General features: G+C 44.4%; 4 protein-coding genes across 13 annotated transcripts in view; 2 read left to right on the forward strand and 2 right to left on the reverse strand.

Annotated features, from left to right (window-relative positions):
• Nucleotides 1-7,697: 7,697 nt before the first annotated feature.
• Lcp1 (lymphocyte cytosolic protein 1) lies at nt 7,698-100,801 on the reverse strand. 3 transcript variants are annotated; one of them, XM_028878161.2, is made up of 18 exons: nt 100,724-100,801; nt 65,782-65,847; nt 64,148-64,230; nt 44,158-44,243; nt 42,899-43,062; nt 42,253-42,382; nt 40,076-40,208; nt 38,171-38,252; nt 36,313-36,478; nt 34,158-34,300; nt 31,437-31,532; nt 29,017-29,212; nt 27,029-27,107; nt 26,398-26,512; nt 25,114-25,247; nt 15,469-15,592; nt 12,789-12,913; nt 7,698-9,318 (listed from the first exon to the last, which is right to left on the reverse strand). In XM_028878161.2, exons 4-18 carry the CDS (start codon nt 44,219-44,221, stop codon nt 9,186-9,188), a joined length of 1,884 nt encoding a protein of 627 aa, XP_028733994.1. In that variant the 5' UTR covers nt 44,222-44,243; nt 64,148-64,230; nt 65,782-65,847; nt 100,724-100,801; the 3' UTR covers nt 7,698-9,185. The 3 variants fall into 3 exon arrangements, with proteins under 3 accessions (XP_028733994.1, XP_037064280.1, XP_037064281.1); XM_037208385.1 differs by having other exon boundaries at nt 100,739-100,799; XM_037208386.1 differs by lacking the exons at nt 64,148-64,230; nt 65,782-65,847; nt 100,724-100,801 and adding an exon at nt 62,248-62,266.
• Nucleotides 100,802-100,938: 137 nt separating this feature from the next.
• Lrrc63 (leucine rich repeat containing 63) lies at nt 100,939-137,653 on the forward strand. 3 transcript variants are annotated; one of them, XM_037208387.1, is made up of 10 exons: nt 100,939-101,356; nt 102,189-102,416; nt 105,457-106,140; nt 106,626-106,676; nt 107,931-108,091; nt 110,091-110,189; nt 118,607-118,743; nt 125,873-125,956; nt 134,941-135,180; nt 136,953-137,653. In XM_037208387.1, exons 2-10 carry the CDS (start codon nt 102,299-102,301, stop codon nt 137,191-137,193), a joined length of 1,815 nt encoding a protein of 604 aa, XP_037064282.1. In that variant the 5' UTR covers nt 100,939-101,356; nt 102,189-102,298; the 3' UTR covers nt 137,194-137,653. The 3 variants fall into 3 exon arrangements, with proteins under 3 accessions (XP_037064282.1, XP_037064283.1, XP_037064284.1); XM_037208388.1 differs by having other exon boundaries at nt 100,939-101,120; XM_037208389.1 differs by lacking the exon at nt 100,939-101,356 and adding an exon at nt 101,378-101,667.
• Nucleotides 137,654-173,794: 36,141 nt separating this feature from the next.
• Nucleotides 173,795-199,679, reverse strand: Rubcnl (rubicon like autophagy enhancer). 2 transcript variants are annotated; one of them, XM_028878137.2, is made up of 12 exons: nt 199,508-199,679; nt 196,249-196,331; nt 195,192-195,402; nt 189,709-189,769; nt 186,901-187,033; nt 185,355-185,500; nt 183,845-183,909; nt 179,190-179,428; nt 178,309-178,370; nt 176,839-176,992; nt 176,306-176,396; nt 173,795-174,393 (listed from the first exon to the last, which is right to left on the reverse strand). In XM_028878137.2, exons 1-12 carry the CDS (start codon nt 199,659-199,661, stop codon nt 174,281-174,283), a joined length of 1,512 nt encoding a protein of 503 aa, XP_028733970.2. In that variant the 5' UTR covers nt 199,662-199,679; the 3' UTR covers nt 173,795-174,280. The 2 variants fall into 2 exon arrangements, with proteins under 2 accessions (XP_028733970.2, XP_028733960.1); XM_028878127.2 differs by having other exon boundaries at nt 179,190-179,356; nt 199,508-199,662.
• Nucleotides 199,680-281,252: 81,573 nt separating this feature from the next.
• The window catches only part of Lrch1 (leucine rich repeats and calponin homology domain containing 1), a 200,575-nt gene continuing 193,469 nt past the window's right edge, over nt 281,253-288,358 (forward strand). The window contains exon 1 of one of the 5 annotated variants that reach the window (XM_028878101.2): nt 281,253-281,749. In XM_028878101.2, coding sequence (XP_028733934.1) covers nt 281,482-281,749 — 268 coding nt within the window. In that variant the 5' untranslated portion in view covers nt 281,253-281,481. The remainder of the gene's footprint in view (nt 281,750-288,358) is intronic. The other 4 variants (XM_037208390.1, XM_028878107.2, XM_028878110.2 and 1 more) reach the window with 4 other exon arrangements.

Consider the following 288,358-nt stretch of genomic DNA (forward strand, 5'->3'; position numbering starts at 1 on the left):
TGCTGTCAGCGATCTGGCAGAGGTTAAAACAATGAAGTTGCAACCCTAGGAAGTCATTGTAAACCGCACATCTGGGGAGAAGAAGAGTAAGGATGGAGGTTTGGGGGCAGTTTGTTTATCAAGTTACCTGGCTGTCACTGGGCATTATAGACAAATCATCCTAGAGACGCTTGAAGAAAATCATCTGAGGTTGAGAGGTGAGCTGCAGAGAGACAGAGGGAAGATTTGTGGGATTAGGCATAGACTGGGTTAGATCCATTAATGAGGCAGCCACCAGGAGAAGGTAGTGCCCAGCCGCCGGGAGAAGGTAGTGAGTGCCCAGCCGCCGGGAGAAAATAGTGCCCAGCCACTGGGAGAAAATAGTGCCTAGCCACCAGGAGAAGGTAGTGCCCAGCCACTGGGAGAAGGTAGTAAGTGCCCAGCCACCTCAAGAAAGTAGTGCCCAGCCACCGGGAGAAGGTAGTGCCCAGCCACCAGGAGAAGGAAGTGCCAAAAGACACTCTAAGTGAACCCAAGAGGACCAGAAGACACAGCTTTGGACCTGTGCGGAAAAGAGGATGCTGTAAGAGAGGGAGCATGGGGAAGGAGAACACTGAAAGGCCAAACTGGGTTGTGGAGGAGGCAGCAATGGAGGGAAAGGCACTCTGGCTGTCTCAAACAAGTTCTAACGGTGGGAGGGCCCTGGAAGGATGCTTTCATCTTTCAAGCCCAGCATCTGTGGGAAAGGGTGACTTAATCCTGTCTGATTTCATTTCCTATCAGCTGTACATCTTTATGAAGACCTCTGCTCCTCTTAGTGTTTCTCAAGCTTTGATGTGAAAGTGAAGCGTCTCCGTCCATTCTCCACGGTTGCACTTGAACACCACAGCCTTGGCCATTCATAAAGAATATACTTTTATTTCCTATAATTATGGACCCTGGGAAGTCCAAGGGCAAGGGGCTACCTCTGCTGAGGGTCTTCTCCATAGAGTCCCAAGGTAACACAAGACACCTTGATGAGACTGAGCAAGCATGACCAAGAGAGTTTGTTTTTTTGTTGTTGTTGTTTTTAATAGTAAAGCTATTCCCATGATACCCCAGTAATCTATGAGTTGATTGATCTATATATGTGGGTAGACCCCCTTAGTTTACAAATCACCTCCTGTCTTAGAGGTTTTCTTGTTTGGTTTTTTTGTTTGTTTGTTTTTGTTTTTGTTTTTTCGAGACAGGGTTCCTCTGTGTAGCTTTGCGCCTTTCCTGAAACTCACTTGGTAGCCCAGGCTGGCCTTGAACTCACAGAGATCTGCCTGCCTCTGCCTCCCGAGTGCTGGGATTAAAGGCGTGCGCCACCACCGCCCGGCCTGTCTTAGAGTTTTATTGGTGTAAGAGACACCATGACTGACAGACTCTGCCAGATCTGACTGGACCAAGAGGTGAATGACTGTTCTCTCAGCTGGTCAGCCCAGTCTCTAGGCCCTAGGCCCTGAGGCACAACTCGTGCCCTAACCCCCCCCCCCCCATTGCAGATCCAGTTGCAGGCCAGCAGGCAAGAATCCTGTGGGCAGGCCTTCCCAGCACCACCCCCATCAGACCCTGCAATCTAAAAGCCCCACTCCATCCCTCAAACCCACCCACCCCCAGACCTCAATGGCTCCCTGAGACACAGACTCTGCCACCTCCAATTAGACCAAGGGTGCTGACTGGACCAGGAGCAGCTCCCTGAGACACAGACACCACTTGCACCAATTGGAGGAAGAGATGGGTAGACACCAGTGTAAGAATACATTCAATAACATAAAGAGCAATATGGCACCACCAGAACCTAGTGGTTCTACAAAAGCAAGACCTGAACATCCCGATGTAGAAGAAGCAGAAGGAAACAACCTTAAAAATAACTTTATGGAGATGATAGAGGCCTTTAGAGAGGAAATGAAAAATTCTCTAAAAGAAATTGAGAAAAAGACAAACAAAAAATTGGAAGAAATCAATAAATCCCTTAAAGAAAGCCAAGAAAAAGCAATCAAACAGGTAAAAGAAACAGTTCAAAACTTGAAAATTGAAATAGAGGCAATAAAGAAGATACAAACCAAGGGAATGCTGGAAATGAAAATGAGTAAATGAACAGGAACTACAGATGCGAGCATAGCCAACAGAATGCAAGAGACGGAAGAGAAAATCTCTGGCATTGAAGATGCAATAGAGGAAATAGATTCACAAGTCAAAGAAAACATTAAAGCCAACAAAGTCATAATACGAAATGTCCAGGAAATCTGGGACACCATGAAAAGACCAAACCTAAGAATAACAGGGATAGAAGAATACCATTTCAAAGGCACAGGAAATATATTCAACAAAATCATAGAAGAAAACTTTCCCAACCTAAAGGAGGAGATGCCTATGAAGATACAAAAAGCTTACAGAACACCAAATAGACTGGACGCCCCCCCCCCAAAAAAAAAGTCCCCTTACCACATAATAAGAGACACCATGACCAAGGCAACTCTTATAAAGGAAAACATTTAATTGGGGATTGCTTACAGTTCAGAGGTCATGGCAGGAAGCATGGTGGTATACTGGCAGGCATGGTGCTGGAGAAGGAGCTGAGAATTCTACATCTGGATCAGCAGGCATCAGGAAGTGAATGTCACACTAGACCTAGCTTGAGCATTTGAGACCTCAAAGCCCACCCACTAGTGACCTAGTTCCTCTGACAAAAACACACCTACTCCAACAAGACTACACCTTCTAAGAGTGCCACTCCCTATGAACCCATGGTGGCCATTTTTATTCAAACCACCACACTTCCCAAAGATCTCACCTCCAGATGGCTTTGACATATGACCTTGGGGATTACATTTGCAGCATGTAAATCTTTTAGAGAAACATTCAAACCAAAGCATGAATCAAGTGAGGATCTTTGAAAATGCAGATTCTGATTCAGTGTGCCTGTGGATGGCTGAGACCCAAATTTCTAGACAGGTTCCAAGTGAACCTTGTCCAGGTACCATAACTGGAACAGAAAGACTGGATAGTTAGGACTTATAACAAACAGTGAGCCTTTGTTGTAGCTGTCTACGGAGTCATCCAGTTTTATGTCAGATTCCATAGAGCCTTAGAATGAGATATTTGCCCACATTGTAATTTTCTAGAGATTTCTGTTCCAAAATAATGTGTGGTAGCTCTCTATTAACCAAGCTACTTATTTAGATGGAATTCTTCAGCTTTCAAATGTCAGATAATATAAAAATTACCATCATCTTGCCTTCTTGTCTCTGAGTTGTTGACAGTGAGTATGCATTAGCAAAATTGCCTAGGATGTGTGCCTGTCGTGACTTGTTTTTTAGTTCACTAAATCCTCTTATCCCTTTTATTAAAAATGGATTTTCTCACATAATATATCCTGACTATGATTCCCCCTCCCTTTATTCCTTTCAGTTCCTCCCCATCCCCCTCCCACCTGGAGCCACCCCTTTCTGTCTCTCATTAGAAAGCACATAGGCCTCTAAGGGATAATAACAAAATAAAATATAACATCATAAGATAAAACAAAGACTGATACACCAGAATAAGACAAAACAATCAGAAAGAAAAGAGCCCAAGAAAAGACACAAGAAACAAATATAGACATGAGAGAATTCCATAAAAACACTAAACTGGAAACCATACTATATATCCAAAGGACCTGTGCAGGCCCCATGCACGTTGCCTGAGTCTCTGTGAACTCATTCGTACATTGATCATGTTGATTTAGAGGACCTTGCTTCCTTGGTGTCCTCCATCCCCTCTGGCTCTTACACGCTTTCAGCCCGCTCTTCTGGAGGGTTCCCTGATCCCCAAAGGGAGGCATTTGATGGAGACTTCCCACTTCCACTCTCTGCATGTTGTCTGTCTAGGGGCTTCTGTATTTGTTCCCATCTACTGCAGGAAGAAGGCTCTCTGATGACGGCACAAGGCACTGATCTACGAGTGTAGCAGAAGGTCATTAGGGGCCATTTTACTATGGCTCTGTTCTTTTAGTAGAATCGTAGTACTTGGTTTTACGATAGGTCCCTGGGCTATCCAGCGTCAGGTTCTTTAGTCACTCAAGCATCGTCAGATATGGGTTCCATCTCCTGGAGTAGAGCAGGCCTTCAGTCAGGTCATATATTGGTCGGTGACAAGCTTCATGTCACCACTGCACTAGCACATCTTGTAGGCAGGACACCATTGTAGATCCAAGGGTGTGTAGCTGGGTTGGTGTTTACACTTCTTCTTTGGCAGCATACAGAGTACCTTTCTGCACCAAAGATGCTAGCACATAGGGGTGAAGGCTCTGTGTAGGCATCAGTTCGACCTCTTCGTGTTCAATGAATTGTGTGGATGTTGCCTTCAGCAATAGGACCTCGTCATCAGTTTGTGGAAAGCAACCTCTAGTCCTGGCAACAGGCTGTGTTGTTTGGGGTTCCCATTGCCATAAGTTTTTAAATATATGTAGACATAAGGGTCAGCAAGATGGCTCTGGGGTAAGGATGTTTGCTGCCAAGCTTGACAACCTGAATTCAATCGCCACAGTCCACATAGTGGAAGGAAAGAATCAGACACCACAAGTTGCCCTCTGATCTCCACAAGCACGGCACAGAATGCACACACACCCACCCACACACCCCAAATAAATCAATGAAAAAAATCTAAACATGTATTTACGTAGACTTAAAGCATAAGAAAACACAAGCTCTGTCTTTCAGAAATAGGGAGAAAGGATGTTGAGTAAGGGAGCCATTGTTACCAGAAAGGGTAGGGCAGCGATTTCCATTACCAGAATTTTAACAGGAAACTCTCAAGATTTCACAAGAGGACCAGTCAGCATTGCCCATTCTGATCATCCAGCTGTCTTTCTGGATTTGGGGACTGCAGAGCCTCACTGGGTAAAACAGTGTCAGGTTTACAAGAGAACACTGCTGGCCTTTACTCTAAGGCTGTGTGCCTTCTACTGATGTGGATGAAGGATAAAGCTTGAGGCAGCAGACACAGTGACTGGAGGGAGGTGGCCCCAAGGACTGTCCCAGGGACACTGAAGGCACAGGGGTATGTGTATCATTCACTAAGCATTGGTGTGGCATAGGCTGGTCTAGGTGACCGAAGAGTTCACACAGTCTATGAAAGAGGCTGATGGTGAGCCCTGGGACAGCCTTGATGAGCGTGTGTGTGTGTGTGTGTGTGTGTGTGTGTGTGTGTGTGTGTGTGTGTGTGTGATATGCATGTCTAAGTGGATACAGTCGATAGGTTGGCTGGGACTTTGCAAGTCACCTAATCCAACCTTTGCGTCATGTCGACTCCAGAGTCCTAATTTCCAGGCAGACAGCAGTCCACTCTATGCTGAGCCCTTTCCAGGTAGGTCCATTTCGTAACTTTCCTTGTAATCACGTCTGCCTGGTCAGTGTTTCCCACAGTCAGTAAACATCACTTGTAACTAGTATAAATCACATTTGAAACAATTTCCTTGCTCTTATTAAAAACTGGGGAATGTGCATGGCTTTGTAGGGAGCACCAACACATGTAAGTCACAGATCCTGCCTGCTTCTCATTCATCAGACCTGAGTTCCCACATAAAGGTTTGTGGATTCTTCATTCAGAATCGAGTTTTGAGTTCCCACAGTACTTCATTCATAGCTTTGCTACACCTTTACTGAAGTCTGCTCTTTATTGTAGCCTTGTGTACATGCATGTGTGTGCATTATCTCTTTACTGTGTTAATATCTTTCTTTAGATGTAAAATGGAGAAGTTTGGATTGGCTCAACTATTGCTGCCTGGAGGGCCAGCCTCCAGCAGCCCAGGGTATGCAAAAAAAAAAAATCCAAAATGCAGCAAGGGCTAATCTTTTCTGTCTGGGGGAAATAGGAAAGAAAACACATGCATTCTGATGGTAACATTCTCTTTTACTTCATCTTGGAAAAATCTTCTCTGAAAATCTCTCGTCTCCACACAGCTACATATCTCTCTACACTGCTACATCTCTCCACTCCCTTTTACACAGCCACACATCTCTACACAGCTACCCATCTCTATACAGCTACATCTCTCTACTACACAGCTACACACACACACACACACACACCAACAGAAAAGCTCTAGACAAATACATGAGTTATATTTTGAGGGTCAGAGCCATTCTGATAACATATGAGAAATCACACGGTTTCTCTCAGGCTTAAAATATTATGCTGACCAGCAGCTGGAAGTGAGTCTATGCTCAAGAAGTGGGTATACTATTATTCACTTTGGTCTTATTTGCTAGGGTAAAAAGACTGAGACAATGTAAACATCCATAAGCTACAAATCAAATCCAGCTTCAACACTGACATAATGCGGGGTACCTATTGAAAAGATTGAGCTGGATCTCTATGTAAAGATATGGCTCCACCTCCAAGATAGTGTTAAGTGGAAAAGAGAGAGGGAAAGAATAAATCATTTTGGGATGTATGTTTGACACGTGCCCAGATATTCCTGAGATGAAAGTAAGTAGTAAGAGTAGTTGATAACTGGGCAGAAAATTGAGGGCTTGAGACAGGAGCAGTGGATGGTGGACGCAATGGCTCTTTGAGGATCACAAACTCTAAGGGCAGAACTTGACAATTCCTGTATTGTAAATATCTCCCTGTGCCAATTTCAAGCCTACACTGTTTTCATAATAGGTGGACAAAATTCAGTTGTCTCCAGTGAACTGATACAAGACAGCTTCAGAGTACAACTCTAGCGTAGGGAGGGGAGGGAGTGGCCGCTGTCTACTACAGATCTTTGGGTGAGTTTAGGTAGGGAAGAGAGTGGCTGCTGTCTACTGCACATTCTTGGGTGCACTTAAATTCCTCATGCCACACTTGGTTTGCCCAAGTGAAATGTAACCATCAAAAGCTAAATGTAGAATTCTTGCATCCCCTAGGCTACTGTACCTTGTCTCTCTCTCTCTTGTGATATTTCTCCTTTAGTGGTAGAGCTTGCCTGCTATCCTGTCCTTGTTTGTGTGCTTAGGTAGAAGACCTAGAGCTGCAGTCTGGTCCCAACCAATAGGATCAGTAGTTTTTTTGTGTATGTAGAACACAGATACTGTGCTCACACAGGAGCTGAAAACACATGCAGTCTAGGAAAGAGCCACTTTTACATAAGCCAATGATAAGGCTAGGTATACACAGATGCAAAAGATCAGTTTCCTAGCCACAGTGGCTAGCAGTGTGGCTTTTATTTGTGGCTCAAGGTAGAGCCATACCACTTTGATGGCAAATTTCTGTTGTCTCAGCAGTCCAGCCTAGAAGGAGCTGGCTTCTGCACTCTTCACATTCCCCCATAAGCACACACTCCCTGCCAAAGTGAGATCCAGTCCAGAGGGGGAGGAGGCCCCAGATGTTACTGACTCAAACCACCTTTTCTCAGTTCACCTTAGAAGTCATTTCACCAATCACCAGGCCTGATCTTCTTCATTGGGTTTAAAGGGTTTTGAATAATTCTTGTTTCAGCTTCCTTCATGTAACTAATGGCAATGTATACCTCAGTTTTCAGCTGGAACTTTCTCCTCCTTATATCACTTAGCACACACCCAGAGTTTTGTGTCTGTGTTTGGCAGTAAGTTGAGTGCAATGACTATCTCTTGTATGGATACCTTACTCAGCTCTTAAACATTTCTCACAGACATCAAGCCCTCTGGGCTTGTGAGGGACAAGCAACCTTTAACATATCCAGAAACAGCCAGAATTGGGAACATTTTATTTGGAACGATTGTTAACATGATTTATCTTCATTTTTCCATTAAGGCAATAACACCCTTCCTTCATGGAGGCAGATGGGGAAACATCATCTGAGGTGACATGAAGTTCAGACTAAGGTCACAGCCAAACACTTGCGTTCAGATGCAGCAGGGATATGGGGTGGGAGCTGGAAAGAGTCGTTTATTGGCTTCCTGAGTCCACTGCCAAGGATTGAAGCCACAGCCCTGCATTTTCATTGCTTTGGAAGATGATGAAGTCCCGTTACATCCTGCCATCCCTAAGAAGATACCTTGGGAGTAAGTCTGTCACTAATGCAGAGGGAGTTTAGCCTTGGTTCACAATGCTCTGTGGCTTTTTAGCTTTTGGTAAGTTTTCTTGGAAATTGCTTATCTAGTGGATCTATCCAAGTCCATACTGTCCTTTGTTTGTTTTGGAATCCAGGCAGTTCCTAGGAAGCATTCTACTCTTGACATCCAGCTACGTGTGTGTATGTGCCTGCGCAAGCATGTGGGTGAGGCAGGGACGTGTATTATTGGCACATATTGACCCCCTTGGGAACTTTAGGGTGGCAAAAAGCTTTTGTAGTCCCAACTAAGTGAGAATTGGTAATATGGCCTGGCGGCAACCAAATAGGCTGACGTCTAAAAGCAAATGAAGCTGAGCAGGACTGCTTCCAATTGTCACCAGACATTTTGCCAACACCACAATAAGCAGATATCTAACAAGGAGGGATAAATGCGTGGAGATGCAGCACCCAAAAGGGTGGATGCTTCATGACCCCTCCATACCTGCCCTTAGTAGTTTTCACCTTTATCACACTTGCCTTGAACCCCCAGGTTTGTGGGCTCCCAGGGACTCTTGGGATGCCGGAGCTTGACTGGCTGGTCAGGTGCTCCAGTGGTTTAGAGACCAAGATGGCAAGAAAGGGGACCACAGAGCAGGTGTGGTTCTGGGGGGACTCGAGCAAGCTCACGGGCTGAGAGAAGGGGATGCAAGGGGAGGCTGTGACCAAAAAGGGGCTTTAATTAAGGCAGGTTTGATGATCCCCTCCAGGTCCTCACTCTGAACAGGGGGAAAAGCAGCTAGATAAAACTGGCTTGAAAGATCAAGTAGGAGTTAGGAACATTGTAGTTTCATCCTTGACTACCAGTGAAAGCAGGGAGGGCAGGGAGGCCGTCTGCAAACAGCTTCTTTTTAACTTTTTTTTTTTTCTGGTAGAATTTCAAAGAATAAAAAAATCTGTAGGAGAGTGGATCTTCTGAAGAAAAAAAAATAAAAGAGAGAAGCACCTATTGCTAAGGACAGTAGAAGCTACTTGGCCGAACACATATGCACTTTCTGGAATCTCGTATAATGTCTCTAAGGTTCGGGACTGTGGAGTGGCCTGAATGGTCCTCTGTATCCCGGGAGCACCCTGTGCTGACCCTCAGGGCCCGCTCCGTCACCCTTCCAGCTTGCTCTTCTGGGCCTTACACCCTCTTCATCCCATTCCCCATGAGGCAGGCAAACACTGTCATGACCATTTTGGGGTTCACTTCCACCAGGTCTTCCGGAAGGGCATACACTCTGGCTCCGATTTTTCGGGCCATAGAGATGGCATACCTGTAAGAGAGAACAGATGCAGCTCCTGAGCAGTTGTGGGTGAGGAGGACCCTGTGGGAGCATGGGCACAGGATCCGCATTCAGGGCAGAGGCCGGTAGCCCCATCTGCCCCCAGGGGCAGACAAAGCTTGGTTCAGTTGGCTCCCACAAAAGCCTCAGCCCCGCTCTCCAGTGACTGTGAAACTTGTGTTCTGCCCTTGAAGGCTTTCCCAACTTTTACCTTTTTAACGTACGTATGCATATGTCTATGTGTTCATGTGTCTAGAGGTCAGAGGTCAACACCGAGTGTCTTTATTTTTTTGAGACAGGGTCTTTCACTGAACCTCAGTGAGCTCACTGATGTGGCTGGGCTGGCGGGTCAGCAAGTCCCAGGGAGTCACCCGCCTCCACCCTAGCACCGGAACTGTAGGTGTGCGGGACCACACATGGATTTTAGCATGGGTGCTGGGCATGCCCGCGCAGATCCTGTGCTTGGGTGGCAGGCACGTTTCCAACTGAGCTGTTCCTCCAGGCCCCCTCCCGCCACTTTTAAGACCCATGCGAAGAATATTCTCTGGGGGTACAGAGCGCGGCAGAAAACGCCCAAGAACGAAGCAAGAATTGCGAGGGGCGAGCACTCCGCGGACTGTATTTCAACCGCAGAAACGTAAGAAGAAAACTACATATATAATATCTTGTCGTGCATAATACCCGGGTGTGCAATTTCTTGTTCTGTGTACAGATGTTTTTATTTATAGCGCGTGGCTATTAGAAGAGTCAGAGTTCTGTGCTCTGCTTTTCAAATGAAGTCATCACAGCCGCACTAGAGCTCCGGAGGTCTGATAGATTACGTAACCTCTGCCAGCTGCGCTCTCTTCTCCAGTGAGCCCACACTCTTAGCTGGCAGTTCTTTGTTCCCCCCCCTTGCTGTACCCCCTACTGTAGCTCCTCAGAGTCTCCCCACCCACCCAGCCCCCCCCATCTCCCTCCTGCTCTCCAAAAGAACGTCTTCTTATTTGAGTGACCAAATTAACTTAAGAGCACTGCCCACTCCTCCTCCCTGTCCACCTGTCAATAACTTCCTCCACGTTAATTATTAACCAAGTAAAATTAATGTTTCCAACGTAAAACACACAGGGAACCGTTGCATGAAAATCTGTGAGTGTAAAAAAAATCAACAAAAATCCCCAACCCAAACCAAAACCACAGGCACAATCTTGTCTCAAAAACATAACCGTTCTTAGCCTTTTGTGGACTTTTTTTTCTTTCACGGCGTGTGTGTGTGTGTGTGTGTGTGTGTGTGTGTGTGTGTGTGTGTGTGTGTGTAAACCAGAGGACAACTTTAGCTGTTGTTTGGCAGACTCAACCCATGTTATTTTAGATTATTTTATTATTTATTTTCGTTTTCTGTATAGTGTCTCTCACCGTCCCGGAACTCACCATGTTGACTAGAGTGACCAGCCAATGAGCTCCATGGATCTGTCTGTCTTTGCCTACCTGGCCGGGAAGTTAGAGCCCAGGCCACCATGTCCATATCTGCCTGTAAGGCAGACACACTCCCCAACTCTTTAAACTCTTCTCTATAAGAAGAGGTTAGTTGGTTTTCAATGCCAGCAGTCAACCCAGGACTTCCTGCATATTCTGGCATGTTCTACTGCTGACTCTGTCCCCAGCCCTGAGCAATTTTTAAAGAGCTTTGGGTCTTGTGTTTGAAGGGCAATGCACAGGAACCTGGTCTCTGAAGTTAGACTCTGGCTTTCATCTGTGCAGCTTGAAAATTGTGTGACCTCAGCAAGTCCCTTAAACTGAGCCACAGTGCCTAGGCCTGGTTTCAAGCCCTTGTGGGGTTTTTGTTGTTGTATTTTTGTTTTGATTCTGTTTTCATGGTGTTCTTCTGTCTAGAATTTCCTCCATCTGTTTCCTGCCAGCTTACCTGTCCTTGCCAAGGAGCTCAGCTTAGATGTCATTTGCTTTAATGAGCTAGAGCTCCTTCCTGCCCATTTCCTGACCTTGCACTTCCCATTATATACCCCGTCACAATCTATGTAACCACAGCTTAGCTCTAACTTCTCTCCAGTAGACTGTACGGAGCACCATCGTACGGGAAGTGCAGGTCCCCATTTCTAAGCTGACCACAGAGAAAAGGGCACTGCTGGGATTCTAAAGCAGGAGTATTGTGAATTCTAGATTTGTAAGGGACTCGTTTATGTCCCTTTTCCAAGAAAGATATGGGGAAGTCCTGACTCCCATAATCTCCGGCTGTGACTTTATTTGGAAATACAGTTGCTGTAGATGTCACAAGATAAGGTTATGCTGCAATGAGTCTAATGTGGCCTGTGTCCCCATAAGGGAGAAGACACACACGGGAAGGTAGCCACATGAAGTCACACACACACACACACACACACACACACACACACACACACACACACTGAGTGGACACAGAGATTAGGACGATGCTTTACAAGCCAATGAATTCAAGGGTTTGCTGGCTATTGCAGAAGCCAGGAGAGAGCATGGGGAGATCCAGAGCTCTTGGGATCAGTCAGCTCTGATGTCAGCTTGATTTCTAGTTTCTGTGATTATGAAGGAATGCATTTCTGTTGTTTTAAACCATCCAGTTAGGGTGGTACTTTATCATGGCATCCCTGGAGAGTTAACACAAACTCATCTAAGAAAGGTACCTCTGTAGAGCAATAGTTGGTACACTTTCTGTAAGAGGCTATCCAGTGCCATTTTGTCAGCCTTTTATCTAAGATCAAGTGATGCCCAGACAGTAACTACCTCAAGGTCTGCAGACTCTGCTGCAACTTCTGAACTCTGCTGTTGGAGCAGAGACGCTCCTATGGAAATGAATGGACTTGTGATTCAATAAATCCTTCTTTAAAGATGCATACAATGGGCCAGATTCGGAGACTGCAGCACTCTGGCTCCTATCATAGAAGGTTCATTTGGCAGGACAGTGATTCTGCTGGGCACATTCCTGACACTGAACTCAATCCTGCCTACTTTCCACACCAAACTTTAGGGTTTTGTTGTTGTTGTTGTTCTTGGTTTTTGAAGACAGGGTTTCTCTGTGTAGTTTGGTGTCTGCCCTGGATCTCGCTCTATAGACCAGGCTGGCCTCAAACTCAGAGAAATCTGCCTGGCTCTGCCTCCTGAATGTTGGGATTAAAGGCGTGCACCACTGCTGCCCAGCCAAACTTTAGTTTTAAAATCTACAGATCAGGATTAAGAAACCAGATTTCTAACTGTAGCCTTGCTTATTACTTATGAGAATCATCTAGGTTTTGTTTTGCTCCGTTCTAACACAGGCAATCTTAAATTGCTACCATACCACACCTAAATTGATGATGAGACCTCAATAAATCATGAGAGGAAAAATCCGGAAGAGCAGAGACAAAGTATTTTCAGAAAGCATCAGCATCAGCTTCCACGGCCACCATTGGTAGCTGTGTCCCCATCTCCCATCCCCAAGTTTATGTACATACTTTGCATTGTTGAGTTTCTCTTCGTCATCCAGGTTTTCTGTCTTTAGAAGGTCATAGTTTATGGAACCTGGTTGAATGGCGTCAATGAGATCCAGAACTGGGAGGCTGGTACTAATCTTTGGATCCTAAGTGGAAAGAAAGGGAGGGCTTGTCAACATGTCCTAGAGTTCCTTCTGTCTGCTTCAAGGGAAGTGGGTAGGCCTTTTTTCTTTAATATAGAATAGACATAGAAAGAAGAGACTAAAGATGTTGGGCGGGAAAACCCTGCTTTATATAAGGGGCATCCTAGAGTGAGTGGCAGAGGGCAGGTGAGGATACAGGTAGACTTGGTGACAGCAGATGTTCTTTCTCTGAGGACCACGGAAAGCTCAAGGTTTCCATGGAGACAGCAACAGTGTGATTAACCACAGGGACAGTAATTAACACACTTTGCCCAGCCTTGTCTTGTCACCGCAAGGCTCAGGCATAGGCATCTATTCTTTTGTCTTCCTTTTTTTTTTTAAAGCTGAAACTTTGGAAGCTCATTTTGTAATTGACACAGCAGTGTATGTATTCATCATGCTCTGAAGTAGACAGACATTGTGGGGTGGCTACACCTAGCTAATACATGTATAGTCTTACAGAGTGGTCATTTTTGTGTTGGGTGTTTAATATCCGTGTTTAATCTCATTAATTTGTTCAGTGATGGTATCTGAACTGAGAACCTCACCCATGTTAGTACCACTGACCTAGGCCTTCAGTTTCCACAGCTACCCTTCATTACAGAGAGGGAAATTCTGGGGTTAAGTGAGCTGCTAGGAACTGGTAGAGCTCGGGTCTGAATCTAAACTTCTGACTTAGCATCCTGGACATTTGTAAACGTTTGGATGTTCGCCTCTAGTGCCGAGAATGCTCCTCAGATGTGGATGCACAGAGCTCTGCCCGTGTGCTGAGTCCTTGAGTCATGTCCTGGGCGGGAGGAGGGTGCCCGTGTTACCGTCCAAGCATGCAGAGTCTGAGCAGAGCATGCTTGGGAGGTGTGAGTCAGAATAAATTCTAAGGCTCGTAAGAGATAGATACCAGTTCTCTTGCCCAATTTTCCTGTACAGGTAAAGCAATCATTTGTCATAAGAGAATGAGTCTATTTTAATATTTCCTCTTGGTTGACAAAAGAACCACTGCAGCTGAAAACAAAGATGGAGTCACATTTGCATTTTTTGCACTACCGTCCATTAGCGTGCATTAGCATCCATCGCTACCTCCGCAGGATGTTTTGGTGACAAAGCACCAATCAAGCAAAACGGAGAGATGCAAGCCCCACCTCCTTCCCTGCATTCTGCCCTGGGTGTGGAGTTGACCGCAGGTGAGGGATGGTAGGCATCGTGTAGACGACAAGGGAATGGGTTTATTTCCAAAGTGTTTAATCAAGAATGAGCTGTATTCGCTGTTTTAGCGTCTCATTGAAAAGGGACGGGCTAATCTGACATTGCCTTTCGTATCACCACGTGGCCCTCTTTAATCAGTGCTATAACGACTTAGGGAGAAGAAAGACAGAGGAAATTAGACCAGAATGGCTTGTGGGATAAGAGAACCATCAAGCACTCCAAAGAGTGAGTGTCAGCGTGGCTTATCAATCCTTGTCCCCACAAGGACACCCAGGACATCACTATGGCATTAATTAGTGCCTGGGGAAGCAGCTGCTGTCCCAGGAGAAGCACCTGTGACTGGCCAGTTCGTCACTGTGGTTAAGTCACCCATGGCTGTGCTGCCCCGGGGAAAGGCTTTCCCCTCACTTAGAGAACAGCCCCTGCTGTGACCCCAAAACTTTCCCAGGCGTTAGTTTCCTTACCTGTAAAATATGGAAAGCGGCGAGGATAAACTCAGAGACAGGAGCCCCTGGGACTAGAATGCAGCAGTGGCTGAGATGCCTTTGACTTTCCCCCACTGCCCTTCCGAATCTCTCTCAGGGAAGATCTACTTATTTCAGTCACTAGCCTCCATGTCTATCTGTGCTGGGCAACCCAGGCAGAGTGGGAGGCTGGAAGGGGGTTGGAGCTCCTCCAGGATGAGCTCACAGCAGATGGAGCTCTTGCCCTACCTGACTCTGCCTTTGCCCTGCTGGGCCAGAAGAGACTCTGATTTCCCTTCTCCTTCCTGCAGGGTGTGAGGGCGTCCCTCCCCACAAATCCTGGCCTTTAAATTAGAACACCAAAGTGACGATGTATGGACATAATTGCAAAATGGATCAAGTCACTGGGTCCTGGAGAAAGACTCTCGCTAACAGACCGCCAAGTTAATAAATCTCATAATATAGAATGATGTTATTAATAAAAATAGGATTGGAACGAAGTACATATTTTCCCCCAAAATAGCACACAAGATACCTTTTGACATTTTGCACCTCGCCATTACAATGTAAAAAACTCTGAACTGGGGAAGTGTGCACATTTTAAAAAATGTATTACTGTGTTTTATACCACTTCCAAAGAACAGAGCTTAAAATGAGGTGCATAAAAAACAGGTTTTTTAAAGTCAACCACCAAAGGAAAAGTGATGAGAAATTTGCCAGTGAAATGGCCATGAACATTAAAACAAAAATGGGTCGTTTAAGAGAAACCAAAGGGATCATCGAGTCTCTAGCACGGAAGGTCACTTCGCAGGTAATGGGGACACGTGGGAGGACAGAAGCTGAAAACTTTACCTTGAAGCTGGAGATGGATGAGCTTTTCTGTGCCCCCTTCAACGTGTCATTCACCCAGTTGACAATAATGTCATCATTGACCTTCTGTCCACCGCCAATACCTTCCAGGATATTCAGTGTGTACCTGGATGAAATCAAGAGTGACTTTTGCAGAAAAGTAGCTAAGACATTCTTCTCTTTCTAGGCACATCCTGGAAGGGAGTCTGAACACTACTATACCAGAGGGGGAAGAGAGTTTTTAATAACACCAGTCCCTGTTGCTCATCCCGTGTTCACTGCCGCTGTATTCACAACAGCAAGGGAATATGGAAACAGCCCAGAAGTCCTTCAGCTGATGAATGGCTAATGAAAATGTGCTGCATTTATACAATGGAATGCTATTTGGCTGTTAAGAAAAACGAATCATGAAATTCCAAGGTAAATGGAAACAATCATTCTGAGTGAGGTAACCCAGGAACAAGAAAGACAAATATCTATTTTCTCTCATTTATGGATACCAGCCTTGAATCTTCAGATAATGTGTGTTCCATTTGGAATACACACAGAGGTCAGGGAATTAGTAATGGGTTGCCAGGGGTGGTTTCACATGAAGGGAGATAGGACACAGTGCTATAAAGGGTTAAGGAGGGAATGATGGTATAGGAAAGGTTTAATGGGAAGGACGATGAGAGATCAGAATAGAGGGAATATGGGGAAGAATAATTAAAGATAAAGACCTTTGGGAAAAAAAAGTCCCATGGAAACCTATGACTGCAGAAGCTTCGTAAAACACACTCACATGCATGAAGAGTTTAAATGGAGTTACCTAGACTAACAACACATAAGCATACAGTTTTTATAGTGAACTACAGGGCAAATGCTTCCTTGTACCTGCTGCCGTTGCTCTGGGAAAGAAGAGTAAGCAGGAGAGCAGGGATGTGTGAGAAGGAGAACGGAGCACAGGGCTCCTCTAACCTGCAATGCCGTTCTTAAAGGGACCACACACATGAGGGAGTAAGGCCAGTGAGACCGCTCAGCAGGTAAAAGTGATTGCCACACAGGCCAGAGAATGAGAGTTAGGTCTCCAGAATTCACGTAGAGGAGGAAGGAGAGAACAGACCCACGGAGTTGTCCTCTGTCCTCTACACTGGAGCTGTAGCACGCACACACACACCAACACCCACAAACACACTGCTCACACCCACACTGCCTCCCCAAATGTAATAAATAACATTTTTGAAGTTAAAAGTTAACATCTTTAAATTTGAAGTGTTGGGGAAGTTCCAGCAGCGACCAGACTAAAGGGGAAATATTGGTAAGCCGTTGGGACTACAGTAACAAAGACGACCTCAGCCGGAGGGTCAGAATCCTTCCGTCCACGGTGGTTTCAGCATTGGTGTTTTTACGGGGAGAACATTTGTTATAAGATGCAGCAGGTCCTTAAAATTCTCTTGGCAAGGAATAAGTAACCTGCTTCCTGCTGGACTGGAGGAAAACCAAGCAGGTGAGCCACAGGAAGGCTTGGGTCATGGTTCAAGCGAGCAGGAGTGGGTCGTGTTACCCGTGAAAGACATCTTCTCAAGTTGAAACTCAGGGAGCTGGTGATTGACTCTCACCCAGAGGGCCTGCCTGAATGAGGGCACCATCCACTCAGGTGCCTTGGACTCTGCTCATGGAATCCATCCTCCATCTTGCTCTGGTTACCCAGTCTACACAAAGCACGACACTCACACGGATGTCCACAGGGATTTCAAGTTTAAACCCTGGAATTCGAGGGATGCCTGGATTGCTCTGGGCTAAAACAGCTCCCATGGTTGAAAAAGGAAGAACTGAACTTTGGAGTGTTTATCACTTAAAATCTTTTTAGATGGAAATGAATTTAGATTTATTTATTTTATGTGTATGAATGTTTGACTGTATGCATGTATGTATGTATGTATGTATGTATGTGCACTACATGCATACCTGGTGCCTGTGGAGATCAGAAAAGGGAGTTGCGGGCCCTAGAACTGGAGTTACGGATGGTCATGAACCATGTGGGTACAGAAAACCAAATCTGGGTCCTCTGCAAGAAGAACAAGTACTCTTTAAGTACTGAGTCATCTCTCCAGCCCCTATTTTATTTAATTGGATTCAGTTACGTGTGTGTGTGTGTGTGTGTGTGTGTGTGTGTGTGTGTGTGTGTGTAAACATGCTCAGTTGCATGCACATAAAGACCAAAGGCGGACACGAAATATCTGCCTCAGTCATCTACTGAACTGGGAATTTACCTACCTAACTAGTCTGACTAGTTATTGAGATCCAAGGATCCCCCTGTCTCAACCCCAACAGTTCTACAGACACTTGTATCTCTGCTCAGCTTTTATACAGACGATAGGGATCCAAACTCAGGTCCTCATGACTTCATGGAGAGTGCTTTACCCAATGAGCCAACACACTCCAGCCATTCTGAAGCTTTTCTTTGTTTAAAAAAAATATATATCACATTCATTGAACTGGCAGTTAGATCCCCCCTCACAGTGGTGCCTTCCATTCCTCTCCCAGATCAGCTCTCCACCCCAACCTATACCCACACTCACCCCACTCTCACCCCCACCCCACAACCCCTGACACACACAGACACACACACACACACACACACACACACACACACACACACACACACACACACACACACTTCAACTAAACAGGATCATTGGGACCTCTCCAACTCACACTTTGCATCCTCTTGCCTAAGGAGTCATCTATGCTTGCTGGCTCAGGTGTCCTTTGCCTCCCACATATTTCCAATCCTTTGAACACCTCCCAGCTCAAGCATCCCTTCTCCAAGCCATGCTGTACATTAATTATTACACCCAATAGAAGCCTTTTTCTCAGAGTTTTTGATGGAGACAACACCCACCATGTCCCATGGAGACAGGTCCATGTCTGTTCATCATGATTGTGTGGCCTTGCTGGAGGAAGTGTGTCATTGGGGGTGGGTTTTGGGGTTTCAAAAGCCCAAGCCAGGCCCGGTGTCACCCTCTTCCTGCTGCCTGCCAATCTAGCTGTAGAATTCTTGCTCCTCTCCGGCACCATGTCTGCCTAGACACCACCATGCTTCACACCATGATGACAATGAACTAAATCTCTGAACTGTAAGCCAGTCCCAGTTAAATGTTTTCCTTTATAAGAGTTGCCGTGGTCGTCATGTCTCTTCACAGCAATAGAAACCCTAACTAAGACAATGATTTTTTTTTTTTTTTCAAAAAATAAGCAGGGTCCCTAGTGCACACTGGGCCTCCAGTAAATGAAAGTATAGACTGGTGGGTAAAATATGTGAAAGGAAAGCAAGGAGATGAATGAGATATTTAGTTGGACTAAAAAACAGGACCAAAGTGCTAGGAAATAATGAGCACCCAGGATTTAAGTCTAAGGTGGATTTAAAAATTACTCCTAGTAAAAATTACTCCTTGAAAACAATCCTGCCTTTTGTAGGCTCATAAAGATTGTGTGTTACAGTGAAATAGGCCTCTTATTTTCTGGCACTTAGTATATGCATTGATTTGTTTACATTAAGACAATGTTTACGAATTTCTGTCCAGTGAACATTTCAGTAAGGAATGGTGGGTCAGTAATTACCTCATTAAGTCTTTTCTATAAATAAGCTGAGGGAACAAGCTAAACACAACCTTCCCAGCTGCTCCCTTCATTCCAGATGTGCATTTCCCCTCGCCAAAAGTCCAGCTCTGCAGAAGCTGAGTGTTCCTCCATTCTCTTGACCTTGGGAACTACAGAGGAGAAGCCAACCCCTACACAAAGGTCTGTCTGTTAAAACAAAAACCCACCAGTGAACAGAGACCCTCCTCACAGGGCTGTGGGGCATTTTTGAGGTGTCCTCTGGCATGGTTTTAAGAACAGCCCTTCATGGCGGCATAGAGTTCTGATGAGTACAAAACAGTCTCACTGCACCTCTGGTGAGGTGCGGGGGCTGAATGGACTCAGACACAGATTCCTAAGTGTAGAGAGAAAGGCAATGGGAAGAAAGCCTAGACCTGGGCTGTAATCTCAAATAGACAGCGCAATGAACAATTGCTCCTCCAGAGACAAGCTTCAAAATGTGAAGCAAGGGGCCAGAGAGACAGCCCCGTGGATAAGACCACAGACAGCTTTTGCAGAGGATCTGGGTTTGGTTCCTAGCAGCCACATGAGGAGGCTTACAATCTGTGCACTTTCGGGTACATGGGATCCAACGCCCTCTACTGGCCTCCCCGAGGTACCTGCTGCACTCAGGTCTACATAACTCTACACAAACACACAGATACACACACACACACACACACACACACACACACACACACACACACACACGCACACACACACACACACACATTTTTCTTTAATAAAACCAGTGAATAGTCTGTGCCTACCTAGATTTTTTTTCCCCCTCAGAGATCATTAACCCTTAATAACACCCAAGTTTGGGGTGACTGTGCTTCTAGCTGGAACCTTGCTGACAAGAGTTCAATGTGGCTGGTGCTTGCAAAACACACTGGGCTAAAAAAAAAAAAAAAAAAAAAAAAAAAAAAAAAAAAAAAAAAAACGTGTCCAAATGAAATAGCAGTGTGAGCCCCAGGTCCAGCCAGGTCCTCACTCAACCAAAGAGGATAGATGTGGCGTGGATATGAGAGACCAGGGAAGACATGATATCTCTTCTTAATCTCCTGCCTTCCCATGCTCAGCTCTCATTTATTTAGCATTTGATACAAGGGACAAAGCTTGGCGTTTTGGTTGTTGAGGACCTAGTCCAACGTCACCATCCACAGCCTGTGTGGCGGTAGGGAATGGTCTCTCTCGCCTGCCTGACGGCCTGTTCTCTTGCCTCACTCTATCATTGCCACCTGCTGGCAGCTTACTTGATTTTAGCTTTTGTCTCCTAATTTACACATTATTTGCCAGCTGTCCAATGTTAGAATGATTTCCATGCTCCCGAAGGGGGAAAGAGAGGCTTAAGCATACAACCCTCATTTGTTCTTGGAGGGAAAATGACATGCCATTTATTGTCCTGATAAATGGCCAAATTAGCATATCCGTGCAATCCAAGTGAAATAAATTCTACCTAGAAGTGGATGCAAATCGAATAGATCTGTTACTAGGTGGGCAGGCTGAGGGGAAAGGGAAGGAAAACAAAGCAAAACAAATTCCTGCTGGTCCTATTTACAGAACCGCCCGCCGTCTTCCCTCCTTCATCAGTAATGCATTGCTCTGTCCACTTCTTGCATGCAGAAATCTTGTGTAACAAACATTGGTGAGAGCTGATCATCTGGGTGAAGTCAGCTGCAGCAGCAGAAAGGCCTTACCTCATATGTATACCAGCCCCACAGAAAGGCCACATGTGAGCGAAACTTCCGAAGCAGATGAGCACAGAGAGTAATTTAGCAACCTGGAGCACGGCTTGGTCTGGGCTATGAACATAGCCCTCTCCTAAGAATGCACTTGGCAGTCTGAGACCCCTACCTGTGCGTACTACACACACACACACACTCCTCCCCAAACAATGAGGCCAGCAATCTGTTAGTGATCCAGGACCCCACCTGTACTGAGCTGAATGCACATCCCTCTCTGAACAATGGATAAATTTCCCCTTCCTTTGATGGTTAAGCATAGATAAATCCTTTCACTCATACTCATTATGTAGACAATGTGGCCTCGATTGGATCTGGGTATTGGATGCGTGCAATAAGGAAAACTGTGTCCTTAAGTGAACTTCTAGAGAGGATCTCCTATTTGTCTTCTTCTGCCTATGCATGGCTGGGTATGCATATGATTAAAATAAGACGCATATCCGAAGGGGCATAGTATGTGCAGTAAAAAACAAACACAAACCTTATATAAATTAAATCTGTCAATCAAAATAGAGAACTACTCAAACTATGTCCCTAGTAATCAAACTCTTCCTCCTGTGCCTCCAAAAGGAAGCCCCAAAAAATAGTAATCAGGCCCTTTGAGCTCTCTCTGTCTGTCTCTGTCTGTCTGTCTGTCTGTCTGTCTCTCTCTCTCTCTCTCTCTCTCTGTCTCTCTCTCTCTCAGCCTGCTGTCACTCCTGGCAGCATAGCTCTTTCTGATCTGGAGTATTGTCCATTTTTTTAATAAGCTTCCTTGCTACATTAGCAATCTGTGTGAGCCTTTCTGTCAATTCTGTGAGTAAGAAGCCAAGAGCTTGGAAACATCCCGACCAGTCCTGACTACGAATAACACTTTCAGAACAAACATCACAATACAGAGTGGATTTTTGATAGTATAAAATTTGTAACAGAATGGGGTTTGCTTAAGTTTTCTTATCATAGTCTAGCATATCAATATTATCCTATATTGTAACTCTTGAGAAACTGCAGTTATAACAATGAAAAGGACTTGCTTTAAAGCCATCAGTGTCCTGCCCCCCACCAAATATATGAATGACAATGAGGCTCATTGAGAAATAGTTCATGGAACTATATTTTGGTGAGACTGGCACTTGGGAACTTTCAGTCAAGTGTGTCCAACCCATGGCCCGTGGGCCCCATGTGACTGACGATAGCCACGAATTTGGCCCGAGACAAAAATCCACAAACCCACTTAAACCATTAGAGATGTTTTTGAGGTTTTGTTGGTAACACAACTGCATGGTGATTCTTGAGCATAAACTTTAAGGATGGCAGTGTTGTGTCATGATGCCAAGGGTTAGACACATCTATTGTGATTTCAATGTCAAATGTCCCCCATGGGCTCATGCCAAGTTTGAATACTTGGTCCCAGCTGGCAGTGCTGTTTGGGGAGGTTGTAGAACTTTTGGGAGGTGGAGGAAGTGACTGGGGACAGGCCTTGGGGCTTTACAGACTGGCTGCCGTTCCTGTTCAACTCTGCTTCCTGGATTTGGACACATTATGACCAACCAGCTTGCTGGCACTACCATCATATCTCCCCCACCTGTCTTCTCCATGAGGGGCTGTATCCCTCTGGAACTCCAAACCAAAATAAACCCCATTCCGCTCGAGTTGCTTAGGTCAGGCTGTTTTCATCACAGCAATGAATAAGGAACTAAGAGAACGCCTGCATGTGACATACAGTAAAGCAGAGTTCAAATTTCTTCAGCGCCGGAGCTCCCCACACATTATGAGATCACCCATTACAACACCTGCCTTCCGTCAGTTAGAAAACCCCGAATTTGGGAATGGGGAAAGGCAATTCGAGTCAGGGACTGAAGTACACCATGATCACTGCTGATTATTCCTCAGCAAGTGGGAACATTGGCACAATTTCATCAAGAACCAATCATGAAAACCAGGTCTCTGCAGATGCGAGACTAAAGCTGGAGGCGAGGGACACATCATGACCCTGTTAGACAGAATATCATCTGACACGTGATTTCTAGGGCTTCCCTGAAGGTACAAAATAAATTATGTCACACTGATACAGGATCTCCATTAGGGACATAAGATTCGGCCTGGTAAGAGCTATCAGTAGAGAGGGGAAGAATGCAATATTTTAAGAGAAACAAGCTTATTTTTATTTAATCAATTTCCTATTTGTATTATTGTTTCCTAACTAACATCACTAGGTAGCTATTCATTAATGAAGTTTACATCTGGCTCCCAGACATATCTGAAGTTCTCCACTAAAGAGCTTTCGCAGAGATAAACTTTAAAGTTCTTTATTAGTGGGACATGATGAGGTAGAAGGGACCAGTCGTAAGTACCTAGCACACAATGCTGTTCAGACTCGGACAAAATGAAGGACAGGATAGTGGCTTCTGAAAGGAAAACAAGGGAGGGAGGAAGCCCTAAGACTACCTGTCACAGAGAGGTCTCCAAGCTACACACTGAGAGAAAATCCAAACATCCCCATACACTGAGGTAAGGGGGTTAGAACTCAAGGAAACTAAGGAGCCCAGAATTTTCAGTGCAGAGTTCTAGACCTGAGAGTATTTGCAAGGAGAGGAAAGTATGGTTGAGAAAGAAAGCCCTAGAGGTGCTTAGAGGGTGTCTTCAAATTCCAGCTGAATTTTGCCCAGGGCATGCATGTGAGGCTGGAGAAAGAACAGCTTGAACAGCCCTTGAAGCTCACATGGGGCATGAAATGATCTGGTCCCCACCAGCTGAAGAGGAAAGAAATCCTAATGCACGGGTCATCAGCTAAGATGCTCATTTAGTGCCTTGTTGCTAAGCAGCAAACGGGCTCTGGAGGAGGAAGCGTAAAGCCTGCTTCAAGAGGTTGAAACTGGGTTTAACCTCACTCCACCCCAGAACAAAAGTGACAGATTAGTGAGGGATGGAGAAATACCCGGTAGTGAGCAAGGTAAACCTTATAGTGTTTGGAACGTGATTAGAAAAATAAGCAACATGCAAAGAAATAAAATATGGCTTGTATTGAGGATAAAAGTGAATTAGTATAAGCAGAGCAGACGAGAAGCCATTACAACTGCATCCACATGCTCACGAAGGCAAGCAGAAGATGAGAGGCTGGAAATAGAAAAAAAGATTCAACACTTCTGGATGTAGACACTATAATATAAAGTATAAAAATATACTTAAATATATACATATATATACTAAATAGAGTTAATGAAACATGACAGTACACACAGAGAGAAAAAGACAGATTAACGTAAAGATATATTGGCCTATAGCTTCCAAAATGAAACAACAAATAAAGGAAATAAGTAAACAGAGACTCTTCGATGATTACACATGCACTCAGGGTTTCTAAACAGGGGTGGGAGTGAATTCACAACAAATAATTAAGGAAATTAAAAACTAAAAGTTGGATGTGAAGTTTAAAGCAATACCATCCAATAATTCAAGGACCCTCAAATATAAGTAACAACTTTGCACAACGTCGTACATAATCAAATTATTTCAAACTGGTGATAAAGAGAAAATTTAAAAGAGCCCTGTGCAAAAACTAGCCTATTCCATACCAGGGAGCAAAGGTGAGGCTCATGACAGGTTTTCTGCTGCTAATAACACAGGCAAGAAGACAGCGAGCATCATTTTCAAGTGCTGAAAGAAAAGTACGCTAACGTAGAAGTGTACACTCAGAGAAAGCATGTTTTACGAATAACAAGGAAGCTAAGGCAGCTTCTGGCATATAGAAACTGAAACACTTCATTATCAACATCCCTGTATGATTAGAAAGATTCCAGATATAAGAAAAAGATCTAAGGTGGAGATCTAAACCTATAGGAATGTAATTCACTGTCCCTGACACAAATTAGTTGAAGGTAAAAGGACGGGAAAAAGTATGTCTGCCACAGGAAAGGGTGGTGACTCTACTAATGTCAGGAAGAACATACTGAGAACAAAGACCATGACCAGGCACACGGAAGGTCGCTCTGTAATAAGATGAAAGTATGAGTCATTCAGATGAAACAATAATCTAAAATACTAATGAACCTAACAGTAGGTTTTCATAAGAACTCAACAAACACCAAAAGAAAGAAAGAAAGAAAGAAAGAAAGAAAGAAAGAAAGAAAGAAAGAAAGAAAGAAAGAAAGAAAGAAAGAAAGAAAAAAGTAGCAGAAAAGCAAAAGGCCCTTCCTTAGTTACTGCATTGAACTTAAGTTATGGTTTTACTGAATTACATCACTTTCCTATTGTGTTTCTAGATAAATGACCCATTCACTAAAATCTCACGCATCCCCCATACCTTCTCATGAGCTGCCACATCAGTGCCAATGTGAGAGTGCTGTTTCCTTCATTGAGATCCTGTCCTGCGATGCCAACAAGGGAAAATTTAGCTTGATTCTTCCCCAGATCCACTGCATAGTTACAGTTCTCAAGCTGTTAGTGAGGCAGAGAGAAAACAACTTATGGCGTGCATCATCTTGGTTATGATAACTATCAGAGAAACGATTAAAAAAATAAAGACACAAAGTAAAACAAGTAACATCAGACCTGCCCAAGCTCAAATACCAACTTGGTTCTGCACTACTATGATCTACACTAACTACAGAGATTTTCATCCATAAATATAACTCCTCAACTCCACCAAAAGTATGTGGTGTGCCAGTAGAAAACTAATTTATTATCATGAGCATTTTCATGAGTATTCACACCACATAGTGAGCCATCCTCAGTTATCTGTCTGTGATATTGCTAAAATGGTTGGATTTTTGGGGACAGATGGACAGGGAAAATTCATATTCTCCATCTTACATACACATAGCGGATAGACATGGAGGGCAGACATTCCAGTGGCTACTCGTAGATTGTTAAGGATCACGGAAGGCAAGTGAGATGGGTCAGTGGGGAAAAGAACTTGCCACTAAGTCTGATAACCCAAGTTCAATCCTTGGAACCCACATAGTAGAACGAGAGAACTGATTCCTGCAAGCTTCCTCTCATCTCTGCATGCGTGCTGTAGCATGCACGTGCATGCGTGCGCGCACGCACACACACACACACACACACACAACAAATAAATAAATAAATAAATAAATAAATAAATAAATAAATAAATAAATAAATAAATAAATGTAAAAAGAACCACAGAGATGAGGAGTGGTGAGAAGTGACGGTGTCAACCCTGTTGTTACAGAACAATGTTCCCATCATGTTGACAGTGGATAAACTGTACCAGCCAAGCTGTGAGTAGAAAGCTCCAATTCTTTAGAAAATTAGAATGAAGATCTTGCTGGGGGTAGGGGGGAATGAGAGACCCTGTGGCTTTGCTTTCTCTAATTACCTTAATTGGGAAATTTTCATGATAATGTGTAGAGACATTCAACATGAATTATAAATAATTAGTCAACTGCATTTGACAGGTTCATTGTAATGGAAGCAGTCATGGGGTCTCTGATTGCTGCACTATTATTTAATCCCTGCCAAACACTCAACAATGCTTGGCTACCTGGTAGAGTATTCACAAAGAGCTTTTGCAGGCTAATGGCACTGCCTGTCTCGTGGCCCATCAGAAAAAATCATTGTTTACCTTTTTCATATTGCCGCCCAGCTTGGGGTATGGAGATTTGTTTACTCTGTTCCAGTCAACAGGGACTTTGATCTTTTCATAGAGCTGGAAGATGACCAGGGCATCCGATAAGTCACTGAACGAGACAAACACAAAGAATTCTCAGAGAACGTGAGGCGCCTGGTTCCCGCAACAATCCCCCAAACCCTGGAAGCTTGGTAGGAGGAACTCCATCTTTAAAGAAGTAGAAATTGTGATTTAGGGAGATAGGTTTACTCTCCGGTGACTGTGCCCCTTCCATGGACATGAACTGCCTTTAGGCAGGAAAAGAAACACGGCTTTAGCGACAGCAGAGGCGACATTCAACTGAAAACTTCACACTCTGCTTTGCCTGCTCCCGAGGAAATGGCGGGCCTATGACACGCAGCGAGCTTGTCACTTTGCTGAGGTATAATTTTTGTATTAAACACAGTGATAATGGATGTGTGGGGATGAGTTTCTCAGCGGAGCAGGTCACTGTGGCACTCCTGTGTCCCATCAAGGTACCCATTTGGGAAGAAAATAAACACTATAGTGGTGCGGTATGCTGGATCCCATGCTCTTTCCGGGTCTCTGTGCTACATATCGAGGATGAGTCCCAAACTCTTCCTACCTGTACAAATGATTGACTCGAGGGTTAATTCCCAAGGAGTTCATCCAGTTCCTGAACGTCCGCTCTTCCCTCGTCTCACCTAGGTTAGTGAAGACTGGTTAATACATGCCCTAGAACAAGTCTGGCTTATGATCCAAGTTTATCTACAGTGGATGAAATACAAACGAAAGGTACAGAATAAAACAGACACTATTCGGAGGGCAGACATTCAAATTTTTCCCATATAATGTCTACAAGCATTTCTACAGCATTAACAAGATTTGGCATCAGCAAGCAGAGGCAGATACGTTTGCCGTTCTAGGAAAGAACAACATAGCCCAGATTTGGAAGTGTGGAGTTGAAGCTTCACTTTCTGGGGTCAGTAAAAGCTGAATAGGAATGGGGAGATAGTAGAGCATTTTGGAAGACTGTAAGAGGTTAGAGTAGTTAAGTGTGTAAACATGAGCAGAGGGAGCCATAGGCAAGCTCTCAGCTCAGAACACTGGAAAGCGATGCGGCAGGGGTCTGTGCAGCGTAGCTACAGAGCGCTACATGGTCTAGAGGCTGCAGCCAGGCCTGGGAGTCTCTGCCGGCAGAGCTGCAGATTTATACTGACATATCCTACAGTGCCAGTCATTGTGGGTTCTTCTGTCTGATTGCGATCATAAATTCTTGAGCAAGGCAGAGATACCATGAAAGCTATGCCAGATGTGCCTGGCAGCGGTGTGCAGAATTACGGGAGGGTGATATGCATTTAGATTAAACACGCAGAGGGGAATCATGTTTGGTATTGGTGTGGGGGGCACATTTAACTGTTTGATGAATGGAGAGCAGGGCCCCTGAGATCTATTAAGATAATTGGTGTATGAGACAATATGAGTCCAGAAGAACAGAAAGGGAAAATAAACAATCTAGAGGACATTTCAAACGAAGAATTATTGGTAGTTACTTACACGACAGATTAAGAGCGAAAGGCAGGAAGAGGTCTTAGTAAAGCTCAAGACCATTAGTTTTGGTGACCAAAATGAAAACAAAACAAAATGGGGTGATGGATTGAAATGAAAATTACTAAAGGGGGGGCAGGAGAGGGGAGGCGATGGGGATGAGGAGAAGCATTTGAGTCTGTCTCGTATGCATGTGCTTTATCGGGAAAGACCCAAACTGAGGCGCCGAAGCGGCAGCTAGGGATGGCTGACTAGTTAGCTTGATGCACAGATTTGAGACCAGGCGACAAAAACTCCAAACCACGGCTTATCCAAAGCAGCAGGGTGGATATGGACCCCATGTCAATAACTAGAGTAAAGTGCCATTGAAAAGGACTTAGACAAAAATAACCTGGACTTCCCCGAGTAAATAACATTCATTTCATATTAATTTTTTACTTTATTTTTATAGCAATATAGAGATTAGCTCATGTTTTTAAAAAAATCAATAAATATCTCTGGAATCATTAGCTGGTGGAAGCTGAGCTGACTAAAGTTACATGCCATGTGTCCAACATAAGGGCTTTAATCTGTAAAATATGACTGTCAGGATTCTGCTTCCAAGTACTTTCCTGTGTCCTAATGACCTCTTAGAGAACAGAACAGAAGTGAAAACTTGAGCAGCTGTATCCTAGTATAAATTAAATGTCACTTCAGATGGCAAATGGTGGCCATTGCTTGCCGCTAGGAATTAACACAGTCCATTAAGTACATACATTAGGATTTTGGAGCTTACAATTTATCTCATTCAATAATTAAATATATTGTCTTTCCTAAAACAGTTAATTCTGATAATGGATGATGCCTGTATATAATGGGTGTGATATAATTGTATTTGATTATTGTAGCTTGGCTATAATTGGCTTGATTAATTCATTCCACTCATTGTATATTCGAGAGTTGATGGCCTGCTTGCGTATGTGACGGGTTTGCATTTGCTGCAGGGTTGAGTTTGAATTGCCATTGAAGCAGAGTTGTGAACATTTTTTTTTCTTGAATACCTTAAGCAGCTAACATTATGGTTACCTTCAAGAGCCCCCCAGTCAATGTCCTGGTTTTCTGGTTTGTGCAAGGCAGGGTATTTGTTAAAGAGATTGGCGATGAAAGCCAGGTTCAACTTGGGGTTCCCTCGGACAACATCTGTGGCCGTGACAAACTGGCGGCAACCCAGCCTCTCTGCCTGCTGTAGCATGCATTCAGCCCTCTGGATGTCATCCTTCTCCTGCAACGAAAAGGAGGTCGAGAGGCTACATCAAGGATCCATACACAGTCAGGCATGTGTGATGTGAAGAAGAAGAAGAAGAAGAAGAAGAAGAAGAAGAAGAAGAAGAAGAAGAAGAAGAAGAAGAAGAAGAAGAAGAAGAGGAAGAAGAAGAAGAAGGCTCTCATTAATGTGCCAAGTACCTAACACAGGTAGCTAGCTAACTACAGCTCGCCATTACAGAGACCACATGCATGCAAGTCACAAAGTCACAGAGACCAAGATCCTTTCATCATTTAACAAGTTCAGATGAACAGTTGGTTGCCATTTTAAAAGGAACGTCAGGAAAATCTGACATCATTTGCATTGACTTATATGATTTTCAGTCGTTAAGCATCCTTTTGTTATAGTTTTTTTTTTGCACAGACTATACGAGAATTTGCTCTATTAAAAATTTATTAAGTAATAATTTATATTCCTATTTCTAATTCATAGAAGACATTTACCATCATAAATTAAGAACATCTGATTCATACAATTACTTTTCCCATACTGGGTTGGTTAAAAAAAAAAAAAAAAGTAAGGGGCAGCCTCCATACCATCATCAGTAAATGCACCATAATAACTTGACTTTGGCAAGTTTCCAATTGAGGACTGCAGCACATGCTCAGGTAAGTGAGGACAATTCCCAGTCACTTGTCATCAGACTCTTAAAACAAGACTAAAGTGTGTCAGATGACGATCCACTCTTTGTAAAGTCTATGGCATCACCGACTTTTCCAAAGCAAAGCCTCACATTAGAATTATTCCTTAGGCCACTGCTTCAGTAGGCAACATGTTCATTTCATGACCATCACTTCTTGCTGGCTTTCACGTCCTCTCTCCTTCAGAGATGAGTTCACTTCAACATTAACTCATTGCCTTTAGTCCCAATGGCAGATGAGTCATGTTAACAGACAAGGCAATGTGTGAGGATGGAGTCAGAAGTGGTGGGAAAACTGAAGGGTGGTGAGCTGCAAGTCAGTAGTGGAGAGCTTGCATGTCTATGTGTGTGGAGCCCAGGGGTCTCTCCCGAGCACTGTGAAACACAAGCAAATGAAAACAGAACAACAAAAACCATCACCATCCCCAGCAACAAAATCCCCTGAAGAATTTTCTTTTGATTGGGTCATCACCCAAGGCATATGTCCCAGTCAGCTTTCTGTTAGCTTGACCCAAGCTTAAGTCACCTGAGAAGAGGAATCTCAACTGAGAAAATGCCTCCACCAGATTAGCCTATAGGCAAATCTGTAGAGCATTTTCTAGATTTGATTGATGTGGCACTTGCCCAGCTCGCTAGGTAAAGTGCCACCCCTGGGTAGGTGGTTCTTTAGCCTTATAATATGGGAGCCCACAGAGGTTTCCTAGTGAGACCTGGGCTTGCTTTACCCAGCAGGGCTGCATAAGGGGATGCATTGACTACATGTGTGCATGGTTACCAGTGTTTGGAAGGGTCTGCACTTGGCTGTGCTGCGGGGGGGGGGGGGGGGGGGGTCTTTTGCTCCACCCCTTGGCATTGCTTTAAAAAGCCTTTAGAAGAGATAGAAGGGGCTGGTGGATTAGGATCCAGGCCCTCCCGAGGCTATCCTGTGTTTCTATCTGTCTCTCTCTCCTCTATACTTCCATCTAAATCTTTCATTCCTCACTCCTCAAGAGTACCCTGGGGGAAAAGATGGGGGTGTGTCCCCACAACATAAGAAAACAGGCTGAGCAAGCCAGCAAGCAGCATTCCTCCATGCCTTCTGCTGCAGTTCTTCCCTCTATGACGACTGTGACTGGGAAGTGTCAGCCAAGTAACCCCTTTCCTCCCCAAGTCGCTTTTTGTCACGGTGTTTTATCATAGCAATAGAAATCTAACTAAGACAGCATTCATTGTCATAGCCCACAAATTAATGGTTATTATGTATCAATTGAGAATAAAAAAACCACTAAATCAAAAGAACTGGTATTTTAATATTTAGACCCAGGTTGGTGTTATTGTGCCTTTGAAATGATGGGCATATAAAGAAGTGCTCTGTGTGGTACATGACACTTCATTATCCTGGTGTTTTATGTCCAGATTCAGTTGCCATAATTATTATCAAAAATTACTGACAGTGTTCAATAGCTTAACAGGTGCTTAAGCAGAGCAGGGGGTAAAGTGGCACAAAGGGACAGTCAACACCAAGAGTAGGGTGTTCTTTGAAGACAGTGGGCGTGGCCTTACCCTCAGTCCTGACATGTCAATCACAACAGCGGGGATTCCTTCTTCATCTCCCTTTGGAGCCACCTGCTCAAGCAGGTGGTAATAAGCTTTCGAGTCCTGAGAAAAAGTTAAGAGATTGCAATTTCAAAACAGAGGGGCTAGTTACACATTCAACATGACAGTCATCTCCTACAAACAAACAATGTATTTCCTATTCCTGTCATTCAGGAATACAGCAATTAGCTAAGCTAGAAACATTCACTCACTAGAAAGTTCACTTTGTTGAGTTGCATATTGTAGTTGTTTTCTCTTTAAAGGAGTTTAACAATTAAAAAAAATACAGGACCAACAACACGGCAACACAAAGGTTTCATTGTGCTCAGGGGGAGAGAAACAACTTATTTACACGAATTAAATTGTACACAGGAAAATATGTATATACCTTTATACTGCTGTAGAAGTCAGTCAGCTAAGGTTTAATTAAAAAAAAAGTGACAGAGAAAAAGGAAGCAGAAGTTTAAAGCAGAGTTTAAAACACATTCAAATGGACAATCAGCAAAAGGAAAAAGTTCAGAGATAGACAACTGAGACATTAGCAAGTAGTCTTGTGCTGGTGCTGTTTCAAATTACAATTTACTTATGTGTGAGGAAGGGGCACATGGATGTGGAGGCCAGAGGAGAACTCTTAGTCTGTTCCCTCCTTCTACCCTGTGGGTCCCAGGGATTGGACTCAGGTCCTCAGGCTTAACAGAAAATGTTTAACTGTTGAGCTATCTTGATGGCTTTTTTATTTTGTTTTTTGAAGCGGAGTTTCCTCATGCATTCTGGGCTGGCTGGCCTTGAACTTATGGTTCTCCTCCTGCAGCCTCCCAAGTGTTGGGATTACAGGCAATAAGTAGTCTTCTGGTAAAAGGAGAAATAGCACCAGGGTACGTGCCATTTCCTATTTCTCTGGAAACTAGAAAATACAGCTAACCTAGGTTATAATGAATTGGACTGGGCCTGAATTCTTAAGTTTTCTTGAGTTCTTTAATATGCTTACTGACAAATAGAATTCTCATGGTCATGATCTTCAAAGCACAAATTTATTCTCAGTCAACGAAAGCATACAGAATTTCACTTCAACTGTTAAGATAGTTCAAAGGTCTTTTAATTTAGTTTAAATACTGAAAACTCAGGAGTTGCTGCTCTGTTTTTATCTTGGGTACACACCCCAGACACACGAATTAGAGCAGGTCCCGTTATACATACACAGGCACAAGCACTGTGTAAATGCCCTATCGACCTTCCCAAAGTCCAAAATGGTTAATTAAGAACATAGCCTTTCAGTGAGAGTGAATCAGGCCCATTTACGGCTGAGATCATAATTTTGAGTACACAGTCTGTCTACAGTGGTAGGGAAGAACTGCTGAACACAAAGGGAAGAGTGGTCTGGCCCTTCTAAGCCCCATTTTGGTTGGTGCTGCTAGAAGAATGTTGATAACCACTGAAAATGTGCCTAGCCGAGCTCCTTGGGAGTGGGGGAGGGGCTGCCGCCCTACATGCTTTATTCTGATTGGCCCTGTGCCTGACAAATGCCAGTTCTGAACACACCAGGTCAGTCCACACGGTACAGCAGCCAGAAGCTGTTGTTACTGGGTTATAAGCCTGGTGGACTCTTGGCAGGTCATGTGACCTTTCCTCTGGCTCTTTCTCTCTAGAGAAAGTTTCCTTCATTTTTGAGAGCATGGGCACTGAAATCTTCCCTAACAATGGTATCCCTGTATGTTACCCTGTTGCTCTGGGGACTGTCTCCAATCCTTCTTAGCTGCTCCTTACGTGCTTTTCGCCATGGTCCATCTGTCGCCAGTTACAGCCTTTTCCTCTCACCTTAATACAGAATTTTTCACTAATTTGAAGACTACATGTCTGCCTTCCTGGCCATTCTTTTATGGATCTCTTATTTCTTTGTTTCCTTATTTGGGGAACTCTTACCTTAGGGTTTGTGTAAGGATTCAGTGAGTCAATCATAAAGGCACCTAGCAATGCCTGGCATTCAGCAAACACTGTGCTTACTTACTGTTATTAGTAATCAGAAAGACATCTTCACTAACATTGTGAAAGGAAACCTTCTAAGACAGCACCATTTATAAAGCAAAAGACATTAAAGTCTTACACACCCTTTCTTTTCTTACGATTTATTTATTTGCATATGTGTAGCCGTGTGTGTGTGTGTGTGTGTGTGTGTGTGTGTGTGTGTGTGTGTGTAGATCTGCATGAGTGAATGCTCATGTATGTGCAGGTGCACTTGCCTGTTCATGCATAGAGATCAAAAGAGGGGCATTGGCTCTCTTGTAGCTGGAATTACAAAGGTTTATGGGATGTCAGAATTGTCATATGAGTGCTGGGATCTAAACTCTGGTCCTCATGATTGACAGCCATCTCTCCAGCCCCTACACATACTCTCTTCACCTTGAAAGTAGTCTTGCCCTTGCACCACCATGTACTCTGGATGATCTACTTCCTGCTACTGAAATTCAAAGCGAGACTCATCTCCTTTTGAAGCTTCACGAGGGCTCTGGGCAGATGTGTGTGTGGCCCAGAACTAGAGCTGCAGATTGGCCCTAGGGGGATGGTGAGAGGCTCCAAACAGAACCACACTAAGCCTAGGCTGCTCCGATGCAAGGCCCAACATCTGTCCTTTCTCCGCGGACTCCACAAATGCCCTCCATTGCAGCAGGCGTGTTCAACGGCGCTCCCTACCTTGATGTCGGTGCTGAAGTTGGTGATTTTGGTGCACCCTGAGTTTTCCAGGTGGTAGTTAGCCCACCTCAGCAGTAGTTCTTCAGGAGACAACTTCATCAAATCCTCTAGGCTCTCTCCTTCTCTCAGAAGAGCAATCAGAGCTGGAGAGGCACAAAAAGAATTAATAATAAAATGACCCAAATAAATACAAGGATATCGGGGGCATTTGTTATGCCTGACATGGAGCCATGTTGGAAGAGCAAAGAGCAGCATTATCCCTTTGGAAGTAATGTCTTATAGCCCCTCCCCATGAAATAAATAACTCACTTATACTTCCTAAAAGAGATGCATTATTGTGAGCTTATTATCCCCATTTTTCAGTTAGAAAAGACAAGAACCAAGGAATCTCAAGCCTTTGCCCAAGAACATTAGTTAGAGCATAAAGTTAACCATGGCGATTGCTAGAAGTATTCTGTTGGGTCTTTTGGACCACACTTCATATCACAGTGACACTTTCTGCTTTGAAGAGATCAATTTTGCAATCATGACAATGTTCTCTTTTCTATTCCCATTGCTGTTTTATAGTCCAGATGCTTACCTGTATAATTATAGCAATTCAACAATGCAACCAACTTTCCTCTACATTTCCCCAGATGGATAAACATTTTTTGCTTGGCTGGGTTTAAATTTAGTTGATTCGATTTTTGCAAATCAATATTCTTTCTCTTGGGTTTTAAGATTCCTATTTGCTATTTTTGGTTTTGTTTTTTAAATGTAATGCTTAGTATTTGGGTTTTAAGGTGATATCTCAACATTTTCACTGTTTGTTATAATTTGAACACATAGACTTAAAACATATGTATAGTTGGAGCTGAAGAGATGGATCAGCAGTTAAGAACCTGGCTGCTCTTCCACAGGATCCAGGTTCAATTCCCAGCACCCACATGATGACTCACAACCATCTGTAACTTCAGCCCCAGGAGACCCAACACCCTCTTCTGGTCTCCGGAGACACCAGGCATGCATGTAGTATATATACATACAAAACACTGACATGCATAAAATAAATAAACTTTTAAAAATTAAATATGTATAACTGAAGATTATAATTTAGCTACAGATTTCAGAGTGGTGGGAACAGTATCTGAAATTTTTGAAAGGTAATGTGATTTGTGTGGCATTTGTCAAGGTACATGCCTGTCAATTCAACTGGGCTATCATTGCTTATATACATTGTTCAAAATTTCTCCCTTTCTTTTCTTTTTTCCCAGCACTGGGGCCAGGGGTGTGGCGGAGGTTGAACCTATGCCCTTGTGCAAATAATCAGGGTCTCATTTAGTTGCCCAAGTTGGTCTTGAATTCACTCTAAAATCTAGACAGGAGTTGAGCTTGTAATCTTCCTGCCACAGCCTCCCAAGTAGCTGGGACTGTAGGTCAGTGCCATCAGGCCTGGCTTTAGTTCAGAATTTCAAAACTCTACAAGTGATTTTCTGATATTTTCTAAATTTATTGTATATATTTAAGGTATATAATATGGCGTTTTCATGTACTGATCATTAGACACAGTGATATGATTACTCTAATCAAGCAAATTAATGCCCCATCAATTTACACAGTTACTTTGTTCCCTTTTCTTTGGGTGGTAACAATATCTAAAATCCACTTTTGGCAAATTACCAGCACATGCTACAGTATGATTGACTTAGCATTCTTGTTTACATTCGGTCTCTAGACTCATCCACCCTGTATAAATGCAACCTACAGCTTCCTTGACAGTCAATAAGAAATAGACCAATTTCTCCCAATCTGGTGCATTTGCTAAGTATTTGAATGTGATTACTCTTAAAAAATATGTATTAAAACTCATTCTGTCTACTGTGGAGCTCCTGTAGACCATTTGGGCTATGAAGCAGCCACTAAGGTTGAGGCTCCAGTCAGGCTGAGCTACATATTCTACACTAAGCACTACTGCTAGTCTGTGGTCTCCACAAGCCTTTGCACTGTCATTTGAAATGCCTGGTTTGCACGGACAGCATCTGTTCCTTTAATTCCATGGACTCAATATAAGTGAGTGGTTTTCTCAGCTGGAGAATGCCTGATGTCTTCCCTCAGTCACCAACACAGACAATGGTAGAAAGCCCTGCCATTGATAGTGCTTCAGACTTTCTCTTACCTTCATTTCTGCTGAGCTCAATGTCGGCAAACAACCCAATCTTGATGACTTGCCACAAAAGGCCCAGGACCAAATAAGGCTTCCCCTCCTTCAGGTCCTCAGCCCCTATGTTAACCACGTGGCACCCAATGGCTGAGGCAGAGTTCAGAGCCAAGTTCAAGTTTTCCTAAAGGAGAAAAAGTATGCAAGCTTGATTCCTTCACTTTGCCAATGCCAAATGATTATTGATTAGCAACAGCAGTGGTGTTGTCCTTCTGGAATGTTCACAGACCCCAGGCAAGGTCTTCACTAGTTTTAACACTGAGAAAAAGCAGTCAAATAATAATGAGGAAAGACCTAATAACCTACACACTGAGCTTGTGCAGTGGCCTACTCAATCAAACCCGTACCCAGTGTGGAAGACCCATTTTGGCATGAGATTAATGAGCCTTATGTTTGTCTGTTTTGCGTTCTGAAGGAGTCCATTTATTCAGAGCCTCCATTAGCTGGAGGAAGTCATTGGCCTGTCACTGCCTATGGCTAAGAAGACAATTGTTGATGTAAATTAGGGTCATAAAAAAGAACAACAGAACAGCCTTTTGACTTGCAAATTTATCATCATGGAAAGAAAATTATATAAATCAAATTCCTGGAAAAGACTTTGGATGAGTTTTTAACAGAACAAGTTACTGAGTATCCATGACAACTAGAAAACTTGTATCTGTACACATGTATGCAGGTTCCAGGTTGCTACACTAACCATGCATGCATCTAGTGTAGCTCAAATGGTTGGGGTGTTGATCTCTTACGGCCCATTTTGGGACCCATGATGAAAGGTGGTCAATGTCAGAGTAGAGAAGCTTTTTTGTATGTAGATACATTAAGAACCAGCTCTACCAGAAAGTCCTTCCCAACCATTCCAAACAGTGAGTAAAAAATACTGCTTCTATTACAGTCAAGATTATGAAGAAATCTAATGTTAAGTGCATTCTCGTATGTTCACTTCTTGTTCCCAACTTGGTTAGACTTCCATTTCAAAAGCACACAGGGTTGCTTAAGTCCAAACAGGAGATAACTGATTATTCATGATGTTAGACATTAAACATGGTTCCTGAGCTAGGGTTGCTTAAGTCCAAACAGGAAATAACTGATTATTCATGATATAAGGCATTAGACATGGTTCCTGAGCTAGAGAATTACAATGATGTTAAAATATTGGAACATTAAGAGAGAAACATAGCATATTTCCTGCTGGTGACTATTCGGCTAATCAGCAAATCAACAAGGGGAGGGGTAGAAGCAGGTTGAATTTATTCCACTCTTGTTTGTGTCAGCAGCGCCATGGAGGCCTCCAGAGCATTTTCTGTTTTTCATCCTTTCCCTGCTTAGAAAGTTTTGTCTTTTCAGCTAAAGCTGTACATTCAGCATCAATTCAAAGGTGACTTGGTAAGGAAAGATTGAGCTACAATTACAGCCAATGTGAAGTTTATTCTTTTTTTTTTTTTTTTTTTTTTTCTGAGACAGAGTCCTGGAACTCGCTCCATAGACCAGGCTGGCCTTGAACTCACAGAGATCTGCCTGCCTCTGCCTCCTGAGTGCTGGGATTAAAGGCATGAGCCACCACTGCCTAGCTCCAAGTTTATTCTTAAGTGGCCTAAACAAACCCAGCTACCAACACACCCCAGCCTCCTTTCTTGACTGCTCCACCAATAAACACAAGCCACTAATGTGTCCTTCTAGCCAGGGGTTGTGCGAACCATCGGCCAAGGCCTCTGTGTGGGGAAGGAAGGCTGCGTGCTTGTGGAAAGCTGACCCAGCAGTGATGGCGCCCATTCACACCCAGCCGGCCCCAGGCTTGCTTAGCAGTGGAGAGACAAACCTGAATGGTGAAGGGTGTGAGCTTCTTCTTGTTGATTGTCCTCTCATCGATCGTGTCTGGCACTGACAGGTTGATCATTTTACTGGAAGAGAAACAATAAAATTAAGGAAAGCAGCCCTCTGAGTAACAGAGTCCGGTGGGATTGGACTTAAATTCTAGCAGGACCTTCAACACTTATTTACCCACAATGAGAATGAGTTGTGCCACTGTGGTTAGATCTGGACTCGGTGGGAACCGGCAACGTTCATGAAGCTATCACGAGGCAGCGAGTTAACAAGTGAAGGCCTCCTCATTCATTCAGCTAAGCTGTTAACGTGCCCTGGTTCCCATAGAGCAATGGTTCTCAGCCTTCCTAATGCTGCGACTCTTTGATACAGTTCCTCATGTAGTGCTGACCCCAACCATACAATTATTTTCATTGTAACTTTATGACTATAATTTTGCTACTGTTATGAATCATAATGTAACTATCTGATATGCAACCCCACAGGGGTCATGACCCACAGGTTGAGAACTGATGCCTTAGACCATCACTGAATTCTGGATGGGTTGCTAAAGCAAATCCCCCATGACTTTCTTAGCCTTGTAAATTGTCTCGACTATGCAAGAGACTGTTAATATATTTCTGGGTTTATATTATATCTACATTCCCATTTGGTGTCTGATCAATACCTTTAACTAAACATAGAATGGCTTGTCCTATCATTCTGTAGTCATTTGGTCAATGTGCAATAAATTTTCCTCACTTAAGTATCTAATACCTTGATCAGACATCTAAAGCAAGTGATTGTTGTTTATGAAAAACTGATTTAGTCCAAGTTATTGTTTGTTTAATCTTCAATAGGGCAAAAAAAAATGAATGATTTTTAGCAACCTCTATTTTGTATAAAGAAAGGAAATGAAAATCCAACCTCCAAAAGGAAGCCAGACTTCATGGTGCAGGCCCGTAATCTCAGCTACTCAGGAGGCTGAGGCCAGAGGATCCCAAGTCCAAGGCCTGTCTGGGCTAGGGAACAGGTTCGAGGCCAGCCTAGCCACCTTCCTGAGACTCTGTCTTGAAGTTGTCAAAAAGAGCAAAAGGAAGTGTGGCTCAGTGGGTCCCTGCCCAGCACGTGGGAAGCCCTGAGTTCGACCCCTTAGGGAAATACATCCAGAAGGAACAGAACCAGAAAAGTATAAACACTTTTACTTATTTACGTGCATGTGTGTGAGCCTGCATATGTCACTGCGCATTTGTGGAAGTCAGAGGACACCTTGCAGGAGTCAGTTCTCTCCTGGGGACTGAACTCGGGTCATCAGGCTTGGTGGAAGGTGCCTTGACCCACTGACCAATCTCACAGTCCCCCAACAAAGTAAAGAAAAAAAACTGGAAAATGTGAGTGACTGTTTCCTTTTAGTGAGAAATCTTTTTTTAATCAACAATCTTTCGTAGTCACTTTTCAACATATATTTTCATAACTCTGTCATGTGTGTGCACATGTTTAAGTGTCTTTATGTGCACATTCACGTATATTTAAAACAAACTTCCACTGCTCTGTCTCCCTTCTCCAGTCTATCCAGGGTAGGCCATGCTCAGATGAAGCAGAATGACACAGTCCCCCCAAAAGTAACTGCTCTGGCCTGGAATCGCTGGGTCTTGGTTTATGTTCAAGCTCATCTTTATACTTTGTGTCTCTTCTCTCCATGGAAACAATAGCAGCTTTACAGATTGCACTACAATTAGCTTCTGATGTTAGTTAGCTCTCCTACCCCGTCAAGTAGAGTCCATAAAAGTACCCCCCCACACACATAAGCATCAAAAGAATGACCTACAGTAAACACACTCAGCTACTGATACTTCAAAAAAAAAGGGCAGGGGGTGGGGAGTGGGAGGTCTATGGAAATCAAGAAGGAACCTTCATTTACCAAAGAACTATGCCATCCCCCACAGCATTGAAGAGGTCATCGGTGTTCGGGTTCATGGGGATAACATGTCGGCAGTCGGGGTCATTCTCCAGGGCTTTGTTTATCCAGTTGACGAAGGCATACTTTTCTTCCTCTACAAATAAAGAATTGAAGTGACTTACATGCAATATGAAAACCAGATAAAGACATTACCCATATGGACCTCACATTCTCATGCCCAAGGCTACCCAGGCTACCATCTCATCACCTTAGATTTACTAGTTTTAAAAACCAGGGATCCCTTAAGCGAGCACTGAATCTAGTAATAAAGATACAATTAAAGATTTAGAACAGAATAAAAAATGCACATTATATTTGGATAATTATAAATAATAAAATATTTTGTGTGGACGTAACTTAAATATAAATGTGGTTTGATATTTACAGGATAAAACTCAAGATCCTGCCTGGGTAGCCCACTAATTTAAATGTCGTATGTTACTGCAGTATCATTGGGCTTGTTTACAGTTATAATAAAATGACTAGGAAATGAAATCCCCTGTGATAGAATTCTTCCTTCCTACAAGCAAAGCTCATCTTAAAAGTCTTAGTAAAACCTGATGCTCTGCCTTCTTCCCTAGTCCCACGTTTCACAACTGTTTGCCAATGAAAACACAAGTGTCTCTCAGAGGAATTTTGAATTGCTGGAACTTGGTAAAGACTGCATAGTGAATTGTTATCCTGAAGATTCGTGATGCAGTTTACACGGTAAAGGCTTGAAAAGTCCCTAGATTTGAGAATACAGGGCTAGCTAAGACTGAGCTAAGGCAGACCCCCTGGTGCGAGAGCGGCATGAACGTGAGGGGAGTCACCAACCACTTTTGAAAACTTGGATCTAAGACCCACTTCATGAGAGGGAACCCACACCTGGCACTGTTCAAGGGGCCAGGAACCCGCGGCTGGTTAGGCCCCAGGCTCTGGGAGAGAACACATTCTTATTCTGCTAAATGGACATGGTATGAAACTGAGTCTTAGGACATATTGCTACACCCACAGATTAGAGCATCTCTCATTCCTAAGAGAAGCTGCCAGTGGATGACAACGCAGAGACTCCTAACCAGTCAGCTTGCAGAGAATCGGAGACTGTGGAATGCTCCGCCCTCAACAGGACATACAGATCACCCCCTACCCTCAAGGCGCAGGATCCTCTCAGAAGAGGGCTGGAAAGATCGAAAGAGCCCGAGGTGGTTGCTAACATCGAGGAAACAGTGTGTACCAGACAGAACAGGGCAGCTGCACACATGAACACATGGTGATTATGACGGCAGGCACAAGACCTGAGCAAGTGGCAGCCAGACAAAATCCCAGCATAGAGGGGGGAATGCGGCCATGAAATCCCACTGCTGTCCGAGGGGAGGGAGAGTCCATTTTCTATAGTGATGTGACAACCACAAACCAGGGCAGGGTCCACGCCCAGGACTAACCAGGCAACATAGATGGGACTCAATGGACAAAAGGAAGAAATCTCAAACTAGAGTGGGAAAGGATGGGAGAAGTGGGGGGAAAGGTGTGTATGTTCAAAATACATCACATAAAATTCCCAGAGAAATAATAAAATATATTTTTAATTTAAAAAAAGTTCAACTTTGTCTCCTCAACTGCAAACAATGCTTATCTATAAACTTATCTTTAATATTGAACCATCTTTTGGAAAACTAAAGTTTGGGAAATGTTGAGTAACTGCACCATTTGGGATATCAGAAGCTTCATTAAGGCTGCTTTGTGTCAGCCTTTGGAAAAAATAGAAAGCTTCTCTTTCCAATCAATAGTTCTTGACCACTCAGCAGGCGTTAAGAATAATCATTATACGTAAGACCATGACTCAAAGGGCTCATTTTGTCCATGAGATGTTTAAAGGAATTTTGGCAGCTTTCAAAGCATACTTGAAATGTAAATGAGATCACTCAGTACAGGAAGTTCCCCGGGGCTCGGGACTCCTGTGTCCTGTGCCTGGCTCTGGCCCACTCCCACGTGGGAAGTTTCTATCCACCCAGGTGTGGTGCTTCTTGGCTTTTATCTCTCTGGTTTGCATACCAAAATTGACTCTGGAACCCCAGAAACCCTGGGTCCTCTCTCCTCATTTTATCCTCCTCCAATCTCAACTCTGCCTCTGCTCCTCACCCATCAGCACAGCTTACCTGAATAGGAATGCTGGGTGCCAACGCTGGATTGCTCCGAGGTGCCACCAATGGCACAGATCCCTTCCTTTTTGTTGATAGCTTTCCGGAAGGTCTTGGCAACCTCGGTGCTTTTCAGACCATGGAAAACCTGCAAAAATGTAATATTTTTGGTTCATTTGGTTTTATTTGTTTATTTGTTTGCTGTTTGTTTTTGAGATAGGGTTTCTCTTTGTAACAGCCCTGGCTGTCCTGGAACTTACTCTGTAGATCAGGCTGGCCTCGAACCCGCAGAGATCCACCTGCCTCTGCCTCTCAAGTGCTGGGATTTAAAGGCATGCACCACCACTGCCCAGCTAATTTTTTTTTTTTTTTTGGACAGGGTCTTGGCATGCAGTTTAGGCTGGCCTGGTACTCACTATGTGGCCCTGGTTACCCTTGAAATCAAAGCAAATTCTCCTGTCTTAGGTTCCAAGTGCAGGGATTACAGAAGTGGGCTACCACACCCTGCTAGATTAAGGCATTTTTAAAAATGCAAGCTATAGTCAACAAAAGCACAAGGGTAAGACTATAACGAACCAGGAAGGAAAGGGTTGTCACTCTGGATATTTGTTGACACTGAGTTCAAGTTTCGAATGTATCACCTTGGATTCAGTATCATGCTCACCTTGATAAACTCATCAAAGCTGATCTTTCCATCTTGGTCCAGATCACCCGTGGCCATCAGGTTTTCGGTGATTTCTCTCACTCGGTACCCAGGCAGAGGCAGGCAGGCAGCCTTGAACAAGTCATTCAGCTCATTACAGCTGATGTATCCATTGCCATCAGTATCTGTAACACAAAGATACAGTGAGACTTTGGGGTAACTCAGGCACAGCCTTTAGAAAGGCAAGAGAATACCAAATGACAGGTGGGGCTGGAGGGAGAGGACCAGTCCTGGGTTTCAGCCTGACCCAGATAGAGGCAAAAATTTGCCAGGAGCCCAATTGGATTGCTATCAGATCTAGACAATCACATCGTTTCCAACAACCACGGTAAAAGACTCATAACTCCAAAGCAGAGGTTTTAGTAACATGATATTTAGAAACTCACACATGAATACACACATAAAAAGGTGTGTGTGCAAGTTCATGTGTGTGTGTGTGTGTGTGTGTGTGTGTGTGTGAGTGCACACATACACGTGGAGGTCAGAGGGCAGCATTGGGTGTTGTTCCTCAGGAGCCATCTTGTATTTCAAGACAGAGTTCTGCGGAAGCTGGAGCTCACCAGCTGGCTAGAGTAGATGGCCAGCGAGGCCCAGGGATTCACCTGTCTCTGCCTTCCCAGGGCTAGGAATACACGCCACTGCCACCATGCCAAGCATTGTGTGTGGGAGCTGGGGATCGAACTTGGGTCCTCGTGTGTGAGTGGCCGACACTTCCCTGGCTGAACCATCTCTCTAGCCCCTTCTGCAATCGTTAGGAGTTCTTACAGAAACTAAGGAGTAAACCACAAACTGACGATAAGGAGTAAAAGAATATTAAATAAAGGACCCCAAATGAGAGCGGGCAAAATGTAAACAATGAAGGGAAGGGAACATCCGCAGGAAAGGCCAGAGGCCAGGTCCCCCACTCTAACTAGGAAGGAAGTGTTTTCTCAAGCACATCTTTCAGAAATCAGCTCTCCTGGGTCGTCAGCCTTCCTAATGCCGCGACCCTTTAATACAGTTCCTCATGCTGTGGTGACGTCCCCCAGCCATAAAATCACTTCCGTTGCTACTTCATAACTGTAATTTTGCTATTATTACGCTATAATCGTAATATTAATATCTGTGTTTTCCGGCAGCCTTGGGTGGACCGCTGTGAGAGGGTTGGGGACCCTCTGCTTTAACCAGTTCATGGAGCAGCTCGGCCGAGACTGGTACCAGGGGGTTCCAGGTCCACTCACCAACTTTGGCAAAGGCCTCTCTGAGCTCCATCATTTCTTCATCGGACACCGATCCTCTGGCCATTTTCACTGCTCAAGTGACAGACCTAGGAGAGAGAGGACCTAGGAGTGAGCACCGTGCATCTCAGTTCTTACGACGTCTTCAGAACAGATCCTGTTCATTTGAGGGAGACACGCTCTTCCTCACCCTCCGTGACCTGTAGCCATCCTTCAAAATGTCCCAGCCTCCCGTGTGGGGTCCTCAAAGACAACTGTCTACAATTTCTTCCCTCCCTGCATGGAGACAGCTTCTCACATGATGAGGAAGTGCTTATTTTTGGCCCTTGCATCGGGGCTGACTTCAGGATTTCTGTGGCCAGCAGAGGATGGTGGAAGGGATGCCCAGGACTGGGGATTTCCACCTCTTTTACTTTGAAATGTTCATTCTTGGGCTACTCATCCTTCCTCCTGTTCTCATAAGGAAGCCAGTGAAGGAGAGCTACATACCAGCCCCTCATGAACTCCTAGCTACAGGGTTCACCCAGCAGCTGGCCAGCTGTGGACCTTCTGGCCCATTTGAACTCTGAGCCAACACTACAAAGAACAGAGAAAGAGCCAGGCAGTGGTGGCTCACGCCTTTAATCCCAGCACTCAGGAGGCAGAGTCAGGCGGATCTCTGTGAGTTTGAAGCCAGCCTGGACTACCAAGTGAGTTTCAGGAAAGGCACAAAGCTACACAGAGAAACCCTGTCTCGAAAAAAACTAAGAAAAAAAAAAAAAGAAAAGAAAAGAGGAAGAAGTGGTAAGGTTACTATATTTTGGAGTAATTTATCACACAGAGATAAACAATTAAAACATTTAACTTTTACGTATCTTTGTAAACATCATCATGATCTATCGGCCAAGCCAATCGAGATGCTTCACAAATTCAAAGAGTTCTATGCGTAACTTCGATCATACGTAGTCAAGGATTAAGGAAGGAGGTGACCTTCTAAGAATTCATATATGAAAATCTGAAGCACATTTTACGTGTTTTCTCAGAAAAGCTTGCTGAGCAACTGGCTATCCCTGCGTATCATTGCTGCCCTCTAGTGGGCAGAAAGAGAACGAAACAAAAAACATGTCTTTCCTGAGCCCCTTGGTAACCCACACATGTCAATGTACATCAACGGGAGCCCATGGAAGCCAGCTGGGTTTCCTGTTGGGGAGGTTGTAAATGGTGCGAGAAGTCGGCGGATGAGATGTTTCTAACTACAGTTTCATTTTGACCATTGTAACAAAATCACCTATCTTAAAGTGTCTTAAATTTGTGGGAAGGATATTTTAAACCGACTTTTTTTTTTTTTTTTCCACATCATTCTGTGGCGCTGTATTTGTTCTCGATGATAACTCACACACAAAAAAGCAAACGTTTTAACACCAAAGCCTACAGGTCAAACTACACCACACTCAGCTTTGAAAGATCTGCAGCCATTATCTACCAATATGAGTGGAACTTCCCAGCCACGCAATGACATGCAGTGACATGTAATGACATGCAGTGACATGTAATGACATGCAGTGACATGCGGTGACGTGCAGTGGCATGCAGTGACAGTGGCTTCAAGCTTTTGTTACCCTAGGCAATCTTTTGTTAACAAAATTCTTATATGTAAAAGAAAATAAACACGCACCCAAGACCACAAAAGTAAACAAATAAAACTAACAAGTTTTATTTGAGAGTGTTGTCTGAGAAGATCAGAGTGTCCCCTACCCCCAGTGTTCTTATCTCTTTGTCACCTTATGCATCTAGGGGACTATACCAGTGACCTGAGGCCACCTTCCCTCCATCCCCTCTCCATCTCCATCCCTCTTCTTACAATCACTTTTTCCAAAACTCATTTGAACCAAGTATCTCCAAGTTCAGGGAGAGTAAACCGAGATGCAATGCAGCAAGAGGACGCAGTGAGGAACTTCAGCGGTTAACGGATGCCTAAAACCTGCCTCCTTTGCTACAAGTGACTGAAAATCAAACCAGTTCTCTACAAGCTAACGCTAAAACAGCTGCGGGCTTGTAGCAAAATCCTTACCAGGCATTAAGAAGAGGGCATTTGTGGGGTGCAGTAACTACCATACGGCGTGCATTAGCATGAGGGTTTCCATTTTGTAGAGTGCACAAGCGAAGCTCAGCAACATTCCAGCTCTCAGTTCCTCCTGCTTTCTACCTAGGCTCCGCACCTTCACACTCCTGGTAGACACTCATTCTCTCCACTTGCTCATTGCTCAGCGATCAATCGCTCATTAAGTATCTCAACTAGCTAGCTCGCAGGAGATTTGAACTTCAACCTTGTGGGCCTGTCTGGGAATTGTAGAAGAGGAAGCTGGCACTTCTCTGTGTTACGCAACCGAGGCTGCTGTTACAGGACAGTTGCTGTGACTTTGCTAAATGACTGTGACTGAGGTGGCTTGGCTCTCCTTTTTACCAACACACACACACACACACACACACACACACACACACACACACACACACATTCATAGCAGGGTCTCCCCATCATACTGGAGCAATTCCTGGATGTCACAGCTGGTCTGGCTCTATGCAGCTGGCAGGCCACACTTGTTAGACACCTTATACTTGGTTCATGGGTGTTCATCGTGTTCATGGGATGAGATAGGTTCTTACGTTCGGCACATATTTTACAACGCCTACTAGGAGCCAGGTCCTGCTCTTTATTGCAAGTGAAGCGTGACCCAGTTAGTTACCGAAAAGCATGGCACAGGTACTAAGCACGTGGCAAGTAAACAGATCGTGGAATCCAAACCTGGCCCTATGTTTGTGCAGAAGAGTGTCAATTTATCGAACACTGTAAGAGACTCCTGAGACGTTTAAGTAAAAATAGGAATGAGATTGCATTGTGCTAAAACAGAACCAAGGGAAATGGAGAGCTAGCTTAACAGTTAAGAGTATGCGTTACTTGGCCGGGCGTTGGTGGCGCACACCTTTAATCCCAGCACTCGGGAGGCAGAGCCAGGCAGATCTCTGTGAGTTCGAAGCCAGCCTGGGCTACCAAGTGAGCTCCAGGAAAGGCGCAAAGCTACACAGAGAAACCCTGTCTCGAAAAACCAAAAAAAAAAAAAAAAAAAAGAGTATGCGTTACTCTCGCAGAGGTCCTGGATTCAGTCTCCAGCACCCACATCAGGTAGTTCACCAACACCTATAACTCCAACTCCAGGACACCCAATGTCCTCTGGCCTCACCTGTACAAATGTGGTGCACAGCAACTCATGCAGGAACACACATATGCATAAATAAAAATATAAATAATTTTTAAAGAACAGAGTCATAGAAGCAACAGAAGAATCATAGCATTGGGTTAAAAAAGAAAATCTAAAAAAACCTCTAAAAATCATGGTATAGCAGAGTAAAAATATTTTAGCATAAATAACGCATGTCTCCCCAGATTGCATGGCTCATCCAAACTAAGACCTTAAAAGGAAATACTGGTTATCTTAAAACACATCATGTTGGTCACAAACAAACACCTACTATAACACCTAATAACGTTCTCATGGGAGGCTTATAAGTGAGAGGATAAACTTGGAGATGCAAACAGTGAGAACAACTTCATGTTAAAAATGCTCATCTCAGTGGCCCCATGGCTTCAAAAAAAGAAAAGTGGGTTTATGCAGGGTACAAAGTGGATTGAGAGGGAGGTTAGTGTTGACAGCCGAAGTCGCCGTGACCACTGCAGACTGTTGTAGGGCCCAGACTTGAATAGCTTGCCTTGTCTCTTTTCCCTTCACACTGAACAGTAGGACCTAGGAGCACAACCCCATTATTAGAGACAGGGGAGCATCAGAGGGTGATTACAGTGTCCTGATGTATACCTGAGAAAACTGACATATAACCACGGGAAATGCTTTCTCAGTGCAGATGCTCAAAGGCCATGCCTGCCTGGTGTTCCCAATGCAGAGAAGAGGAGGGAGGGGGAAGCTACCTCTAAAAGGATAAGCGAAGTCCTTGACTGATAGGAGCCCTTCAACTAAGTGAGCTGAGTGGAGTGTACAAAAGACAGTGCTTCCCCACAGTGGGCAGGGCGTGATTAATGTAAGAACCTGCAGACCAGCCACATCTAAGAAGGTCATCGCTGCGGTAGCCTCTAAGTTTAGATGTTTTACATAGCTGGTGTGTTTGCCTGAGGGGACTGTGCCCATTTTTATTCATGCACGTTTGAAGGGGTGGGACATCTTATCACCTAGTAGGCAGGTCCCTAGGGGAGTTGTCACTTTGCAAACTAGCACCATAGAGGCAGCAGTAATGGGTCATGCTATGGCATCTGTAGCCCAAAAGGGCGACTGAAGAAATAATGCATGTGCCTTCCAGGCCATGAATGAGTACTTTTCAACTCAGCTTTATAGACCCTGCACTGAGTACGGCCCAAAAGATTAATTTCTTTTTGGTGCTAGGGTTTATATATGTTAATCATGCGCTCTACCACTGAGCTGTATCCCCAACCCCTCCCCCCCCACCTCCACCACCACCGCCCTCCCTTTCGGTAAAACATTAAACTGCATTTTATTTAGTGTGGTGGCGGAGGTGTATATATGTGGGTGTAGGTGTGCCAACATCGAACATGCAGGGGTCAGAGGACATCCTGAAGGGGTCATTGCTGTCTTTCTGCCATGTGGGACCCAGGGGTCTAACCCAGGTAGGGAGACTGAGCCTAAAGCACCTTTACCTGCTGAGGCATCTCAGCGGCCCACATGTCCCTTTCTAATGACTGCATCATCTAATGGTGTCCTGCCAGGAACCATTTTAATCAGCAGTCAGTTCAGGAACTTCATTTATGAATCACTACCCAGATCAGATCTAAGAAGACAAATCTCAAATCATTTATCTGGGTCACGTCCGGCTGCTAGTCTTCCTGTGAGCGTTTCAGCTCTTTAGATCAATCGCTGCAGAATCCCAAGACATTTGGCTAAAGAGATCACTGGTTTTTTCATTTTCTTTCTTTCTTTTTTTTTTAATGTTTAAGACTATCCTTTAGCTCAAGTAACTCCCAAGCCGCAAAAGCGGCAGGGTCTGCTCCTTCTTTAAAGATGGCCTGGTTTGTGTCTCTGCTTGCAGATACACTGTGTTCCCCAGGTGGGTCATGGCCAGTGATTCTGAGAATGAGTTGTTACCAAAGGATTTGACTCAAGTTTCCTGACGTCTGAATGTAGAAGCCATTTGTGGGGGTTTACCACAGAACACAGTGTTGAGGGATTTACGGAAGAAAACAGTTCCTCTAAGTGAGCATACACTTGGGAGCAGAAATCTCTGTTTCAGAACTGATCCTGAAAACAGCAGGAAGAGAGGCGAGTGGCCTGTCCTGATACTCACAGGCTACTCTGGGTTCATCGGTGTTGAGGTTAGGGACAGTGGCGACCAGTTATCAACCTGCAAGAGTCCGAGGGCATCTGTCCCCCAGTATCACATGACCAAGGAACTCTTCTGACCGTGTCCCACTTTTCCTGCAACTTGACTCTGAAGTTACAGGAAAACTGTAGACATCTGATGCTTAGTTCCAGCTGCATCTCAGCAACCTCAGGACATCCACAGGGAAAACTACAAAACACCCAGACACCTCCGTGAACTGTGAATAATCAGAAACACGCCGTCGGAGCCACACGGACAGCACCAGATTCGGTGTCAGCTTAAGATGACTAAGGAATGAAGCAAAATGTCACAAGATTCTGTGGCAAAAGAAAACACTCTGTAGTTTCAAACTGGAAAAAAAAGTTTGTTTTTGCTTGGTCCTGCTCTTTCTGTTTGACAGGGACACTTTCAGGACAGCTAACAAAGAAGATACAGCAACTATGTCCTTGGATACCAATTCTGTATGCCTACCTTTCATCTAAAGGATGCCTCTGCAAATACAGTTTTTAAATGACTGTTTTTTTTTTTTCTTTTTTTAAACAACTCAATTATAAGTGTTGGAGAAATGTCTCCATGGTTAAGAGCACTGGCTGGTCTTGCAGAGCACCTGGCTTTGATTTCCAGCACCCACGACTGTCTGTGACTCCAGTTCTGGGGGCTACAACTCCCTCTTCTGACTTCCACAGGCACCATGCACACAATTTGTGTACAGACATCCATGCAGGCAAAATACCCAACCACAGTTTCCCCACAAAAAAAGAATTCAATTACAAATGGCCCCAAATATAAATGGGCACTTAGAGGGACTTTTAACAAATCCTTCTATCAAGTTAAGCCTCAAATTTGACTTTTTTTTTTTTTTAATTGTTTTTTCTTTCTGCAAATGCACCAGTTGCCTGCAGGCTACTCCAGGGCACAGAATCCTTTCCCTGCGGCCTATAACCTAAAGGCCTCAGGGAAGAACACAAAGGAGGCCTGTGTAAACACTACTGGGAATCAGATCACAGCACTCTCACCAGCTCCCCCTGCTGGGCTCTGAAAGCCTCCCTAGGCTGGCCATAGGGCCTTCTGATGCCATCTGGACAGAACCAGGCACACAGATCCCAGCCCTAACTCAAGAGACCACATTGCCTCACCCAGCCTTCCCAGCACATCACCAAAACCTCTGCTCTCTACCAAGGTCCCCAAACCAAGCTTTGGAGGCAAGGGGGATACGCCAGGCTGGAGTTTGAGGACACCTTAGTGTCTCCACCTCTCCTTACCTAGACAGGCATCAGAGTCTAGGGAAGGCACTAGCCTCTTGGAAACCCACCCTACTTTTCATCTTGCAGTCCAGCACAAGGACTTTTCAGGACCACGATTCTCCCTACTGAAAGCTGAGGACATGCCAAATACATTTGTTGAAAGAATTGATATCTATCAATACACTGCTATCAATACACTGAATACCAAACACCATTCACCCCACCGAGATGCTCCTGTACAAAGCTTTGCTCTGGTTGCTGGCAGATGCAGGAAGAAGTACAGGAAGGGAGGACCCAAAGATTAGGGTTTGATGAAGCCTACAGTTAAATGTCAAGTTTTGAATGTAACACATAGATGATGGTAAATGTAATGCAACATGGTTAACACAATGAGGCTTTTCTGGAGCTCATGAGCAAATGAGTGAAAAGGTTAAACATGTATCACTGAGAATGAGAAAAAGAAAGACTAGCTAGGAGCAATAAACACAGAGGCCTATCTAAAACTAAAATAGCATGCTAGGACATGGACCGATAAGCCCAGCACTCAGGACACTGAGGCAAGAAGATCTCCATGAGTTTGAAGCCAGCCTTTGTTACAGGGTGAGTTCCAGGCCAGCCTGGACCACCCTTTCTCAAAATACAGAAATCCATATATAAACAAATAAAAATATCAAATACCCAAACCAGCCCGTACAATTCACTAAATGAGTAAGTTCATCCAAGTAGCGGCCAGGAAGTGAGGGAACGTTCTGTCCAGGCTCTCATGAGTAGACCTGCCTTCTTCCTGTGTAACATCAACCTCCAGCTTGTTCTCTGGGCCTCGGTTTCTTCATCCATAAATTGAGAAAGGAAGTCCCTTCTACGTGAAAAGTTTCAAGATCCCACTCAGTGACTGACCCGGGGGACATGCAGATTAGAGGCAAGTTTGCAGAGAAAAATGAAGCTGGTGTGGAGGCAACCGGTGTGGGTGCCATGCCCTCCGGAGCAGGCTGTGCCCCAGAGGTGTCTCTTCAGATGTGAGTGAGTGGGGGAGGGGACCTGGATCTCAGGGGCCAGTCACTCACTGTCCCTGCTCTTACCTCATCAGCACACAGAATCGTCCCAGCTGTATCTCCTCATGGACCGAAGGCAGAGGCCCCTGCTCAGCTGCCCAGAGAGAGCAGGAGAGCAGGAGAGCTGTCAAAGCGGCCTGTGGGACCTATTTTCCCGGATGGCATCACACACACAGTTAAAGACAAGCTGATCCAGTTCCTTCCTAGCTTCTAGGCAAGACAGTGCACAGACTGTCCCAGAAAGAGAGCCATCTAGTATTTTCTTTAAAAAGACCCAAATAAGGAAACTCTATCACCTCTCTGGTGTCTCATATCCGTGCCTTGTAACCTAAATCTTTTCTGATACGATTACAGTTGCTCCTTTCTTGGGCTAATCTCAGAGGGAACTACAGGAGCTGTTCAATTCATAAATCTCCCACCCTGGAGATGTCTTATTGTTTTTAGATGCTGGTTTAGGAGTTTATTTTCCAACCTTTAAATTAATTGGCTTTGCGATTTTTCTTCTGAGTTTGTACCAACATCCTTAACCAGTGAACGTGAGAATACCAAAGTTGTAGGACAGCCGTTATAAAGAGCAGGGAGATTGCTGATGGGGTTAAAAATGGAACTATCATGTGGTCTAGATACCCCACTACTGGGTATTTACCAAAAGGACAAAAAGACCCATTAGGTTAAGAGATATGCATCCCCCATGTTACAGCAGCACTGTTCTTGATGGCCAAGAAATGCCAGGCATGGTAGCATACACTAAGTTTAGTACCTGGGAGGCTGAGGCAGGAGGATGGTAAGTCGAAGGCCAGCCTGGGCAACATAGTGAGGTGTTGTCTCAAAGGAAAAAATAGCCAAGAAATGGAAACAATTTAAATGTCCATTAACTGATGACTGGATAAAGACAATGCTGTACAAATGTGATAAGTAGTATAAGCACAATGAAATTTGGTCTCTTTTTAAAAAAATAGGAAGAAAGAAATCTGTCAGTGCAAGAACATAGATGACCCTGAAGACAGGCAGAGAAAGACAAGTACTTCCTCATCTCACTAATATGTAGAGTATTTTTAAAAGGTTGAGAGTAAAGCAGTGGCCACCAGAGGCTGAAGTGGCTGGTTGGTGGTGGGTCCAACAAGTACACCGTCACAATTGCAGGAACGAATAAGCCCAGGAGAGCTGGTGCGTAGCATGGTGACTATAGTTGATGACAGCATGCCTCGTTCTTGAAAATGCTAAGAAGTGGACAGAAAGGGTTGGCTGCATTAAAAAGTAACTATGAGGTAACACACTCATTTAACAATTTCTATATAGATTTCAAAACCTATGTTGCACATGAGAAATACATACTATTTCATGTGTCAACTAAAAATCAATTTGGAGGAAAGCATTTAGAAAACAAACAAACAAAAAAGCATCCAGAAAACAATATATATATACAAAATATTTTTTTAAAGCCCATCTATTTAGAGTCATGGAAACTAAGTGATGGGCACATGGGGAGTCTTTATAATATCTCTGCAATGTTTCTTTCACTCTAAAAGTAGCCAACAGTTTATGTAAAGAAAAATCACAGAGTCAGAATGTAGTGGAGTGTTTACTTGAATGTAATTTGCATTTCATCAACTGGGCTATAAAACTCTGGTTTTATATTCTCTGGCAATTCTAAATGTGTCCCACTAAGCAAACTCATCAATCAGTTATCCCTTCAGCTGACATCCACCAAATATCTGCCTCACCCAGGGCCTGGGTTAGATGCTGAGAATACAAAAATAGGACGTAGCTTGTTTAGTAAGGAAGACACACACCACCCAATATAGATAGCGTCCAGGAGGACTCCTTAGAGTCACAGGAAGACTTTGTTTCACCCCTGGAGAGAAATAAAGACAGTCTGAGAGGAAGACACCTAGTGCTACGATTCAAATGTATCCTCCAACGTCATGTGTTAAAACCGAACCGGAATGTAGCGGTGTTGGAGGGAGGGCTAATGGCAGTGTTCGGCACAGAGTCCTCGTTGGCCATTTACTGTCAATATGGCGGGGGCTCCTTTCTGGTAGAGGAGAGCTGACCCGCACTCACCCTTCCTCGCCTGTGCTTTCTCGCCTTCTGCCTGCTACCATGGGATGACCAAGAGGAACTAACTAGATGTAGCCCTTCAGCCTTGGACTCCCCAGCCTCTAAAACAAAGAAATAAATCTCTCTGCTTTTAGACACTGTCCAGCCTCAGACGTGTGGCCACAGTGGTGTGAAATGAACTAAGACATTTCGACTCCACCGATGAGTGGGAGAGTTCTCCAGGGCCAGTCAGCCTTTCCCCTCTCTTCTGCGTTCTTTAGCCCAGAGCCTCTAGAGAGGCCTAGTCACTTAGAGTCAGAGAAAACTGCAGCTAAACGACGTGGAAGGACCTGGACGATAACACAGCAGCTCATGTTTGCCGGATGCTTTATCTGCATGATGATGCTCAGGTCTCGCCACTGAGCATTACTGAAGTTAAGTGACGAGCTTCAGGTCATGTAGCTGTGAACTGGGGAAAGCTCCTCGCTTTTTCCAAGGGCCCTGGCTACTGGATTCCTGTTTCTGTTCTCTGCTCTTCCTCAGGGTGACCCAAAAGGAAACTCCAAAAGGTCAAAGTCCTAGTGTCGTGTTAGATTGAACTCATACAAACTCAGGGATAGACCTCTCTAAATGTCTCTTCTCTCAAGTTCCTCTACATCTTAAAGGAAGTGTTAGGATGAGTGAGCAAGGCCATCACCAGGGTCGGTCCCTCCTGCCTGTGTCCCCATGGCTCCCGTGGAGAAAGCGTCCTGTGTTTGGGAGACCTGCAAACTTTGGTTATCCTCACTATTGTTTTATGAAGCAGAATCTTGTCTTGGGTACTAAAAATACAAGCTGCCATCAGGGAGGACACACAGTCAAGTGAAGGAGAGTCACCACCGTGTACATGAAAGGCTACACTGTCCTGAGTAGTTTAAAGATGATGTCATCGCGGTGCTATGAGACCCCAGAGAAGGAAGCCCGGGATTCTGCCTGGGAATGGGGGAAGAGGGGAGGTAGAGGAAGGGGATGGGAGGAGACAAGATGGTAAGAGGGAAATGAGAGCAGGGAGACAGGAGGGGCAGGGATGGGAAAGAGAGATGGGGTAAGGAAAGAAAGGGAAGGCGATATGGAACTAAGTCTTAGGGACTCACACTACGTATGGGGTGTTTCCTGTAAATAAGATGGAAAGAACTCTGCAAAACAAAAGGCAAGCAAAAACAAAACAAAACAAACAAACAAACAAAAACTAACATAGACTGCTGCTGTTGGCTCAGCATGGCTGAAGTCAGGGACAGTGGATGCTGAACCCCGCCAAAAGGAGGCGTGGGAGTGTGAGGCTCTTCTGTCTAGGAGGGAAATGTCAGTGGCCCAGGCTATACGGCAATGCTCACTAACTCCACCCGCTCAGTGCAGGTAACAGAACGCTTCCACCTAGACTGATTTCCTTGGTTTATGTGTGTGCTTGCTTCCTCCTCAGAATATGGTCTCTGAGAAAACCCTGCAGGGAGAAGAAGGAACCAGAAGTGGGAAAATGGGGCCCTCGAGAGCAGAGACGTGAGTCAGTTGCTAGTCCGAAAGAGAGAAGTAGACTGGCCCAAACCTTAGTTTGGTCCCACCAAGTTGTGGGGAAAACCATTGATGAAAATTTGGCAACCTAAAGATTTGCCGGGGGGGGGGCGGGGGGGGAGTCCCCAAGTCTTGAGATACACAGTAAATGAAACAAGAGGGGAGTGGGAGGAAAGGGTAGACGTTAAAAGAAAACGCAAAGATCAGAACTTTTACAAACTCATCTTAGGGAGCAGAGTTCCTTTCTAGTCTACGTGCAAAAAGTATTACAGTTAACACCCGGAAGTCACACTTGATTGTGTATACGCTGTGTGCGCTGTGTGGGTGTAAATCTAGGTTTCACACCATGGTCTGTCTCTAAAAGAGCTGTACGTGCCTTGTTTTAGCTCTACGCCAGTTCCCAGCTCACAGTCTTAGGAGTCCCATGGATGGTGCAGACCCGGCCGGTGGTACCAGAAGCTGCCAGCACTGATATTAACTAACCTTATTTTAAGGGTGTCTGAGCTCTGACTTGCCTGAGATACTGACAGTGGAAAGTACCTTCTACCAGTTGAGGAAGTGTGGCCAGACCTGGAAAATACACAGTAATGTTAAGAAAAGCCCAACCACATCCACCATGACCCATGAGAAGTGAGAGCGCTTTGAGCACCTGAGCTAAAGGCCCCTGACGGTCCTCCCCTTGGGGACACCGAGTGTTAGGACAAGTTCTGTTGGCCTGCACTCCAGGTCCCCCTGCTTGGTCATGCCCCAACTCTCCAGGTGCTTTCTATATTCTAGTTTGAGCTGAAAACCAGGGACGGAATTTGTAGATTAGCAATGGCAACAGAAACTTCAATTTATTCTTAATAAAGTGAGCTCATTCTCAATGAGCTCAATGGAGCTGTTCCTGTAGACTTTCTGATGACAAGGTCCATTACACACACACACACACACACACACACACACACACACACACAAACACACACAGAGGGAGTGAGGGAGAAGTCACAGGTGGTTGGCAAATATTTACTAATACCAGTTTATGATGGGACATTACTTTCATCAAAATTTTAAGTGCCACAAGAGGGAAATTTCAGTGGCTACACAATGTAGTCTAATACTTTCAAAACTGTTAGACTTCATGTCATAAACCCTCCAGCACATCTTTGCTTGCTAAACCAGAAGACCTAACACACAGCTGGGATATCTAACTGATAGAAAATGTGGCATGAGGAACAATCATTCAATCTCAATTCCAGACAGGAACACTGAAGACATTATTATTGTTATTATTATTATTATTATTATTATTATTATTATTGGTCATGGTAGAGGACACAGAGTTTCAATATGTAGACTAGGGTGGACTCTTGATTCTCCAACCTTAGGCTCTGAGTGCTGGGATGATAGGCATGCACCACTATGCCTGACTACAATGTGGTTTATTTAAGATTGATTTATTTTTATCTAATGTATATGAGTATTTATGTCTGCATGTATGTGTATACACTGTGCGATGCTTGGTACTGGAGGAGGCCAGAGGAGGTCATCAGATTTCCTGGAACTGGAGTTACAAAGTGTCTTGTGGGTGCTGGGAACTGAATCTAGATCCTTTGCAAGAGCAGCAGATACTCTTAACTTGTGATCCATCTTTCCAATCCTCAACAATGTAGTTTAAATAAACATAGTTTGCACTTTTAAGAAATTATGCACTTAAAATAGAAGAGGCAACTGTGAATCTTGACTCTATCAGCTACTGTTATGACCTGTGGATAAATCACTTATGAAACACCCCCTAAGCCTTACAAAATAAAGAGACAATAATACCAACTATACATAGCTATTTGGGGAAATAAAATAGCAACTGTATTTCAAATGCTTAGAAATTTGAAATGCCTATCAAATGTAGCAGTGATCAACGTAGCTATACCCACAGATGCAATACAGAAAAATGGCGGCGCACAATGGATCCACGGACATCTCAGAAAACAGACAGAAGCTGCTTCTATCTACAGATAAGAAACTGGCCTCAGAGAGTCAAGAGATTGCTCAGTGTCCGATGTGGTCAAAGCCAGAATATGAATCCAAATCTGTGTCCACGTGCTCTCTTTCTACACATTGTACACACTGTACCTGTCTTTTCCATGAACAGAGACTACAAGCTCTGCCTGGGAAATCTGTAAAATGTTTACAAGTTTCTAAAACACAGACATCTGTACAGACTTGGAGGGAGAATCAAGGCCCTGAAAGCACCGTCAAAAGCCCTTGATCATCAACAGAGAGCCGCAGTGTCCCAACTGTCATTCTCGGTGGTCAGAGGAAAGAAACTGAACTGGTGACGTTTTGATGAAAACTCTCTACACGAAAGACAGTGAGGCAGGAGGACATCCAAAAAGTTTCCATGGTGCTCACCACCCTCCATCATCCCAAAGAGGAAATTAAAAAAAAAAAAAAATGTTTACAAGCCATTGGAAATGGCAGGCTCAATTCAGTTGGAGGATGAAGAAGGGTACTCATCAATGAAAGACTACAGACATTTTCTCCCTTATGTTCTCTTGGTACCTGTTACCTCAATTTCTCCATAAGGAATTTATATCACTCTTGTGCTCCCTGGGGCAAAGGTAACTGTTAGGATTTGAGTCTGAAATGTTTCCCACAGGCTCCGTGTGTTTCAGCAATTCGTTTCCAGATAGTGATGCTGTTTCGGGAGGCTGTGCAAACTTTGGGTCTCTGGTCTGGCTAGATGAAGTGAGTCTACTAGGGTAGAGCTTGAAGGTGGTATTTACCTTTGGCTCTGATCCTACCAGATCTAAATGTGTATAAATCTACCTGCACATTCCCAGCTCCACTGGTACAATGGTTCCAGTCTCCAAAACTTTGTCGCACAGATGGATGGTGACCCCTGAAGGATGAGTCAAAACAGACCTCTCCACCCTTAAGTTGCCCTTCTCAGTCACTTAGTCACAGCTATGATAGAATAGAAATACAGATGACACATCCCTTATCCAAAACACCCAAGACCAGGAGTGTTGCAGACTCCAGAGTTTTGCAGACCTAGGGATATTTTCACAGCGCCCATCCAAATACCTGAAATCTGAAATATTCCAGAATCTAAAACTTCCTGACAATTATCTCAGCAGCCAAAGAGTTTTGACTTTTAGAGCATTTGGATTTCAGATGTTTCCTTCAGGCAGCTCAGCTACTGTGAGCCCAGGCGGCCAAGGAGCTAAAGGATCCAACTTTAGAGAGTTCGCTTACAGTGAACAGGACAGTGACTCACGCTACTGGGAATTCTGCCTGAGCAATGGTACCTAGGCCTCGGCAAATACTTTCAGGTGGCTCCTTACCTTACTGATTCGGAGACATACTCTGGATAGATTCTAATGGTGACTGCTAGGATAAGGAAGCAAAATGCAGATTATTAAATACCAGGTAGTTATTTCATTAGGCCACTTTCCTCTGAGAAGTGTAAGCAGAGAAAAAAACTGAAAACAAGTCATCTGGGTGACTGCAATTCACGTGCATAACTAACCTGACTGCAATTCATGTACAATAACTAGCCTGGTGACTGCAATTCCTGTACAATAACTAACCTGGTAACTGCAATTCCTGTGCATAACTAACCTGGTGACTGCAATTCACGTGCATAACTAACCTGGTAACTGAAAGTGATGCCTCAGTTTCCTCACTGTGGAGGCCCCAACCTCTGATTCCATACATGTTCATTGAGAGAGAGTGGGGGAGAAGGTGGGTCCCTGTAACTTGTGCTCAACTAAACTAAGAATCAACGCTGCAACCACAGAGCCATGGCTTTGCTGGTTCCTCAATTTAACAGCTTTTCCTGTCTGGGGGCTGGGGCACTGGCCATATCTGAGACACCGCCTTTGTAGCGCTCATAAGTGAGACTGGTCACAGACCTGGCTCTGAGGCTGCAGACCACGGATTTTAACTCGCCAAGTGGGTCACTTTCAACTTCTGCTCTTCCACGCACAGTTACAACGATCTTTCATGTGTAACCAGCCTTTAGAACACCTACATTTGGCAATTACTGTGTAATTCTAGATCTATGCACTCAGGTATACAAATAATTAATTTATTTGTGACTGTCCGTCAGCACACTAGAAAAACATGAATGCCACTTGACTGAAGTTATTCTTAACTTCGAAGACTAAGAACTTTCCCGGGATTTTAAAGGAAGAGATCACGTTGTATGGCGTGTGCATGGTAAACACCTATTACAGTCACGTGCACGGAGTGAGGGCAACAGCAGAGTCTCTAAAAAAGCAGCCGCCGCGCCACAGCTGCACTTCTTCGGGGGAACTTTTACAACCATCTGAGCTCAACTTTAGCGCTTCGGCACATGCTCGCACTATAGTTTGTTGTTTGTTCCTGCGACTGTCTCTGGAACCCAACAGTTGATACAGCACTCCTCCAATTCAAGAGAATTCAACAAAATACATGCTCGAACAAACCTGTTGTCAAATATGGAGATGATGCCAGTAGTCCGCTCACAGGACTGCAGTGATGACCGATGCTGTCTTACAATCAAAGCCCTTAGAGAAAGGCCCAGTTCTAAGCGAGGAGGGTCCATTAGCTGTTATTAATTAGGGTGGTAATTGAGATCCCTCCTCGCTGCCCCTCCCTCTGGTGCTTGCAATCTCTTACAAGATGGAGCTGTTATGCAACTGATGGGAAGACAGATGCAATGATGGAAATTGACAAACCAAAATAGGAAGTCAGCGGTGAAGACAGGAAGTTGAGTCAGAAGGAAGCAGAGGAAAACAGGGAGACACCACCTGGGAATACCACGCTTCAGCAGCTGGAGCAAGATTCCCCTAGGAGACGGATATCTAGTCAGGAGGCAACTTCTTACCACCTCACCAGTTTTGACGTCAGAAGTGCCTTGTCATCCTAGCAAATCAGGGACACTTGAAGCTCACCTAGTCAGCTGACAGACTAGTTAGCGATTTTGATGGGCTCCAACTTCCGCTTTTATGTTTTCGTTGTTCAGTACACTAACTGAATAATGTCACTTCGCTGAATATCTGTGAACTGGGAAGCAACCAACCCTGGCCCTGCCCACCAAAAGAATCCTGGGGAGAAACTTATTCATCTAAACCATTCTGCTGTAAGACCTGTCATCAGTTATAAAATTTGATGACTTTATAATCCGACCTTAAAAGGTTTAGCTAAACCAGGAAATTTCTTCATTTTGTCTTCTATGGCCTTATTTTGAGATTTGATTGCTGTCTCTTCTGTGTGTGCAGAGGGGGCCTGTACTCTTCACGTAAAAAAGAAAAGGTAACTTGAGAATTTTCTAAGAACAGTACAGAGTGATTGAGTTAAGTTCCCGGTGTGTGTCCTTGTGTTCACTGACATAAAAGAAGGCCTATCTAGGGAATATATTGTGTAGGGACAGCGGGTGGCCCTTCTGTGACCGTATTTAAAATAAAGCGATGGACTGTTGTCATTTCTGTTGGAAGGCTAAGTAAAGTCACCGCGTAATTTCTCACGCTTCTTGAAGTCAATGTCCATTTGGTACTGTGAGGCTAAAATGAAGAATGGAGCTTTGGAAAGATGCAGACCAGGGTTGTGATGCAATAATGCCTGCTCCATCTTCCTTCACAGCAGTCTCCACAAGATCTCACCAACCACTAAACGGGAAAGTGAAATTAGGTATTTTCATGTTATGTAACAAATTCATTAAAAAAAAAAATCTGTGTGACAAATTATTCATTTCAATCAATATCATCATCAGCTCTACTGCCAGGAGAGGTACAAAAGGAACTGGGGTCTGTGACTGGGGCAGGACAGAAAAGAAAAAAGAAAAACAAGATACAATCAATGCTATCCTGACCCTGAGGCAAAGCATTAGGCAATCTGCAGGCCCAGCCCGTGGAGGAAGCAGCCGACAGGGAAGCCTGGGAAGACCTGTTTCTTTCAAGTGACCCTTGAAAAAAAGCCGGAAGACTTACAGAGATGAGCATTAAAGAAATAGAGCGAAAAAGAGTGAAACAGCATGAACTTCCTGGTGGCTTGCGGTCTGGTGCACCCAGAAGGTGGGTAGGCAAGACGAGGAGGAGGGGAGGGCTCATGTAGGAGGAAGTGGCATGAAATAAGGCTGAGGAAGTGGGCTGAGGCAAATTTGTGAGGGTACAAAAATTTTTAGTAAAACTGTTAATGAATCATTCCCGCCGTTACATGAAATCTGTCTGCCAAGGGGTGTCCCACATATTTTTTCTTTTTCTATTTTGAATTCCCCCCCCCGACTCTCCCCCCTCTTGCCCCCCCCCCCACACAAAAAACAAAAAAAAAAACAAAAAAAAAAAAACTGTGTTAGGCTCTCTGATCTGCTTCAATGATGAAAGCTTCTCCTTGGGCCAGCATGCTTCATGGAAGGTAGGCCCCCCCCATCACCACAGTCAGCCTAGCTCCTGAAACCCAGGCCACCTCCTGCCCCACCCTGACTCTTATGACCTTGGGCCAGCAACTTCTACACCTAAGCCCACTCCTGATAGCTCAAGGCACTTGAGAGGATTCCAAGAAATCATGTGGCTACAGTGAGCACTTAAAAGGAACCAGGTTTGCAGCACTCAGCTCCCCAGATCTACACATTCCATTAAACTCAACCAAGCTCAGATGAGATACCTTCTAAAAAATCGGGGTTGTACAGAATACATACTGACATCTTCCTCGTTATCATCCCCTAGTCCATACAATACAACACCTTACAGAGGTACTTTGGCAGTTCTAAAGTATACCGGACTGAGCGCCTGCAGCTTTGAGAGGCTGCAGAGGTCCTCTTTCTGTTCTGAATTTCAACGCACACACAGGAATGAAACGTTACTCACTGGCCACCCTTCTCCAAGAGGTTCCAAGGTAGAGAAGCAGCAATCAGGTTAAAACACTGGAACTCTTTCCAACGTTACTGACTGTTGCAAGGTATGACATACAAAGGATGTGAAATTGGAAGCAGCTCTACCAGACAGAGATGGCTACCGAAGGCTCCAGAAGCAGCTACTGCAAACCGCCCCAACGGTATCTCTGTCAGGGCTGAGGCCCGGAAGAGCCCTCCTCCAGGCTTCTGGCTAGAGTGAGAAACTGTGCATTGGGGGCCTGGCAGGTGGATGCTTCAGCAATACACACTTAGTTGGCATTAACTCTGCCTTGTTCATTTTTGCCCTTTCCCGAATGTAAGGGAAAATGTTGACATTCCTTCATATCTTCATTTATTTAATTCTCATTACTATCTCTGATTAAAATATTTGAAGTATATTTTTTTCCAGTATTTTCAGGGCCTTAAGCCTTCCTTCAGAGTCCATGGTTTGTTTGTTTGTTTGTTTGTTTGTTTTTTCCTACCTTAAATCTAGCCAGGTAAGTACTGCAAGTGAAGACTCACAGTCAGCTCAACTTCCAGAAATTCACATTTACAGAAAAATGGTGAATTCCATTTAAATTTGCCTACACGGACGTTCTTTTTAAGTTCATCTAGTAGAAACCAATTGTGAGAAATTCTTTGTACATTTGACATCAAGGTGTGGGTTGACAAGCCATCACACGTGTTTTGCTAATGAAAAGTTTTGTCTCTGCTCTCGTTTTGAAGTTGCCCTGCTGGAGCGGTTTTCCACAGTAAGAAAGCCTGGCCTTCAGCATGCGTGCTGGACAGCTTATATGTGCCACGTGTCCTTGACTAGTAGTCAGAATCAAATCAACGCTGATAGACAGATGCCTCAACACTTCAAGGCTCTGCGCTCCGCCAGTTTAAGAGAATTTCCTTTGCAGACAGGAGGCCTCTTTCTCCAGGATTTACCAGAGCATTCAGAAGCATGGCCTTCAGCCTTCTCTACAATCCAGACCTCTCTACAAAAGTGACACAAGCCACCAACACAAACTGCTTTTATTTTTAGAGACTGGATGAAGGGGAGGAGACCTCTAATTTTATGTAGTTAGAAAATACAGGCATTAAAAACCCCATCTCAGAAACCACTCACAGAACCATCCCCACATTTGAGAAATGTAGGACCTAAGATGTTAACATATCCACTGAGTGACTATAAGGAAGTTTTTTTTTTTTTTTTTTTTTTTTTTTTTAGAAAAACAACCACAGCCGGGCGTTGGTGGCGCACGCCTTTAATCCCAGCACTCGGGAGGCAGAGCCAGGCGGATCTCTGTGAGTTCGAGGCCAGCCTGGGCTACCAAGTGAGCTCCAGGAAAGGCGCAAAGCTACACAGAGAAACCCTGTCTCGAAAAACCAAAAAAAAAAAAAAAAAAAAAAAAAAAAAAAAAAAAAAAAAGAAAAACAACCACAGGAACTAAAAAAATCAAACCACCCCCATTAGTATAATGAGCAGCAAAGTCTAAATGATCAATATGCACTTTCCCGAAAACATTTTAAAGTTGACCAAATCAGAGTAAATAGCCTTCCTGAAATAGAGCAATAAGTGGGTATCAAAACATGGTTTGGCTTTAAAGATGGGGAAAAATCACTCAGTATTTTGGGGGTGAGGGGGTAGGAGTGGGGACTGATAACCACAGAGAACTTGGCAAGAATCAAGCCAGAGAACACCCTCCCCACCCCGGCCACCCTAGGTGGCTGCAGGTCCCAGGTCCTTAGAGGGAGACAAGGCACAGAGAGAGGCTCAGAGGACAGGTGCTCAGTCCCTGCAAGGCAAAATCCACAGTCCCCAGCATCAGAGCCCCAGCTGTGTCCCAGACACGCCCAACCAGCAAAGGAACAAGAAGCAACTTTACCTTGTGGAGAAACTGTCCTTGGTGGCACTGCTGTGGGATCAGAAACACTAGTCCTTCAGCTCTGCAGAGCAGCCTTGTTAAGCCTGGGTGTGTGGTCACGAGGCAGGAAGTAACCACAGTGACAAATCACCAGCCAGGAAAGAAATAGATTTTGTCTTTATAAGGACATTTTACTCAACATTTTTTTTCCCCCGTGTCTCCTCCCCCAAATCACCTGACCACAGGTCACAGTGAAATCCAGAAGCCACCTTCCACTTCCTCTTCTCTAGGAGCATTTTGCTGGTTCCCTGGGTCTCTCAGCAGGCCCTGGGCTACTTAAACCCTTCTGATCACAGATAGGGAGCGAAGGTCAGCTCGCTGGCTGAACTCTTCTGTCTGACTCGAGTTGCTAAAAGCAAAACCCAGGAGCCTACCTACTTCCAGCAGGGGTAAACCAATTATTCATTTCTAATGAAAGATCGGAGGGAAAAGGTGGTATGTACCTGAGACAAACTGAAAGGGATTCCCATGGGAGAGCCTGCCCATCCAACCTCCCTCACTCCCCCACCCTATTTAGAACCAACCCATCCCACTCTCTTAATGATGATCTTATTGGTACAAAGAAAACAAAATGATCTCTTTAAGTACAGGGCCCCTGTAAGAGGAAAGGTTACTTACTATCTTATTTACTCATTCTTTTATTTATAGAACACTCATGTGCTAAGGATCTCTTTAACCCAATTAGAGAGTTCAATTATTTAGACATTTCCTGTAAAGGACACAAGTGCATCACACAGGCAGCTATCGCTAACAGGCTAGCCTCATTCCTTCATACAGACCAGATCTGAGTTGTGCTGACTGAATATTGAGTACAATCATCTATGCATTTCCTGGAGTCAGTGTGTTTCCATCAGTAACAGAGATAGATGCTGTCATTTAGCCTTGGGGACATCAGCCGCAGCTAGGCTCCCGGGTCAGATGGTGAAGATGCCCTGCTCATTCTACAGGTATCTCTGTTTTCCAGGAGCCATGACTGCTGTCAAGGCTCAGCACGATTCCACGCACTGGGCTGCTCTCTAGACTTCCTTGGCTTTTCTGAATTCCTTAAAAAGCTCTTGGCTTTAACTTCCAATGCTGAGATAAAGTCTTGCAGCTTATCTCTGGCATCAGCCTGATGAGGGACCTACTCAGAAACCCTGCAGGGCTCCTATTGGGCAAGAGGGTCTGCTAAAGAATGGGAAGACATAGGGAAGGCTCAATTTTCTCTAGATGTGATCCTTAAGAACATTCTAGAAATGGCTCTAGTACGAACTGACGACTCTCTTTTGATGGCCCAGGCAAGAGCGAGGTGGTGAGTAGGACCCCAGTTAATAAGTGGCAGAGAGAGTTCCAGGGCACCCGACTTCATCTAAAGAAACACTCAGACACTGTCCATACAGGACTGACCACATGGACACAGCAGTAAAATGCTGGTGGCCTCCACTCCTGGGAACAGTCCTCACTCAGGGTCCTGCAGCAGGGCTCCCCAGATGGTCTTATTAAGGGGAGTGTGTGCAGACAGTGCCTGTGCCTGTCTGTGACTACATACTTGTGGTTCCAGAAGGGAGTAAAGGCCGCATGCCTCATGAAAAGGAACCAATCCACATGTTGCTTACCTGGGTGACAGAAAGCAGGAACATTCTGTATGTGCTTTTGCCTGATCGCAGGAGACGGGAGGAAATCTATAAACGAAAAAGAGGAAAAACACACTCATGCCTCGGTTCCTCTAGTGTGTGAGTGTCTGCCAGAACTGGTGACTGAGACAGATGAAAACACAACCATTGCTCTCTCCCAGGGAGAACAAAGCCTGGTGCAGAGAAACATGTAAGTCAATGCTCAAGGGAGGGCAGGGGGAAAAGCAGCGTGATGTGAAGCAGGCACAGATTTGAGGAGAGCTGACCGGAAAACGTGCGGAGTTTCAGCTAGACTCTGGTTCTGCTTGCAGTGACTTGGATCCCGACTGTGCCTACACCAAGGGAGATGAAAGCCGCCGAGCAGGACATTGCTTATCGCCACCTGGCTGACACAGCCCCTTCTCCCTCAGCATCAGCTCAGCTCTGATCCTCCTCAGCCACCTGTCACTGCCCCCAGCCACATCCTGGATTTCACCATTCAAGTGCCTCCCTTGTAATCTCCCCACCTGCATTGCTCCTGATGAAAATCTACCCAGGGGAAGCAGTTGAGGAGGCCGTCTCAGAACAGACTTTCCCAGGCAAGCCTTTTTTTCCCCCTGCCAGTATTTCAAAGTGCTTATGATGGTTACACAGGAGGGTAACTTTGAGTTTCATTGCTTTTAGTTTCTCTGCAGACAGTATTCCCTTCAGCTCTGTGCCCAGATATATCCCCACTCCCATCTGCTGTGAGTCTCTGCTGCCCCCTCTTCCAATGAGTCCACCTCTGCTTTGCCTTGCCTTGATGATGCCTCCTGCTCTCCCTGAATTCACCTGACACCCAGGCCTGCTCTAGGGTCATGACCTCAATCTCCAAGGCCAGATCACCGGCACAGGAGAGTGGCCCAGTAAGAGTTCTGGATCAGGTAACTGGGGTCAAAGGTCCACTTGACTGATGAACTGGTTGGATGACTTTAGACAGATGACTTAATTTCTTCGGCCTCCAGATCTTCATCTAGGAGATGGGATGAGACCCGTGTCTGTTTTGTGCATCTGTCGATAGGATTAAGGGAACAGCGACCTGGGAAAACTGCCTGTCGCAAAGAAAGTGGGGTGAGGGTGCTGACTGCTTTTTAAATATTTATACCAGGCTGTGGACTAGACCTTTCCCATATATTATTTGATTTATTCCTTACCCACAACACATGAATTAGATATTACTTTCTTCAGCTCAATAGTATCTTTATTGGCATATGAGTCACATGGCATAACATTTACTCTTCAAATGTTAAGTAGTTTTATCATAAGACCAGACCTGTATACACATTATGTTATACAATTCAAGAATATTTTTATCACCCCCAAAAGAAACCCAGTACCAATGATCAGTTATTTTCCACTTACCCGAAGCTCCTACATCCTCAGCCTTCTACAATGACTATTTCCGTCTTTATGGATTTGCCTGTTCTCAACATATCACAAATGAAACCATGGCTTCTTGTAGCCTTCTGATTGGGTTAAGCCAGAGTTTTGTTAGGTGGGCCTTGAACTCTCAATCCTCTTGTCTCAGCCTCCTGAGCGCAGCTGAGATTACAGGTGTGTTCCTTGATGACCAAACAATTTCATGTCTTTGTGTGTGTAGTTGCTTGGTTTCCTCATTTAGCATGTCTTTAAGGTGCATCCATGTTGTACCATGCATCGCTACCCTCATTCCTTTTTATTTTTAATTACATTCTATTTTATTTACTTTGGAGGTTGCCCCTCCCATGACACATAAGTGGGGGTCAGAAGGCAACTTTGAGGGGCCAGTTCTCCTCCTTCACCATCTGGGCACCGGGAATGAAAATCAAGTCTTCAGGATTGGCACCAAATGCCTCTCCCTCTTGAGCTCTCTCACTGGCCCTTCGTTCTTCTTCATAAAAGAACGATGTCCCAGGTTTGAGGCTATAGCACATGCTATGGCCCATGGGTCAGTTGGTGGCCATTCGGATGGGTCTGCTGCTTTGGCACTATGAATGGCAGGCACTGCTATGAGTATTTGAATATGTATTCTGTATGGCTATGCTTTTTAACAAATGAATGTGTGCACATCATTTTAGAAGTTGCATATTACCCCAAGGCTGGTTACAAAGCATCACTTTTTTTTTTTGCATCCTTTTTAAAATTTTATTTTTATTATTAAGAGATTTTCTATTCATTTTACATACCAACCACAGATTCCCCTCTCCTCTCTCTTCCCGCCCCCCCCCCCAGCCTTCACCCCTCAACCCACCCCCCATTCCCACCTCCTCCAAGGCAAGGTCTCCCATGGGCAGTCAGCAGAGCCTGGAACATTCAGATGAGGCGGGTCCAAGCCCCTCCTCCCTGCACCCAGGCTGTAAAGCAACACTCTTGACAATTATCCTTCTGATTTCTCTTCCCTAGAGAGAACCGTTCTCAACAGACACAGCCTTTTCCTCCACTGTTAGCTCCAAACTTTCAGGTGCTGTACTTACACCATATCTTGATTACTTAGATTCATGTACATAGACATGAATATATACACTTATCTCTACTTCCTATTTGGAAGTGAATTTGAGTCTCACATACCGTTATCTAGAACAAGTTACAACAATATTTTCATTAAATCAATATTCAGCTTTTATAATGACTATCAAAATAGTCATAACTGGACTGGGGAGACGGTCCAGTGGGTAAAGTGCTGCCACACAGTGTAGTGACCTGAGTTCAAGTCCCCACACCCCTGTATATCCAGGCAGGGTCCTCTATGTCTCTCCTCCCAGCACTCCCACAGGGAGACCAAAGGTGGCGGCGACAGGAGTATTCCGGGAATCTTGAGGGCCTGCCTTGTGAAATGAGGAATAACGAAAAGCCTGCGTCAAACAAGATGGAAAGCAACGAGTGACATCTGAGGTTGTCCTCTGACCACCTACATGCACCCAGAGGCACACACGTGCCCACGCTCACACACACACAAAAGCACACATAGCTTTATACACACACACACACACACACACACACACACACACACACACACACACACAAAGATACACACACATAAAACAAACAACAGACAAACAAGCAAACCATAAAACAAAACACGTTCCTGGGCAATGGCATGCACTATGCTTCTGTATCTTCTTAATTTGTTAGGTTTCCCACATACTTATGAACACCACATAGAATTCTCTAACAGAGCTAAAGTAAGACAAAACAAAGCAAAGCCCAACAAAAACAAAGCTTGCATCCATCCCTCTCCTGTGATCTTGGAGAGGACCCTCTGAAGTCCCCATCCTCCGTATGGTCTGTGCCCCTCGGTATGAGAAGGTCATCCATCTTAGCCTCGTCCAGGAAGCTCTTTCTTCTGCTCTCAGCTGGAAATCACACATCTTCCAGTCTCTGAGTCCACTTCCTTGTTTAAAAGGGGCGTATCCTCTACCAGATTCCTCAGAACACATGGGGCAAAAAATTTTTTGAGACATTCAACAACTGAAAACACATAGGACCTACTTGCATTCTCAGAAATTCACCCTGGAAAACACTTTTTCCCCCCTCAGAACTGTGAAGGACTCTTCAGTGTGTTCCAGATTATAGCATTGCTGTTGAGAAAGCTGATGTCTTTCTAATAGTCCCTCCTATATCATTTCTGATTTTCTTTTTCTGAAATATCAGGATTTCTCCTTTACACCCAGTGTCCTGAAGTGTTTGTATGAAAGTTCTCGGTGTAGGTCTGTGTGCACCCACTGTGTGAGGTTATCATGATAGTTAGTGTGGGTCTGTGTGCACCCACTGTGTGAGATTATCATGATAGTTAGTGTGGGTCTGTGTGCACCCACTGTGTGAGGTTATCATGATAGTTAGTGTGGGTCTGTGTGCACCCACTGTGTGAGATTCTTCCAATCCCCTTCCACCTGGAAAGCCAAGTCTTTGCACTCTGAGACATTCTTCCTCTCACTGTACTCTCTTCCTCTCTTCCCTCCCCTGGCCATCTTTCCAGGGTCCCTTCCCTGGCGTTGCACTAATTGCATGCTGTGCATCTTGGGTTGGTTTTCTCACACCCCACTTCCCCCTATTATTCTCTGCCTCTTGGTCCTCAGGTCTTACTGTCAGAGTCTTCCCCCACCCCCAGTTCCTACTAAGAGTGCTATTCCTGCTGGTGTTGCTTACTTTTCTGTCCCGGTCCATTCTGTGAGGTTACCACACAATTCTACAGACTGTATCATTTAGAAGAACAGAAACGCATTTGCTCCCAGTTTAGAGAACTGGAGTCCAGTCGAAGGTGTGGTTTGGCAGGGTCTTCTTACTACGCCCTCACATGGAGGAAGGTGAAGGGTAAAAGCAAAAGGAGCTGAACTCCCCTTTTATAATGGCACTAGCCCCACCTGGACCAGGCTTCCTCTTTGGGGTCACCAACCAGCTCCCAGATGATGACACAGAGACTTATTAGTTTTGAATGTCTGGCCTAGCTTAGGCACGCTTCTGGGTAGCTCTTTTAATTTAAATTAACCTGTTTCTCTTCATCTACCTTTTGCCCCGGGGCTCATTACCTTTCCTACTTCTGTATATATTATTTTACTGCTTTTCCTGACTGCTGGCTGGTGTCTGCCTGGCTCCTGGCCCTGGGCATGTCTCTCATTCTCTCCTCCTTCTCTCAGTCTTCCCTTCTTTTCTCTGAGCCTAGAGTTCTCGACCTATTTCTTTTCTCTGCTTGCCAGGCTATCCTTTCTCCTGCCCAGCTATTGGCTCTTCAGCTCTTTATTAGACCAATCAGGTGCCTTAGGCAGGCAAGGTGAAACAAATGCAACACATCTTTACATCATTAAACAAATGTAGCATAAATAACACACCTTTATGTAGTTAAGGTAATATCCCACAGCATAAACAAATGTAACACATCTTTGCCTAGTTAAAATAATATTCCACAACACCCACCCAGAGGGGCAAAGCCCTCATGACTATAACTTCTTTAAAGCCTCACCTCCTTGCGCTGTCTCAATGGCAGGCAAACTGTCCCAGGAACCTATGAGGGGACAAATATTCAACCCATAGCAACAGCTAAGTGCTTTTTTCTCTCCCCGCCCCCAGGATTCTTGTGTTATAGCAAAGTGGAACACAGGATGGGTGGGGAACGTGTCTCTGCCCCATATGTAAACTACAAAGCTTCCTGTGTTTAGGCTCCATTTTGCTTCCCTGCCTTCAGAAGGATCCTGTAGCCCAGAGTCCTGAATTCTGCTGAGTGCCCACAGTGTGAGGGCATGATATGTATTTTCTCACATCACAGACTTGGAGTTCGGCTAAAGCACTTCCCACAGTGTGTGTGTGTGTCCCATGGCTTCTAACCTTCTGCTGGACTCTAGTGTTTTGTTGTCTTTCGCTGACAGCCTTCAACAAGATACAGAGTTCTAGGAGGCTGATGGTTGAGTTGCCTTGATTAGCTTCTGAACAGGGCACCAGGCGTTTCATAGATACCTGTTTAAAAATTAATACAGAAGACGAAGCTGGGCTTCAAGGATAGGACTGAAATCACAGGAAACATACATGATAAAGACTACTGCTGGGAGAAAGCAAGGTACATAGAGAACCTGACCGAAGCTGAGTCCTGTGACCAGTAAGAATGCAGATTGTGGTGGGGAGGGGAGTGTGTGTGTGTGTGTGTGTGTGTGTGTGTGTGTGTGTGTACACGCACGTGAACGAGACAGGTGGAGGCTGAACAGAGTTCAGCTCACGGCAGGTCTTCAATATGGGTTACAGATCTTAAATTTACCCTGAATCTTAGGGTTTTCCAGAGAGGCAGACTAGGATATATATGTCTGTGTGTGTGTGTGTGTGTGTGTGTGTGTGTGTGTGTGTGTGGTGTATTATGTGGATTATATACATTTCCAAAGAGATTTTTAAGACTTGACTTGTGTGATTACAAGTGCTGACATATATCAAGACCTTTAGGAAAGTCCCTGATACAGATCTAGTGTGAACTCTAGTAGGCTTGGGATCCAGGAAAAACCAGGCTTTCAGTTTTGGTGCAAAGGGAAAAAGAAGTCAGTGTCCCAGTTCAAGGCAACCAGCCAGGGGCAGGATCTCCTCCACAGACAGTATGTCACGTGAGCACTTCACATCGTCTTGTGGGGGCAGTGGGGAGAGCCTGCCTTTCCCTGCGTCAGGAACTTTGGTGACTTAGATGAAGGCCATCAATATTAGGGAGGGCCACCTGCTGTACGGTCAAAACTTCCAATCAAAATTCACCCCAAGGCACTGTCACCAAACCCTAGGATAGTGTTGGGCTGAGTACCTTGGCATGCGACAGGCTGGCCACCTTAACCATAATATTAATTATCACCCTCTCCAAGCACTGGAGAGCTCTTTTAAGATGTGTATTCGTTTCCCAAGGCTGTGACAACAATGACCACACACTAAATGATCTAAAGTGACAGAAACGTATTATCTCTAAGTTCTAGAAGTTAGAAGTTTAGAATGAAAGGTGCTGGCACGTTGGCTCCTTCTGAAAGTTGTCTGTCATCTTGCTCCACGTCTGTCTTAGTTCCTGATGGCTTCCAGACATCCTTTGTCATCCTTGCTTATAACGACATCACTCGGATTTTTTTTTTTTTTTGCCTGAACTTACATTTCTGTGCCCACATTTCCCCTTTTTAAAGGAAGACAGCAATATTGGATTACGTTCCATCCTAATGATCTCATCTTGATCATCCCCAAACACCCCATTTCCAAATAAGGTTGCACTGGTAGGCAGTTGGGTACAGGACCTCAACATCTTCATGGGGATACAATTCACTAAGGAGGCATCAATGAGAAGTGACAAAGTCATGTCTGTGTTCTAGAAAAACCACAAGGGCTGGAGCAGGGGAGAATAAAGATGAAACCACCTGGAGCGGGGAGGTGGCCGTGAGCGGGGCTCTGGTGATGCTAGAAGCCATGGGAGAGAGAGGTATGTAGCCCTTAGGGAGAGAAAATGACTGAACATCTATAATGGAAGGAGGAGACTGGATGAAATAAAAGAAGGGGTCTGGGTGACCCCGTTTGTGGATGGGGAGCTGGGTGGTGGGCAGCTGCACCACTCAATGAGGCCAGGAACACAGGGGCAGCAGTGGAGGTGACTGTAAGCTTGGTAAAAGGCTACCTTTTTACTGTCATCAGTTTCCACAGTCTTCACTGGCCCCCTTCATTCTGAAACCAGACTCCCCTCAGTGGAGCGTGACAGCCTCGCCTTTCTCCGAGGTTCCACACTTCTAACTACGTAGAGTCGCCTCCCATGCTCTTCTCTATGAACAAGTACTGATGTGGAAATTAAGAATGTGTGGTTGGATGTTGAAGCCTCCAAACATCCCAAGTGTCTAACAGTGAATTCATCACTTCTCTGTGCGGCCCACGGCACTCTTCTAGTCCTCCATTTCCCCCCATTGCCCACATGTGGTTAACATAGCTTTACATTTCCCATACAGTCTTTCCCGGCTCAATACCACATTAGGATGAGCTTCTTGATTTTTCTACCTCCCATTTCTCCTACGCTCAATCCCGCTTACATATCACTACCATGTTACCCTCCAGAAAGCTACACCCCGCTCCCATTACTCTTGCTCACTAAGTACCTGAAATTGCTCATCACCACCAGGATAATTTCTGAATTCTGCCTCCATTCACTTCCCTAATCTCATACAAACAACATGATCCCTCTGATCTGTCATTAATCTTCTGATAAACCTAACATATTTTTCATTTGCCAATTGAGACTCCACTCCCCCCCCCCGCCCGCCCCCACTACTTCCTTTCCAATTGTGTCCTAGAACATTAAGTTCTTACGTGCCTTCAAACCCTTCATTCTGACCCTGACTGAAATGCCCTCATTCATCACCAACTTTGTCTTTCCTTTCCTCTCAGGTCCCAGAGCACTTGTCTACGAGCCATTGTTGATGTCTCTAGCACTCTGCCTTTCTTTGTCAACTAATCTTTATGATTGCATGCCTATGTGTGTTTAAACGCCTTTATCTGTGGGGAGTGGATAGAGTCCTGGGTGAATGTGTATTGTTGGCATAAACGTGGCCCTGTCAACGACCCCAATGCTTCAGACTCATGGGAATGACAAGAGCTATCCCAGGTCAGGCTATGGGAATGACAAGGCCTTCCCCTGGTCCAAGTATGGATGTTGATGAATGACTGACCTTTGCCTAAAGCCAGTGTGTGCACAAAGAGCAACCACATCTTCCTCCTCCTAAATATTGCCTCTGCAGACTGCCTAGAATCCCAGAGGTCTTTACACAGAGACAAGGGAACACGGAGCAAGCTGGCTAGCCAGACTAGCCGAACTAGTGAGAGACCCTGCCTTGGTATGCACAATAGAGAGCGATTGAGGAAGATACTCGATGTCAGCCCCTGGTCTCCACAGGCACCCCAGACATGCGCATACACACCCCCACACAAACACAACACATTTTAAAAAGGAAACAGAAGCTGGGCATGGTGGCACACCCCTTTGATCCCAGCACCTGGGAGGCAGAGGCAGGTGGATTTCTGTGAGTTCAAGGCCAGCTTGGTCTATAGAACCAGGTTCCGGGACAGCCAGAGCTACATACAGAGAGATTCTGTCTTAACATAAAATGAAATAATAACTTAAAAAATAAAGGGAGAACAGACGAGTAGGATGGTATGTGGCTGTGCCTGAGACATGTGTAGGTGCTGACCAGAAGATGAGGGGACAGAGAGTGAACATCATGTCAGACAGAAGGCCAGCAGCTCTTGGAGCACAGGAACTGCACCCTCCCCCCCCCCAGCACCTAATGCACATTTCATATAGACAAATTCAACCCCTCTTTTGATTAGCTGAGAAGGCAAATTGATTCTATAAACAACATGACATTCACAAGCTAAACCAAAGAGCTAACATAATTAGATGTTTTAAATATCAATCTAAAATTCTCTCTTGAAGTGTGATAGGCCTTTCAGAGAATTTATATAGGCAGTTAGCACATAAAGGTTAACTTTACATCCTTCTGATGCCCGTTTTACCATCCTTAACTGATAAGGGAGGGTAATAAAAGCTAATTATAGTTGTTATTGTCAGGTAGATCTGGAAGGGAAAGGGCTAGTGGCAGCTGCAAATTGGATTTTCATAAAATGTCAAATCCATAAAAGTGTTATCTCTACAGTATTCCTAAGTATTCAAAAATGAAATTCAGCACACGATGCAGATTACAGCTATTTCAAAAGCTGACAGTTCACATACCTGTGACTTATAAGAAGTCCCAAGACACTCACTGACATTTGCTGACCCATTGTCACTGATAGAGGCATGGGAATAGATGCAGCTGAACTGAATGAATGCTACCCTCCTGCAGGTCCCACCCTGAGAATGCAAGACCTCCTCCTCTTTTGTAAGTAGATCTAATACTGGTGAGGTGTTTGAGACTCTCCCAACCACGGACCAAGCATTTAAAGGTTCAAAAATAAACCTACTGAAAATCAAAGTGTGACTCAAATATTTTAGTGGAAGAGTAAACATGTGAAGTCATGCTCCTTTTTTTTTTTTTTTTTAGCAATATAAACCTAGAAAGTAAGTAAATAGAAATTAAATAAACTGGTAAAAGTATTTAGAAACATAGGCCAAGATCTGGAGTCAGAAGATCATAAGAGACCAACACTGATTCTAGAGTACACTAGACCTGGGCAAGGCAGTGTTCTTTTGTAATTAAACTTATAAGCATTTTGGAGAGAGAGAAAAAAAAAACCCACCTCTAATTACAGAGTTACTTGTTAGAATAAAAATCGGTTAACACATTTTATACACCGTCCTCATTTCTGTTCAATTTTGGCTACGTACGGGTTTTGTAGACTGTGATTTACATTAAAACTTCACTGTTTGGTGCCATCACCAAGCTCGTCCAGTCTTTTCTTCTTATGACATAAGGAAGGGGTGGGGCAGGGGGGCAGCTGAGTCAGGCCAGTGCTCGCCCTGCAATCCCAAGGACCTGAGTTTGACCCCCAAGCCCCATAAAAACAAAAGGCATACTGGTATGTGCTTGCAATCCAGCACTGGGCAGGGAGGCAGGTGGACGCCTCAGTCCAACCCAGAGGATCCACATTTCCTGAATTCCTTAGATGATGAGCCTCAGTCTCACCTCAGCCTGGCCAGTCAGACTACTGAGTGAGCTTCCTGCAAGGGAGCGAGCGCGGCTCCAAAAAAGGGGGCAGATGATAACCTGAGGGATGACACCTGAGGCTGTCCTCGGCCTCCACAGGCATGTTAGCGTGTGTGTGCACGTGCACATACACCACGCACTCTCGAATCTGAGTGTTAGATGCCCACAATGGATATCTTAACAGATAACATTTAATAGTCTCCATATCTTCTCTTTCAAGGTAAGGAAACTGAGTCTCAGATGGGAAAAAAAACAACAACTTATCTTTGTCTTCCCTGGTTCCCTGCAGCTGTACTTTGGGAACATCTCTGGTCATGTCCTCCATTCTTTAAATAGAGAGGTGAATCAGCCATGACTCCCCCAACATACTAGGTCAAAGGATATCAGTGCAGCTTCAAGCTGGTTCATATGACACCATTTCCTTATTTCAGTCAGCCTCCTGCTTATTCAGTAAGCAAGTGGTTACTGTGTATAATGAAGTACTTTAAACACATACAAAGCAGGCAGGTCAGAAGGACCAGGCCATGGGGTACTGGGGAGATGGCTTGCTGGTGAAGAGCTCTTGAGGCTCTTGCAGAGAACCTGTGTTTGGCCCCCAACACTGTGGCTCACAACTGCCTGTCATTCAGATCCAGGGGATCCTATACCCTATTCTGACCTCCATGGACACCAAGCACACATAATGTACATACATCCCTGGAGGCAAAACTTCCATACACATGAAAACCATATTTCAAGAAATCTGAAATAAAATCTGAAAAGGGGAAGAAGCACGGGGAATTTAAGTAGAAGAGGAAACGAAACTGGCCACTTTAAATTTGCCTAATGGCAAACCAGGAGATGAAGCAGAAATAGCCAGAAACAAAAGGGTTGGGAAATTATGACTAAGGAAAGATGTATGGTATCAACAGCAGGGCCCGGCTGGGCTTGTAGCAATGGGCACAGGAACAAGAGGCAGACAGAGGGACGCATGAAGACTGTCTACTGCAGATAAAGGAGGAGGGTGAGGCTGACTGAGACTCATCATCTAAGGAATTCAGGAAATGTTAATCCTCTGGGTTGGACTGAGGCATTGAAGCAAGATAAAGATGAAATCTACTAGACCACAAGAGGTTAAAGGTAAACCAAGGACAGGTTAGGAAATCCGGCCCATGGGCCATGCCAAGTGTCTGACCAGATCATAGAGCCAGGTCAGAGCTGAACATACATGTCTGAGGCTCATCTACAGACAAGGGATTAAAACTCTGAGATGGTATGAACGCTCTAGGAGTAGGTACTTAGGAGCAAACGAGCAGAAGCTTACAGATCAGCCTCTAAAACCAAGATGAACCAGGAGAGAGCTGAGGCACCCACGTGGTCAAGGCAGAGATGCACTGAGACATGGGGATGCACCATAGTTACAAAGGATGGTGTTTTATTCTTGCTTCTCTGTGCTCAGTGAAGATAAGAATCAAGAAAGATGTAGACTTTGTTCATTTCGAGAAGCACTATGTTCAGGGGAAGAAAACTGTGGCTAAAAATGAAGTCTCATAAGTCAAACTGAGATGTAAAACTGGGGAGAGGGATCCATTTTCTTCAGTGGTAAAGTTACTGGTAAGTTGTCTGTGCTCCAGGGGATAAAGGGAATAAGTCCAGACCCAAGTTCATTCAAGTAGCCCTAACTAGGCTCAATGGCTCTTTTATTCTCTCTCTCTCTCTCTCTCTCTCTCTTACATACACACACACACACACACACACACACACACACGGATTTTATATACGTATATCAGTTCTGTTCCTCTAGAGAGGCCTGACTAATACAGTTACCAACGGCAATCTCCAGATTGAATGCAATCTCCATCAAAACTCCAAAGAAGACATTCTTTTCAGAACTGGAAGAATAGTACTGAAACTTACACGGAGGCACAAAAGACCCTTAGTAGCCAAATCAACCCTAAGCAGAAAGAACAAGACTGGCGCTGTCACAAGACTTGATTTCAAATCATACCACAGGGCACAGAGACAACAGAAACAGCAGAGGAGCGGCAAAACAAAACACAGCACACAGAAGGGAATGAAGGAAACAAACACCCACAGCTACATCCATCTCACTGTTGACGAAGCTGCCAGCAACGCACACTGGAGAACAGACAGCCTCTTTAATAAATGGTGCCGGGAAAACCGGGTCTCCACTTTCAAAAGAACGAAACGAGGTCCCCTTCTCCCACTGTGTACAAACAAAACGTCGGTTTGAAATGAATCGGAGGCTATAATGTAAGACCTGAAACCCCTGCACAGCCAAAGGAAAGCACTTCAAGACATGGGCACAGGTGAGAACTTTCTGAAGAGGACTCCATTGGCTCAGGCAGTAATTGTAACAGTTGGCAAACGGGATTGCATAAGGCTAAAAACAAACAAACAAACAAACAAACAAAAACCAAAAAAACAAAACAAAACAAAAAAAACACCACTTCAGCAGAGCAAAGGAAACCACCAGCAAAGTGAATAGACAGCATACAGAACAAATGAAAAGTCTCTGTCAACTCTACCTTTGACAGGGGATTAATATTTATAAAGGACTCCAAGAATTAAATGCCAGAAAAACAAACCATCCAGCCAATAAATGGGCAGATGAACTGAAGAGATGGTTCTCAAAAGAAGTCCAAATGACCAATAAAGATGTGAAAACAGGTTCAGCTTTCTCAGCCATGGCAGAAATGCCAATGAAAGCTACACTGAGATTTCAGTGGCTACCATCAAGAAAACAGATCACAGCAATCCTGGTGAGGACATAATAAAAGAGAAGCCTGTATTCACTATTGCCAGGAATATAAACAATGCAACCACTATGGAAATATCATGGAGGGTTCTCAAAAACAACCAATCACAGTCCTAACATATGAGTGAGCTATGCCACTTCTGAGTATATACTCAGAGGAATATATGTCTCCATGCGACAAAGATATTTGCACTCCCGTGCTTAGTACAGCACTATTCACAGCAGCCAAGATATGAATGAGCTAAAAGGTCCAGTGGATGACTAGGTAAAGAAATACATGATGGAATTTGACTCAATGGTAAACTGCATCATTTTTAGGAAAATGGATAAAAATAGATATTAGCATATTAAGTAGCATATTAAGTATACAATAAGCTAGATTAAGAAGACAAATAGCAATGCTTTCTCTTCTATGTGGAATATATATATATATATACACATGCACACACACACATATATATATACACATGCACACACATATATAGATATTATATATATAGTGATGGCTATTCTTGGTTGTCAACTTGATTATATCTAATCTGGATCTTTGAAGAAGGAAAACAAGCCTTTCATTCAGATCTTTAGTCCAGATATAATCTGACCACGCCTTCTACTAGAAGCCTATCCACACACACACACACACACACACACACACACAAGAATGTGGAAGAGAGACACTTTTGCTCTTTGACTGTTCTCTCCTCCCCAGAAAGTCCATTCCTTCACTAGCCTACTTCTTCAAGATTCCAGTGTATTCTGAAGACCAGCTGAGACAGCCAGCCTTGTGGACCAAACAACTACTGGAGATATACATATACATATATACACACATACACATACACACACGTTGTTTGAAAAAAATGGCTCCCAAAGGGAGTGGAACTATTGGGAGGTGTGGCCTTGTTGGAGAAAGTGTGTCACTGTGGGGGTGGGCTTTGAGGTCTCATGTATGCTCAAGCTTTGCTCAGTATGATCCTCAGTCTACTTCCTGTTGTCTTTGGATCCAGATGTAGCCAGCACCATGTCTGCCTGCAAGCCACCATGCTCCCTGTGATGATGATAATGGACTGAACCTCTGAAACTGTAAGCCAGCAACCTCATTAAATGCTTTCTTTTATTAGAGTTGCTGTGGTCATGGTGTCTATTCACAGCAACAGAAACCCTAACTAAGACTATGTAGATAAAGCTATAGATATATAGATATATAAAGAGATTCATTTTATAAGTTTTATTACTCTAGAGAACTCTAATACATACATATATATATATATATAATACATTATATATGATGTGAAAGTAAACAGGAAAATATATAGGAGAAGGAAGGGTTGTAAAGGGAGTTAAGAGAAGGGGAGAACAAGGAAGAGAAGAACAAGGAAGAGAAAGGCAAATAGAATATGTTCTCTCTCACACATGGACACTAGTTATATATATACAGATGCATTATTTGTTAGGAAATCAGGAGACCTATTTTGGGGAGGAAAAGGACCATCAGGAAGAAGGATGGGGAAAATACCAGATGATAGGGTGCATATGAGCAAAGTACAATCATATACATGCAGGAAAATGTCATAGAGAAACCCATTACTTTGCATGCCTAACTAAAAACTTAATCTTGAAAAGGAAACAAAAGAAGGAGAAAACACTTAAGAAGGGTGATAATGACATTAGTAGTACTTCTGAGAAGAGTGGGTGCAGTTGCAATGACAGGGAGAGGCCAGTACCAGTTCAGGGAAAATGTAGAAGTGGGCTGCCCTATGTGAGAAGCATCGCCATCATCATCTAGGAACTAGGGGAGACCTTCCACACAGCAAAGACTGGGCGCTGACTGTTAGTTCAGCACGGTGGGGCTTTGTGTAATCAAGATGTCACGTTGAACTGTTGCTGGAAGTGTACAAGGTGTAGACAAGTCCATTGATTCCAAGTCTGTTTCTCTCACATTTGTCTTGAGGTTCTGTTGCAGAGCCACACACCCACTCATTTGCTCACCAGATATTTAGTGAACACTCAGCATGTTCAGACACTATCAGAGGCATTGGAGATACAATGGGGTATGGATGAGAGATCAGTTCCTGAGTGTAAGGATTCCCACATTCTAGCTTGGAGAGAGACATAGCACTTTAGGTAACTGAGTGTACATTAGTGACAAGCCCTATGGAGAAATTAATTAAGCAGAGAGGAGAAACAGAAGTGTTTATATGCATGCTATGTGCATATGAAGTGTCGGGCATGGGTGGAACAGAGTGGTGTGAAACTATAGTTCTAAACAGGATTACCAGGAAAGGCCTTTCTGAGAAAGCAACATTTGAGCAGAAACTTGAGGGAGGAAGGGCTGACAGGAAGGAGCTGCAGAGCAGGTTGCTGATACCTGGGGTATGTGAATTCCAGGCAAACAGAAGGACAATAAATGCCCTGAAAAACAGTGTGCTGTACATCTTCTGAGGTATGTGGTATGACAGCCATGAAGGGTGGAGTTGATAGGGTGAGGTCGGAAAGGTCCAATCGCCGATGTCCACTCCACACAGATCTCAGAGAGAGGAAGGAATCAGCCTCAATGAGCTGTTAACTTTTCACGCAAAGAAAACACAGAGCTGACTAGCCACTGGCTGTATGGTATCGGAGGGTAGCTATTACAAGTTCATTTTTTTTCTTTTGAAATTATTGAAAGGGTTTAAAAGTAGTTAAAAGGATTCCTATACATGCTTCACTTGGCTTCCCCAAACATTAATCTCTTAGATTGCCAGAATCAGAAAATTCTAGAAAGGGTGTCAGATAGATTGCATATGACTCATACCCCTCTTTAGTGGACATATTCTGGGTACCCACTTTAGTCACTAAGGATCCATGGACAGATGGCCTCAAAAACAGACTTCTGGAGTCGGACCTGTTCATAAGCAAAATAGAGGCTCTAGATTTTCATTCATCCAACAAGTACTTACTAGACCACTATCTGGTCCCAGACCTAAGCATCTGGTGTGTGATACATGACACAGAATATCTAATGAAGATATCCCAGAGAGTCTGAGAAGTCCAGTTTTCACCAGTCAAAGGAGAAATGATGAAACATTCTGAACTTCCTCATATAAGATGTACCTAGTTAAGTTTTTCCAGTGGGATTTTAACATGCTCTTCAGCTGCATACTTCCAAGGAAATGAAAGAGAACAGAGGCTTGGGCATGACAAGTCAAGACAGCCTCAGTCTAAATTGGTAAATTGCAATGTGTTCAGCCAAGGCAAGCTGGTCTAGGAAACGGATGCTCTGGAGTGACAATGACCTGTGGTCAAACCCCATCCCGAAATTATTTATCATTCTAGTGACTTAGAGAAAAGTCTACCCAACCTCCTTTGTTTTCGGTATTTTTGAGGCTGCTCTCAATTTCTCTCCTCCTGCTGGGATTATAGGCATCATCTGCCATGGGGCTGGATGGGCTTTTTAATGCTTCTAAGACCCAGTTTCCTCATGAACAAAAGAGGAAATATGAGCAGAGCTTACGTCACAGCGCAGCTGCAAGAGGTAAATGCGGAACCGTGGGAGGGTCCTGGGAGCAATGACTTCCCTACAGCATGCAGTCCAAAAGCGCTAGTGATCGTCCTGACTACTTTTTATTACAATACCTTCTTCAGCGTTGTGCTTGAAAGACCTTGGATGGGAGGTTCAAGAAGACACTGAGGTGGACCGTTAAGGGTAAGGAGTTTATTTGAAGAATTATTAACATCACAGACACACAGACAGAGACAGACAGAATGGTGGGTGCTCTAAAGAGAGGAAGGAGATCAGGGCCCAATTGGCAGAAGTAAGAGGGTCTCCTCTCATACCTTTTCTGAGCATGGTGTGGTTTCACAGTCTGCACAGAGCCTGCACCTAGACTCTGATTCCTGGGCAGGAGGCAGAGAGTAAGGAACAGGAAACTTACTTCCTTGGGTGAAATCCCCTGACACCTGGTAGTCCCTTAGCTAGAGAGTCACACTGTCTCAGTAGGTGGCCTGTGGGTAGGTCTGAGAAGGGAGGGGCTGCTGCAGGTCGTGTGGCCTGAGCAGCTGGATCCTAACATTGTTCTCACAGTCCTGTGCTTCATCTTCCATAAGCCTCAGGCTGGGACAATCAGCGACGCTGGAATTTCTCTAATGGATAAATATGTGAGGGCACCTCAGATCTCCAGAACTGTCCTCACCTCCTCACCAATTTCTGCTCCACAAGCAAGTATAAAATCTGACATGATCTGGCTGCTAACGCAGAGAGATAAGAACTGTAAATGCAATTTCAACTTTAAACTGAAATTCAAGACATACACAAAAACCAAAGTAGGCATTTTAACGGCAGTAGGATCGGGTCAGATTTTGCCCAGAACCTGATGCTGACCTAAGACCGTGGGGTCTGCGCTGTCACCCGGGCTACCTGCCACTCGCTCTGTGCCAGTTCAACCCTTCCCTTGCTGTCTCTGAGCTCAGCATTTTGGTGATGTCACTGTGCCTTCACTTAGCATTAAGTTGGTATTCCCCGAGAGCTAGTGCCTTTCTCATCAGCTCTTAAAAAGTACGTCCATCAGATTGTACAAACCCACAGAACTAATTATCATCCTTGATACATTGCGTGTCTCATCTTGACCGGAAGCTCCTTACTAGTCAGAGCCTTAGCTATTTGGTTTTGTAGCCCCCGATACACACATGAATAAGAAAATGATCTTTAGAGTCAGATGGTCTGAATTTTATTTTTGATGTTGTGAGTTATCATTAATAAATTAATTATAGCCACAGGAAGATTTGTGAATTATCAAAAAAAAAAAAATACGTCAATCACAGGGCCGCCTCAGTTCGGAATATTGTTCATGGCCAAACCCTGCCTGCTAGAGCCCGGCATGCCTCCTGCACTTAACAGGCCCATTCATCAGGGAGACCAGAGTACCTATGAGAATGAGAATCCTGAACAGAAGCCTCAGCGATGGCTGATCCAGCAGAACTTCAGTGATGTGGAGAGGTTGGAATGTTGCAGGTCCAGAGCCTAGTTAGAAGTCATCTTGAGCTAGGTTCAGCCCCCTCGATAGCCATTCCTTGTTCATCTATGAATCAGACTTACCCTCCTGTGACCAACAGATGAAAAGCTTTTGTAATGCATTAACCAAGTCCTATTATTATTATTTTATTATTATTATTACTACTATCTTACCAAAAGGGTAAAACATGTGCTCTAAGGGAGCATCTGAGGCCGACAGCTGAGATTTCTCTGGTTGGCTGGAATACACCTCTGATGTTTCCACCACTGTATTTGTAAAATATCTTGATTTATGACTTTGTTCTATTACTATAAAAACTTCACGAACTGACTTTCACATTGGAAGAGCTGTGTTCCTGGGCCATAATTACTCATATTTGGCTCCAAAATAAACTATCCCTGTGCCCTTTGAGGTGAGAGTTGTATTTTTCATCAACAGCTATAGCGTCCAATGTGAGGCTCCAAGAATAACCCATTTTCCACAGAAGGAGTTACCTGGATGGAAGCGAGGTACTGTCATAGACCCACAGAGTCCAAGCCATCTCTGGCTTCTCTTGCTTGCTACCTTTGGCTTAGGAGTTTTATGAGTGCCTGATCACAAAGTCCTGACGGTAAGTGGCCCTTACTCTCTACAACCCAAGACTGTGGAGTGGTCAAGAGCAGTTCCCCATAGTGTGCCACCACCCAACAGACAGACTCCATTCCTGGGTCAGAAACAACTTCATTGGTTCATCTGGGCGGCGGGACACACACACACACACACACACACACACACACAAGGGTTTGATCTCCCAATATCTCCAGCACCTTCGCCACTTCTGTAAACATGGAGGATCACGCTGAGACCCAGTGGGAGAAGCCAGTATCTGAATGGCTGCTGAGAAAGCCCACTGCTGAACAGCACAAGAACCTGATCCAAACCCATATCCCCAGCAGGCAAATAGAGGCTTAGAATTTTTCAGGAAAAAGAAAAACAATGAGAAACGAAGTTCCAAAAAGTAGGAAGTTTTTGGAGATAAACCCTCATCCAGTGCTCCAGATGGCTTTGTGATAATTATAGACTTCCAACTCGCAAGTATTGGGAAAATGGGGAAGTTGAACCAACGATAACGCTGCTTTATCTTTCCCTCAACAGGGAAGAACATTGGATTATTCCAAAACTGGTATTTTGTGCTCAAAAACTAAAAGCCTTAGGCAATAAAACAAAAGACAACGAATGGGCAGCCTGCTTAATGGAATGCAAAAATCATCTTTAACGAGGGGGCAGATTATAAAATTGGTAAATTACAAAAGTTAATAAGAGTTCTAAAAACCATGTGTGAGTTAAAATGAAATATTGAAAATAAACAACTTAATTTTTTAAAGTTTAGAGGTTATATCAGAACTAGAGGTAAGTTCTGAGGATAACCCCCTACTCGGGACTCTTTCTGACCTTGCCTCTAATTCTTTACCTCGTAGCAGGATAAAACTCTGTATCAAAGGGAAAGATTATGGCCTGGTTGCTCTCCCTTGGGTTCCGCACTCACACTTGGATCTCTCATATTTTCCCCTTAAGTGCCTTTATTCTTTTACATTACAATATCTTTATTATATTGGCCTAAAATTCTTTGCAACATTGAAGCCACAAATAAATCACAGTCTGACCTGACTTGAGGTCCCTAAAGCTTGAAAGAATTCCTCGGGGCTGCTAAGGATGATGGGAAGCTATGATACCATCCTCTAGGCCAGGGGTTCTCAACCTTCCTAATGCTGTGACCCTTCAATACAGTTCCATATGCTGTGGTGACCCCCAAACCATAAAAATCATTTTCCCCGCTTCCTTTCTCTATGGTATGCTGAAGATTGGGCTGACCTCTAACCCTTTCAAGGTCAAAATAGGTAAGTTTAACTCTGTATGTTCTCACTTTATGAGAGGTTCTAAAAAGGTGGCCACCTGAGCATTTGTCATGACCAAAATGTTGGGGGCAGGGCCATGTGGAGCAGGCCTGGGCTGCCCCGTCCAAGAGGCCCACAGACCAGCACTGTCAGATCTCGTGAGGGCACTACACTCCAGACTGACGCTGGGCCAGAAGCTAAGGCCTGATCAAAACACCACGCAACAACAGTAAAACAAAAGAAAGCAAAGTACCCTTCCTTTATCTTCCCCTTTTTCCTTTCCAAACACAAGCGTAAGCATGGGAAACATGATTTAGCTTCACTATAAATCAAGAGTGGAGAAAGAAAAAAAAAAAGAAAAAGAAAACCTTTGGCCTAAAATAATGTCGAGAAAAACATTTTCATAGGTAAAGGCATCTCCCTCTCAGCTACTTAGCTCTTAAAAAAAAGGAAAGACATTACCTTAATCTGTATGACAGATTTCACCTTTTGATCTTTTATGCTATTAAGGCTTTCTCACATCTCAGAGAGACAGGGAGACAAACTTTCTACTTAAAAAAAGCAAACAAACAAAAACAATAACAACAACAAAAAACCTGGATGCACCTAAATTTCACGTGATTGTGTCGTGCATATCTATAATAATAATTTCATATGTTGTTTGTGTCAAGAAAATTAACAAACTGTGGCCATATCAGTTTGTTTTTTTTTTTTACTCATTTTTACTGTGTGCTAGAGTTATTAATTAAAAAATGTTTTGGCATGCTCCATTATAATGTATATGTGCAGATTCAAAAATGTGAGTATTTTGGTGAGTTATTAAAAGGCCTGATGAAGCCAGGTGGTGGTGGTGGCGGCGGCGGCGGCGGTGGCGGCGGCAGCGCACGCCTTTAATCCCAGCACTAATCATTTATATAAAACATTCGTTAGATCATAAAGTGTTCATTCAGCTGTAAAATTTAATTAGAGATTTATTTCATTTGTATAATGGTCATGAGTAACAAAAATTGAGTGACTTCTTTTTCAAAACATTAATATAAAAATATATGAAATGTTTTTATTAAAGCCGGATTACATGTGAAATAATGGACACATATGTTTACTAAAGATCTTTGTGTCAAGGTTTCTTTTTACAGTAAGGATCACAGGAGATATAATCCCAATAAACAATAATATTCAAAATCTTTGTTTTTTAGAAATCTATCTTCTGTATTGTTACATATGTATGCACTGTCTACATGTGCTTAGTTTTTTATATCACTTACTCCTTACCAAATTGACTCAAAAGTGATCGTGTAAACTAAAATTGTTAAGCTAGCTCAGCTTTCTTTGGCTCACAGTAAAACTAAGATTTTAAGGGGAAGCATCCCAGCAAGCTAGGGTTGACCACATTTCCAAGCCACAAATTAAAGGGTCAAAATAATAGCAAAAGACAAAGAGAGGATTTAATCAACATGACCACTTAAATAAAACAAGGAGTGATGGGTAACGGTCTTAGAGCTTTTCTTTCTTTAAGACAATTTACATGAGCTTTTAAATTTTTTTTTAAAAGTTTTGTTTTTAAACAGCAAGATACACGTAATTATACAGTTCTGGCCAAGAGCTCCTTGATCTTTATCTTAGTTCTGGTTCTACAACATGTCCCCTACTGCTTGAGGATAGAAATCAATTTTAAGAGACAATTATTCCAGCACCAGGTGCAGTTTTCCCCATCAGATAACTGCTGAAGTGCCAACCTCTGTGTTCAAGGATTAAAAGGATGACGTACCTCTGCTTTTAGATATGCTTTGTGTGCATGCGCATATGTATATAAATACAAGAAAACACACATTACATGGAAGATTCTCTGCTGATTGGAGGGAAAAGACCGTGTCCGGGTCCTTCTAACCCACTCCTGGACTGCTGACCACAAGTCTCACATCGAGCACACCAGCTTCATCTGGAGCACACTCAGGTGGGTTTCAGAAATGCCGGGTGCTACCCCTCTGAGACCCCATGGATAAGCAAGTGCCACAGGTGCCCATCCTTTGTGTGTGTGTGTTTCTTAAATCCTTTTATAGATAACTAGATGTTTGAAAATTTGCTTATGGCATTAAATATTTTCCTTGGTGCATCCCTAAATGATAAAATAATGATAATCTTGGTTTTAATGAAGTTATAAATGAGAATATTATTCTCGTTTATTAATTTTTTTATTATGATTGTTTGTTACCCAGAACCCTCACCTTACTCAAAATTATTTTTCATGTTTGAAAGATTCAAGTATTTTCACTGTTTTTATAAAAAGATTTTTTTCTCATTATTTAATTTGGATTAATAAATCAAGTTTTTAAATTGACAAAAACTTATCTTAAGTCTTTCAAATGAAACTCCACTTTGGGTTATCTGCATTTTAAATCCAAATTCTTATAACTAAAACAAATAAATTTTTCCATATATACATATGTATGGAAACATACATATTTTTTATTAATGTTTAAAATGTTACAATAAAACAACTTCAGTCCTGTCAAGCATTCTATAACATGCCCATCCTTAACAAAGTATCTTTAATTCCATTTGCTTTGCTAGACATAGTGAAAAATTTAGGCTAAATGTTCTTATCCAAATTATACAGGAAGTATCAATCTCTAATAAAACAACATTTATGGTGTTTATACCTTAAATACTAATGTTTTTGATTAATATTTAAGGTGTCATACAGTAGTTTGCCAGGATTTTAAAATTAATTAAATAATAGTTGTATTTTGCTAGTAAAAAGGAAATGGATAATACTATATGTCTTAGAATTTTGATTTCTGCGGGGGGGGGGGCTGGAGAGATGGCTTAGAGGTTAAGAACACTGGCTGCTCTTCCAAAGGTTCTGAGTTCAATTCCCAGCAACCACATGGTGGCTCACAACCATCTATAATGAGATCTGGTGCCCTCTTCTGGCCTGCAGGCACACATGCAGGCAGAAATTGTATACATAATAAATAAGTAAATCTTAAAATAAATAATAAATAAGTAAATAAGTAAATCTTAAAAAAAAAAAGAAGAATTTTGATTTCTGTGATAAAACACTGATACCAAAATCAGTTTGGGGAGGAAGGAGTTTATTCCAGCTTACAACTCTCAGATCACAGGCCATCACTGAGAGAAGAAGGCAGGATCCCACGCAGGGCAGTAACCTAGAGACAAGAACTAACGCAGAAGCCATGAAGGACTGCTGCATAATGGCTTGTTCCCCATGGCTTCCTCAACCAGACTTCTTATACCACCCAGGACCACCAGCCCAGGGGTGGCACTGCCCACAGGGGTCTGGGCCCTCCCACATCAGTCATCAACCAAGAACGTATCCTAAACATTCAGAGAAAAGCTCAACATCCTTAGCCATCAAAGAAACACAAATTAAAGCTACTTTGAGATTCTGTCTTATACGTTTCAGAATGGCTAAGATCAGTAAGGCAGTGACAGCTCACGCTGGCGAGGATGTGGAGTAAGAGGAACACTCCCCCATTGCTGGTGGGTGAAAACTTGTACAGCCACTCTGGAATTCAATGTGGTGGTTCCTCAGAAAGATGGGAATTGATCTACCTCAAGATCTAGCTGTAACACTCTTGGGCATACCCCAAAGGATGCATTACCCTATCACAAGGACACTTGCTCAACTGTGTTCATTGCTGCTCCATTCATAATAGCCAGAGACTGGAAACAACCTAGATGGCCCTCAACCAAAGAATGGATAAAGAAAGTGTGGTACATTGACACAATGGAGTATTTCTCAACTGTTTAAAAAATGACACCATGAAATTTACAGGCAAATGGATGGAACTTGAAAAAAAATGATCCTGAGTGAGGTAACACAGACTCAGAAAGATAAATATGGTATATATTTTCTTATATATGGATATCAGCCATTAAATAAATGATAATCAAGCTACAATCCAAAGACCCAGAGAGGTCAGACATGGGGAAGAGGCTGTGGTGGGAGGCACATAGATCTCCCTAGGAGGGAGAAATACAATAGATTTTTATGGGTGGATTGGGGGTGGGAGAATGTGAGGATCAGGTGAGGAGGGGCAGAGGATTTAAGGTTCAAGTAGAGAATGCAGGGATAAACAACTAAGACTGAGGAGCATTTGAAAGGTGATATGGAAAGCTGGTGCAGTGGAAACTTGCTAAAATATATGAAGGTGATCTTAATGGGGTCTCCAAACAATGGAGGAGATGGAGTCGCAACTGGCCATCCTGTCACCAAACAAAGCTTCTAGTCCCAGGACTGGGTTACATCCAATCAAGTTCTTGGCCAAAGAGATCCCATGGAAATCCCCAAACAATCCAGGTGTTGCCAAGAGAACAGGTTGACAGCAAGGCCCCATTGCTGGAGACAACACCCACACAAATCATTCAACACAGAGAAGTCCAGCTGGTGCCTACCTACAACCTTTACCCCTGTGTTCTAGTGTCTTCAGTACAGGCTGAGAAAAGAGAAAGGTAAACACCAACCCAGTCACAAAGCTTTAGATTTACAATCTGTCCTGCCTGCAAAATACGCTAGGGCAATGGTGGCCAAAGCTTGTGGGAATAATTAATCAAAGTCTGATGTGACTTAAGGTCCACTCCACAAGATGTTCAGGAACCCATACCCAATACTGCTTGGGTGACCAAGAACCAGAGACTAGGTAGCCCAGAGACCTAAGATAAAACCAAATACTACTGGTCTAAAAAAGGAGGGGCAATAGAATGACCCCTAATGATAGTCTACTATACTCATAGATCAGTGCCTTATTCAGCCATCATCAGAGAAGCTTCCTCTTGCAGTAGATGGAAACAAATACAGAGACCCACAACCAGACATTATGCAGAGACACCTTGGAACACACAGCTCTGAATGCACAGGGCCAGCATGAGTCTATACCAGGTCCTTTGTATATAAATCACTGCTTTCAGTTTAGTATTTTTACAGGAATCCTGAATGGGGGAAACAAGTTGGTCTCTGATTCTGGTGCCTTCTCTTGGGTTCTTTTTGTTTTCCTTCCTTCCTTCCTTCCTTCCTTCCTTCCTTCCTCCCTCCCTCCCTCCCTCCCTCCCTCCCTCCCTCTCTCTCTCTCTCTCTCTCTCTCTCTCTCTCTCTTTCTTATTTGCCTTGTCCAACTTTAATGTGAGAGGCTTTATTTTTAACTTCTTATATTTTATTTTGTTATGTTTTGTTGTTATTTCTTAGAAGCCTGTTCTTTCTAATGAGAGGCAGAAAGGAAGTGGATCCAGATGGGAGGGGAGATAGGGAGCAACTGGGAGGAGTAGGGGGAAGGGAAACTGTAATCAGGATATATTATAGGAGAAAAGAATCTATTTTTAATAGAAGGAAAAATGTCATATAGACTTGCCCGCAGGCCAATCTGGTGGGGCATTTTCTCATCTGAGGTTCCTTCTTCCAAAGTGATTCTAGCTTGTGTCAAGTTGACATAAAACTAGCTGTCACGCTATATACCACATGTGAAAGTTATGCCAGATACAGAGGACAAAAGAAATGGAAAAAAAATCAGATCTGGATCATGATGGCTAAGAGTTTTGATACAATCTAGAAGTTTCTCTCTTAATGGCTTTGCTAGCTATTTATTCCTCTCTCCTGAAGACTTCTGTCCTGCCTGCTACTCAGCCTCATCTACATCAGATCCTAGGACTGAGCCTTTCTCGTTATGTCAGACACACCACACTATGTAAAAAGTAACACATGTGCCGGTCCCCACCTGCACACAATGTGAGACTTGTCTAACAGAGTCAACTTTGAATGAGAATTCTGGAAGAAAGCAGCTGTGTCTGCAAAGGCTGGTGGACTGATTAGACCTTGGGCACATGGAGAGGTTGGTATGTTGTAGGTCGAGAGCTTAATGGCAGGTTATCTCTGACTAAGTAGCCATTCTTTGCCCACTTCTGTGGTGGACCTAACATCCTGTGACTGACAGATAAAATCGTACCTAACATTCTGTGGGTAGTAGATAAAAACCCTTTTGGAATGATTTAACTTACCAAAATCTAGGTCCCAAACATCAAAGAGCTAAGAATATTATCAGATAACATCTGGAGCCCACAGCTGAGATTTCTCTGCTTGGCTGGAACCCACCTCTGATGTTTCCACCAATGTATTTGAAAAGTGTCTTGATTTGTGGCGTTCTTTGTTCTGTTGCTATAAAACTTCAAGACATTGTTTTCACATTGGAACATGTAATTTGGGGAAACTTAAATCCATGCTCTGGGTGGGCTGTAGTCACTCATTTTGGTTACAAAGTCAACTCTCTCTTATCCCTCTTAAGTGAGAGCTGAGTTTTTTTGCATGGACACAGATCACAGATTCCCCCTGCTTGCCAGTACACAAATGTTCAAGTTCCTTCCACAGTTTCATTTCCAGCTTCCTCTACCGAGACTCTTCCCCAGGCAAATCTGGGTACTTGGTTGATTTTCCTTTGCAATTCATATAGATTAACTCCATGCCTAAGTACTTACCCAGCTTGATAAATATTTCATATTTACTGAAGAGGATGTGTGGTCACTATTTAGTGGACACAAGTATAAACATATGCCTCTCAAATCAAATCATTAGCTGAGTTATTAGAAATTCTATTGCCCCAGTAATTCCCCATTCCTTTGACCTTTTATTTTCTGAGACACGCTTAACAGCAGGAGCAGCAGCATCAGCAACAGCAACAACAACAAAAGTCCTCTTTTAGAGATGGACTTAGCAATATTTCCTTGTAATGTTGTCAAGTTTTGCTATATTTGGAAGTCATTCTGTTAGCTGCTGATAGTCTCATATGGGCATCTCATCCCTGGGAGTCAACTTTGTCCAGTGTTATTACTGTTTGCCCAGCTTTGCGGGCAGCTTCCTTTGCAGCCATCCTATCAATGCTGAGCATCGTCTTGTCTCTGTTTTAGGATAAGGACTTCTACTTGAAGACAGTCCACTTTATGTGGGTGTTTCTTTCTCAGTTCTCTGACTGTGGCAGACCACAGAGCTCATCTCTCCTTTGTATGGGAATAGGACAACACTAGTACCACCTCCTGAGAGAGTCCACATCCAAGTCAGACATCCCTGTGGATGGCCATAACTTCACCTCCAGTTAATGTGCTATTTTCATGTGATTTAGCAACAAGATCTCCGTATGTAATACAACCACAATGAATGTGGCACTTCCTTTTGAATTGTTGAGAAAAAAGATTGATATTTACTATTTTCATTCTTTTCCTAGATTTTTTTTAGTGTGCATGCACACAAGCATGGTGTGTGTGTGTGTGTGTGTGTGTGTGTGTGTGTGTGTGTGTGTGTGCTATGCATATGTGGTTAGTTGCACGTGCTGGTGCCCATGCGTGAGTATACAGAGGCAAGAGGTTGACTTCTGCTGTCTTCTTCTATCAATCTTGATTTTAGTGTTATGAGACAGGATGTTTCACTGAACTGGGAGCTTACTGGTTTAGTTAGGTTAGTAGGCCAGCAAGTCCCCAAGATCTGCTTGTCTCTTCCCTCCAAGCACTGAAGTAGTAGATGCACACCCAAACACTTTCACAAGCTGGGTGCTCCTCACTTCCAGCACAGCCAGCCCTTTATGCCTTGAGCCATCTCTTCAGGCCCCAATGAGCATTTCCAATGCACCAGCCGCTGTAGCAATCCATTCTGGTAAAATCTCATCTAGTTTTCACAGCTTTGTGTAGAATAATTCCATTGTGTCACAGTTTTATAGATGTGAAAGATAAGGCTTACAGTGCTGAATAACTTAAAGTTATATAATTAGTAAACAGTGGTGTCAGCATTTCAAACTTCAGGACCCATAGATCTCATCTTAAACCACACAGAAATTTTGCTAAGTAGGAAAACTAGGCATTTTAGGTATCCATAATGTATAATATCTCTGAAAATGTCTACTGGATATAATACATACTACAATGTAAAAGTGGGCAAGTCACCAGGACAAGCCATTTACAACAAAACACGTTCAGTAAAGGGTGTTTAAATCTGTTATCAATCAAGTACCATGTTAACTAAAATAAGGTTCTGCTGACAGTCTGCCCTAAGCCAAGGCTCATACAAGCTTCTTGTCACACTGTAAACACAGCATTAATAAGCACTAAGAAAAGTGTGCTTATGAAACACAATGTGTTGATGCTGGGTGTAACATGGGTCTCACACTAAGATCTTTTTGGAGAACACATTCTCAGGCTTCTCACATTCTCCCTATTCAAGGCTTCAGTAAGCTTCTTATCAATGGTGAACACTGTTACTATACACTCAGGAATGTGTGCTTGGACAGTATATCATACACTGGTTTTCTTTCTTTCTTTCTTTCTTTTTTTTTTTTTTTTTTTTTTTTTTGGTTTTTTGAGACAGGGTTTCTCTGTGTAGCTTTGTGCCTTTCCTGGGACTCACTTGGTAGCCCAGGCTGGCCTCGAACTCACAGAGATCCACCTGGCTCTGCCTCCCAAGTGCTGGGATTAAAGGAGTGAGCCACCACTGCCCAGCAATACACTGGTTTTCTCATGGCATTTGTTTAATGATGCAAAGATGTGTTGCATTCTTTTATGTTGCATTTGTTTAACTCTGTAAGGCTGTGTTACTTTGCCTGCCTAAAACACCTGACTGGTCTAATAAAGAGTTGAACGGCCAATAGCTAGGCAGGAGAGATAGGTGGGGCTGACAGGCAGAGAGAATAAATAGGAGGAGAAAGAGAAGGGAGAAGCGAGAAAAGAAGGAGGAGAAGATGATGCCAGGGGCCAGCCATCCCAGCCATCCCAGCCATCCCAGCCACACAGCCAGCTATGGAGTAAGAAAGAAAGAAAGGTATATAGAATAGAGAAAGGTTAAAGCCCAGAAGTGAAAAGTAGATGGGGTAATTTAAGTTAAGAAAAGCTGGCTAGAAATAAGCCAAGCTAAGGCCAAGTATTCATAAGTAAGAATAAGTCTCTGTGTATTCATCTGGGAGCTGGATGTCGGCCCCCAGAAGAGTTAAAAAACAAACAACAACAATAACAACAACAGATATGTGCTCATAAAACAGAACATATTGCTGCTGGGTGGAGATGCTTCACACTATAAGTCCTCTCTTGGAGGGGAAGATGGCGGCTCATTTTCAGGCCTCTGCCATCCTCTCTTACTCATATCACAGCAACGAAAATTAAGATTTTGGTTAATTCCCAGCATTGGTTAAAGTAATGTAAATATCTATGTGCAGGATGTCTGACAAGAAACCCTCCCCCGTGGGGGTCGAGACCAGCAGGTTGAGAACCACTGATCAAGGTGCTTAGCCTATAAAATGAAAGCTGGTATTGAAAGCATGAGATGATTTGTACTTTATGATGCCTGAGAAAACTTCAAGATAAAACCTTGAACTGACAAAGTGGTGATCTTATCACATTATTTATATGATATTTATATACACACATGTGTATGTATACCTACACATACCTATGTATCTGCTGGAATGTTTCATACCAAACATTGGGGATTGGGAAGAAGATGAAGAAAACTTTTATTTTCTGCATGTTCAAGTTCTGGTTTCCCCAACAAGCAAAATTAATTAGCAATTAAAAATCAAGAAAGTTGGAGAAGGGGGCTGATCAAAATCTACAAAATGTAAACCTGGCTTTGCCACTAAATCATGTCAATGCCCAGTGTGAAGGCTTCCATACACCAAAATTTGATAGATATTATTTAATACATAAAATCACCCAGCATAGCCCTTGAAAATTGAATAGAGATTCAATTGTATTTGTATTCCAACATTAGGAATTCCATGATGTTGGAATACAAATGTCTTTAAAATAAAAAATTCCAACAAATTCAACCATTATTCACCTACACTGTAACTGATTAAGGATTGTTTGGGTAGAAATTACTGACAGAATCATAGGATGTGAATAGGGAAGATCTCTTAGAGGCAAGAAAACAGGGTCACAGAGGTTAAGCAACCGCAGCTGCTTGGAGCTTTCTAGACAACGCAGATGACAGACAGTTCCCACTTACTCTCCCACACCTTTTTGTGGAGGCAGAAGGGAGCACTGTGCTCAGTAATATTCCTCATGTGAACTTCAGGAGTGCAGATGTGAGAAACACACCCTCTGTTCAGACTGAACCGCAAATCCACTCCGTTCCCCCCCTTCAGGAGGCAAGATCTCGAGCCTGCACCTGGCTACTAAGTCCATGTGGCTCCCGAGAGAGAAAGAACCCCGCTTCCCTTGCTTCATCCTGTCTTCCACAAACCCCTCCTACGTCAGAGACATAAACAAGATACCTGGAATCAAAGTGCATTTGTCTCTGCGGGGCGGAGGTCACTTGAGAGAAGTCTATCGTCCGGTTCACACCGGAGACGGGGCCTCCAGTCCACTTCCTCTGGATTCCTTTCCTTTAAGTGTCCTTATTCCTTTAGCCACAGCCTCGCCGCAGCTCATTTACAAATCCCAGCCTCCACCAGAGGAAGCTCTTGAAGCTTTCAAAGCCCCATCAGGCTAATGTCTCTCTGCGTTACCCAAGACCCCTCTCCTGGAAAACTCTTTTCCCTATGGAAATAGATACAAACAAGGGAAACACACTTTCTGAGAAGCACTCTGGGCCAAATCTTGTCCTCAGGAATGGCTTTAAGATCACAACAGCTCACAGCACAAGATTAGTAAAACCGGTCCTTCCTGTCCCTAACTAAATAATTTCTATTAATGGAGCCAAGCTGGATATTAACTCCCTGGTTCTACTTCCCACTGCTGCAGGACATTCTCTTGGTCCTTTCCAAATGCCAGGGTCACCAATGGCCCTGTTACTGCTATTTTTTCTTCTTTATATATTTTAAGTCTTCACTGAACACATCAAGCGACTCCCTAGCACGCAATGCAAACACCTGTACTGAGCAAGTGTAGAGGAGGGGCTTTTCTTCTTCCCAGTAAGACCTGTGCAAAGCGATACGCCCCAGGACAAATCCCCTGGATGTGATCTCTGTAATGCGTTAAGTCCAGGTATGGAGTCGGGGCTGAGTAAGAAGAGACCATTCCGTGTTTCTGCATCTATTGAGAGCAGCAGTGCCCCACAGCTATCCCATCAGGATCTGGTTCCAAGTGGGTTGGGAAGAAATGGTGTGTGTAGAGAGAGTTCTGGAACGTACCAGAGGGAGGTACCCTTTCAGCAATGGCCAGACAAGGTTTCCATGACGCCAGTGTAAACCTGGTGGCACAGACTAAGTCTCAAGGCACAGATGATGCAGTTTGATGGGTTGTAAGCAAAGCTCCACAGCCACAGAATCTACTCTTGAGGGCAGAGCCTACTGTGGTAAACTCCAGACAGCGGAGGGAAGTGCAGGGAAGGGAAGAAGACAAGCCCAGCTCTTTCCCCCAGGCTCCTGGATACCATGCCTCTTCCTCTGCTGGGAATTACCTCACCTGGAAGGACTGGCAGGGGAAAGGAAGGAGCCTTCTTGTATCAGCAAGGAAGGTTGTCACGAGGTATGTGGAGAAGCAGTATCCTAGAACATTCATTAGTGTCAGTTCTGAGGGGAAAAAAAATTCTGACGTGAGTGCATTATAGAAGTGGAAATCCAGGAGAACTGTGACATCACTGCCAACTGAGTGGTCATGACAGAGAGAGAGAGAGAGAGAGAGAGAGAGAGAGAGAGAGAGAGAGAGAGAGAGAGAGAGAGAGAGGCTACAGCTGCAGTTGTCCAGCTGAGGCAGAAGACCTGAAGGTCCTCAACACAGAATACCACATGTCCCTGGATGTCCACTCAGTCTCTGCCCATCTCCACCATTATCACAGCCTTTGTACAACCTGTAGTTTAATACACTTACAAATAAAGCATATGTCCAATGCAGACGGCGAGAATCAAGCAGAATAATCGATTTGAGAAGCAAAGAGGACAAGCTGCTCCTGATACTACAGTGAAATCATTATAAAGCATTTCCAAATGCCACAGGTACTAGCTCAGCAGAAGTGATGAGGTTCATGCATACAGGCATACGGATGTCTCAATTCTCCCAAGTCCCCCAGTTTTGCAGGTGTAGAAACTGCAGGGACTTAGAGACCCTGCACTGAGCCTGAAAACCAACCTAACAAATGGCAGCGGGAAGATTCAAAGCCAACAGAGAAAAGCTACACTACACTGCCTTTCATTGACTGTGATGTGCAAACTAGAATCCTCAGCCAGGAGGCGTGGCAGAGAAAGATAAAACACCAAATAAAACCAGCACAGCAGGGCTTTCCATGTAGTGAAGGACAGGACTCAGAGCATGCAGGACAGTGACCTCGGTCAACATAACAAAGGAAAGACTTAACTTTTTTGGTGCAAAAACATTTCTGATATTGTATAGTTGCAGACCATTTATTAGTCTACAATGAAAAATGACCAGTGCAGCCAGGTAACACAAATTCTTCCTAAGTTGTGGGAAAGTTTGAGTAATACTACTCTATCCAAGCAACAGAACACATCACCAGAGCAAAAGAGAAAGACTGGTTCAAGTAGTTAGAGATAAGTAATGCTTTGGGAATAATCTAAAATTTCATTTATGTAGTTGAAATTACAAAGCCCCAAATAATATTTTATCAATGAAGTTAAGGCCTAGTGACTAGCAAGACAACATGTGCAGGGTGGGCATCTCATGGATCCTGAACAAATGGCTGAATTCATAAACACAGTGTTAAGGACAGACAGGCATTGTTCTTTCACACACTTGAACTGTTTCTTAACTCCACAATGTGGATCCCATGACATTTCCTTGTTGGCAATGTTTTTCTTTTGCTTTGAATCCCAGGATCTCTGACTCAAACAAAGGAAAGGAAGCAGCATCCATCTTGAGAGAGAAAAGGAAACAGGTGGCCCCAATAACGAAAAGCAGAGGGAGGCTCTGGTCTTTGAACCGACACAGGCGATAAGGACAGTGGCTGCTTCTTCCAAAAGGCTGTATCTGCATTTGAGAAAATACAAGCCCACCCTCCAGTAGAGCAGGAGGACTTCTGACGTAAATATGTCCTTAAAGCCACACAGTAGTGACTGGTAGAGATGAAACACACTCTCAGTATGCACAGCTAATATAATACCAACAGCTGTAAACTCAGGCCAAGAAAAACATCTTTTTCTCAAAAGCATTGCAGTGCCCTTAGGGCTCATTACTGAATCGATGTGTTCTCGAAAATAACTATTCTTTCTCTAAAGGAACCTTTAAAAATAACCCAAGCAAAGGAACCAAAGTATCTCCAGTTATTTCTAAGATGTTAGCTTAGATCTATACTGGCCAAACTGTTTAGCAAACTTCTGTTCTGTTTTAAAGGAAAATCAATCAATCCATCAAAGAAAGGTCTATGTGAAATAATGAAGATCGCTAGGACACATTTCCCACCATCCAACAGTGGCATCCTTTCACCAACGGCAAATCCGAGGTTCTCTGGGCATGCTCTATCCTTGGGACAATCAATAGCGTTATCTGTGGGGTGCTCGAGTCTCTGCTTCTGCGTAAGGCTCTTAGCTCATTTTAGCAGCATTAAAAAAAAATGATGCAGGGTTCCTATAGCCTTGGTGCTCTCCATGAACTTAGCTGCCTTCACACAATCCACCAACAGAGCACAAGCCGACAAGCTGAGGTTCTGCCAAGTGGCAAAGCTGAGGGGACAAGTCAGCTGGCCATCGGGTGAAGTGGAGCCTTCAAACCAAAGAGGGTGCAGCCTCATTTCCAGGAGACAAAACAGTATTTAAAACATCCCCCTCCCCCACCAAAAAAAAGTGAGTAGGAAGAGTGAGATGGCTGTACTTTCAAAATAACAAATAACAAATTAAATACAGGAAGTGCTAAAGTAATCCAAACTGAAGGAAATGTGGGCTTTCAAAAACCGCTCCTGCATATATACCATTCCCGTGGACAAACAGGCAGGATGTGGGAGAGGCGCGGACATGGGCGTAGGTGACAATCAACCCAGAGATTTAACTTTCATTACTATCTCATTTCCCTAAGTAGTTGGAGCTAGGTGGTAGTAATAGTTACAGAAGACAAAATGTTTACAACTTCGGAGGTTACATATTCAACTGTCCTAGGTTCTGTCCTGGTAGTTGCCAGAAGAAATCTGCAAGGAATGACAAAGCATTTTTTTTTTTCAAATTAACAAATGCACTTGCCTTGATTTTTGACTATGCAAAACTAAGCATACATTTGAGAAGCGGAGCATCAGTCAGCGAAACTGAATCCCAGCAGGTCTCAGCTTTTAAGAGTACAGAACCAGCTTCAGAGATTGGCCCACACATCTCTGTCCTTAAAAACAGAAACATCTCTGACGTTTACAAAATGTGCACAATGTACATTACTTGAGACAAACCTGGCCACCAGCTTTGCCTTTCTGTCTGCTTCTTGTCCTTCTTGTCAATCTGATGCAGACACAGGCAAAAGTGGACTAAATCCATGGTTTGGGGAGGGCGCCTAGTTTAGAACAAAGTAATCTACATGACAAAACCCCATGCTAACACAGGACAACGATTTGTACAGTATTACCCAGGCTCTTTTTTTGATTACAATTTTTTTCCCATTATTTCAAAATATACGCTCGCTCCTAAGGAGAAAAAGGAAGACTCGGTTAGTAAATGAATCTGGAAGTCTCTAATTTCCCAACGTGCTACTAAACTCCCCACGCCCTTACTTAAGAGGAAAAAGGTATAAGGGAGACGCCTGGAAGCAAGTGCCCCTCACTTCAATTCTCAGCTGGATTTTCCCATCTCTGAAGTAGGTTCTTTCCAGTTTGCGATCTCCAGTCTCTAGAGAAGCATGCACATACAGGCAAACACGCACAATATATCTAGCCCCGAACACGCAGATTCACTGACACCACGACAGAAACAGCATCAACACGGTAATTATAGCCAACCACTGTGACAGTGAGACCTGGGTATCCTTTAAAACACTCCTAAACCGCTGCCTAAAGCGCCCATTCCCCCACAACCCCACTCCCACCAGGAACTTTAAAGGCGCAGAAAGACAAAACAGGTTGCACCCAAGAGACAAGAAAGAAAGCAGAACGTGCGCTTTGGAGACGAGGGCTTGACTGCAAAATGAGCAACGGTGGCCAGTTGCCTAAAAATGTAGCGTTATTAGAAAATGCCAGTCCAGACTCCAGACACCCGGGTCATGTCATGGAGAAAAGTAAGTGAATAATAGTGGCCACTGTTTTTAAAGAGTAAGAAGAGTAATTACAATTGTCACCACAACCTTCCGGACAGCAGCTTGCACGTGGAGCCGCTCCTTCAGCTCCACCGCCTCAGCCTGCCGGCATCCTGCGCTGCCCGCTGCAGAAATTGGGGGCACTGGCCCCGGGCCTGCGGAGTCAGTGGGTGGAGCCAGTGGGCGGGTCGGTGGGCGTGACCTCGCGGGCACCGCCCCTCGTCCCTGGCGCGCCCAGCCCTCGTGCGCCTGCGCTTCCCACCCGCCTGTGGCAGACTCCTGGTTGGTCGGGCCAGGCTGTATTAACGCCTGGGATGCTGCTAATGGAGCAGCATCCTGCAGAAACCTCAAGACCTAACTGGAGACCTCACTAGCCGGTCACTGACAGCCAGGACTCCTCGGGGCAAAGGAGATGAATGTGGGAAAGCGGGTCTGTTTGATTGGAAGCAGGGTCCCGTAGGAGCCCGCCTCTGCAGGGCGGGGGAGGGGTTGTCTCCTCAGGAACTAGCGAAGGAAACTTGGGGCGAGCACGCGCTGCCAGCCCACAGCCCCGGAGCGAGCGCCGGCCTGCAGTTACCTTTTCGCGGGTAAACCGCTCCTCTGCACCGCTCCAGGGTTCTCCTGCCAGGCGGGCCGCGGGGCAGCTGGTGCCAGGCACTTTTTGAGGTTGCCCTGCAAACAAAGGCGCATTTGGGGGTGGGGTGGAGTGGGGGTGTGTGCATCTTGTGTCGTTATTTCAGTATTAACTGGGATTTCCCACCTTTTAAGGGACATCTCATTGTATTAAAGCCTATCTTATTTTTGGATTGCATAATTATGGACAAATTATGTCGGCTGAAAGTTAAAGCAAGTCGTTGTCATACAAGAAAACAGTTTGTGAGTGGTTAGATACTCTGGGACTTCGGAGGCTTTTACAACAGAAGGATCCTTCACATTTTCTTTTGACCTTCTAAGTCTATACTGATACTATTTGGGAGGTAGCGAATGAAATGTCTTGTTTACATTTGGGGGGGGGTCACCATTTACTGACCGAAAATTGCGTTGGCTAATTGAATTTCATATGCACACGGGAAATGTTAGCATGGTCCTGATTAATAATAGCATATGTTTTATTTATATTAATTATTAATCTAAACTTTTAAAAGAGCCTCTCCTCCCCATGTAGCCCAGACTGTTCCTTCAGCTCAGTCTTTCAAGTAAGTGTTGAGCTTACAAGTGCATTCCCCAACTTCTTGCTCATTAATCTGAAATTTTAAATAAGTTTGAGAGCTGGGAGTTTTGGCCCCAGGGGAGAGACCTTGCCTGGCATGAGGGAGACCGTAGCTTCAATATCCAGTACAGAAAGAAAGCATTGAACCTTCTGAGTACTCCTCTACCTCTCTTGAGCCGCATGCTTAAGCCTGTATTATAATATATGTAATTTTTAAAAACCATCAATGCTTCACAAATAAGTTTTGAATGATTATTCTCTTCCTCTCTTTCTCTTACTCGAACTCAGTATGGTACCAGCACAGGATGGTTTCTGTCAGGACATTTTCTAAGGGATAACCACTGCCTTTCGGCAACAGCTCATTCTCAGAAACTTCAGTTCCCACTTAACCAACAGCTATGAGAAGGGGAGATTGTTATTCCCTAAAGACACAGCAGCAGCACACCCTACTTCTTCGAAGACCGTTGCCTCCAAAGCTCCCTAAGTTGCCTTCATGTAAGAAGAAATTTCCTACAGGTATGTACAGATATGTATATTAACCTTGGTGTGTTTTTTCATAGAAATTCCTTGCTTTATATAATTCACAATAAAAACAGTTATTAATAACCATAACTTAAAATGTTTGTAGTGAGGTGACAACAACCGATGATTAATTCTATAGGTATGCTCATTGATGGGTCCTCATTGGCGGATGTGTTAAGTGTGAATTTACTTATTGCTAAAATGTATTTGAAACCTTCAAATCAGTAGCTCTTTTATGAATATTCATTGGAGTGTGTATTTAGGTAAACGAAAATACAAGTTATCTAACACACATGCACCCAGCTGGATGGAAGAGGTCTTCCTCTGCCTTTCTGTTTGAGCTCCCATAATATAAACAACTGCTCCTTTTCCAGTCTACTTAATTGCATGTTTCTTGAATTTTTGTGCCTCCGCCACCGCCTCCCATGATTTCTGTAAGTGGAGTGCTGAAGCCCAATCTAAGCACAAGAGAGTTGTGATGTGCTTAGCAGGGAGCACGTGTCAAATGAACTTCCCTGATGTGTGAGTGTTCTTGGCTGTGAGGTCCATGTTAACAAATCAAGAATACATTCTATGTGTTTAAAGATTTAATGTGTATTTAAATACCATGCCCCTAAAAGCAGAACATAGATAGAGCCACAGGATTATATGTTGAGTGGTGGATGAAAATGCCGACAGCAGAGACTTGAAGGAACCTTGGAGCTCGGTATAAGGAAATTGAGCATTTGTTAAGAGTTCACAAATAATGACGATTGGCTGTATTTCTTAAGCACAGTACTGGGGACTAGTGATAAAATAGTTAACAAAGCCAGACTCCGCTTATCTTCTTCTGTTAGTTTCTGTCAGGTATGATAGAGATAAAAATCGTGAGCAAATGTAAATTCGCCTTGTCATAAGTACCATAAGGATGAGCCAGTTTGGGCGCTGGAATGTAATTGGTGTTTTGGCTCTTTGGCTCTTTACTCTTTTGAGGGGCCTGCCACCTAGCTCCCAAATAATCACACACAGAGACTTATTCTTTATTATGAACACCCAGCCTTAGCTTGGCTTGTTTCCAGCCAGCTTTTCTTAAATTTCCCTGTCTGCCTTTTGCCTCTGGGCTTTTATCTTTCTCTATTTCTGTATACCTTTCTTTGCTTCTTACTCCATGGTTTGTTGTATAGCTGGGTGGCTGGCCCTTTCTTCTCTCATTCCTCTATCTTCTCTTTGCAGATTTCTCCTCCCAATAATTCTCTGTCTGCCAGCCCCATCTATCCTTTCTCCTGCCTTGCTATTGGCTGTTCAGCTCTTTATTAGACCAATTGGGTGTTTTAGACAGACAAAGTATCACAGCTTCACAAGAGTTAAGCAAGTCATAAAAGAATGCAACACATCCTTGTATCATTAAAACATGTTCTACAGCATAAACAAATGTAACACATGTTAAAATAATATTCCACAACAGTGGAGAGATGGTTAAGAGCACTGGCTGCTCTTCCCAGAGGATTAGGGTTCTATTCCCAGCACCCACATGGTGGCTCACAGTTCCCATGCTCCCTTCTGGTCCCTGCAGGCACGAGGCATGCACATCATGTAGGCAAAACCCTCACATACATTTTTTAAAAGTTAAAGATAAGCTGTTTTTATAATGTAACTTTATAATCCTATTACTCCTATATTTCTCTGTATTTCTCTATTAACTATTGTATTTATCGTAAGCAATATTTCTTCGTCTTTCCCTCCTGAATCTCCTCTACCATTTGACTTTATTGACTGTATTATTTTGATGCCAACATTTATATTGTGAGCTTTTTATAGTGTTAAATTTATTATATTTTTGATTGGTGCCTATTGAAGATGTGAAAAGCCACATATCCATTACCTCCAAATCCCACACAACCATTGTTGTGTCGTTTCCACACCATCCTTCCTGTGTTTCTGTAATGCCTTGTGTTCCTATATTTACAGCCTGCTCTATAAACACTGGAAAAGTAGGGATATAGTCCTTTAGAAAAGCTAAGATCATAGGCGAAGTGATACAATGAAGGACGCTGGTACATTTTTGCTGTTCTCTATCAGTAGAGGAGGTCCTTAGGTGTTAGGGGGATATCAGTTTCCCCTTCAGCAGACACTTCTAGGACTTCTCCACAAGTTTTCCCCGACACACACACGCACACCCAGTAGGTTTGAAATGGGAAATTTCATGCCCTTCTCCAGCCACCAAAAGGAGAGGGAGATTAAGGGAACAAGATGCAGTAGTGTTATCCACAGTCCCTCTCTCTGAATCAGATTATGTTTTAACATACAGAGAACAGACAGTTGAGATGCCAGAGAGAGAACTTACGTACTTTCCTACTGAAGTTCTGCCATAATGAATCTATTCCCTCCTCACTAGAATGTAATGTTAATCACCATTTATTGCATCAGTTGAGACAACAGAAAAATGACACTTGACGTTCTGTCCCATAGGAAAGTAGAGGTATATCTGATGGAGTGAGATGCCCAAGAAGTCGAGATCCGTGGGTTTCTGAGCCTAAGAGAGAAGAGTTCTTAGTAGAGAGATAAACATGCAACATCTTCTAGTCAATATCAGCTTGTCCCTATGTCTGAAAGATTGCTTTTATATTTTTACTTGGCATTAAAAAGAACTATTGATCCTTACTTTAAAAAAAAAATTCAGACGGGGAAAGCTAATGATGAAAGAACCATTTCATCAAAAATCACTTATCAATTTCTCCATCTATATTACCAGAGTTTGAGTGACAGCTGCCCCAAATCTCTCTTTATGTCTTGTACCTTTCCTCACGGCTTGTGTTCTTCCAAGAGCTGCTCTCCATCCTTTGTAAGTCCTTTGGCTGTTTTACTTCACAGTTGTTTGCCCAAAAATGTCTCCCCGTCAGCTTGACGGAAGTCTCGGTAGCTAAACAGGTCTGGGTTTTGAAGGTGAATGAGGTACGCAGTGAAAGACAGACGCTCAGCCTTCAGCAGCTTTGTTTGGACAGCTTGATACCTATGGGCTAATTTTACTCTTCCCCTCCCTGCTTCTCTTGTTTAGCTACCACCACTAGTGAAACTGAGCAGCCCCATATAAAACTCCCTCAGGATGAAAGCACTTTAGTGAAAAGCGACGAATGTGGTTCTCAGGCACAAAGACCTATCAGTATTCAAAGCCTCTGTCTCGATCATGAATTTAAGGCACTGCAAAGAGCGGTTAACATTTTACCACACCCACGCAGCTGGAAGATTCCACGTAGTGCTGTTGGTTCCATGTTCATTCCAAGTTGCCTGTCGGCATCTTCTCGAGTTTTTAGGAAAAAAATACGCAAAATGAAAAGAGCCAAAAGGAAGTCCAAGAAAAAGGACAAAAGAGAATCACTTTTCGTGGATAAATCATTTAACAACCTTTTAGTTCTTTCCAACCAGTTTACCAAGCCTGTACCCGATTCCTACTCTAGGCTTATAGCTACTAAAGTTAAGAGAACAAGTATTGATTCTCGCCCTGAACCAAAGACTCCGGACTATACTCAAGAGCTTCCTCTTCTGGGGGATGTAACCGAAACACTGCTCAGCCCTATACCCAGCGTTTCATCCACAGTACCTGAACCACAGTGGTCTGAACGGCCGCCACCCCGCACGGCAACATTAAAAAAGGTGGTACTGAAAATTACTGCTCTCCCGGCGTTCCATACTCTGCCGTCACCTGTTTTACCAAGAAGACCTCCAAGACAGATTGCAATAGGTAAATAAAACTGAAACATGGCCTGCCGCAGTGGTGCCATCAAGATGAAGGGAAGAGAAATTCAAGGAGATGGATGGCTCCCTCCCCTCTGGGTTTTCAGGGTAGAAGGAAGGAACCGCCTTTTAAATTGACATTAATTCCTCGGCTTAGAAGCAACAACAGACGTCCTAAACCGTATAAACATACTGGTGCCGACCTGGCTACTGGATCCAGATAGTATTAATGAGAGCTCATCAGGAAGTTCAGAAATCGTAAAGAGGGATCAGTGAGAAGGTGCTTGTAGTGCCTTAGGTGGGGCTAGAAGTCATCATGTGAGACTATACAGTAGTTTAGGGGGTGGCCTAGATGATTCCTGAACTCCTTCAGGAGGACAGGAAGTGCTGGTAGGTGCATCCTAGTCCATTAAGTGGTGAATAATTATAATGAAACCACCCTCAAAGATACCTAAAAGTTGTCCTTCTCCCCCCACCCCCTTTTTTATCTAGAAAATGCTGCAGAGAGTGCAAAGTTAGAAGCTACCAAACCACCTGAAAATGGTAAATGCTGGGTTTATACCATCCTTTTAGAAATTATAAGATTATTTTCTCTCGATACAAGTGTTTGTGTAGGTGTGTAATTCACACGTCTGTCCTACCTCATTTCCAGTTCCTTCGGCCACTTATTCAGCACTTGCTTCTTTGATGATGGACCAGATATTGTACGGATGTTGAGAATATGGAACCTGATGTGTTCCTAATCGAAACAGGGTTGTTAACATACAGTTATAAGAGTCAACTCTCACCGCATACCAGACCCCCTTCTGAGTGCCTAGACTTTAGTCATCTAGCAGAAACAAATGAAACCCATTTAAAGAAAGATTACCTTATTCTACTGCCAGAGGTGGTGGCAGACATCCGTCATCTCATCACTTAGTTAGGTGGAGGCAGGAAGATTCAAAGTTCAGTGCCAGCCTGGGCTACATAGTGAGCTCCATGCCAGGCTGGGCTATAAGACACTATCTAAAGTATTACCTTATTTTGGACCTCACATATATGTCCACCCACAATCTGATGGACATAGTATGTGGCAAATAATTTATCATTATCAAGCATGCAAAAGCAAAATGAATGAAAAGTAGCAGAAACAGTATTAGAGTTACCCAACAGATTTTAAATAAAGAGTTCTGGTCCTGTCCGTTATCAGGTAACCCTCTGTGGGATGATGCTCTTGTACACGGTAAAGATTTGTTACTTGAACTGGTTTGATAAAATGCTGATTGGATAGTAGTCAGGCAGGAAGTATAGGCAGGGTGAGCAGACTAGGAGAATTCTGGAAAGAGGAAGGGCAGAGTTGGGTTTGGTTCTTGGTTCAGTAACCTCTACAGTTAAACCTACCAAAAGGTACATAAAACAGCTGCCAAAGGCATTGGAAAGTAACATGTGCAGACATGACTCAGATGGCCCTAACCCCCCAACCTAAAGAAGCTTATGGGTGAGCAGGGTGGGTGAGCTGGGATAAAGCTGCAGCTCTATGTCTTAATTCACCCTCCTGCCACACCTCACTCTGGCCCTCCTCCAATGACCAGATTTCACTGCATTGCCTTGAACATGTTTCTCAAATTTTTGATTAGCTTTTACTTTGATGGATTCAGAGCAAGTACAGTCTGGGTGGATGAAGGATCTGAGGAATTGATTCCGGAAGACCTGGATAGCTAATTCTTTTGCTAACTCATTCTCGTGAGAGCACTCATATTGCTTAACCATCAAAGTCCTATTACACTGAAGTTTTATGTTTTGATTTGTTTTAATTAGCTTTCATTGGAACCATAAGAAAACTAGACACAGATGCCTATGTTTTACGAGGGGAAGGCTTTAAGACTATCGCAGCAACACGCTATGACACCATAATGGCGATGACCACCCTGGCCATAATAAATTGCCAGATATATGGAAGAAACGCACTTAGTCTTAAGGTATGCTAGATCTCTTTAATAGTAATGTCCTCTGGTGTTATCAGTTGTTTGTATCTTCAGTTTCCCAATATAGGTTAGCTTCTATTTGACTGAAGGAGTCTTCTCAGTTACAGCTGAGATTTCTCAGGAACACATGCAAGTTATACCTCTAAATTTACCTGTCCGAGTTTGTCTTCAGTTCACCAATAAAGTTGAAAAGGATGCTGAGAGCCAAAGAAATTATACTCTTTTTATTTCTTCATCCTTTAGCCTAATAAGTAGGATTGAGATTGTTCATGTTTTTAAGTTGCCAGAAGCTATAGACCTTGTGTCAAGTCTCACGTGAGGCTGGTTTGAACTGAACTCTTGTGCTGCTCAGCAAATGAATCACAGTAGCATTGATCGTCATTTATTAAGCACACACTGTGTTCCAAGCCTGTGCTCCTCCTACCACTAACATTCCGCGAAGTAGGCATTGGAATCTTCATTTCATAGATGCCAACGTGGAGGCTGCGGGAAAGTAGCTTGCACAGGATCTCACAGTGAGTAAGCAGAGTCGTGTTTGCACCCAGAGCTGTTTGCTTGTCTGAGACAGGGTCTCCTGCACTGACCGTGGAACTGAGGACGACTTCTGATCCTTATGCCTCCACCTCCTGAGTGCTGGGATTATAAGTAGGCTCCACCATGCTCCACTTACAGGGTGCTGGGAATGGAATCCAGGGCCCCATGCATGCTGAGCGAGCATTCGACCAAAACAAACTACATACCCAGTTGCCCAGAAGTCTTTGGCCTCGAAAATCTATATTTTTTTTAAAGAAGGGAAAAGGGAGAGGGGAGGAGAGGGAGAGAGAATGTTAATGAGTTGTAAAAGTGTTAGCCAGAGTGAAGTATGCATGTTTTTCATGTTAGTAAATGAGTTAATTTTTATCACCTCAACAGTCACCTTCCTACTCAGAAATTGCTCTAGTTGGCCAATGTAATGCATTATGTAGCCCTGGAAGGACATTTCATCAGCAAAGCATCCTGGTTTTGGAATGCCATGAGCTTATCAAGTTCTTTTTATTCTCAGCTGAAGAGCATGTCTTGAACAAGCATGGTGCTGTGTATGAAAAGGCAGAAGTGGTACATAATTGAGTAACTTAGCAACAATCCAGTCTAGAGCATTCACATACATACATACATCAATCGCCCACCCTCCCAAGAGCTTGGATTTCCGTCTCTGTTAGCAGTTTTTGCTTTTTCCTCCAATGAGGATTAAGTTTTGAGGATTTCAAGTCTCAGGATTTCAACAGGATGTTAATGTTTTAGGATCGTCATGTGATCTTTTGGACCTCATTGTTTGGGATTATGGCTTTTTGAATTATAATCATCACTGACAAAGGTCCTAGAGCTAATAAATAAGTTCAGCAAAATTACAGTCAATAAGATCAACATACAAAATCATAGACTGTGCTTCTATGCATAAGAAAAAGAAACTAGGGAAGTAGTTCATGGAAACAGATTACCCATAGAAAAATGAAAACATGCTCATCATCTCATAAAATAAAAATAATGCAGGCTGAGGCGATGGCTTCGTGGATAAAGCACCTGCATTCAAGCCTAGAGACCTGAGTTCGAATCCCTACCGCCCTCCTAAAGCTGAACATGTTAGCATGAGTATGGGCCGTGTGATCCTGGGAAGAAGTAAGAGAATCTTCAGAAGCTCGTGGCCAGATAGCCTTGTGTGTGGAGTGTAGAACAAATAGACCTTGTCTCAAGGTGGAAAGCAAAGATTCATACTCAAGGTTGTCCTTTGACTGCCACATGTGCCCTGTGCCTATACTCACACATGCACACACATATCCATCACACATACACACAAAGAACAGTATGATTTAAAACTAAATAGAGTTGTAATTTTCCTCTTAAGAGATCAGAAAAGTTTTGACAGTGCATCTTATAGCATTACTATTAGAAAATTAAACTGTTCCACATAGAATTTACTGTTAATAATATTTTGTTTTTTGTTACTCTCCTTTAGGGATTCTTTCTTCTGTACTGTCCAGACTTAACACCTCTGACTTTTCAATTGATATACCTTAATTTATCATTTAATGACCTCAACAAATTTCCTATGGAAGTGAGTCCATTTTTTTCCTTATCTATATTGCTATAATTTACTATTGTAAATAAAAATAGACATCTTATGATATCCTAAAGATATTATGAAACAAATTCATGTTGGACTGCATCTAAAAAGGCCTTACTTATTAGAAGTGAAGAAAGTGTAGCACATTTTTCTTTGGAAATTCAGTGACGTAAGCCCCAAATGCTTTATGTCTCAAATATGTTCTCATGGTTGTAAGTTGCATAAAAAAATAATTTATTCTTCTTTTAGTAACATTTAAAATGAACTTGTATGTGTGCTAATCAAAAAATTAAAAAGCCAAGTTAGTCTGGGTAGACTGGGGTGAACCAGTTTTGTCTGCACATGACAGGATCATCTCATGAACTCTCAGCAGCTGTAGTTGCCTGCACAAGAATGTACAAGATCAAACCAGTCAGCATTCTAGTGTGGACTGGGGAGGGGCTCAGGAGTCCCCACTCCAGTCTGAGAGTTGATGACTGCTGGGGGAGGGGCAAGTGTGCTCTTCTAAGTGTATGGCCTCTATGGACCTAGAGAGAACCAAATACCAAAAACCAAATGGTAGGTCAACCCATTCCAGTGCATGGCCTCATAACCATGACCATATGGGCAGTGCAAGTTACACTCAATTGTGTTCTTATTTCTCTCTGTCTTTAAAAAGTGAAACACACACACACACACACACACACACACACACACACACACACACACACACACGTGCATGCACAAAACCCCCACAAAATGGAAAGCCAAACATACAAGCAAAGGACCAATAAGACAAAAAATGCCCAGAGAAAAATGAGACCAAAAAGTCTACAAAAATACCATTGAGTTTGTTTTATGTTGGCCAAGTACTCCTAGAAATGAGGCATACCCCAAAGTGTGGTTAATATACCCAGTGAAATTCCCTTGAAGAAAACTATTTTTTCCTTTGCCAGCAGGTATCAGTTGCAGATAGCTTCTTGGTTAAGGGTGGAAGCCTGTGTTCACTTTCGCATCTTGGTACTGAGACCCTGTCTGGCTAGAACCTGTGCAGGTCTTCTGCGTGCAGCCAGTTTCTGTGGGTTCATATGTGCATCAGTCGTGCATATATGAACTTACATATTAGTGTCTGGAAGATGCTGTGTCCTTGGAATCATCCAGAATCTCTGGGTCTTACAATCTACCTCCTCTTCTGCATAGATCCCTGAGATCTGAGGGCTAGGGTTTCATGAAGACATCCCATTTTGGACTTAGTGCTCCAAAGTCTCTCACTCATATTACATAATTTTGGGTCTCTGTGTTAGTTCCCATCTACTGCAAGAAGAAACTTCTTTTTTGATGGCTGAGGGAGGCACTGATTTATGGCTACAGCAGAACATCATCATGAGTCATTTTATTGCTATGTTCCTTTAGCAGAATAGTAGTATTTGGTTTTCTCTAGGTCCATAGCCTGTCAGGTTCTTGGTCAGTTTATCAGTGTCAGGTATGGGTTCAATTTTAGAAGTGGACCATAAATCCAAGCGGAAAGTGGTTGTTTACTCCCATACCATTTATGCCACTATTACACCAGTATGTCTTTCAGGTAGGTCACTGTTGTAGGTCACAGTGTTTGTAGCTGGGTTGATGGTTACTTTTCTCCTCTGGTAGCATGCAGAGTACCTTCCAGCACCATGAATCCTAGTCAGTAGGAGTGAAGTTTCTAGTTAGGCATCAGCTTGACTTCTCCATGATCCATGAAACAAGTAAGTATTGTCTTCAACAGTAGTGCCATTAGGTTGTGGAAAGTAACTAATGCCCTTGGCCATAACTGTGATTTGGGGGAGGTATCTATGAGATCCCATTTGCCAGTGACTCAAAAAGATGTCACCTAATCCTGACACTGAAAGTTTTAGTTGGGGCATTAGCTCCCCCATTTATTTGATGAGTCCTCTTAGAGTCCTTCTATGTATGTATATATTTTAGGAAGCTTCTACAGTAATAAGTTTCACTGGTTTTTCAAATGATCTTTAGTGCCAGTTGTCCCTCCTCATATCCCCTCCACTACACTTCTCTTCCATCCCCTCCGTATTTAGTCCTCCTATCCTGGTTTCCTCCTTATCTCTTCATACTCTATTCTGTTTTCCTTTCCATGGCGTATCCCCTCCTCCCTGCTAGTCCCTTAATATGTACTTCACCTCTGGAGTTATTTGAATTGTAACATTCATATCAAAGACTCAAAACTAATATTTGCATATAAAAGAAAACATAGCAATAATTGTCTTTTTGTCTCTGGATGATTTTTTTCTAAGTCTGTTCATTTTACCTGCAAATTTCATATTTCTTAACAGCCAAATAATATTCCATTGTTTTCATTATTCATTCATCAGCTGATGGACATCCAGGCTTTTTCCAGTAGATGGCTATTATGAATAGAGCAGCAATGAACATGGATGAACAAATATCAGTACTAAGATGCAGAGTCTTTGGGGTGTATGTCCAAGAGTGGTATGGCTAGATCTTGAGGTATATCTATTCCCAGCTTCCTGAGAACAACCACACTGTGATTTCCATAGTGGCTGTACAAGTTTGTACTCCCACTAGCAATGGATGAGTGTTTGCTGTATTCCACGTGAGCTGTCATTTTTTTTAATCTTTGCCATTCTGACTGGTGTAAGATGAAATCTTGCATTTCCCTAGTGGGGTTCAGGTTATTGAACATTTTTGAAGTGTTTCTGAGCCTTTTGTGTTTCATGTTTTAAGTACTCTCTGTTTAGTTCTGCATCCTGTTTTTAAATTGGGTTATTTGTTTTCTTGATGTTCCCTTTTTTTAGTTCTTTATATATTGTAGATACTACTATTGTATGTATAATTGATGAAGAGCTTTTCCTATTCTTTAGATTTCCTCTTTGTCCCAGTGGTGGTATCCTTTGCCGTACAGAAGCTATTCAGCTTCATGAAGTCCCATTTATTAATGTTTGGTCTTAGTACTATTCTATCAGTGTCCAGTTCAGAAAGTCCTATACTGTGCCAATGAGTTCGAGTCTATTCCCTTCTTTCTCTTCCATCAGACTTAGGGTATCTGGTCTTATGTTGTAGTCCTTGATCCATTTGGAGTTGGATTTTGTGCAGAGTGATGGACACGGATCTGTTTGCAGCCATTCAGTTTGACCAGCTTTATTTGTTAAAGATGCTGCTTTTTCTCCAGTGTGTTCTTGTTTCTTTGTCAAAAATCAGGTGGCCATAGGTGTGTAGGCTCATGTCAGGATATTCAACTCAATTCCATTGGTCAGTGTGTCTGTTTTTATGCCATCACCATGATATTTTCATTAGTATAGCTCTGTAGTACAACTTGAAATCTGGGATGGTGATTCCTCCAATAGTTCTTTTATTATTCAGAATTGTTTTACTGTCCTGGGTTTTTTGTGTTTCTCTATGAAGTTGAGGATTTGTTTTTAATTTCTCTGAAGAATGGTGTTGGAATTTTGATGGGGAATGAATTGAATCTGTAGATTGCCTTCAGTAGGATGGCAGTCTTCATGATATTAATCTAATTAATTAATTAATCTACCAATCCGTGAGCATTGGAAGATCTTTCCATCTTCTGTAGTCTTGTTTAATTTCTTTCTTCAACATCTTAAAGTTTTTATCATACAAATCTTTTACTTGCTTGGTTAGAGTTATCCCAGGATATTTTTTGAGGCTATTTTGAAAGGTACTAATTTCCTGATTTCTTTCTCAGTTTGTCATGTGTATGTAGAAAAGCTACTGATTTTTGTGTGTTAATTTTGTATCTTGTTGCTTTACTGAAAGTGTTTATCAGTTGTAGAAGTTTCTTGGTAGAGTTCTTAGGGTCTTTTATGCATAAAACCATATCATCTGCAAATAAAGACATTTGACCTCTTACTTTCCTATTTGTATTCCTTGATGTCCTTCAATTGTCTTATTGTTCAAGCTAAGAGACTTCAAGTACTATATTGAATAAATATGGAGAGAGTGGCTAACCTTGCCTTATTTCTGATTTAGTGGAAATGCATTGTGTTTGTCTCAATTTGGGTTGATATTGGCTGTGACTTCTGGTGAAGGCAAATTTTCTTGGCTGTTAAAGTTTGTGTTTATATATCAGGGACTAGGCATCTGGAGTTGTACTTGAGGTATTTTTTGGTGTTGCCATCTGGTCTTGTCTTTGTTGGGTGAGTGTTATGTTCTTGGGTTGCTGTTCCCATCTGTGGATCCTAGGCAAGTGTGGTGGTTGTGGGTTCCCTGGTAGGGAGTGCTTTGTGGGTCAGTGTATGCCAGAAGAGAATGGAGACAGACTAAGAAGTAATGCTGAGAGGAGCTTGGGGAAGAGCTAGGGAGACCTTAGGTTTTCACCAAGAGGCAGAGTCCCCAGGGAATGAAGATGGGGGAGGAGGGATCCTGCCAGCAGGCTATTACAGGACTTAGAGAAAGACCAGAGGGATCTTATTGGAGGACAGGAAGGGTAACGAAAATTGTCTTCATGATTCCCAGTCTAGTTTGGCCATTGGGGATCCCTGGTAGAAAGAGTTTCTGGGGATTGGCATTTGACAAAAGGGATGGAGATGGGTTAGAAAGGAAGGCTGAGAGGGTCGGTGGGAAAGAGTTAAGTTGGGCCTCTGCCACGAGTCCCCAGAGAATCAAAGCAACTAATTCTTAATCAAGAAGTCAAGGAAGAATCAAAGGGGAAATTAGAGAATTTTGAAGGTGAATGACAGTGAAAACAGGGGGTCAACCTTTATTTGATGCATCTAGAACAGTGCTCAGGGGAAAACACACAGCTGTAAGTGCCTGTTTTAAGAAACAAGTATCTCACCTGGTGGTGGTGGTGCACACCTTTGATCCCAGCACTTGGAAGGCAGAATCAGGTGGATTTCTGTGAGTTCGAGGCCAGCCTGGTCTACAGAGTGAGTTCTAGGACAGCCAGGGGTGCACAGAGCAAAAAACAAACAAACAAGAAAACAAATAAAAAAAAAAAAAGAAAAGAAAGAAGTATCTCATAGCAACAAAATAACCTTCCAACTTAAGGCATTAAAAAAAGAACTAAACCTTAAAGAGAATAAGGAAGGTAATAATAAAAATTAGTATAGGAATTATAGAGCAGGAAATCAATAGATATAAAGCAAAAAATTGCAAGAGTTACTACTTTGAAAAGACCAACAAAATGACAAGGATTCTATAGAAAGACACCCCCCCCCCCAAATACAGAAGTTTCAAGCTCCCAAAATCAAGAATGAAAGGTCACTATTGATTTTACAGAAACACCAAAAAATAGTTTAGATTTTTTTTTTTTTTTTTGGTTTTTCAAGACAGGGTTTCTCTGTAGCTTTGGAGCCTGTCCTGGACTAGCTCTATAGACCAGACTGACCTTGAACTCACAGAGATCCACCTGCCTCTGCTTCCTGATTGCTGGGATTACAGATGTGCGCCACCACCACCCAGCAATAGTTTAGATTTTTAAATAACTATTTCAACCAATTTAACAACTTAGATGAAATGAATATAGTTCTATAAACACATATAAGCAGACTAAAACTGGAAAATATGAATGATTTATAACGAGATTTAACAATAATTTTAAACTTCCCACAAAGAAATGTTTCAGTCTAGATGATTTAATGGGTGAATTATATCAAATTAATGATGAAGAATTAAACCAGTCTTTCACAAACCCAACAAATAGAAGAGGAGAAAGCATTTCTCATTTCAAACCATCTCCAATTGCAGGTGATATAAGTATAATAAGACATACAATAAAATACAATTATAGTGTATAAGTATTTTCTGAAAGGTTGCAATGTATAAAGTTAATACAGAAAAAAGTCAATTGCATTTTAATATGCCATCAATATACAATCTTGATAAGAAAATTGAGAAAGCAGTTTCATTTAAAATCACGTGAATAAGAATGAAATATTTAGGAATACTTTCAACCAAAGCACCATACCTACACTGAAATTTCAGTAGGAAAAAAATTAAATAAGACGTGTATAGATGGACAAACATCCCAGGCTCACTGGTCTGAAGGTTTGATATTTTTTAAATGATAATAGTTTCAAATTAATCTACAGATTAGTTCAGTTTTACATTTTCATATAAAAAAATTGATGGGCATGAAATTTTTAAGAGATTGTAGTGAAGTCACCTGAGTGTGACAGCCGACTAAGGTGAATCCTGGAGATACTTCCTTTCTCCCTCATCTTTGCCTGATGGTCTTATATGAAAATATGAGTTAATAAAAATGTAGGACTTTTCTCAGATTGAAACACTCCATCCTGCAGGGAAGCTCTTAAACCAGAAACAAACAAAGCAAACTCAAAATAGCTTCAGGAAGTCCCTGAAACTAACTAGATTCAATACCTCACTACCCGCCTCCCCCAAGAATAAACAGCAAAGAATGCTGGGAGTTACCATCAGAGGAACAAAGCTGAAGAGAAGGCTCTGAGCTAGCCCAGCTGCCTAGAAGAAGCAGAGGCTGACTGAGCTGCCAGAAGAAGTTTGGACCAACTGAATCACTTGGAAAGGACACTCTCCAACCTGTTGAGCTGCTTACAGGTTGTACAGTGTGTGTCAGGTTCCCAGCATTGTGAGCTGTCACCTGTGCTAGGGTGGGCGTTGGTGATACAGCTGTCTCTGAGTCATTTCCACCTCTGTAAGTGACCCCCGATATAACTCACTGGACTTCCGTGGTATCCAGACTTGGGTCTGTTGTAGGCTCCCTGTCTGGGATGTGTGGGTTGTCTCTCCAGGAGAAGTCTTGTCACACAACAGTGTGTGTTCATGTGTCTGTGTCTGTGTGTGCATGTGAACGTGCATGTGGGTATCCATGGAGGCCAGGAGAGGACACTGGATCCCGTGTAGTTACAGGCAGCTGTGAGCCACCCAACTTGGATGCAAGGATCAGAACTCCAGTCCCCTTCAACAGCCATAAGTGCTCTTAACCTCTGAGCCTTCTTGACAGCACTCCAAGGATAATTCTTGAGTCAGGGACATATGAGCACAGTAGTTTTACTGTCTCAACACACCATCCTGTTAACTCCAACCTTTTGTTTTGAGGGCTTTGTTCTTTTAGTTCATGTTATTCCAATTAATTCATAAATTAAAACACCACATAGCTAATGTAAGGAAGCCTCTGAAACTCTATGCATTGCAGCGAAAGCCTGTACAGTTAGAAGGGCCATTCTGAAAGCAAGGAACTCCACTTTCGCTACCAATTGCATTTTTTGTTTGTTTTGTTTTTTGTTTTTCAAGACAGGGTTTCTCTGTGTAGTTTTGGTGCCTTTCCTGGATCTCACTCTGTAGACCAGGCTAGCCTCGAACTCACAGAGATCCGCCTGGCCCTGCCTCCCAAGTGCTGGGACTAAAGGCGTGTGCTACCAATACCCAGCCTACCAATTGCATTTTTATTGGCTTCTCCACCACACATTCACACACTCCCGAAAGAAAAACCAGGCCCTATCAGCCATCCTACCTACCAGGACCACAGGGAGTCTGAGTTGGAACTCAGGTCACTGCATCATTCAGCTCTCATCAGAGAAGATTCTTCTTGCAAAATACATGGCAATTGATGCAGAGACTCTCAACTGGTCATGTGCAGAGAGGGTAAGAGACTCAGAAGTGCTCAGCCCTAAACGAGGGATGCTTATTGCACCTCTCACCCTAAGGCTCAGAAGTCTATGTAGAAGACGGGGTCAGGAAGGTTGTAAGAGTTGGAGGTGGTGGATGGCTTCGCGGGAGAAGTGTTTTCCAGCAAGAGCAGCGCAGATGCACAGAGGACCTCACGGAAATCCCGAAAGCATGCATAAGACCTGTGCAAACCCAAGCCAAGCAAAATTCCAGCATGGAGAAGGGAGGTGGGCACAAAGTCCCACCCCTAGCTGAGGCAATTGGTATTTGATAATTGAGGGAAAGGTAATTCTCATTAATGGTGTGGCCCCAGGTAGGTCAATCACACTCCACAGAGTCTTCATACCCCAGAGTAATTGTCCAACATAAACTAGACTCAGTGGTTGGGGTCTGGGGGATGGGAGGGCATGTGCTTATGAAATTGCATGGGTAGGGAGGTGGAAGCGGGCCGGATCTGAGAGGAGTTGGAGAAGGAAGGTGAACGTGATAAAAATTCATTGTACGAAATCCTCAAAGAATTAATAAAAACCATTATTTAAAAGGAACAATGATGGCAGTTGAAATTAGAAAAACAGAGCTTTATCGCCTCCTTCATGACTCAGGTGTCCTGACTCCCCCTTACTCAGCACCCAGTGTTACCCTGCTTTGCTCTTTTTTCTAGAAGTGTTTACTGAGACACACGCCATGAGCCAACATGTTTTTCTATACTGATCTTACTGTATTGGTTTAAAGCATTTACGGAATTACACACGTGAGAGTTTGTAAACTTTTCATTCAATTAACATTTGTTTTTCTTTTCTATCCCCTAGATATTTTGTCTTAAAAATCTACAAGTACTGAAACTGAGAAATAATCCTATCAGAGAAATTCCTTCTGAAATCCAACAGCTGAAATTACTTAGGATTTTCTCCATTGCCTTTAATCTTATTAGAGAACTTCCTTTGGGGTAAGGTTGATCGTCTGAGGTGCACACAGAAGGAAATGATTTGTATTTATTTTATTCAGTTATAAATTATTTAGTAAGGTCTCAGTTTCCCTTTTGAAAGTAGCTAGAAGCCTTTTGATTAAACATTCTCATTCTGTTACAAATAGCAGATTCACTTTTTAGTATGGTATTAAAAATAATTCTCCCAGTTCCACAGGGCACTTAGTGTAGCTCTAGTAAATACACATCTGAAGACCAGCAGTTCAGGTGAGATCCCTCTGCCTACCTGTTGACAGTGCTTTGGATATGGAAAACACTGCACTCAGAATTAGGAGCTTAAGATTTTGGTTTAAAGCTGAGGATGATGACCTGGGGATCTATAGAAAGTAGTGTGACTATTATGGACCTCAGTGTTCTAGTCTGTAACCTATGGAGATTGGGCTATATGATGGCTAAGAGCCTTTCCATTCTAATAAGAATGCTGACATTTGCCAGGTGGGGGTGGCACACGCCTTTAATCCCAGCACTCGGGAGGCAGAGCCAGTCAGATCTCTGTGAGTTTGAGTCCAGCCTGGGCTACAGAGCAAGTTCCAGGACAGGCTCCAAAAGCTACACTGAGAAACCCTGTCTCAAAAAAAACAAAAAAGAAAAAAGAAAGAAAAGAAAAAATGCTGACATTTGAGTATAGAAAGCTGGACCTCTCACATATGAGCTACAGTTTAACTCCTAAGAAAAATTTTAAACTAAAACTTCAACCAAAATAAGATACTTTTTCCAATTAAGAGTTTAGCAAACTAAATGTAGTAAGTTAAGGGTGTGTGCATGTGTTCCTGTTTGTGTATGTAAACGTGAATACACATAACTAGGTATATACACATAACTGTACACATTCATGTGCATGTACAGCACCTGAATAAGAATTCATAACAGATAATCTGTAATCATAATTACATACTTTAAATAGTCCTGTCACTGAAAATGTGATAGTCCCTAAAGGAACTAAAATTTAATTGTAATTAAAGAGTCAGCTTTTTTCATTGTTATACACTGGCCAAATTACATAAACTGTTAGTTACAGTAAAATGCTCCAGGTGCTTTAAACATACTAAGATTTCCAAAACAAAGTGCTATATTTTTATTCAATATAATTGAATGTTCGTGTTTATCAAAGACAGATCAACAGCATATTGCACTCAAAAGGAAAAACGTAGAAGGACAATCTTGTTGATAGCAAAGAAAATACAGAGCAGTCTCCGACATAAACGGAAATGTTTGTTAAGTGAAACTCCTTAGGAAAGAATTGTCAGACCTCTCGCTTGCCTAGCCAAAGAGATGTGATGCATTGTGGCAGGCTGAAGAAGCATTACCTGCAACCAAGTAAAATGCAGTGACCCAAATAAGCCTAGAACATGCTTGAGTTGGCTCTGCCTCCAGATACATTCCCTGCTTTGGTTGTTATTGTCTGCAGTGGTCACACAGATGTGCAGCCGGTGGACATTACACTTTAATTCTTGTGCTTTGGCAGATGTTAATAGACACCCACTATGCACTGCTGGGGCTCCAGGCCTGTCGGGAAGACAGACAAGTGAATATATATAATATAATTAGCAACATAAAATTGTGGAGATGTCCACTGTAAGCTCTGTGGACAGGAAAGGATAACATGTAACCCATGCTGCAGGTTCAGAGTCACTCCCTGGAAGAGAGGAGACCTAACCCATTGCAGCTTTTGAGTTGGCTCCATCTCAGGGGTCAAGCAAAGGATGGTCGTTCCATGAATGGGATAGATGTTTCTTGAATGAACAGAGTTCCAAAGCATCATATATAATGTAGGTTAGGAAATACAAACTGTTTGCTAAATTTTGCAACCTACAGGGTAGAGCCAACTGTTGAGAAACGAGCCTGGAGTGATACATGGGTCCTTGTGGGGTGAGGTGAGGAATGAATACTTCACACAGTGACTGGCCATCGTGGGGCTTTCTACGGGACAGTGGTGGAGCCAAACTCTCTTTTAGGTCACACATGGGCCATTGGGAAGAATGGGTATGTGAGGGGGGGAACAGAGTTCTAGGTGACCAACTGGGGACTGTCAGAGTAGTTAGGGTAAGAGAGGAAGAAAAGCTGAGCTAGGGCAATGGCGTGAACGCCGCCACATCTCGTACTGGTAAGACACAGCAAACATAAGGAAAAGAAGCGTCTGGGTTGAAAAGTCGGAGTAGGGGCGGGGGAAAAGGCTCAGTGCCTAAGAGCACATAGTGCTCATCCAGTGCCATGTCCCATGTAGGGTGGCTCACAGCTCCAGCAGCTCCAGCTCCAGGGAACCAAAGACCTGCTTCTGGCCTCCCATGGCATCCACATGCACATGTACATACACAGAAATAAAATATCCCGAAACGTCATATCATGCACTGATAGGTAGCTAAGAGGAACTTACAGAGACCAAGGTGAAGGGAACACTCGGTCTATACAAAGGCAGCCAGATGTGTCTGGGAAGACAGTGAGTAGATCCTTTCCTAGGAGGAGGATGTCGAGGACAACAGAGAAGAACAGTCAGAAGGAAGCTGAATGGTCAGAGCAAGAGCCACTAAGGGAGTTTGTGGCCAGCGTGGGCTACATGAGACCCTGTCTCAAAAAATGAAGTAGATTGTCCTTTTCTGTTATGACTTGTTTACATTTTTACTTATGGTTTTTATATACTAATGTTACTTGGGTGACTAAGTTTTTCTAAAAACATGGTGGGGCTCCTTCACTGTATTTTCCCATTCCTAGCTAGATCTTTCAAGTTACATTAGATCCATGTGCCACCGTTGAAAAGGCATAGTACTCCCCAAGGCCAGCTCTTTACCATAGATGCTGAGCATTTTGGCAAGTCACTCATAGCCTTGATGTCATTTTCTATTGGAAAGGCCAGGCAAAGTGCCCTTGATTTCAAGAACACTACGAAAATCAAGGGAAAATATCTTGTAAATTGTCTTGTAAGTTCGTCCAGTTATTTCTAAAGCCTGTTCTTTGGATCTACATTTCTACAATGAAAGAAAACACCCAGATCTTGGAGGTCCCCCCCCACCCCTTTTATTGAAAATAGAATTTTTTTCTCATGTAATGTATCCTAATTAGGGTTTCCCATCCCTGGACTCCTCCCTTGCCCTCCTCGCCTCCCCTCCCATTTGGACACACTCCCTCTCCGTCTCTCATTATAAACAGGCTTCTAAAGGGTAATAATAAAATATAATAAGATAAAACAAAAATGAACACATTGGAATTGGACAAAACAAAGAGAAGGAAAGAGCCCAAGATAATGTACAAGAAACTGCGAGGCCCACTCATTCACTCACTCAGGAATCTCATAAAAACATTACGTTGGAAGCTGTAATTTATGCAAAAGACATGGTACAGCCCCGAGCAGCTCAGTCTCTGTGAGCGTCACTCATGTTGATTTACAAGGTCTTGTTTCACTGATATCCTCCATTTCCCATGGCTCTTACCTCCCCCCCCCCTTTTCTGCTGGGTTCCCTGAGCCCCGAGGGGAGCAACGTAATAGAGACGTCCTGTTTAGGGCTGAGTGTTCTGGGGTTTCTCATGCTCTGCATATTGTCTGGCTGTAGATCTCTGTATTTGTTCTCATCTGCAGCTGGAGGAAGCTTCTCTGATGATGGCTGAGCAAGATACTGATCTATGAGTAGAGAGGAATATCATTAGGAGTCATTTTATTGCTATGTTCTTTTAGTAGAACAGTAGTATTTGTCTTTACCCCAGGTCCCTGGGCCATCTGGTCTCAGGTTCTTGGTCACCCAAGTAGTGTTGGGTATGGGTTCCATCTCCTGGAGTGGACCTTAAGTCAAATCAGTTATTGGTTGGTGACTCCCACAAGCTTTGTGTCTCTGTTTCACTAACATATCTTGCAGGCAGACATCATTGGGGAATTGAGACCATTGATGTTGAGAGCTATTGATGAGCAGTGTCTGCTGATTGTCGACTGTGGTTAACTCTTTAGGTTGGAGTTTACCTTCTAGCCTTCTGTAGGACAGGATTTGTAGACAGATATTACTTAAATTTGGTTTTATCATGGAATGTCCTACTTTCTCCATCTATTGTGATTGACAGTTTTGTTGGATATAGTAGTCTGGGGCTAGCATCTATGGTCTCTTAGAGTCTGCAGCACATCTGTCCAAGCCCTTCTGCCTTTTAGAGTCTCCATTGAGAAGTCAGGTGTTTTTCTAATAGGTCTGCCCTTACATATTACTTGGTCTTTTTCCCTTGCAGCTTTTAATATTCTCTTTGTTCTGTATATTCAAGTGTTTTGATTATTATGTGTCAAGGGGACTTTATTTTCTGGTTCAGTGTATTTAGTATCCTTTATGCTTCATGTACTTTGATAGGCACCTCCTCATTTAGGTTAGGAAATTTTTCATCTGTGATTTTGTTGAAAATATTTTCTGAGTCTTTGATCGGCATTTCTTCTCCTTCCTCTATTCTTATTATTCTTAGATTTGGTCTTTTCATAGTGTACCAGATTTCCTGGATGTTTTTTTAGATTTAATATTTTCTTCGACAAGTATATTCATTTCTTCTATTGTGTCTTCAACACCTGAGAGTATCTCTTCCATCTTTTGTATTCTGTTGGTGATGCTTGCCTCTGAGGTTCCTGTTCGAGTTCCCTAAATTTTCATCCCCACATTTCCCTCAGTTTAGGTTTTCTTTATTGATTCTGTTTTCACGTCCAGATCTTGACCTGTTTTATTCATTTCCTTCTACCCTTTGTGTTTTCATAGATTTTTTTTAAAGATATTTATTCATTCTCCTTCTCAAAGGATATTTTAAGTACTTTTCCTTAAAATATGTTGCAACAATCGGGGCCTGCTATGGTAGGGTTGCTGAGCCTGATGGAGACAGATTGTTCTGGCTGTTACTAATTGTGTGTTTTGTTTTGTTTTTTTTGGTTTTTTGTTTTTTTGTTTTTTTGGGTTTTTTTTTTGGTTTTTTTCGAGACAGGGTTTCTCTGTGTAGCTTTGCGCCTTTTCTGGAGCTCACTTGGTAGCCCAGGCTGGCCTCGAACTCACAGAGATCCGCCTGCCTCTGCCTCCCAAGTGCTGGGATTAAAGGCGTGCGCTACCACGCCCGGCAACTAATTGTGTTTTTATACTGACATCTAGACTTTGGGGCTTGTGAAGATTGTAACTCTAGGTGCTGGTACCTGGTCTTGTCTTTCCCACCACCCTTGGTTTCTGTTGCCCTCTCTGGCTCTTAGGAGAGTGTGGTGGCTGTGTGTTGCCTGGTAGGAAATTCTGCTGGGATCCTGATGGATGTGGCCACTGGGGGTTCCAGGTAAAATCTGTTTCTAGGAATTGGGAGCTGACACTTACAAATGGGGATGGGCTGGGGAGGTCCACAGCAGGGGAAAAAAGCAGGGTACTCTACCAGGATTTGCTTAGTTCTCTGGGAATGGAGTCAGAGAGTGAGGAAAGGTCACAACAGATGGTCTTCTACAGAGCTGGGAATGAGACTGGGAGATTGGATTTGGAGGATCAGAGGGAGAGTGAAGATCTGTAGTCAGCCTACCTGCTTCCTGACCAGACTAGCTTGTGGGTTCCCAGGGAGTGCAACCTAGAGTTGGTGGCTGGGATATTGGGATAAGTGAGGGGAAGGAAGTTTGAAGGGGATGAACTGTGATCCACTGGAAGCGAAGCAGAGAGGAAATCCCTGAGGCAAAGAAGCAAAATATGATCTTGAGTTGAAAAAACAGAGCAGATAGCATCAACATTTTATTTACAGAGATGAAAAAGGAATTGGTGCTGACCACTGAATTGACAAGGGTTACCTTACATTCCCTAATCAATGTCACCAGTTTCTCAGAGAAAGAATTTAGATTAACTGGGGTTCATTCATTTCTGATTTACTCAGTGAGACATTGGATAGATAGAAGTAGAAGGTGGAATTCCTGGTCTCCAGATCCTCATAGTTGTGCAATGGGACAGGGGCCAAGCGAGGTGAACGGACACACAGAAGTGTCAGTTCCTCCAGTTGAAAAGATTTGGAAAGCGCACTGTGCAGGGACAACATCTGGGTTAAGATTTCAAACGTGAGAAGACAAAGACCAGTCAAGTTTGGGCAGATGCTGCATGGGATTTAGATACTTGTAGCAAATAAATGGTGCATCACAGGGAAGTATGGGATGGGAAGTGACAGGTAAGCTACGAAAGTAATCAAGGGCAGGATCATGAAGATCTCCATCTCCCATGCTGGAATAGTGGGAAGTTAGTAAAATCCTGTGTTCATAATGCTTTAGCTAAAAGACCATGCAAGTAATATTTCAGGTCATTTATGTACGAAGAGGCAGCTTTTGAGAACAGTACATATAGAATGGGGAGGGGGTTACCAGGGACAGTGATCAGTATCATACTTAGCTGTTCAATTCCAGTCTTTAAGAAATGATTTGTTTGCATCCCCCAGGAGACAGACTCATGGTGCTATAGTTGTTGTATGCTATAGAGCCATTCCATCCTTCAGTTCTTACTTTGGGCACTTAACTTGATGGGACAAAAAAGTCAAGGGTGTTTCACTAGGAAAGTCTTCATACAGTTGGGTTGAGCCATGTCCCTCCAAAGCCCAGGTCCACATAAAATCTCAGAATGTGACCTTATTTTAAATTATAGTATGCAAATGAATTTTTCTTTCAAATTAAATGGGATCATTCTGAATAAGGGTGGGCCCTATATAGCCTGTGTCATTGGAAGAAGACCCTGTGAAGTCAGAGACAAATGCTGCTATAAGCCAGGGAAGGTAACCCTGGGGAGCTAGGAGAGGGAAGCCTCCAGAAGGACCTCATTCCTCCCGCAGCTGGAGTTCTGCTGCTTCTGGCTAGCCAGATGTCAGGCAGGAAACTAACATGGAAACCAAGAAAAACCTTCAGATGACAAAAAACTCTTAGCTGTCTTTTGTTAAGTGAGGCTTTTCCCACTCCAATATCTCCAAGCAATCTTCATGGACAGAGGAATCATTTTTAGAGGTGTTCATGGAGTGTATACTACCCATAATGAAAAGAAGTCAAAGTAACTCTCAGCGTCTTAGGAAAATGTTTAATTTCTAGATGTTTTAATTTCCAGTGACAAGGCATAGTCATTACTACAACTAACTATTCTTTCTATTTAAGGTTATTTTGCCTGTATTATCTTGAGGAACTTGATGTTTCCTACAATGAAATTCATAATATTCCAAATGAAATCCGGAAACTCAGGTATTTGCAAAGTAGTAGATACATAGAAAATTATCTGCCCCACTAAGAATGTTTTGGTAATGATAGTGATGAAGAACTTAGTCTTTTTGTTTTAGTCACAGAATATCTAGTGTATAGTGTCTGCAAAATACATTCCCAATGATTTTTTAAAGTAAAATATGGTGATCTTTTAATAGAGTAACAAACTATTTTTGTCAACTTTTTGTTGTGGGTATATATAGCTCTTATACATTTCAATTTATACATATATATATAATATGTATTCAATATATACATGTGTTTATATAATGTATATATAGTCAAATTCTTTTACAAATAAATAAAAGTCCTGAATTCATCCATGTCCTATTTTTTGTTTTTGAGACAAGGACTGACTATGTAGCCCTTGCTGATCTGGAACTCACTGTAGACCAGGCTGGCCTCCAGCTCACAGAGATCCGCCTGTCTCTGCTTCCAAACTTCTGGGATTAAAGCCATGTGCCGCCATGCCTGGCTCTGTGCTTATTTTTATTATGACAATAATGACTAATAGGGAAAATATTTTTCAGTGCCAAAATTATTTACCTTTAAGATTGATTTATATAATTGCCTTTCCCTCTTTCAGCACACATAAACACAAACTTGACAAGTTAATTGCAGTTGTTTGGAGTTATACAAAATTTTTGTTGACAGTGTTTACTTTCTATTTTAAAACGTATTATCAGTGCTAGAGACATGGCACAGTGGTTCAGAGCATTTACTGTTCTCCCAAGTTCAGTTCCAAACACGAATACTGGGCGGCTCACAACCCCTTGAAACTCCAGCTCCAGGATCAGATGCCCTCTTCTGGCCTCCAATGGCACTGCACACATGTACACACACATACAAACATACACACATACATACATACACACACACACACACACACAAATATAAATGATAAAACTAAAATCTAAAACATACGTTCTTAATCTTTCAAATATTTTAAAAGATTTTATTTTAAATTACATATCTGTACGTATGAGATTGTGTGCATGTGAGGGTAGGTGCCTGGAGAGGCCAGAGGCACTGAATTCCCTAGAGTTGGAGTTATAAGCAGTTGTAAGCCAGCTGATGTGGGTGCTGGCATTGAAACTCAGTCCTTAGCCAGAGCTAAGGTAGGTGCTCTTAGCCACTGAACTGTTTCTTTAGCCTCTCAAATCTTACTTTACGTCCCTCATAAGAAATTATGACTCACTTCAGAATTTCCATAATAACTGTCTCCAAGTATTTCAAACTGTGTTTCCATACATAATATTTCTATTCTTTCCATTATTCACTGATTAAGGTAGATACAGAATAGAAAAGATGTACTGTTTTAAACTAAATTTTAAAAAAATCAAGCTGTATAACCAAATTCCATTATGAGTTCTCCCTGACTAAGTGGTTTCCTTAGAACACAATCATATATCTTCAGCAAAACAAGAAAATGGCTTCCTCAGGTTTTCTACTGTTTCTACCAAAATTTTTAAGTCTTATGTAGTAATCTTTATATTTTACTAGGAGAATCTGGCCTATTTGTTGTTATGATAGATAGAGTTCATTTTTCTGTGTATTTACTTGTCTTAGTCATGGTCTCTATTGCTGTGAAGAGACACCATGACCACAGCAACTCTTATAAAGGAAAATATTTATTTGGGATTGACTTACAGTTCAGAGGTTTAGTCCATTATTGTCATGGCAGGAAGCAAGGCAGATGCAGGCAGACATGGTGCTGGAGAAGGAGCTGAGAGTTCTACATCTTGACTCACAGGCAACACAAAGTGGCCATTCTTCACTGGGCATGGCTTGAATATAATGAGCCTCAAAACCTACCTCCACAGTGACACACTTCCTCCAACATGGCCACACCCACTCCAACAAAGCCACACCTCCTAATAGTGCCACTCCCTTTGGGGGCCATTTTCTTTCAAACCACCACATTCCGCTCCTGGCCCTCTAAGGCTTGTAGCCACATTATAATGTAAAAATGCATTCATTCCAACTTCAAAAGTCCCCATAGTCTATCACAGTCTCAACAATGTTTAAAAGCCCAAAGTTCAAAGTCTCTTCTGAGATTCATGAAATCTCTTAACTATAATCCCCTATAAGATCAAAATCAAAAAACAGATCACATACTTTCAACATATAATGGCACAGATATACACTACCATTCCAAAACACAGGGAAGGGAGCATAGTGAGGAAATACTAGACCAAAGCAAGACTGAAAACCAGCTGGGCAAACTCCAGACTCTGCATCTCCATGTCTGATGTCAAAATGCTCTTTATAGCTCCAACCTCCTTTCAGCTTTATTGACTGAAACACACTTCTTTCTCTTTAGGTGGTTCTACTCCATGTTAGCAGTTCTCCTAGCAGATATCCCATGATTCTGGCATCTCTAACATCTTGGGGTCCCCAAGGCAATTCAGGCTTCAACTTCACAGCTTCACACAATGGCCTCTCTAGGCATCCATTCAGAGACACCCCTGACAAATGCCTGGCCTCAGCAGCTTTCCTTACTGGCTAAAGCACATTCTATAACCCTTTTCTTCTATCCTTAAAGCCAGAACCATATGGCTGAAGCTGCCAAGTTCTGCTGCTTGCTAGGGCTGGAACATGACCCCCTTGTTTAATGTCACCTTCCCAAGTTTTCTGTTTTTCAGGGTTTCTTTCACTGCCTACGCTTGGCTGTCCTGGAACTCGCTCTGTAGACCAAGCTGGCCTCAAACTCAGAGACCTGCCCACCTCTGCCTTCTGAGTGCTGGGATTAAAGGTGTGCACCACCATACTCAGCTCCAGTGTTTTCTTTAATTCTTTTTTACTTATTGGAAACTTATCTGGGTGGGGTCTTGTCCTGAGGTCACTACTACCTTCATTCCATTTCTTAATCTGTTCATTTCCTTGAACAAAAGATTTAGCTCTATTCCACTTCCTGGTGCCCCTTTACTCAATCTGCACATTTTGTAATTTTATCTGCTTAGTTTTTCAAGTCTTCATTAGAGTTAACTCTAATAACCACACAAACAGAGTCTATACTAGGATGTTTTGAGATTTCCTCTGCCAATAGAATTAATCCAAAACTCTTCACTTTAGCCTCAGGGAGACTCTTTGGACAAGGGCAAAAAGCAGCCACATTCAGGCATAAAATATCCTGGAAATCTGGGAAACTATGAAAAGACCAAATCTATGAGTAATTGGTATAGAGAAAGAAGAAGAAACCTAAGTCAGAGGCACAGAAAATATTTTTAAACAAATCATAGAAGAAAATCCCCACCAATCTAAAAAGAAGACGACGACGACATGCCTATCAAAGTACAAGAAGCCTACAGAACACCAGATAGACAGGATCAGAAAAGAAATTCCCCATAACATGCAATAATCAAAACACTAAATGTACAGAACAGAAAACAACCCCAAAAAAGGATATCAAAAGCTTCAAGGGAAAAACTCAAGAAGTCACATATAAAGGCAGGCCCATTAGAATAACACCCAACTTTTCAGTGGAGATTCTGAAAGCCCTAAGGACCGGGGTGCATGTTCTACAAAACTTGGAGAGACCATAGATGGCAGCCCAGACTGTTAGAGCTGTCAGAGCCATCAATCACAACAACAGAAAGAGAAACATCCATGATAAAACCAAATTGAAGCAATTTCTATCCATGAATCTAGTTCCACAGAAAACTCTAGAAGGAAAACTTCCATCTGAAGAGGTTAACTACACCCAGGACACAAGGAATGAGTAATCCAAGAACAGTAAATCAGAAAAGTTGGAACTATACCCATACCACAACAACAAAATAACAAGAATCAATAAATACTGCTCATTAATAATTCTCAGCGTTAGTGCTCTCAATCCCCCAACAAAAAGACACAAACAGATTGGATTAGAAAACAGGATCCATCTTTCTGCATCCAAACAGTACACCTCACCTTGAAGAATAGACAGCAACTCAGGGTAAAAGGATAGAAAAAGATATTTCAAGCAAATGGACCAAAGAAGCAAGCAAGTGTATAGATATTTTAATACATGACAGAGTAGATATGAGACAAACTAATCAGAAGACATAAGGAAGGACACTACATAGTCATTATGAGAAAAATCCACCAAAAGGAACAAAGAAACAATAATATACAATGGGGAAAAGAGAGCATCTTCAACGAATGTTGCCTGTGAAACTGGATGGCTGCGTATAAAAGACTGAAAATAGATCTGTATTTATCTTCTTGCTCCAAACTCCATTCCAAATCAAAGACTGCAACATAGAAACACATAACCTGGATTGGATAGTTTTGTGTCAACTTGACATATGCTAGCATTACCTGAAAGAAGGGAACCACAACTGATAAAATGCCTACATAAGGTCTAGCTCTAAGGCATTTTCTCAATTACTCATTGTTGGAGGCAGGTCCAGGTCATTGTGGGTGGTACCACCCCTGGGCTGGTGGTCCTGGCTTCTATAAGAAAGCAGGTTGATGACCTGAGCTAGTTGGAGCTCACTGACTCTGGGCTGATAGCTGGGGAACCTGCATGGGACCAAACTAGGCCCTCTGAATGTGGGTGACAGTCGTGTAGCTTGGGCAGTTTGTGGGGCCCCAGGCAGTGGGACTAGGTTTTATCCCTAGTGTGTGAACTGGCTTTTTGGAGCCCATTCTCAATGGAGGGATACTTGATACAGGGGGAAGGGGCTTGGTCCTTTCTCAACTTGATATGCCAGCCTTTGTTGACTCCCTGTGGGAGGCCTTACCCTCTCTGAGAAGTGGATGTTGAGGGCAGGGGAAGTGGGAAGTGGGGAGTGAATTGAAGGAGGGGAGGGAGGAGGAACTGTACTTGGTATGTAAAATGAAAAAAAAAACTTTTAAATAAAAAAGAAAGAAAGAAAGAAAGAAAGAAAGAAAGAAAGGAAGAAAGAAAGAAAGAAAGCAAGCAAGCAAGCAGGCTGAGCAAGCGGTGGGGAGCAAGCCAGGAAGCAGCGCCCCTCCATGGCCTCTGCATCAGCTCCTGCCTCCAGATTCCTGCCCTGCTTGAGAGCTTCTTGTCTTGACTTTCTTCGATGGTGAACTGCGATGTGGAAGTGTAAGGCAAACAAACTCTTTCCTCCCCACCTTGGTTTTTGGTCCTATAGGATAGGAAAACATCTTTACCAATTATACCTCTTATAGAGGGCTAATGTCTAGAATACTTGAAATATTAAAACAAGCAAACCTGGACATCAAGAAAACAAGCCAATTACAAAATGTGGGACAGAACTGAACAGGGACTTTGCAAAAGATGAAACACAAATGATGGAGAAACTCTGAAATAACGTTCACCATCCTTAGTCATCAGGGAAGTGCAAATTAAAACTACTTTGAGATTTCATTTTGCACTAGTCAGAAAGGCCAAGATCAATCAAACAAAGGAGAGTACCTGCTGGTGGGGAACGGGAAACTGTTACTCATCGCTGGTGGCCGTGCACATCTGATACACCCACTGTGGAAATCAATGTGGGGTTTCCTCAGGAAGCCAGGAACCCATACCTAAAGCTCAAGAGCCAAACAAACAAACAAACAAACAAAAACACCCTTGAGCGTGTACCCAGAGGACTCTCCATCCTACCACTGATCCCTGCTTATCCACATCCATTGCTGTTGTATTCATAGTACCCATGAACTGGGAAAAAGCCTAAATGTCCATCAACTGATGAATGCATAATGAAAATGTGACACATTTACAACAATGGGATATTATTTGGCTGTTAAGAAAAATGAAATGATGAAATTTTCAGGTAAATGCATAGAGTTAGAAAAAAAAAAATCATCCTGAATGGGGTAGCCCAGAGCCCAAAAGACAAACATTGTATTTAAGTTGTTTTCTCATATGTGGATGTTAGCTCTTAAGCTTTCAATATGCGTGCTAAAATCTAAATAATCACAGAGGTTAGGCGCCTAGTAAGGAACTAGTTGGAAGCGGAGGATCTCCCATGAGAGGGAAAATAGAATATAATGTTCTGGAGAGGTAAATGGGAAACTAGGAGGATTAAATAGGAAGGTGGATGGATGAAAAGGGTAATGGAGGAAATACATGCAGGGACAACTAACACTAAAGGTCATTTGAAAAAACATATAGAAATTTACTACTGTAGAAGCTTCCTAAAATATAGACATATATAGAAGGAATCTAAATGGAGTCATCAAATAATGGGGGAGACAATGGCCCCTAGACATCTTTTTCACCAACTAAAATAACCAATGCCAGGAATAGGTTACATCTTGTTGAGTCATCGGCCAAAGGGTTGAAACCTCCTTAAACATCATAGGTTATTGCCATGGTTATTGGTTGCTTTCCACAACCTTATGGTAAGGGCCTATTGTTGAAGACCATGCTTATTTATTTCATGGATCATGGAGAAGTCAAGCTAGTTCCTAACTAGAAGCTTCATCCCTACTGACTAGGATTCATGGTGCTGGAAGGTTCACATGCTACCAGAGGAGAAAAGTAACCATCCACCTACTACAAACACTGTGAACCTACAACAGTGACCTGTCTGCAAGATGTACTGCCATAATGATGGTTATGGGAGTAACCAACCACTTTCCAGTTGATTTTAAGGTCTACTCCATGAAATGAAACCCACACCTGATGTTAAACTGACCAAGAGCCTGAGACTAGATAGTCCATAGGCTATGGACCTAGGTAAAACCAAATACCACTATTTTGCTAAAGGAACATAGCAATAAAATGACTCATGATGACATTCTGGATAGAGATAGATCAGTGCCTTGCTCAGCCATTAACAGAGAAACTTCTTGCAGTAGATGGGACTAACACAGAGATCCAAAACTATACAATGTGCAGAGAGTGAGAGACTTTGGAGCCACTAAGTCTTAAATGGGATGTCTTCATAAGACTCTACCCCTCAAAGTTTAGGGATCTATGCAGAAGAGGAGGTAGAAAGATTGTAAGACCCAGAGATGCTGGATGACTCCAAGGACACAGTATCTTCCAGAAATGGCAGGACTGATGCACATATGAACCCACAGAAACTGGCTGCATGCAGAAGGCCTGCACAGGTTCTAGCCAGACATGGTCCCAGCACCAAGAGGGCGATGTGGATGGTAGTATTTCATTCCTAACCAATAATTATTTGCAACTGATACATGATGGTAAAGGGGAAAAAAAAATTTTACCCATGGAATCTCACTGAATATAGTAACTACACCCTAGGGCAGGCTCCATGCCTATGATTAGTTAGCCATCAACAAATGAACTCCATGTTTGTTATTGTTGTTATTTGTGTAGTTTTTTGTTTTGTGTGTGTGTGGACTTTTGTTTTGTTTTGGCATTTTTGTCCTATTTTGGCTTTTGGCTTTGTAGGTTTTTTTTTTAATTTATGTGTGTGTGTGTGTGTGTGTGTGTGTGTGTGTGTGTGTGTTTAAAGAGAAAGAGAGATAAAGATGGGTGGGTAGGGAGGTAGAGGGATCTGGGAAGAGTTAGGGTAGGGGAAGAAACATGATCAAACCATATTGTATGAAATAATGTTAATAAAGAGTATAGGAAGTATGTAAATGTTCAGGTCATAGCAGTACTCTGCTACTGACCCCTAGGTTTGTGTAGCCTGTAGAGGGAACATGATTGTGTCCATTCTGTCTTTCAGGACAAAATAGGAGCTTGGGGTTTGCCTCACATATAGTTGACCACAAGAAGAACAGTAGTCAAGCTGTATTTGAAGAGTTCCCCAGTTTCTTTGTTTGAAACTTTGATCATATTTTACTTTTGTCAGAAAGAGTTACCATTAGAGAACCCCATGTGGGGGAAAGGGTATGTGAGACTAGATTGTCAAAGAGAGTTCAGAAGCTCCCACCTGCTCAACTACCCAGAGGCCTGTTTGCCTGTAGAGTGTTCTGACAATGAGTTGCTGTTTGTATGTCTCTGTATGTGTCTGTGTAGATGTAACAGTCTTTTTAAATAAGAAACACAGAGTCAAATGCAGAGTTAAAAGCCCAGGAGGTCAGAGCAGTAGCTGAGAGCTGAGACTTAAAACTGCCTTCCTTACCCTTCGCTGCCACTGTCATCCTTCCCCTGAGAAAGAGACCTAACTTCCTGTGTATCTGTCTTTTTATTGACTTTCTGTTCTGCCTTCTCATTGGTTGTAAACCTAACCACATGACCTCTTCGTCACTATCTGTCTATATAGACCTTCAGGTCTTCTGTGGTTCGTATTGAGATTAAAGGTGTGTGTCTCCATGCTGGCTGCATCCTTAAACACACAGAGATCTGCCTGTCATGTGATCGGATTAAAGTTGTGTGCCACCACTGCTCAGCTTCTGCTATGGCTTGCTATTAGCTCTGTCCCCCAGGCAACTTTATTTATTAACATACAAATAAAATATCATCTATCATATGTCTGCTTTCACCAATCATTAGAAAAGAGATAAATGACTGCAGGAAACACCACTGAGGCAATGAGACAAATCAGTCATGTTCATTCTTTGAGTAAAGGGAAAGGATTGTTAGAAATAATTGACACAGTGAAAAGTAAGGGAACCAAATTGCCAAGAAGTGAAAGCATAACGTAACAGTATGTGGTGAGGTTACATATTTCACTGTTTTTATTGGGCATTAATGAAAAAGATACATTGGTGTTCAGTTTGTCATTGAAAATAACATTTTTCTGTATGTCACCACACTGTCTTTGTGGTGTAACACTGTTTAGTCTTCCTGCATTTGTGGCTTTTTCTTTTTCCAGAGTAATGACAGTTTGCAAAGACCCCCTCCAATGTATGCATCAACTGTCCTGTTCACACAAATGCACTTCTTTGTATAATAATGGATTGGTTCAGTTGTTTTATAAGGAAATTCTCTTGATTCTAAGAAAACATTAAAATAGATGCTTTTTTTACCACCAGTTTTGGTGCTAGGTTTCAAAAATGCCAATGCAGAAATTTGCATGAATATTAAAAAATTGCATGATTATTCTGTAAAACACAATTTCTCTTATGTACAGATCACTTGAGAAGCTGAATGTTGATGGGAATTACATGACTTCTTTTCCACCTGGGATTTTAAAGCTTAAGTTGACCAAACTCCAGTTTGATAATACATTCACTAATAGTAATTTTTGGATAGATTATTGCTGGAATGACCCCCAATCACTAAGTCACATTTGTTCTTGGTTCATTGTCAAAAATAATCTACATAGAATTCCTGGTTTCATCCCAAAGAAAGTTCAAAAGTGTCTAAGAAGGTGAGTAATTTCAAACATGCTTTTTATCAAAGTACACTTCCAAGTATTTTACACACACACACACACACACACACACACACACACACACACACACACTTCTTCCTTTACCCATTCTTGCTTTGAAAGTATACTAAAGTACTCTAAGTCAGCCCCATTTTATAACATTCTCCAGTTATTTCTGAAGTTCAGTGATGGTGGACAGTATCTAATGCATCCATTATTTAAACCTCTTCTGTGAATTACTAGATACACAGAAGAGATTCATTTCCAAAATTGTTTAGTCACAAGGGATATGAGAAATACCAGGAGTAGATAAGGCTTTCTCTCTCTCTCTCTCTCTCTCTCTCTCTCTCTCTCTCTCTCTCTCTCTCTCTCTCTTGCATTGAGAATCAATGAACAATTAGCACTTTGCTACCTAATCCCAAGACTAGGGTCATTAGGGTCCACTCAGATGTTATATAATTAATTTGACTATGTAAGTAAAGAAATCACTATCATCCCTGCTGGGACTATGGATTGTACAAATATTTATAGTTTGTCCAAGTAAAACGGTTTCCCAGGAATGTATTAAAGACCAGTGTTGACTCAATAAAGACAAATATAGCATAGCTTTGATCTTGATTGTTCCTCAGAGAACCATGTACCAAAGTCCTTATCCCCAAAGTGCTGCTACTGGGAGATTAACAGTCCTTAAGAGGTGGGGCCTAGTGAAAGAGTCACAGGTCCTAGGAGAGCATGCCCTTTAATGGAACTGTGGGGTCCCAGTTCCTTTGGCTTTTTGGCCATAAATGCTACTGACTCCCACCATGATATGAGAATATGGCTCAGTAATAGGGTGCTTGCATAGTATTCAGAAAGGCTTGGATTTAATCAAAGCACCTCAGAAGAGGAGGCCCCCAGCTTCACTTTTTGTTTTTTGGGTTTTTTTTTCTGTTGTTGTTTTTTGTTTCTTTGAGACAGGGTTTCTTTGTGTAGCTTTGCGTCTTTCCTGGAACTCGCTTTGTAGACCAGGCTGGCCTAGAACTCACAGAGATCTGCCTGCCTCTGCCTCACGAGTGCTGGGATTAAAGGCATGTGCCACCACCACCCAGCTCACTTTTCAATTATAATGCACTGTGCACATATATTTTTGCTTTAGAAAACAGGTTCCTTGCACACATTTAATCTGTTGCTCCACTGTACTAGGATTTAAATTTTGATTTAATAGTATGTAGATGAACAGTCTTATTAAATAAGAAACACAGAGCCAATTGCCCAGAGGTCAGAGCAATAGCCAAGAGCTAAAAACCCTTTGTTACCCTCACTGCCACTGCTGTCCTTGCCCTCAGCAAGAGACCTACTTCCTGTGTGTCTGCCCTTTTATTGACTTTCTGTTCTGCCTTCTCATTGGTTGTAAACCCAACCACATGACCTTCTTGTCACTGTCTGTCTATACAGACCTCCAGGTCTTCTAAGGTTGGTATTGAGATTAAAGGCATGTGTCTCCATGCTGGCTGTATCCTTGAACACATAGAGATCTGCCTAGCTCTGCCTCCCAAGTGCTGGGATTAAAGGCGTGCACCACTACCGCCAAGCTTCTGCTATGGCTTGCAGAAGCTCTGACCCCCAGGCAACTTTATTTATTAACATACAAAGAAAATCCCACTTAAGTACAAATAAAATATCACCATAATAGTAGGCACCTTATCTAGATGTAAGCTCAATAAAAACCAAGCATTAATTTTTACCTTAGTAGAAGCTCAAAATATCCATTTGATGTTTCTTCTTTTCAGCACATCCAGGTGTGATTGGTGTCATGGTCCCAAATTTGGTGAAGGGTTTCGCATCATCCGGTCCTGTGATATGTTTGGAGCAACGCAGATTCCTATTATGTTCTATGTCTGCTGTTCTTCCTGCTATGTGGAGATCAGGGAAAGCAGTTTTATTTTAGAAGGTTTTCCTTGTAGAAGAATAGTTCTAAATATGGACTGGATAAAAGAAGGGAGAGTTAGTGATGTATCATTTTATTTGTAAAGTCCACAAACATTTATATATAAGTAACTCATCTCTTAGAGCACAGGTTCCGTGTGGAGACCTACAGGTCTTTCTCCACTGAGTTCTCTCTGTGATCCTTCTCCTCATGAAAGTCTGATTGTTAGGAATCATTGCAGAATTGTGACTCAAGGACTAGAAAAGGCCCTTGGAGTTCAGTGAGGATCTTGAGAATTTCCTGGAGAACATGTTTACAGTAAGAAAAAAAATGTCCAAAACATTTGCGAAAAGGGCTGTATCTTCCATCTTGTCTTTTCATGAACCCATATTCAGTGAACAGGCTAGCAGCTCGAAGTCATCACAGAGAACTCTGTCGCATGAGGCTGCAAAGTTATGTGTCCAGGTATCCAATGTTAGTTTGTGCATTTCTGTGAAAACCTGTCCAGTGCCAACCATCTCAATTGGGTTTCTTTTGAGAATAAAAGATTATTTCCAAATCGATTTTTTTTTTAAATTGGTTTCCCTGCCTCTTAGAAAGCTAGTACAATCCATCTACAGTGGTTACCTTGGCCTTTAGCCCACAAAGCTGACACTAACTCCATGGGCCAGTCCTGAGTTTACCATATCCGTCAATGATAGCCAAACAAGAAAGCAGAACTCACACAATGACACTGTCAAGCAGTATCCACCTGAAGTGGAACTTGAGTTCATTTTGAAAGCTGGAGAGATGGCTCAGCAACTAAGAGCACTTCTTGCTCTTGTAGAGGACCCAGGTTCAGTTCCCAGTACCCACATAACTCTGATCCCAGGGGATCTGATGCCTTCTTCTGACCTCCGAGGGCACCAGACATGCATGTGATGTACATAGATACATGCAGGCAAAATACTCAGACACATGAAATTAATTTTTTAAAAAATGTTTAAGAGTTATTTTGTTTAAAAGAGGTGTGGAGGTTTGAATAAGAATGGCCCCATAGACTCATATGTTTGGATACTTGGTCCCTTCCCCCTATTCCCCCTCCGCCATTTGGTGAACTGTTTGGGAAGGGTTAGGAGGTGTGGCTTTGTTGGAGGAGCTATGTCACTGAGGGCTGGCTTTGAAATTTCAAAAGCTATGTACCATGCCTATAAGCTCTCTACCTCCTACTCCTACCTCATCTACTGTTTGAGATGTGAGCTCTCAGGTGCTTCTGTATCATGCCTTCATTCCAACTATGGAACCATAAGCCAAATTAAACACTTTTTTTTTTTAAATAAATTGCCTTGGCCATGCTGTTTTATCACAGCAATAGAAAAGTAACTGAAGCAGCCATTGTCTTTATTAAGCTTCTGAGAACCACTCCTCCATCCTTTGGTCTCTCCATAGCCCAGCAGAGCTGGGTTTTTTTTTTGTTTTGTTTTGTTTTGTTTTTTTGTTTTTGTTTTTGTTTTGTTTTGTTTTTTTTGTCCAGGGGTTTCCCTAAGCAAAAGGTAAACACACATTTTGATATAACAGTTTCAAATGGCACATAACTATTTCATGTATGACATGGATTTTTTTGTGTGTGTGCGCTGTTCATTCAGTCTACAGTGGTGATAATTAAATTTAATAAAATGAACTAATTTACATTTTAGCTTGCAATCTTTGCTATCATATAATTAGAGATTGTCATAAAGCACAAACTATGTCAGATTTGTGTGTATCATTTTAAGAATATCTAAATTAAAGGTAAAATAACAAAGCAAAATAATTTGTAAGAGGTTTATTTTTAACTATGTGTATGTGTGTTGTGGGGGGTCTTTGTGTATTGGTGTTGATGCTCACAGAGATTAGTCACTTGGGGTCTCCTTGGAGCTGGAGTTGCAGGTAGTTGTGAGCTGTCTAGCATGGGTACTAGGAGGCAATGTGTGTCCTCTCCAAGAGCAGTTCATGCTTTGAACAGCTGAGCCGTCTTTCCAGTCCTTGCATATAATTTTTATGGTTATGGAATCCAATAAACAGATGTCAGAGTTTGCTGAGCAGTATATACTATATTCTCTAAAAAAACAAACTATTTATGATAAGAGAAATAACTTCCATATCACACATAGAATCCAGAAAGGGATATTGACAACATGGTAACAAATTAACTCAGTCAGTATATGATATGCCTGTAGTCAGAAAATAAGGTAAAAATAACATAAATCAAGTCTTACTGGTGTTTAATCTATTCTTGATCATGGTTGCCCTGAAATATGTCCTGAGGGAAGAAATACAAATTGTTTTTAAAACTAAAAATTGCCCATGCTAAGCAAGCTCTCTACACCCCCTGGCCCCGGTATGTCCCTAGCCCTTTGTTTACTTTGAACTTGAGACTAGGTCTTACTAAGTTGCCCATACTGGCCTTGAACTCACTCTATTGCCCAGGCAGCCTTGAACCTGTTACCTTCCTGCTTCAGCCTTTGGAATAGCTGGGATTACAGGCCTGTACTAAGTGACTATTGAGACTTAGTTTGAGTACCTGGGTAGAAACTGAGACAATAATGTCTTGAGGGAAACGGAAGTATTCCAGAGGCATTTTATAGAAACGGGTGCACACAGACATAGGGACAATGTGAAATGTTCTTGGAGTTGTGTCATTTTGATCAGTACAAGCTCGTTGCAAAGACCTTGTCTAGATCTGCAAGGCAATCGTAGTGTGTCAGACACAGTGACTGTATCAAATCTAAAACATACAGTTAAGCTGAAGAAGTAAATCTACCCTGTAATGCCGACACCCTCTGAATGCCAAAGAGAAATCAGGGTGTGTGTATATGCTCATACGCATTGATACAATTCATTACTGTGCTTGAAAATGGAATTATTTCCATTTTCAGATGCTTCACACCACACCAAAAACTACACTCCAATTTTGGACCTAAAGTTCTAAAACTTTAGAAATAAAAAGAAATACTTGGGACCTTTCAGAACTTAGTTCAGTAACAGTATTTGCCGATCACAGGAGGTACTATGTTCAATACCCAGTACACCAAGAAAAAAAAAATCCATGCAGGTGAAACTAACCATCCTGCATAAAGTTACAGGGCAAGCAACACACTAAGAATAGAACTGTTCTAGGCCAATAACCAAAGAATCTTGATTGAACATGACCGAAACACAGTTGAAGCAACAGAGGGAAATATATTGTTTTGTGCAAGTGTCCACAGGCAGGATGGGTCAGAAGCGCAAGCCGTGTCAGTAAGGTGTCATCTATTTTCCTCTCTGCCTGTCATCTGTCTCCTAGCAACACTTTTAAATTGGCCTTCTACCCAAATGGTCTACTTCCACTCCTGTTTCTGTGATAAAGCTCTGACCGCAGCGGGCTGGGAGGGGCGCAGCAATTAGAATGTCCACATGAGTTCCGTCTTTCAGATAGTCGTGGTTTACTCACACAAACATTCCTTATTCTACCATGCTAACATAAAGGTTAAACACATCTAACCAAGTGGGGGATAGTTTGTTGGGCAGAAATCTGCTGATGTGGGGTTCCACCGGGACATCTTCTCTGATTAGAACACTTCAGGAGCTTTGCAGGCTCAACCCTTGTCAGGAGGATGGAGCGGATGGAGGTTCAGAAGGCCCTTGAGCACCTTGACCGGCGGTTATCATTAGCAGGTGGGCATGCATGAGCTCAGTAATGGTGCCGTAGGCTCAAAGGTCTCCAAAACCAGGGCCACATACAGAGGCCAGTCTCAAAGTCCTCTTGCCAATGGGTATCAGCAAAGTTGGTAGAAGAACAACATTGCAATCCCAGGGGCCACCTCCAAAGTTTCTAGTTTTCATTGCACTATCAGGGCTCACTATTAGGGCTGGTTTATTGACTTATCAGTGCTATCTTGGGGTTAGTTCATTAGCATATCAAGGCCGGTCTTGGGTTTGCCTCTATCAGAACCACCTTGTAGCAGGCTTTTATCTTACAAGCCCTGCATTATTCCAAATTACAAAAAGCATTTTTTTTTAAAAAAAAAATTTATTTACATATTATATATATAGTGTTCTGTCTGCATGTATGCCTACACATCAGAAGAGGGCACCAGGTCTCATTACAGATGGCTGTGAGCCACCATGTGGGTGCTAGGAATTGAACTCAGGATCTCTGGAAGAGCAGCCAGTGCTCTTAACTTCAGAGCCATTTCTCCAGCCCCCCCCCAACAATTTTCAAGTAACACAAAATGATCTTATTTATGTTCCTAACACTGACCTTTTCTCTGATGACTCTAGCTTGCGTCAAGTTGACATAAAACCATCCAGTACAACATACAAATAATTATCACTTTCTGGATAGTGCTATGATTGGCTACACCTGAGTCATGGGCTCATTTTTAGAACTGAGAAAGGCTGGATAAGCCTTTTCTAAAACACAGGGACTAGATTCTCCACAAGAGAATTGTTCAGGAATTGAAAACTGGAGGAGGAAAATGATCTGGGGGAGCTGAAATCTAGACCGTGGAAGGCCTTTGAACTTTCTAATAGCCAATAAGTTGTTACCTGACAGTAAAACTAAAAGAGGAACTAACTTCATAAATAGCGACTACAATCAAAATTACATTTATTTTTATCATAATTCTAAGAATTTTCTGCTTGAAATATTTGTACACATGTGCAAACACATATTTGAAGTTTTTCACTGTAAGAATACAAGTATGAAAAGTCAAAACCATTGTTAAGTTTTCACCAATGGTGTGTTCAGTGAAATGTGTTAAATCCATACAAGGCAATAATGCTTGGCAGTCTAAAACTTGAACTTTTTCCTGATAAGGAGAGATATATATATCAAGCATTTAAAAAGATATTTACTAGGTGTTGGCAATCACCAGCTTGGGTCCCATTCCACACCTCACCCAGATGTTCAGCTGGGAACTTGGCCCCACTCCTTCCATTCCAAACCCCACCCAAAGAAAGCCTGCCAAGCAAGGAGGACCCCCAGAGCGCCTCAAGACCACCCCTACAGGATACTGAAGGTCCGGCCCGTAGACTTGCCTCATGGTTTCTCCTCTTCCCCTGAGATCACCCAGGGATGCTTGGCTCATCAAATCTGGACATTTTTGTTTGTTTGTTGTTTTCGAGACAAGGTTTCTCTGTGTAGTTTTAGAGCCTTTCCTGGAACTCACTCTGTAGCCCAGGCTGGCCTCGAACTCACAGAGATCCGCCTCCCTCTGCCTCCCGAGGGCTGGGATTAAAGGCGTGCGCCGCCGCCGCCGCCGCCGCCGCCGCCGCCGCCACCACCACCCCCGGCAAATCTGGACTATTATTAATTTGGCTTATTGCACCAGCAGAGTTACCCACTACAGGGGGATTTTTATAATACCTACCACTAGTTAATATAATCACATAACTCAAAATAAAAACAAGGCCCACAGGATTGCGATAATTAGTATCGTCATCTTGACAGATCTAGGCATGTCTGTGAAGTTTCTAGACTGGGCTGACGGAGGTAAGAAACACCCTGATGGTGGCAGGCTGTGGTCACACACTGAACAGAAAGCGAGCTGAGCCCCATCCCCCGTCACTCTCTGCCTCCTGACTGCAGATGCCACCGTCTGCCTCACACTCCTGCAGCTCTGCCCGCTCTGCCATCGTGGACTATATCCTTAAACCCTGAGCCAAGCTCCCTTCTCTAAGTTGCTGTCCTGGACGTCAACTTGACACAAGCTAGAGCCAGTCATCAGAGAGGAAGAAGTCTCAATTAAGAAAATGCTTCCGTAAGATCCAGGTGTATGGCGTTTTCTTGATTAGTGATCGGGGTGGCCGGCAGCCCACTGTAGGCAGTGCCACCCCTGGGCTGGTGGTCCTCGGTTCTGTAGAAAGCAGGCTGAGCGAGCCATGTGGAGCCAGCAAGTAAGCAGACTGCCATGGAGGGGAGGCTCCTGCCTCCAGGTTTGTTTGTGCCCTGAGTGAGTTCCTGCCCTTCATGCTTTTGATAGTAAACGATTATATAGAACTATGAGTAAAATAAACCCTTTCCACCCCAAGTTGCTTTTTGTTCATGGTGTTTTATCACAGCAATAGAAACCCTAACGAATACAGTTGCTTTTGTTAGGTATTTTGCTACAGCAATAAGAAAAGTTACTGATATAAGTATATACCATAAAAATTCTTTGTTTAATCTGGAAGCAATGTATTTATTTCCCTTGTAACCAGAGCTATCTCAAGCCACTTGTACTCTTCCAGCATAGTTTATGCATATTAAGTTACTATACAGATACATTGCTTTGTTATTATATAATATTAGCATGGTATATATTCCTTTCTGCACCTTTCCATTCAGCACTGTTACTGAGTTAGCTCCACACCAGTACATTAGCTCTTATTCCTCTTATAGTGACTTACCATTTCAATGAGTAACACATATGGTTTTTTTCACCAGACCCTAACTGTGGTGGTTTGAATGACAATGGCCCCCGAGGCTCGTACGTTTAAATACTTGGTCTGCAGTTAATGGAACTGTTTGAGAAGGTTAAGGAGGCCTTTGTTGCAGGAGGTATGTCACTTGGGGAGGAGGGGTCAGCTTTGAGGATTCAAAAGCCCAGGCCATCCTAGTTAGTGTCTCTTTCTGTCTATCCCTTGCTTATGGATCGGATGTTAGCCCTCGGCTACTGCTCCAGCGCCTGCCTGCCTGTTGCCATGCTCCTGCCATAATTGGTCATGGGCTCTTTTTATTATTAATTACATTTTTTTTCATTTATTTTATATGCCAACCAGTTTCCCTTCCCTCCTCTCCCCCATCCAACTCCCCCCCCCCCGCCTCCCATCTACCCTCCCCCATCCACTTCTCCACTTCTCTGTCTCTGTTCAGAAAGGGGCAGGCCTCCCATGGGCATCAACAAAGCTTGGCAAAACAAGTAGAGGCAGGACCAAGCTCCTCCCCTGCATCAAAGCTGGGTAAGGGAACCCAGCATGAGGAACAGGTTCCCAAAAGCCAATTCAAGCACCAGGGACAGGTCCTGACCCCACTGCTGGAAGCCGGATAAACAGAGCAAGCAACACAATTGTCACATGGTCGTGGACTCTAGTCCTCTGAAATGGTAAGTCGGCCTCCAGTAAACTCTTTCTTTATAAGTTGCTTTGGTCATGATGTCTCTTCACAGCAATAGAAAAGTAACTGAGACAGTGACTCATGAACTTCTAGCTTTCTGTAAACTCCGATGGAAAAAAGAGTTTGCACTGACCACCCTCACCTGAAGCAAAATAGATGCACGTTTAGATTTGATTGGGAGCTGGGGGAACATCTATGCTGTTTAGTCATGTTTTGAGTAAGTAGTCCTAGCATGTAATTCCTGGCTCAGAAAATATTTAAGTGACAAGAATGTTTGCCTTTTATTATTTTTCTTCAGTTGTCAGTAGTGAACATTGTTAACCAGCATCTTTTACTTATTTTCCTATGTGCCAAGTGCACATAACCATGTAGCCATCCATATATATAAAAACCTCACTTATTCCAGTAAGTCCCTGGACTTTTAGAGGATTTGAGGGTTTGGTGTTTTTGGTTATTATTATTATTATTATTATTATTATTATTATCATTTAGGAATTTCATTAGTATCATTTGTAATCTTGTTGAAAATACAGATTCTCAAACCCACACTAAATCACAACCCTTTGGGGGTTACCCCCAGGAATCCCCTAAACACTTCAGTAGATTCTACAGTTGAGAATCACTGGTTAGAGTATGTTGGTTAGATTAAAGATGCAGGCTTGGTGTAACAGACTTTATTATCTTCTAATTAGGCTCAGCCAGTTGCTGCTACCATTGAGACACTTTACCACTAAGATGGCTCTGAGGTTAAGAGCACTGGCTGCTCTTCCAGAACACCCAGATTCAATTCCCCATAACCGCTTGTCAGCCCCACAAGGGTCTGTAATTCCAGTTCCAGAAGATCGGATTGCCCTCTTCTGGACTTTACAGACACTGCACGCATGTGGTGAGCAAAGATACAAGCTAGTAAAATACCCATATACACAAAATAAAAATAAAACACTTTTTTATAACCAAAGAAAATCTTATTAAAAAAATCATCTGTAAAATTTATTTCAGGCCCAACCCTGTGATGTCCCTGAGATAATTACTCAGCCAAATATGGTGGCACTTGGGAGGCAGAGTCTCCATTTGCTGTACAGAAATATTTTTGTTTTGTTTTGAGGGGTGGTAGCTACACTTACCTGTGGGTATAAGGATAAGATTTAGAACATAGTTAGGGATTAGAGAATGGATAATAGTAGATTCTTTTCTAAGGTCCATGACATCAGTAGCCCTGGGAAGCTGGCTAGGGTTCCAGCACCCCGCATAACTGCCCTCCTCTTGAGCAGGCCTTAGGGCCGGCTAGACAGCTGGTGGTTGCCACCAAACCAGCAGGGGAGTGCCACTATTGCACTTTGATGCATATTGTGTCATGATGGTCATTGCCGCGGTTCACAGATGTTGCAGCTGCTGGTCAGGATGGTGTGATTGCTTCCCTCCCTTGGCAACTTACATAGTATTTTCTGGAACCATAGAAGCTAGACCACAGGAAAGAGGCTTTCAGGTCAGACACGTCTCAGATCATCCAAGTCCTGGGTCCTAAGTGTGCAGTGTCTTTCGTCATATGTGCCTCAACACCTGAGAGGCAACCAAGGACTACAGTGATCATCTATATTGTTGAGGGAGTCGCTTGGACTACCCCGAACAACCATTCGAAGTGAGGTTTCTCGTGCCTGGTACTGGGGTTTGTGTTAGTCTGTGGCTCCTGAGGGAGCATTGTCAGCCCAAGAGACTTCACATCCTTTAAGATACAAAGGGAGAGAGACAGAGTATAATTTTCATGCTATTCCCCTCCTAGATCTGCCCCCCATGGTATCTTTATATTTTCCTGGTTTCTGTGGATAACCCATGTTGTCTACTCACCCTGAATATTTGGAGCTGGGAACTTCAGGTGAGAGAGAGCATTCAGAGTTTGTTCCTCTGGGTCTGGCTCACCTCATTCAATATGATCTTTCCTAGGTCCATCCATTTACCTTTAAATTTCATGATTTCATTACAGTTGAATAGTATTCCCTAGTGTACAGGTACCACATTGTCATTTTCCATTCATCTGCTGAAGAACATTTAGGTTGTTTCTATTCCCTAACTATTGAGACTAGAGCAGCAATAAACATGGGGGAGCCAGTGTCTATGGAGTAGGATGTCTTCAGGCATGTGCCAAGGAGTGGACTAGCTCAGTCATGGGCAGTCACTGGCAAGCTTAAATCTTTGCCCAAATCCACACCCATCTTCCTTTGATTTCAGGAGACATTTCTGGCATTAAGATCTTCAGACATTGTGCAAAAACTTAAGACTTTGTCTCTGTGATAAAAATCTCTCCTCCGTTGTTGACCCTTTGAATACCACTGTACAAAGTGCTCCTTTTCCCAAACCCAAATATTGCTGATTCTAGTTAACGGTATAGAGTATTCAGTGTAAATTGATAGATGAAAGTCATGTGCTTGATTTTTATTACTAAGAAATTTGTTTTGTTTCCAAAATAACTAATAATTATTCTAGCATTTGAAAATCTTTCTCTTGGTATTTTTTTCTGATTTTCCTATTGGAATATTTATTGATCTTAACACGGTGTGCATACAATACACACACACACACACACACACACACACACACACACACACAGCAGCAGCAGCAGCAGCAGAGAGAGTAGCCTTCCGCCATACACAGTAAGAACTTGTCCTTAGCTGACAGCCTACTTTTTTGTTTGATCTGATGTAAAGATTGTAATTATTAGACTTTGAAATCCACCACACTGGTCTTTATGGCCTTTATTGACTAGTCTGGCAAGCCCTTCCTCATTCCTTAAATTATTGACCTTCCATTTATTTACTTTCCACTTGAACCAATGAGTCTCTCTTGGAATTTTATCTTTCTAGAAAGCTAAGAAGTTGTGCCTCCAGCCATTGTCTACTTGACCTTCACCCCAGGTTGAAATCCACCTCCATGATCCACCGAAGTCTTGTGTGACCAGCCCTTTGGTTTCATTTCCTGTTCTGATCCACTGACTTGTCCGTTTAATGCACAGTTTTCATTATTTCAACAGAAACCATATCTCAATACTTCTACATTACAAGTTAAGTTCTAACTTACGCTGTTTTGACACAAAACTTTCCAGGCCCCACCCCCTGCACTGCTGGAGACCAAACCCGGGGCCTCTCACATGCTAGTTCACAGCTCTACCCAAACCCTGCTCATGTTTTTGTTGCTGTTTTGTTTTGTTTTTCTGAATTCTGCAATCTTTCGATTTGTTTTGTCTAGTTTTCTCCTGTAAGTACACCATTTTGGTTAGAAGTACTCTTATTTTGAAAAGAATCGATACTCACACTGTACAATATAGTATCTCTTCATCCAGGAACACTGTGTGGGCTCATTTATGTGATGATGATGGCATGCATTTACTTATTAGGGGTTCACACGTGTTTGATTTGTTTTAGCTACAGTAAAAATAGTGTATCTGTAGTTTGAGGTCTGAATCTTCTCTGGACCTTGTAACTATGAATATCATTACGTATGTACTAACTTAAAAAGTATAATTTCCAAGCTCAGAGTTTTGCTGCATATAGCTCTATGGAGTATTTTTAAGGTCTTGCTCTGTAAATCTGAAAACTAATTCTGTTTGTGCTCTGTTTTTTTTTTAATTGAAAATCAATTTTTTTTTCATACAATATATTCTGATTACAACTTTCCCTCCTCCAACTCCTCCCAGATCCTCCCTACCTCCCCAATCACTCAAATCTATACTCTTTCTTTCTCTCTCTCATTAGAAAATAAACATGCATATAATAATATTATTATTAATAATAATGATGATGTTGATGATGATGATAAGAGATAAAACCAAACAATCCTGAATAGAACAAAGCAAACAGGGGGAAGGATAATAATAGTAGTAGTAGTAGTAGTAGTAATAATAATAATAATAATAATAATAATAATAATAATATGAGATAAAACCAAACAGTCCTGAATAGGACAAAACAAATGAACAGCAGGAAAAAGATACACATTCACACCATAGAAATCCCATAAAAACACAAAACTGGAATCCATAATATATAAGCAACAGGCCTATAAGGCAGATAAATAAATAAATAAATAAATAAATAAATAAATAAATAAATAAATAAATAAATAAATAACAAATCAAACCAAACAACAACAAAAAAATCCCCCCAAAATACAATTGAGTTAATTTTGTGTTGGCCATCTCTTGCTGGGTGTGGAGCCTACCTGTAAGTGTGGTTTGTATACCCAGTGAAACTCCATTAGAGAAAGATAATTTTTCCTTTGCAAGTAGTTAATCAATTTGCCATATCTTCAAGGTTAAGGATGGAGGCTTGTATCTACTTCCCCTCTCAGCACTGGGACACCATCTGGCTTGGACCTGTGCGGGTCCTGTGCATGCTGCCACAGTTTCTCTGTTCGTCCTGTTGTGTCTAGAAGGCCTTGTTCCCTTGGTGACCTCCATGCCCACTGGCTTCTACAAGGCTTCTTTCTGCCTCTGCTTCTACAGTTCTCTGAGCCATGAGGGGAGAGAATTGATGGAAACATCCCTTTCAAGACTGAGTATTCCAAAATCTCTCACTCTCTGCATACTGTCCAATTATGGGTTTCTTGTTTCTGTTCCCATCTACCGAAGGAAGAACCTTCTTTAATGATGAGTGAGCAAGACACTGGTTTTTGAGGATAGCAGAATGTTGTTATGAGTCCTTTTTTATTGCTGCAATCTTTTAGCAGGACAGCAGTATTTGGTTTTCCCCTAGGTCCATGGCTTATGTAGTCTCCGGTTCTTGGCCACCTGAGCAGTGATGGGTATGGGTTCCTTCACAGAGTAGGTCCTCCTTAAATCCAATCAGAGAGTGGTTGGTTGCTCTCACAACTTTTGTACCACGATTGCTTAGTATATCATGCAGTCAAGTCACCACTGTAGATAGAAGGTTTTACAGTTGAGTTGATATTGACTTTCCTCTTCTGGAGCATGCAGAGCACCTGCCAGAATCATGAACACTAGTCGGTAGGGGGGAAGGCTCTAGGTAGGCATGAGCTCAGCCTTCCCGTGGTCAGTGAGTTATATAGGTATTATCCTCAGCAATAATAGGACTTTACATCAGTTTGTGGAGAGCAACCAATAGCCTTGGCAACAGCGTGAGTTATTTGGGGGTTTCTATGGGGACCCTTTGTCCACAACTCCATTAGCTGTGACCCATTCCTAGCACTGGAGGTTTCAGTTGGTGTCGAGCGAGAGATGTTCGTTTGGGGCTTTGTCTCCCCTGTTATTTGCATTTCTTTCATTTATGTATGTATTTTAATAAGTTTCTATTGTAGTAGGTTTCCATATGACCCTCAAATGGTCCTTAGTCTTAGCTTTCCCTCCCTACAGTCCCTCCTTTACCTTCTCCTTCCCTCTCCCTCCCCATTCAATCTTCCATTCTACCACCCCCCCCCATCCATTCATAACTATCTATTCTATTGCCCCTCCTAGGGAGTATGCTCTGGTTTGTTTGTTTGTTTGTTTGTTTTTCCTTTCAGTACCAACAGTCTTTGTGGGAAATCAGTATTCTCAGCCAATTGTGCAAAAAGCCAGGGGTGGGATGGAGGGGCAGGGCTTTCTAAATCTTTGCTATTTACACTTGGAATCTAAGAGAACTGTGCAGCATCCTCTGCACATCACAACAGATTCAACATCCTCTAGGCAACAGGCACTCCAAACAGTCCTTGGGTATCTGTGCTTTAACACAAACTCCTCAAGGAGGCAGGGCTTTGCTTTGAGATGTTTGAACTCATGCATTCTTGGCCTTTGCACTGATAGCCTGACTATCAGGGCAATGAGTGACTATTTGAAGATATTACCAGCAAGGACAGGGAGTATTGATGGGGAGAGACCAGTGCTCCACCATGGGACCCAGAGTTATGAGGGTTCCTTCCGTATGGTACTGCCTAAGGCTTCTGCTTCCTGCCAGTTCAGGGGATGAAGTACAGAGGCCTGGAGTTCACTTGCTTAGGAAGCAAGAAAAGTGGTCCATTCTGCAGTGGTGAACACAGCCTCTGCAAGCTATCCCCACCTCTTCCACTAATGTTAATTCATCCCAAACATCTTCCAGGACTCAGGAAGGGTAACTCTTAATTCTAATAATAGAACTCATATCTCCAGCCCAGCCCAAGCCTCCTTTCTACACTGCCTTTATGCAAGCTACTGTTTGGTTAGTTGGTTGTTTGCTTGCTTGCTTGTTTGCTTGTTTAAAATAGATTTTTTAAGTCTATATTTCTCCAGTTTCTGCTACTTATGAAACACAATGACCTTCCAAGTGATCGAATGTCAGTGGTGTTTCTCTTGAGTTTTTCATTTGGTGTTTTCATTACATTTGGGGGTTGGGAGAGGATGCAGAGAGTAATAGAAAATTGATCCTTCTTTCTGATTTCTCCAAGTTGTGCTTAGTTGAGCACATCTAATATTTAAATAGGATTCCTTTGACTGCTGAAAAATGCTAATGCTCTGGATGCAATTAATCTCAGAAATCTATGCAGCCACAGAGCAAGATGCCAACTCATTCTGATTACCTCACTCTTTCCTGGCCGGTTAGGAGGCTCTGTGTCACACAATAAGTATGCTGCATGTAGATGTTGAAGGGACGGAGAGGTGGGTTAGCAGATAAGAACACCAGCTGCATTTCTAGAGGACCCAGGTTCAATTCTCAGTACCCACATATGGCAGGTCATAAGTGTCTTTAATTCCAGTCCCCTCTTCTGGCTTCTAGTTTCTGTGGGCATCAGATACACACGTGGTGCACAAAGCATGCATGCAGGCAAAACACTCATACACATTAAATAAAAATATGAAGTAAATAAAATTGCTTAAAAAGAAAGGATATGGTTGGTTGGAGACATTTGTAGAGTTTAGTGAAGGATTTACATTTCAATAAATTGTTTCTTTCTTTGCTTTTTAAATGGAGGGTATGAGATTTTTTTTTCATCCTTGTGGTTCTTAACATATCATGTAGTGCTACATTTTGCACATAGCAAATAACTCATAAATTCAACTGAATAATTCTCAAAACAATAGTGACCCCCAAAAACATCCTGCGTGAAGGATTTCACACATTCAATCATTTTGAATCGCCTCTTTGATTTAGATGAGATACATTTTCTCTGTGTATTCCCATCTTGTAAAATACATTCACAATTATGGTCACTTGTGGATTTTTGGGAGGAAAAGCCTATGGTTTAAAGAGATGTAAATTATAGCAAACAAGACTTGAAGCAGTGAGATTGTTCATTGGTGAAGAACACTCACTGCAGCTACTGGGCTCACACATTTCTACCCTTGTGACATCATATTCTGCAGCTCACTGCAGAGATATTGCCCAACCATTCTAACACCTTGTTTTCTAAGCCTGACCTGCCTCCAAACCATGTCAACCAGTTCATTTCAAACTTTTATGTGTTTATACACCAGGACTTTGCAAGTGCATTTGATATCACCTCTCTTCTGCTCACTGAACTATGATTGGCACTGGGTAGAAACTGCAACAAGGTACCAAAAATGGGATTTTCATTGTCTTTATTTTAACCCTGTGGCTTAAAATAAAATGATGTTTCCAAAATGAGGTACTAAACAACCTGGAAGAAAGGTGGTCAAAACTGGAGTGAGGATAACCAGTCTATCTGCCTGGATAACTAAGAGGCATGTTTGTTGGGACTGAGAGAGTGAATCAAAAGATAAACAATGGGATGGCAAGATGGCTCAATAGGTAATGTGTTTGCCACACAAGGGTGAAGATCTGAGTGCAGATTCCCAGAATCTACATCAAGTCAGCATGGTACACATCTATAATCCCAGCACACCCAGGTGGGAGGTGGAGACAAGAGAATCCTCAGAAGCTCACAGGACATTTAAAATGGTGTATGCAATAGTGAATAGCAAAAACAGTCTCAAGGTGAGAGGTCACCTAAGATTGTCCTCTGACCTTCATGGGCACACTGTGGAATGCACATATCTGCTCCTGCACCCAAATTCATACACATAAACACATGCACATACTACAAACATAGAAAAGGGGGGATTTTCATTAAGTTCATGAGCATCATGTGAAGACTTCCTTTGGAGAGTAGGCACAGCTAAGCTAAGAGTTCAGAAGCCACGGTGCTTTTCCCCCCCTTGCCCTATGCCAAGTGAAGAAGCCTCCGGGCACACTTGATAGTGTTTAGATGTGTTTTCTGGAGCATCAGTAACAAGGGGCACTGATGTAAGACACCCAGAGGAAGGAGAAGGAAAGATACTGGCTATTAGCCCGAGAATGTCAAGCAAAGAAAAAGGAGGCAGCAGCCTGGGCAGAAGCTGCGGGCCCTAGATGGGACAAAGATGTATATGTTTTCCTCTGTGGGTGCTAGAAACAAAACCCAGGTCCTCTGCAGACACAATAAATACTTTTAATTTCTGAGCCATCTTTCCAGTCCCAAGTCACACGGTTCTTATAACACAAAGAGGCAGAAAGGGTTTTGTTATGGGCCAAGGGGAACCATCACCTCTAACTTCTCAAGGTTTTCTGGAATAAGCTGACTAATACAATAGAAAGAAAAGAAAACAATGTCATTAATGTGCAAAAGGACAAAAGTGATAGAACGGAGGGAATCAGAGGAGTGTGACTATTTACCAGCCAAGAAGCACTTAGAGGCACATGCTCTCCTTTTCCTATAGAGAACAGAACTGGAAATGCAGATCTGCCTGTGGGTGTGTGAGCACAAGGGTGTTTCTTTTCAACATCAGTATCATAGAAAGAATTGCCTAACTGGGACTTTCCGATTTCAGTTTCTCTATTTGGCAATATACCAAGAGAGAAACCCAGTATGACCCCAGTATCAGAACCAGCTTTTGGCAAGGCTCAGAGAAACCTTAAACATGCCTATATTTAGACTCTACCTGAATTATTGGTGGGTAATGGCTCTGGGGATGGTCTCTTTGGAATGTTAATGAGCCCAACAGACAAACATCATCCATGATGGACTTCGGTCAAGGGATAGCTGCATTCCTCAGTCCTTGAGGGCCAGCCTGAGGGTATGAAAGCTGTTGTGTCCTTTGATTATCTGGTCTTGGTTCATTAAGCAATAGAAGAGAGCCTTTCTCTTTATACCTAATTTCTATGTGTGCCATAAAACACTATATTTGGGGGTCTTAGTTATCTGAGCCCCAGTTGAATCTACCAGTGTTGTAGAATAATCTTTTTGTACACTGTGAAGATGTGTCACTCTGGTTGGTTTAATAAAGAGCTGAATGGACAATAGCAGCAGGATTTCCAGGCACAGAAGATACTGGGAAGAAGGGGGAGTCTCCAGCAGACACAGAGGGAAAGACATGCAAGAGGAGAGATAAAAGCCCCGAGTCATGTGGCAGCACATAAATTATTACAATGGGTTAATTTAAGTTATAAGAGCTAGATAAAAACAAACCGAAGCTATGGGCCCAGCTTCCATAATTAGTAAGTCTCCATGTCGTTTATTTGGGAGCTGGCTGGTGGGACAGCAAGAAGTCTGACTACAAGAGATTTCATTAAAAGATGGGGAGAAAAGAGACCAACGTAAACATTCTTGGGAAAGGCATCAAAGATTATGAGAGAAAGAACCAAGTTACTCTATGCTGCCCCTCCCCCACAGTCATCCTCCCTAATTGGGCCATCCTTGTTCAGAAATCAGCCATGCCTTCTTCAATCTAGAGCTGCTGATGAACGTGGACAGTGTATGAGGCTGAGAGGGTCGAATGGCCTATTCTTCTGTTGGAGAGTGGGTTTCGAGAGGCCTGGACTATGAGGAGACTCAGGGTCAGCCTACTACTCAATATACTACCTGGATCTCAGTGTCTGACCTGCCTTAACATTTCAGAAGCAAGCCACTCACCTGTTTGCTCTTGGGAGAATGGGAACCTGCTCAATATTTGCTCTGTTTCAATAAAGAAAGCCTATGCTAAGATACTCTTCCAAAACCAGAGGTGTCTCCAGAACGAATATGTGTGCGGCGGCATTCCCCTCCAGCTGGTACATTAAGGAGACAACTAGCATTTCCCCCCCTGGAGCTCGGAGAAGATGTGGACTATATTTTTAAAGGTTTAGTGAGAAACCTAAGCTGTGTGGAATTGTAAACACAATCCTCCCGTTTTCTTTCTTTTTCTCTCGTTTCAATTTCATATACCTCGTGGATTGCATCCATTCTATCTACTAAGGAAAGATGCAAGCTTACTGGCCTCCTCAGCCCTGCATCCCTCCTGATTTTGCTGGACTCTTTTAATTTGAGAGGTGAGGTATGGGAAATGGCAGCACTGCCCAAGTCATTTATAGTAATGCAAAATTTGGCTCCACACACCGATCAATCGTCTCCATCAGACAGAGACACTTAGAAAAAGTCATTATCTAATTGGGAAGATATGCCAAGACGCCAGATTCCCAGTGACCTTAACTGAACATTTCTTATCTCAGAAATCATGGTAATAGCCCCTGAAAGAGCTTCAGACAAGGGTATTTCTTTCATAGAAATAATTGCCTAATTGGGATTTTCCAATTTCAATTTCTCTTTCTGTTTGGCAATCCACCAAGGGAGAGACCCAATATGATGCCTGGCCATTATGTGTCTGAACTAGAGAACCCTTAAGCATCCTTATATTACATCCCACCTGAATTCACTCTCGTCTTGTGACAGAGGCGACTGCTGTCATACCGTTAGGTCTCTGTATTTCTTCCCTACTTTCCATGGGGCAAATGGAGTTACAGTAATCTGTATTAGTATTTCTTTTTAAAATTTACTTATTCATTTTTTTTTGTATTAAAAAACATACATCTGTGCACCACATGCATGTCTGCTGCCTTCAGAGGCCAGAAGAGATGGTCAGATCCCCTGCGATTGGCATCACAGACAAGTGTAAGCAACCACGTGGTTGCTGTTAATCTAATCCAGGTCCTCTGGAAGAGCAGCCAATGCTCTTAAATACAGAGCCACATCTCCAGCCCCAGCTGGAGACCAAGATAAATAAGTTTAAAAGAAGTGGAGAAAGAATATTACTTGCAAAGGCAATGGGATGCTAATTAAGCCCCGTCTAGGCTTGAGTATCTACCTTTTGTTCAATCTGTCAAGACCCTGCCTCAACATCAGACCCTGAGATCCTCTGAGAAACTAAAGTTCCCCCCAGGAATTCTTTTGGGGGACTTGTAAGAAGCTGTCAGCGTTGGGTCTAGAGAGGCGAGCGCCATGGCCCTTCTGAGACACCCCTGTGCCAGGCATTCCCCGGCTGAGGCACAGGGGCCGGTGGAGTCCACTGGGAAGAGGGATTCCGATTTCCACTCTCTGAAATGTCGGTGGCTGGAGTTGAACACACCACTCAAGGAGGCCTCCGAGTACAGAAGCCTAAACTAGGATCCTTTCCATGCACCCCTGCTAGGCTCCACCTTGACTCTACATTGGCTGCCACCCTGCCTGTTAACAATTTCTTCCAATCTCATCTCCAAACCACGGCTGTTCTCTGTCTTCCTCTCTGTTCTCTGTGGGTTCCTGGCACGAGGTGTTTACAGCCTTTCCAACAGCTGTGGCTTCCTTCTGTTCTCTTCACTCACAGCAGAACTCTGATGATCCATCCGTGATGACTGATCTTGACTCTCAACTTGAGATTGGACTGAGAAAAGCCTAGGAGATGGGTAAAGCGCAGCTCCAGCTATGCCAGCGAGGGTGTTTCCAGACATGGTTAGATCATGAGTGTCCCGACAAGGAACGTATCAAACATGATGGTGCCATTGGGGGCTGGTGAACAGTGGGAGCTGAGCCAGAGCTGAAGCAAGTGGATCACAGGAGCCTGGCCGTGGGGGACGGAAGCTTGCCCTGGTACCTTTCTGCTCTTCTGTGGTGCTTGCTCGGTTACCTTGAGTTGAGCAGTTCTGCTCCACCACACCCTCCCACCTCGAGAGCTAAAACCTCGGGAAGTGTGAATCAAATGAAGACCTCCTCCGTTGTGGTGGCTGTCTGAGGTATTTGGGTCACAGCAACACAAATGCAGACTGGCACACTGTCTAAACCACAGCCTTTTCCTGACCACCCCAAGCAATCAGATGCCCTTTCATCAAGAACTAGCGATACCCCCTCTCCAAAGCCCTTTGAAAAGCGAATGGGCCCGGATCCTAGGCTCACCACTGTGCTCACTGGGGGGGGGTTGATGAGCACACACTTGACACACAGTTCTAGGTAACTGAACATTCCCTAGCATGGTCCTGAAACACACTCCAAATTTATTCCCCAAAAAGCTATGTGCCATTCTCTTACTCGAGAGGTTCTTAACTTTTTATGACAGTATCTCTAGATTAAACCTTGACCTCTAATTTAAATAATGTTCAGACATCTCAAGAGATCTATTCAAAAATTGAATGGGAAGTGAGTGGGCAGAAGACTCTAAGGCACAGCCCAAGCTCCCTGGCTAGAATGGTTTTCAGGTTCACTGCCAGACAGGGCCCTGGGCTTCTGCGCCAACGAACTGTAAAAATGTCAACTAGAAAGACCTTTGATAATTTTTGTCTTCATCAAAAATTATGCCTAACAACTGGTGGGCATAGGCCGAATGCTAGCTGTCCCTCGTCGGTTTCTCACATCACCCGATGAAATGCTTTGAGTTAACTGTTATACAGGTAATTGAAATGAGAAAAGAAAGGACAGATTCTGAGCAGTCGGATAGCAGGGCAATGAATGTGAGCACAGTTGATCCTCTTATAGAAAGCTAGTTTGCTTTCTGCAAACTTGTTGACCCCTCTAAGCCATACCCTAGAAGGTGACGCCACCCCCACCCACCCTATTCTAGTCCCCAAACTGAGAATTCTCTTTGAAAACATTGACTGACTTATTACATAGGAAATAGTGTCTCATGGTGGCCATTTTGATTTTTCTTACTTTCAATTCCATTTTCTGGTAGTTTACCTTTATAAACTTTTTAAATTTTATGGGGCATACACTCTGCTAATACATTAAATCCTCTACTTGGGGCGAGTCTAAGTATTTTGTTTTTCAAAAAGGAGAGAAAGAAAGAGAGAGAGGAAGGAAGAAAGAAAGAAAAGAAAGGAAGGTTAGAGAAAGGGAAGCCTTCTCTAACACACCAACCCTTCCCCCTCCTGTGGCTTGTTGCAGAAAAAGGAACAGTTTCCAGGCTCTGAGAAACTGGACAGAAGTTGGCTTCCCTCAACGGAGTGGATGTGCCCTTATCAAGAAGCTGACCAGCACACACAGGTGACAGGAAGCATGTGGTTTGGCATGTGTCAGAACTAGCTTGAGCCTTGCAGGCTGTACAGCGGTTCCTTGTGCCAGCCACAGTATCCTGTCCCTGCCATGAGGAGAACTGCACGCACCTCCGTGAATAAGGAGTTACCAAAGTCCAAAGCCCAAGCTTATTCCACAGAAAGTAGGTCCATGCTCAGGGGCAGAGCATTGGACTCCAGAAACATCCGCTGAGAGCCAAATGCTCCCACCGCCCTTTCACCCTGTTTCAGAGCTCTGCATAAAGCCGGATGACTGGGTGGGTGTTGCTGCAAGCCGCGCAGGAGACCACAGTCTGCCAGCCACCCTAGCCCCTCCCTGTTGCCTTCACTCAACCCTTTCCTGACAAATAGTATCTAATATCTTGTGCAGCACAAAAGAGCAATGCTTTCTGGAAAGATTGTGTCTCTAAAACTGGTGACCGGGCAAGAAAAGAAAAATCAAATGGGCAGCTATTTTAGGCTACACTCGAATGATGAGTGTTAGGATCCTCAGATGCAAACTACCATCTTTTGATCCCTCCGTAAACGAAGTAGCTAGAAGGGAGGAGCAGCAGGCGAGACAGAAGCAGCCTGCCTGCTTGGGTTAGCTTCTTTTCCAGAACCTTCTGCCGGTGCATACCACGGCAAGATGTGCTCTCCGGGGGCTGTGTCTTGAAAGGATGGTGAAGCAGCTGCTCTGTGAAGGAAGTCACACATTCAAAGGGTAGGTCTATCTTTCTGCCCCCCACTGCTCCTGCTAACCACCCCAAAGCAGTGGTTTAAAGCCGCACCGCCTCAGCTGCTCACAGTTCTGGACGTCCGAAGCTTGTAACGAGGGTCTTTGGGTTAGAGCTGACGGGAGCTTCCTCAGTGCATGGTCAGCTGACCAACAATGTGAATTCAACCAGGAACCCCGGTTCCCTCACTGCAGGTAACTCAGTGACCTCAGCACAAGCTCCAGGGACTTGGATGTCGGTGTGGGGTGAATCGGGATGGGGGCCCTGCCTGCCTACCAGAGAAGGACTCCTAGACACTTCAGCCTTCACCCTCATTCTCCACACCACCCTCCAACCCACCCTTAGCCTCACCTTCACACCCGGTCACCATTCACACCCTTCTCACCCTTCACACCCCTTCACCGTCTACACCACCCTCACTCACCCCCACTCTCCACCCCACTCCCAAGTCTCCCCTCCACCCCTGTCCTCCACATTCACATCCTCTACCCCACACTCTTCCTCCATACCACGCTTCTCTTCCAAGGAGACCTGGCTCTTTTGGCTACAACCTCACTGAACATGAAGGCTGCCCAATGGAACCCTCTGCTGAAACGCATCTTCTTTGGGGCATTTCAGGGACGGGGATGAGGATGACTGAGGTCAGCTGACCTCTGCTTCATGAAGCATCACAACCATTACTAATGGTTTGGAATTGGTTTTGTTGTTGTTTGTTTGTTTGTTGTTTGTTTGTTTGTTTTTGTTTTTGGCTTCCTCAGCACAAGGAGATATCAGTGCCCCAAACTTCTGTGTCCCCATACTTGAATATTTATTTTTAATAACTCTCTGGGAAGTTTGCTAAATGTTTCAAGTTTCTAAGGTTTTCATCTGTGAAAGACAGAATTGGGCCCACATGATACCTGCAGTTAGCGACACAATTCTAGAATGGAATGGGCTGGTGAGTGAAGCCCCCCCCCCTCCCCGGCACAGGGGTGCCACTCAGAATAGACTGTGTTTGCCACCAACAGTTCTCACTGAAGCCTGCCCTGGAGGAAGGAGAGCAGACAAATGGCCACCAAACGGCACCGGGGAGCAAGCACACTGCCCAGCCGGCGTCAGTATTTATTGTAGCAAGACTTTCGGGACAAAGGAAGCAGTGTGCAGACTTCCTCACAGACACAATCTTCTTATCACAAAGCAAACTCACCAAAGAGCTCCTGTGTCAGATTCTGAGTCGTGCTGATGATTAAAAAAAAAAGCTCCCTAGGTTAGAGGCTTTAATAGAAGAACAATTTTAGACAATGTTAGCTTTTGCAAAAAATATAATTATATATTTTTATTTGCATAATTTATATACAATTATATGCATATTACATATTTATGCAAGAAATTACACTCAGCGATTTGCAAGACTCTAATAGCTTTGGGGCTACGTGGTAGCTTGCGATCGTTCTTCCAGACTGCTCATTTCTCCCTGTACAAGGTTTATTATGTTCATACCTGTTGCCACGTGACTTACCACGCCCTCCTGCCGAAGCTGTTTTTTTCTGGTCATTAGCCTAGGGGTTGGCCCAGAACTTGCTTTTTTATCAATGGAATGAAAACAGATGGTGTCTGCTGTCTTACCAAATGCCCCCCGAGCTATCGCTGCAGGGTTCAGTCATGGCTTGCTTTGTTCCTCTTGTAGAAATACAAGTCCTGGATGGTAAGGAATCAGCTTTTCTTGTTGTAAGGCCCTGAGTCACCCATTGCTGCTGCAGCCTAGACAAACCAAAATCTAAGAACAGTGGATTAGATGAGAAACAAAAGCCCTTCTGGTCTCGTGGCAGCCTGAGGGTTAGAAAGTAATAACCTGGGGTTTGGGGTAAAAGTGGGAAAGTATAGGGTGGATTGCTTTTGTGTTGTTGTTTAAGATACACTATTACCATGTAGCTCAAGCTGGCCTGGAACTCAGTATGTAACTCAGGCTGTCCCCTAACTTGTAGCAATCCTCCTGCCTCAGCCTCCCTAGTGCTAGAACTCCAGGTATGAACCACCACTGCCAGCATTTTTTTTAAATCTCTCTCTCTCCCTCCTCCTCCCTCCCTCTCTCTCTTTCTTTATTTCAGAAAACTGAATCAAACAGTAGTAACATGTATGGAGGCTTTATATAAGGAAAAGGTGAATTTTTAGGAGACATATTTTAAACAGAGTTGAGAGTTCTGGTATGTGATAGATATTTCTGTCCCAAATGCCTTTATTTCACTTCACTCTAAAATAGGAATCTAGCTGAGCACTGAATTCTAGGCTGGTGGCTTTTCCGTTTCATCACTTTGACATGGAGGTCCTGGAACTGGCCCTCCGTCCAGCAAATGTCCCTCTGTTGGCAGCCCGTGCGTCTTACCACGGCAGCTCCTGTCTCTTTGTCTTTGATGTTACAGCGGGGCATGTCTGGCGTGAAGTTGGAGTTACTAAGCTTGGGAATTCAGTACAAATCCTCAAACTGAAGCTGTGCACTATTCTTTTCTAGAAACGTCTCAGCCATTGGCTCTCCTTGGTTTTCTGTATGTTCTAGAACTCCTGTTGTGATGTGAAGCCTCTTTGAGCTTCTGTTTTCTCCCCTTTCCACCCATTTGTCTTGGTGGACCACACTCGAGGATTTCCTCACATTTGCCTCCCTGTTTCCCAGCTGTGTCTAAGATGGCAATTATCCCACACAGTCAATTTTTAGAGTGGCCCTTTGGATTTTGTTTGATTCTTGTTGACTTTGTTTTTCACGTCATCTGTTCTCTTGTTATTATTTATAATCCTATTAAGCTAACCGCCATAAATGTGCTCATTCCGGAGCTTCGGTTGTCTTGGTTTTCACAGTCTCCTCAAGCTAATCTTCTCTGTTGACTCTTTCTTGGGGATGACTTCCTCTTTGTTCTATTCATTTCTTTTAGTTGTAATTGTTTTGGATAGACAATGCTTTTTCCCAGGATAACCCCAGGAGCCCTGGGTTCTGAAAAACTTTCCATTTGCTCTGGTGAGAACAGTAGTGTCTTCAATGGCTCTGGGTAAAAGTCTCTGCTTTATTCCTTGGCTTGAGTTTCCTAGTCTTTGTAAATAAGATACATTCAGACACCATGTACGAGGTTTGTATTTGCATGGGTGATTTTTCCCATGTGTTCATAAATATGATAATGTCTCTCCCAACTTCCTCAAGCAAGTGGACATTTTTTTTTCTTTTTTCTTTTTCTTTTTGGTTTTTTGAGACAGTGTTTCTCTGTGTAGTTTTGGTGTCTGTTCCTGCATCTCACTCTGTAGACCTGACTGGCCTCGAACTCACAGAGATCCACCTGCCACTGCCTCCCAAGTGCTGGGATTAAAGGCGTGCGCCACCACTGCCCGGCTAGAAAGTGGACATATTTTTAAAATATGTGTCAGCCCTCCACCCCAGATTTCCTATCTTAATGTAAAATTCAGATAAAGATCTGAGGTGTAAAATGCTGTTATTCCATGAGCTTCACCTCCATCCTCCAGGCACCTCCTTCACTGTTCTAAAGTTTGATTAGAGCCAAAGACTTAAACTATAATTCCTGGTCTTTAGTGCCTCAGAAATGCCATGAGGTACAAGGTACTCCAATTAAATTCAGTTTGTCACTCACCATAGGAAAAACGGGGAAGCAGGACAGGGACTAGCATCCCTGAGGTGATTTTATGTGTCAGCATGGCTAACCTGGATCAAGTTTTCCAGAATAGTTCTAGTCAGGGTTTGCCTGTAGGAGAAGTTTCCATGAACACTGTTGGAGGTCAGACCCTGGGCAGCCAGAGCTACATAGTGAGATCCTGTCTCAGAAAACAACAACAACAACAACAACATCAAAACAAGCAAGCAAGCAAAAGATCACACCGAACTTTCTCCCTCTGAAGTTTAATTGCTAGATATTTGACATCTCAGTCAGTTGCTTCAACATGGTGGTGAGGGGTGGATTTGGAGGGGGCTGCCTCCCCAGCTCTTTACTGAGGTAGGTGATCTTTGACTCTCTCCCTGCTCCTTGAGTGGACTGATTCCTCTGTGGCCCGCTGGGCCTGTTTTTATGTGGCAACCAGTGTTACCAGCGCCTCCCCTTCATTTCAGCCATGGACTAATATTAGTACCTTTGGTGGCTTTGTCTTTGTAAAGATGGAGCTGCCCTCCCCCCCCAGCCCCACCCCTATCCCCCACGCCGCTCCCACCCCCACCCCAGACACTGGTGTTAGGGTTGCTTTTCCTGTAGCTCTGTTGTTCTGAGAGCCACTTAGCTCAGGTCCATATCTGACCTCCCCAATGGACGACTCTTCTTCCAGCTGTAAAATTCCAGGGTTGCAGCAGTTTGCAAAAGATCAGCAAAAGGCCACCCGCTAAGCCTTGCAATGAACGTTTAGGAACATCCAAGACAAGGCTGTGTCACTAGTGCCCTCTGCTGGACATATCCGATGTTTACAGGAGTCAACAATGGGGAAATAAATGACAGAAACCACACTTGGAAGCTGACTAGGGTTCAATTGAGGATTGCTAGGGGTAGCTGCTGCTCTCCAGGCTTCAGACATTTGACCCTCAAAAGATCCATATGTGTAGATGGTTGCTACCACCAGCCGAAATCAGGCTACTGAGGAACCAGAGGCCTAAGGGACTTGCCCACAGTCATAGGTCTGAGGCCACTGAGTGAGCCTGAACTCAGCCATGGAGATTTGGAGCATAGAATCACTCTGCTGTTTTATTAAGGGTAATACTTTTTAAAAGATGTTTAAAGTGAAATTATCTGACCAGCATGTCCCGATAATGGTTCACCATCAAGAGACAGCTTCAGGGACTGGGAGCTGGCTCACTTGATAAAGAGGACCTGAGTTCAGGTCCCCAGACACCCACTTAGAAAGCCACATGTCTGTGACCCCAGCCCTAGGGAGGCACCAGGAGGAGGATCCCTGAAGCTTGCTCACCAGTCAGCCTAACCAAACCAGTGAGGACCAGATTCAGTGAGAGACCCTGTCACAAACTATAAAGTGAAAAGTGATACAGAATGACTCCTGAAGTCATGTCACCCTCTGGCCTCCATGCACACACATGTGCTAACACACACACACACACACACACACACACACACACACACACACACACACACACTCAGTGTAGCTCCACATGATGTCAAGATTATAAGTATGTGCCAGGGAGGGGCTCTGGGATGCAAGAAGTTTGAGACATGCTCGACTAAAAATAATTTACTAAGCCGGGCTGTGATGACTCACACCTTTAATCCCAGCACTCAGGAGGCAGAGGCAGGTGGATCTCTGTGAGTTCGAGGCCAGCCTGGGCTACAGAGTGAGATCCAGGACAGGCATCAAAACTACACAGAGAAACCCTATCTCAAAACACCAAAAAAAAAAAAAAAAAAAAAAAAAAAAAAAAAAAAAAAAAAAAAAAAAAAAGAAAGAAAGAAAGAAAGAAAGAAAGAAAAGAAGAGTATGGAAATAAGCAGGAAGCCATTGACCTGAGGCTGTCTTCATATTTTGAGTTCTACATAACAATCTGCAGCCTCAATATGCAAACATCCTAAATGTAAATTATGAATTACATATAATTAGTAGGTCAGCCAATCATAAACTGCAAGCCTCAGCCAATCACAGAAAGTCCCCAGATGAAACCATGCTTAAATCAGGCAAACATGGAGTCACATCCAACCAGGCCATTTCTCGCCTTTGAGGCCGGCTGCTCATGCTGCCCAGCGGCATGCTGAACCAGTTCAGGCTCCGAGGGCTGCCTGAGGCATGAACTGCTGGACACGTTTATTCTCCTAGAAGTTTTAATGGACCTGTATTACCCAAAGCGACTGGCCGAGGGCTTCTCCCTGCACCTGCTGTATAGCACACTAATAATTTCGAATCAGAGCATCTGCTGTGGGAGCATTGAACAGCACCCCTGTTAGATACCAGCAGCAGCCTCCTCCGTGGTTAAAAACCCTGCCTTACACCATGGAGCTCAGCTCTTCGGGAGCCAACTGACAGGCAGATGTGTGTCACAGGGGACTCACATCTGCAGACTGATCGTGCCTTCCTCCTCTAGGTGAGGAAATAGTCCCATGACACAACAGCCCTGAGTGACGCAAGCCATGCTTTCCAAATCACCTCTGGCCTTCGACCTTTGGCCCTGCCCTAGCTGCTTTTGCAACATGGAGGCTGGAGGTGGGAAGAGCTCTGCAGACAGTCAGCTCCACAAAGCCTGTCTTTAGTCAGCGACGTTCTTCACAGATAATCAGATGCATCCTTTCTTTCTCTGTCTCTCCGCCACTCCCACTGAAGACACCTTGGCACCCATTAAAGACACTGGCACACACGGGGAGCTCAGAGGACAGCCCGTGGGAGTTGAATCTCTCCTCGCATGGGGGCCTTAGAGGTCATACTGAGGTCGTTGGGATTGGCGCTCTCTCTTTGGCTGTCAGGGGAGATTGAGACTGAGGTGAGGAGGATGGGGCCATCAAGGCAGGAGAAAAAGCAACTACTGTAGAGACTCTTTCCCAATTGCTCGCACTTCGAGGACACAATGGGCAACTTTAAAGACATGCTATTTCTCTTGGTCTCTCTGTTAGTTAACTTTCTGTCACTGTTTAAAACAAACAAACAAACAAAAACACCTGGGTTAAGTCACTGTAAAAGAGAAAGGTTGCAGCCGGGCGGTGGTGGCACACGTCTTTAATCCCAGCACTCAGGAGGCACAGCCAGGCATTTAGTGAGTTCAAGGCCAGCCTGGTCTACAGAACGAGATCCAGGAAAGGCACCAAAACTACACAGAGATACCCTGTCTTGGAAAACCGGAAGAGAGAGAGAGAGAGAAGGTGGCTTTGGGTCATAGCTTGTGACTTCAGCCCACAATTCATCAGTCATTTGGGGACTTGGAGAGAAGCAATACATCATGGTGACAGAGGCATATGGTCCCAGTAGTCAGGAAGCAAAGAGGGAGGGAGAGACAGATAGAAGACAGAGAGAGAGAGAGAGAGAGAGAGAGAGAGAGAGAGAGAGAGAGAGAGAGAGAGAGAGTTGACTGCCTTCAAGGGAGAGCTCCGAATGATACAATTCCCTTTTATAAGTACCTGCTGCCTGGCAACTCTCTACCGCCTCTCAGCAGTACCACAGGCTGGCAATCAAGCCTTTAGCACATAGGCTTTGGGAGACATTTAAGATCCAAATCATGACACTCTCCCAAGGGTTTCGAATTGCTTTCAGAGCGAGCAGTTGATTACAGAAAAACCACATACAACAATATTTGTAGAATGTTAACTTTCTGCTGATACTAACTAGCCTTTAATAGCAGGCCTTCAAATTTTGGAAAGAGGAGGTTTAAAGATCATATTTGGGGTGCTTTTCCTCTGTGCCTCAGATCTTTATAACATGCAGGGACTCGTGGCTCTCTGGTAGGAAAGTGGGGGCTGAAGGTTTTTGGCCCCATTCTCCACACTGAAAAGTCATGGTCAAATATATAACCTGTACAGAACGGCCCCAAACAAAGAAGAAAAGATGGCACCGGCCACTGTCATTGGAGTGTCGGAGGGTTCCAGGAAGAGGGGCTGACGGGAATGATTTTCACAGGCTGCGTGGAAGTACCTCAGAATGGTAACCACCAGCACACCTGTCCCGTGCACGAAGGCTGCCCCGAAAGGAACTTGCCACTGGGGAAAAGATGGGTACCTGAGCCCCCCACAACCATCCCAGGCTCCCTCTCTGAGTCTGCTTGCTTCTCTCTTGTACACTTCATAGGCTCCTGGGCAGCTGTGCAAAGAAGCAGTGGCCATCAGAAGTCAGGCACTCAGCGAGTTCAAAGGCTTCATACTCCTTCTCAGCATCATACTAGAAAAAGACCCCAATATTACTGTTAGAGGACCCCCAGCCCCATTTACAGGAATGGTATTTTCTTCTGAGTCACCACAGTTTATCAATTTAGACACCGCAGGTCAATGCCTGCTGCATTAGCGTGAGGATCCAACTACAGATCCCCAGCACACACGTATGAGGTGTGCACAAAAGTGTGTACCTCTAATCCCAGCACTGGAAAGGATCCCTTGGTCTTGCTGGCCAGCCAGTCTAGTTAATTATCAAGCTCCAGGCTCTATGGCAGAGCCTGTCTCCAAAAACAAGATAGAAAGAACACAGGAAGATACCTGATGTCAACCTCTGGCCTCTACATGCACACACATGTGTGTCGAAACACAACTGCATACACAGGCATACATTACACACAGAGAGACACACAGGCGTAGACTACATGTAGAGACACACACAAATTAATTGTGTCCAGTAAGAGGAGACATGGGAGAGTGAGTGTGGTCCCATTGTGTGTACCCATGTATCCTAGTATGACCAGTGTCAGAGGTGGGGGTCAGGGACCACGGCAGAAGAAGCCGGGGATGCTGACATGCTAAGCGCCTGCCCCCATGGCCGACTTCTTCCATCTAGAGCTCGCCTCTTGCAGGTGCAGTGGCTGTCTATCAGCACCACCAGCTAGCTGGCTACCAAGTGGTCAAGCTCTGTGCCTACAGGAGCGCTTCACTTCCAAACCGTAACAGAGGTGATTTGCCCAGGGCCTTCAGAGGTCAGGCGATGCACCCTAGTGTCACAGTCCTGGAGTCCGTAACGGGCAAAGAGAACAGGAAAAGGGCTCAGATCCAGTAACTGGCGGCGGCTGTCAACCTTCCCCCCAAAGGCCTCTTTAGGTGCCTGGCAATAGTACTTGCTCAATAAACTTCATTAATTCCTTCTTCATGTTAAAATGTACTTCAGGTGAGTGGGACTGGGGACCAGAAAGTGATAAATAGGGACAGGGTGACAAAAGGGACACTTTCCTCAGTGAACGGCTGGAAGCTCTCTGAGGTCCCGGAATAGGGCAGGGAAGTTACTGGGTGGAAGACTGTTTGGTAAGGTTGGTGATTGAATGAATGCACCGTCCCCGCACCCCCCCCCCACCGTTGTTTTAGCATCTCTGGGCCCCAGCTTCCTGTTCCGGCTGAAGAGAACATTGTAGACACATCCACAGGCGTTTAGGATGTTAGTCCCTGCCCTTAGGTCTACGTCTGTGTGCCTGCTTAACATCAGTCAGCCGGACACTGCCCACGGACTGCTGCTCATTCACCAGCCTTATTGAGGTCATCGCCAGAGTGGGAGAAGGGCAGAGAATCGCTGTTTCATTGTCAAAAAAAAGAGAAAGAAAGAAAGAAAGAAAGAAAGAAAGAAAGAAAGAAAGAAAGAAAGAAAGAAAGAAAGAAAGAAAAGAAAAGAAAATTGAGGACCTGTGTTAACAAGTAATTTCTCAACTGGCTTGAAAGGGGAAATCATAGTTCCCTTTTCTTATTCCACCAGCAGCCAACAGAGTTCTTTTCTGAATGGTGCTGCGGCATGCAGACACAAACAGAAACGGGAACTCGGCATGCAGAGGAGACAGTGGTCCTGCGTCCTCAAGTGTGTGGGCAGCTCTCCTAGCTGGGGAGGGGTGCAGGATGCCCTGGCTCCTGCACTTCGTCATGCCTCCCCGTGTGCCTCCCGTCTCCTCTCATCCCTAGGTCTCTCCATCCTACCTCATCCCACGCGTTTCCTGCTGCTGTGGCCTGCAGGTCTGGCCTTGTGAACCAGCGATCAGGCTTTTCCTGGGGTCCAGAAAGCTGAGGCCTTTGCTATGGCCTTTCTCCTGCTAACCCCCTCCTCACAGGTGAGAGACAAAGGGTATGGGGCCACGTTCGCCCACGGCTCCACGCCTCTTTAGAAAGATGCTATGGGTACCTGGGAACCCAGAATTCCCTGGAATATGGTTCCAAGCCTCCCTCTAAAGCTGTTCGAGACATTCCCCCTGGTCTAGTCTCCTCAAGGCAAGCTGTGCTGCCTCCCTGAGTCCCAAGGGGGACTGTGAGATAGAGCCAGTGTGCAAGGAGAGGGAGCTAGTGTCGGCCCAGGGCAAGCTGTGCCTGGGCCATCGTTCCGGAGCAGAGCAGGGAGTTTGAGACCCGAAGCCGCTCTCCCGGGTGCCAATGAAGGTATGTTCATAAAGTAAGAGGAGAATACTTCAATTTTAGACCTACAGTCTGTGGGCCCATGTTTGTTCTTTTTATTTATTTATTTATTTAAAGAAATATATTTATGGGGGCTGGAGAGATGGCTCAGCACTTAGGAACGCTTGCTGCTCTTAAAGAGCCTGGGTTCGGTTCCCAGCACCCATATAGTGACTCACAACCATCCTTTAACTTCAATTCCAGAGGATCTGATGCACCAGACGTGCACACGGTACACACATACATGCAAGCAAGGCAGCCTGCCTCCACCTTCCCGGTGAGGAGACTGTAAGCAGTTTAGCAACTAACATCACTTTTAAAAACACTGTTGACCTTTGATTTGTCTTTTTGCTGAGTTCTAGGGGGTCCCTTCAGCTTTACACTAAAATGAAATGTCTCATTTACCCGGCCCTGGTTCTTCCTGCCTCTCCAAGGGTCCCCTCCGCTCCCTTTCTTAGCCCTACTGTATGTAGGCCTTCCTCATGTCAGCTGGTGTCCTCAGTCCGCCCGGCACGCAGCCCCTTCTCTGTCTTCCCGGAGCAAAGGCCAAGCTGTGTCCCTCAGAGGCCGTCATCTCATTGTGCCGTGTGGAGTGCAAACACGCCCATCACGTCATCGTTCTGTGTGGCATGCCAACACCTCTCTGCCACCGCATGGCCTGCGTGGGCTCCCCTTGGCAGTCCCACTAATTCCTTCCACTCCCCCCACCCCACCCCATCCCCCGCCCCCCGTGTCCTTTGGCAAAGCAGACTGCTGTTCCCACCTCAAGGCATCTGGGCTGTCGGCCCTCTCATGGGGCCTCCTCTCTTCACACCTCTCCAATATGGAGTCTGATTAGCCTCCGGGGATCACCCTCCACTTACAAGTGGGAGCCGTCGCTCCAGCAGCATTTTTGACAGCGCCTCGGTGTTAGACCTGTCTGCAGATCTCTCAGCCCTGTCCCCCCCCCCCCCCCCCCCCGTCAGCTCACCAGAAAACCCCAAGTGCTCTATGGCAGAGCCTGTACTTTGCTATCACCAGGATTGGACAGCAGCTTAATGCCAGCGCCGGCCTCTCCAGCCATTCCCTAGTCCCCCATAGACATCTGGTTCACTCCGCAGCCTCGGCCTCAGATCTGTCCTCACAGGGAATGCTCTCTCTCTCTCTCTCTCTCTCTCTCTCTCTCTCTCTCTCTCTCTCTCTCTCTCTCTCTCTCTATTTGTTGGCTATACCAGTGATGATGCCTCAGACTTGATTGGAAACAGCGTTCTCTTCTAGACTGGCTTATTTCCCAGGGTCACACAGAACAAACTCCTCGTCGGTCTCTCTAACCTGCATCCGCTCGTGGACTTCCGGGCTCAAGAATCATGAACCAACTAAACGTATTTTATGTATAAAGTATGCAGCCACTGGTACTCTCTCACAGCGACAGAAAGCAAGCTAACACATTCAGGAGGAGGTGGCCTCACGGTCCCATACCAGTCTGACCTCAGCCCTGTGTGGACCACAGAGAAGGGAAGACTTGTTTGAATGTTAGATGTGATTTCTTCCATCTGACAATTAATATGGACCCATAGATCTTCAACGTAAGGTAATATAGTTTCACCTTGCTTCAAACCACTCTTTTCCAAATTGAAGGCTAGCCCTGACAGCTGTAGGGCAAGCAGCTGGCCCCAGTGCTTAAGAGGAAAGAAAATAAGAGAAACAGTGTTCCACACCACTGCTCTGTGCTCTGGGTCTTGTCTGTGGCTAGTGTGAGTCTTTGGCCATCTTTTCCTTTCAGAGTTTATTTGCTATGACTTGACAGCTGAGTGTCGGGTGTACACCACTGGACAGGGCCTCTCCCATGCCTGGAAGTGTGGCTATTTTTCCACAGATGCCACTTGCCCATCACTGAACCCTCAGGACCACCTCAAATAGCAGATGTATCCACTCGCCAATGCTGCCGTGACAGCCACAAACTTGGTAGTTTAAAACAATAGGATGTTATTCTCTCATGGTTATGGATTCCAGAAAGTAGTAGTGAGCTGTACTGTCCACTGCGGGTCCTTCCAATGGCTTGGGGGCTTCATCCCATGTCTCTTCCAGCTTCTGGTGACCGCTCACGAACCTCGGCTTGCAGGTGCATCATTTCAACCACTGCCTTTGCCCTTTTGTGTCTACACAGCTCTGTCGACATTTCCTCCCTCTTCTAAGGATATCAGCCATTGGGTCAAAGTTCATCTTCACCCTGCTCTAACCTGACTGATTACATCTGCAAAGACCTTAGTTCCAAATACATCATCAGTGTCTAGAGTTTAGACTCCTTCATATTTGGGGGACCCAAAGCAACCCACAGTAGTAGATATTGTTCCAATCCTTCTACTGTAAATCGTAAACTGAGATTCAAGGTAACTTACCCAGAGATTAATAACATACATGGTACCTAATTATCGGCTTACGTCTAATTATTACTTACTGTGCCTTGCCTGTGATAGGACCCCTGCTGGGTGCTTCCTTCTTAAGCCTAATCCTCATGGAATCTCCATGCCTACCCAGGTCACTCAGCTAGAAGCAGCAGGTGCGGGACTCCATGTAAAGTCCTGGCCAAGTCACACAGCAGAATGTCTCAGGGAAGGCCCACCCTCCTCACTCCACATCTGTTGCCTCAAGGTGGCACCGTTCTTTGCCTGCATGTGAGAATCATGACTGTAAGTGACTAGAATTGTTACTGGAATTGTCCAAGTGCCAGAAGTCAGTACAAACTGGATGCCTCTCGGTGGGTGATGGTCTGATGGGAAACGTAAGTGTTTCTCTTCCTTCCAGCAAGTCAAGCTGAGGAAGAAGCACCCAGTGAGTAAACATCATTAAACACCCAAGCCACAGTTCATGACATCCCTGTAGGGGGTGCCAGGAGACTAGGATCACTTCTCCATTCTAATTGCTGCCTCACTGGGCGAGACCCTAAGCTAGCATGCTGAGGAGGAACCAAGAGCTTGGAATTGCTACAGATGAGTGATTGACATGATCTCATTCTTCTTCAAAGTGAGAAATGAAAGGGAACATTTCCTGGGAATGATGTTCTTCCTCAGTATCACCCATGACATCACATGGGGAGACGGCTCAGACAGTAAGGCACCACCCTGGCCAGCACAGGGGCCCAGAGTCCATCCCCACATGGAAATGCCAGGTTGGTGGTGAGCGGTTGTAATTCCAGATCTGGGAAGGTGGAGACAAGAGGGTCCCTGGAACTTGCTTCCAAGCCAATGAGAGACTCTGCTCAAAGGAGGTGGATGATGCTTGTGAGATTACACCCACGCTGTTCTCTGGCCTCCACAAGCACCTTCACATAAAGGCACATACATCTGCATGCATGTGTGCACACATACTCACACACAGACACACTAAGAAAATGTGTGGGACAGTAAGGTGTCTCAGCAAGTTAAAGCTCTTGCTGACAAGCCTGAGGACCCGAGTTCGATCTCTTGGATCCATTTGACAGAGGGAGGGAGCTGACTCTTGCAAACTATTCACTGACAAACACTTGTGCTCACATACCCATGAACACACATGAACACACACACACACACACACACACACACACACACACACACACCAAGTGTAAATAAATGTAATTTAAAATTTTAAAGCTGTGTAAATACCCATACATGCCAGTCTTACAAACACAGTGGCTCTGAGCCCAGAACCTACATGTAATGGCTGATACCCAGTAGGTCCCTCAGCTCAACACAGGGGAATAATGAAGGAACACTTTACCTCATGCCACAAATACCAACCCCATCTCTATCACCCATTGCCTGTGAGAGTCCAGGCAAGTTATATCTCTCCTCTGAGCCTCAATTTCCTTACCTGTAAAATGGGGGGTCTCAGCATTCACCTTAAAACATTGTTGAGTGAGGAAACCACACATGCCTCTCTCACCCTTGACTACAAGGAGAGAATGTAAGCTACGGACAAGTTTGGAGTTTAATCTTATGTCTCCTGTGCACCCATATTTCTACTTAAAGGGGACCTTGCTTAAATACAAGTGTGAGCAGAGCCCTCCCAGAACCATAAAAGAGAAAACAGCTGGCAGAATGTCCAGACATGGGGGGACACTCTGTGTTTCAGTCTGCTCAGTATCATCTCACTGAAAGTCAATCTCCTTTCCCTACTCCTGGCACAGATGGTGGGGGACACTGGTGGGTGGGGCTGGGGACACCTGTGGCACTTTGCTGCCCGCCTTGGCTGTTTGAGAAGCTCAGTGTGGAGCACATGAGTGCTAGGCAATATGATACCCAAGTACTATTGAGAACCAGCCTGAAGATACTCTAGGAAGGGACCTGGCACTCAGTCTCCTCAAGTAGGAGAAGGAATGCAGGAGAGAGAAGGGAAAACCAGGCTTGCCCATTCCAGGAAAGTGTGTGACTCTGAGAAGTATTAGGAAAAGAATCTCACCGGTTTCTTGACCCACGGAACTTGGTCATTAGTGTGTACGTGCAAAGTGCCCCAGGTTCATGTGTTGGAACACTTGGTCCTTACCTTGGAGGTTTGGGACCTTTGGAGACAGTGTGGCCGGCAAAGGTGTGTCACTGGGGTGAGCCTCTGGGGGTCTACCCTTGCCTTGGCTCTAGGCTAGCTCTCTGCTTCCTGCCTGCTTCATGTGATGGAGTCTGTGCCATGTGCTCCTCTGTGACATCTGCTGTCCCTCCCCTGCCCTAAAAGACTGAAACCACTAGGGACGATTGTTTTCTCCCTTCCATTGGCTCTGCGGGTATTTTTTCACAGGTGAGAAAAGTCACTCCCCTGCATCTTAGTAGATGTCACGATTTTAAGGTTGTGACTGAGAGCAGTCTGTGTGCTAAGAATGCTTTTTTTTTTTTTTTTTTTTTTTTTGCTAGGTGTAGTGGCATATACCTCTAGTCCCAGCACTCAGGACATAGAGATGGGAGGCAAGTTCAAAGGCCACCAAGGCTTCATAGGAAGACCCTGTCTCACAAAACAAAAACCAAACAAATGAAAAAGAATATTTTATCCAAATTTACTTGCTTTTAAAATTTCATTCTCGCTGGGTGTGGTGGCACACGTCTTTAATCCCAGCACTTGGGAGGCAGAGGCAGGCGGATCTCTGTGAGTTCGAGGCCAGCCTGGTCTACAGAGAGATCCAGGACAGGCTTCAAAACTACACAGAGAAACCCTGTCTCAAAAAAAAAAATTTCATCCTCTTTCAGATTTAAAAAAAAAAAAAGTCCAGGTGCATGTGACCTAGGCTGGCCTCTGATTTTTTGTTAGCATAGAAAGTCCTAATCTTTGCCTCTACTCCCTAAATGCTGGGATTACAGGTGCATGCCACCATGTTCAGCTTTCAGATTCTCTGTGTTCTGTTCTTTTTATACCCATGAAGTTTGACCATGAAGGGCTAGAATGGAGTTATTCCCTTTGGCTCCCTTGACGTAGCATGGACTTTCAAGCAGGAACAGAGCCTGCAAAGGGGCTGAATGTACGCGCGCGCCTGAAACAGTGCCACCTAGAGGCAACTTCTCCAAATGACAGCTCACCGGGACCTAGGTGGGTGGTTGAAACAGTCATCTAGAAATGAACAGGAGGGCAGAGTGGGCGTGCATTCCACACAAACCGTGGAATAAATAAAACAGGAGACTGACACAATCACGAACTAACATTCCAGAGGAGTCTTTTTCTTGAAGGAACAAAAGCTTGGCCAAACAGAATTCTCATTACACTCTGTTCCCTTAAACTGCGCCAATCCATTCCACAAGCAACTTTGAAGGAAGAGGAACCAGTGCTTCGCCTTGTCAGTTACAGTTCCTAAAAAAATACTACTGTGTTTAGCTAAAAACAGCTGTCCCGCTACAACTTAAATGTAAAAAGAATTCTTTAAAGACAGCCAGTAGCAGCAAAAAGAAAAAAAAAAAGTCAAACATTTGTAAACAAAATCTTAGCAAGAAACTTAACGCCTAGTAACAAAACTTCCATACTCCTTGAGAACATTAAATATATACAAGAGAGGGGAATTTGAGTCATCTTTTTCTTACTATAAAAATACTTAGTATCTGAAACAATGTTACTAGGAGCAGACACAATTGACACAGTTTGGTATCATCATAAAGTGCTTCGAACAAACAAAAGCTCCGGGGCCATCATGTCCCTGCAGAGGGCAACCTCTCCAAATGTTGTCTCCGGGCTGTGATCCTGGCACAGCGGGGGCATCTCGAAGACTGGAAACACTCTTTGTGAAAGCAAGCCCTGCACCCTGCAAGCAAGAGGACCAGTCGTCAGCAAATGGGCTTCCTAATTTCTCACATACGTACATATGGATGCTTATTCCCATGGGGTGGGGGTGGGGGAGAGAAGGGGGGTCCCGAACATAGGGTCTTACAGAAAACAAAACAAAACAAAAACCAACCATGTCCAAACTCTCAGAACTACCAGTTACTCAACTGCTCTTGACCATGAGGCTCAGAAGCCTGGTGGATGTGGTTGATGCCACACACCTCCAGATCAGCCCGGGCACTAGGGGCAGCTCCCCAAGTCTTAACTTGGTGGCCGATGGCTCTTGTGAGGTGACATTGATTCTCTTGAAATGTCTCTAAAGGGACAGAGCTGCCTCATTCAAAGTCAAGCTCTTTTCTTAGCAGCGGCCTGTATTGAGTGATGAGTTGCTGTGGAGTTTGAAGACCCGGTCACCTCTGTGAGTTGGAACAATGCTGAAATGCTACCTCCTCTGCTACCCAGAGTTCCATGAGATGGCCCAGGGCTTCTTGTAGCCCAGCACTATTCAATATTGCCCATGTCCAGGTCTGCTGCTTTCACAGCCCCATGGGCCTGGAAATCCCAGGTTCAGTTCTTTTTTCTGGGGACCCCGTCCTACAAGACTAGAGAACCCCAAAAAGAGACCATGTTCACATAAAAGATGAAGGCAGGGTTCCCCACCAAAATCCCTCCCATGCAACAGAATTTAGAGAGCATGGGTTACCTGAACAGCCCATCTGTAAAGAGACAAATAATTGGACCTAGTTTGTAGCTCAGGTCAAGTATTTGCCACATAAACATGAGGACCTGAGTTCAATCCCCCAGAGCCCACCTACAAAGTTGGTTGTGGTGGCACATGTCTGAAACACAGTGTTGAGAGAACAGAGACAGGAGGATTACAGGGACTATGGGCCAGCCTAGCATAATTGGGGAGTTCTAGGCTAGTAGTAGACCCTGTCTCAAAAATAAAGATGGATTGTGCCTGAAAAATGACACCCAAGGCTGGCTTCTGGCCTCCACACACATGCACATACACTGGCCCACATACATGAATGCACACACACACACACACACACACACACACACACACACACACAGTCACACAGTCACACAAAAGCCAGTAGCAAATGTTTTAGGCCTTGAGAGCCATTTGGTCTCTGTGCTGGTTTGAACAGGTATGGCTCCCATAGACTCATGAGTCTGAATGCTTGGCCCATAGGGAGTGGCCCTATTAGGAGGCATAGGCTTATCAGAATAGTAGGCTTGCTGGAGGAAGCGTGTCACTGTGGGGGTGGGCTTTGAGGTCTCCTGTACTCAAGCTATGCCTAGTATGGCACACAGACTCCTTCTCCTGCCTGTGGATCAAGATGTAGAACTCTCAGCTCCTTCTCCAGCACCATGTCTGCCTGCACGCTGCCATGCTTCCCTCCATGATGACAATGGACTAAACCTCTTAACCCGTAAGCCAGCCCCAGTGAAATGTCTTCCTTTGTAAGAGTTGCTGTGGTCATGGTGTCTCTTCACAGCAGTAGGAACCCAAACTAAGACAGTCTCGGTAACAGCAGGTCCGCTCCACCACCCTGGCTTAAACCCAGAGATAACCGGTCAGTGCTGGGTGGAATTGTAACCTAGTTAAAACCAGTGGCAACAACAGGTCAAACTGGGACCATCCTCTCCATCCAACACCCGAAGAAATAGCATTCTTTATCCCTGTCCTGAAAAATATGCCTCGCTGTGGGCCCCAAACTCTACTGCCTCCAGGCTTCCCCCAAGGACACACGGCATCACTGCACTTTACAGAGAAAACTGTGCTTAAGTGACTGAGGCGTCTTTCGGTGGAAGTTGGCATTGTGATTTAGCTACTTGGCAATGAAGCGATTACGAAGCTGACGTTACGAATGCAATTAACGTACCTGAACATCTTGTGCAAGTCGTGGTCTGAAACGGGAAGATGACGGCCGTGCTCTGGCAAAACTCACAGATGAAGCCCTTCCCCTGGCAGAGCTGCAAAAGAAGGTACCTAAGGTCACAGGTGACACCGCTTCTCATGCTGGGGAAACTGGGTGCCATGTACGCTGGGGAAACTGGGTACCATGTACGCTGGGGAAACTGGGTACCATTTACACAGAACCACAGAGGCATCATCGACTTTTCAATGTCTAGGATTTTAGCCCCTAGAAGAACAGAATCAGAATAACAACATTCCATAATGGCTGCTTCAGGGCAGAATGGGCTCTGACAGAGGATAGACATTCAAAGGAAGAAGCTACAGGGTCCCATCTTGCGTCCCAGCAGGGTGACTTTGGTTAGCTAATGCAGGGCTATGATTCAATGCTCTCCCTGGTCAGGGCTGTGAAAGCGAAAAGTGATTAAGAGTCAAGTGAGAAACATCTCCCTCCCCAGATCCTGGCACTGGGAAGGGAACCTGTCCCAGGTGATCCCTCACCTCACAGCTGGCCACATGGGCAAGAGAAGACTTCAGGATGTCCTTAAGCAAGGGTGCCAACAGTCCTTTCTTGGTCCTGAGGAGGTCTTCCATGGAGAACAGATGACATTCGTCGGTCAAATGGCTGGGAGCCTGCTCGAACTCCTTCAGGACACTGCAGGAGAGCAAACAGTTCCCTGAGTCACCTACACTTTTTTCCTACTAAACAGCTCTCTTGGGGCTGGGAGCGATCGCTCAGCCACTAAAATGCTTGCTTTGCAAGGAGAGGACCAGAGTCCAGATCTCCAGCACCTACACAGAAAACTGGGCACTGTAGTGCATGCCTGTAATCCCAGTGATGGGGAGGCAGAGGTGAGGGGATCCCCAGAGCTCACTGGCGCTTGGCAATTGGTGAGTGAGCTCCAGGCCAAGGGAAAGACTATGTCTCACAAAATAAGGGGGAGAGCTATTGACAAGACACCCACCATCAGCCTCTGGGCTCCACATGAGCGCAAACACATGCACACACATGCACATGAATACACATAGAAATCTCTATCCGTGAATTCATGTCTCAACCTTTCCTGGCCATTTCCTTTAGATAATGTGTCTGTGATGTAAATTTAACTACTGTCCTATTACCGAACACCTACTAGGTTTCTATGTTATTTCTTATTTTAAATTTATATCTTAACTAAATTTCTTCCCTTCTCTTTAAGAACATCCCTAGGGTAAGCTTTGAGAAGTAGTTTCTGGAAGCCATGATCTCACTCAGAGTGATGAGCATCCTGTATCTACAGGAGGGGGATTTAGTAGGCCATGGGAATCCTCACAGCAGCACTACTCACAAGAGACGGGAGCAGCCCCATCCCTAGGTGGGCAGATTCAAAAGTCAATATATACACAGAGCCAAATGTTATTCAGTCTTCAAAAGGAAGGGAATCCTGACACATGCTGCTTTGTGGATGGACCTGGAGAACATTTTAAGTGAAATAATCCAGTGATAAAAAGACACATGTTCTATGATCCACATACATGAGGTACCCCAGGGTGGTCAGATTCAGTGGATTGCCAGGGGCTGGGATACAAGAGGAAGGAAGGGGACAGAAGACTGGTTATGGAGATTGGATTTTGCAAGAGGCAGAGTTCTGCAGATGGACAGTGGTGGGGTGGCAACACAGTGGAAATGCCCTCAATATCCATGAACTGTGCATTTAAAATGGGTGGGATTTTACATTCCGTTACATGCATTCATCACAATCTACTGTGTTTACTATATTCACATTGTATTTATACTCTAGCCGCTGGCTGAGATATTTACCTTTATCCTTGTTTTTTTTTTTTGTTATTTTTTTAATTCACTTTAGTTTATTTCCTTCAGTGCTGGGGGTCAAGAATAAAAGGTCCTAAGAAGGTGGCATTACTGGGGGAGCGAGGACCAGGAAGCACATGTGAGGCAGGAGCATAGAGTGTTCCAGCTGGGCATCATACCTGTCAGCAAACCTGCAAGTCTTCAGCAGCTTCTTGATATGAAACAGTTGCTCCTGGATGTCCTAAGGCAAGAAGCCAACCAGAGGGAATGAGATGCGTGGCCACTGGCGATGTGCACGGCAAATCTTACAGTTATTTGAAATAATATGCTGGCAAGCAGAATCAGCTCTCAAGCAAATGGCCCCTTCAGCAAGAGCTTAAACTGAATCCTTGGATCCACAAGTCCTGAATGGACACAGGTTTTGTGGAGCCTTGGAAGAGCCCACATAAGTGAGAGACCATTCACTCCACAGTCTATCTGCCTTGTGGAGGGTCTGGAGACACTCTGAAACCAGAGTGACATGTAGAATATTATTTTAAGGTGTGTTGCTTTTGTTTACATCACATTTGTTTAACTCTGTGAAGTTGTGTTACTGTGCCTGTCTAAAACACCTGATGGTCTAATAAAGAGCTGAACAGCCAATAGTGAGGCAAGAGAAAGGATAGGTGGGGCTGGCAGGTAAAGAATATATAGAAGGAGAAATCTGGGAGAAGGGAGAGATCTAGGAGCCAGAGAAGGAGAGGACTCCAGGGGCTAGCCACCCAGCTACACAGCTACACAGCAAACCACAGAGTAGGAAACAAAGAAAGGTATACAAGAATAGAAAAGGAAAAGGTTCTCGGGATAATTTAAAGTTAAGAAAAGCTGGCTAGAAACAAGCCAAGCTAAGGCCGAGCATTCATAATTAAGAATAAGCCTCTGTGTGTGTGATTTATTTGGGAGTTGGGTGGCAGGGCCCCCCAAAAGAGCAGAAAGAAACAACAATAGTGACATGCATTTCCTACCATGGGACATCTCTCTTCCTACACTTGCTTCCTCCTCTGTGGAGACATCAGCTCACCTTCACTCTGTCCAGTTCCTTGGCTTTCGCATAGAGCTCGTGGTGTCCGCCTAGCAGGTTGAAGACAGGTTGGTGCCATATGCTGTCCAGTAGCCATTTAGAGAAATTGCTGACTTGGTACCTCCTGAAGTCCCACATCATCAGGATCCTTGCAGGGATGCAGGACTCTGCAGATGAGTGGCAGCTGTCACAGAAGTACTTCCCCGTATACTCACAATACCGGAGCCGTTTCACAAACTCTGTAGAAGGCAGGAGGGTGAGACCACGTTCGTGATGCTGGGGATCCGCCCTAGGCCAGCTCCCCATTCCCATGCAAGCTTCAGTCTCAGATCACTGTTCGCAGGGGCAGAGCCAGATTCAGCTGTCAGGCAGCCTAGCTGTGGCATCGACGTGGGGATTTCACTTATGGCCATTTGTGAGTTTGCTGTGCTAAGATAGATGCTGGAGAAGCATCTCAAACACTCTCGGACTTGGAAAATGGGTGCAGCAAACTGCAGTGCAGTGAGAGCATTCTGTGTAGGGTCTGGGAATCTGGCGGAGTGCACAGATGCCACCTGCTACTGACAGAACTCCAGCGGCAGCTCAGAGTCTCTTCGGCTAACAAATGCAGCACAGAGGGTTCAGGGATAGTCCACAGACAAAAAGCACATTCTAAAGCAGCGTGTGCACAGTGTGAGGATGTAGCCTTCAAAAGAATTTCCTTATAAATCAGGAAGGGGACAGAGAGAGATAGAGAGTAAATAGACCCCCAGAATGCTAACGATGCACATCTCTGCAGTGTGGAGAAAACTATTTGTTTCTTGCCCTTTTGAATCTGCTAAAACAAACACATGGTGCTTCTGAAATCTCTCTGATAAAATATTTTGATGCACAAAAGATGTAGGGATGAAGGTAACAATACTGCACCCTCACTACCTGGGCTAAGAAGGCAAACAATGCAGCGGAAGTCTCCCGTGCAGCCATCCCTCAGCGTTAGCGTCCGACACGAACCAAGTCTGGCATTTATCAATCCCGTTTTGACTTGTGTCTCTTTGTCAATGAGATAACACAAGGTGTAATTCCAGTTCCTATGTCTGTCAGACTCGTGGTGAGAAAGAACAACGTAATGATTGGGAAGGGGGTGACTGCACTCCCTAGCACACTGTAGATAATGGTGACCGTTTTCCAAACAATGCCTGGAAGAATAGGCAGGGATCAGTCTTCACTGGGCACTGAGCCTGTTCCCCAAGCTGGCTATGGGTTAATATATGTCATTCTATGCTTGTAATTCCATGACTTAGGAATTTATGATCCCTCTTTCATTAAGGAGAACACAGGATCGTGAAGACAAGCGTCACAGTCGGGACACCCTGGCAGTGAGCAGGCAAGCTCAGTTGAAATCCAGTGTAGCCAGCATATCCTGCTTCTCCTTGGGTTCAGGTGCTGACGGGGAAGGACAAATGTCTCTGCACTTGCTGGGTTATCCTGAGGGGAGAGGTATGCTAAATCTCCAACAAACCAAAAGAACAAAAACCACAGTACTCAGCACGCCACCTGAAGGACAGGTGTACTATACTATGCTATACAAAAACTATAGTACTCAGCATGCCACCTGAAGGACAGGTGTACTATACTATGCTATACTATACTATATAAAAATTGTAGTACTTAGCATGCCACCTGAAGGACAGGTGTAGTATACTATACTATATAAAAAGCAGAGTACTCAGCGCAGCACCTGACCTGGGAACCTGCATGCCTGATCAGACTTTCCATGATGGGAAGAGACAGGACACAAGGGGCCCATAATTTCCTCCTAATGTAACCTGCCTTTCCCTAACATCTAAGCCCCCAGCAGCTCAGTATCCATTCACTCATTCATCAAGCTTCATTGAATGCCCACTGTGCTACTATCAGTACAGCATGAATGATGTCATCGCTCTTCCTAAGACCATTCAGACAGAAAAAAAATGGAAGGTTCCTAAACCAGTGGCACTCAGCCAGGGTGACTTTTACCCTCTGGGGACATTTGCAAGCATCTGAAGCCATTTTACTTGTCCTGTTTGAGGGGCTGCAGGGGATCATATAATTCTGCCCCAAACTCTCAAATCCATGACCCCCCCCAAAGTCATTAGAACTGGAGTTCAGAAACCCCCCTCCAACAGCTGTTTTCTGTCTCCTGGAGTCAATGACAGGGAAAATAATTCTAGAATTGGGTTGTCCAACAAAACCTTCTGAAGACGTGGAAATGGATTGCTGTCCAACACATCTGCCATGACATGGGCCAAGTATGACTAAGAAACTGAGTTTAAATTATAATTAACTTTGATTTCATGATGCCACATGGGCACACAGTGCAGTTCTTGAATAAGGCTGACTAGAGAGAAATAGAGACTAGATGCACTGTGCAAAATCAAATTGGAAAGTGAGCCATACATGGTGATGCCTTGCAGGTAGTAGGGAGAGAGGACCCGGGGAGAGAATAGTGAGAATTGCTGTTGCTATTTTGTTGTGATAACTGCTTATAATCTTACTTTTAGAATATGAGTAAGGGGTTCTCTCAGTTGGGGTTTCTATTGCTGTGAGGAAATACCATGGCCAAAAAGCAAGTTGGGGCGGGGTGGGGGGGGGAGAGTTCATTTGGCTTACACTTCCACATTGCAGTCCATCATTGAAGGAAGCCAGGACAGGAATTCAAGCAGGGCTAGAACTTGGAGGCAGGAGCTGACGCAGAGGTCATGGAAGGGAGCTGCTTACTGGCTTGCTCCTCGTGGCTTGCTCAGCTTGATCTCTTATAGAAGCTAGGACCATTAGCCCAGGGGTGGCACCACCCACAATGGGTTGGGTCTTCCCCCATCAATAACTAATTAAGAAAATGCCATACAGCCAGAATTTACGGAGATATTTTCTCAGTTAAGGTTCCCTCCTTTCAGATGACTCTAGTTTGAGTGCCAAGTTGACATAAGACTAGCCAGGACAGGGATAGAGGGTAAAATGGCCCGTATGTGAGACTGGAGGGGGCTGAGGAAAAATGTAAACATAATGTGGACTTTTGGACTGAACTCTGAAACAGATAAAGGCTATGGGCAGCAACAATCTTCTAAAATCTGGTAAAGTCTGAAGTTAAGCTGACAGGATTGAGCCAACATTAACATCTCAGATGTAATGATTGCCCTGTGATTGACACTGACAGAAGCTGGGGAAGAGGGGCTGGGAGCCCTTCACACTATTTCTCAAACTTCTCTGTGAGTCTAAATGAGCTCAGAATTCCAAGTGAAAATAGTCAGAATCAGACAAAGTTTTCAGGAAAAGCACTAAATCGCTCCCATCGCTGACATCAGCCAAACGTGTGCTGTTCCTACTCTGCAGTGTTTTCCTCTCCTCTGTCTTCTTTCCGGTTGCCACAGTCCCTTTGCCTGTGCCGAGCACCCCACATCCTGAGACAATCTCTTCTTTAGGAAACCTCTCATTCCCCCTCCCCCTCCATCTCAGATGAAGTCTCTCCACTGTAAATTCCACAGCGGTCTCGCCTTCCCCATTCCCTATCTTGTCCTCCAAGCTGGGAAGCAGATTTTGTGAGGGCAGGTTCTGCAAAATTCCCTGCTGGACTGACAGCATGTCAATGAACTAAGGAAGCTACTCAAGGATTGGGGGAGTCCGTCGTGTCTATGTAGTTTCTGACTCATGCATTTGACATTGTGTATGATGTTAGGCTGTACAGATTAACTAACAGACCTGCTTCTTGCTAGACTAGCTGGGACACTAAGTCATTTAAGGAAGATCGCTGTGACTGTGGTACAGTAACATGAAGTGAGATAGAAGAAGCCGTGCCTGCGTCTGCTTTCAGTTGCAATCTCTTGAAATAAGACATCCTTGCTGGAGAGCAAGCAATACCCAGCTGAAAATCCTGCATGGGGAAGACTAGTTTGCAGGATCTTGGCCAGCTCAGAAATGAGTCACCATGTCCTCTGTCCGAGCAGTCTGGCCAGGAGCCATTTGTTGACTCTGCGGGTGTGTCTGGAGGACTGTCTATGAAAGCACAGCCCTAGGGGCCGAAGATGAAGAATGAACAAAACCAACAATGTCTCTGCCTTCATGGAACTTACTTCTGGTAATGGAGACAAATAATAATCTCTAAATAAAACAGAGTGGTCTAGGGATGGATGCCGTGCTGAGAGTAAACAGTGTGGAGGATGATCGCATGAAGCGCGCGTGCACACACACACACACACACACACACACACACACACACACACACACACCTGTCTGTGGCCAGATGGGCACATTCCACAGGGCAACCAGAGAAGACTTGGGGAAAAGAGGAGGAGGAGGGGGAGAGGAAGAAGAGGAGTGGGGAGAAGGTAAAGATGTGAAGGAGCCAAGAGTCATAGGGAAGTTTACAGGGAGAGCATTCTAGGGAGAGGAAACAACAGATTCAAATGCCTGTCGGGAATGGCTGGGTTCTCCAAGTGCCCACTGGAGAAGCAGCCAGGATGCTGGTCCTCCTAGCTCCTGGCTAGTCATGCAGCTTTGTAGGTCATGATGGCCTCCATGAGTCCTTCACAATATGCCCACACCAAAACGTCTGTCTCACACCAAAACAATACACAGTCCAGCTCTGCTGATCTTCACTCTGTCATCAGGTAACAAGCAAACAGTGCAGGACCCATACTTACTGGGCTGTATTGGAGACCCACATCCAGCACAGAAGAAATTCTGGGCCACTACCGCTATGTCCCTCCTGAGGACAGAAAATGGCAGTGGTTACACATTTCAGAGTTGGTCAGTGCAGCATTTTTCATTGATAGAAAAGCAGTTGACATCATGGTGTGTTCCTTGGTTTGGGGTCCTTAATTTTGTCTTTTTTTCATTTTGTGAAAATTTTATACTTATCTAATATGGTCTTCTAATTGAAACCCCTGGGCTTTATGAAGCTAGGACCCTAAAAATCTCAGTTGTCCCCAAATTAGAAGTCAGTATCACAAAGAACTCTCTTATTATAGAGTCCTTGGGGCTTCCCACTGCCCATGAACAGAAGCCAGAGGTACACTAAAGACAGCCAAGGGAACACAACACAGTCTGACATGCTTGGAAAAGTCACGGGTGAATAAATACAATACACACTGGAATAAGAGATGAGGCAAGACACATTTATCAAATGCTCCTGTGGAGAAGGTTCTGGGAGCAGCTGTGCCCCAATTTCAACAGTGACCTAGAATTATGGGCAAAGTGGTAAATTTAAATATTTATTGTAGTCTAAGGTCAACAAAAATTGCCAAGGTTAAAAAAAAATGTGTTAAATCTCCATCCATATGTCTTATGGAGGATTCTGGGAAATTTGAGAGAAAAGATATCCTGTGCAATGAAAGTGACCTGCCCCAGTGCCTTGAGGGCAAGTTCTGCCCCAGCAGTCGAAGCACCCTTCCTGGGATCCACTAAGTCTGAGAGCAAAGACGGTGAGCAGGGATATGGTGCATGAGAGACCTCCAGGGAGCAGCGAACATTGCTCCATAGCCCTGAAGCTTGCAAGAGAGACCAAGAGAACAGAAAAACTGCAGGTGGCTAAAATATGTTGCCTGTAACCTTTATCTGTAATCCATTCCATACTCTCAAAACAAATCACAATTAAACTACTATGTACACACCATATGTATGGCCACAAAGACACACACTACATAGGTTTAGTCCCTTTTTGTATAATTTTAGCTGTCTCGGAGCTTCTGTGATTTTACAGAATAAAGATTCTACTTATGTTCTGTACATTTCTCAACTACGGCCAATCTCCTTGAGATTAAATTCTTCTTTTAAAACTACTATGCATTCATGGTTCTTTTAATTGCACACTAGCTGGTCTAGAAAATAGAATGATCTCATTATTTTAAATCATTGTATTTGGGTTTTGTTTCAGAAATAGCCCCTTGAAAGGTCTTCTTTAGGCCTATTTAATCTACAAGGGCTATATAATGTTCATAATTGGGGAGGGAGAGTTACACTTTTAACGTATGTGAATACTTATGTATCCTCCCCCCAAAGCTCACGATAGAGTGCCAAAACTAAGCCAGACACACATTCTCCTTTGTCCCTCAGGGCACTGTTTTTTTCTTCTTCTGCTTCCATACGTATCAGGTGGGACCCATCACATGTTCCAAGTAGAACCTAAGATTTGCGGCAGCACCTCACACTTACTTGATTGGCGTGTGAACAGTAAGTATGATTTGAAATCGAGAAGGTACCCAGTCTTCAGCTCCTGGGACCTTAGACTTGAGCGTGATTTCCTGTGTTGCGTCCACACTGGAGTCAAAGTCTTCCCCAGCATTCTCTTCATTCCCAGCCTACATGACACAGGAGAGGGTTCAGGGGTGACCTCAGAAAGCACATTTCGGGAGTTTAATTGAAAAGAACTCTCAAGTATGTTTCCCATTAAAATTTACCACCAGAAATTGGAACTGGTTATAGCTGATCTAAAGGACTTGTCCTCTACTTTCCAGCTGAGCCCCTGTCCCCCTCTATTTTTTTTAATGATTGTGTGTGTGGCGCCTGTGCAGGCTAGAAGAGCATGTCACATCCCCTGGAGCTGGAGTTCCCTGCAGTTGTGAGCAGACCGGTATAGGTGCGGGGAACTCACACTGCAAGACAGCAGCGCTCTTCCCACTGAGCCTGAGCCGGCCTGTTTTAGGATTTCAGCTCATTTGTCTCCCGACTTCCCATGTGGTGAGAAGAGTTCCTCGACCTGGGATTCTTCATGACAGAAGCAGCCCCCAGGGACTAAAGCAACAGCCAATCAGAGCTTCGCCATGGTCTTGCTGCAGAACCCTAGTTTACAAAGCTGAACGGCTTACTGTAAAATCTTACATTTTCCCGTCGCCATTGAAAATCCAGACTTCTCCAATCAGCCTTCTGAAACCTCCACAGTTTGGCCATTCAAATTATCATTCAAGCCTGTTCCCAGGGCCCCCACCCCACCCCCACCTCGCACTGTCCACCCCACCTGAGTCTCTGCTCATCTGGGCTCCAGACCCCCTCCATTTGTGTTCCAGTGGCCCTTGCTAAGAACACTTCCCCACAGGGTCTGGCTGCCCCAGCACCGTCTGGCTAACACCTGGCTCAGGATCTAAGCTCTCCAGCCAGCTTTCCTAAGTAAGTTCCTCTGGTAGAATTAGACGCCTGGCTACCCTGGCCCTTCCAGAGTGGGGTTTTTCCAGCCCTTCCTTTAGCATTTACTACCACCGGGGGTTTCCATGTTCTCTGAGGACAGGATATCCGGCAAGCAGAGTCTTGTGGGTTTTCACATCTGTCAGTCAGGAGTGGCACCTGCTTCACCACTGACCTGCCCTGCCCACTGCCCTGCCCTGCCCACTGCCCTGCTAAGGTCTCGGCCCAACATGTTAAAATAAAAGTAAGAAGGAGGGAAAAATGAGAACACCACCCCAGGATACTTGGGAGGATCCCAACATGTTAGCAAGCCTGTAATCCCTGCACTAGGGAGGTTGGAGTAGAGGATTCTGTAAGTTAGAGACGCCCCTGGGCTACATAGCAAGACCTTTTCTCAAAACAATAACAACATTGTGTGAATTGTTGGGCGTATTCCCTGATGTTTAATGGGTGCTCACGTTCATTTGGAGACCTCCTAGACACTTAAGAACCATACAAGGAAACATAAATATTTGAATCGAGCAGGCCAAGTAAGAAATTAAGACTGTTTCATTCTACATCAGCTGGCTTCCATACTTACTCCTGAGCTGGCTGCTGTCAGGGAGCCTGGCATCGGGGAATTGACGTCCGACAGCACCTGCCACTTCCAGAACCCTCGAAGCAACTCTCTGGCTAACAGCCCAGCAGGACTGACGTCTGACTCACACGTTGCACTGAAACATGAGAGAAAGAAACAAAGCGCTGGACAGCTGTGCATGGGGAGTCGAGTCAGGGTCTTTGGGGTTTCGACTGTGTGTTGAGGAAACTGTATGAGACAGTCGGTTATTAGCTGGGCATCCAAAGCAATATCAGTTCACCCGTGATCAGCAGACAGAGTCTCTCATTTAGTCAGGGGACTGAGACCTGGGGTAGGGTGAAAAGAGCGCTGGATTTAAAGTCAGAAAACCGGAGTTCAAACCCTTCTTCTGATGTTTAGCAGCATCGTGAGGCTGACCCATCCTTTAATCTCAGCATTGGGGTGACAGAGGCAGGGGGATCTCTGTGAGTTTAAGGCCAGTCTAATCTACCTAGCAACTATATGTCTATCCAAGACAGCTAGAGCTACATAGTGAGACCCTGTCAACGGGGTTGGGGACACTGTGGCATCCTTTATAAGCCTCAGCTTCCATGTCTCTACAACAGGGTTACAAATAAATGCCCAGGTCTGGAGAGATGGCTCAGCAGTTAAGGGCACTTGTTGCTCTTGCAGAGAACCAGGATTTGGTTCCATCACCTACATGGTAGCTCACAACCATCCATAACTCCAGTTCTAGGGGGTCAAATCCCCTCTTCGGACCTCCATGGGCATACAGCATGCACATGGTACACATACATATATGCAGGCAAAACACTCACAAAATAAAATAAACCTAAGTTTGTTTTAAATAAATGCACAAATATATATAATATGTAAAACTTGTCTGGCCTCACTGTGAGGTAAAATGAAGATATATACGTTGCAGAATACCTATACATTGTATGAAGATGTTTTGCTGTGATTGATGTAATAAAAAGCTGAATGACCAATAGCTAGGCAGGAGAGGATAGGCGGGACTTCTGAGGCAGAGAGAGGAAGTCAGAGGGATGAATCTATGCTTGCAGGAGACACAAGGAAGACACTGAAGAGGTTGGACATACAGTACAGAGTAGAGATAACCAAGCCATGTGGCAGAACATAGATTAATAAAAGCAGGTTAATTTAAGTTCTAAGAGCTAGTTAGAAAAAAGCTTAAGCTAAGGCCAAGCTTTCATAATTAATAAGTCTCTGTGGGCTGGCCGTCCCAACAAGAAAGCTTGCTACACATATACAATAGTCTTTCTCACACTATAACACACAGTGATTTGAGGGTGCTGTGCCTCGAATATGGGCAGTGTCCTCCAAAGGTCCGGATGTTAACAGATTGGCTCCCAGGGAGATGATTGAAGCTTGGGAAGGTGGAATGTAGCAGGGGGTCTGTAGGTCCTTGGGAGCAGTAACTACAAAGGATGGTGGGACCCTTCCCTCTTCCCCGTGATCCTGCCATGGTATTCCCAAGACACACTGCCCTCACTGTCAATGACACTATCACGTCTTTGAGTTTCCAAAGGCAAGTAAACCTTTTCTCTCTGTAAGTTTGTCATCTCCGGTATCTTCTCATAGTAACCAAAGCTGCTGCTATGGAGATGACTGTCTGAACTCTAGGTGACTGTCCTGTCTAATCCTAGTTCTTCTCCTGTTGCTGTGACAAAATTGACAAAAGTAACTGAAGGGGCCCAACACCCATGCACATAAAAAAATACAAATAAGTAAGCTGCAGAAAAATTAACTTAGGGGACAAAGGATTTATTTTACTTTTTCTGATTTTAAATCTTTTTGTTTTGGGTTTTTTGTTGTTGTTGTTGGGTTTTTTTGTTTTGTTTTTTTTTTGTTTGTTTGTTTTTTGTTTGTTTGTTTGTTTGTTTTTTTTTTGAGACAGGATTTCTCTGTGTGGCCCTGGCTGTCCTGGATCTCACTTTGTAGAGTATGCTGGCCTCGAACTCACAAAGATCCACCTGCCTCCTCCTCCCGAGTGCTGGAATTGAAGATGTGCAGTACCATCGCCTGGCTAAAATTCTTGATATCATAACACTTCCCCCTTCTCTTTCCACCCCCACCACCACCACTAACTTACTAAACCCCAACAACAATCTATTAACATTTGTCCTTAGACATGTAGTCTTTGCCTCTCATCAGGGGAACTTCTCTTTGCAACAGACGGAGGCTACAGAAAACCACAACCAATCAGAATGCAGAGTTGTGGAGCCCAATCTCAATGGACACACCCACAAACTTCCCACACCCAAGGCTCCAGGAATGTTGCAGAAGAGGGGGCGGGAAAATCATTAGAGCCACAGGACTGGGGAGTTTGCTGTGAGACTCTGTCTCCTAGGAATGTCAGAAAGGACTTATTTAGCTCACTCTTCAAGGGACAGTCCACCATGGCAGAGAAGTCAAGGCACTGAGATTTTGAAGTGGCTCGTCACATCACACGAGCAATCAGAAGAGAGCAATGAATACATGCATGCTAGCTCAGCTCTTTCTCCGTTTATGTGGTCCAGGTTACCTACCGAGAGGATGCTCCCACCCATAATTAACATGGGCCTTCCAACATCAATTATCATAGTCAAGATAATCTCCATAGGCCAGCTAAGGGGCCCTACTCTCAGGTGGTTCTGGATTCTTCCAAGCTGACAATTAACTCTAAACATCACGGACCCCGCCTGTGGCTAATGTGGCCACAATATCAGGTATCAGTGGTAGAGTGTACATACATGGTGGCTCCAAAGAAACCCCAAGGGTCCATGTGTGTAAGCACAAGAAGACATGTACCTCTTTAAAGAGCTGCAGGGGCGTCTGCTGCCTTCTGTGACGTCATTATATTCCCCAAGTTCTGTGGGAAAATGAAAAGAAAGGGCAACAGGGTCATTCAGCCTGTCTCACTCAGTTAATTTTATCAGAATACAAAACATAGGTCCCTGCATTTAGGGAACCTGCAGTGGCTGATTACCTACGGACAACAGTGTGAGGCTCCAGTTAAGCACCAGGGATGGGATTTTTATATGAACTTCATCAAAACCACACAGCAGATGTAATGAACATCCGCCTTTTTGTTCAGTGCGTACCAGTGAGATGAACCATTATCAAGATGCTAGGGACTAGGAAACAGCTTCTCCTTCTCTGCATCCTGGCAGAGGTCTTCTCAAACATCCCAGACATGGCCTTGTATGTGCTGTTTGCTGGCAGGTGTGTGATGTGAGGGAGCTGGAAGCAAGGAAGTTCTAAATCTCACCTAACATAACCAATTCATCCAAGTCTCGTTTGCAGGCCTCTCTCGGCACAGGAGAGGGAGAAAGTGTCTCAGGCACTGGGCTGACCTGGAGCACAGCATAATTTGACTCCCCCCCCTCAAAAAAAAAGCAAGAAGCACTTGGTCATCAGGAAGTGAGAGTGGAGGCTGGAGAGATGGGTCAGTTGACAAAGCACAAGGACCCAAGTTCAGCTCCCAGAACTGACAGAAAAAGCTGATAGTGATAGCTTGAGCTTGTCATCCTAACACTGAGGGGAAGTGGGGAGTAGGTGGATCTTGGGAGCTCACTGGAGTCAGTGAGCTAATCAGAGAGTTCCAGGCCAAGTGAGAGAGCTGTTCTGAAAAAAAAAACCAAAACCAAAACCAAGAGGACAGTTACACACACACACACACACACACACACACACACACACACACACACACACACACACGTTTAAACACATATGCATGAATACCATAACAAGCAAACAGCTGAAGAGCAGGACATCCGCAGGGTGGTGGTGGCACACGCCTTAAATCCCAGTGCTTGGGAGGCAGAGGGAGGTGACTATCTGAGTTCAAGGCCAGCCTGGTCTACAGAGTGAGTTCCATGACACCCAGGGATATGCAGAGAAATCTTATCTTGAAAAACAAAACCAAAACAAACAAATAAAACTAAGAGTAGAACCCCACCCCACCTCCAGGCATGCACAAAGCCCTGGGCTCAATCACAGTATTGCAAGGGAAAAAATGACATCAGGTATGAGGATAACCCACCTACAGTATCAGCACTTGGGAGGTAAAGGCTGGAGAATTGCACATTCCATTTAAACCAGTCTGGTATATAATTAAGACACTTTTGAAAGAAGAAGAGGAGGACTGTGAGGAAGAGGAGGGAGGAAAGAAAAAGGAAGAGGACGAAGAGGAAGAAGAAGAGGAAAGGGGAAAGAACAGCGTAGCTCCCAACTGACAGAAGTTTGGGGGTGAGCAGGGCTAAAGCTGCAGCTTCAATGACTAAAAGCTGCAGGAAGTTAATTTAGGACCTTTCATTCACTATAATTAGGTGAAACAGGCTGATGCAATCTGTCCATTTTTAGATAGGTTTGAAAATTTCCCATTATAATACAAAGTTTAAAATAAAACTAGTGAAGGCAAAATAAAAATGATAAAAATAAAAAGCCAACTGGCCACGAAACACATAGTACAGGACATAGAATCATGCTGGGTGGAGTCGTGTCCCTCCAAAGTTCGTGTCCACCTAGAGCGTGTGAATGTGGCCTCATTTGGCAATAGGATCTTTACGGACAGAAAGCAGAGTCAAGCCACAGCCTCCCCCACCGCAGAAGGGGTTGTGATGAATTATTAGATGTGTAGACGTGTTAAGTTAGAGGTTTACTATGCCCACCTCAAAGCTGGAGATATGATGCACAGGAAACAGAGAAAAATGGAGTGCTTTTGAGCCATCCAGGAAGAGTGTTAAACCAGAGGATCTGGGGCAAGTTTGACAGGTACAGAAAGACACTTGAAAGAGAGCTCAGGACTGAAAACACAGGTCTCTCAGAGGCAGCCACCTAGAGGAAGTGACTGATGGAGACAAAATCTGCCAGAAAGTAAATATGGGGGATGGGGCTGAAGACAAGGTTTTCTTTAAGAAATGGATGCAAAGTGTGAATGCTAACATTCATGGCCAGCTTTTGCTGAGAGCTGCTGGCAGCAATGGCTTTACCAGAGGCTGTTGGAGTATACAGCAGGTGACAACTAGTGTTCAACAGATCGACACACCAGACGAATAACTCTCTGATGGGAAGCCCCACTGGCAAGGACTGTGGGGTCACTGACTGTAAATGACCAGTTGCTCCTGTCTGTAATTTATCTCATGTGCTACTACATTTCTTCCCTAAGAACTGCTATGGGTGTTTTCCCACTGCTTGTATGTTTAGCTCATGTATGTATTCCATCTATTGGGCACACATATAGCTGTGGATGGTCAGGAAGATGATTTTCTGCTTACGCTGTATAATTCTGATGACTAGAAATACTACTAGAATATTTTTCATAACTGACATAGGAAAGTAACAGTATTCTCCGTCACAAAGACAGCTAATTTTAGACTTCAGAACAAATTCAAAACAGACTAGCTGCCCCTGCAGAGAATACACAAGGACAAATTCCCAGGTGTTTGTTGCTGAATCAAGGTCAGACTTGAAGCAACTTTGGTAGAAATAACCCTCTGCAGTAATTGACTTTCTGCATGTAATCCCAGCCTCAGTTTATGTTATGAGACTCAGGGTTCAGGCAACTAACTATTATTGTTAAGTCCTGAATGTTATTAATGTCACTTTCTGTCTGGGAAAGAGCTGTGTGCACAGTCAAGTATTACTCACTGGCCAGTCAATGTGACCTCCCTAGTCTGAGAAAAACTGTGTGATTTATGATGTGTTATGAGAATGGGTCAGACCCTGAAAATGTAGCACATAATTGTCCAGAGTTTGGCTGTTTACTGCAAGCTGCAGGAAAACATAATGGAATTCAGCTACTATCACAAAAGCTACTACTTGGAAAAGTCAAGGACTTAAGCCATGGCTTAAGAAGTCTTGGTGATATTTTAGCTTTTATATATATGTAATATATATATATAATATATATTTTATATATATTTATATATATTAGCTGGTTCCTAAAATGATTTTCTTGCATGCTTCCAAGAACTCCTAACAGTGTTTTTATCTAAAATGCCTATCAAGCATCCAAGGCCATACGAAACAACACCTGTCTCCTAGGTCAGGCGAATAACTTTATTTCTTGTGCAATTTAGGGTGAGACCCTCCTTTCTTATACAACCTTACTAATATACCCCTAACTTCTTACCTAACTACTGCTAGGAATGTAGACTGAGCATACAGATCCCTTTTTGATATACTAACTAGTCATTAGCACTCAGTTGACCTCCTCTTTCACCTCTCCCATTTTGGGTTGTAAAAGAAATCCTAACAATCACTACCTGAGGAAAATTCTTACCTGCCTTTATGACCCCATAGAATTCAAGCCTGGTGACCTTGCTAGGCCAGAGATTTTCTATTGCTTGGGTTTATAACTGGATTCCTGAGAAACTCAGGGAGAGCTGAGAGGATAAGGATACAGAGAAGAGAAAAGAGAATAGAAGAATAGATAGGTAAGAACTGGAGAGGAACAAACTGAGACGGGGAAGAACTAGATTGAAGGGCGAAAAGAGAGGACTAGAGGAACGAGATGGAAGATGAGGAAGAGCCAGATGGAGAAGAACAAGATGAAGAAGAACAAGATGAGAAAGGAGGAGATGGGAGAGGAGCTGAGATGGGAAAGAACTAGATGGATGAGAACCTAGGAGGGGCAGAACTAAGATGAGAGAATTAAGATAGAACTTAGAGGACAGCAGATTAATGTAGGGAGAAATCAATCAAGAAAGGAGCTAGGCATGAGAGCAGAATAGAAACTGTGTAGAGAAAAAAACTGACACAGAATAATAAAGTGTAAGGACTAAGGAGTTTTGTGTACATAGATTCATTTCTTTTTATCAAAGATTAATTATCAGCTGGTTGTAGATTCTTTCTGGACCCTGGGAGGGGACTATTGAGGGGCTGGACCCCCATAGTCTCCGATAGCTGTTGAAAAGTGAATGAGTATGTGAGTGTGGGTGTAAGTGTGCAGAGAGAGATGGGGAGAGAGGATGAGTAGCTAGGTAGGAGAGAGATCAAGAGAGATTTTCAGAGAGGATTTTACTTCATCAAGATGAAGTAAAAGAGAAAGTTGCCATTAGAAAGTGTGTGTTTCCTTATTTACCCCTCAGATAGAAAAAGATAGCCCTCACTGCGTTTGTTTTTTGTGGTTTTTGTTTTGTTTTGGGGTGTTTTGTTTTGTTTTGCATAACCTGGTGCCGCCTGGAGGCTGGCCCTCCAGTCCCAGTTAGTGATAAACTTTGGTGCCCTTTCCTCCAGCCCAGCTGCCCTTGACTAGTGACTGGGCTGGACTCTCACCTCTGCAAGGTGCTAGCCCTCTTGCTTCCTTGGCCACAGCTCTACATTTCTCCTCTGGGGCAAGAGTATATGGTAGTTTGAATGTAATTGCCCCCATATTCTCACAGAGAGTGGCACTATTAGGAGGTGTGGCCTTGTTGAAGTAGGTGTGGCCTTATTGGAGGAAGTGTGTCACTGTGGGGGTGGGCTTTGAGGTCTCCTATGCTCAAGACACCACACAGTGTCACAGTCCATTTTCTGTTGCCCTCTGATCAAGATGTAGCCAGCACCATGTCTGCCTGCATGCTGCCATGTTCCCTGCCATGATGATAATGGACTGAACCTCTGAAACTGTAAGCCACCATCTCAATTAAATGTTTTCCTTATAAAAGTTGCTATGGTCACGGTGTCTCTTCACAGCAATAGAAACCCTAACTGAAAGAGTATCCTGCCACCACTGAGCCCCATCACCGAGTACATGGCAGGTTAATTGTTTGCTAAATGAAAGAGGACCACTAAGCAAGGGAAAAAATGTGGAAGGAAAGCTAGGAGAATGCTATGTGCTAGAAAATGAAGAGAGACAGATGATAGCAGCGACCAGGAAAAGGCAGAATGAAATCCAAGGAGGAAAAAAAAACCCAAGAAATGCATCATTGGCCAAAAGGTGGAGCATGAGCATCCATCACAAGGCAAAACAGCAGCCTTGGGGGAGATCATCCACATGTGAAAAGTGACATTATCACCAACAACATATACACTAAAGACCCTCAAAACCAAGTCACTGAAAATAACACACACACAAACACACACACACACACACACACACACACACACACACCTCAAAATTTTCTAAGTTAGTTTCAGATTTTGAATTGTCACATTCATGGCTAACCTGGAGTGCATGTGGCCAATGGGCCATGGATTGAACACGTCTTCAAAGGACTAAACAATGTCCCTCCTTCAGGACTGGACAGAGGACAGACAGCATATATGGAGATCACAACACTCAGCATTCAAGCACTTGCCCAACTTGCCTTCATAGCCACTGTCTGAAGAAGTGGAGGACCCTGGCTCCTGCTTGGTGGGGGTATACAAGGTCACTTCAGCATTGGTCTGACCATTTCCACGAGACCCGCTGGCTTCCTCTGTGCCCCAGATTTCTGGTTGCTGTTGACTCAGGAGGTTGCATTTCATATTCTCCATTGTGGAGATTATCATGTCTGCAGCATAAAAGTGGACATTTTCCTGCAAGAAAAAAAAAAAGTCAGTTCAAATAGGAGCACAATCAACTTTCCTTTGGAGTATGGATCAGGTTTCAAAAGTAGAGAAGTGCCACTTAGATGCCACGAATGCAGATAAACATAACTGTTGATTTAACATAACTATGACGTAACACATATCCAGAGACACAGATACACCAAATGGAATTCATTTTCAGGACTGGAGATTGAACTTAACACGGCATATGCTAGGTAAGCACTCTACTACTGAACCCATTCCAGCCATCAAGTTGAATGTCTTATGCTAGAATACCTTCAGTAGGTAGGGCCCAGCATCTGACATAGTTTGTTAGTCATGGACAACTGAGTACACAGTACCTGCAAAAAATTCTCCATCAAATCCTGAAAATCCTGACTGTACCTCACCAGGGTGGTTTCTGATGTGGGATGTCTTTCTGTACACTATAAAAATGTGTTGTTTCCATTGGTTAGTAAATAAAGCTGCTTTGGCCTATAGCAAGGCAAGATAGAGCCAGGCAGGAAATCCAAACAGATACAAGAGAAGATGGGTGGAATCTGGGAGAAGCCAGCCAGCTACCCAAGAAACAAGATGCCAGTAGGCCGATAATGCCATGGCCACACAACAATAAGATTAATAGAAATAGGTTAATTTAAGTTGTAAGCGCCAGTTAGTAATAAGCCTGGGCCATCAGCTAAACATTTATAATTATTACAAGCCTCTGAGTGATATTTGGAAATGGCTGCAGGATACAGCAGGACAGAGAAACTTTGGATTACAGGTTTCCATACTCATATCCAAGAAACGCAACCAAAAGACTCAGACTCTCAGCGGTTGAGAAGATCCACTCACCTTTTCCACATCAATGGGCATCATGAATGTCTCTAGTGGGAAGAAATTCCAAGAATGGTTTCTTCTGCTGCCCTGAGCAGCACCTGTCAACACAGTGAGTCATTGAAAATGGAGAGAGGGGGCCTGGGGACATGGCTCGGTCAATAAAGGGCTTGCTATGCAGGCTTGAGGACCCGTGTTCAGTCTCCTTTTGCATCAGGCACTTGTAATCTCAGGCCTGGAGAAGTGGAGGCAGGAGAATCCCTAGGCTTGGCAGCCAGCCAGTTTAGACAACTCAGTGAGCTCCAGGTTCAGTGAGACACTCTGTCTCCAAAAGAAGGGGGTGCGGAGAGTGATTGAGGCCACCTGACATTAACCTCTGGTCTCCACATACACAGGTGAACACACACACACACACACACACACACACACACACACACACACACACACACATTCGCATGAGTGCACATACAGGGGAAAAATGGGGAAAACAAGTTCAAAGATTATCTAAGCAAACAAAGCCAACTGTAGAGTACAAGTCTTCAACACCATTAAGGCGGGGTGGGGAGTACAGTTTTAGAAAGATGTGGATGACAGAAGAGGAAAAAACCTTCTGATGACAAGGCCCTACTGTCAATCGTTTCTACAGGAAACTAACGTAGTCACTGAGAGGTATCTGCTGAAAACCACCGGAAAAGAGGGAGCAGTGGAACAGAGATGGCGGGAAGACAAATGGTCATGGGAAGTACCCAGAGAGATGGGAAGGTGGCCTGAATTACAGGATCGGTTCCCCAGCTCACGGCAAGTGGCCCCAAACTTCCTGTTACACACACAAAGTCATCTGACAACAGACAGTCCTCCAGTCAAGCCAGCGTCGACGGCACTGGATCACCCGTTCTTTCATCCTCACCCACTCCTTACTGGCAAGGAGCACCTAAGAGAGTACTTCCGATCACGTAACTGCTAACTGCAGCCTTGGAAGGAAGTGAAACTTCATGACTGCCAGAGGAGCTGAGGTTTCCTGCCCTGCTGAATTTAAACAAGATTCTGCAAACGTCCTGGCAGCTGTGGGTTCTCAGATGCCAGACACATGCAGGCAGTGTTATCCTGATGCCTCATGCTGAACAAAGTAAGTTGGATACAGAAAACCGAGGACTTCCTGACTGGGGTTGGTAAACATTTTAGGGGTAGGATATGAGGGCCATTTACCATCTCTGCTATCGTAACTAAAAGGCCACTATTGATGAAAGAGACTAAATTGCTGCATTGTCCTTTTTAAACAAAAACAGGAAGCTGGCAGGCTTTGTCCCTAGGTCATAGGTGCAGACCTGAGTATACAGGAAAAAGCAACATCCAGCAGAGCGGTGCCCAGCCCGTTATGCCTTGGTCACAAATTCTCCCATGCCTTGAGTTGGGATTATTGCTTGTTACGACATAAGGAGATAGAGACTATAAGATATTTTGTAAACATGTAGGTCCCATTCAAACAACTGGGCCCAGAGGACTGTTTCTCCAGCCTCAGGAAATGCTTCCCTCAGCTGCCATTAGAGATGTGGGGGTCCTAGAAAAGCCCATGTCTTAGTGGCCAATGTCCTTTCTGCTGCTCCACACTAAAGGAGGAGAGAACCCAGTCACTTCTGAGCTTCTCTCTCTCTCTCTCTCTCTCTCTCTCTCTCTCTCTCTCTCTCTCTCTCTCTCTCTTTCTTTTTTCAAGACAGGGTTTCTCTGTGTAGCTTTGGAGCCTATACTGGAACTTGCTATATAAACCAGGCTGGCCTCGAACTCACAGAGATCCGCCACCACCACCTGGCTCGAGCTTCTGTTTCTTAATTACATAGAATGAATCTCTTCACCAAGCTCAAGAGAGTCTTGTCAGGTATGATGGCTCACACCTGTGATCTCAGCACTCAGGAAATAGAAATGAGAGGACTGCCATGAGTCTAAGACCAACCTGGGCCATAGAGGGCCTTTGTCAAAAACAAAACAGAACACCTGAAAACACTGAGTGGCTTTTAAAGGTACTGATAAGGATTGCTGGGAAACCCTGCCTTTGGGCAAAAGGGGCCGCAGTACTTGTCTTTGCTTTGGGGTTTATTTTGTCCCGTTGTTTTTCTAGGAGAAAGACAAAGATACAAAAGTAATGCTTAGTTGCAGAACTACTTCTTGTACAAGGCTATGACAGATGGGTTTAAGCCTCAAAGGTCATCACCAGTCATGGGCTGCTTATGACGTGTTGCCGTGATGGTTTGTGTGGAGAAAGACTTCCTCCAGGAGGCAATCTAACAGCAAACTCATCTCTCACTTAGCAACCTCGAAATCTGCAAGCCGCTCTTTATTCTGAGAACTAACCACCTGGGTGGACAAGAGAAAGAAAGAGGCGGCCTGTTCTAAGAGGCATTTTGCTCATATTTGCTTGTCTCAAAATTTGCCTTTGAAAGACAGGAAGAAATAAATACACACAGGCTGAGAACAGGCAAGTGACAGCTTTTAAAATTATTTTGCAGCAAACAACAACAACAGAATGCTTCCCAGGCTATTTGAAGCAGGGCTCTAAGCTGACAGCATGGATAGAACATAATGAATCCTTCAAAATCAAGTAAAGCCAACGAGCTAAGTCTCGCCTGTTACTTTGTGTGGACTAATTCACTCAGGAGTTTTCTATTTAAGAACATGTACAAGCAAGGGTAGCCCTTATTTTTGCACCAATAGGCTTTACACAGCCTTTGGGGGAGGGATTGTGGCTACTGTCTTCAAATTTGCTATTTTCTCAGTTGTCTCTGCCGGAACTATGACAGGGGAGACATGGCCATCACCTGCAGGAGCACTATGACGGAGAATTCCTTTCAAGTGTGCAAATGCCTTCTGCACCCACAGTGGGTTGAGTGTTCCTGCTGTCTTTCCTGCAGACAAGCTAATAAGCCCAAAGACTGCTTCTGGAACTGCATATCCTGCAAACAAAGGCTTGTCTGTCAGCTAGGAGTGACCCCTGCTTCCCCACTGGCTCTCCGTGCCAAGGTCTGGGCCCAGCACTCTAACTATGCTGAGCTAAAATGATGGCCTGGCCCTCCGTGGAAGGAGGAGATGATTTCTGATCCACCTGTGGGGACCATCCCAGAGCATGGGCTGTGGTAACATTCAAATGAGCTCATGCATTGACTCCTAATCAAAGTAGAAGGCCATGAACTTCATTTCTCATGGCCAAGACAATAGGCAGACTTTTGAGCCAGCCCAGACAGACACAGGATGGAGGAGAATAAAGGAAGTCACCAGATAGAGTTACCGTCATCTGCAGAAGCTGTCAAACAGGGAGACTCAAAACGGGCACTGTCCTCCTTAGGGGATGGGGAAGTGGCCACAGTCTGGGGGTTTTTGAGCAGAGATTTGTGCTGAGGATGAACCTTTCGCTCTTCTGTAACCAGGAAAGAGGCATTCATTCTGCCCTCCGAGCTCGACGAGCATTGTTTGCATGACAGGAAGCGGCGCCTATTCTAGCTGCGTTATTCTCAGACAATGGCGTTTCAGTGAGAGAGTCCCCATGGGACAGCAGCTCGCCAAAAGGCCCACGTGGTAGATAGGAGGTGTTGCCATTTCCTACCCAAGCTTTCCCCACTTGTTCTTGCACTGTTGTCCTTTCTGGATGAGTGCAAAGACGTAAGATCTTGTACTGCCGCCGTGCCCTTTGCATCCTCTCAACGGTGTGAATCTTGTTGACACCATCACCCACTATCGCTGGTGTGCTTTAGATTTCTCTCATGATAGGTAGGACTTTGTGCTCATCCGGCTATCGAGCCTAGGTGCTTAAGGTTTGCAACCGGACGCGCGTGATCACGAAATTGTGCGCAGGGTAGGGCTATGTCAGACCGGTTCATTGTTCCTCAAAAGCTACAGCTGGTCCTACATGGGACCCACAGGATATCCCTTAGACATAGCTCTGTTGTGACCCAGGCGGACACCTAGCTTCTTTCCTACTGGTGGTACTGTTGAGATTACGGTGCTCTAATACCATTGATCGTTTCTCGAGTGGCTCCTGATGCCCAGCAATCTATGCTTTCATCAAGGAACAAATGCGTCCTTAATAATATCATACACTCAAAATTGCTCTAAGTCCTGGGGGCACTGGTCTCAAGAAATGATTTAAATCTGCATCTATGTAAACTCAAAATCTATTCTCAGCAATAATAATGAGAGTCCCAGTCTTTTATTATCTAGGTGTTTATTATTTATGATCAATAAGCCTCTAAAAAAAAATAGTATCATGTCCTTTTATAGCTCACATTAACATCTCCTTGGCATTTTAAGCCCAAAATTAAAGGATCTATATAACAGACATAACAATAACTAATATCAGAGAGTAACAAAAAAACTTAGCGTATATAAGCGCTGTGAGAGAGTTTGATGTGGGTTAGTGAGAGAAATATCATTTTTTATCAAGTGTTGAACTATATGAAGAGGAAGATACACAACCAGACTTTTATATAATGCTAATATTTAGCAATAGACAAAGGTAGTTACGATAATAATTACCACATAATCAAATTAGATGTGCCATATATTATAGGATAAAGAAACTTTTATATCACTTTATTGGAGTCATTCTAGCTCTCTGCTACAGCCAATGAAGGAAGCATCTCACACGACAAGAGACCAACCACTACGACCATGTGCCAAATGCAGCCAAATGCGTCAACATTGCACAATATTTCGTGACATCTGCTAGAGGCGGAATTCAGTATTAGTTTCTTAAATTTTTTTTAAATGATGCGTGATTTTACCCCTAGCCAATCTCCATCGGTTTAAAAATGGTTCTGCGTTTTCTGCTAATGAATGGATTTTCATGGCCTTCAATGACCATGGTTGATCGGTCGCTCACGCAACTGGAGAGATCGTCTCCGCGAGAGTGCTACACCAAACATGTGTGCTTATTCGCTTGTCCACGCCTTTATAGTATGAGACAAGATAGAGGAGAAAACTACCATCACAGGTTCAGCCTAGCACACAGACGTACTAAGGTCCAAATGTGGCTATAGTGTGGCAAGTTCATGCTCCAAATGAGAAGAAGTAGCCGAGCAAGGTTGCACTTGTGTGATTACGCTTATGCTCTTCTTAAGTAGCACCAAATACCGAGAGAGAAAAGCTCAGCTTAAGGAATGTATACATCGGTGCAGGTCTTACAGATTTTCAGTCAGTGCCCTCTAGGTCACAGAAAAGGCTCAATGTTTAACTGCTATGAAAAGTAGGACCACCAGATAACATATCACGATGCGGTGCTGAGGCGTAGCTAATGCTAAGTGTCTCGTATTTTATTAATTTATGGTAGAAAAATTTCTAGAAGAGGAATCAAGTGTGATTAGCGGAGTGCCTGATACTAAGACATAGCTCGACTATCACCGGACAGTCGTGAGGGAGTTCAATGAAGCTCGTTGCTCTGTGCCTTGTCTTCGGAGACCACCCGCTCTACCCTACCTATCCATCCGAGCTACCACGACTCGATCAGCCCTATCTTGTACAAATTTTATTATTTGAATGTTATAGAAATCATGACCCATGTCTAGGCGAGGCAGTGCTAAACCCATTGTCAGTTCATCAGATCTACAACTCTGTCATTGCAGCTACGTCTCTGAATTTACACTAGCATTCCACACTTGACACCACTGACGCAGGAGTGATCTTCTAGTCTTCTGTCCAATTCATCCATTTTATCCTGAGTGCCGACTGCCCTTTTAGAGAGCAGCCAAGTACTATCTATCAACTCGTGTATGCCCTCGATCGTGGCCATTGAAGCCTCGTTAGCTGTGAGTCAACTGTGAATCCCGGAAGGTCCTCCATGACACGTATGACCTTCTCCAGTGTACTGAAAGTGTCTATGAGGCACACCATGCCACAGTCGCTGCTCCTGAGACCTCTCACTACTCTCCTACAGTGCACCTTTAGGATAATTAGCTCAACATATTCACCTATTCACGTCCATTATGCCAGGGGCAAAAACCTGGCTCTTATCATTGCTACCTAGCGTACGGAGCCACCAGTACTTCGCGCAGTGACCCTGCGAAGTCCTACAACAGTGATAATTAAGCCCGACCTCCAATGACAGGTATCGTCTATACAAGACAGCCCTCGCCTTGTATCCCGAACATCCTCTCACCTACTGACAATACCTCTGTATGCGCATAAGTCCAGCGACATCGTACACCATCTCTCCAGTCTATCCATTTCTCGAGCTCTAAGTAGTATGAGGCAAGCCTATATGTGTGCTCGAACCTGAGACTTAATTATAGCGTGAGCTACCATTGTAGCGCAATACGACTAGACTAAGCGTGAACATAATTTATGAATTGACGAACTACACTGTCAACCAGGTCACGTGGAAGGCATGACGGCCTGCCTAGCTTCCGTTGCTAAAGCCCTACTGCTGTATATGATCTCATCCCCCTAGTGCGTCCTTGCTAGAGACGGACACCCCCACTCTATGATATGTCCTTCTGTCATCAAGACGTTGCCTCAGGGCTGTCCCCTCATAGTGCCACCACACCTATACGTGTCTAAAAGGAGGCCTGGGCTCTGCACTTCCTGCTTGTCCTCTCTCCCTCAGCTTCCTCACCAGACAAGCTCCATAAGCCGAGACACATTGCAGCATTAGCCGAAACCTCTCTTTCAATAGATAAAGACCTGAGAGGGAAGAGTCGCATCCTGTTGATGTTCTCTCCCACACCTCGAGCAAGCCAACCCCTCAGTATGTGACATTCCCAACTCGCCAGGTGGAGGGTCACCCATGTCACTGTAGACCTGACCTTAGCTTATACAGCAAGGCATTCCTCTCCTTTACTAGATCCATACCGTCTTCTCCGAAACATTACGCCACATCATCTCTGAATCTCGTAGTCGATGTGTCTGCTACGCACTAGGCCGCTCGTTGGGGCCATAGTTGACCTGCATGCCATCATCTTAAATATCGCGTTTGATCTCTCGCGTTGACAGTCTAGATCGCCAGCAGTGTTATCATGTCTCGACTTCAGCCGCGGCCAATCGATGAAACCATCAGTATTGCCGATCCTTGGGATCTGCCCCTATATACACACATAAGGGAACATGGGTGCTAGCTCACTCGTTACAAATGCTGTTAAGACTCATCTCTCCAAATGTAGGGTGAATCGTCAAAGCTATTCTGCCGTCACTTTCTCTCATGCTCCACTAGTCTATGCCTTCGTGTATTTGATGGACAATGTTGTACTTCCTCAAGGAAACAGTTCTTATACACACTATCAGTGAAAGGACAGTTTGTTTCCCTGACGTCATGGTACACCTCTATACTCTTCTGTGTCAGACATTCTGTTCACAGTTTTAGATACACAGCAGAAACAACGACTTCCTCGATTCTTTTCCAGCTCCTCCAGTGAATCTTCCTCTATGACCTCGCGCATTACGGTATGTAAGGCGTAATTAAATAAACCTCGAGTGCGATAAGGGCTTCTCTCGGTTTGTTCTCATTCGGTCACTATGGCAGAATCAACCACTCCAGCTCGTTGTCCTATCGATGAATGACATCAGTATATAGCCTCAATATAGGAACGTGAGTCTTAATGTGCCCATTATATGAGTATAATTAACCAAATTGGTTACATACTTGCACGATTGCAACAGATTAAACGTCTCTCTCCTATGTGGAAATCATGATGGTGGTCACTATATGGGACTATCCATTTTATCTTTTAATAAACGAAGAGAGTAACTGATTCAAACCTCATATATCTACCATAAAATCGACGCTTACCATTAATACAGAATATTGTATAACATCATATTCCTATTCAACTAATCATAATCGTGAGAGCAATCTATAGTAACAAGTCAGTATGCAACACAATTCCAAACTAGCCACCAAAAGACAACACTACACTACATGCAACAGTTACTTTCACCACATTAACAAGCTAACTTTTAGAATTTCCCTTTGACTCCGTGAAATAACTAAGCCCTGATGAGTCTCAAGGTCACGCTATTTTAGGAATAATGCATTTGTGATGAGAAGAAGATTTATCGATCATTTGTTGTGACAACTGATTGATAGTAAAAAGATCACTATAATGGATCGTGGCCGTACTGACCCTAGCGAGTGCAACTCAGGCCAACACAGCATAAGTCTCCACATATAGACTGACTGCTTCGTATGTCGGTAATAGTGCAAACAATATATATAGCGCCGTGGAGAAATGCATGGATTAGCAGGGTGACGAAGGTCATCAGAGACCAGGAATTGAGTGGGCGAGATGGGAGACTCTAGTTTTGCACTAAGTAGACAGGTACGAATTAAGTTAAGAGCACAACTACTGACTCGATACACCTTGCCATGGTAGGATCGTCATTAATAGCATATATTTTATCAAGTGTCCTTCCCCCCAAAGTGTCGTCTTTACCTTCCATATCTATTTGCTGTGATCTCCTTTTTCTAATTACCCCAGGTACCAGTAGGACGCCAATCAACCCGTGATTTGTGAAATACTCTTAATTATGCCTTTGAGTTGTTCTGCGTTGTGTCTACTACCGAGTAATCCATGTCCTCATTTGTCACATTGGCCAAGAGGATAAAAGGTATTAACAGCTGAGAGAGACTCACGTAAACGAGAATTAACTCAAAGACGCACAGGTCTTGCGAGAGTGGAACAGTGGTATAATAATAGGCCAACCTAACTAAGCACACATACTGAGACAACCCAGAATAAAGATTCTCCGTAGACAAAGTACCGCATCCCGCTCCACCCTCAATATGCCCTCAACACAGTATTGAACCGCTTCCTTGCCACGCACCAACAGCTAGACTGACTGGCTAATATCCGTTAATCCTTAGCCATATAGGACCTTTCCATTCGCATAAATGAACTAGGATCCAAACCCAGGCTCAGACTCTACAACAAGAAAGATATGATGTTGGGTGTCCTGTTGTTTTTGTAACCGCACTCCCTATAAGATGCTGAACATAGATATACTGTCCTTGTGTAAAGTGAAGTAATATAGCCTCCAGTAGAAAATGATGTCTAGAGTTCCACACACCATGGATTCAAGGCAACTCTATCGGTGACCTACATGTAAGAAGAGAATCATTTATTCACTAGATTTTAGGATGATGTGGGAGGCCTGACGCCCACTATGAACACCCGTGCCCATGCGTTAATCCCCCGAATTAACTCAGTTCAAAGGTGACGTGGCCGATGTATCGTACAAGAAGAGCAGGGAGAAACAGCCAACACGCACTAGGTGCCTACACGCGAGCTCTGCATATCAGTGACCAATACATATAGACAGTTAACGCAGGGGGTGGGAGCTAGGCCATTTCCGGGCCCTGAGTGCTTGGCGGTTCTAAAACTCAGCACATGGCCTATACCTACCTCAGTCGCACAACTGATCCTTCCTGCCTGCAAAATGAATGGGCCACAACAACTCCTCAAAAATCACCTTTTCTCCCAACAGGTTTTCACCCCGAACTGGAGGGATTCCAAGCGTATAATCAAAGACAATGCAGCCTACTAAAGTGGCCTCTACATCTCAACCGATCACAGTTCTTAGTGGCATAGCTCCATGTGGAAGTTTATCGTATTCTCTTTCAAACAGGGCCTAACTTAAAGGTTATATTCACGAGTTACTGTGCTGAGTGGCTGCTTAACTTCCTTTTTTAATTTTATATCTTTGTGTAGTGTGTAGTTTGATTTAGTGTGTTTTGTCGTAAATGATATTGTTCTTAGTCGTGTAGGACACACGAGGCGGTGTGTAACTGGGTCTGGTGCTGATCCTTTCTAGTGCAGATGCCTTCCAGATACGCTCGTCTGATCTCCCCACTGGTACGTCCTGATCTTGATGATGGTCATGTAAGAGGGCTGGCGTATCTAGGATGCCGTCTTGGAACCAGGCTGGTCTAACCCAGCTGCGGCATGTGTTCTCTCCACTTGACTGATGGTACAGCTGAGTATAATGAGCTGTGAGTAGCACCCTGTCATCGAGCCCTAGCTCCTTTACTCAATGCAGTGTGTGCAGGCAAGTGACCTCTAGACCAACTTGGCCTCGAAGCCTCTCGTCACATCCGCCTATGTGTGCCGCCTCCTGTGTTGTAGAACGTTTTTTCTTACTCATGGTGCTCCCTTACGAGTGTAGCACGTAGCTCACAACGTGCTCTAACATATAGTGCAGTAGACACCACTGCACACAATGCCACTAATGAGTAATAGTATTTTTCACACCGGGGCTGGTGTGGTGCATTGATTATGACTAATTAGCGAAGGTGACTTACTATCCAGTGATAGCTGTACGTGTTGAGTTTGCACTAAGTATTTTTGGCCGGCTCCTTTACTTCTCCGTTAGTCCCTTACTAGTTCTCCCATTATCTCCACTTTGAGTTCACTATCATAGCCACTAACTTGCCTGCGTCTCTCCATCCCTCCATTCCCGATTCGATTGCACAGTTAAGCCCCACTGAATGCGTCATCAGCCCTCTAGTTGCTGAGTAATTGTCCGTTCCCTTCTATAGTCTCTCGTCTTTATTTGATTTTTCGGTCTGCTGCAGGCCCTTATCGTTCATATTTACAGGTTGAGTGCGTCAGTAACTCTTCGAGCCGCCCTCCCTTAGGATTCTACTATAAGTACCTTACTTTCTCAGGTTTATGTATATAATGAATCTTGAGAACCCAGAGTAAAAAGGGCAGCACGCACTGGACCATTTCTGTGATTGCGGGGTGCGAAACATGTGAAAGCCAACTAGTAGAGTACGCTCGAAATCAGCAACAGTTCTCGGCGAAGTGAAGGAGTGATAATGGGTAGTTTCGAACTCACGCTCAAATTCAAGCGGTCTACTCTTTCTGCGTGTTTAATTTTAAACTCCAGGCCGATCACATCTCCCTTTGCCAAGTTAATGCTTTAAAGCTCCAACTTGTATCTGCTTAAAGAACACACGACTCATCACGCGTAAGTAGATTGCATGACACCTTCTGGATCTAACTTCTCCGCCATTACCCTTTCTGATACTGAGCCCCTATCCATGTGAGAGGGTCCTCCCCAGAACTGGCGATTACAGGGCTTCGTGTGTATCAGAAGCCTTCAAAAGCCGTCAAATTCAGTCCATTTCCCCAGAACTGGGATTACAGGTGTGTGCACCATCACCAACTCATAGTGTGTTCTATAAGCAGATACAAGTTGGAAGTTAAGCCTTACTTGCAAGGAGAGTGTACAGAGAAATGACCCTGATTCACTGAGCAAAACCAGACTTCCTCTCCAGAGATGTTCGGAACCAGTGCTTGCTTTACATGTTTCACTTCACACAAATGGCCCGTGCGTGCTGCCTTTACTGGGTTAGATCATAATAGAACTGAGAAGACCCACAGAACCTCACTATACCTAAAATCACAGGCAAGCAGCAGAAAAGCAAAAAGCCGACCAGACACTCACAAAGAGGGGAGCGGCCTCTGTGAAATGGAAGACTGGGACAGACAGGAAGTGATGCACATACAAACATGGAAGAAACCTAAATGGAATCACCAAATAACTGGGGGAACAAAGCCCCCACCTAATCATCTCCCACCACCAGGTGAAACCTCCAGGGCCTGGTGTGGGTGACATCTAATTGAGTTGTTGGCCAAAGGAGCCCCATGGAAACCCTCAAACAACCCAGGCTGTTGCCAAGGCTGTTGGTTGTTCTCCACAAACTGAGAGTAAGGCCTACTGCTGTAGACAGCATCCATATAACTCATTGAACACAGAGAAGTCGAGCTGGTGCCTACCTACAGCCTTCAGCCCTACTGTCCAGCATTGGAGGTACTGGAAGGCACTCTGCACTAGAAAGGTAAGCACCAACCCAGTTACAAACCCTGTGATCTACTTATGTAGGCTTACACACACACACACACACACACACACACACACACACACACACACACACACACACCGGTTCTGTTCCTCTAGAGAACCCTGAATAACACAGGAAGGAAAGAGTTTGTTTCAGCTTACAACTTACAGCACACCATGAAAAGATGTCAGAGCAGGAACTCAAGGCAGGAACTTGGAGGCAGAAACTGAAACAAGAGGCCATGGAGATATGTGACTTACTGGCGTGCTCTCCATGGCTTGCTTTTCTTTCTTACACAACCCAGAACCACCTTTGCACGGGTTGTACCATCCACAGTGAGTCAGGCCCTCCCACATCAATCCTTAATTAAGAAAATGTCCTCACAGATCTGCCTATGGGCTAATCTGATGGAGAGAATCTTCTCAAGTGACGTTTCTTCTCAGATGGCTCTTGTGTCAAATTGAAGAAAAACCAACCGGCGCACGTTCTCACCTATTCTGTGTGTGCATTGTATGGTGGTTTGAATGAGAATGACCCCTCTAGGCTTATATAGTTTAACACTCAGTTCCCAGTGGACAGAACTCTTTGGGAAGGATTGGGAGGTGGGGTCTTGTTGGAGAAGTCTGTCAGTGAGGCTGTTAGATTTCCTATGATTTCCACTGTTCACTCTCAGCCTGTGGTTGTAGATCAGTACGTGAGCTCCCAGCTGTTCCTTTATTTTGCCATCATGTTCTCACCCTCCGAAACCACAAGGCAAATTAAATGCTAACTTTCCATAAGTTGCCATGGTCATGGTATTTATCACAGCAATATAAAGTAAATAAGGACACTTAAAATATATAGCTATTAATGACAGTCACAAAGTTGTAGAGCAAATCTCTTGAACTTATTCTTCCTGTCTAAGCAAAACTGGACATCTCCCCAATTCCTTCCTCTCCATCCTTGAGCCCCTGCTAACCACCATTCTCCTCTCTGCTTTTATGTGTTTGACTATTCCACATACAAGTGAGCTATGTGGTATTTATCTTGTTGGCTGGTTTATTCCACTTAGTACAGTACCCTCCATGTATTTTGTATGCATGTTGTCACAAATGACAAGATTTTCATCCTCTTTAAGGTTGACTAGTATTCTGGGTTTTGTGTGTGTGTGTGTGTGTGTGTGTGTGTGTGTGTGTGTGTGTGTTGCATTTTTAAATGTAGTTATCTATTGATGGACATTTAAATTGATTATGTATGTTGGCTATAGTGAATAGCCATGATAAAGATAGGACTACATATGTCTCTGGTGTGATAATTTCACTTCTTTTGGATATTTATCCAGAAGTGAGACTCCTACACCATTTGGCAGATCTGTTTACACCATTGGCTGACACTCCATTGTGTTCCCATAATAGCACCGACTACACAGTTACATTACCACCAACAGTATACAAGTTCCTCTTTCTCCACATCCTCACAAATAAAATTCATTATGACACATTTCCTGATGTGTTACTAAACACATCCAGTAGTAAGCAAATGTGGTTGAAAATAAGAAAATCTTCAACCATGCCATGTGACCAAATTCATGAACATTTCCCTCCAGGGTCTACTTCCCTTCAGACACTGACTGCAAACAAAGATTCACAGCCCCAAGTATGCTGACAGACTCTGGATCTATCATATCAAACGGAAAACATTAAGATGCTCAGCAATATGGCCCCAAGCTTCTAGACAGCATCTAGGATCAGAGTAAAGGGAGGTTTTCAAAGGTCAAAGCTTTACTGTAACAGTGAACCTTCTCTTATAGCAAGGTCAGCAGGAAGGGCACCGCGTCTTATTGCAGTGGCTGCTGGGTGACATCACAGGGGCTCCCCTCCGGTCCTCTCTTTACTGAAAAGAGATTGGCCAATAGTTCTGTAGGCTTGCTGTCAGAAGCACGAGGGAAGAAGGACAGACAGCCCTTAACAGTAATAGGTGTGGTGGCACTATGAGGGGACAGCCCTGAGGCAAGGATCAGAGGACACTGGATGTGCACCTGAAGGACCACAGAGTTACCTCAGAGTCACGAGTGACCCACTTCCTACGGCCGTTACATGGTTCTCACTTCGCACTCTCGGTTTGCTCAAGTGAAAACTCACATGAGCTCAGGTGCCAATGCATCAATTGGAGAAATGAAACGGGATGGTGAGGGGACTTGCCCCAAGTTTTACTTTGGTAATCAGCAGAAGTTGGACAAAATGAAAGTCTGAAGACACCTGAGCCGCAGATCCTTCCGTGAGGATTCACGTGGCACACCGGCTGACGTCAACAGGAAACTCTCAGTTCCCTTGGCAATGTGACCTTAAAGACTTCTGCATCAATTTATTTTAAAGTGCAGGATTAGGAAGCTGGGTGTGGTGGCTCGTGCCTAGGATTTCAGTACTTGGGAGGCTACTGCAGGAGGATTACGGGATCAGTTGAGCTACTAACAGGCTCAAGGCCAGTGAGGGCTACACAGTGAAATGCTGTCTCAAACAGCAACCAAAAAAAGGACGATTAAGAACTGAAGTACTCCCTGGGCTTGGTGGATGCTTGTAATCCCAGCTACTCAAGAGGCTGATGATTCTAAGCTGACTGACAGCCTGGGTGACGTGTCAAGATTCTGCCTCAAAATAAAATTTCAAAGGGCTGTGCGTGTAGCTCGGTGGTATAGCACTTGCCCAGCAAACACACAGGGCACACTTCATTCTCCACATGCTTTCATTTATATGCTCATACATTCTCTAATTTTCTACATAATTATAAAGGATATGTAAAAATAACACATTATTTTTGCTTTTCAATGAATCTTTTTGTGCCCTGAAAATATCCTTCATTTAGGATACTACTGTTCAAGTACTATTCTATATTCAATATATATTCAATGTATATTCTATATTCAATAGAACCTACCTGTAATGCCACCTTCCAAGTGGCAGAGGCAGGAGGGGAACCCTGAGTCTTAGGCCAGCCTGAGATATGTGCTATGTAGCAAGAGCCCGTCTCAAAAACAAACAAACAAACAAACAAAAAAAACCAACTAAACAAACAAACATACAAACCAACCAACATGAAACCAGAAATACACATGAACATAAATTAAAAACTAAGTAAGACATTGAAAAATATGTATTAGCCCAGAAACATTTGAGTTGATATTTGTACTTGAAAGATGTCTGGATTGCCACACATGAGCAAAATAAAAGAGGAGCCATGTTGGAAAATATTTGGCACATCATCAAAGTCAACACAAACCTACCATTTGATGGGGGAACTCCATGACAGGTACATACCTATGAAGAATAGAAAAGGATGGTCAACAAGATTCACACTTGAACGTAAGAGCAACACTTACTCATCGAAGACAAAAAGAGGAAACACCCCAAATGCCTGCCAACCAATGAATACATAGACAAAGGGTCTTATAACCATATTGTGAAATAGTTCTTAGTCATAAAAATTAAAACTGTCGTGAGTAAGCCAAGTAAAGGAAGTCAGACACAATAGGCATTTCCCATTTCTAAGTGTTTATAGACAATGTCCCGGACAGGTGAATCTACACAGAGTGGATCAGCAGCTCTTACAATGGAGGAGAGGGGAAAGTGGCTGCCCAAAGAGTAACAGGCTTACGTGTGAGGTAAGGAACATGTTCTAAAAGCAGCCACAGTAATGACATCCACTAAAGTTCGTTGACTTATACAGGAAACAAGAGTCATGTGGCAGCTGAATTTTATATTGGTCTCAGCAGTGCTATTTTTATATATTTATAAGTGTCCTTCTCCCTTCAAGAAGACCTGGGGATACTAGGGAGCTGGTGGATCAAAGTGGCGTCCGAGGAACACCAACTGCAAGGCTGCAGAGGTACTGATGTGGTAGAAGACAGCAGGAAAGAGAAGTAGAACATAACTAAAGGGAAGGATGAATAAGTGAGCCTAAAATAGTGTGCAGAGGGAGGGAAGTAAAAGTGAACTCACCACAGCAGCACTGTCTAGAAAAGAAAGAAATTAAATTAAAAAAAAAAAAAGGATGGTGAGGAAAACATCAGCCATAGATGGCTTCTGGACAGCTGTCACAGACCCTATCTCTTGAGTACCCTACATGCTTAGACATGTACCCTGTCTTTCAAACAGCACCCCAGAGGCTGAGTCTGTGACCTGGTTAACCAAGAGGCAACAAGGCCCCAGTGTTAAGCACTGTGATGTATTTGGTTAGGTGCTTATCATTTAGAAGTACATACAGAAAGACTCAGAAGTAACAGGATTTCTTGTATTGCTTTAAAATACTACCAGAAAAGATGGATGTGGAAGAAAGATATTATTAGGCACACTGATAACTGCTGGAATTGGCAGAAGAGAACATTATTCATTACACTACTCTACTTTCAAGTGGAAATTTTCTGTAAGAAAATCTTACAAGTAAAGAAATTTGAAAAAGAATCTCAACATTTGCTACATCTATGTCCTATGACCTCTGTGACAGCCCTATCCTATCTGGAATGCTGCACTCCTCTATCACTTCAGCATCTGGGTCTTTATGCAAATGCTACCCATGGACCTTTTAATCTCGTAGGTGTGTGCTGTCCCCTTTTCCACCCACTTTTTCTCTACAGCAGTTTTCTTCTGACATCTTCTCCCTCATGAGTTCATAGTACAGCATTCAGTTTGTGCCTTGAACTGTTCTAAATTTTCTACACACACACACACACACACACACACACACACACACACACACACACTTTGATTAGGGCATAATCTGTCAAGATATTTCAGATTATTACCAACCCAGCCAATCCACAATAAAAATAAACTCTCTTGCTTTCCAAATAGCAGCCAAGGGGCCAGTGGCTGAGAGCAAGATGAAGACTATTAAAAAGTCAAGATGACTAAGAAACTTTTGGTGTGGGAACAAACCTGGAAGTCCTTTAAGGGGAAGATGCTCCAGAAATGTGGACAGTTGACATAAAATTAACTCGAGTTCCAAAGAAAGGAAGAAGAGGGAAAGGAGGGGGAAGAAGAGTGGGGAACCAGCCCAGACCTCCAAACAAACAGAAACCCACCTTTTTAGCCTCACAGTCCACTAGAAGATGCTAACAGGGTTATCTCTTGGAGAGGCGCACACAGCCCAAAAAGCTGTTTTCAGATGGGTAGACCCAGGAGACCCAGGCCAAACTAATATAGCCCTTAATATCTCAGACCCACAGGTGAAGGGAAGAAGTTTAAACATCATGACCCAAACTCCCTCCAGAAGAACAGTACTTATCAGCCATGTGATAGTGTATGCATTTACTTCTCTGGCACTAAATCTCTACAAGACTTTGAAGTGAGGGTGAGCAACCAAAGGCTCCTGTTTTTATACAGGTCACGTGACAATTCAGATCATTTGGCAATTCAGCCATATTTATATGTTTTTAAATAACAGTCCATGTCTCCTTAGCCATCCCAAAAGCTATCTTTTATAAACTTATTTCCAAATGAAGAAAGAGAAGAGAAGGATACCACATTGATTTTCAGAGCTCAGATGTTCTCAGAGCCACTAGAATGTGTTGCAATAAAAAAAAGCCAAAGAACATAAGGAAAAATAGCCTGACTACAGTTTTCAAAACTTGACATCAATCAGAGAAAAGCACCCGCTCACACCTCAGCCCTCTGTGTTATTCTAGTTCCCCACAACACCACACACACACACACACACACAACACACACACACACACACACACACACACACCACACCACACCACCTTGGAGGGCTAATGTACACTTCCCTCTTTTAATAAATATAAAGCCAAAGATGCAATCATTTTTTTTAAAGAGAAGAAGATTTTTACCCTAAGGGTAAATTATGCTGGGTGTGTGGTTTCATGTTCTATTCATTTACCATTATCCAGCTGCCAGATTGACAAAAACACCCAAATCTAAAACCTCCTTTTCCCCCTAAGAAGTATTTTTTCCTTCTCAATTTGTACTTCATGTTCTGATAGACATAGAGCATCTACTCAATATGAGAATACTAGTATTATTATTTAATGGATCAGAAAAACTGAAAGTGATAACCACAAAGCCATCCAATGGCTCTTTGGAGAACTGCAGCCTGGAATCCTGCTCCAGGGCCTCCATTCTCAAGCCACAGCCCCCCTCTATGTATGGAATAAAACCCAGGGCAGAGAGCACACACGCACTCACATGCACACTCACACATGCACTCACACACCTCCCAGGCAGTAAGGTGATTTTAAGACACTTATGAGCTCCATGACCTTGACCAAGGCACGGAATCTCTCTGCGCTCCATTTCCATTTCCAGTTTGCTGTGAGAACTAACTGAGTTGTAGCGTGTGAGCCTCAGTCTGGCACATTGTGTTCTCTAAGTTAACTTTGCTATCACTGGTCTCTCTGTTGCAGGGCAATTCCAAATTCCCCAGAAGACGGATGGCTAGGGAGCCCTTCTTCTATTCCCCATCCTCCGATTCTTCTTTCAGGTCCCTCCTCGGGTTAGTACTAAATGTACAAAGCAACCAGAGATCTTTCGGGGGCACAATGGAAAGATGTAATAGGATCGACAGGCACCAGCATCACTGGGATTATTCCCTCTGGAAGCCCGGGCATGCTTATTTAAGAAGAACTGCTCAGATGTTAACAGTCACATAGGATACTACACCAACCTCTCTGCATCAGCAATATGAATCTATTGTTAGTGATGAGGGAAACTATTCGAATCTGTCAGTTGTATTCTGTGTGTGCACTGAGATGAGCCGGGACATGGACCAGGAGGTGGTCGCTCTTTTCAGCACATGACTTACTTCTCACTATCAAATAAAGTTGTGTCTACTTGAATATTTGCCCATGGCTCCCACAGACTCTTTCCTATGTAAAAACAAACAAACAAGGGGGCTGGAGAAATGGCTCAGTAGTTAAGAGCACTTATTGCTCTTGCAGAGGACCCAGGTTCAAGTCCCAGCACCCACATGGTGGCTCACAACCATCCATAGCTGTGGGGTCCGAGGCCTTCTAGTGATCTCCTTAGGCACCAGGGACACACATGACACACAGATAAACATGCGGACAAAACACTAAAACATAAACTAATGAGAGAGAGAGAGAGAGAGAGAGAGAGAGAGAGAGAGAGAGAGAGAGAGAGAGAGAGAGAATGGAATAAAAACTGCCCACCTCTAGGCCTCAGGTTCCATGACCCTCAAATTTCTTCGCACCCCTCCCGACTCTATGTAGACCCTAAGGAACTGAATGAGAAGACATAGTTCCTATTATCTGATAACCAAGGGCTGTGAGGAGCAATGTCAGGTGGTGAGGCAGCCAAAGAGGAACTGAGTGCTGTGGAGATGCAGAAACAGGCATGCTTTGACCCTTGCCACAGGGAGTTACAAAAACATCAAGTTTGCATAAAACTTCCCTGGCAGCTGTGGGCAGGAGCTGTAGTCACTCACTACAAAGGCCACCCTGAACGCTTTGCGCTTTGCTAGGACACCTCACTCCCTGCGGCTCATTTACCTTTCAAACTCTCCGGGAAGTGAAACCCAGGCTCTCTCACCTCACCAAGGAAGTGCCTTGACAAATATTTGGCCTTGAGATGGTCTAAGGAACCCCAAGTTTGCTAACTGGTTCCCAGCTCTCTCACACCCCAACTTCAGCTGAAAGATCTCGCACTTGGCACTGGGACTCTCGGTAGGGGCAACTCCAGAGTACGCGTTTCTTTTGATCCTAAGCTCTCATTTAGGGTAATAACCCTTTCTCAAGCATCCTCAGTCCCACAGGGAATCCTCTGCAATTCTGCACTGGTGTCAGCAGGTGGGCCGGGTCGGAATCGCCCCAGTTCCAGGTCAGCAGGTGGATGAACTTCAGGTGGAGTGTGCTTGCTTATGTGGCAAAAAATGTTTTTCTGCCACCTCGAGAAGTCCAGGGCTGTGAGGATGGGGTTCTCACAGTTCATGTAAGGGCCTATAGAGAACTGAGAAGACCCAGGGGGCCACCTGGGTTCAGGCTCTTTATGGCCTCCAGGGACTACGCCTGGCCAACAGTACCTCCTCTCCTGGCCCTTCCCTTTCTCAAAAGAGCACTCGTTTTGCAAAAATCACACCGCAAAAGTCCCCTTCTCCCCCGAGAAACACATTACCACAGCCCCCAAGTAGCCATGACACTGTCCTGACCACCTCCAGGACCACAGGTTATCTACATCGGAGGCCTCCTGTGCTCCTCGCTCATCCTCATAGTGTCCCCGCCTCCCGTGGCTGGCCCCCAAGGCTCCTGGCCGCCTTCAAGGGGACACTGCTTTGCGGAACCTTGGGGACACACAAAGAAGTCCGAGATGGAGCCGGGACGCTGCTGGGACGCGGGTCATCTTCGCTTCCCGCTGCCTGTGACGCCCACGACGTGAAAAGCCCCGGGGAAGCGAAGCCTGCAGCTGCACGCGTGAACGCGGGGACACTGGGACGTGCTACCGAGTGGGCGCCCTGGACCCATGCGTCGAGCTTCATTCTGCCCTCGGACGCCACCAACCCGCCACACCCGTCTGAAATAAGCGCGAAACCAAACTGGCACAAATGAGCTCCCAGCCCCCAACTCCCAAGCAGCAGCTTCCCCACTCTGATGTGTCAGCGCTGAAGTCAGCGAGCCTCCCGTGGGGGCCGTGGCTTACCCGCGCCTCCTGGCCGTCATATCCACCTAATAGCCACCTTGCCATGTGGCCGCGGTAGGTCCGGATCACCTCGTCGGTGTGCGGCCAACAGCTCCGAGGTTCTGATGGTGCAGAGAGAAGCTGCCAACGAATACAGAAAGTTTTCACCAATAGAAACCTAAGTCCTCTTGGCTCAGCTTCACGTGCAACCACCCTCAGCCCCTCTAGGTGGCGCTGGGTGCTCTCTCGGGGAAAGGATTGGGACCGTTAATCCTGAAGACTGACCCAGCATCCCAAGGCTTGCTTCTTTGCTTTTTTGCAAAACCGACCTCCATCACTCCAGATGGTTCTTTGCTTTTTGTCCGTTATCATTTCCAGGTCATGGAGCAAATGCAATGAAATTCTGGATTCTTTGTCTAGCATCTCTGAAACATCCCCAGTGCCTGGTACATCCTGGTTTGGAGCGGTTTAAACTTAACTAGTTGTTGACTCTTCAGAGGAGATTAGCAGCCAATAAGGCAAAGTCAGCTAAATACTAGCTGCCAGTCATTGCCCCTCCCCCCTTTCCTTGTGGTCAGTTTGTTTGAGAGTTACACTGGGTTAGACCTGGAAAAATTCCGTGTCAACTAAACACCCACTGGGGGAAACTTACATTAAAAAGTCAGAAAGTGGAGCAGATGGGAGGCAGGAGGAATGTACCTTTGATGCCAGCCTGGGCTACATAGCAAGACTATTTCATGAAAAGTCAATAGGCAAACTGTGTAAGTTAATGCTAGTATTTGTTGCTCATCTGCTGTGCCTTTAATTGTTTTTAAGCAGCCTTAAAAACATCCCTGACTGCAACAAATCATCAATCCTGCTTCAAGGATAAGGGGTCTGTGGCTTACAAAGTTCTTTAATAACTCCTCTGAGGCCACACAGCTAAATAGCACAGATAGACTTTTAAGGTAGGTGTATCTGGCAGCAGATCCTAAGTTCAATTTCTATGGAGCATCAAACAGGCAGATGAATAAGGTAAAGGGGGCCGTGTGAGAATCTTGTTTCAGGGATATCAGAAAGGAAAGAAGACACAGGCTGGGACGGGAGGGAGAATCTTAGCAACAGCGAATGCCATGCAGAACAAATTGGTGTTAATTAAGGTTTGAATCTGAGACATCTCCCACAGATTTGTTTTTTGAAAGCCTGTTCCCCAGTGGCTGGTGATATTTTTGGGAGATTCTGGAGCCTTTAGGAAGTAGAGCGGGGCTGGTGGAAGTAGGTCACTAAGACAAGGACTTTCAAGTTTGCAGCCCAGCCCCAATTCCACAGCTTTCCGCTTCCTGGTCCACTCCTAGATGAACCAGCCTTTGCTACCACCTCGCCGGCAGACAGAGTTGTGCCTGCCATCCTGACCTCCGCTGACTGAAACCCCTCTGAAACTGTGAGCCAAAACAAGCCTTTCCGCCCTGGAGTTAATTCTTCCAGGTGCACCACTAATCAAAGAATAAAAGCAAATGCTCTGGAAGATGGTGGTGAGGCTCAGTAGTAGAGATGTGTGCCCTGAGTTCAGTCCCTGGCACTGGAAGAAGACAGATATCAAATGGCAGACCAAATGAAGTCCTAGCTAGGAAAAGGATTCTTGGGCTAGGGATATGCAGGTCAGTGGCAGATTGCAGGAATACATATGGCCCCACAGTCCCCGATCTATAAAGACAAAAAAAAAAAAGTTTTCTCATAGGGTGACTAGCAATTTTTGAACAAACATTATAGGAGTTTTGACCTATGAAATCATCTTTACCAAATTTGCCATTTGGCTGACCTCCTGTGAGAGCACCTTACCAAATCTGAATGTGCATAGAATCTGGATCTAGCTCATTGGGTCAAACGCTTGCCTTGCAAGCATTACAGCCTGAGTTCAGTTTCCAAACCCTATGCTGGGGGTGAGGGGGCTGGGCATGGTGGCACTTGTTGTCCAGAACTGGCAGGTCAGAGACAGGTAGACACCTAAGACTCCCTAGCCAGCCATCCCAGCCTACTGGGCAAGTTCTAGGCTACTGAGAGTCCATCTTTATAAGCAAGGTGAGTAGCAGTTGCAGAAGGATGACTACAGAAGTTGTCCTCTGGTCTCTACATGTACCAATACTCACTCACACACACACATACACACACACACACACACACACACACACACTCACACATGTGCACACACACAAAGAATATACATTATTTCCCATCTAGTCACAACAGAGGTCTACATTTTGAAAGAGAATCTTGAGAACTAAGAGGAAGTTTTAAGGACACACCATTCAATCTGAAAACACTCTCTAGAAGTCTTCCATGTTCCTTCTGTGAAAGAACTTCCCCAGCATTAAATATAAGGACTGGGATTGCTGAGGCTGCCTAGGTGACTGGCCAATTCTCACTCACCAGTTACTATAACTGAGCATCACCCAGGTAAAGCATAAGTCTCACATGTTTCCCCCCCTCCCCCCGCCCCCGATCCCTGAAGAAGGCCAATGGCAAGGAGGTCTGAGACTAGCATGAAAGACATGAATGTCAGGGACAGTTTAGCCCTTTAGCCAGGGAGCATTAGATGAGCACACACATAAAGCTTTTCTGTGGCCAGAACATTCTCATTGTCACAAGAGAGTAAGAGCCTGGCTGTGGCTGCCCTGCAAAACCTAGCCAGGCTTCTCAAGAAGCCATTGTGCTGTGAGCAGAACTTTGACCCTGCCTTTGAACTCAGCTGACAGGGTCAGGAAAGAGGAAACCAGTCTCTACAAAACAGGAAGGGAATGGGAGGAAACAAACTCCATAATAAGCCGATGGAGCCTAACGGTGTCACCCCCATGCAGAAGTCAGGGTAGGGAGGCTGACCCTGTACCACAGAGACACCAAGACATGTGGCGAGGGACAAGACCAGCAAGGGAAGCTGCATTCAGCTGCTCAGTTGCTTTTCTTCTTGCCAGCCTGTCTTAAACAGCCATTACCTACAAAGGGACAGATCCGTGCTTACACGAGAAACCTAGAACAAATCCATAGAGACAGAAGAATAAAGATCACCAGGGGCAGGAGGGACGGCAAAGGGGGAGTTATTATTATTTCGTGAGTACAAAATTTCTGCTTAGGATGATAGGCATGTGGGACTGGATTGTAGTGGCGATTGTCCGACACCGTAAATGGACTCAATGTGACTAAAAAGGGTTGAAATAGATAGTTTTGTATATTTTGCCACAATGAAAACATACACACACACATATTTATTAAAATCCATTATCACAGTACAATATCCCTTTGGACTAAAAGCTCAAGGGAATGCCGTATGCCTGAGAACAATTGGAGACTTTCCCCCTGAGTTTTAACAAATCTTTCATCATTTGCTCCTATTATAAGTACCAAGGCTGGGCCTCTGGGCTGTTTTTCTCTCCCATCAGGAAGATATTCTTAATCTTTTTTGGCCTGTTTTCTTTGTTTTAAGATGGTTTCACTCTACCCAGGCTGGCCTTGACCGCTTAGGCTCATAAAATCCTCTTGCCTGGTCATCCTTAGTAGTAGGCTGGTGGGATACTTTGAATAGGTATGGCCTCCATAGACTCATGTGTTTGAACTCTTGGCCTGTAGGGAGTGGCATTATTAGGAGGTGTGGCCTTGTTGGAGTGGGTGTGGCTTTGTAGAGGATGTGAGTCACTCTGGGGGTGGGCTTTGAGGTCTCCTATGCTCAAGCTACACCCAGTGTGGCCCACAGACTCCTTCTGCTGTCTGCAGATCAAGATGTAGAACTCTGCTCCTTCTCCAGCACCACGTCTACTTGTACACTGCCATGTTCCACCGTGATGATAATGGGATGATAATGGACTAAACCTCTGAACTGTAAGCCAGCCCGCTGAGATGTTTCCCTTTACAGGAGTTGCTGTGTTCATGGTGTCTTTTCACGGCAGTAGACACTCTAAGACAGTGGGACTGAAAGCCCACACCATACCGCTAGCCTGTCAGTCACCGCTCTGCGTGCTTCCCCTGCTGCTAAGTGCCTTGGAGTACAAGGGAGCGTGCTCAGAGGCAGCCTACCCTGGAAGAGGTTCTTTGCCTAAGAGATGGGGATAATTAACAAAAAGAGTGTGGACCCACCCCAAAGCACAGCCACAGGTTCAGGCCATCCCCAATCCCTAGGGCTGATTCCTGGAGGTGACAGAGCAAGGACCTTTGTGTCTGACTTATAGCAAGCACACACACCCCCACCCCCCCAACCCCCGTCTTCATTATATAGTCTCTATTTCTCCTCTCTAAAAGTATTTTTAGCTAGAGTGGTAGAGCCAGAAGCTGCACCTGTTTTGTGGTCTATTTTTATGATTAAATGTGGTATACAGAAAAAAATTGGGGTTCCACATGAGTGCAGCCCTGGTTTGCTATTAGAACTAAAAATATTACATAGAAAGTCCCAGACATGCCAGGACTACATAGTAGGTAGATGATGTCAAAAAAAAAAAAAAAATGACAAGGCTAGGTGGTGGGGGTGCACACCTTTAATCCCAGCACTTGGGAGGCAGAGCCAGGCAGATCTCTGTGAGTTCAAGGCCAGCCTGGTCTTCAAAGTGAGATCCAGGACAGGCACACAGAAAACCTGTCTTGAAAAACCAAACCAAACCAAACAAACAAACAAAACAAAACAAAAAAAAAAAAAACAAAAGTAAAGAACTAGAAACAATGAGTTGGGGGTGTCCCCTGGTGGTAGAGCACTTGCCTAGCATGTACAACACCCATTCACCATCTTGCTCACTGTTTTTGGGGTCCAGGAGGAGGCCTTTCCTCATCCACCTTTCTTTCCTTGGATCTCCAACCACCATCACCCCCGCCCCAAATCTAACACCGTACTTGATAACATTTGGTTATTTCATGAATGTCTGTGACCTCTCACATCGTTCATGGGGTGTGGCCTGAGTGTACTGTTACAAAACAGAAAGGCGTTAAACTGAGCTTATTCAAGTCCAGGAACAGTTACTATGCCCAAAGTCCGGTCTTTCCATCAGCCTCTGAAGTCTTCGCTGGTGTGAGAGCAGATGCATTTTCGTTCTCTCTTTCTCACCCCTGCCTCAGTGACCCTAAGAGCCACAGCGGCCCTCACACTGTGGTCCTTGTCTTCCTTCCTTTGCATCCGGGTCACCAACCTCACCTTACATCCTCCACAAGTCCCTCCTGGTGCCTCACCTCTGGTGTCTCACTCACTCGGTCGTAGCCATCTGGTCTCACTTAGACCACTTCCTGAGGCATTTCCATGTGGATTACATGGTAAGGAGGGGCTGAAACACGTAGATAAAAGCTTCTGTGGCTGGGGTGAATTTTATTCAAGAGCTCTGGTGCAAGAAAAAAAATCACATTACTTTTCTACAGTTTCTTCTAAATCAAGTTAACTTGCTTTCCTTACTTGACTAAGTGTCAAGACATTATATCTGTGGTGTGTTGGGAGCAGGTACCTTCCTTACAGCTTCCTAAGAGCTCCTGGGTACTCATGAACACTTTGGGGAAATTTTCTGCTCTTTTATCTGTCCTGATGGGTGCAGAAATTCCCATTTTCAAGATCAATATTAGTTTGTCCGGTTGCATGCTCTACAGTAAGCACAGGCATGGAGTGTGTGGGGGGGTGTCCTTCACCAGATCCTGGGGTTTTCTCACTAAGTATCCGTGGAGTAAGTCCCCCATTCCTCATTCACAGGCCTCACACTTCCCATCACAACATACAGATAGAAAAATATCTTTTTCTGATCTCTGATTAGAAGAGGTCCCATCCACATTCTCTCCATCCGCCCATCCACACCACTCCATACCCTGCCAAACGCAGGTACCTTCTGCCTTCCTCCACGTCGTATCATAGAGCCACGGTTACACTGAATCTGGAATCCTTTAACGACCTTGGGAGACTCAAAACCCTGCTGGGCTGAGGGAGGTGAGGGAAAAGTGCTCACACTGGACTCAGAGGTTGCTAGGAAACAATAAAAACAAAAATGGATTCCTTAATCAATTATCAACCATGACAAAATTCAAATGACTTCTTCAGTAAAAGTGCTACAGGTGTTCAAAATTCTAAAACACCGCTACAGTGAATGCCAGCAGACACTGGTCTCCGGTCTGAGTAAAGCTGCATCTCTACAAAGTACAGTATTAATTCAGCATCAGCTCCTCTCTATCAGTTCATCTCACCAACCACCACCATTCTTCAGCTTGATTCACCAAGCCAATCCTCTACCTAAAAATATATTTCCAGTGTCTATTTGCCTGCGGGGACAAAAGGCACCCGCCACCACCACCAAGAGTATCCTCACCTATCCCACTTCCCATAGTTACACTTTTATAATAATCAGTAATTACCATTTGTGTTTATGTATCGGTCCCAAAGACCCTTTGACTCTATCAGAGCCTATGAGGCGGAGCCAATACAATGGGTTCCAGGGATGCCCGTATCCTAATTCTGGAACCTGTACTTGTAGTTAGACTAGGAGGAATTAGAGCTGGAAATGGAATCAATTATTAGACTCTATGTCATTTCTTACTTCTGTTTCTCTTAATAATTCTAACAATCAAGAAATTGGCAAGAGCTACCACTCGGGCCCGGAACCGGGACTACAAGGTAGCCCACCCCACACCCACCACATCTATGAACTGCTGGAGCATGTGAAGGGGCTGGACCTGCTGATCCAAAGCTACAGGATCTCCCTAACACAGGGCAACAATAGGATTTCCAAGAGGAGCTTGAGTGAGAGCTCACTATTGACAGGGCAGTAGAAGCCAAGGCCTCAAACCAGACCAATGACGCATTGCAAAGAACACTTCAAAGTAAAGATGTATAAAGATATACTAAAGATATACTGTGTGACTCACTGGACCACGCTACAGCTTCCACACTGTTGTTTGGTTGGTTTGGGTTTTGGGTTTTGGTTTTGTTTTTCTTTAAATTTTGTTTTTGGGGGAAGGCTGCAAGAGCAGAGGGTAGGAAGGGAATGGGGAGATGAGTGGGATCATATGCATGATGTGAAATCCACAAAGAAGCAATAAAGTTGTGTGTGTGTGTGTGTGCTTAAAAAAGAAATTGGTAAGAAGGCTGGAGAGTTGGCCCAGCAGCTAAGAGTGCATACTAATACTTCAGAAGACATGAGTTCAGTTCCCAGTACCCACATCAGATGGCTTAAAAGCACCAGTAGGTTTAGCTCCAGGGCATCTGACACCCTCTTCTGGCCTCCACTGGCACTGCTCTCTTGAGCCCATATAACCTCCTCCCCACACCATACACATACGATAAAAATAAAATAAAAGCTTTTTAAAGAATTAAATTGGCAAGGATGAGCTGAGTGGACATGGTGGGGTTCATGTCTGTAATTTCAGCACTTGGGTGGCTGAGGCAGGAAGAGTGCCATGCATTCAAGACCAGCCTGGATTACATAGTTCCAGATCAACTTGAGCTATAGAGTAAGACCCTGCCTCAAAAACAAAAGCAAACAGAAGGAAAGAAAACTATAAAGAAGTTGGAAACTCAATTGTGTAAACTCAAAAGCACGGTGGATTTGCGATGGTGATCCGAACTCTGTACTTGTAGAAACAAGTGCAGATTCCACTGACGGATCAGTTCGCAGTCTTAGCAGTCTGAAGGACTTCCTCCTCTGAGAGTAAACTTCATTTCCATCAGTGTTTACAGACTGCCTGGTGAGACAGCTTGTGACCGTCTGCTCAACACTGATGACACTGCATTTTGTGCAACACTCAGCACTGTGGAGAAGGAAAGGCATGCAGAACAGACCCAAAAAGCCATTGCCACACTTGGTCAGCTAAAAAGGGCTTGAGTGCTGATCTCAGGCAAAGGCAGAAGTGACCAGGGGAAAAGAACTCTGCTTCCTGTGCTGAGTGGTGAGTGCTTTGTAGCTGGAGCTATGTGCTGACCACACTCACCAGGCTGCTTGGCGGAGGGGATTTTCCTTTGTGCATCTGAAGTTTTATAGAAGTCCTATTAGTTAAACCAATGAAAGGCAGATCGTTCAGCAGAAATTCTTGTAAAACAGAGCAGAGGGAAAGCCTGGCTGCCTTGTGCCGCTACCCCAAGCTAAGCTTGGCTGGAATATAAGCAGGAAAAGTGGGAAGATAAGAGATAAGCATCTGAAGCCCTGGAATTGCAGCCTTGTGCCAAGAGGGGCAGGGCTGCTAAAGGGCTTTGAACCCTGGGGTATGAACAAGCTGAAAGCCTACTGGTAATGACTTGCACCCCACACACACACATCCACCCTGCACCCTACACCCCCAATCCCACTGGAAATTCAAAGTTCTTTAAGGAAGTGCTTCCCAAACACCAATGGATGTCACATTATCTGGCAGCCTGCAATCCCCATCAGTTGGTCTTGGGTGAAGCACTGCCCTGAGCAGCTTCAGGAGATGCTGAAGGCTTTTACCCATAGCCTGTTCTCCAAGCATCAGACTTTTAGAGAGATGTGCTGGTTAGATTATTTGTCAACTTGACCCAAGTTAGAGTCATCTGGGAAGAGGCAACCTCAATGGAGGAAATGCCTCCCTCGGGTTGGCCTGTAGGGCATTTTCTGGATGAATGGTTGATGTGGGAGGGCCCAGTGTACTAGGGATGGTGCCAGCCCTGGGCAGGTGGTCCTGGCTTGTTTTAGAAGGCAGGCTGAGATTGCCACGGGGAACAAGCCAGTATCCACATCCCTCTGGGGCCTCTGCTCCAGTTCCTGAGCCAGGCTCCTGTCTTGAGTCCCTGCTCTGGCTTCTCTCAGAGATGGACTAGAAACTGTAAGCTGAAATAAACCCTTTCCTCCCCAAGTTGCTTTTGGTCATGGTCTTTACTGTAGCAATAGAAAGCTAAGACAAGTGAGTGCTCTTGAGTATCCACCATTGATATCTCAGAGTTGTGAGACGGTGAGGATATGGCTAGACGGCTCGTACAAAGCTCTTTTCTAACCTCAAGTATCTGTGGTTTTCTGGGGTGACCTAACTGCCCAGGCAGAGAGAGCTGTGACAATGTCGTTAGTCATTTATTCTGAGCACTTCGGTTGTTCCGGACCATTACTTAGACTCTGCACTTTCAGCTCAGAACTCTCGGTCTCATCTGCACTGTCTGTGTTCAGTTCCTGAACGGGTTCTGAAACTCTCTTTTTTCCTGTTGTCTGCAGTGAGACTAACACCCCCTCCCCCCACGCACACACGCCCACTTCTAGAGGTTGTTATCTGTCGACACAGAAAACACAGCTCTCATCTCACAAAGTATAAGAGACAATAATCATGGGACCAAATTTGAGTGACTCTGACTGCGGAGCCAGGTTCCCTCTGTGGCTTCACCTGAACACGTGGAGATACATAGAATAATAGTTACGGGCTAATTTAAGATATAAGAGCTAGGTAGCAAAAGGCTTGAGCCATGCAGTTATAATTAATATAAGCTTCTGTGTGTTTACTTGGGGACACGTGTGGAAAAGATTTGTCCCAACTGCAAGCTGGGACACAGGAAAACTTCCAGCTACATCCCTCAGATTTCATGTTCCAATGAGGAAAGTGTTGGGTGGAGTTTTTATATAGTAAAGGAACAAAGAGAGTTAGTGTGGTGGTATTGTGTTCCCCAAAACATTGTGCACCCCAATAAATGTATCTGAGGTCAGAGAACAGAACAGCCACTAGATACAGAGGCTGGGAAATAGTGACACACACACTGTCTTTAATCCTAGCATTCCAGAGGCAGAAATCCATCTGGATCTCTGTGAGTTCAAGGCCACACTGGAAACAGCCAGGCATGGTGACACACACCTTGAATCCCATGAAGTGATGGCAGGAAGCAGAAAGGTATATAAGGCATGAGGACCAGGAACTAGAGCTGGTTAAGCTTTTAGGCTTTGAGCAGCACAGTTCAGCTGAGATTCATTTGGATGAGGACTCAGAAACTTCCAGTTCAAGGAAACAGGATCAGCTGAGGAATTAGCAAGGTGAGGTTAGCTGTGGCGTGTTCTGCTTCTCTGATCTTCCAGCATTCACCCCAATACCTGGCTTCAGGTTTGATTTTTATTAGTAAGAACTTTTAAGATTCGTGCTACAAGTTATAAACCAAGGCATTTTTTTTTTTTAATGGTAAAAACAGCAGAGAGGTGGTTACGGTGGGCAGAGGCGTCTCTCTCTCTAGGCTTCAGATACTGTCTGATGACACGCTTAGCCTTGGCCTTGGGACAGCCAGTGGTCTGCTAAGCTAAACCCCAAAAGCTTTCTATCTGTTGATCACAGGATGTCAGGTCTGACACAGAGGCGGGTGAGAAATGGCTGTTTAGGAAGCCAAAGCTAGCTCGAAATGAAGGATAATTAAGCTTTAGATCTACAGTGTTCCAACCTCTCCCCATCAGTGCGGTGCTCATCGGTCTGCGGCTTCTTTCCTGCAATTCTTGTTCACACACCAAACCAAGAGCCTCGGATTCTCCAAGTGTGACCACTGGGCCTTGATTTGGGTACTTTAGGGATTTGAAGAGAGGTTACAGATAAATTCATTAGACTCTTTTTTTACTTTGGTGCTGCAGTGAGAGAAAGGGGAGTCTAGCGGCCCTTGGGTGTGTCAGTACAGCATATGTGTGCACAAGTGTGAATGAGGGTGTGAACGCAGGGCTGAGCCGATATCCACACCCAGAAGCACTCAAGATAGGTACCAAGGTAGTTGGGGCAGGAACTCAAGCAGGGCAGGAACCCAGAGGCAGAAACTGAAGCAGAGGCCATGGAGGAGTGCTACTTACTGGCTTGCTCTCCATGGCTTGCTCAGCCTGATTTCTTTTTTCTTTTCCTTTTTTTTTCTTAATTAAATTTATTTAGTAATTTTTACATCCCAACCGCAGTACCGCAGTTTCCCCTTCCTCCTCTCCTCCCACTTCCTCCCCACCATCTCCCCTCTGCCTCCCACATCTACCCACTCCAGTCCAGAAAAGGGCAGGTCTCCCATGGACACCAACAAAACATGGCACATCAAGTCTCAATAGGACCAAGCACCCACGCCTGGATTGAGTCTGGGTAAGGCAGCCCAGTGTGAGGAGTAGGTTCCCAAAAGCCAGCTAAAGTGTTAGGGACAGCCCTGCTCCCACCGCCCGGAGTCCTGCAAGCAGACCAAGTCACATAACTGTCACAGATATGCAGAGGGCCTAGGTCAGTTCCACGCAGACTCCCTGGTTGTCAGCTCAGACTCTTTGAGCTCCTGTAAGCCCAGGTCAGCTGACTCCGGGTTCTCTCGTGGTGTCCTTGACCCCTCTGGCTTGTACAATCCTTCCTCCCTCTCTTCTGCAGGATTTCCCAAGCTCTGCCCATGTTTGTCAGCCCACTTTTTATAGAACCAAGGACCACCAGCCTAGGGATGGCACCACCCACCGTGGGCTGCTTTCCATGTCAATCACTAATGAAGAAAATGCCTTCCAGGCTTGCCTACAGCCCAATCTTTTTTTTTTTTTTTTTTTTTTTTCAGTTGAGGGTCCCTCCCTCCTCTCAGATGACTTTAGCTTGGGTCAAGTTGACCTGAAACTAGCCAGGGCAGGCATACTTAACAGAGAGGCCATGGGTGTTAAGTAACCTGCAGAACCCTAAGAACTGTTCTGGCACATGGTGGATGCTGAACATAGTGATAGCTTTCATGATAGTGAGGAGGAGGAGAGGAGAGGAGAGGAAGAGGAAGCAGAGCAAGAAAAAGGGAAAGTGAAGAAAGAGCGTGTGGTGGTGATTGGCTCAGAAGCCAGGCAGAGAGTCTTATAAAGCTAATAACAGTGGCATTCCAGCAAGCGTTTAACAACTGACATCCAGAACCCCACTGGGTAAAGGATTTGGCAAGATCGGTCCCTAGTCTCTCCGAGGTTGATATGCTGAAGGCATGAATACTGGGACAGTGGTGTCTCTTTTGTGTCATACCCCTACTGATACTGAGTGTACCCCCATTGTTAAAATACCCCTACTGATACTGAGTGTACCCCCATTGTTAAAATGGGAACTTTGGTTTTATGTAATTACACGTGTGTTGCTGAAACAGAATATGTTTAATTTTAAAATATAGGGGTGGGGTGGTAAGATTGTTCAGCTTGCTTCCAAGCCTAAGAACCTGAGTTAGATCCTAGGACCTTTGACAGAATTGATTCCTAAATACTGTTCTCTGACCTTTACACAAAATATGGCAGGTGTGTGCATGCACACTCAAGCATAAATAATAAATAAATTAATGTAAATTTTAAAAATAGGAAAACTGAAGCCGGGTGGTGGTGGCAGCGCACGCCTTTAATTCCAGTACTCTGGAGGCAGAGCCAGGCTGATCTCTGTGAGTTCGAGCCCAGCTTGGTCTACAAAGTGAGTTCCAGAACAGGCTCCAAAGCTACACAGAGAAACCCTGTCTCGAAAAATAAAAAAAAAAAAAAAAAAAAAAAAAAAATCTGGCAAGATTTGTATACATTCTCTATTATACAGGAGTGTTAACTCCAATTCCAGCCCTCAGGAAACAGAAACAGAATCACTGTGAGTCAATGCCAGCCTTGATCTACGCAGCAAGTTCAAATCCAGCCACGGCTATACAAGAAGACCCTGTCTCAAAAAAGGTAAAAGAAATAGTTTCTGTAGTTCATTTAATAACGTAACAAAAAAGATGTGTGAACACCTCAAGTATCAGCCTTGCCTCATCCTATACACAAAAAGTGATGTAAAATGGACCACAAAGCTAAATGGACAGACCGAAGAGTAAGTAAAATTCAACAAAATTCAGAGCAGAATGAACTCCATTTTATTATGAGGTGAACAATGATTATGATTATGTAAGCAGCCACCACACAGGCCCTTAGACCTCAGGGCTCCTGACTGTTATCCGCACCATTTGGGGTCATTTGGGCTCCCCAGTGGGAGGCGGACCTGAGTTCTTGTTGCTGAGGCTGCATTCTCTGTGCTCCAGGGGACACTCGGCAGCCATGTGACTCCTTTGGGTAAGATGCTTCTCTTTGGGCCTTCGTTCTCTTCTTTGAAAGCAGATGCGACCCCAGTAATACCTAGTACACAGAGCTGTCGGAAAGGCCTACTGAGACACACAGCAGACACTCCAGACATAACGGAGAAGATTAGCATTGGAAATAGGGGCCTCAACACTATCTGCAACTTAGTGGAATCTTCGTGTCGGCTGTGGTGTGTATTTACTGGGGACTTAGAATGAATCATGAATGATTACATTGATGGGATCAAGTAACACACATATGCAAAACATACAGACACACACACACACACACACTTGGATTTCAGAAGCACTAGAACCTTTCCAATTAATGATTAGTGACAAAGAGGGAAAAGGGAAGTCAGTCGCGCTTTTAAGAATGTCCCTAAAAGTACGACAGGATGGAAGCAACACAGGCCCTTAGGCCTCAGAGCTCCTGACTGTTATCTGCACCATTTGGGGTCATGTGGCCTCCCAGCTGCAGTACAGCTGACTCTCTTCAGCAGGTAAAACGATTCTTGCCAAGCTTCAGTTCCCTGGTAATATCCAGTGCCAGATATATCCAGGACAAGGAGTTGATGTAAGGACCAAATGGAACACACTCTAGATGTGGAGATCTTAGTACACGTGCCAGCAGGCAGATGTCGATCCCTCATGGACAACAGCTCTCCTGAGGTAGAGCCATGGTCTTCTATTACACTCCACACTTACTCTTTAAGGACCAAGCTCTGAGTGCTCCACACTCCATTAGACTCATGACCCCGGCATCTAAGCTGCACAGTGGTCCCCAAATCAATAGGCATCATGTCATTGTAGAATCTAAGCAAAAACAGAGTAAGATCCAAGTTTGAAGCCAAGAGATCTTTTTATCCCAGCTTCTCAATGATTGTCATAAGTAAAAAGTAACTGGGCTGAGTTTGATGGTACATGCCTTTAGTCTAAGCATTCAGGAGGCATCTCTGTGAGTTCCAGACCAGCCTGGTCTACACAGTGAGTTTCAAGTCAGCCAGAGCTACATAGTAAGATCCTGTCTCAAAAAGAAAAAAGAAAGGAAGGTTACCTGGCTAATATTTTCACTCTCTGGAATTAATAGGAGTCTTCCACAAATATTCTATGCCCTAATAGTAGCTGAATTCTATACCATATCAAGGACTCAAGGTAATTTATGACAGAAATGATATTTCTTCCTCTGACAGTGAACAAGTTGTTTAAGATGTCTAAGCTTCAGTTTATCTGCTTGTTGCATATATGAGTGTCTATTTTAGTGAGTCAATTTTGAAGATTAAAATAATATGAATACATATTATAGCAATCATACTTAAATATGTGAAGCTTATTACCTATTAAAAGATTGAGAATATTTCCACAACTTTTCCTGTCAAAGAAGGAAGTAACACTCGGTTATGAGACTTTTTAATGATGATTAAATGAGAAAATAAATTATGTGTGGTAGAACTTCTGATACATTGTAAGAGTTTGACAAATGTTATTTTCTTGAAAAAACCTCTATAGTAGTTTGTTTGGTAGACTTAAATACACACACACACACACACACACACACACACACACACACACACACACACCAGGGAGCATATGTATGTCTGTGCAACTTCCCATCCACAGTCAGCACTGAATCCAGTCAACAAGAACAATCTACACACTGTTCCTTGACCCTCTGCAGAATCCTCAGGATTCTACAAAGTCCCATATCCAGTCGGAGAGTCATCAATCTTATTGTGTAGATCAAGTTGAGAATTCTTTGTAACCTAACCTTTTTTTCCTTTGTTGCAACTTCTGCTTGGTGGGAAGAAAATGGTTTCTATCTACCCTGTGTCCAAGGATTACTTCCTCCACTTCCAAATGGATTTGGAAACTGTATGATCATTGCTTGACCCATAAAGGCCTTTGTGGTGCTGTTCTCTTCTCCCCAAGTTGTTCCTCCAGGAAGCTTGTCATTTAATCATCTGAATGAAGTCCAGTTGGTTTCTGTCTATCACCCACCAGCTCTCGGCTCATTTCTCTTTTAGTGAATCAGACAGTTTCATCATTTTTCCTTTTCAACTGACTCAGAATTAAAAGTAGCTTGGTAATGTGTCCCAATAAACATCTTTCTCTTTAAACAAACAGGCTTCTCTGTAGGTGTCTAAATGCAGCAACTACTCAAGACACGTTTGCCGGCCACATTCTTGGAGCTGAGGAACTAGGCACTGCGTCAAAACCACAAAGCAACAGGTAATGTAAAGAGGGGCATTAGCTCTCTGACCCTCCATCTGCTTGATCTGCAAACTACTTGACAGTGTATACTTACCGAACTGGTAAAGAGCCTGCCGTGCGAGCATGGTGAACTGAGTTCAGTTTCTCCAGCACCCACGGGCAAGGGGAGGGCAGTTGTAGCAGGAGCCACCCGTAACCTCAGCACAGGGAAGGCAGGGTCAAGAGGATCCATGGGGCTCCCTGAGCAGCCAGCCTAGTGAATTGGGAAGACCCGGGTTCAGCAGGAGCGTGGGACAGCTGGTCACACTGCATCTGCAGTTATAACACAGAGAAAGTAGAGAGTATCGAGTGCTAGTGCTGTTCACGTTCTCCTTTTCATTCAGTTTCTGAACCCAGGCTGGGGGATGCTGTCCACAGCTAGAATGGATCTTCCCACCTCAATGAACTCAGTCTAGAAACTGTACACACATGCCAAGAGGCTTGTCTCCTTGGTTTTTCTCGATCCTGTCAAGGTGATGATTGAAATCAGCCATCACAGGGAGGGGGCAGAGAAAGGACATCTGGTCACCTACTCTCTGCAAGGGTTTTTCTGTTGAGTGTGACAGTTAAGAAGGGAACAGAAGAGAACATACTTGGCATATTCCAGTAAGGTAATAAAATTCGTTCTGAAATTGATCCCTTCTCTTCCGACTCTTTGAAGAACATTCTGTTTGGTGTGTGTTAGGACCCTATCTCTGAATGGATTCTCTGGACAACTTTCAGCTGCTTTTTGTAGCCACCCCATCCATCAAGCATGGAGCCACATCAAGATGCTCCTCTCCAAGAAGAAACCCTGACTGTGAGACCGGCCCCAACACCACGAAGTCATCATGAACTCAAGCGCTGTCTCCTCGAATGGTCATGCAAAGGTTAATCTTTTAAGTTCCCTCTTCCTCTGTCTTATTGGTAACAGGATGTCTGTCACACAAGAGACAGGAAACAAAAACCATGGAAATTGAAGGCAGAGGGAGAAGCATTCACTCATGACAGTAAAAAGTATTTAGGCGAGATCTGGTGATCTGAATGTACCCGTGAGACTTCTTTGAAACACAAAAAGATCCCCACTCCGTGCACACAAGTGCCCCTGCCCACAACCCTTTAGCCTCTAGCTGACCAAGACAACGTGGGTCAGAGCCTGCTGATAGATGTTTTGTAACGACAGCAAGAGGTCACAAGCCACCCATCGTGGAGTATGAGCGAGAGCTGAACAGCAAGATGGTTCAGCCATCGTGGAAGCCTCTAACTACAGTGCCTAAAGACAAACGGGTGTCTGTGTCAGGATTGTGTTTTCTTTCTGTTTGTTTGTCTTGCTCTTCATTTTTCTTTCATCCTCTGCCCCAGAGTGACCATCCATCTGTCAGTCAGCTCCAGGCAATGCCGCTGACTTGGAAAACCAGCTATGAAACAAGAGCAATGAGAGGGATGACTTCCGGGCTCCCATTCAACCCAGAAGAGACATCCAAGGACCACAGACAAAGTCCTGCGGCACAAACAGAACACACGAATGGAACCAGAAGGCCCCGCTGGAACCAGAGGCACATTCCTATTACTTTCTAAGACCCTGGAATTAGATTCTCGATATGAACTCTAGAATTGGAGTGCTATAATATGTGCTGGTTTGCTCATTTCTTTGGAACCCTACATAAAATTCTTTCTGCAAGGGGTGAGTGGTTAACTGTTCCAAACCGATCACTTTGCTCTAAAATTGGGCAGCTCTTCAGTGTTCTGAGTGTTTTAGTCTCTGTGCTTGATGTAAAAGCATCTTGTGTTCCTTGTTTGGTGGCATAGCTGTGGATGTTGAGGGGGAGATCAATCAGCACCCTGGAATCCTAAACTGAATCTGCTTCTGAGCAGCCTGGAATAAATGCAGTCTTTCTGGAAACTGCAGCAAGTCTGGAATGGGGTGAGGAGCAATTTAATGATCATGATTTTGTTAGACCTGTGGCAGAATGATCAAACAAAAAGTAAGATAAATAAATAAATGATTTTAAAGTGTTTTGAGAGTAAGACTCATAATAAAATAACTGGAGCTGCAATCAGCAACGTAGGTGTTAGGGTTCACGGCACGGTTCAGATAGAGAGCTTGCCTAACAGTACCATGGGTGTCCTTCCCTACACCTCAGAAAGGAGGACGGGAGGGAGAAAAAAGAAGAGAGGGAAAGAGAGAGACAGTGGAAAGGAAAGAGAACGAGGAAAAAAGGAAAGGTTGGTAAAAGAGAAAAATCAAATGTAAGTGATGTGCTAACTCACTCTTGTAATCTAGCACTTTGGAGGCTGAGTAAGGGATCATTGTGAGTTCAAGGCCAGCTTGGGGTACAAAGTAAGTTCCAAGTCAACCCAAGCAGCAATGAGACTCTACTTCAAATTAAAAAAATCGACAAAAGAGTAGACATAAAAATACATATGGTTTATTCTATTTATATTGCATTCAAAAGAGATAATCCCCAACTCTATTTTTTGAGGGATGTATAGGACTATACACTGTAAACATGGTACAGAGGGCAGCGTTCCCACTGTGGGCCAGGGTTTGGCCAGGCTGTGGCTGTGTAGAGGTGAGGACTGGGGAGGCTGTAGCAATCTCCTAGTATCTGAGACGTAGCTACATGGGCGTGCTGTGGTCTGAAGGACTTAATCCCTAATGCAGCAGGTGGAATATTGGGCTTATTGGCAAGTATTTAGGTCATGAGGGTTCCGAGAAGAGGGCTCATCAGAACGTGTTTGTTCCCTCCCTATCTGCCCTGTGAGGATGCAACAAGAAGGCCCTTACCAGTGGGTGCATGCTGGCCCCTGGACCTCAGACTTCCCATTCCCATAGTGTGAACTGATACTTAAAAGTTCTTCAGAAACCAACCAGCCCCAGGTGAGCAGACAAAACAAGCTATTTGCTATGTAATTATTAAACAGTATACACATGCTTTATGGACTTTTTCTTGCAGTATGTCTTGTGTTGTAAGGGGTTTTGTTGTTGCTTTTAGAATATGAGATGGAAACATTAATGAGCTCTAGGAAGACAAGCACTCTCTCCTGGGTGAGATAGGATGATGCTTCTCGATATTTGTGACCTGCACTCTGGGGCTCGCCCAAGTGAGACTCTTTGTCAGGTACTATTCTCCTCTCTGTGACAAAATAACAGACCAATGAAAGGGAGGAAGGCTTTATTACACCTTGTAGCTGCAAGGGAATTCCAGTACTCCTGGAAAGGAAGACATGGCAGAACCCACAGTGGCATTGATGCAGCAGAAGCATGTAGTGGCAGCTTGTTCACACATCAGATGGGACACAGGGAAGGCAGCTATGCAGGGAATGGAGCCATGCAGGGAAGGGAGTCATGCAGAGAATGGAGCCATGCAGGGAAGGGAGTCATGCAGGGGAGGGGTGGGCATAACCCTCCAAGGCCCAGCCTTAGAGCCTACATCTATCACTCAGGCCCCAGATCCTTGAGGCCCAAGCACCCACGCTGGAGACCAGATATTCAAAGCACAGGTTTGGCAGGTGTATGTCAAACCCCAGTGGGGACATCCCCTCTGCTTGTCACTTTGTTTGACTTCTCTCATCATGGCCATACAAGATTGAACTTTCTCCATTTGTCTTTGTTACTTAAATCATCAGTCACAAGGGTGGAAGTCCCTGTGTTTGTGTCCCAGAGCTGAGCTGCCAGAGAAAAGCACCACAATGTGGTTTGCTTAAAATAGCATAAATGTCTTCTCTCCCGTTCTGGAGAGGGAAAGTGTAAAATCAGGTCCTGGGCAAGGCTGGCAAGTGAGCCACCATCATTCTCTGAGGGAGAATCTGCTCCATGCCTCTATCCTAGTTTCTTGTGGTCGCCAGTAGTCTTGGGTGATCCCTGGCTTTGGACAGACTCCAATTTCCGTATCTAACTTCATATCATGTGGTCTTTGTGGAGGTTTGAATCATTTCTGGCCCCATAGACTCATATGTTTGCACACTTAGTCTCAGTGATGAACTGTTTAGAAAGGATTAGGATGTGTGGTCTTGTTGGAGGAGGTGTGTCTGGGGTGGGTTTTGCGGGTTTTGAACACCCCTGCTAGGTCCAGTGTCTTTCTCTCTCTGCCCGCTGCCTATGGATCAGGATGTAAAGCTCTCAGCTACTGCTCCAGTGCCATGCCTGAGTACTTTAAGCAAGGCCCCAGTTAAATACTTTCTTTTATAAGAGTTGCCTTGGTCATGGAGTCTCTTCACAGCAACAGAACAATAACTAAGACAGTCTTCCTCTCTAATGTGTTTCTCTATGTTCAAATCTCTCTCTCTCTTTTCTCTCTCTCTCTCTCTCTCTCTCTCTCTCTCTCTCTCTCTCTCTCTCCTCCTTTTTCTTATCCTCTTCTGTGATTCCCCCCTTCTTTTTTTCTAAAACCAAGTCTTGCTATGTAGTCCAGGATGGCCTCAGCCCCCATCCCATGGGGGATTATAGGCATGTGCTAGCATGCCTGGCTTCAAAGTCCTCTCTAAGGACAGTCATCACTGAGTACACCCTAATGTAGCATGGCACTATCGCAACTTGATTACATCAGTAAAAACTCTGTTTCCAAATAGGGTCATGACCAAAAGTGGGCTGGGTTATGACTTTAGCATGTGGAGGAGGAGTCAATTCAACCCACAATGTCATCTAAAGGAGTGGGAGAAACCAGTGGCCTCAGGGTGGAGACCGATGGCCAGGGAAGGAGTCCTGTGTTCACTCCAGCCTGCTCCTGCTGTCCCTGCTTGTGTTTGTGTTCATGGTACTTGTGGCACACTTCCCATCTGATGAGCACCTCATTTTTGTGGTACACCTCACACACCCACATTGCTGATTGTGAGGCTACAATCTCTTCTCGTCTTTGGAGAGATGAGAAACACTCTCTAGACCAGTTGGAGATTGTGCAACATCTTCTCTCCTCTAGTCAAGGCCTCGAGCTTTGTTCTCTTGACTTTCTCCAGCTTCCACTCAAGCAGGACTTGTCCTTGTACCTCACTGCTGTGGGGTGGTTAGCACTAAGGACATCCTGGGCACACAGGGGCAGATGGCTCTCATCCTGGCTCTCGCTGGCTTTGCCTCTCCCTTCCAGTCTGGTCTTGTGTCCTCTGTTGGCAGAGAATAACAGTGAGATGTATTTACTGCTTTGCTAAAGCTGTGGGATGTTCCAGCTTATTTTTATCCAAGTCCAACACTCTGATTTACTCAGGAAGTAGTGTGGTTTTGTGATGTAGGTAAAATCAAAAGAAATGTTCTGCTCCTTGGAGCCACACCTAAGTGGCCACACTGTGGTCTGAGATAATCATAAACCTCAGGATAACACAGCTGAGACCTGGAGTGGCCCTGCCTTGAACTGGGCTTGCGCGTATATCTGGAGCATCGGCTCCTAGCCCAGGGTGTAGATGTAACCAACCACCACACCAGGGTCCCTGAGAAGAGCCTGTATTGAGCTGTCTCCACTACCTCTCTCCTGCCCTCCCTTCTGCCACACCACAGTGGGGTCCCCACACTTTGTAGAAAGGCTTTCTGAAGACTGTCAGGGCAATGGCATGGCCAGCTTTTAGAGACGGCACCCAGTAGACTGGATACCATTTAGCCTGGCCACATTGAGTTCTAGAGAAGATGTAGGCCTGGAACGCTCAAGCATTGCTGGTGGGTAGGTGGGGATACAACTCTCAAACAGGGAAAAGTGTGGTCACCTGGGACTCCACTCTGCTTGGTTTTACACACACACACACACACACACACACACACACACACACACAGAGTCAGACTTTTTCATTGAGACTGTTGGCTTCCCAATAATGACATGGAGACTTATTATTAATTATGAATGTTTGGCTGATAGCTTAGGCTTGTTTTTAACTAGCTCTTAGATCTTAAATTAACCCCTTTCAATTAATTGACTTTCTGCCTCATGGCTTTATTACCTCCTGTCCGTAGTGCCTAGCCTGCTTGTTCTGCAACCCTTGGCATCTCTGCCTTCTTCTTCCCAGTGTTCTCTCTGCCCAGAAATCCTGCCTAGCCATTGACCATTCAGCTTTTTATTAAACCAATCAGAGTGACACATCTTCACAGTGTACAAAAAGATTATCCCACAACACATAAACACACACGTCTTTTAATGACACACTTGGCAACCTCACTCTTTTATTGTGGTGCTATGCACACACAGCCCTCTCTGAGCAATGCACCTAGCAACCTCTGACTTCTGCCTGCATTGAGCTGCACACACACACACACACACACACACACACACACACACACACACATGCACACACCATTCTCTAAATAATGGTGTATATTTCTCCACCCCTAACAATCAAATTTAGATGGTTCCTATTCAAGTTTATTCCCAATGTATCTGGGTAGGGAGAATAGAAAAGCTGATCCGACCTGAATTGGTCTAGGATGAATACTCAGTCACTAAGGCAAACGGTCTTTCAAGTGAACTGTTAGGGAGAATCCCCTATTTTACCACCTTATGCCTATTTATAATTAGGCATGGATATGATGGGAAGAGAGATGCACTATAGAAAAATGATTACACGACCTAACCTATCAATCAAAACAGAAAATCACACAAACCAGGCCCCATACTAACAAACTCCTCCTTCTTTTGAACCACAAAAAAGGAAGATCCAAACTGTATAATTGAATACCTTCACTCACGTGGCCCACTGTCAATCTTGATGGTGTTATTCATTGTAGTCTATACTATCATTTCACTCTGAACAAAGTTGTCTCGCTGCTTTTGCAAATCTGGGTGAGCTCCTGTTTTCATTTCTTTAGATAAGAGGCCAACAACTTGGAAATACTTGAACTGGACACTCTGACAGACAATGGTATGCGATCATCTTGGGGTTTGGGCTTTCAGACATGGGACTGGAGAGGGGGGGACAACCATTCAGCCCATTGCATAACGTGTTATACAAAGGCCCAGCCATGGGTGCTCAGAGCAACCTTCCTTGTAATAGCCACAGCTGGAAGCAACTTGAATAGAGTAACAGCTCTATCCACACAACGAATGAGCCATTGGGCCATTAAAATACACTCTGAGAACGGTCACAGCCTCAAAATAATTAGGCTGAGTGAACAACATGAAAGAAGCCAGAATGTGAAAAATGCCAAATACACACTACGTGATTGCATTCACACCAAATTCTGAAAATGCAAAACAATGTCCAATAGTGACAGAAACCAAACCAGTCATTGCCTGGGAAGGAAGGCCAAGGAAAGATGTAAAAGACAGATTACAAGGGAGTAGGCGATGGCAGAAGTACTCATTATCTTAATTGTGGAGACAGTTTGGGAGTATGCGCAGTATCCAGTGTATCAAACAATACACTTAAATGTGTGTGCTTCAGAGGCCAAGGAGATGGCTCATGACCATGCCACGCAAGTCCAGTGACCAGAATTTGAAACCTCGGCATCCACGTGGTGAGCATGTCCACCCACCTGCGGTCCTAGCACTGGGGAGGTGGAGACAAGGGATCCCTGAGGCAATCTGGCCAGCTAGACTGCTGAATCAGCAAGCTCTGGGTTCAAGTGAGGCACCCTGCTTCAATGCATAAGATAGAGAGACACTGAGGAAGACAGTCAGCATCAACCTCTAGCCTCTACCTGCACACACATGTGCACCCACACACAAGAACATGCATACACACCAGATTATCTTAAATTAAAAATAAAAATAAATTAATGTATATTTTTTAAAAAACTAGCAACACACTCAAATTTTAGTCTATGTTATAAGTGAGGCTTTGAAGGCAGAGAGGCCAGTTGCATAGACTGTGTAACTAGTGAACCTCAGAGCCTGGGGATTCCAATACTGTGTTTTCCACAACACTCTCTGGAATTCAGTGTTGTCCAGGAGCATGCTTTTCAGTCTATCCATTAATTAGTGTGAGAATGAGGGTATCTGGGTCGTGATGGTTCCTTGTAGCATCTAAATAAAATTTTTAAATCTACCAAAATGTTTTGTACATATATGCCTGCAGATATATGTGCAGATACAGCTGAAACGTCTGGCCTAAGACTATAGCTATCTGCCAAGAAGAGAGAGCAACAGAGTGAGGAACTGGAAAGCAAGAACCCAAAGCCATCATCTGTTTTGCTTTGTGGGAATTTGTTTTTTGAGTCATGTGACTTGGAGCAAGAATGATTGGTCTCTGAGTTCATCTTCTGTTCTGTTCATTGGTTGGGAGGAATGCTGTCATGATCAGATCCCAGTCTGTGCAAGCTGGGAAGTTCTCTGTCACTGAGCTACAGCCCCAGCCCTTTGTGTCCCTCTTTTCTGTCTTTCTTTTCCTCCCCTCCCCCCTCTCTGATTTTGTGTTTTTGTTGTTGTTATTTTGTTTTGTTTTTTGAGACAGGTAAGCCTAGGCTGGCTTGGAACTTGGGATCTTCCTTCGTCTGCCTCCGAGGACTGGGATTTCAGATGAGCTCAATTGCTTTATCAGTTCCTCTAGCCTTAGCCTCTTCACACACTCACATTGGAGGAACAAGGCAATGCTTTAGTACTCTGGTTACCATGACCACAGGGAATTGGTGCCAGGACACATATGGCTACTGAAATCCAGGAGACACTCAAGTCTTTTCTAAAAATAAATATGTATGGCTACCGAAATCCAGGAGATACTCAAATCCTCTAAAAATAAATTTAGTATCTACACAGAACCCAAACTCATCTTCTCAAAAATCATTTTTTTTAGGGTCTCACATGCTGCCCTTGAACTCCCTATGTATCTGAGGCTGCTGTTGAACCCTTGATCTTCCTGCCTCTACCATCTGGGTGTGGGGATTATAGGTATGCGCCACCATGTCTGGCTTTCCCTTATACTGAAATCATCCCTGGATTACTCAGAACGCCTAGTAAAATGTGGGATCTGTGTAAGTGGCTGTTACACCATGTGGTTTAGTGAAGGCTGGCAAGAAGTGTGTGCAGGCTCAGTTACAGTTTAAAGAACATCTTTGAGTCATGATTGATTGAATCTGTAGATACAGAATGTAACAGACAAAGAGGATCTACTGCAGAATTTTTGCCTCTTCTTTGCTTCTAACATGAATTTCTGTCTCGCTTTTCGATTGGCATATCCAATGAGCATTTATTGTGCCCTGTGCTGAGCCTTGGCTGAATGGGAGTGAGTAGTTACTGGTCTCAAGACAGAAACTGCCCTCATGGATCACAGCTGCTAATGAAGAGTTCAGATGAACTAAGACAAGTTACCAGGCAGCCCTTAGAGAATAGGAAGATAAATCATTTTAATTTAAATTTTAAATCTTTCTTGAAAATTTCATACATGAGTACAGTATTTACATCATTTCCACCTTTCCTTCTTCACCCTCCAACTCCTTCTGCCTCCCTCTACTCTCTCAAGTTAGTGACTTCTTTAATTATTATTGATACACTTACACACACACACACACACACACACACACACACACACACACCCTGCTCAATCTGTTAGTGTTGCTGGTATTTATATGTGTTCAGAGCTGATCGATAAGATTATATAACCTATTATCAAGGTACTGATGCTTAAGTACCCTTTTGCGTACTGGCTAGATTTTTGCCAACTTGACACAAGCTAAGATCATCTGGAATGAGGGAATCTCAATTGAGAAAATGCTCCCAACAGATTGGCCTGTAGGCAAGTCTGTGGGGGCATTTTCTTGATTAATGATTGATGTAGGAGGACCCACCTCACTTGGAGTGGTACCACCTGTGGGCAGGTGGTCCTGGGTGCTATGAGAAAGCAGGCTGGGCAAGCCGTGGACAGTAAAGTCAGTCAGCAACATTCCTCCATGGCTTCTGCTTCAGTTCCTTTCTCCAGGTTCCTGCTCTCAGCTCCTGACTGGACTTCCCTGGATGATGGACTATGATTGTGATGTGTAAGCTAAACCAACCATTTCTTCCCCCATTGCTTTTGGTCATGATATTTTATTACAGCGATTGAAAGCAGACTAGAACACCTTGAAAGATGAGCAGCTGGTTTTCTGGGGTGTCAATGAGACACAAAGACATGGAGAAAATAAGAGAGGGGGGACCAGAGGAAAAGACATGGGATGAATCATGAATTCTTCTGGCCTTGACCTTTTTGAGATTGTGGGATTATAAAAGAGTTTTCATCTCTGATCTCATTATGCGTTTTGCATTGAAGCTCATATAGGGAGATTACAACCACCTAACTGCACCTTTAGTCCGTGAAATACTCCGATATGAAGTTGCTAAGAGACAGGGCCAGTGATGGCAGCAGTGGGTCTCAAGGAAGCAATTCTCCCAGGTCATGAGTTTGCTGGATACAAATGTCCCAGCATCCCGGAACCGCATTGCATTTGTCGTTCAGGTGGAAGACCACAAGAGGGCGCCAGACTTCACCGTTCTTTCTTACAAACAGCTACCAGGCATAATAAAATTGGGCCATATAGTTCAAGGTGGGAAAGGCCTTACTCTTTAACCTGTGCCTCTGCTCTCTAATAAAATTGTAAACACATGTCTTCATATTATTTTTCATGAATGTGGATATTAATATTTGTTTTCCAAACTGAGTTACACACACACACACACACACACACACACACACACACACACACACACTTATCAATTTTTGCATTTGTATTCTGGCCTAATGTAGCCAATGAATTAAGTAATTAAACTTCCAAGTTGTTTCTTAATACTCACCCAGCCTGAGTAGCCTATGCCTGCCCATAAGTGGTTTGTGTGTTTATTTGTCCACTTAGCAAATCTTCCATCAGGTTTTACTGGGTGTAGGCAAGCTGCTTGGTGGTGAAACATCCATACGAAGCCATGGGGCCTGCCCTCGAAGAGTTTATCATCAGGGTTGAAGCACAGACAGACAGACAAAGAAGGAGTGGGCAGTGCTCTGAGGGAGTGTTTCAATGCAGTAAGGGCACTGGGAAGGGCCTGAGTCACTGGTGTCTGTGTGTCCCTGAAACCCTGGCTGTTGGTGGCATAGAGATAAGAGTCCCTGGAAACTGTGACCTCAGCTTCAGGTTGGTCCTGCCTGGGCCTCTACCTCAGTTTACCCGCAGAGTTGAAGCTGTTGTTCTCAACAATCTGTGAGACTCTATCCCTGACATCAAACAGACCATTTCAAAGGCTCTTTCATTTTTATTGTGGTCAAACATGTACATATTTACAATCATTCGAATGTGGATGTGTGTGTGTGTTTGGACTGCCACACCACTGATCCTAAGCTGTTTTAAAGTGTGAGGTTCCGTGGCATTCAATGCAACCACCACCACTTCTAGAACTTTCCCCTTGACTCAAACTGAAACTGTATGCATCAAACAGGAACACCCTCCACCCCATCCCCCAGCCCTTACTTCTCCTCCACCTCCTGGAACTGCCGCTCTGCCTTTTCTAGCTCAATATGATTGCTCCAGGTACCACATGTGAGCAGGGTCATGGGGTGTTTGCCCTCCCGTGTATGGTCTATTTCACTTAGCACAGTTTCTGCTTGCTCCCGTGTTCTTATTCCGTTTACACTGTTGTGGCAAAGTATCATAGATGTGGGGGAGGCAGAGGGGGGGCTTATAAACAGAATTCATTTCTCGTAGCTTTGAAATGTCCAAGATCGAGGTCTTCACATGTGGAAGGGACCAATGAGCTCTTGGTTCCTTCCTTCCTTCCTTCTTTCCATCCTTTCCTTCTATGATTTCGTTATTTATTTTGTCTTCATACACATGTCAGAGAACAGCTCTCTGGAATCAGTTCTCTTCTTCCACCATGTAGATCTCAGGAATTGAACTCGGGTCTTCAGGCTTGGCAGCAGGCACTTTTACCCTTCGGACCAGCTTGTTGGTCCTAGAATCTGTTTTATAAGGGCACAGGTCCTATTCCTGAGTGTTGTTTTTCCATCGTCAGAGTGGCTGCACCTAAGTCTACTGCTGTTTCAGCCAGTAATTGTGGCTCCGAAGTTACTGCTTGGCTTCTCAGACAAGCGGGCAGGCTGGACCTTTACATCCTGTGGGATCTGCCCCTTGCTGCTGCCACCATTGCATTTTTTTAAACTAAATCTCTATTGTTCTGTTTATCAATAAGACTTGGGAGTCAGAGGCTGGGGTGAAAACCTGCTAGCTCAGAGAGGCTGAGGAGCTACTTAGTGAGCTGCCCTCTTCACCAGTGTCTCCAAAAACAGCTTCCTTCCACTCCGCAAAACCAAAAAAGACTGCCACACTCAAAGTCCTTCCCTACTACTTCCTGTGCATCTCTCTATCCATCTTCCAGACTCCCTCTGAGTCTCTATGATTACTTTCTGTCAGCTAGTTGCTAGCTCTGCCTCCTGACCCAAGGTTCATTTTGTTTAATTACTGCAAACACAAACTTGGGGTTCACAGTGTGACTGAATATCCTGAAACACCTGAGGATTCCACAGTCACACATGACCTAATCTCCTCTCAGAAGCCTTACCTCCGTTACCTCACACCATTATCTTAGGGTTTAGCCAGGGGAGTACTTGTTCAGACCCTAACACATACCCATCCTACCCATGAACTAGCTGTGGTACTTCATGGTGAACAGAAATCTGTCCCTCCTGGTGTAGACACATTCCCTCATCCAAGCATCCTACATAGAGAGGACCGAGAGAATGAAGGCACACTACTTCCTTTCCCAGGTTTTCCTTAAGATCGAAGCAAAATGAGGTGTCATGAATAAAAAGTTCTATATTCTGGGGTTCGAACCCTGTCTACGCCATTCACATAGTTTAAGAGAGACAGGGAATCAAGCCTGGGCAATGTGGTCTCAGCAAGGTGTTTAAGGGTAGTTAGATTCTGGAAGATGAAGAAAAATCAAAGCCAGTTTGTCCAAATGGAATTGTACGCCTGACTCCCTTCTAGTTAGAGGCTTTGTTATGAAACAGGGAGGCCTTGGCGGATTGGGCCAAGGTACCCTGGTGGGTGAGGGTATGCCGATGTCATGGTGGGCTGCCGGGTGGAGCAGTGGAAAGCTACTTGCACTATGCAGACACAGTGGAAAATTTCTTATTATAGGGAGAGAGAGAAAGAGAGAGAGAGAGAGAGAGAGAGAGAGAGAGAGAGAGAGAGAGAGAGAGAGAGAGCGTGGAAGAGGGAGGTGCGTGCTACCTTTGGGGGGGAGTAGGGAGTGAAGGGGGAGAAATTTTTTCTTAAAGGGGACTTTACATAAGATGACATCAGGACGCTGGGCGGGTCCCCAGCGGGTGGTTCAGAATGCTAACAGGCTTAATGTACGATATCGGAAAGCACACAAGGCTGTATTGACTTAGAGAGTTTGTCAAACCCACTCACAACAGGATAACATGGTTTCATTTTCAAAGGGTTTCTCTCGCATGTGAGATCCTGTCAGAGGCTCATGATCCCTGCCCTGCTTAAGAACCTTCTGTGGGGGATAGAGTAGACAGCAAACTAGAGGTTCACCACTGGGCCAAAGAATTTCACACTTAAGAATGAAGAGCTCCAGCGGTTCAAGCCTCCACTTTTTTCTTGACTGAAATAAACTGGTAACATGGACGTTGTAGTAACACCCCCAATAGACAATGTATATAAAATCAGTCAGGGGGTCTGGATAGAAAACTGATGTCGCTTCCCATTCCTGGAGGCTGATTTTTATGGGTAAGCTCCCTAGTGACAATATGGTAGTTGGGAGTGTTTGGACTAAAACCACACTGGCTTAGTTCAAATCCCAGTTCAGTCTTTTGTAGATGTTCAGCCTTGGGCCAGCTAGTTGAATTCTGTGGTTTGGTTTTCTCTGAGATAGAAATAATAGAAGTGTCTCTATCATCTTAAGTTAAATAATAAATATAAAATCCCTGGCATGATGGTGATCTCAATGGTAAAAGGCTTTGCTACTGCGTTCTTATTCTTAGACGATTAAGCTCTAAGACATACTCTAAAAGGTAAATGTACAGAAAGCCAGCAGACGCTGGCCCGAAGCCACTCATGACCTTGGAGATGTCATTACCTCTCTCTTTCCAAAACTGCACCTGGTTGCCGGGATTTTCATTTTAATTATATGTGTGTGTGTGTGTGTGTGTGTGTGTGTGTGTGTGTGCGCGCGCGCGCGCGCGCGCGCATACCCATAGAGGCTAAAAGACACTGAATCTGTAGTTCCAGGCAGCTGTGAGCCACCGAACCGAATCCCCTGTAAGAGTCTTTCTTACCCAGTTACATTGATAGCAACACTCTTCTCCTGGGACAATGCATGTCTAAAGTATTTTTATGTCTTGTTCGAATAGCGCAGATGGTAGAAAAGCAAACGGTCTCAAAGAGATCTATTGAAACATGATAGAAAGTGAGATTTCAAAGATTTTTTTGTAAGAAATTTGAGTTGTGCTATGTTTTTAAACGGTCATAAGTATCAAATTCTAACAAATTTACCCTGTAAATATGAATGTGACTAATGTGGGGTGTGATGGTGATCAGTCACCTGGGACTGGTGTGCCGCATATACTGCCTTTGCCCCGAATAAAAACTCGACAGCATCCACACTACCCCATGCCTTGTTCAGCTAGACCAGCTGTTCTCAACCTGTGCATCGGGACCCCTCCCGCAAACCTCTATCTCCAAAAATATTTACATCGCAATTCCCAACAGGGGCAAAATGACCCTCCTTGAATTTCTGAGGGTGGGAACTGTTTGTTACAACTTAAAAGGTCTCCGTGGAGTTTTCAAAGAGCTCAAAGACCATGGAAGCTGGAAGGCTGAGAAAACGCGGAAGCAAGCGTTGTGAGAACCCTAAACTGTGTTTGCTCGTGTGAGACTGTCTGGCCCCCCACCCTCGCCTACAGTCCATCCTGACTGCTTTATGGCAGCTAACGGTAAGCCTAGTCCAAATGTAAGAGTGTAGCTCAGCTCTGACCAATAAGGCACAAGAGCCTGGGGCTGACGGAGACATGTTTGTCCTGGAAGAGGTGACCTGTCCCCATCTGTGGTTCTCATCTGGACACTGCATGTCGCTGCTGGAGGGTGAGTCTAGGCTGTGGGACGCGATGTCTACCAAGGGAAGAGGAGGCCAAGGGTGCTGTCTCCACAGTCTTCTGTCTCCACAGTCCTCTGTGTGGTGTATAACCAGCTTCGTCCATCCTTTGCCACGTGGTCCACTCTCGGGTAAGTCCTCGTTCGGGGGTTGGATTGCTCTGCCCTCCTGGGTCCCTCCTCTTTATCCTCACTGAAGGTGGCAGGCTGGAGGAAAGCACGTCTGGACTGTGGTCCCAAGCCTCACTCCTATCGAGACCTGTGTCCTGGGCAAGTTAGCTCAATTCCAAGCTGCGGTTTCCTGTTCTGAAGACAAAGGACCAGGGAAGGGGTGTTATCGGGGAAGATTTGAAGAGGTGGTACTGTTAACAAAACAGTAAGCTTTTTCTTTAACCTGTGTAAAATACTGAAAGCAGATGGCAGACCCCTTTGGTGCCCTCAGCGAGGCCCCGCAACGCGAGGCCCCACGGCTTGTTTCCCCTCTGCCTTTGGCTACGAACATTTCCCGGTTTTACAGCGTCTCTCCTCCTCTTTCAGAACAACACCGAGGCAACTGTGTTTTCTGGGGCTCTCCTTAGAGAAAGTTCACACCGACACACACACAAACATCCAACTCGCAAGGTAAACAAGAGGACAGAGAAAGAGATGGGGAGAAGGAGGGAAACCAACCAAAACAATAAGCCTGTTGTCGCCTTGCATGCTAATTAAAAGTTTAAAAAAAAAAAAAAAACCTCAATAAATGAAATAAAAATCTAGCCGGGCAGTGGTGGTGCACACCTTTAGTCCCAGCACTCGGGAGGCAGAGGCAGGTGGATCTCTGTGAGTTCGAGGCCAGCCTGGTCTCCAAAGCGAGTTCCAGGAAAGGCGCAAAGCTACACAGAGAAACCCTGTCTTGAAAAACAAAACAAAACAAAACAAAAAAAAAAATCTAAAACTCAGTAGTAGAAAAACAAATTCCCGGCACTCAGGAGGCAGAGCCAGGTGGATCTCTATGAGTTCAAGGCCAGCCTGGTCTACAGAGCGAGATCTAGGACAGGCACCAAAGCCACAAAGAGAAACCCTGTCTTGGAAAAAAAAAAAATAATGAAATAAAATATTTGGACAACGTCTAGTGAACACATGAGAAGATGGAGACTATGGATATCATGAAACGTGAGGAAAATACACAGAGCCGGCTCAGTGATTAGGAGCCCTGGCCTCTGTTCCCTAGGGTCCAGGTTCCCGGGTTCTGTTCCAACACTCACACCATGCCCTCGTCTGGCACCTCCTCAGGCACCAGATATGCACATGGTGAATAGACATACATGCAGGCAAAACACTCATACACACAAAAATCAAAACACATTTGAATGCTTTTTTAAAAGAAGCCTACGATGAGACAGACACTCACAGAACTAGAGCTCAGAAAGGCAACCAATAATCTGGCCACACTATGTGCAGGGAAGAGTTGCCTGGGCTTCCTGAGTGCTGTTGATGAGTCTCTATGCACTGGGTTTCTCTGTGTGCGAGCATGTGTCTGTCTGTCTGTCTGTGTTTCTCCTGCTTCTTCTTTGGCTCTTTTTTGTCTGTTTGTTTGTTCTGTTCCTTTGTTTGTTTTGTCTCATTCGGGTTTGTTTGTTTTTCTTTTGTAATGTTTTCCTTTTTCTTTCTTTATTGGATGCCTGTTTAATAAAGAGAGAGAACGAGAAAGGGTGTGGATCTGAGTGGGTGGGGAGGAACTGGGAGGAGTTGGCAGAAGAGAGACGTAATCAGAATACTTTGTATGAAAAAGTCTATTTTCAATTAAAGAGAGAGAGATACACCAGACCATATGAGCCAGAAATCTCACTTGTAAGCACTGACAGTAGAATGGGAATGTATATTCATATAAATAAACTACATGCGCATTTTTTTTCTTTTTCTTTTCTTTTTTCTTTTTTTTTTTTTTTTTTTTGGTTTTTTGAGAGAGGGCTTCTCTGTAACAGCCCTGGCTGTCCTAGAACTTGCTCAGTAGACCAGGCTGACCTCAAACTCATAGAGATCTGCCTCCCAAGGGTTGCGATTAAAGGCGTGCACCGTCACCGTCACCACCTGGCTACATGTGATTATCTTTAGTGACTTTGTAATTGCTCCAATACAGACACCACACAGAATCCTATCACCTGACCAGTCAAGTGTCTCACCTGACTGCTTGGCACTGTCACATTCATTTTTTAACTTGAAGATCTGGAGATGCAGAGCATTTGCTTAGTATATACAAAGCCCTGAGTTCAAGCCTCATGTGATAATATTGTCAGCTTGACAAAATCTGGGATGGCCTGGGAGATGGGCCTTGAGGCATGCCTGGGGGTAGGATGTTCTTCAGTACTGTGGGAGAATCCTTCTTTTTTGTCTTTTAATGAACAGAACATTTTACTATAGCCAGGCTTCTTAATCTTCCCCCCAAACACACATTTTAACTGACTCTTTTGGCTAGAGAAAACTTTAAAAATAAATTTATTTCTTTTTATTCAGTGACAGGTCTCATACATGTCTACAATTCATTTTAGTCCTTCTCACTCCCTGTTTAACTGTCTCTTCCTTCCCACTTCCCCCAGCCAAAACTCTGTTTGGTAAGACCCATCTTAATTATGGGTGGGGGCATTCCCCGGGCAGGGGAGCTCGGACAGTATAAAATGAGCGAAGCAGCTGTGTGCGGGTGTCTCTGTGTTTCCCGATTGTGGATGTGATGTGACCAGCTGCTTCCAGCTCCTGCGGCCTGACTCCCCATCACATGGACAGAACCTTGGACCATTTCTCACTCTGGTTTCTTTTGTCAGAATATTTGATCACAGTAATAGACCAAGAAACTAAGGCACCTTGGTTCAAGAAAGAAAGAGGGAAGAAAGGAAGGAAAGCAGATTGCCGATAATAAAATATAAAACATTGTTCCTTTTAAATGGTCTGACCTGAATTTTACTAGAGGGCAAAATCTAGAGAAGACCACAATTACCCTCTGATCACCCAACAATCTGGACCTGATGGTGAGACCTTCCAGAGAGATCAAGGGCTACGGAAGGGGAGTTTAAGCTGGGCCATGAAGAACTTTCAAGCCTTATACTCTCAGATGAAAAGAATTAAAAAATTGTCCCATGAAATATTTTTTGAGCAATTGGAAGACATTGACAGGTGTCGCATGAGCTGGTAAGACGTCTGGGAATTAAGATTGTTTTACAATCATTACAGTCATTATAATACTCAGTTTCAACAACCATCTCATGAGGCAGATAATTATAACAATTTAAGATATGAGGAAGTCGGTGAATGAAGTAACACTGTGGGATATTGGAATTCCTTGACACACCTCCAGGAGGACTTTGGTTGTTGGGTAATGGATGAAGCAGAGGGCGTCCCTGACAGATGTGATTAGATGGGGTAGAGTGACTCCCCGCAAGCTGTAGTCTTCCTGAGCTACAGCGCAATCCAGTTCTCTTAGTCAACCATGAGATCTATACAAAGAGTATGTGCTCAGCATTATGAAGGCATTTTCATGTGCTTTGATGGTTTGCCATGGGTGTCAGGTCCCCTGGAACTGGAGTTACAGACAGTTATGAGCTGCCATGTGACTGCTGGGAATTGAACCCGGGTCTTCTGGAAGAGCACTTGGTGCTTGCTCTTAACCACTGAGCCATCTCTCCAGCCCTGTGAAGGCATTTTAAAGACACCAGGACATCTAAGTACAGTGCCACGTAAATCTCTAGGGTGTTTTCTGCTAATTCTCACATGTAGTGCTTACAGAAAATTTGTTTTTAATCTAGAGAATGTAAGAAAAACAAAAATAGTTAAGAGAAACCCCATTAATAGAAAGGCAAGCTAAACAATTAATTGAGGTGAATTTTGAGGCTCCATCTGGAGCATATTGACATGAAGACTGGAGGGAAGGCCTCCAGTCTTCAGGTGTCCAAGGTTCTGGAGTCTGATTGACCATAAATGAATTCCTCACAATCTATCCCAGCATCCAGTTTCTCCCAAATGGGTGTCTGGAGCCAGCTGTTGACTCCAGTTTGGACATACGACACAAGCATGTGGATTTTGCTTCACATTTTCAGGGGAGTAGCGTGTGCCATATTTATGTTCTTTAAAAGAAATTATTAAACAATGAGTTGATTCTAGAAGAAGCATTTTTTTTCATTTTATTTTATGTGTGTGGGTGTTTTGCATCCATGTATGATTGTGTGATGGAACCACTAGGTCCCGCATCTTACCAGTTCCACCACTTTAATATTGCCACCCTGGGGACCAGGGCTCCAGCACATGAGCTCATGGTAGGCACATGCAAACCATGTGCAAAGCACAGTGATGAAGATTAGTGGGTTGTCTTTTCTCTCTTCCTCCCCTCTCCTCCTCTCCCCTTTTCTGTTCTCTACTAGCCTACTATCTCTTCTCTTCTCTTCTCTTCTCTTCTCTTCTCTTCTCTTCTCTTCTCTTCTCTTCCTTTCCCCTTCCCTCCCCTCCCATCCCCTCCTCTTCTCATCCATTCCCTCTTTCTCCCCATTCCCCCCTCTTTCCCTCTCTCCCTCTTTCTCTGCAATAGAAAACAAAGTAGGGTTTGATGACTAGAACCAGGATGTTGAGTAAGAACACATCTCTGAGTTGATATATGAGTCTGGTCAATATACAAAACTAGTTTTCACAATGAAGGAGACAGGCTGAAGCTGGACTAGAAAGAAAGGTGACTCCCCCACCTCCAACCCCCAGAGCTGAGGACTGAACCCAGGGCCTTGTGCTTGCTAGGCAAGTGCTCTACTGCTGTGGGATGTTCTGTATGGCAAATGTGTTGCTCTGATTGGTCAATAAATAAAACACTAATTGGCCAGTGGCCAGGCAGGAAGTATAAGCAGGACTAACAGAGAGGAGAAAAGAAAGAACAGGAAGGAAGAAGGAGTCACTGCCAGCTGCTGCCCAGACAAGCAGCATGTGAAGATGCCAGTAAGCCACAACCCACGTGGCAAGGTATAGATTTATAGAAATGGATTAATTTAAGATATAAGAACAGTTAGCAAGAAGCCTGCCACAGCCATACAGTTTGTAAGCAATATAAGTCTCTGTGTTTACTTGGTTGGGTCTGAGCAGCTATGGGACTGGCGGGTGACAAAGATTTGTCCTGACTGTGGGCAAGGCAGGAAAACTCTAGCTACACTCTACCACTGAGCTAAATCCCCTTAGAAAGAAAGGTACTTAGCCAGGAACATAGTTCTAGGACACATTAATTCCAGCAGTATAAAGCCAGGCTAAAAGCTCCAGGCAAGGGCAGGTGGAATCTATGGCTGGAGGTGTAATTGTCCATTAGTGGAAAACAAGGATTAGGAGCCTCAGAATCCAGGCAGGAATGACTGCATGGGATTCACCCATCTATCACAAGGAAATTAAACGCTAGTGATTGACCGTTAAGGTGAATTCATTTTTTGGCAATAAGTTTTGGTGGTTCATGTATGTAATCTAAGAACTCAGGAAGTTGAGGCAGGAGCATTGAAGCAAGTTTGAGGCCTCCCTGGGATACATAGTAAGTTTCAGACCAGCCTGGGCTATAGTGTGCCACCATGTCATAAATAAGTAAATACATACATGAATACTTAAATAAATACACAAGTAAATACATAAATAAATAGCAAGTGCCTGTCTTTGTAGGTGGGTATTCTGAACTAGATATTTTGTTTGTTTAGGGCTGGGTCTCAGAATCTAATAAGGTCCAATTAAATCAATTTTCACCCAGTAACCCAAATATCTATCACTCTCTGAACTTTTAAAATGTATACAACTATCAAATTCCTAAGAGCCTTCATTTATATTAATTTATCCACAGGCAATGAGCAGGTATAATTGCTCTAAGACATTATGTAACTGTATATTGAAAAGTGGAAAGAAACCCAGAAACATAGAAAGAGGAAATGAAGAACATGCAGAAATTCTACTCCGATGCTCTCAAAACCCCTGCCAATGGTCTGTGGCCCCCCAGGGGTAAACACATCTCACTTTGAGATCTTTGCTTTTGAATAGCATGGCTGGGTTTGCAAGCAACTTGCACCAGGCCGGAAACATGACGTTTGTTGGTCCCCCAGAGGCCTATCTCAGGTGTGCTGATTATTGTGATGAATGGTGGAGTAGCCAGCCTCAGATGGTCATGTTGTTCTACCCTGCCTCTCCTAGCAAATCCCCAGTGCACTGATTTATCTTCTGCCTAAAGAATAGTAGGTTCCAGCTGCTGAGGTCAAAGGTCAAATGAAACTTCACCAGATGCTGAATCCAGGAATTTTCCTAGCACCTGGGTCTCAGGTTTAGAGCCAGGATCTAGCCATTCCTGGGAGACCAGGGCCTGGGCCTCAGAGAACAGGCGCAGCTGGACAAGAAAATCCTGCTGTTTTAGCCCTGAAGGTATCTCACAGGAACAGTATCACACAGCCCAGGTCTCCAGATGTATAAGTCTGAGCCCTGCATCCCACAGAATCCTTTCTGAATCCTCGAACTTTCTGGGGACTTCAGGAAGACATTTTGATACCCTCTTCTTTACAAATTAAAAGCAAACAACTTTGTGCATGCATAATTCACATTTTATCACTTCATGCATATTCATGTCTCAGTGAATCCAATCTAAATATCTCTTATGGACATGCCCAGAGGGAGGTCTCTTTAGCTGAGAATCAGTTTTAACTAGCATAGCATCCTTATTGAAAGCTTGGCCACTTTCTCCATTCACTTCTATCGATCTGTGTGTCCACCTCTCTTCTCTATACTTCCACACAGAGCCTTCTGCTTGTTTACTAAAAGCTAGCTATTTATGGAAATGCTTAGAAGGGACATGGATGCCTCTAATTGAAGGCAGGATGGCAACACTATCTCTTCCAAGCTCTGCCATTGTGGAACCAAGTTTAAAGGATTCCCAGTGCTTGTATCTCTTCTCTAATTTTAAGACTTCATGTAAGAAGAGCTTCTTGCTTACTTGAGGGACATTATGGTTGGGAGTAGGGCTTCCCTTTTGCCTCTGGGCTTTTATCTTTCTCTACTTCTGTATATTTTTTCTTTTTTATTTCTTGTCTGGCTGTGTGGCTGTGTGGCTGTGTGGCTGGCCCCTGGCACTCCTCTCCTGCTTTTCTCACTTATCTCCTTCTATTCTTCTTCTCTTCCTACTTATTCTCTCTCTCTAGCAGCCCCGCCTATCCTTCCTCCTGCCTCACCATTGGCCATTCAGCTCCTTATTAAGCCAATCAGGTGTTTTAGGCAGGCAAAGTAACACAGCTTCACAGAGTTAAACAAATGCACCATAAGAGAGTGCAATACATCTTTGCATCATTAAACAAATATTCCACAGCATAAAAGAATGCAACACATCTTTAACTAATATTCCACAACATTACCCTCACAATTCTGTCTCTTAAACATTTAATTTCTTCACCACTCTTTTCTTTTCCATGACTAATTTATCATTTCTGTCTGTATAACATTATGGAGTATTTAAGAGACACTCAAATAATGTTTGGTCCTAAGAGAATGAAAACGGACCTGTACACTGATATATACAATGGGTGAGTGACTTGTGCTGGCTTTTTAGAGGATTGTATGAGGTGCCTGAGAAGAGGGGGCTGTTGGAAGGAGACACAACTCAAAACCCCCTGCTCTTACCAGCTTGGAGTCCAGGAAGCAGTCCTCCATTGTTCCCCAAAGGTCACCCACTGTCCTGTCCTAACAGTCTCAAAGCCAGGCTCTGTCCAGTGATCTCAAGGCCTTAAGAGTGGCCTGAGAATGAAGCTCTTGTGTACCTTGAACGACCCCTGTTTAAGTACAGACACTGGTTCCGAAGGGCTGAGGTGGGCCCTCAGCTGCCATATTTCTAGCAAGTTCTGGAGGTGCAGATGCTCCCAGTCTGTGACCACACTATGGATAGGAAGGGCTTGGATTACTCCTTCAGAGTGAAAATTCACTGCTACAAACTATGGTAGTACTTTTTAAAGATTTGTTTTATTTTTATCTGTGTGTAGGGGCGGGAGGGGGAGGGGAGGGGGATGGGAAGGCCGGAAGATGGTACTGGATTCTTCCAGAGCTGGACTTACAGAAGGCTGTGAGCTGCCCTGTGTGTCTCTCCCCAGCCCCAGCAGAGCACTGTTTTGACAGGGAAACCGGCTTTGCGGTTGGTTTTAGCTTCGTGGCATCACAAACTTTGGCCCATACAGGCAACAGGTCCTTGGGACTGGGCAGTACTCTGGGAAAGCCTCTGGGCTGCAGGGGGCTAGCTGTGGGAGGGACAAGAGAATTTAGGGACAGGACTGTGGGACACGGGCTTAAGAACTCCAACAGGTGTCTAGAGAATATGCTGGGACACATGGAAAAGCCATTCCTGTTCTCGTCCCCAGGGGGTGAGAGTCAGAAGAAAATTGTGGGCAGCAAGCAGAAAGGCATTCAATAAACTAACACTGTGTGGAAGGAAATTCTCGGTCATTTCCAGAACCACACTGCTGAAGCAAGAAGGAAGGGGGTAGGGGAGAAAGGCCCCCCGTGGAAACACCCGACTCCTCCAATGACAAAAGTTGGTCAAATTCAGCTGTAAGAGAGAAGGTGAGTGTGCCTTACCTTGAAGTCTACGGGGACCAGGATTCAGGGAACAGCGGGCAGGAGAGGATGAGAACCAGATCTGGCTTGGTTAGTGGTGAAGTAAGAGCTCCTAAGCCCCACAGGGTCAGAGGATCTTACTGGATGGAGCACTCCTCCTCTTTATGTAAATGGCTGTCATCCTCAGGGGGAAGGCAGGAAAAGGGAGGTGCTGGCCTTGTGTTTTGGTTGCTCTGACCACCAAGAGAAGTCAGGCTCAGTTGACGGTAAACAAGAATCACAAAAGCCGCCCCCCCCCAACCTGGCCCGTTCCCTGTCTGCTTTATCTCAGGATACCACACAGAGGGTCTGATCCCAAACTCCGACTTTAGCTAACAAGTCAAAGACTGGGAAATTGTGCATTGACTCCAACGACACTCCTCCGAGAGACTGTTAGCTTTTCCAAATCAGTTCCTACATCCTTCTCCAAGCCCTGTTGTGATCACCGATGGGCCAAAGAGGATGAGATGGTTTCCACATCCAGAGCCCCACCCCAGAGCTATTGAAAGCTCTCTGAAGGAAACCAGGGGCACTGGTTATAAGAAAACACTGGGCGTCTGCTTCAGAATGGAAGCCTTTGTGTTCATCCACAGCAGAGCCGGGGACTCCAAACTGCTGAGCTGTGGCTTCTCCAGTGTAGAAGGGGGAAGGACTTCTGTCACCTCATTGTCCTAGGGAAGCTCAATGGGTCATGTTTCCGGCGTGGGCAACCGAAGCCTTGCTGGCTTTTCCTTCCTAGGCACAACATTTCAGAAGTCACCAAGTTGTTGGATTTCCTCTGCCAGCAGAAAAAAAGGTCATTACGGTTGAATGCAAGGAACTGATCTGACCCACACTCAATGATTTCTTCCTGCAAGTGACAAAGCCCGTTTCCTCCAGCTGATAATGAACCCTGGAAACACACCCGACGTGTGTTTTCAAAAGCAAACACCGCACAGCAAACCTCCAAGCCTGCCCCTTCATCCAGCCAAAGGGAAGAATCGCGTTTTTTTTTTTTTTTTTTTTTTTTTTCCAGTTTTAATTAAAAGTGTTTATATTTATTTACTTAGCCTGGAGGGGAACATGTGTGCCAGGGCATGTGGGGGGTGGGGGACATGTCAGAAGGCAGCTTGTGGGAGTCCATTCTCTCCTTCCATCATGTGGGTCTCAGGGATCAAAAACAGATTGTTAGTCTCAGCTGGAGCTATCCAGCTGGCCCAGGAATAATGGTTTTGTTGTTGTTTTAATTTTTTTTTCTGTTGTGGCAAGTATACAGGATATAAAGTTTATTATTCTTTAATCATTTTAAGAGTGTAATTTGGTGGCATTAAAGGTACTGAGTCATATTTTAAAATAAATAACTATTAATGGCCCCAATAGTCTCACTGAATGAAGAAATGTCTGCAACAGAAATAACAAAGGCAGAGCTATTAATGTCATTTTATTACAGATTTTTTTTTTTCCTTAAAGGAAAAGTATACTGCTCCTACAAGAATATCATTCTAAGTATTAGGGAAGAAATGAAAGCCTGGGCCCCTCTGGGCAGGTGTGGCTTAGGCAAGGAGATTAAAGGGCTGTCATGGGTTCCCAGCCTATAGGAAAGTTGTTGTATGTAGCATGGACCCTTCTACTTGTTAAGATGTGTCCATCTGAAAGACTCGGTGGGAGCACGTGGCATCTCTGAGCATGAAGAGGCGACATCATCCCACTCCTACAGGGGGCTGGTTAAAGGGATCGTGTATGATGGGTCCTGTGAGTTTGGGCTTAGAGTCGGGACAATCTGGGTTCGAAACCCAGCTCTGGTTCTCCATAGCTCTCCATGAGGCACTTACACTCCCTCCACCTCCCCTTTCTCACCTATAGAGTGGGGATTCATAAAATGAGCTACTTCAGAGGGGTTGTAAGACTTGGAGGAGACAAAAGGATTAGTTGGGATAACTCCAGCTCTGCAGCATTAACAAAAGAACCCCTGTACCTGGCAGCCAAACCTGGCAGAACAGCGTTCCTGCTTGGACCACAAGGACAGGAAACCGCTTTCCTCTGAGACTGGCCAATTCCTGAGCTGCTTCCAAACAGCAACTCTGGCCTCTCAAAAGGCTCTAGCTTCTCCACAAAGGGAGGCTTGAACACTTTGGCTTTTCCATTTTGTTTTTTATTTGCGTGCTCCTTTTTTTAAGACAGGGTTTCTCTGTGTAGCCCTGACTGTTCTGGAACTCACTCTGAAGACCAGGCTGGCATCAAACTCACTAAGATCTGCCTGCTTCTGCCTCCTCAGTGCTGGGATTAAAGGCATGTGCCAACGTTTGCCGTTGACACGCTTTGCTTTTTAGGCTTTGGAGTGACTGTCGTTTCTGGTTATAATCCATTATAAAGACAGTCCACATAAAGACATAAGATACCCCCTAGAGGGTTATCTAGTTGGTGGTTTGCTCATTACAGGAAGAAGGAACCTGTTATGAGATATGAGAGACAGAAGCATGACAGGGTAACCCGCAGCTACCAAGGTCCCAGATCTTTAGTATCTGAAACTCGAAGAGAGGATGTGAGCAGGAAGGGTAGGAAGAAATGACCTCCCCTCATTCTCCCCATCTTTTTAACTCTTGGTGTGGACAACTATGATCCAGTGGCCAATAGAGCCTGGAGGGGAGCATCTACAAAAGGTCAAGTTCCTGGTGTCCCAGGGAAAGGGGTAAACTGTAACAGTAGGTGGTGCCTGTCCGCCCAGTGGGGCACACAGAAGGCCGTGAAATGTACTGAGAGTGTCAGAAGCCAAGACTAAATGGAGACAAGGTTTTGGTGGTACATGCCGGTAATTCCATCTCCATGGAAGGCTGAGGCAAGAGAATCAGAAGTTCAAAGCCTGTCTGGGCTAGAGAATGAGACAATAGCCCTGTAAGTAACCCCAATAAAGCTCACTGGTTCACCAAGTTGCCCTTTGGTGCTGTCTGTACTTTGGTCTGTCGTGGAATCCCTATGTGGGGTGAATAGATGTGCATGTGTGTCCCCCCAGGAAAATTTCTGTCATACAACAGAGGGAGAGAGAGAGTCACTTCCTAGTGTTTGCAGAAGTTTTAAGTTCACTTAACCGCTAACAAAGAGAGTTACGTTTACTAAAGAAAATGTGTCTGTCTGAGTTACAGGCTCAGTTCTCCATCCTCCGGTCTCCATCCTCCAGGTCTCCATCCTCCAGCTACCCCTTTCCTGACCCAGTGTGCAAAGCTGAGATGGTCTTACTCTCTCCTAAAGGATGAGTTCACCAGGAAGAACAGTGTTTTGTTTGCAAAGTGAGAAACATTGACAGTTCCACCCCAGAGTGACTTTATCTGTTCTGCCAGCAATTACAGCCCAGATGAGGGCTAATGGCACAGTTGCTGATAAGTGCCCCTGTTCTCATTCTTTAACTTGCCAGTAAGGTCCTGTGGTCCCTTATCTGGTGCTGGGGCCAAATCACTAAGAGCCGAAGCTTGAAACCCTGACACTTCAAAGCCCAGGGCATCCTGAACAAGCGGCTAGTTGTTTGTGTTGGGTTTTGTTAAACAGTGATCTGGTTTCTGCGCCAATATAAAAAGCCCGGGAGCCTAGTTTTTAATGCTGCTCTCTCAGACACAGCTCTTCATCCTGCATATGAAGAAATGACTTGTCTCGGAATCAAATTCCTTTCTTTCCTGCAATTCTATGCATTTTGTCAGCAGCTCATAGAAACTTTGGATAGCTGGGAATGTGGTAAAGTGCTAGCCATGAAAGTGGGAGGGGCCAAGCTTGGCTTTAGTACTATGTAAAAAGCTTGATGGGGGGGTGGGGTGCACCTTTGTAATCCCAGTGCCGGGAAAGCAGAGAAAAACGGATCCCTGGCATCCACAGACTAGCAAGCATAGCCTTCTCTGTGAGTTCTAAACCATCAAGAGACCTTGTCTGAGAAGAAAGAAAGAAGAATGGCAGGGAGGGAGGGAGGCTGGGAAGGGGAGGGAGGGACGAGAAAGGGGGGATGGAGAGAGGAGGGGGAGGGGTTGGAAAGAAACGATACCTAAAGTTGTCTTCTGGCCTGTACACACATGTTCACATGTGTGCACCTGCACACACACACACACACACACCCCAAGCTAAAACAAAACAAGATAAAAGCAAAGCAAATCACGCATGGTGGCAAATATATAATCACAGCACTTGGAAGACAGAGGCAGGCAGATCTCTGTGAGGTTGAGGTCATCCTGGTCCATATTGTGAGTTCTAGGACAAGCATGGCTACATAGGGAAATCACATCAAAGGGGAAAAAAGAATGAAAGAAAGAAAGAAAGAAAGAAAGAAAGAAAGAAAAGAAAAGAAAAGAAAAGAAAAGAAAAGAAAAGAAAAGAAAAAGAAAGTTTGCATGGGAAGGCAGTATAGAAGTCATTTTTCCAAACCCCGCACACCCGATTGTTGGTGCCTTGGAGAACCATGGCGCCATCCTCCTCCACCATCCTCTGCTGCCTCCTGCCCCCTCCCCCTCTGCCACCCTCCGCCACCTTCTGCCATGCTCCACTCGAACCCTTTTTCGACAGCCAGCTCACTCAGAAATACTGGGGACACCGTTTGAACCAGTTACAATGCTTGGCTGATGAGCTCTCCTTAGCCCTCTTAACCACCCCTAGGGGCAGCTGTGTGGCAAAGGATAACCAAGAATGCAAAGCAACTGGCCCAGTGATGCTCAGCTCCCGTTAAAGCCAGAGTCCAAACCCATATCTGGTTTCTCTCAAACCTCAGGCTTTTCTCCAGTGAGTGCCCTGCTCCCCAGTCTCTTTCAGGGAACCCCAGTTCTCCTAAGAACTCTCTGAAGCACTTAGTGTAACAAATCAATCACTTTATAGTTTAACCTGACAGTAAAACGGGAACTAAAATGCTGCCGATGGTACTGTAAATTAGTATCTCATTGATTTTTTTCTTTTGTTTTTCAAGACAGGGTTTCTCTGTGTAGCTTTGTGCCTTTCCTGGAACTCACTTGGTAGCCCAGGCTGGCCTCAAACTCACAGAGATCTGCCTGGCTCTGCCTCCCGCGTGCTGGGATTAAAGGCGTGCGCCACTACCATCCGGCTCCATTGATATTTAAAAGGGGCTTTCGACAATCATGTCTGAGCATCTCCACAGTCCTGTAGGAGAGTTAGTCTCCATCTTGCCTATTACAGAGCTGAGTTTCAGGGAGTCTGAGCGGTCACTGAACCCCCCTGGTGGCACAGCTAGGAGCAGAGCCCAGGTCATCATTAATAATATTATTGAAAAAATTATTGCTATTATTTTCATGTCATGTACAGCAATACATTTTATAATTATAATATAATACTATTTTGACAATAGTGATATATCATTACTAGTGTTATTATTAGATAATGCTATTCTTATCCGTGTATCCTAGGCTGGCTTCGAACTCACTGTGTAGCTTAAATTTCAGATCCTCTTGCCTCCCTCCTCCTCCGGAGTGCTAGACTTACAGGCCTATGGCACCATCATGCCCAGTTTTGAAATGCTAGAGACTGAACTTCCCTTCACCTGCTGAGGTACATTGCCATCCCTAACTAGGTCCTTCAACTGCTCTTCCTATGCCTCTGTGCTCAGTGAATAATGAAAGCCACAGTCAGTGGTGGCTGTTGATACAACCTCCTTTCCAAAGTAGCTTGTGTGGGCCATGAGGAGACATCATTCTGACCCTGCTTTCCATACTACTTCCTTTCTTTCTCCAGTACATCACTGAAGCGATTCGGTCTCCCTCGTAAATCTGTCCCACGCCTACTCTTAAAGCTTGAATCCCAAGGAACAATTCAGTTTCCATTAACGTTACTACTGGACCTCCAAGCAAGCCACACTTGATCAACGATGTTCTGGGGACTGGGTCTTTGAAGCGGTGAGATCAGACACAGGCAATCTCAGGCCATAGTGGTATAAAATGCTTCTATGTGGCCCACAGGATGCCAAACAGCTGCCTCCAAATATCCAGATGTTTGGCATCCATGTAGAACACAACTTTGATTTCTTGGCCAAATAGGCCTTTGTCATGTAATCAGTCTGAACCCTCTGGGATGTTTTCTGGCATCCTGTAGGCACTGTTTGTTTTGAAGTGTGTAGATTTGAGTATTTCAGCTTCTAGAAGGTGCCCCAGAACAACAGACCCCACACTGCTTTCCAGTGCAGAGATCTTCCCCTGTTGCTGGCCAGTCTGACAAAGACAGAAAGACAAAGCAAAACAAATGTTTTATAGCCTCTTTAATCAGCTAACCACATCTGCCTCAGAGGTCACATGGTGTTGGGACACGAGAGAAAAGGAGAAAAATAATCCCTGATTTTTCTCTGAGCATCATGGAGCCTGACACAGGAAACAAAAGGACCTCCTTTCATTCATCTCGTTTCCCATCTCGGACTTGCCATAGAATGTCCAATGGAAGACGTCTCACTGCAGCTCATTCTTGTTGACCTCATACCCAGCTACCTGGAAGGAAGCACATTTTACAGATATTTACCAATGAGTACTGAAGAGCCCTCTAGAGAGCAAAATCACTATTTGTTCTCCGGGAGAACGAATGTTTTCCCCACCTTGGAAGATTCCAGACACGCCTCTATACTTCCTTCTGTCCCTAGGACCACCTTGCCACTCAGGTTTCAATAGCCGTGTCTATTCCGTTTGTAGCTGTCCTCTCGTCAGGCTCTGTGTCTGCCTGCTTCTCTGGTACTCGACACTCTGGGAGCTTCTGCAGGAAGAAGATTCATCATTGACCCACAGTTCAAGCCATCCATCCTTGTTTATTGGATAAATGATGAACTAAGCATGTATGTATCCTGGGGATGTGCCAAACCAAGCATGTATGTATCCTGGGGGGTGTGACTGGCAGTGTTAGCAATGTCCTCAGTCTGGACCTCTGAAGGTTTCTGAGGACAGAGTGCAGCTCTTGTCTTAATAATTATTTTAATGTTCTTGTTGCTGTGGCAGGATGAGTGATGTGGACAATTTGAAAGGGCACATTTATTTGGGCTCATGGCTTTACGAGGTTCAGTCCATGATTGTTTGGGTCCATGTGCTTGGGCAGAACATCACAACAGGAGCATATGGTGGAGAAAACTGTTCATGATGGAAAAACAGAGAGAAAACAATAAGATACTCTAAGGGCCTACTACAGTGATCCATTTCTTTCAGGAAGGGTTCCTCCTAAAGCTTCCAGAACCTCCCAACATAAAACCACAGCCTACAGATGGAGCTTCACGTGTGTGGCCTTTTGGTAGTGTATCCAAATCAAAACATCTCCATGGAGCAAAGTTTCTGCCTTCTATCAGGTCTGCCAAACTGACCTTTGAGGAGACAGAGTGTGTGCTTTCCTTGTGAGTCCCAGTCCCCTGGGACTCCATTGACTCAATCCTGACACTAGAGAGATCACCATCAGTGGCCACATTATAAACACAACTGCCTTTCGGGTAACCCAGCAAGGGGGATCCAATTCCATTGAGGGTAGGGGAGGGTTGCTCAGCAAACCAAACAGATGTCCACTGAACCGCTACCATCAAAGGCCGAGATGCATGATGATTCATTGCATGGATCAGCCAGACCTTGTTCATGAAGTCACCATTCTCAGTGGTTTGGAGATCTTTAAGAAGGACCCTTTAAACACCCAAAGGCAATAACCCAGAGAGGAATGCCTTTTAGCAGAGCAATTACAGATGATGATGAATGAGATATTTGGAGAAAGGATTTCTCCAGATTGTTTCGACTTCCCCATGTAGAGAGCTGGGAAGAACTGTAGCTGAGGAGCTGAAGAACCCTGCGTGTTAACATGGGTGCTTGTGTCGGTAGTAGAAGCCACTGAGCAATGTGTCATCCCTAAAACAAGCAAAGCACAGGGATCTACCATCCCTGGAAGGCCTGGGTACCAGTCATGGCCCTGAGGCCACCAGGCTCTGAGTTCCAATACACTTTATTATCTCCCTGAGATTCTTTCCAACCGTGTTACTGTTTGAGTCTGAAATATCCCCTACATGCTTGTGTGTTTCGACGGTTGGTTCCTGGCTAGTGGCACTGTTTTGGGAACCTGTGGAACCTTTGAAACTACAGCCTAGCTAGCTGAAGTGGGGTGCTTGGGGTGGGCCTTGAAGGAGACACCCACTTCCAATCCCTGCCTTGGTTCTCTGCTTCCTGATGCACTGAGAAGTCTGAGCCACAAGCTCCCACCCCCAAGGATGAAGCCACCCCAGCTCCCATGCCTTTCTGCTATGGATGGACTCTACTCTCTCGAAGTGTGGGCCAACAATGAGCCTCTCCTTCCTGAAGCTGTTTCTGTCAGGTGGTCACAGTGAGGAAAAAGAAACTGAGACACACTGTAAAGGGTGAAACAACAGCAATCCATATCCAAGTTTCAGGAGAATGAAATGAAACAAAGTACAGAAAGCTGAGAGTTATGAATGATCTACTTATGTTACTTTAGGGAAAAAAATGGAAAGCGTTTGCCGTACTCAATTAGAAGGGAATGGCCTGTAAGTTATTTATTTACAGCTATTGGCTTTTTGGCATTAATTCTTTGTACTTATTAAGATGAAAATCATCCACAAAGACAATGTGGGGAAACACCTGTGCTACGAGTTAAAGGTAGAATATTAACAATCATTTGCAGAGCTGCAGAGGAGGCTCAGCTGTTAGAGCACGTACTGCTCTTCCATGGGACCAAGGTTGGTTCCCAGCGCCCACCAGGCAGCTCACAGCTGTATTTCCAGCTACAGAGAATCCAATGCCTTCTGGCATACACACACGCACTCACGCACGCACACACACACATACACATGCATGCACGCGTGCACAAACAAAAAATTAAAAATAATTGCGTATTATATAATTTCATTAAAATTTGCATTCATGTGACAAATAACTAGAAGGAAATTTACGTAAAAGCTCACTTTTTGGAGGAAATGGGTTTGGGGATGTCTCAGTTAGGGTCACTATAGCTGCAATGAAGCACCATTACAAAAAGCAAGTTGGGGTCATCATCCATCATCATGGTCCCTTCTTACTTTGGTGTCTGTGACCCTGGCATATCAAGCATCATGAGGATTCTGACCTTTCTGTGACTAGCTGCCCATGGAGTGTTGGTGGTGGTCTTTTTTACTCTTTTGAGGGGCCCGCATGCAGCTGCCAAATAAATCACACCCAGAGGCTTACTTTTTTAAATTTTATTATTTATTTCTTTTGTTTTTTGCGAGACAGGGTTTCTCTGTATAGTTTTGGTGCCTGTCTTGGATCTCGCTCTGTAGACCACACTGGCTTTGAACTCACAGAGATCCAGCTGGCTCTGCCTCCCGAGTGCTGGGACTAAGGGTGTGGGACTATCGCCTGGCCTTGGCTTGTTTCTTGCTAGCTTTCCTTAACATAAATTATCCTGTCACTATGGTGATATTTTATTTTGTACTAAAATGTTATTTGTATTTTAATAATAAAGTTGCCCGAGGGTCAGAGCTATTAACAAGCCATAGGAAAGCTGGGCGGTGGTGGTGCACGCCTTTAAGACAGGCTGTGACGAGGCAGTCATGTGGTTGGGTTTACAACCAATGAGAAGGCAGAACCGAAAATCTTTATAAAGACTTTAACACAGGAAATAGCTCTCTTTCGGAGAGGTAGGACCACCACAGGAGGAAGGGTAAGGTTTTAGCTCTTAGCTCTGACCTCTTGGCTTTCTTCTTTGCATTGGTTCTGTGTTTCTTATTTAATAAGACAGTTGGTTACATCTGCATGTCACCCTTATGCCTCTGGGCTTTTCCTGTTTTCTTACTTCTGTAACTCTTACTCCATGGCTTGCTGTATAGCTGGATGGCTGGCACCTGAATTCCTCCTCCTTCTCTGGCTACTTCTCCTCCCAGATTTCTCCTTCTGTTTATCCTCTCTGCCTGCCAGCCCCACCTGTTTCTCTTGCCTGCTTCACTATTGGCCGTTCAGCTCTTTATTAGACCATCAGGTGTTTTAGACAGCCACAGTAACACAGCTTCACAGAGTTAAATAAATGCAACATAAACAAAAGTAACACACCTTAAAATAACATTTTACAACAGAGAGTGGTGTTTGAGATTGTAGGTTGGCGGATATTGGTTCCTTTTTCAATGTGACCATTGCATCATTTCTCAATACCTTCGGAGAATTTTTTGGTTCCTTTCTGGAAAAATAGCAATCCTTTGCTCATAGGTACTATGGAAACAAGACTAGTATATGGAGCAATAGCCAGTAGTAGCTGAGCTGGGGGAAGTCTCTTAGGGCTGAATTTTCCTGCAGTTGGCCACATTTCAGGAGATACACAGGTTATTGTGTGTTTTGTGGATAGCTTGGAGGAGCAGTTTATCTGACTGCTGATGTCAACCCATTTATACTCTTGCCCTGCTCTGATGAGGCAAGGAATGCTTTCTCTGGATGGGAAGTATTAGAAAAAATACTTCAAGAAGAGCAAAAAATGAAAAGTTTTGCTCAAACTTATTTTTAAAGTTATGAACTTCAGAGGAGGCAAAAAGATCTTAGGCACGAACTACCCACTCCTTTCCTTTCATGGGACCCTGAGGAAAGTGAATTCTAGAGAAAATGAATGGCAGGGTCACAGCGACACAGCTGACTGGCAGAAGGAGGGTGCACTCCCCCAATTCCAAAACTAGTTCTCTGGGTACAACACAGAGTTGTATTTCTGGGACCTGAGCCTTTCAAGAGCTTTAGTAAGAACCACCACCAGCCTGGCACCATCACCCGGAGGCGCACCCGTATCTTGGCAGTGACCACCAGCTCTCTAATTGGACTGAAGGCCTGCGCGCAACAAGAGGGATAGAAAGCCCAGTACTGGAAACCCAGCCAACGCCCTGGGTTAGTGATGTCATAGGTCTTGAAGGAGACCTCACAGCCACCACTTTAGTAAACCAGTGGGATTCCTCACTGCATTCCAAATAGTTATTCTTGTACAGATAAGTGTAACTCTCACCCCTCTTCAAAGAGTTTTCTCTTCGCAGCAGATGGAGAGCATTACGGAAAACCACAGCCAATCAAAACGCAGAGAACAAGTGACTGTGGGTGCCTGGCCCCAACGGATACATTTACAGCACAGCTCCTCTATCTAAGGCCCAGGGAACATTTTGGTGAAGAGGGTGCAGGAAGATTGCAATAGCCAGAGGGTACCAGAAAGTCTGCTGTGGGATATTCTAGAAACGTCAGGAAAGCTATACCCATAAAGCAGAACAACATGGCTTCCTAAACAAGACCGGAGGAAAGGTGAAATAGACTAACATGGGAGGGGGAGATCTCCTTCACAAAGAACTGCAGGCAACTGAGGAATGTCAAGAGTGGAAGAAACAACCTTCCCCAGGGAAGAGAAGAGGCCTCCGGTTGGTTTCAGGGTCAACCCTGAAATCATATATATGCAAGTAATATTATATGGGCTAAGTATGTACACATCACACCACACACACACACACACACACACACACACACACACACACACACACACACTCTCTTCAGGAAAAAGGCCATGAATTTGAGAGAGAGAAAGGGGGTGGTACATGTAAGGGGTTGGAGGGAGGGAGGAAAGGGAAGGGGGAAATGATACAATTATAGTTTACTTTCAAAAATTAGAAAAAAATTTTAAAAAATAACTCTGGCACACTAATTAAGAAATAGCTGTAGAACCCAGGCGGTGGTGGCTCACGCCTTTAATCCCAGCACTAGGGTAGTAGAGGCAGATGGATGTCTATGAGTTTGAGGCCAGCCTGGTCTACAGAGCGAGTTCCAGGACATCCAAGGGTGCACAGAGAAATCCTGTCTCAAAAAAACAAAAACAAGAAAAAGAAAAAGAAATAACTGTAGCATGTGTGCTTTTCCGGAGCTTATCTGATGTTTCTTACAGAATCAAGCTTTTTCTTTGACTCATATGAAGAAAAGCCAAGTGTGAAGTCAAAGGGAACAAAATTAAATTGCAACGTGCAAACCTGCACTGTAAGTCAATGCCAGATTTTCACTATCACTCTCAGTAACCGCACCAGGTCACATGGCACACACATGGTTTTGTTGTTGTTGTTGTTTGTTGTTTTTAAGCCCTCTGGGCTTTTAACTTGCTGGTGTTATGCAGGGGATGGTTTAATGGATGCCAAATATGCATTTGTTTGCCTCCTTAATCCACATGGCTAATGACTAAGAAAACTGTCAACTATGAAGAGCCATAGTTTCTCATGGGCATTCAGATTATTTTTTTCAAGCCCAAAGGAAGTGGGAGGGGAGGCGCGAACGACAGCTTGGCTTCACTTTTGGAAAGCCACCCCCCAACCCACTCTCTACCCCTGCAGGTTTTAGAGTGCTGGGGGTTGAACCCGAGGCTCAGGCACTCTAACACTGGGCTACAAAACCTAGCCTGAAAAAGGGGTATGCCTTAAGTTCAGCATCTGGATCTAATTTTTGGTATAAGTAGGAAAAAGCACAGACCATTTGAAATCACCAGTGAATAACTGTAGCCCCAGCAACAGCCAGAAAGGGAACTATGTGTGATTCTCTCATTTTGCACAGGAGTCTGCACTCCACTGTTCGGGAGTTTTCACTTCTTTTGGTCTCCCTGCCTCCTGCTTCTTTTCACTCCTGGTCTCTCCCACCAGCACGAAGGCAATCCACACAGTTGCATTCCCCATGTAATAAAGCATGAAAACAGAAATTTGCCACTGAAGGTACTAACAGGGCTTTTGATATCAAGCTTTACAGTTTTCTTTTCCTTCTTCAGTCACTCACTGAAGAAAATGGAGATGGTGCTGGGTGAAAATCTGGGTAAATTGGCCAACCAAGTTGCTAGGGACCCCCTTGCCTCTTGAGAGTTTTACCCTGACGATGAGTATAGGTTATTTAACTAGATAATACTTGTGCCTTTGTGCGAAACACCAGTTAGTTTTATCAAATGCAGGGTTCCAGGTGACTTAAATGTTGCCCAAACACCTGTTTACCATTTATCACAGACTCAGGCAGAGTGGGAGGAGCCTCAGCCATGTGCTTCCTGCAGACTCAGGCAGATCGCTGGGTCACCGGGAAGTGAGCCACACGCTGGGCAGCCATGCTGCTAGTGATGGGTAGGTCTGTACTCCAGCAAAGAGTGAGTACTCATATCCTGCTGTGGACAGATGGTGTTGGGTCATCAGCCAGATGGCAGGACCCTGGAAAGAGCCTGAGCACACATGAGTAAGCTAACCTGAGCTGGTGGAGGCAATTAAGAAAGGCTAGGTGGAGAGTCATTTGGGAGTTTAGCCCTAGAAGCTTAAACAGGAGTTCTGAGTACGAAAGTCAGGGCCTGTGGTTACCAGGACACATTTGAGTGCCATCTGGACTCCCCTTCACCCTACTGGTGTGAGAAAGACAGTTCTGACCTCCTACTGTTCCCTGCGTACCCTGGGCCAGGATCAGAGAGTCCTGAAGGATAAAAACTTGCTGTATATAAAAACAATATTTTCAGAAATACTATCATGGAACTGAATGCCTTTCAAGTCTGTCTGCTTTTTTTTCCCCCTTCTTTTTCTTGATTTTGAGAAATTTAGTATGCAGTCTGGTGGATGATGATGGTACCAGACCAGCCCCGAGGGTTCAGAGAATCTCGGACACCTTCAAAATTTCATACACAGCTCTATGTGTAGAAAATAAAGTTGAAGAGGAGAGGGTATCTATTTTCTTTTTGAAATCTCAAATGACTTGACACACTGAAGCATTCTGTACTACAGGTCTAGAGCGTCAAGGGAACTCAGCCTTTTGGGTCTGGAAAGGCCAACACATGAAGTAGGTGTGAGCTCACTCAGAGCCTTCTCTTGTGCCTGGCCTTTGGGCACTTGCCTTGTCCAGGATATATTCCGTTATTGCCAAGAGTCAAGTAGGTAAGCCATCTGCAGTCCCATGGCCAGCTGAAACCACAGCTTGTACCCAGCATCAGCCTATGAGGTAGCACTGAGGACACAGCCCTTAGTGAAGCCATCCCGAGCAGAAAGCAGGTGAATTGAATTGAATAGAGGACACAACAGACCACAACCTTGGCAGATAATGGCATGGGCAATGAATTTTGTCCCCAGGAAGATGGCACTGGTTAGTTTTCATCAACTTGACGAAAACTAGAGTCACCTGGAAGAGGGACCTTCAGTTGAAGAAGTGCCTTCATCAGAATGGCATATAGGCGTCTCTGTGGGGACATTTTCTTGATTAATGAATGATGTGGAGGGCCTTGCCCATTATGGGTGGTGCCACCCCTAGGCTGGTGGTCCTGGGTTGAATACGAAAGCAGGATGGCAAGATGGTAGTGGTGCATGCCTTTAATCCTGGCACTTGGGAGGCAGAGGCAGGCAGATCTCTGTGAGTTCAAAGCCAGCCTGGTCTACAGAGTGAGTTCCAGGATAGCTAGGACTGATAAATAGAGAAATTTTGTCTTGGAAAACAAAACAAAACACAAAGAAGAAAGAAAGAAAAGCAGGATGAGCAAGGCATGGGAAGCAAGCCAGCAAATACTACTCCTCTATGGCTTCTGCTTCCGTTCCTGCCTCAGGCTCCTGTCCCGACATCCCTGATGATGGACTGTGATGTCGAAGTATAAGCCAAATAAACCCTTTATCTCCGGGTTGGTTTTGACCAGTGTTCTTATCGCAGCAACAGAAACCAAGCTAGATCGAGGACTGAGAAAAAAAGAGGAGACGGGAGTTGGAGACCATGTTCCAGGCAGCATTCTGTCAGGCCAGCTGAATGGTATTGGCAATGTACCTTCAGGCACTTACTTTAGCTTCCCAATCTGTGGAACTGGCCAAGCAGCAAAGAGGCTCACTCCAGACTCCAAGAGAGGAATGTGGAGATATCTGTTGACTTATTGGAAGCTGCTTCCCGAGTTTTCCTCCTCTTGCTTGTTTGTTTGGCATTGTAAAGATGAGCCAGAGCTTCGTATATGCTAGGCAAGGATTGGTAAGCTACTTCTCTGGCCCCTGTGAGTGGGGTTTCCATATGTATCTCAGATTGGCCTTGAACTCACATTGTAGCCAGGCTGTCCTTGAGTTCACCATCCTCCTTTCTCTGTCAGGTACTGGGATTATAAGCATGTATCATCATGCTCAGGACCTCTTTATTTTTCTATCTTAAGCATCAAACTAAATGTTTTACATTTCTGTGTGTCTATGTGTGTGCGTTCACATGTGCGAATGTACACATATAGGCCATGGCATGCATGCAGAGGTCAGAGGACAACCTCAGGGGTTGATCCTAGTCGTCTATCTTGTTGAAGACAGGGTCTCTTGTTTGTCTCTATGTTCCCCAGAATAGCTGACCTGTAAGCTGCTAGGGATTCCCCTGTTTCCACCTCTCACTGTGAGAGCTAAAGTTACGTTTTAAGTTTAAATTACTGTGCTTAAGAGATCTATAAAACAAAAATGTCTCTAACTTGTAAGCCCCACTCACTTGCCCAACAACAGATCATTTCCTGGAATGCCAGGGGCTATTCATATATGATGACAAGCCATGCGTTTTCACTGCAGTAAACAAGGTTGGTTATCCCAATTGCACAGGATTGCTTGATCTCACGTAGGCAGGAGGAGGTATGTACGCAGGAAATATGTCAGGATATATGCTTGCCCCTGATTGGACGAAGGGCAGAAGTATGTAACCTTGTGGGTTTTGCCTTTATAAGCCCCTGGCTAATTACTTTGCTGCCATTCTCTGGAAATCACTGGTATGGACCCGGCCAGTGTCCATCTTCCTGGCCAGTATTTACTAAAGCTTGCTTCAAATTTGGCTCAAACACTGTGGTAGTGTTCTTACCCTCACCTGGTAGGATTAACATCTCAGTGTAGGACCAAGAAGATTAGTGCTACTGAATCTGGCTTTCCATGGGTTCTAGGGATCTGAACTCAGACCCTTATGCTTGTATGGTACATGCTTTAGCCACTGAACCCTCCCCTCAGCCCTCAAACGGAATGTCTTAAGAAGCTTCCTTCCTTCTTCCCTCTCTTCCTTTCCCTCCTCCTTCCTTCCATATATCCTACCCTAATCCTGACCCTAGCTCCTAACCCTTGACTCTAACCTAAACTCTACCCATGACTGGGAAGCAGCTAAGAATTCATGGTTGAATATCATTACTCTGTTGTATTTCCCTTGCAAATACCTCTTCATCCATGCACCCTCCAGCCTTCACTGTACTTCATGATGGACAAGAACTCCTAGCTCACATCTAATACTCTCCTGGCTTGCTTCTTTCATTCTGGTTCATCCTGCATGTAATATGCCGATTAATTTTGGTTTGGGTTTTTTGAGACAGGGTTTCTCTGTGTAGTCCTGGCTGTCCTGGAACTCACTCTGTAGACCAGGCTGGCCCCGAAGTCAGTGAACAGCCTAGCCAGCCTTTACCTCCTGTTCGCTGGGATTAACGGCATGCGCCACCATGCCCAGCTAATTGATGAAATCATTATAAAAAGCTGTAGATGTAGGGGCTTGTTGCTCTTCCAGAGGTCTCTTCCGACTGTCTCTAACTCCACATCCAGAGAATCTGAAACCCTCTTTCTAGCTTCCGTGGGCACAGGGCACATATGAGGTACATACACATACATGCAGTCAAAACACTCATATATGTAAAATTAAAGTTAAAAGTACAGATGTACGAGGTAAAAATTTAACTGAATAGAAAAGGTATCAAAAAAAGAGAAACCTTTCTCTGTCCGTGCACTGCCCCTGCGCCCCCCCACCCCCCACCCCAAGCTCTGTTTCCTGTAGCCCTACTGGTAGTGGTTTCTGGGTCTCCAATACAGAGTCATTTTGTCCTACCCAGGCCCATCAAGATTAAACTCACCCCTGTGCCTGGAGCCCTAACTTGAACCCTCACCAGCTAGACTGCAGTCCTGTTGACCTCTCGAATATTTTCCTAGAGCAGAGATTGCTGAACATATGTCCAGGTAGTGGCTGTGGTTTCTTCAGACCACAGGGCCTGTGTTCGCTTGTAGTTGATTTCCTGGGATTTCTAGCAGCCATGAGCAGACCCGAAGATGAATGGGCCCCTTTAGAAACCATGGGGGATCTGGTGCTGAGCACCCTCACTGGGGTGAACCTCCTTCTTGGTCATCTCCCTGACCCCCTCATCCTGAGTTTGCTCTCTCTGCACCAACTAGAAACTGAAGTAACTCCGTTTTGTTCCTGAAATAAGGTGGGTTATACTGCCTTCCGACTGCAGGAAGTGACTGTGTTCTTCTGCTTCTGCAGGATCTTGTCACTGTCCCATTTGATTCCCAAGTTCTAGGTGTGACTCTTCTATAAATGATGCATGTATCTGTCTCCCTTTCTCCCCGCTCTCCCCCCTCCTCTCTCCCTCCCTCCTCCCCTCCCTTCCTCCCTACTCATCTCTCTTTGTTTATTTAGACTCTTAACCCCTCAGCATACAGTATTTGACATGTCTGAATTGTGACTTAAGTGTATGAATTTTCACCTATGTCTCCTGGTGTTCTTAGGATTCTTTTTTCCTCTTCTTCCTTCTTTTTTACTTTGAGACAAGGTCTCATTTGGTAGCCCAGGTTAGCATGGAACCAACCTGCTATGTAGCTCTGGCTAGCCTTAAACTCACAGCTCCTGCCTCAGTTTCTTCTTGACTGTTGAGATAATAGACATGAGCCACCATTTCTGATTTGAGGTTCTAGGCATCTAGGGCATGATATAAGCTCTGTCACCATCACTGGGCATAGGCTGCTAAAGGTCTTGTGGCCAGAGGTACACACCCTGTTAAGTCCAGCGATATTAGCCACTCTGGAAGCATCTGGCTAGTCACTAATGACAGCCTTGGATTTGGAAACTATCCCTGCAATGACATCCCACCCCTGAAAGCTCCCTTTGAGGAATGTAAACCAATGCCTTTAGTTAGATGCAGACTACCTTAAACAGAAGAGGCTTTGAATTTCTTTTAGAATCCACCCGAGACACAGGCTGTGGCGATACGTGCTGAGGACATACTTTCCTAGCAACACCCACCACACACAGCATCGATTGGGATGAAGTTCTGATCATCGGACTGGGGTTTGCCCCAGTCTGTGGGTTCTCATAGTACGGACTGCAGAGAAGTTTTGCAAGCTGAGATTAATGTTTGTGAAGCATATACGAAAACCACGTCCCAGGAAACATCTTTCCTTCCCACGTGTTCACAAAGTCTAGTCGCACACCCAAGGTTCTGAGAGATCCATAGCAAGATCACTTCTTAAGTGTTTTGTTTGTTTGCTAGGGACAGGGTCTCATGTTGCCTTAGCTGGCCTTCGAATCACAATGTAGCTGAGACGAACTCCTAACTCCTGATCCTTCTGACTTCAGCTCCCAGATGCTGGGATGACAAGCATGAGCTGCCATGCCTGCCTAAATAGTGCTGTTTGTTTTGTAATACTGGCAATTGAAGCCAGGCCTCCCACACGAGTAAGTGCTCTGCCACTGAGCTACACCCCAACTCCCCACCCTTGTTTTTAGCAATAGTACCCTTTATGCAGAATGTCTGCTGGCAGCCTAAACAACTACAGCCACACAAACACACACACACTAAGTAATGCTACTTTAGTTTATCCACGCAAGTGCAGCTACCTTTAGTCAAGTTGCCAGTTCCCCTCACAGTATATGCATTCATCATATTATAAAACAATAACACAGTAAACCCATACTAGAAGATTTGATACAATGATTAGGTGAGACATAAGTAAATCAATGATGTATACACTATTATCAAACATTAACCCATTAACTAACATTTATATTTGCATACTTAAGAAGCTAGGTACAAGTTAGGTATGGTGGCACCTATCTGCAACCCTAATACTCAAGAAGCTGAAGCAGTCGGGGAGAATTGCAAGTTCGAGGCCACCCTGGACTTGTACAGTGAGTTCCAGCCAACCTGAGATACAAAGAGACACTGTCTCAATAAAACTAAAAACAAAAAGCAAAGTACTTAGTGAGCCCAGCATGGTGAGGCATACCAGTACCCTGGCTTTTGGAAGATAGAGGCATTCTGAGCTAGCCTGGGCCATATGAGACTGATTAAAAACAAATTTTCAAAAGTATCTCTTTAAGCTCAAGACCTCTTATTTGGTACCTTATTGTCATCTATCATCTGTCTGTCTATCTAGCAATCTAACATCCATCCATCCATCCATCCATCCATCCATCTATCTATCCATCCATACATCATCTCGGCTATGCTAGGAATTGAACCCAGGGTCCCACACATGCCAGTTAAGTGCACTACCCCTGAGTACTTACTTTCCAGTGACTTCCTCTGTCTACATTATCACTGACCTCTCCTAAGAACCAAAGCATCAGCTGTTGCTCACCTGACAACTTCCCACTGCAAAGTTTTCTTTTTCTTTTCTTTTTGAGCCGGACTATCACTGAGAAATCCTGGCTAACCTGGAACTTGCTTTGTAGAGCAGGCTGGCTCAGATTTTCTTGTCTCTGCTTCCCCAACGGTTATGCATGTCCAGCTCCTAAATTTTACTCAGAGAGAACGCAATCTTATTATTTCAAAGATATTCTTTTCATTATAACCAGCGTCTTACCCTGGAGTAGCCCAAAAGCATATTTTCTGCATTTCTTTCAAAATGCTATCAGCCTTCAAGTTCTAGGTCAGAATGCTGTCTCTGCTTTACAGTCGATTATAACATTTCATACATAATTTTTAAACTAATAATTTCTGAATGAAAAAATGAACTGAAGACATGATTGCCCATAGATATGTGTTGAGGAGGAGGAGAAGAAGGTTTATTGTAGATATAAGGGAGAACACAGCCAGAGGCATCTGAAAGGGTCCAGAATGAACCTGGAAATAGGAGAGAGAGGAAGAGAAGAGAAGAGAAGAGAAGAGAAGAGAAGAGAAGAGAAGAGAAGAGAAAAGAGAAGAGAAGAGAAGAGAGAGGCGGGGGAGGGCAGGAGTGAGCCAGGAGACCAAGAAACCACTGCATAGTCAAAATGGCTGGGTTATAGAGAGATGAGAAGCTGGGGCAAGCGGCCCAGCCCAGGCCCTGGGTAGAGGATGGCATACGCCAGCCTGGATGTCCCTGTAACAGGTAGTTGCTGAGAACCTGGCGGCCAGTGTCTGCTTTGATATGTTAAACAGATACTTCAGTTAGCCCTTTGTCCTAAGTTTGAGAGCTAACAGTTTCTTGAAAAGCACACAAATTGACATTTAATCGTGAGTCGAAGCCTATTTATGAAATCGGAAGAAAGAATGAGGGATAAGCATTTCAACACACAGGATCTCCCATCGCCATTCTGAGAGTGGTTCCAGGAGATGCTTTCATTGAAAAACCTTCCGTCAGTAGCTCAGATTCTGTAGTTTCTCCTTTCTGTTTTCTTTCCTTTAAAAAAATATTTTGGCAGGCTCTTACTGTGTGGTTCTTTTATTTTATTATTATTATTATTTGTTTTGTTTTTTGGTTGGTTTTTTTCGAGACAGGGTTTCTCTGTGTAGCTTTGTGCCTTTCCTGGAACTCATTCTGTAGCCCAGGCTGGCCTCAAACTCACAGAGATTCGCCTGCTTCTGCCTCCCCAGTGCTGGGATTAAAGGTGTGTGCCACCACCGCCCGGCTCACTGAGTAGTTCTTATGTAGTTTTGGCAACTCACTGTATAGACCAGGCTGGCCACAAACTCAGAGATCCACCTGCCTTTGCCTCCCAAGTGCTGGGATAAAAGGCGAGTGCCATCATGTCCCACTCTAGGTTATTTAGTTGACGCTTCTATGGAAAAGAGGACACGGATGAAGTCTCTCTGGTCTAGGAGCTAGCACTCTTGTTCAGTCTGGAAGAGAATAGGGAGATGGGGCAGAGCAGAGCTAGACAGAGGAGGAGCAAGTTCCTGTGAAGGGACCGAGGGTTTCCATGTGATATTTGGGGCAGAGAAAGAGAAAAAGAAGTTGAGGGTGGGTAACAGTGAGCCATGAAAGATTTAAAAACCCTAGGCAGACAGCATCTTCTCAGGCTTAAGGTAATTTCCAGAACGAGAAAGCCCCAGAAAACAGAAGGGTGGTGGCAGCCAAGATCCAAACAAAGCAGGATATGTGGGCCTTGCATCAGGTTGCCGTTGTGGGCGAAGCTGGAGAGAACGCCTGAAGGCAGGCAACTGGAGCACAGGACTAACAACTTCCTTTTCGGAAAGCCAAGAAGCTGGGACTTCTAGCTCCGTAGAGTGTTTGCCGAGGAAGCGCAGAGCCTGTGCTCACTCTCAGACACCTCATAAAGCAGATGTGGTAGTGCACACTCATAAACCCAACACTTGTGAGGGAAAGACGGAGGATCAGGAGTTGACTTCAAAGCAAGCTGGGGATACAGAGGGAGAGAACCTTCAAGGGTAGTTCTTGGCCTTTTGGAGCGCAAAAGAAAGTAACACGAGGAGAACTGACTGTGAGCTCATTTTGGCAGTCTACTGCTGGTTTGTTTTTTCAAAAAGGAATATTAATATTATAACTAATTATCACGGTTTCATTTTTTTTTTTCTGCCAGGAAAAAGGAAAGGCACAGTCTCAAGACTATATAGAATTCTTCAAATTCAATGCATCTAATTTTATATAAAAAATTCGCCAAACTTGTCCTAATCTTTCTCATTTTATTAGGGTCATTTTGTCACAAACTGATTCATAGACTAGTGTTCTGGAACATTAGAGGAACGTCTGTAACACGTCCAAGATAGTAACATTTATAATCTTCAGAGAAATCCATGTTGATAGTTTTAGCTGCATTGCAAAACTCAAAAGATCTCAGTCAGACACCATGATTTATTGACTCATCCAGGCACTGGGTGAAAACAAAAGACCCAATCCCTGCCCTTGAAAGCTAATGAATACAACATGCCCTGATGGCTTACAGATATTTACTGACAAATATTTACAGATACATTACAAAGAGAATACTTGCGTACTGAGAGCATGTGATGGGAGTGCCCAGAAAAGGGCGGTGTTCATCAGGGAATATTTTGCCTATTTTTTTTTTTTTTTAAGAAGAAATGAAGGCAGAGGGGTTAGAGAACACCGAGGTAAATAAATGTAAATAAGGCCAGATTCTGCTGACCTTGGGGTCAAATGCCTGTTCTTATTTGATTGTGGTCTCCATGTGTTTTTCATTGAATTTTCAATCAGGAGACTGATGGGAGGACTTGCTGGCCATGGATGACCGGATTTGGTGTCAGGATTCCTCTTGTCCAGTCACCTTTGGGCAGAGGGGACCATGAAGCCCGACGTGACTTTGGGTTTCTACCCAGAGAGAATTCTTGGTGTTTTCCAGTATACAATTACTATAAAGATAGTGATTCCAAAGGAAATTGGATGTAGGACCTCCCTGTGGATAATGAGCCCTGAAGATGTTGAAGTCCTTTATGCCCGCCCCCCATGCCTTAAATTCTCTCTAGATTCCCTGTAATACCTAATTCGATGTATGAGAGGTTCCCATAGTATATTGTCTTAGGAAGGATGACAAGGAAAACATCTGCACATCTTTGATAGAATTTTTTATGAATGTTTTTTAGTTCTTAAATAACGAGGATGCAGGACTGGTAGATGCCAAGTTTGAAGATAGGGAGAGTCCACTGTTTACTATAGACAGTCCATAGAAACCAAAGGTGAGATCTTGGAACACCAGAGCCTGGGTACGGACTCAGTCAAAGGATCTTCTAGGTGCTCCGCAGCATCGTTGTGAGTCCATTTAGCAATGAAACAGCAATGTCCAGATGAAGTAACACAGCCACTCCTAACAGACTATTATATGTGTGGAAGGGGAGGACTCTGCTTTCAGAAGAAATAAACAGGGTATTGAACAAAAGAGACATGCCTATGCTTTTGAGGAAACAGGGAAGCAGTTGACAGCCACCTGGAAGGACTGGTTACATTTCCCGATTTTTAGAAATATTCAAGATTAGTTTCAAGAGTCAAGTATTCCCTTCAGCTTGAAGGAAAAACTTTTTTTTTTTTTTTCAGACATTTTTTTGTTTCGCTTTCTGAACTCATTTCAGCTGCCTCAACTCAAGAGATCCCCTGCTCTGCTCGATGCTTAAGCGTGCCACGTGGCAAAAACTTTTTTTATGTGCAGAGAAATCATCTAAAACTTTAGAGATGGACCAGCAAATAGCAACCTGTGACTCTGTGCCATGCAGTCATTACACGCAGGACGCTGTGGATGCTGAGACACCGGAATGGAGAGGACTTGGTACCAATCTCACAGAGTTTGAAGGTTAGAAATCTGTACAAGACACAAGAGGCTGCAACGACCGGGCTAGTGTGTCAGGAGGACTTGCGTATTTATTCAAAGCAAAGCATAGACTCATTGCCATTGTTTCCCTTAGGAAAGGATTGGGTTTCTTGCTTGTTTGTTTAAAAGAAGCTACTTATGCCCAGTGTGGTGGGTGTATTCTCACAATTCTTGTTCTGAACTGGGTTTGTAATCTATGGGAACAACATAGTGTCTCCTAGATTTTCGGCCAAAGGATACTGAGGACTAGGGAAAGTGGGAAGAGTAGGCACATGTTTAAATGATGTAAATAAATTTTCATTTATTTTAAGAAATTTCGAAGCCCCTTTGGGTCCTTTTATTAGTGTGTGTGTTGGTTAGGTTATTTGACAACTTGACACAAGCTAGGGTCATCTGGGAGGAAGGCCCCTCCATCGAGAAAATGCCTCCATCAGATTGGCCCGGAGGCAAGTCTGTGGGGGCATTCTCTTGATTGATGGTTTATGTAGAAGGGCCCAGCCCACCGCAGTCAGTGCCGTGCCTGGGCAGGTGGTCTTGGGGCGTATAAGAAAGCAGGATGAGCAAGCCACGAGTAGCCAGCCAGTAAGAAGCGTTCCTCCATGGCCTCTGCTTCTGTTCTTGCCTCCAGGTTCCTGCTGACCTCTCTTCATGATGGGTAAGTTGCTGTAAGCTGAAATCTTTTCTCCCTAAGTTGCTTTTCATCATGGTGTTTATCACAGCAACAGAAAGTAAATTTGTACATTACCTTTTGAGAAGTGTCTGGTCATTTTGTTTGCCCATTTATTGAGTGGATTGGTTTCTTGGGTGTTTCAATTTTTTTTTGCATTCTTTTAACAACTAATTAATCCTAGACATTAACAACTTAAATGTCAAGAGATGCTGGGTAGTCAAAGCAATCTTGAATAAAAAGGGAATGCTGGAGGAATCACAGTACATGATTCTAAGTACCACAGAGCCACAGGGGGGAAAAAACCCACAAAAACATGTAAATCAAAGGAACAGAAGACTCAGAAATTGGTCTATGCAGCAGCAGCTGCAACTATCCCTCCAAAGTACCCAAAGCACACACCGGAGAAAAGACGGTCTCCAGCTCATGGTGCTGGGAAAACCGGATTCTATATTTAGAAGAATTAAACTTGATCTGTCTTTCACCCTGCCCCCAAATCAGTTCAAAATGTAGCAAAGCTCTAAATGTCAGATGCACCAACCTTAAACTGTCAGAAGAGACCAGGAAAAACCCTTCACGATAGACGACTTGGGAAGGATTTTCTGAAACCAGCCCTAAGCCCACGGGAAATTAGTGTAAGAACTGACAAGCAAGACTGAACGAAATTAAAATGCTTTCATACCACAAAGGAAGCAACAGAGCAAAGAGACAGCCCACAGAACAGGGTGAAAAAACTAAGCTTGATGCCTCGAGAGACTGAAGGAGAGCCAGAGGCTGGGGACACACCAGTAGGTGGCGCCTGTTTCTTCCGGGAAGCCGAGTATGATTTACTCTCAGCCTGGAATCTCAGGAATTAAGGGTAGCCCTTTAGTGAAATCCATGCAAGTGACTTAGATCATGTCATACTTTTAGTGCTGAGCCCATGAAGTCACTAGCTCCGCACTGCTGCCTAGACTATCTCAGGTCACATTGCTGTATGTATGATGAAGTTGTATCATGTCCACATGTTGCTCCAGCCTCATTTCCCCAAGCCGAGTCACCCCATCCATAGAGACTGCCAAGCCTTGGGTGCAGTCCCAGGAAATTGGCTCTGAAGGTGTGGTAAGGGAGTAGGGCATTATCAGCTCTTCAGCTGGGTGGCCTTTAGGTGACACAGGTCCTCTGGCCTTTCCATGGCGAGCAAACCCTGGCTTGGGTACCCACTGGAGGTCACCTGTGGCAGAACATTTGTTCGCAAGCAGACATGTCCGTTCCTATGTCCTACATAGACAAGCAGAAGGTGCACACTGAAAATCTTACAGCATCTAGGCTTAGGTTTAAGATGTGGCCCTTTGGCGTGTTAGGTCTTTGGCTTTCTAACTCTTGGGGTACTAATTTGGGGCCCAATTAGGGTTTTCCCTCACATGACAATGTATTTTATTGTAAAATCATCCTTTCTCAAAGTCCTCCTTCTAGATTTGTCTATTCGCACTTAAGTCTGGCCGCTGTGGTCTGCATTGAAGGTGCAAAACTTGGTGACTGTGGGCTGCGAGTTCGAATTCCCTCCCACTCTTGCAGGGGTGATCTCGGCTCAGTTTCTTAACTTCCTTTGCCAACTGAAGGAAGCAATTTTTCCACTCACAGGCTTCCTGGTTTCAATGCGAGAATTTATGTGGTAAGTACCTAAATGCCAGGGGGCGTCAGTGAGGGCAAACGCACAGTGGAAAAAAATTGCCCTTTGGGGGGACTCTGGGTCAATCAGCCAGAACTGTCTTCTCTGTCACCTTTCAAATCGCATCTCTTGCCTCGCCCCGGTTTTCCCAAATGGCTTGAAAAAACAAAAACAAAACCCAAAACGAAACAAAACAAAAACCCCGGAGCGGCAGATGTAAACCCCGAGGGGGCCGGGAGTGAAAGTCACCCAGAACGCATCCAGTTCTAGCCAGCGTCGGGGGAGGAGCGCCGAGAAGCTGCGGAGGAGGAGCGGCGGGCGGGGGCGCGGACGAGGGCGCGGGCGCGAGCGCGAGCAGACACATGCGCGCCGCCGCCACCGCAGCCCTCGGCTTCCCGGGCTGGAAACCTTTGGAGACGAGTGAGCGGCTGCCTCTAGGTCTGCGCTGCCCGCCGCCCCTCCCGCCGTCCCGCGGCTTGCGAGGGAGCACAACGGGGACTCGGGGCAGCCGGGGAAACCTGTGACCCCCCGCGCAGGAGCGGGGCGGGGGACCGGGAGAAGATGGCGACGCCGGGAAGCGAACCCCAAGCTTTCACGCCCGCCCTCTCGGTAACCACCCTGCACCCGCATCTCCACCAGCACCACCAGCACCACCAGCACCACGGAAGCACGGGAGGCGCGGGCTTCAACCTGCCCTTGAACCGTGGGCTGGAGCGCGCGCTGGAGGAGGCGGCCAATTCTGGGGGCTTGAACCTGAGCGCAAGGAAGCTGAAGGAGTTTCCCCGGACGGCAGCCCCGGGGCACGACCTCTCGGACACGGTGCAAGCAGGTGAGACAGGGCCGGGGCTGGCCACGGGTGTGCGTGACTGTCGCACCTTCCCGCCGGGCCCGAGTGTGCTACGAGGTTGGCTCGGCAGGAGCGGGTTCTGCAATGTGCGCGATGGTTGCAGTGGGCACGGTGGCCCGTCCGACCCCGTCGACCGACCGGCGACCGTGGTGCAGGAGCGCAGGGATGCGCCCACCAGCGTTGTCGGGCGCGCGGGAAGTGGGAGATAACAGGCAACGGCGAGCTAGTCCAGAACGTGAAGCAGGTCACGGACCTCTCTCCATAGAAGCAGTCTGCGTCCCGGTGGGTGGGGAAGCCCAGACAAAGGTGGCCGGCCCTCGGCCAGCCCTGTCCTCTCGGCGCAGTGTCGTGGCCCCGGCCACCGCGCCGCGCGACCGTGGCTTGCTGCAGCCGGAGAGGCGGTGCCAGCCTTGGTTCTGCGCCTGTGCGAGCAGAGCCTGGTGTCTGGCTCTCCGCCCACACATTTCGGTTCCCTCCACCGGGGCTCCCCGGTTCTCACTAACCGGGCCTTTGCGGGGGCCCTGCAAGGGAAGCGTGGCGTAGTAAATGAAAAGTAATTAAAGTGAGCCTGTTTGCCAGTGTGAGCCCGGCAAGTTGTAACTCGCGCCAAAGAGCAGCCGGCTTCTTCAAGTTGTGTCATGTGTTGACATATTTCGGAGATGTCTGCTTTCCCGTTGGTAGTCGGAGTTGTGGGAGCGGATCCATAAACAGGAAGGAGGGTGGTGGAAGAGGGTTGGGGCCTTGGGATCCGTGCAGATCTGACTTGGTTTCCGACCATCCGGTTCCGCTCTCCGCGGGACGGTTTGTACCCCAGCTAGCTAGCGCCTAGCGTTTCCCGGGGCAGTGGGTGCCCCACGTTTGAGCCACTGCCTAGACCTCACGACTGTCATTGCGTCTTCCGAAGGGCATCAGGTCTCTAGGGTTCTGGATTACTTGACTCCCATATCAGAGTCTTTCAGCTTCCTCTTATAAAGGAAGACTAGGGGGCGGGGCCGGGGAGCCAGCTGTGGCTTTCGGAGGCTAGGTTTCTCGTCGATTCCATAAACATTTATCAGGAGGCCTACTGAAGATTTAGATGGAGTTCTGAATTCATTGGAGGCCGGAAGCACTCCTCCGGGGTCATTAAACGGTGATATTTGGATTTAAGGAGGTGATATTTGGATTTAAGGATTGTCCGGAATGGGCGAGCAGAGGGGGGAATTCCAGAACTTAGTTCTCAGCAGCTGGAGAGGCTCTTGGTAGGACCTCATAGTTACAGCTTCTCAAGTAGAAGTTATTCTAAGAGTCGCCTGAATCATGAACCGTAAAAACAATCCTACCTTCTCCTTCCCTTCTGTCATAGTTAGAATGGTTGTGTAGACTGCAGAAAGCGGAGCTAGCTCGACCGATATCAACACGTTTGTGCAGCCAGCGGCAGGCTTAGAGTTGTTCCAACGCTTCAGTATTGCTGATTACTCCTAAAGTTGGGTAAAGTTGCCGTGTACGCTGTGCTGGCATTTTTTTTTTTTTTTTTTGAGAATACCAGTGCAAAAGTAGCGTGTGTGTGTGTGTGTGTGTGTGTGTGTGTGTGTGTGTGTGTGTGTGTGTGTGTGTGTGTGTGTGTGTATTACAGACTCTATGCGTGGTCAGTGCTTGTAAAGGGTCCTTTCTGTTCTCTCTGGTTCTATATGGCCATGGGTTTTGCAGGTGTTTAATTAGGAGCGTCATATATACTTAATGCTGCTAAGACTCCTAACCAGTTAAAATTAAGAGACTTCTTGTTAATTCCACAGCCTAAAACAATATTATTTCAGGGACGGAAGAGGCAAAACTGTGGCAGCTAAATTGGTAGGCACTTAAGGCAATATAATGAAGAGAAAAAAAAAAGGTAGCTGAAGAGTCAGTTGTTATATGTAGAATTTTAATACCCGTGTTAAGGAATATTTTCTCTGACTCAGGTCAAAAGCTGAGTATAAACACACACATTCCTCTCTGTTCTCCAGAAATACTTAGGCTGGACATAGGGGCTATACCTGCAATCCCAGGAGGTGGAGGTCAGTCTGGGTTACAGGGTAATGAGGCCCTTGACTCATTCTTCATGCCTCCATGCCCCCACACCCCCCAAAGAATATATGTAATTGAGCATTATTCTTTACGTGTGAGAGCAACAAAGCAAAATAAAGACATTCCGTGGGTGGTGTTGACATTTCCTACACATAGGGAGTTCAGGGAGTTGATGAACGTTTGGTAATAATAAATTCCACGCAGCTAGTGGTTTCTCCAGGGCTCCAGCCGATTATCTAAGGATGGCATCTGAAGATCTTTAAAACTTTTTCATAATTTTTTTTTCTTGGTAGTGGGAAGTAGAGAAAGCCTCTCTCTGTTAATGTGTCCCAGGCCATTTGGTTTGTGTCTTGTAAAATGTCGCTTTGCCAGCAGCTGCCTCTGCAGACAGGACTGCATGCTTGGGCAACGCAGCACACAGCTGTGAATAGAGATGTAAACTCAGAGTCTGGAGGCCTTGAGCTGCTCAGTAGAAGTCTAGGCCCGTGTCACCCAAATGCATGTGCTTCAGTAATACAGAAAGCAAAACCAAACACATGGACTTCAGGAATAATACAGAAAACAAAACCAAACACATATACTTCAGTAATACAGAAAACAAAACCCGAACCAAACCAAACAAAAACCCTCCAGCTCTCACTTTGAGGCTGTTCATTGACTTGAATTTCAGCCAAAATTGGATTTGTTGTGGGAGGGCAGGACGTCTTTCAGTAGGTTTACCGAGAAGGGGGAATGGGGACCGTGGCACAGGTGTTAGTATTCTGGCCCGCCCAGCACCCTGTCTGTCATCTTAGGTAAAGTCCTCTTTAAGAGAAAACCCCTCCCTCCCACCTCTATTCCCAGGAGGTGCGCACCTCCTCACCTCTTCCCTCTCCCCACCCCTGCTCCCTTCTCCGTTTAATAAAACTTTCCACGCGAGTGTCGCCTGCATGACGAGTCTTTCCTGCAGCTCCCACTTGCTGTGACCGCCACCTGCCTTGTCGGCATGGCGTGTCTGTGGGGTCTCCTCGGCTCCAACCCACCAAGGTCTCTTTCCCTCTGTTTTACAACAGTTATTGTCGTGGCCCAGATTAGAACTGACGTGGGCTTGGTATCTACATGGGTCACTGTGAAACACTCTGTATCAGGAGCACATGGAGCCTCCTTTCCAGGCGGAGACTGACCCGGAGAGAAGCCACTAGAATCCACATGGCCCCTTGCTAGTGTTTGTGTCCTGGCCATCTCCTGTTGGGCAGAAGGCCACAGTGGATAGGGCTAGAATTTGCGAGGCTTCCTGGAGGTTCATTCCATAGACATTCATCCCTTCAACTCATTCCTATGAAGTTTCCACTCTGGTTTGAGGAAGGGATTGGGAGATAAATAAAACAAAACAAAAAAAGACAGTTTATCTTCCAGGATGAGTAAGAGGGGTTTTTGGATGCGTGTAATATCTTTGTTTTCTAAACACACAGGCTGATTCACACGGGCTTGAGGTTGCTTATAGCCAGAGCACATAATGAGCATCACAAATATAAACAGAAGCACAGAATTGGACCTGATAAGAAGAAATACACAAAGGCATGTCAGCAAAGCACCCCCATCCAGTCTAGTGTTGATTTATCACATAACATCAGTTGAGATGGAGAAGTTCAAAAGTTTACATTTATGACTGATGCAAAGTGGATCGAAAAGAAAGGAAATCTGACAGTGGCTGGCTGCACAAGGCTCTAGAAAGTCAAAAGAAAACCTTACACAGGCCTTTGGAAACACTCCTTGAAAACTGGTATTGTTTAGCCAGGCCTGGTGGCACGTGCCTGTCATCCTGGCACTTGAGGGGCGAGGAAGATTAGGAGTTTGGGGTCATCCATTGATACGTAGTGAGTTTGAGCTACATGGGACCGAGTGGCAGAGCCCATCTTTACCAGTGTCTTACCAAGACTACATGGGAAATGGAGGGCTTGTCTATCTAACCACGTGGCATAAACCCTCACTAAGGCTGCTGGGCTTGATGGGACTGGCCTGTGATCCCAGCCACTCAGGGCTGAGCCAGGTGGATCACAGTTTCAAGGTCTGCCCCGTGCTACAAAATGAGTTCAAGGCCAGCCCCGGGAACTCAGTAAGAGCTTGTCTCCAAACTGAAAGTAACACAGGCTTTGGCTATCACCGGGTGGAAGAATACTGGGAGCCTGTGTGAGATGCTAGGTTGAACGGTTCAGGGCCTGGAGCGTTCTAGAAGTGCTCTACTCTAGCCTTGTGCTACCCCCAACCCCTGCACCTCTCTCTCCAGAGCATTTAATTTTGCGTTTGGGTGGGGAGTGGAGCTGCAAAGTGTAAGGTGTGAAAACCGAGGTAGGAGTTGCAGGAAGCCGAGCCGCCGGAGCCCCACGGGCCAGGTGAGTGTCCAGACGGTGTACCAGGCCCTATCTGCAGCCTTCAGCGGTTAGGGAAGGCTTCTGCAGCAGAGGTAGGGTGCTTGTCAGGGTGTGCAGGGTGGATGTGGGTGGACCTGCCCATGAGCATCCTGTGGCTGGAAAGATGACTCTAGGATGAGGAGGGAGAACCTGTCATTAAGAGAAGAGAGGGTATTTTATGCCTGTCCCTTGGTCATGTGCTTTCACCCGCCTCCTACCTTACAGTGGGAGTCAGACCACAGAGCTTTTATGCTCTGTTGTTTGAGGACTCTGGGAAACCCGCCGAGGCCTGGGATTTGTCAGCTGGTGGGACTGTCACTCTCCCCTGCCTGAACCGTCAGTGTCTGTGAAGATTCAGGGGGAGGCTTATCTGCTGCAGCCTGACTACTTCTACCCCACCCCCACCCTGTAGCCCCGGAGTTCTTGGCTAGGAACATATTTTAGCCATTGGAATCCATAGAGAGCTTGAGAATGAAACCCGTTTTTGATAATGTGCTCTGTTCCATGATTTTGACCATGAAGATTTTTTCACTATTAAATGGAGTGGAACATTTGAAACCATGTTTTCTTTTTCTTTCAAGTGTGTGCCCCCAGGCCTGGCCACATGTGTTTTCTTAAAAATTGGTGTTCTCGACCACAACCCATAGAACCATAGAGGCTATATATATAGCATGGAGGTCCCTAGGACGACTGCGGCTTATAATAAATTTCGGTTTTACTCAATTATTGAAAAAAAAAATAGCCAAATGAATGGAAACACATGAACTATGAACCAAAGGCTGAGGGGCCCCCAGCTGGATCAGGCCCTCTGAATAGGTGAGACAGTTGATTGACTTGATCAGTTTGGGAGGCATCCAGGCTGTGGGACCGAGTCCTGTGCTCATTGCATGAGTTGGCTGTTTGAAACCTGGAGCTTATGCAGGGACACTTGGCTCAGTCTGGGAGGAAGGGACTGGACCTGCCTGGACTGAGTCTACCAGGTTGATCGCAGTCCTCGGGGGGAGGACTTGCCCTGGAGGAGGTGGGAATGAGGGGTAGGCTGGGGAGGGGTGGGAGGGGGAGAATAGGGGAACCCATGGCTGATATGTAGAACTGAATGGTATTGTAAAATAAAATAAAAAAAAAAAAAAGAAAAGAAAAAAAAATTGGTGTTCTCAAGCTGGGTGTGGCTTTTTATCCCCTTTTATTCCCACTTTTTATCCCAGCACTCAGGAGGCAGAGGCAGGTGGATCTCTGTGAGTCTGAGTCCAGCTTGGTCTACAGAGAGAGTTCCAGGACAGCCAGGGTAACATAGAGAAACCCTGTCTTGAAAACAGCAGCAACAACAACAACAATAAAAACTTGTGTTTTTTCATGGATATATCTAGTTATAGATTGTTTTCTGCTATTGAATTGGTTTACTGGTTATTGAGACATTATCTTTTAGTCACTTTAAAATGTATTTTTACTAACGTTTAGAGAACTTTTTAAATGTATTTAGGTCATGTTCATCCCATTAATTTCTCCTTTGCTCTGCCCCTCTGGCTGAATCCCTCCTGGCCAATGATTCCCCTTCTAGTTCCATGACTGTGTGTGTGTGATTCTCCTGAATTTGAGTAGGGTTGATTGGTTGGTGGCAGAGCGACTGTTAAATTGTCCATGCTCTGTTAAATATTCCCCCGGGCTCATGTGGTCATCTGAATGTGTGTGCTCATTGTTTGTGTGCTCATCCATTCAGGAACTATATCCTTCCCCCCTTTCTTTCCATATTTTCTTCTGCCATTGATTGACTTCTTCCTTGTCAAGGCCCAGAGGACTTCTGCTCTTAAGGCTTTTAAAGCACCGTGATTCAGTGCACATGGGGATCTAAATCACATCCAGATGTGCTCTTCCCTGTGGTGTGGTGTGTTACCAACATGCATGGTAGACCGCTTGTATTGAAAAGCCAGTAGCATACACATGCTTCCAAAATGATGACATGCGAGTACAGGCCAGGACACCAGTTCATCAAAGAACAGCCCAAAGCTCTGCATCTTTGTCTTTGAACCGAATCTGTTGGAGATTTTGTGAGCCCTGGTAACCTTGTGTTTAATTTTTTTGCTGGTTCATGAAAGGGCAACGTTTGCCTCGCATCTGACCATTGGAAACTTTTTTATTTCAAGTGTTGACTACGAATGGT

The sequence above is a fragment of the Peromyscus leucopus genome, chromosome 9 (assembly GCF_004664715.2).
Source record: "Peromyscus leucopus breed LL Stock chromosome 9, UCI_PerLeu_2.1, whole genome shotgun sequence".
Lineage (NCBI taxonomy): Eukaryota > Metazoa > Chordata > Mammalia > Rodentia > Cricetidae > Peromyscus > Peromyscus leucopus.

Coding starts and splice junctions, on each gene's coding strand:
- Rubcnl (XM_028878137.2), bottom strand. CDS start 199,661: ATGAATGCCTCTTTCCTGGTTACAGAAGAGCGAAAGGTTCATCCTCAG. Junction 176,397..176,838: donor CCCATGTGGCCAGCTGTGAG/GTGAGGGATCAC, acceptor CTTCTTTTGCAG/CTCTGCCAGGGGAAGGGCTT. Junction 174,394..176,305: donor GACTTGCACAAGATGTTCAG/GTACGTTAATTG, acceptor TCTTGCTTGCAG/GGTGCAGGGCTTGCTTTCAC.
- Lcp1 (XM_028878161.2), bottom strand. CDS start 44,221: ATGGCCAGAGGATCGGTGTCCGATGAAGAAATGATGGAGCTCAGAGAG. Junction 29,213..31,436: donor TTGACATGTCAGGACTGAGG/GTAAGGCCACGC, acceptor TTTTCGTTGCAG/GAGAAGGATGACATCCAGAG. Junction 25,248..26,397: donor TGGGCGGCAATATGAAAAAG/GTAAACAATGAT, acceptor CCTCACTAACAG/CTTGAGAACTGTAACTATGC.
- Lrrc63 (XM_037208387.1), top strand. CDS start 102,299: ATGAGAAGGGGAGATTGTTATTCCCTAAAGACACAGCAGCAGCACACC. Junction 102,417..105,456: donor TAAGAAGAAATTTCCTACAG/GTATGTACAGAT, acceptor TCTCTTGTTTAG/CTACCACCACTAGTGAAACT. Junction 118,744..125,872: donor ATTAGAGAACTTCCTTTGGG/GTAAGGTTGATC, acceptor TTTCTATTTAAG/GTTATTTTGCCTGTATTATC.